A 288,358-nucleotide genomic window follows, 5' to 3' on the forward strand; every position below is an offset into this window, starting at 1 on the left:
ATAACTTATCAATGTGCAATAGTGTGCTACAATAATGTATGAAATAATAAAACAGGCTATTGTACTATGATGTGTGTTCTCCTGTCACACAGCAATGAACTATTGTATATGTTGATTGCATTTGGTAGGAAAGATTTTCTGCAACAGCCCCAGATTTTCTGTGATGTGTCCTGTATACATTCTGGGAGAAGTTGTGGAGGTGGAGGAGTACAAATACTTGGGAGTTCACCTCAACAACAGACTTGACTGATACTGTCTGGTCCAGCAGGCTTGCCTTGATGTGGTCTCTCCAGTTGTCTCTTAACCTGACCTACAATCACAGTCAGGCAGGGGAAGGTGGTCATCTGCACGGAGACAGGATACTCCTACAATTTTCTTTGCTGCAGAATTTATCAGGCCACTCGGCCTATGATTCTACATCCAGGTGTGTTTTTACACGTGAATCCAGGTATTAATTGTTGGCAGGGCATTATAACCAGGTCCTAAACCGGCTCCTCTGCTGCCCATTTAGGTGCACTTTCTGGTTAGAGTTGTTTAATAATGTAAAGGAATAAGAGACCTGTCAAAAATCGATCTCCTTTCATTCCTTGGTTTGAGATAACAAGTCAATAATTTCACCTTTGTTCCAACTGATCTGTTTTATCAGTATTCAAGATTCGAACCTGGCAACTTTCTTACCCACTTAGGTCAGTACAAAAGCAATTGATGTATTTACCCATTGAGCTATGAAGTTAGCTTTCAGAGTCATTTGAAATGACATTTATTTGCATTAATCTGCAGACTTATTTTATGGGCAGTCACCTTGTTATTGTTGGAAGGAGCAAATATTAGTTATGAGTAGGGACAAAAAGTGCTGGCCAGAAAATTTTCTGTTGAGTTTGTAAGTGGGAAATATCTAGGATTAATTTATTAATGTTGCCTGTCTTTACTTATGAGCTTGGCATTGGGTCCTCACCAGTCTGGGAAGGCAGAAGCTCGTAGGCAAATTTTAAGATGCTTCAGAAGGATTGACTGCAACAGTTAAAGTTTAAAGTGCACTTACTAAAATAAGGTTATTCGGAAAAATATGTGGTGGGGTTACAGAAAAATGCTTAATGAGGGAGTTTAATTACCTCAATGTAAATGGGAATTGCAATGATATTAAGGGCACAGAGGGTGCAGGATTTTAAGAGTGTGTGCAGGATAACTTTCCAGAGGAGTTTCTGATCTAATACAGGAAGAGGAACTGCTGGTTCTGTTTTTAGGGAATGAGGTAAGCTAAGTTCACTAGTTTTGTAGGAGAACTTTTAGAAATCACTGAGAGGACGTCAGAATGTTTAGATTTGACATAGAAAAGAAGTAGAACTCCAGAGAAAAATTAATTAATTAGAAGAAGGCCATTTCCAATGGGAGGAGAATGAACCTGGCCAAATTAAACTAGACCCAAAAGTTGGCAGGTAAAACTGTACTAAAACAATGAGCTGCTTTTAAGTGAGAGGATGCTCTGGTATAGTCCTGGTACATTTCCATGAAGAACAAAAGAACAACAAACAGATTCAGAGCTCTCTACATAAAGAAAGAGATGTAGAGGAAAATACAGCCAAAACTAAAGGCTGCTTATAACAAATTTTAGTCTGTAATTAACAACAAGAACTAGAATCATTGCAAAAGAATCAGAAGGAAATTAAAACTAAAATAACAGAGGTAACGAGAGTACATGAAAAAGATTAGTTGCTAAATGGGAAACCATCATCTGAAGGTACTAGAAAAGTTAGCTAAACTTAAAGAAGGTACAATAATATGCAAAAGTCTTAGGCATATATATAAATATATATCTAGGGTGCCTAAGCACTCCAGCGTGTGGTAAAAACTGCCCAGTGGATTATCGGCACCCAATTGCCCACCATTGAGAACATCTACCATAAACACTACCTGGGCAGGGTGAAAAGCATTATCAGGGATGAATCTCACCCTAACCATGGTCTTTTTACTCTCCTCCCATCTGGTAGGCGCTACAGGAGCCTCTGCTCCCGCACCAGCAGACACAGGAAGAGCTTCTTCCCTGAGGCTGTGACACTGCTGAACCTCTCATCACAGCGCTAAGCGTATTGCACCCATATTGTACTGTCTCAGTACTTTTATATTTGTGTGCTATAGCACTTACTTTATTCGCAGTTATTTTGTAAATAACACTATTCTTTGCGTTTCACTGGCTTGTATCTGTACTCGGCACAATGACAATAAATTTGAATCTAATCTAATCTAATCTAAGACTTTTGCACAGTATTGTAGTAATTTTATGTATTTTACTGTACTGCTGCCACAAAAAAGCAAATTTCGTGACATATGTGAATGATGATAAACATGATCATCAGAGGACATGGCTTTAAGGTAAGGGGTGGGAAGTTCAAGGGGGATATTAGAGGAAGGTTTTTTACTCAGAGAGTGGTTGGTGCGTGGAAGGCACTGCCTGAGTCAGTGGTGGAGGCAGATACACTAGTGAAGTTTAAGAGACTGCTAGACAGGTATATGGAGGAATTTAAGGTGGGGGCTTATATGCGAGTCAGGGTTTGAGGGTCAGCACAACATTGTGAGCTGAAGGGCCTGTACTGCGCTGTACTATTCTATATGTTCTATGATTCTGATATGGGTCTCTATTGTCGACTGAGAATGGGAAGGGGGCAGGAAAAGGAGATCATAGTTGGGAAAGAGGGGGGCCACGGAAAGCACCAGAGAGACATTCTGTAATAATCAATAAACCAATTATTTTGAATCAAATGACCTTGCCTGGAGTCTCAGAGATGGGTGTGTCAGCACCCCCTGCCCTCTGCTTCTCTGCCACCTGTCCCACATCCCTCCCATGGTGCTCGCTATTCTGAACATCCTTTGTTCCCGCTAGGTTTACAAACGTGTTTTCCTCTCCACGTTGACAAATACAATACACATAAGACATTTACACGGCACTGAAAGTCACAAGGACTGGACGTGATACATCCTATGATTCTGAGGGAAGTATGGAAATCAAGGAAGCATTGACTATAATCATTTAGGTATGGGATTGTGCCAGAGGCCTGGAAAGATATAAATGCTTCTGCCTTGTTCAAAATAAAGAAGGATAAGCCTGGCAATTACAGACCAGTCAGTTTAACCTCCGTGATGAGAAAGCTTTTAGAAATATTGATTCAGAAGGATTAATAGTCACCTGAGAAAATGGATTAATTAAGGCAAGACAGTGAAGACTTGTTAAGAATAAGTCACGCTTAACAAGCTTGATGGAATTTTTTAAATTTAGTAATGGCTAGAGTTGATGAGATTACTGCAGTTGAAATGACTTACGTAAATTTCTAGAACGATTTTGGTAGTGATAATATAGGTTTATCAGTTGAACCATGTAACATAAAAAATACATTGGTATGAAGTTGGCGAAGTAACAGGCAATAGAGATTTGTGGTCAATGTTTATTTCTCAAACCGGAGAAAGATGAATATAACATTCCTCAGGAATCAATCTTAGGGCTATTACTTCTTTTTATCTATATTAATGATCTAAATTTGTGGGTGCAAGCCACAATCTCTATACATATTTGCAGATGACACAATCTTGGCTGCATTATGATTTGTGACGAAGCTGGTGATAAATTGCATCAAGATATGAACAAGCTGGTGGAATAGCAGATGCAGAGCAACAGCGTATTATTTGGAGAAATGTAAAGTGATTTACATTGGTAGGAAGAATAAAGAGAGGCAATATAGAACAAAGAATAATGTTCTATTAGTGGTGTAGAAGTCAACGAAGCCAGAAGTAAATAAGTCATTGAAAGTGGTTGATAGGGCATACACAGATCTATACAGAGCTTCATACACTGAGGCATAAGATACAAAAGAAGGTAATTCATGCTGAGGCTTTATAAAAGAGTGGTTGAGTTTCCATTCGAGTATTGTTTTCACTTCTTGTCACTTCATTATAAGAAAGATGGGAAAGATGTAAAGGGATTAAAGATGGCCCAGAAAAGATTTATGAAAATACTTCCAGGGATGAGGTATGAGAGTGAAAGGGATAGATGAAAGAGACTGGAATAGTCTCATTTAGAGGAGTGAAGAGTAAGCGAAGATTTCATATAAGTACATAAAATGATGATGAACTTGGGTAGAGTGAATGATGAAAGGGTTCTCCTTTTGGTGGGGAGAGGGTGATGTTGTATTAAGGATTAGATGTCATAGATAGAAAATAAAGCCCAAACAATTAAGAGTGATAAAAGAAAATACTGTTTGACACAAGAATCAGGAATGCATTGCCTCCAAATGTAATAGAGCCAGTTTCTATTGCGGTCTTTAGGAGGAAATTGTGTTTATTGTTTCATCTTTTAATCCTGCACAATTCTTATTAAAAATTAGTGAACTGTTCATCTACTGCAGCATCTCTCCCACTGTACCTTGGACCATAACCACACACCTGTGTCAGCAAGATTTGGCCAGAAAGAAACGGACCCAGCAGAGAGAGAACAGCTGACCATAGTCCTGAAGTTTCTTGGTCAGATAGGAAAGAAGTTACAGTCAGCGGAGGCTGCATTTTCAGAGGTGACCCATGCAGTGCAATAGCTACTTGCAGAATGACAAGCCCAGCCCAAACTGAAGTTCGTGGAGGAGAAGCTGAAGTCAGCAGGGACCAGGTTGCTGAAGTGTCTTGTGCAGTGTGACATCTACTTACAGGGAGGCAAGCCCAGTCCAAGCAGGAAGAACAGGCGTGGGCCCTTGCAGAGACAGTTCAGGAATTTTCAGTCAGTCAGAATCAGGTGGCAGCAACTACTGTTCTCACAACTGCAGATCAGCAGCTCACAACCGACAGCCAGAATCAGGTGGCAGCCATTACCGCTCCCACTGGCACAATTCAGCAGTCTGCAGCCTGGTCAGTCCCTCTCCCAACATTTCCTACCTTCTCCTCTTCAACAGTCTCATCAGCTTTGGCCACTAATGCCCCAACTCCTGTCTCAGCATCCGGATCAAAACCTGGTGGACCTGACAGCTTCAGGGGTTTCATTATCCAGTGTGAGCTGACTTTTCAAGTCCATCCAGATCATGTAAATAGGCTCACATGGTGAATCTCTTAAATGGCCTTCCACTCTGTCTTTTCAATGCTCTACAGGAACAAGGTTCCCCCACTGCCCAGTCATTCCAGCAATTTGTAGCCGAGTTCATGAGAGCTTTTGATCTTCCAGTGCAAGGTCAGGGGGCTGCCCACTGACTCCTGGACCTGCACCAAGGGAATGGGATGGTGAGGGACATCACAGTAAAGTTCTGCACACTTGCAGTTGAGACGGGCTGGATTGAGAGATCCCTCATCCCCGCCTTCCAGCACGAGATCACAGCACATGATGAGCAGGACAGCCTACATGACCTGATAAATCTAGCCAGTCAAACTGACAATCAGGCAACTGGGTGCCACAGAAAAAAAATGCCCTGAGCTTCCTCCTTCTTCGATCACCATCTGCCTTCACCCTCTCATTACACATATAGAGTGCGCAGAGGAGGCTATGCAGGTGGGGCTCATGCACCTATCTCAGGAGGAATGTGTTATGGTGCAGAAGAACAGGTTCCTGCTTCTACTGTGGCAACCCAAAACACTTCCGGGCAGCATGTCCCAAGTATCCAGCAAAAGAAAAAAACCCATCAGTAGGAATCCGATGGGTCAATTCTCCTTGCAAGCTTCTTCCCCTAATCACATTATTCTCCTAGCTTCTTTGTCATGTGGGTCTCAGACCAATGAGCTTCAGGCATATATGGAGTCTGCTGCTGTTGGGAACCTCATGAGTATCTCTCTGGCTCAAAGATATAGAGTTCTGACTCAGCCATTGAAAGAGATTATCAACATCAAGGCTCTGGGTGTTTGGCCTCTGGGCACCAGCAATATCCACCTTTCCACAGAAACTTCTGCTAGAAGAAACTATAGGGAACAGCTCTCCTTTTATCTTGTTGATTTGTCTGAACTGCCGCTGGTGTTTGGCCTTCCCTGGCTATCTCGGCACAACCCACAGATCGATTAGTCTTTAAAGGCGGTCAAAGAGTGGGATCCGGTATGCCAGTCTGGGTTCAGCTCAAGGGCCAGTCAGTGTATCGTCTCCTGTGCCAACTGCTAATGTCGACCTGCCTGATGTTCTGGTTGAATATGCTGACTTTGAGGTCTTCAAGCCAGAGAAGTGTGAGTTCCACAAAGAGCAGGTGTCATTATTGAGTTATATCCTCACCCCTTCCCATGATTAAATGGACCCACGTAAAGTTCAGGCAGATACAGAGTGGTTCAAAGGATCATTGGTCAAACAGGTAAGGCACTTCATGGTTTTGTGAACTTTTATTGCTACTTCATTAGGCAGGATAGTTTTTATGTTAGCATGGTTAAAGTCAACAGCAACAAAGAAACCATTCATGTGTGTGGTTTGCAAGTCACTAATGGTGCTGTAGAACTCACATTGCAACTCTATTAGCACTTCAACATTAGCAACTCTACCATAGTCGAACCATAGGTCCTCACTACGGATGCATTCACACACCAGTTCTTATTAACGTACTGTAGATACATACACATCAGGAAGACAAAATGAGATTATTCATAGAGAATATACAGCCATTTCTGTGACTGCAGAGACACGAGGCGCATGTGGCAGGGCATTCAGCCCATAATGGACAAGTCCACCCTGCTCATCAACAACTGACATTTCTCTTCCTGATAAGCTGAATGTCTTTTACGCTCAGTCTGATGCACTGAATGATGTGCCAGCGAAGAAAGACCCCCTTCCTCCTTAGGAGCAGACACTCTGTTTGGCCGCAGCTGATGTGAGGAAGACCCTATCCGGGGTCAACCCATGTAACGCTAAGGGGCCTGATAAGCTACTTGGTCAGTTGTTAAGGGACTGTGCAGCCCAGTTAACTGAGGCTCTGACAGACATCTTCAACATCTCCCTGGATTAGTCCATAGTCCGCTGTCCCCTCATGCCTCAAGGCAGCCACCATCATCCTGGTGCCCAAGAGGGCAACAGTAACCCGCCTCAACGACTACCTTGGCACTGACCAAAACAAAGATGAAGTGCTTTGAGTGGCTGGTTATGGATCACATTAAATCCCATCTTCCCACTACATTGGACCCTTTCCAGTTCGCATATCACTCAAGTTGGTCCACTGTTGATGCCAAAGTCTCTGAACTCCACTCAGAGAGGGGATACAGAGTGGAGGTAGAATGGTGCGTACGCAGGGCCCTGAGCATTGTCAATGATCATTCCCAATCCATCTAACCATCTCTTTGACCCCTGACATCAGGAAAGAGGTACCATAGCATTAGGACAAGGACTGTTAGGGTGGGAAACAGCTTGTTCCCCAGGACATATGATTTCTGAACTCCCTGCAACCACATATGAATCTCATCATTCAGTCTCATCACATGTAAAGCACCAGTAGCATTATACTGTTTACTTTTAAACTTGTATCATAAATCCACTTTATTATTTGTCATTTTACTAGTGGTAATATTACTTTATGTGTTATGTGTGTGAGATATATGTACTGTGTTGTGCACCTTGGTCTGGAGGAACATTGTTTCATTTGGCCGTATACATGTATACGGTTGAATGACAATAAAATGAACTTGGACTGAACATCCTTCCTTGCTTGTGATTTTCTGCTCCAGGGATTTTAGGAAAAGAGGCAGAGGTGAGGGCTGCCCAGCAGTCAGATCCAGACCCAGGTGAGGGACCTTCCAACCGGGTGTTTGTCTCTGCCACTGTGGACCCCCAGAGTGTCGAAGTGAGGTCACTTCTCCCATCTGGTTAGCTGTCCGGGAATTCAACAGACCCTGGAATTTATAAAGAGATGATTTTAGTGGCTGTCTATGTCCCAGGATGTCCTCATCTTCATCTCTGCCTGTCTCACTTGTGCCCAGACAAGAGCTCATGTCAGCAATGCCCTTGGTTCCACCTGTCAGTGGATTTCATCACTGGTCTCCTCCTCAGATGGAAAACTCTATCATTCTGGTGGTGGTGGATTGCTACTCCAAGGCAGCCAACTTCATTGCTCTCTCCAAACTCCCGTCAACTCGTGAGACTGCCACACTCATGATTCAGTACATGTTTAGGCTGCACAGCTTCCCTCAGGACATAGTGTCTGATCGGAGATGACAATTCGTGTTCAGTTTTTGGAAAAGATTCTGTTCTCTTTAGGGAGTCACAGCCAGTCTCTCATCAGCTCCGCCGATACATGAGGCCACTCAAGCCTGGGAAGAAAATTAGGCTGGTGTCTAGAGATCTTCCTTTGAAAGTTGAGAACCACAAGTTGGAAGCATACTACGTAGATCCATTCATAGTGGCGAAGGCTATCAACCTAGTCTCATATAGATCATCAATGAAGATACACCCAATGTTCCATGTTTCCTAGCTCAAGCCAATAATTTCCTCACCCCTTGTTCCGGTCACTCTCCCTCACCCTCCTCCCACTTGGTCTATTCAGTGTGGCGCTTGCTGGCATCTCGCTCGGAGCAGGGCAGGGTCTCCTGTCTTGTGGTTTGGGAGAGGTTTGGCCCAACGAATGTTTTTGAGTAGACTCTTGCAGTGGGAGGCAAATAGCAGCAGGCCAGGGTCCTTCCTCAGGCAGGAGTCAATTCTAGCTATCACCAATCTCTCAATGCATTTCACCACTGCAGATGTGAGTGTGACCAGGCAATAGTCATTGAGGCAGCTCACCCTGCTCTTCTGGTTGCACTGGTTTGAGTGATGCCATTTTGAAGCAGGTGGGAACCTCTGGTTGCAGCAGTGAGAGGCTGAACATTTCCTTGAACACTCCAGCCTATTAGTTGGGTCATGTTTTCAGTGCCTTGCCAGGTACACCATCGAGGCCTTTTCACCCTTTTCACACGTCAAAAGTGTTCTGATGTCAGCCTCCAAGACAGATATCACAGAATCAACTGATGCTGCAATGATTCACGCAGTTACAGTTTTATTCTCTATTTCAAGGTGTAGAGAAAGGCATGGAGTTCATTGGGGAGTGAAGCATCACAGCCATTTACGATGTTAGGCTTTGTCGTTTAAGAAGCAGTGGCATACAAACCCTATAAGAATTGATGTTCATCTGATTGGATCTCTAACGTCACTCAGAATTATTTTTTAGCTTTTACGATAACCTGCAGGTCATACCTGGACTTCTTGTAGAGTTCTGTATCACCAGTATTGAAATACACAAGTTTGGCTCTCAATGGACTACAAATCTCCTAGCTCATCCATGTCTTCTGGTTTGGGCAAGTTTGAGTTGGTCTCAAAGGCACTCAATTCTGGCAACAGCAAAGCCAGAAATCAAGGTATCACCAATTCATGACCAGTTAAACTTGGTTTTGTACTTAACAAAGATAACATTGAGGTCTAAAAATACCCACTTATTCAACTTCACAATGAAATTTTCTCATTTCTATCTTAAACTGTTTCAGTTGACTCAATGAACTTAGAATCATAGAGTCAGAAAGAAGTACAGCACAGAAACAGGCCCATTCAGTCCATGCTGAACCATTTAAACTGGTTATTCCTATTGACCAGCATTGGGACCATAGCCCTACACACCCCGACCATCCATGTACCTATCCAAACTTCTCTAAAGCATTGAAATCGAGCTCACATGCACTACTTGTGCAGGCAACTCGTTCCACCTTTTTAAATACTTTGAGTTAAGAAGATTCCTCTCATGTTTCCCTTAAACTTTTAATCTTTCACCTTTAACCCATGACCTCTGGTTGCAGTCCCACTCAACCTCAGTGGAAAAAGCCTGCTTGCATTTACCTTTTCTATACCCCTCATAATTTTGCATACCTCTATCAAATCTCCTCTCAATTTTCCATGTTCTAAAGAAGACAGTCCTAACCTATTCAATCTTTCCTTATAACTGAAATCCTCCAGAACTGGCAACATCCTTGTAATTTTTTTCTGTACTCTTTCAACGTTGTTTACATCTGTAGGTATGTGTCCGAAACTGCACACAATACTCCAAATTAGGCCTCATCAATGTCTTATACAACAACATAATATCCCATCTCCTGTACTCAATATATTGATTTATGAAGGCCAATGTGCCAAAAGCTTTCTTTATGACCCTATCTACCTAGGACACCACTTTCAATGAATTATGGACCTGTATTCCCAGATCTCTTTGTTCTATCACACTCCTCAGTGCCCTACCGTTCACTGTGTAGACACTGTAACCTGCTACCTGTATTGAAAGTGATGATGCTGCATCATTCCATTAACCTTGTTTTATTAATGTAAACTGGGTTTACTTTGGTTAAAGGATTACAGCAGGCCATGTTTATAAGATAACTTTAAATCTCACCTATGGATGTTGACAAGAGGAGATTTCATTTCCACTTTATATTATAATGGATACATTGATTTTGCTGATGAAACTCTATATTGTACAATAAAACCTTTCTTATTCTGTGACAATTTAATGCAGATTTTGAGCACTTTCTTTTCTACGAATAAAACTAGTAAAAGGTGCTCCTCAGGAGAATTTTAAAATTCAAAATATAAGGACAGCATTGTCATATTTATGAACACGGCATAAATGCTGCAAAGGCAGTCAATATGAATGTACTCATATTCATGAAATTAAGGGTGAAGATGTAGAAGTTAGAAGTCTGAGAAAAGGAGCAGAAATCATATAGATAAGATTAGTGACATATGTAGGGGCAGAGATATTGTGTGACATAGTCTACCCAGTTGAACAAGCTGAAGTCACCAGTAATAGAAAGAGCGTGTTTTACCTAATCCTCTCAGATAAGCTGTTCCATCCAGAATTATCACACCACAATCTTCAGGGTATGAGACTGGAAATGAAGTTTCAAACAGCTTTGATTCCTTTTCCATAAATGAGAAACTGTCAGACGGAACTTTATTTATTTTCAGTTCCCTTTGAAACACCCTTCAACAGTGCCAATATACCAGTAACTAATGCATAAAGCCTACTGTGCTGATTGACAGAACATGATATAAAGCAACCCATATTTGACATATATAACACTTTTTCATTGAAAAGAAAAATGTTAGATATGAATAAAAAGCATTTAAAATTTTGCTATTTAATTCAGTTGAGATATACTGTATATGAAAGACAGTACCAGTGGACCTCCTATAACATTGCTCACAATATATTGGAGGAGATGCCACTATAAAATAATGGTCTGCATAACTTGAATGCAGTACCTCATAATGAAAGGGTCTATTGTCATAAAATGCCTTGTGATGAATATCAAACATTACATCGTGCTTGATAAATAATTATTTTTAAAAGACCAATCATCATTACTTTATAGGGTGAGTCTAGCTTATAAATTACACACAGCAAGATCCCACAAGCAGAATCATCAGTTAATTCATTTTTTGAGGGAAGAATTATTAGCTAGGATGATGAGAAAACATTTTATTCTTCTTCTAGTTGTGCAAAAAAGACTTTTAATGGCCACTAAAGCTACAGATGGCAAACTGAGAAATCACAATATGTTCATTGCAACAGTAGAATGGTCACAATTTTCCAATTTTCAAATGGGAAAACATGGTCGAGGGAGTACACAATGTTATTGCAAAGGTTGGAAATTGGTTTGTGATCCAATATGCTTCTTTGCTGCCTAAATGGCAAAGGTGAAAACTATTCTCACTGGGTGATTTTTTATTACATGGTGATGTGTGAATTTTATCTGCATGATTGAATTTATTACCTTTTTGTGAAAACTGTCAATCAGAGATCTTGATTATAATGATATGTTAATTTTGAAAATGCAATTGGGACTAAATTGGTTAACTCATGCTCATTAAAACAGTTTCTCTGTCCTGCCAGTGTTTATTGCTTTGATTATTGCCTACATGCTCCAAACCATTAACTGTTAGAACCAATTACAGCTAGCCTGGATTGGTGAAAGCGAGTCTGTATTCGTAAATGGGAGGACCATTGTGGGTGCAAATGTTATGGGCAGTTGTGCAGGAAGGGAATCTGATCCAGAAAACTGCAAAAAATGCCACAAATGGAAGACAACAGCTTCAGGGGATTTAGTTGTTTCATGGAAATCCTTGGAAAAGCAGGTGGAACACTGGTGGACTGTTCTGTATTCACAAGAGGCTACAGAGACCTCTATTTACATGTTCAGAAGGCAGGTGGTCTTTGATAATCATGAAGTTCTATGTCAGGAATCCCAAGGCTCTTGATATTGTAATGCAAGGAGTTTCAACAATCTCAACATCTTCAAACCCTCACTCCAGTGGTCTGAGGTTCTTTTCTGCTTCAGAAGGGCAGTTCTGATAGTGGAGCCCAAGTAGATCCTCAGTGACTATCAACCAGTAGCACTCACATCTACCATAATGAAATGAGAGGTTAGTTATGGTTAGAATTATCTTCTATCTAAGCAAGCACCTGGACCGGCTGCAGTTTGCCTACTGCTGCAACAGATCTCACTGTCTCTCCGCTCGGCTTTGGAGCATATGGACAACATCAAGACATATAGTTTTGGATCCCTTATCTATGAAAGGGAGTACAAGCACTGGAGAGGACCAGAGGGGGTCTACAAGATTGATTCTAGTCATGAAAGGGTTAATGCATGATGAACAATTTTTGATGATTCTAGAGTTTAGAAGAATTGGGGGGGGGTGGACTCTCACTAAAACCTATTAAATATTGAAAGGCCTGGACAGAGTGGAAGCAGAGAGGGATGTTTCCAATAGTGGGAGAGTCTAGGACCAGAGAGTACTGCCTCAGAATAGAGGGACAAACACTTAGAATAGAGATGAGGAAGCATTTCCTTAGTCAGATGGTAGTGAATCTGGGGAATTCATTGTCAAAGATGGCAGTGGAGGCATAGTCATTGACTATATTTGAAGTGGAGGTTAATAGGTTCTTGATTAGTTATGATTACAAAGGTTATAGGGAGAAGGCAGGAAAATGGGGTTGAGAGAGATAATAAATCAGCCATGATGGAATGGAGGAGTAGACTTGATGGACCAAATGGCCTAATTCTGCTCCCATGTCTTTTGGTTTTATCAGGCTGCTGTTTATCAACTACAGCTCAGTATTCAACACTTTCATCCCCTCAGTATTAATCATAAAGCATCTAAATTTGGATTTCCATACCTCCCTCTGCAACTCAGTCTTCGACTTCCTCATTGGAGAAACAGATTCTCAAATGTTTTGATACTCTCTGTGCTAAAACAGCCAAAATGTTACACTTAATCTCTTATCATTTTCTAAAAGACAAAATACACAGCATATTGATCAGCAGAATGTGCCATTTTGGAGTTAAAGGAGGATATGGCTGAGTTGTTGCATTGGCAAATGCTCTTCTTGTTTGGCAAAAGTCGAAACAGGCACTCAGCATCTAGAGCGCATAAACTCAATTGCAGCTTGGAATCTGGGTACAGAAGCCAGAGTGACAGAATATTCTGGCATTTGGTAGTACAGAATTAATATTTCTAGAATTTAGAACTATTACAAGAATTTTTTAATACTGTGAAATGGGAAAAAATTTTCATAACAGTACTGATGGAATGTGATATCTATTGGCACATTGAAGCGTGGAGGAAATCAGAAAGAAGCTTATAGCAGATCAGTGCAGAGGCAGTGAGTTAATTGTTTTCCAACATAACAGTAAAGACTTTTTTTAAAATTATGCTTTACATGCATGGAAATGGTACATGTACTCATCTCTAGTGATAGTATTTCTACAGCTTCTCAAGGTTGTGAAATGACTATATTTTTATTAGTTCCATTAGGCATGAAACAGAATGGATAGAGCATAGGCTGATGTTTGGAAATGCTGCTTCAACTTGCAGAATGTCTTCTGCACTTGTTTTGAAGGCTGAAACTTCCAACTCAGATAAGGCCATTGGATTAGAGGGGCAAGGCTAGGGTATCTCCCAAGTGAATTAATTTTACAGATGGTAACAATGTGAGTCACAAAAGATTGGGATGGAATCAAAGAGTTGAGAAGCATGGTCTTGGCCCACAATGGCAACAGTTCAGTATTCAATACTCTTGACTGCCATCTTGGTAAAGATACTATTTAAGGGAGGTTGGTATTTTTTGGAAGCTCGTAACATTTGTGTACCAAACACAATCTTGTTGCCTTATGGGCTTTGGTACCAGAACACCACCTAAAAACATATTAGGCCAAATGACTCCTTTTCTGGACAACGGTTCCATAGAAAACATTTTCCTCACTTCTGATCTCTGTTTCTGTGCATCAAAACCTAGAGATGAGCTGGGCTCACAACTGAGAGCTGGGGAGGGCCACTCACTTACTTAGCTGAAGCAGCATGAGTCCATTCATCTGAATGGCATGCTGAACAACACAGAATGTTAAGTATAGGCAAGAGATTTATCTTTCCTAGTTATAACTGATAATACTTTAGTTATTTTCTAGTAAAGATTTTTCAATATATTTCTTATTGATTAAAATAGTTATAAAATATTCCTTTATTTCACTCAATATGGATTGTAAATACATGCAGAAGTTAAAAGATCCTTGACAATGGCACACTGTTAAAATACTGTCAGAGGTTTTTGGAGGCAGGGCCTTAGAATCTGCAACCTGAGGGCCACTTGGGCTCCTAGCCGGTTGGGCAATAAAATTCAGTTCTCCTGGCAAATTGTAGCTGAGCAAAGTAAATTGAGCCATGGATAAATCAGTAGAGTGTGCAAGAGATTGTGGATAGTTAGCTGGCCTGGTCTGGCCCACTGAGGCAACATTGGCAACGTAAGGGAACTTCTAAAAATGTCTTTGTTTTGTATACTACAGCATGTTCAATGTTGCTGCAAATGATATATTTTTGCTGATTTAATTCTTTCCCAAATGAGTTGATTTTTAATATAATTTGTTTTTATGGACAGGAGCTGTCTTTTGATTCCAAGCCCAAAGTTGATCTTCGTTCAATTTCTGAGCATGGATGTCACTGAATTATTCGATCATATTGGTTAGCACAAGGAGCCCTGTTTTGTTCATTTCTACTGTCCACATAATTACAAATTCTAAAATAAATTACTGAAAATTGATTGTGAGCAATAAACATTGTTAATATTTCTCTTCCATGAGCCAGTGGCATTGTCTGATGATAGCTTTCCAACTGTATCTCCTTTCTCTCTCAGATTTGCATAAAATGGAAATTTACCTTGAGATCTTCTGATCTCTGTTCTTCAGTGCTACATTAGACATTAGGCTATGTTGTAGGACTTCTTAGTATAAGGATTTGAGATATTTCAAAAAATATTTCCCCATGTGTTATTCTAAGTATAGAATTATAAAACATCGCTGCAGCTAGGAAGTTCCTTCTAAGCGGTGTTAAAACCCACAGTGATGTTTTATTTCAGGATCTTTTTGTGATACTTTAAAAATTAATTCGAACTTCTGTAGATGTACGTTTTAAAAAAATTGGCAGTGGGTACAAAATAAGCAAATATATTGAATGCATTAATCAAAACTGAGACAAGTATAATCTATAATTAGAAAACCAATAGGTCGAGTATTACCAAAGTAACTGCGTTGCTTTATAATTGCGAGGATTGAATGCTGATTACTTTATTGCATACTCAAGCAATAGATTTCTTTTGATAGCTCTGAAATTGCTGTCAATGTTTTTGTCTTAATTAAGGTATTCAGCTAAGTTTATTTATTGTAATGGGAAAATAAAAGTTTATATTGATGAACCTTCGGTGGGATGTTCAGTGTTTATAGGTAATGCGATAGTCTTATCCTGCTGTTTTCACTCAATAGAAAATTATTCATCAATTAGTGAACAATAATTGAATTTCCTGCTCAATTTTTCAAAAGTCGTCTATTTGCTTTGAGCCCATGATTTCAACAAAATAATGTGTTGTATTTTCTTAAAACTTCTTGGTTGAGCAACATTCTGCTTCATGATCCATCATCTTATGACCAGGTTTCAACAAGTATTCCTATGAAAAGCTCTGTGGGAAATCTAACCCTTTTCCTTCACTATCAATCCCGCACCCCCACTCCCACCCCCGATCAGATGCAACAATCTGTTTTTGTTTGAAGTGTTCTTGCAGGCAACTATTTGATTCAGGGGATCAATGCAACCAAAATGATGGAGGAATGTAATTTCTTTCATTCGCACCCAAGGTCAACACTAATGAATGGTCCCTGACCAGAAACATTGACTTTGTTTGTCTTTCTGTGGCTTTACCTGCAGAGTATTTCAAGTGCTTATTTAAGGTCAACATTTGTTTTCCAACTCAAAGTGCTCTTGATTGCGGTGGTAATATGCTCCTTGACCAGCTGCAAGTTGTAGGTTGAAGGAATCCTGTTATAGCTGATAACTACTGGACTCTAGAATTCGGTCCTAGTGTTAGCAAAGGAGCATTATTATAGACAACATTTCCAACTCAGGATGGTGTTCAATTTGGAGAGGAACTCATAGACAAAGATGCTCCCATGCATTTAATGCCCTTGTTCTTCTGGGTGGTAAAAATTATGGGTTTATAAAGTACCTCGAAAGAAGCCTTGATAGATAGCAAAATTCCATCTTGTAGATGGTAACAATGTAAGCCACAATGTATCAATAAAAGCAGTGAAGTTTAAGATGATAATAATGTGCCAATCAAGAAATCTTCTTTCTCAAATCCAATATGCAATCTTCCAGACAAGTAACGAGCATTCCTTCACATTCATGCTTAAGAGTTTATGGAAAGACAATAAAGAGCCACTCACCACATGTTACTGTCTCTAACTTGCTTTTGGAGTAATGGGATTTCTGGGCTGGTCTGCTTAAGGTTCTGGGTGATGTAATCACCAGGATGTTAGTGTAAAATAGTGATGCCACTGAATGTCAAGGGAAGCTGTTTGGACTCTCTCATGTTTGGAGGTGCCTTTGACATGCACTTACGCAGCATGTCATTGACACTTTCCATCACCAGTGTGACAACTAAGAAAAGTTTCAGGTGAGTACTTAGCCAACTGGATTTGCCTCAATTTTAGGTAAAGTCAGAGATTTGGCTGGGTTTTGTCACATGAAGTCAAAAACAGTTATCCTCTCTTCACCACTTTAATTCCATATCTGGAGGAAGCCAGCGATAAGGTCTGTTTGTTCCATCTAATTTTTTTTTATCATTTGTCCTCACCACAACATTGGCAATATCAGAAAACATTCACTTGGAACTTGCCATGTCGCCCATGTCCATATATAGATTACTTTTAGATCTTAATAAGTTCATGCTCTTTATGAACCTAGAATATTGTATATCTTTGGATTTTCTTTGATTTGACTTGTCAATATGTCTTTGTACAGTCCTTTGTTTTCCTAATGTCCCACTTAATTTCACTTTTACACATTACTTTTCAGGTCTTTAGTTGTAATGAGTTTTCAGTATAATACATAAGTTCTCCTTTTTTCATCTACCCTTTGTACACCTTGTCACCCAAGTGCTCAGCAGCTCCATGCTTTCTCTTTGTAGGAACGTACTACCATGAATTTCCAGAATCTCCTTTCTAAGTATTTCCTTTGCTCTGAAACTGATTGACTTTCAGTAGCTATTCCCTATCTGGCTTTGCTAAATTACTTCTCAATCTAGTTACCTTAATCTTGAAGCTTTATTTCACTCTTAAAGCGGGAACCACAGTACTACTACTGATGCTTATCCCTTCTGCCCAGCTTCATTGACCAAACTAAATATAGATTTGACCATCTATCTTGTTGGGCTAATTACTACATATTGGCTAAAAATCTTGAGTGCAATTTGGGAATTATGCATCATGTATACCTTGAGTGCAATTTGGGAATTGTATGCCATCCATACCTTTTACACTACTGTATCCTAGTTAATATTAGGGTAATTGAAATCTCACATTTTTATAGCCCGAGTGCCTTTTATACTTATTAGAAATTTGCCAATAAATACAAGTTGATAAATTTGTACATTGGTTTATTATTGTCACATGTACAGTGAAAATGTTGTCATGCATTTCATTCATACAGATGAATTCATTACAACAGTGCATTGAGGAAGTATAAGGTCAAACAATAATGAGCGCAGAATATGTCTTACAGTACAGAGAAAGCACAGTGCAAGTAGACAATAAGGTGCAAAGTTTTAATGAGGTAGAGTGTGATGTTAAAAGTCCATCTTATCATACTAGGGAACAGTTTTATAGTCTTATAATAGTGGGAGACGAGATTTCAGACTTTTGTATCTCCTGCCTAATGGGAGGGATGAGAAGAGAGAATAACCTGGGTAGGTTTAGTGTTTGATTATGCTGGCTGCTTTAGTAAGGCAGTGAGAAATATAGGCAGAATCTATGTCGGGGAGGCTGGTTTCTGTGATGTGCTGACCTGTGTCCACTCGTCCCTGTAGTTTCTTGTGTTCACCAGCAGAGCAGCTGCCATACCAAGCATGATACGCTCAGATAGAATGTTCTCTACAGAGCTTTGATAAAAATTGATGGGGGTCAAAGGGGACATGCCACATTCCATTAGCTTCCCGAGGAAGATGCACAGGTGAGCTTTCTTGTGGTGATAATGTGTTTGGACCAGGACATTGGTGATGTTCACTTCTCAGAACTGGAATCTCTAAGCTTTCGAACTTAGGACTGTTGACGTAGATGGGAGTATGTGCTTTGCCCCTTTCCTGATATCATTGTCCATCTCTTTTTTTTTCACTGACATTGAGAGAAATATTGTTTTCATGACACCACTAGTGTTTGAAGATCTATAATACATTCTCAACAGTGTTCTTGCCTCTCCTCTGTTCAATTCTGCCAATACAGTTATCAGCAAATACACGTTAGCATTTTCTCCTTCTGCTTCTGGATCAGTCTGGTGGCTTTATCTTCAAGGACTTCACCAGCATTAGGCAGTCTTAGTGTTAGTTACTCAAGTCTCTCAACTAGAATGCACTCTGCACCTTTACTCCTCTTGACTTTTCTTCCAGTTTGTGTTCCATACAGTGTGGTACCAATTTGTCCACTTGAGAAGGATGATAAATTAAATGCCTGTCAGAAAGAGACTCCATCGCTCATGTTTGAATTGATATCTTTAGACTTTGTGATACCTAGAAGCAATGTTGAGGATTCCTAGTGCCTCCAAGACAAGCATTCCTATCTCTGGCGAAATAGAAGCCAAATCTCTGCCGTGTTGACTGAAAACAATTATTCTGCATAGCTATTTTTTTGCATTTTGTAGCTTTGTATGTTAGGGGTTCTGTGTTATTTCAAGCCTGTTTAGACATGGGGAAATCATATTTCTCTGTGACAATGCATTCTGACCAACCTATGTATTCAGCAAGAAGAATAATTGTTGTTACATAGTGGGAACATCAAAGTACAAAAAGTGAACTAGGTTCATAGATATAGAATTATTGCAGTGCAATGTGGAAACAGTCCCATTGTCCCACTAACTCCACCATCAAGCATATGCTTCCTCTAACCCTATACTAACCCTGTTATTATACATTGTGTTAACTCTCTCCAGGTTCCACCATCCACCTACATACTAGGGGCAATTGACCTACCAACCTACACACTGTTTGAATATAGGAGGAAACTGGAGTATACATGATCACAGGAGACCCTGCAGACTCCACAAAGACAGCACCGTGAGACAACAGCTCCGACACCTGCACGGCCGTGTTGTAGACAATTGTGCTTTACGTAGTACAAGTAATTCCACCAGTGTAACAAGTAAAAATTCTGAAATTAGTAATAGTTACAAAAAATGTACAGAATAATCATCACTGTAGTGACATAGTTAGAATTCAAGAGAAGAATACTTGACTTGAGGAATGAAAGATGGGCTGTGTAGAATTAGATGGAAATAAGGAACTGAAATGGTGTTATGTTGCTGGGTATGTACTGTATGTTACCAATTAATGAGCAAGGGAAAGAGGAATATTTATCCAACAGATACAAGAACATGGGAGAACTTTGGAGCAATATTGAAAGCTTCCAGCTATCCTAATAGATACTGGGGGGAGAAAGAGGCATTGTAAAATTCAAAAGAAATGTATATAACAGAGCTTGCTTATTCATTTTCCATTCTAACAAGAAAGGAAGCTATGTCAGATTAATTGTAATACAGACAAAATGCTGGAGGAACTCAGCAAGTGAGGCAGCATCCATTGAGGAAATAACCAGTTGACATTTCAGGCCGGGACCTTTCATTGGGACTGCAAAGGAAGGGAAAAGAGGGCAGAATAAAAAGGAAGGGTGGGGAAGGAGGACAAGCTAGAATTAGATAGGTAAAGCTAGGTGAGGGGGGTAGATAGATGGGTACTGGAGGTGGGTGAGAAACTGGGAGGTGATAGGTGGAAAAAGTAAAGATAGATAGATACTTTATTGATCCCAAAGCAAACTGCAGCGTCGCAGTAGCATTGCAGAATCTCTTGTGTTTATCTGAGATTAAGTTTTAGGTATCAAATAAAGGGTAGGAGGATGCTTCAGTGGGAGAATGGAGAAAAAATAAAATGCAGATGCTGGAATCCGGAGCAAAATAATAAAACATCCACTGGGTCAAGCAGCAGCTATGAGGTGGGAAGAGAATTATTTATGTTTCAGGTTGTGGCCAGAATCAGGACCGATAATGGAGAAGAGATAGCCAGTATAAAGAGGAGAGGGGAAGGGTGGTCAAGTTCAGATCCAGATTAGATTATTGCTGTATACACCAGGATGTAATGAAATTCCTTGGTTACAGGGGTTGGTGGGTGAGAGATAGGCAAATAATCAAATTGTTTTCAGGAGCTGCCTTGAATACATGTCTTCTCATTCTCTCTCCTGAAGCATTGTTATCCTTTTCTTGCAGTTTCTCTGTCTCTGCTACATATGGTCTAGAGATGAGTTCTTCCATTCTAAGCCATCTGAAATGTTCTCCTTTCTCAGGAAATGTGGTTTCCCTCTTACTGTTGTTGATGGAGCCCAAATCACACATTTCTTTCTTTTCTTGGGGGACATCTGCCCTCACTAGCCCCTGCCCTCCAAACAGCACAGAGTAAGAGTTCCTCTGCTCCTCACCTTTCATCCTATCAGCTTCCACATCTAGCAACTCATCCTTCGTTATTTCCGCCAGTTGCAACAAGATCCCACCACTAGCCACAATTTCCCCTCCCCAACTTTTTCTGCCTTCTGAAAGGGCCACTCTGTCAATGACTCCTGGTCTGCTCATTCTTCCCCACAGCACTCTTCCCTGCAATTGCAAGTGGTGTAACATTTTCCCTTGCGCCATCTCCCTTACAGCCGTCCAGGGACCTAAACAGTCCTTCCAGGTGACACATGTTTTTATGCGCACCTCCTCCAACCTCACATCCTGTTCAAGGTCAAAGTTCAAATGCTCAACAGTTCATTTATTATCAAAGCATCTATGCAGTATACAACACTGAGATTCTTCTTCTCCAGATAGCCACAAATAAACCATGGAAGTCAGTTCAAAGAGAAACAGCAAACCCACCCTGCCCCTCACAAATAAAGAATGACAACACAATTATCAGCCCCCAAGATGCCCTCCCCCCCACACAAAAGGCAACAAGAACATCGGCCCCCAAACCTCCTCCTCCCACATGAAATGCAACAAGAACATTGCCCCCCCGCAAGTCTATCTCCACCTCCACAAAACACAGCAAGAACATTGACCCCCAAAACCCCTCTTCCCCACACAATAAGACAATGAGAAAGAATGGGCAACAAAACAGAATATTAAAAACCCTGAGACAGAAAAATTCCATAGCCCATAAAACAAATTCATTAACGCAAAGCATCAGTAAAATCCTCCAACATCATCGTAAGAGAGACACACCACTTAAGAGCGCAGGCCTACCCTTCAGGCACAGTGATAGGCCACACAGGCTCCTTCTCTGGCAGCAGAAGGATCCCACCAGCCATCAAAAGGCAGACAGTCGGCATTGAATCCTTGCTCGTCTTTGCCATTCGCCTCAGTGCTTCTATCTTCCTGGTTGCTTTAATCGGCAAATAATGGAAGCTTCAATTGCTGAAATGGAGTCAAACATCACCTCACACCCTGTCTTGTAGTTTCTTTGCCTTAAGGATCACGCTTCCTTCCCCGAATCTTGTCGTAGACAGCAAAGCACTGGATCACTCAGTTGATCTCCAAACTGTAAATCACAGGCTCAAACAGTTCCAGAAACACATTTAAGATGAAAAATAGATGTAAAAGAAGTGAAATAAACAGCTTCGTGGTTTATCCAGTAGATGTCGACCGAGGGAGCATTGTACGCAGGTGCCATCTTGACTAGAAATGTTAAAGTACGTTAATTATCAAAGTTCAGTGTACATTTATTATTGAAGTATACAACCTTGAGATTTGTCTCCTTATGGACAGCCACAAAACAAAGAACCGCAAAAGAAGCCATTATTAAAAAAAACTCTCAAGCACCCAACGTGCAGAGAAAAAAAAATGTGCAAACAATAAAAGTAAGCAGATAACATTCAGAACCGAAGTTTTGTGAAAGACACAAAGCCGGACATCACTGCAGCTGGAGCAGGCCACACCTTCAGTTCAACACTGAGCCAAGTGAACACCACAGAGCAGTGAGAAGAACCAGGCAGGATTGACCTGTCCTTTACCTCCAGATCTGACTTTTTCACCTTTTCAATCCAGCCCAGTGTTTTAATCAGCTAAACATCAGGTTGTTCCTCACTCTCAGACTGCTCGTGGTCCTGGACCCTGCCGCCACAATTCGGACCATACCTGAGTTTCCCAATTCAGCCAGTGCTTAAATCGATCAAACGTCTGGCCTTTCTCGCTCTCGGGGACGCCTCAACCCTGCCTCTGCCCCTGCTTGCCTCGACTCTGCCTCGCCTCTCCATTGTTAGTGGTGATCATCATTAATAAAGTACTTAGTAGTTTTCTTTGTTCTGTTTGCCACCGATTAAGTAGCTGCTGAGTTTGCCCATGCCCTCCTAACCATATTTGGTGTTTCTGATATGGCTTCCTCTGCATCAGCAAGACCAAGCACAGATTAGATGACTGGCAGAGCATCAATGCTCTTGTCCACAATGGGTATTCGGAACTTCAGTTAATTGTCATTTCAACTCCCCTTCCCATTCCCACACCACCTTCTGTGCTTGGCCAGGTTGAGGCCCAATGCAAACTAAAAGAACAATACTCACATTCTGCCTGGATTGTCTACAATGCAATGATAAGGACACAGAATTTTCCTATTGCAAGTAACCCTCTCCTCCCACATTCCCCCCTCCCTCCTATTGATCAACCGCTGGTCCTCCCGTTTTCCTTCCCTTTCCCAGATCCCTTCAATCTTACTGCAGCCTCTCATTACCGATTTTGTTCCCTTCCCTCCTCTTGGTTCCATCCACCTACTACCCACACATACTGTCCATCGTATCCCCTCCAACTCTTGGTTCCATCTGCTAGTCATCTCTCCCTTACTGGTTCCCATGATCTCTTCCTTACTTATCAGGTTCCAGCATTTCTAGCTTTTGCGTCTGCATTTACCAGCCTCCTAACTATCTAACCCTCCCTCCACATGACTCCATCTGGTTTTAACCCCTTTTCCTTCTTTCCTGTCTCAGTTTCTCAATTCTACCATCTCTACCCCATCTGGCTCCTTTCTGTCCATCATTCTTCACCCCTCCTCAGTTCACCCATCATCTGCTGGTTCTTTTTCACCACATACCTTTTCTTTTCTTTATACCAGCTATCTTCCCTCTTTACTCTCAGTCATGAGGGAGGGTTTTGATTCAAAATGCCAACATTTTCTTTCCTTTCTCCACCCACCACAGATGAGTTTTTTCAACATTTTTTAAAATTTCTGTGGAACAATCTTTGGGAAGCAGGTTTGATAGCATCAAGAGAAAAGCAAGAAATGATAAAGTATAAAAGTAATCAACTGAATCAGGGTTCTTTTTGATGAGATGTAAAGTAGGATGAACTACTTCAAGGAGGACCTAGCCAATATCCCACAAGGCACAATTCCACAAGGGAGAGAGGAAGAGCATTTGGAGCTAGATTTCCCTGGATGACTAAGTGTATGCATATTAAAATGAAACTGGAAAAAGAGTCTTATGATAAATGTCAAATTCATAATGAAGTAATAAAGTTTAACATCGAGAGTACAGAGGAAAACTGAAGAGAAAATTCCTGTGGTAAAAAATGGAATGCATAGGACTAAATCTGTGGGTAATCTACTTGCAAGTCTAATGTATTTTGTAAACACACAGATAATAAAAGGACCTTTTAAAATAGTGTGAAAAAATTAGGGAGACTGAGGTACAAGTTGATAGTGTTACAACACAGAGAATGTGGGTGCTTTCAATGTCTTGGTAAAAGATGAGAAATTAGATAGGATGAGAGAAGATAAAAGGGAAATAATGAAAATAATGCTCAGAGGAAAGAAAATAGATCACTGTATCTTGAATGTATTTTGTTTTACAAAGGGAAGTAATAGTTTGTTTGGGCACAATTTTCAATCACCCTTAGAAATAGCATCAGAGAATCGCAAATGTAACACATTGCTCAAAAGACAGTAGAAGTATAAATGAAGTAATTACAGGCCAGGCAGACTAATGTGGAATCATTTTCAGGACCAAAATCTGGGACAAAATTGTCACCAAGAATATTCAGGAGTGTAATGCTAAGACAGGGCTCAAGTGGGTAAGATTCCATACTGGAAATATTTCGTGAAATTAGCCTTTTGTTCATCACTACCAATCCATCAATGACGCTATTTTAAAGCGTTTTCAGAAGATGTCTTGGATTTATGTGTGGTAGTGAATCATTATTATCTCAGACACCATTGAGAGAAAAGCTAGAAGGAACTCTACTGTGCAAGAGATGTCATTTCTGAACAAGATCTTACCTGAAATGCACATAACATGCTGGTGGTCCTCAGCAACTCAGGCAGCATCTATGGAGGGAAATAAACAGCCAACTTTTCAGGCCAGGTCCCTTCCTCAGGACTGGAAAGGAAGGGGTCAGAAGCCAGAACGAGAAGGTGGGGGGAGGGAAGGAGTACAAGCTGGCAGGTGATAAGTCAGACCATGTGAGAGGGGAGGTGGGTGAAGTAAGAACCTTGGGGGGGAATAGTGAAAGTGGTAAACGGCTGACTTAGAAGGAATCTCCCTGGAGAGGACCGTGGATTGTGGGAGAAGGAAAAGGAGGAGGGGAACCGGAGGGAACTGTTGCACAGGTGAGGAGAAGAAAAGAGGTGAGGTGGTATGGGGAATGGAAAGAGAGAGAAGGAGGGAGGTGGGAGCATGTTGGAAATGACCAGAAGTTAAAGAAACCTATGTTCATGCCATCAGGTTAGAGGCTACCCGGATGAAATATGAGGGGGTTTCTCCCAATCTAGTGCAAATGCAAAAGTGTTGCTTCGAGTCTAGATAGAGAATCTGGGTGCAGTGGGAGGAAGAGGACTAAGAGGGTTGGGAGATGGGGGAATTGTTGGAAATGAAATTTGGGAATCGTGAAGTTGGAGATAGTTTCAATTAGGGGACTGAAAAGGGAAGGTGAGAATGCGAAATGTGATTAGGGTTGGTGGGGAGCGGGGAGAATCCCAAAATGTATCTCAAACCAGTCTTAATCTGCACTGTAAGCTTTTTGCACTGGCTGTGCTCAATACTGGACAATTCCATAACAACGGGAGCAACACATCATGTTCCATCTGGATAGCCTGCAATCTCAGGTCATGAACATCAATTTATCCCACTTCCAGTAATCCCCCTCTCTCTTTTATTCCTGTCCATAGATGCTGCCTGACTTGATGAGTTCCCCAAGCATTTTTTTTGTGGCTGTTGCTCAAGATTTCTAGCATCTGCAGAATATCTTGTGCTTAAGATTGTATCAGTGACTGGAAATGGTCATGGAGGTTTTTCTTTTATTCATTGTGTGACTGTCTTGAATAAGTTAAAGGGTGATATGGTGGTTCAAATTCTGAAGCTCTCTGACAGAGTGGCAGAAGTACAAACTGACCCAGTCATTGTGGTCTTCTTGTATTAGTATTGATTTTGTTGATAGTTGAGATGCTACATAACTAACATTATAAGGCACAAATAGAATTATTAAATTCCTAACTGGCGAAACTGGTCAAAGTCACAGAGCTCAAATTTGACTGATGGGCAATCACAGTCCGCTTTCTTTTTAAAGTTTCAAATAATGAAGCAAATGAAGAATAACATAGCCTCTACTTTGCTCATTTTGTGTTACCGACATTGACCACATTGGTTCCTGTGATGTTGCTGTGATACAGACAATACTCCCCCGGCTTGGTTATATTTGACTCATTTTCCATATGGAAACAGACATACTGCTGACCAATTTAGATGCCAAGTCAGGCGATGATGCGTAGAATTAAGGAGTGATATCCATTGCCGAACCTGTAAACACCAACAAAGGTTGGAGTTGTTTCAAAGCCACGATTTACGAGTCTCAAATGATGGCAAACCTGTTCAGTTTTGCTGTCACTGTTTGCGATAAAGAATAATAAGCCTAGATGAGATGAGGCATCCACCTTGTGGCAATTATAGAAGCAGACACCACACTGCAGGAGCTGGAATCCTGTTGCTGAGTTTTACTTTCTAGATTGTTACATTTATAGCAACCTGATATTGTTAATTGCATGGATCGATATGCTGAAGATAACTCTAAATTATAATTTTGCTGTTGATCATAGACTTCAGAATTCTCAAGAAGCTTACTCAAAAACCAAATTCTTCAACTGGTTAGACTTACTGGTTGACAATATTATAATTTAGTGTTGATGCCATTCACTGTCGATTTCAAAGCACCTATCCTGACTAGTATAATTATCAAGTCATATACAGTCTAGACATGCCATAGCCGAACCATGAGCGCCATTCTTTGCCGGCAGAAGTTTTGTGCGTTATGGTTATCTATTTCAGCCACGTAGTTGCAGAACGTCAGAAAATTGTCTAAATGGAGTAACTGAAATTGACACCAATACAAAGGCATTTTGTTTTAAACTCAAGCTTCCTTTCAGCGTCATTCAATCAAAAGACAAGCTGATAAGAACTTAAACAGAAACCGGAAAGAACGAAGGAGGCAATATCTTAAGACATAACACAGGAGCATTTATTGTCAAGGGAAACACTCATTTTGCAGCATTTTTTGCCAAAAGGAAATAAAGTATAAAGGTTCAAGAAAAACTGATGTAAATACCAAGAAACCCATTACAAGACTAATTGACAACCTCCCCATCTTTCGGTTTTCAACCAAAATTATTTTTCGACCCACCGCAGAGTTCCAACTGCGGGAAGCCGCAACAGCTGTTAATGGATATTATTTCGCAGACATTTTCTTTAGCCCTTATGAGTCAAAATTTACAGCGCTGTTAGTAATTTGGGCAGCATTGTCCGCATTGGGTAGAGATCTTTTATTTGTTCTTATTAACTGCGTTTTAACCTGTCACTTACAGTGATAAATCTAATACTACAAGTAACGTGCCCGCTTCACCTCTCTTTAAATGTTGCATTGATTTAACAATTGCATTGAAGTTGTAGTCAGAAAGTGGTTAGCAAGAAATCTTCGAAATTATCCACCTTAAAACCCATCTATTCTCCTTTCAGCTTCGCCCTCGATCACTAAAGGAGGCATTGCTGTAGTAAGGAGCGCAAACGTTGATGTGACTGCAGATATAATTTACGATTTGGTTGTTTTTGAATTGAGCTTTGTTAACCAAATATTGAAACGAAAGTTAAAACATGTCAAATACTGGAAGGTACAACGAAGTGTTCCCGACCCCCACCCTCATCTCTTTGCTCAGAGGTCGGTGTTTATGGAGTCCTGCGAGTCCCCGATCTTTTAAAAATACGCTGTAATGACAGATTGCTGGAGTATTTTGCAAAGAGACGTCCGACCCTAATTAGCCGACATTCCATACAGCGCTCGGGTGGAGTGGAGCACAAGAGAAAAACATTCTCACTCCATGAAACGCCGGCAGAGCCCCACGTTACTTTGATTGACAGATGAACAAATGTTTCCTCTCCCTTTTTTCCCAACTTTTCACTTGCGCTAGAGGGAGGGGTAAAAACCATCCAAGCCCCAGCGAACGGCTGCTAGCCTTCCGCGATGAGGCGTCAGCTTTGCACTTTTTACCCTCGCCTATTGGTCACTGCCTCAGCCTCGCGTCAACGCCCCACGTGGGATGAACAGCCACGCCCGCTCACGATTGGAGAACCTAACAATGTGGGCGGTCTTCCAGGTGAGACTCCTCCTCTTCCCTGTGGCGATTGGTTAATGAATCGTAACTGACATGTTGCTGCGAACAGAGAACCCGAGAGTTCAATTTTGTGATTGGTCGAACGGCGATGCTAATCACGACTGTCGGTGGGTCTGCTACCTCGGTCAGCATTCTGGGAATTGTAGTCTGCGAGTCTGCTTTCTTTGAGTAGTTTTGTTTCAAGTTAATGGGGAAGAGGACTACAATATCCAAGACGCAACACGCTAACAGCCTTCCCTCCTTTTGGGGCTGGGGGAATAGGCGAAGTATCGCATCTCTCCACCTCCAGTTTCTCTCGCTGAAGTGAAGTTGACCGGGGTGAGAATATGTAAGAATGTTAATGACACCGTGCTTCTAAATTTGGTAAACACAAGTCATTACTTTCGCATGTTATCGGATGAAGGGCAGAGGGAAAGCAGCCGCCTCCGAACTCTGATTGCAGGTTGGCCGCGCTTCTTCCGCTCCCTTTACTGCTGGAGTGATGGTGTAAGGTCGCAGCGAGCTGCTGCCCGCCGGAGCGGAGCGTAGCCCAGCCGAGGCGAATCTCGGATCGGCGGGCGGGCGGGCATTTCTGCAACCCTCTCCCGAATGTTCCACTTTGTTTCATCGTTTGCTTTCTGGCATCTTGGAGCTTGCTACATTCAGTCGGATCTCGTACAACTTGGCGACTTTCAAATTAAACAACTTGAATGAGACAACTGCTAAAAAACATTGAGACGGCTTCAGAGGAAAGATAACAAAATCCCAGCGCGATGTATCCTCAAGCCAGACATCCAGTAAGTTTTTGTGTATGTGTGTGTGTGTTTATTTTTCTTTTGCTGCTTTCCGGAACATCTGACACGGCCAGTAACACGCGGATTCCAGCTTTTTTTTTCCACAACGTCGACTTAATTACAATCTTGCAATTAATATTTGCAGACGTGCAGAATACAATGTTTGAGTTTGCTTTCTCATAATTATTAATAAATGGGAATCTCATGAGATCATAGGTCGATTAGCAGTTTGACTCGGTATTGATGCTCGTTTGTGTTTATCTTTGCAGGCGCCTCACCAACCCGCACAGCCCTTTAAATTTACCATCTCCGAATCGTGCGATCGCATCAAAGAAGAATTTCAGTTCTTGCAGGCGCAGTATCACAGGTAGAACGACTGGCTTTCTAGTTATACAGACCTGACAGCATTAAAGGGTCTAGAGTACAGGAAAAATCCAGTTTATTTAATTGTAAACCCTTTTCTGTCTTGCCCGCTCCAGGCGCTAGGTTGTGGTCTGTACCGTTCATGCTTCTTGTGCTGACGGCTTTCTTTCCTCAATCATCTCCTCCCTTTTTAGTTGTCTGATGTAAAATGATCTCTCCGATACTCATCCAGTTTGGTTGAAGATGGTATTCTAGTGCAAATCGCACTCTGTAGTGTCGGCGATGTAGGGCAGATGGATTTTTTTGCATCATTTAGAGAAGCAATGATGCCGAGGGAGGGATTTTTACTTAATTTCGTTGCTGCATCCTGAATTTAGTTTCTTATAAAACGTATTTTCTAACAGTTCGAAGAGTGATTTTCGCAGTAGGGACGATTCATATTCACGTTATCCCTGTTTATTAATATTATTGAAACGCTTTAATGTTTCGATGTTATTTTCGATATTGATTTTCCGCCGTTGCTCTTTGGCTCGCTTTCACATTTCTGTTTCATGTGAAGTGACGATGAAGGAGTAATGTGCTCTCGATTAGGCTCTGCTCATTCGCCTAACACGCCGGGGCTTCAGTGTCAAACAATCGCATTTTTCATTTCGTAAATCCCCCAAATCTGGATTAAAATCGCGCTGCTTTGTACGGATTGGCAAATCAGCATCTACGATGAATTTTTCCCCTCTCTCTCAATATTGAAACGCTTAATGTCGCCTGTGCCGATTTGTGTAGCGGACGTATGTTTCTCAGAGCTTTTTGTTGAGATGCTGATTACCTTCTTTCTTCAACATTTGAGGAGTAGGATCCCGTTTCGTATTTACTGTACAGCTAAAAGAAACTTTAATATCAGTGCGTTGGCGTGACTAATCTTGGAACAATTCTAGACCTCCTAACAATTCTATGTATTTTTACGGATTTGAGTCAAGCATATTTTAATTGCCAAGTAATAGTTTAAATTTCTGTTGTAATTAATGCAGTATATTACTGAAAAAAACGTTGGCGTATTTGTCATGTTCGATTGCGTGAGCTTTGGTATTTTACTTATTAAAATCAATCTCTGAGTATATACTGTCATATTTTGACATAGATCATAAATCATTTCCAGAAGAGTAAAATGCACTACTGCACTAATTAAGTGCACCCTGCCTTGGTAAGGCAGCCCCTCTAATGATCCGGGTATGATCATTTATGCAGAGTGTTGCCTGTAGCGCAGGCTATAAAATATCCATGTTGTATCTTGAACCATCTTTCTTTCCTTAAACAGTTTGAAACTGGAATGTGAAAAACTAGCCAGTGAAAAGACGGAAATGCAACGCCACTATGTCATGGTAAGTTTTTAAAAACATGTTGGGCTTCAGTTTTGTTGTCATTGGTTGATAATACGTCATTTTGTATCTCTATCTGTTTCTGTTATTGTTTGTGACTGATAAACTGTGGATTATCCAGTACTATATCTGATTTCTTTATTTTCACAGTATTATGAAATGTCTTATGGTCTGAATATAGAAATGCACAAACAGGTACGTGTCTTTCATTTTAATGGCTATTTGTTACTTGAAAATGCTTTATCAGGCTCTTAAACAGTTTTTCATAAGATACCTTAAAAGGTTATGAGGTTATGATGAACATTTGAGAGTTCTGTGCTGACAAAGGCATATAAATTTTAACTGAATTATCAAACTCCTTAAAGCTGATGCTGACTACAGAGAGCTAACCTTGTAACAGTTGGATGAAACAAAATTGAGTGGTTGAGTGCTCTTTTCAAAGTGAGTTTGTTCCATATTTTAGAAAAGACTGTTTTCACAAGTCAGAATTCTAATATCAAGAGGTATTAACAGAGTGACATTTACCTTCCTATCCTTTCGGGGTTAAATGTTTAAATTCAAAAATATAAAGTGCTATTATGCATTACAACTTTCGAGCACACAACATAATTGTATTTTTGGGCATCAGTGAAAACTTACACCATCAATGTTATTTTGTGTAATTGACAAGTTTGAAGCTAAAACACCAATGCCTTTTATTTTTGTTCATAGTGGGGCTCAGTTGATCTTCTGTGATTTCTAAAATATCTCATTGATCATTCGCCTGTATTTTACTTGGTGATTCTTTCAGTCTTGTGGAAAGACAATGACAGTGCACTGATATATTGTACTTGTCAGCATGATTTATAATTTCACTCTCAGCCATAGTACCAGGCATGTAAATCAAACAGTGTCTCCATTGTTGTGCGTAGTAACTTCATTAAAGGTATTTTACTACCATAGTGTGAGATTCTGCTTGAGGGGTGCAGGTTTAACCACTTGTAAAATGCGTATGTATCATAATTTCCTATCTATGAAAGAGTCTTTTCAATTATTGCACCAAGCTCAGTGCGAGTATGGTTTTCTGTTGCTATAACATTTTGGATGAAAAACGGTGATACTTTGTGTTCTTCTAAAAGAAAACTAATCCTACCAAGCGACGCAATTTGTTTGATTTATAAAGAACTGGGGGGGGGGGGGAGTAGAATTCATTTTCCATAATGTTCTCACCGATGAGCACTTAATGAATAAGAAATGTCTTAAGCATTTGGTAGACAGTGGAATACTTTTGTAGATAACTTGTAGTTATTGTAATACAAGAAGCAAATCATAGTTAGTGGTAGTTCTCTGCTCCCTCTCCCTTCAAGCTGATTTTTTAAAATAATTACACATACAAACTTAGTGAAAATTTAAAATATGTTACATATTATTGTAATATTAATAGTCTGGGTAAGTAGGGTGATTTTGAAGCCCAATAATATACTGCTTTACTATTTTCCCAATTGATGTTATAAAAGGTGTTGTGACCATAAAGTGGAAAATACCGATTAACAAAGAAGCAGAATTTAATAGCACTGCACTATTTGCTGTGGACTAGAAAAGTTGCCTGTACAATACCGCCCCCTCTACTGGTCCCTTGATACCACTTAGATATGGTCTAATCAGGAATTGTAGCTTTTAGTCTGATTCACACAGCAAATGAGCCTTGATAGGGCACAGTAATGAGGATCAAATTGGTGATTCTTACGTACCAGTCATTAGTTCGGATTAAAAAAAACACCTTTTTCATTTAGGTGAAATTGAGCAGTTTAGTGCTTGTGAAATGGTTTGGGGGAGCTAATCGGCCACCTTGTGCTCTTTGGGGTGCAACTTATGAAATGGTATCATCAACTTTGAAAACTTAAAATGGGAAGAGGATGAGGGATTTGTAATTTAAGAAAATTTACTCAAAATTTAAATACAGATTATCAGTTTTCAGTTTAAAACTCATGTTAGAAGCTAGTTTGTTATTCTTGTATAAGACAATGATTTAAAATGTGTTGTAGTTATGAATCAGTTTGATGAGTATACTGGCAAGGACATAGAAATCAGTGTTGAATTGAATACTGAAAAGTTGTGTACTTTTAAGATTTATATGTGCTGTGTATCAGGAAAATAGGAACATACAAATGAAGAATGTGTAGTGATTATCAAATATTTTTAATCTGTAAACCGACTCAAAAAGATTGGTTGAGGAGAAAAGTTCTTTGTCTATATTTAATGTGAAGGAATTAATACCTCTTTTTCTTTATGAACCTTTTGAGGGATGATTATCTAGATTTCAGAGTTTAACTGTTAAAAATACATTTTGAAATAAGTGAGATTATTTTCCAGAAGTAATAGAATTGGAAGGAACTGTTGCGGTAATTTTTTGCTGTGCAATTACAGCATTGCTTATCAGACCCATCTACTCCAGCACTATTTCTGCAGATTTGTGCAAATGATCTGGCTACATTTGTAGTAACATAAACTAAGAACTGCCTGATCTACTTCTTTATAGAATGGTTAATTAGGGATGATGTCACAGTTTATTTAGTGCTATCCACTAAGTAATTTGAAGTGAGTAAGCTCAGTTTCAAGTTTCTGAGTTTCCTGTACAATGTGGATTATGTGAATTAATTGATATGCAATGGCAGTTGTGACTCAACAGTAAGGAATATGAGGTATTTCAGAGCACTTAGGTTTTAACTTGATTTTCAGTTCCCCTATTCTCTGTTTTCGTGTAATTGAATCCTACTCAAATATAAATTAAAAATTGATGTCTCCTAAACTAACCACGCCCGAGGCTGCTTAGCTTCCGAGGTCAGCCGAGATGGGACGTTTTCAGGCTCGTATTTTAGGGTGCCGTGGTAGCATAGTAGTTAGTGCGACACTATTACAGCTCGGGGGTTTCAGAGTTCTGAGTTCAATTGGGATGCCAACTGTAAGGAGTTTGTATGTCCTCCCCATGAAATGTGTGTGTTTTCCCCAGGTGCTCCGGTTTCCTACCGCAGTCCAAAAACATACCAGGTAGATGAATTGGCCATTGTAAATTGTCCCATGATCAGGTTAGGGTTAATCGTGTTTGTCAGGAGTGCTAGAGTGGAGTAGCTTGAGGAGCCAGAAGGGGCTGCTCTGTGCCAAATTGCTAAACATATATAAATAAACTGTCCATTATTTACAACGTATAGTAATGTGAAGTACAAGTACATTTGAATTCCTTATGGTAATTTTCTGCAATTGTGTTTATATAGCAAGAATTCCTGCTAATATACAGTTCATCGAAACTTCTAGAATTTCCAATCTATCATCCATTATAATGATGCTATTTTAATGATTTTTGTATTTTGTTCAGATTTTGTCCTTTAATTTGTTTGCATTTCGCATTAAGTTTAAGAGGCCTTACAGAATAAAGCTGAAAATGAATATAATTAATCTAATATGGGGATTCTTATAGCATCAGAAAGAGCAAGAGTGCTGATTAAGTGCTTTGTAACAGTTATTTGAGCCACAATATTAGATTTCTACATTGCAATTACTCTTATAATGCACGCAACAACAGATTTATGTCAGGAATTTGAATCATTAGCAAATGTTACTGCTGATGCACTTGCCTGCATTGTTTATGGATAACGATTTTTAAGATAGCTTAAGATAGATTTAAACTATTGCCTGTGCATGTTTTTTTAAATAAATATTTAAATTATTGGCAGTGTCTATATATGCAGAGTACTGTTTTGGACATCTAAGATAGGGATACAGAGTAGATGTATTACATGGCCACAATCGGCTTTTTTCCTTCGGTGCACTTACTTCACTTGATGTCAATCAGCAGCTTCCTGGGCAGAGCTAAAAGCTTTAGTGTAAAAATGTGCAATAACAATGTTATTGTTCTTCAAAGCAACAAAATAGAAATTTAAGGGCTTGGAGCAATGATTGAATTTCACAATCATAACTGCAGCAGTCGATTAGAAATGATGATAAATAGGATTAGAAACCTTTTAGAAAGGCATGGAGACTGCAAAGAAGAGTGCGGCATAGATTTGCATTATATCGGATACCCTCCAGTACCAAGTGGATTGTCAATACTGCTTGTTTAGCATTTTCTAAGGGCAATAGGATTATTGATTTCTAGCTTACAAGCAATGGCTCTATTTTCACTACTGAGAAGTATTGCAGGTTGTTAAGAAGAAATTGACTTGAAGAGGTTTGACTGCTGCCCATCATGAAGCAAATAAAGCAAACCTGCTGAAGCATGGTAGAGCAGCAAGATGGGGGCCCACAGCAATTTGTTGCTATTAATTTACCATGGTCGACAGCAAATCAATTGGCATCTACTTCATCTATTTGAGAATATGCTGTCCAGAACAGATAAAAGGCCTTGTGTGGCAATGAGAATAGACTATTTGCTAGATAGAGGGTGAGGATAATGTGTAAGTAAGTGAACTTAAGGCTTCAGAGCACATTTCAGTGAGTAAATTTTTAATGGAATGTATCCTTAAGCAGCTTGTGCACAAAGAAATAATATAATTCGTTCTATCTCTGATTAATTTCATCTGATATTAGCTGAAAATGTTTTGATGTGTGTATTTTAGTCCTGTTGTCAAACGTATTGCGTTTTCAACCTTTTCTGCTTAAAACAATATATAGGTTTTGAAATTGGCATTGGTTCATATCTAGCAATTAGCTTTTGATTGACTTGTTAAATATTTAAATAGTTCATTGTCAAGTCATCCAAACAGAAAGCAGATATTACCATAGAACACATTTAGAATGCTATGTTTATTTTTAATAAACAAATAATTTGTTTGATTCCGATTAAGTGGAAGGAAAAACCCAGTCTTAAAATTGTCCTATTGAATTGATGGGAATACTATCTAGAGATTTTTAATGGTCTTTTGTATTTCTGTTCTATTTACTAATGGCTGTAATAAATGTTGAAGTATTTTCTGTAGTTGATAGGACCTTGTTGAGTTAAAGCATTCGTCTGTGCCTAATACTTTAATTGACTCTCAATCCCCTTTTCCTGCATGTTCCTTGATAGAACTATTACATTGTCCATTACAGTTGTAGAATATTAGACTTTTATGCACAATAGGATTCTCTTTATGGAGTTTGTTTTCAAAGATGGGCTTGTATGTACCTTCAAGGAAGGTAGCAAAGTATCAGAGAATGATATAAAATAGGTGACAGTGCAGCTTCAATGCTAGGTTTTTGTGGAATTACTGAATCTGCTTCTATTACCCTTTCTAGGCTCCACATTCCAGTTCATTATACTCACAGATTATTTTTTCCTCCTCTGTCATGTCTGATTCAGTTACTAATAATTTTAAAAATAACATCTGGGAAATGTTATTCTTTCCATAGTTTTTGAAACCTTTCCTCTCTCATTTTTCAAACAATGTTTTATAGGTAATGGCATGCTGAGATCCTTTTTAGCCTAAACCATTGCTGTAATTTTTGATAGGCCATTTTATCACGAGAGAGCTTTGGCATTGAAAATGAATCACACATTGTGTATCCTTGATTGCAATAATGACATCTTTTTGTTTAATTGCTTTGGGATGCCCAAAGACCCTAAAGTATAGGTGTCCAATTCTTTTTTTCCTTGACACAAATTGGATTAGGAGTTGCTCTACCTGAAGGTCCTTCAGTTTTTACATTCTTTAGAAGCTTCTCTTCATGGTTTGAACAGATTCAAGGCAACATTTTGGGTTCTAATAGTGTGTGAATGTGTACCAATTTAAGGTATCATTTAATTGAACAAGCATGATTTCCTTTATACGTGGACACATCAACTTTTTCTTCTTGGAATTTCTTGTTCCAAAAGGGGACGGACAGACGGGGTGTCTCTCTCTTGCTCTCTCACACACACCCCTGCGTTTGTCAACGTGGAGTGGAGAGCATGTTTTTAAATCTGATGAGAGCAAAGGATGTTGGGGATAGTGAGGGTGGAGTACTATGGGAGGGGTGTGGGACAGGTGGCAAAGGAGTGCCGGGGTGGTGTGCATGGTGTGGGTACAGACACACACAACCTTGAGACACCAGGTGAGGTAATTTAATTCCAAAGAATTAGTTTATTGATCATTCTAGAATGTCTCTGTTGTTTCCCTCTCCTCCCCCTTTTCTCAACCATGATTCTCCTGTCCCTGCTCTCTTCCCACTCTCAGTTCACAATAGAGATCCATATCAGAATCAGGTTTATCATCACTCATGTATGTCGTGAATTCTGGTTTTTTTTGCAGCAGTATAGTGCTGAACATAACATTACTACAGTTCTGTGCAAAAGTCTTAGTCACCTTAGCTATCGATACATTCCGAATACTTTTGCACACAGCTGTGAGAGTGCATATCTTTTTCCTATGTGAAGTATGCTGATTACGAAACACACTTTATTGCAATTTAAAGACAATGAGATTATTGTCATGCAAGATGGTCAGAATCCCATTCTGTTTAGAGTCTTCATGGGACATTTTATCTTTGTTTCGTTGGTCCAAGTATGCAATAGTGCTCTGTAGTTTAAAGATTAATACTTGGAAATTCTGAACTTTATTTTATGGGCCCCTCTTAATGGTGATGTGCTCTTCCCTCATCCTTTATGAAGTTGTTCTTGATGGGCACCGTGTGCCTGGTATTTATTTCATAATTGCATTTCATTGTAGGTCTGGGTGAGGAGAAGATGGTGGAATTGTTGGTGTCTGGAGGGGTGACTGAGAGTTTGGTCTTGTCTTTTGTGTGGACTTTCTGTTGTAATTGGTGAAAATGAGTCCTATACCTGAAGGGCAGCAGAATAAAGTGAATTCCTGCTTACACTCCTCCATGATGATTGTGGAAAAAAAGCTAATGTGTTCTTGTGCTGCAAATGTTATTAATTTCTTAACATGATTAATTCCAACGATTTTTTTTCTTCTTCTTTAAAACAACTTAAATATTTTTACTGTTTTTGCATTAGCAAGGCAATTCTTTGCCCACTCCTGACTACATCTGAACAGAGTGGATTGTTGGGTAGAGTCGACTACATTTCTGTGCATCAGGAGTCAGATGTAGGCAAAGGATGCCAATTTTTTCCCCGTGCTCAAATAATGAAGCAAGTAGATTTTATGATAATTGAGCTTCATTGTTCACAATAGGAAGCAAAAATTGCTTCATGTTTGAAATGCAGCCCAGCTGTACTTTTATATTATACCACTGATGTTCTTCCAATATGTGGATTTCATTTTGTTGGTGATAGAAGCAAGAATGCACATAAGAGATTTTCTCAGGTTGCTGATAGCAACACTATATATTTTCCAGCTGGGTCATTCTAGTACCTTTTATTTAGTAGATCCATTAAATCTCTGTTTCACTTCATCTCATTGAGCAAGGCTTGAATATCTGGAGATGACATAAATGGATCTTGTTTTCAGTTTAGATATTGACGTTCAAATTATAACATTAAGATTTTTAAGTAGTCCCTAAAACTTTGTGTGATATTTAATTTCTCATGTTTTCATTATCTATGAAGTCCTTGTAATTATTGTTTCAAGTCTTAATAAAAAATGCCAAAAATACTGCTATTATGCTTTTGAGAAACTAGCAGAAGTAAAAATTTTAGCAGAGTGATTTGGTGAGGTTAAGTGATGGGCTAGGGAAGTGAATCTCAATTTTATGTCACTCAGTACGGAACTGGCCAAAGGTTCCATCTTTACCATAAAGTTTGCAGTGAATTAGCAAGATTCAGTTCATCGACCATGTATTTATTGTAGTTTAACATTTATGTATCTTTGATATTATGTTAATCATTTATACAACTCTTCATTGATATAGTGCAGTTGTAATATATGGGGATGTTTATTCCATTGGATCAGTGTCAAGTAAATAAAGACAGCTATCTTAAGGAATTCTAGGAACCACATCCTGCCAGTGTAGCTTTTGTTTTTATGGTCAACTCAGGAGTTTGGATAGGGAAAATGTAGAGAATCTATTTGGAAGTAATTTGGATCCTATGAATGCAATTCTTAATAATTATTGAAGCATATATCAACTATTTTCCATATGTGAACATATGTTGCAAATTCTATATTGCACTATAATGTGTATATCTCTCCTGTAGGCTTATTTGACTAGAGATGATGCGATCAGTTAAATGCTATTATTTTCTTTGAAGCAGTGCAAGGAATCTGAAGGACAATGGATAGGAATGGCAAGTAGAGATTGTGTACTTTGGTCAGAACTGTTTTATTTTGTAACTACATCTCAATATTATTTATTGCTGAAATGTGACAAAAAGCAGTATAGCAAAACAGATCAGACATGTTTTTCTGAAACCTTGCTATTTTGTTAGAACTAATTGTATTCAGTGTAGAAACTACTGTTCTCTTTGATTTGCTTCTGTTTATTTTTATAAAATTGCCTATCTCGTGCAATTAACTATAATGCATTTGAAAATTCCAGAGCTTCAAGTATAAATTTAAAATTGAGATTTGTTGGTTCAAAATTTTAGCAGTTAAGAGAGTTTTTGAGATTTACTCTTCAAGTGTACACTCTGTTTTTTTTGATAGCAGCCAGTGAGCAATGTGTTGCTTGAGAAAAGGGTGGGATGTCCTACAAGAGTTCTTTACAAATGTGAAAGATTCATTAATCATTGGCTCAGCCCGTGTGAGAGTTAATGACAGTTGTTTGCATGAGTGAGAATAATCTCACATTATTAGCAGTGCAATATATTAATTACATACCCATCAAAGTGTAAATGTAAAAATGCTGTCACTTTAAGCTTGTAAAAGAATCAATCATAAACATATAACTTGGGAAAATAAAGTGTCAATCACTGCTGCATGTTGAGTATTATCTAAAAAAAAACACTTTAAAAAATTTCTGCTAGGACCAACAAATACAGGTTACCCCCGCCATCCGAAGGTAGAGTGTTCCAATGAAATGGTTCGTAAGCTGAAATGTCGTAAAGCAAAGAAGCAATTACCCTTTATTTATATGGGAAAATTTTGTGAGCGTTCGCAGACCCAAAAATAACCTACCAAATCATGCCAAATAACGCATAAAAACTAAAATAACAGTAACATATAGTAAAAGCAGGAATGATATGATAAATACACAGCCTATATAAAGTAGAAACACTTTTCCACAATCATTGCCGGCACAGATCTCCGTAGCGAAAATCTCACACAAGCGCCGTCGGCAAAAACACGGTGCAAGCGCTCTCCAGTAACCTTTAAACTATGAAGCTGCCAAATCATACCAAATAACACGTAAAAATACACAGCCGATATAAAGTAGAAATAATGTATGTACAGTGTAGTATCACTTACCAGAATTGGGACAGGGCTGAGCACACTGATGATGGTGCGTTAGACTGAGTCGTCGCAGGCTGGGGTGGTGCAGTGGCCCCCCACCCTCCAGGCCGCTGAGCGATACATTGCCGTGAAGAATGCAGGGGTCCAGCGGTAGCTGGGAGGTACACAGCACATCTTTAAGAAAAAAGCCAAAGCAAACATGCTAATTAATTAGGTGCCGCCCGTAATTGTCGGCCCAGATCAGTGCCGATTTCCGATTGCATCGTCTCTGATCTGGGCTGACAATTATGTGTCGGCGGCACCTAATAATTAGCATGTTTACTTTGGCTTTTTTCTTAAAGATGTGCTGTGTGCCTCATGGCTAACTTTGCGTTCTCCGTGAATCAGTATCTGTCCGTGGCCTGGGGTTGGGGTGGTGGGACACTGGGGTATCATCTCCTCACCTTTTCCCATTAGCGCAGGCAGCTCATCTTCTATCCCTGCCCGCCTCGATGTCGAAGGTCGAGGTTCGTCGTCTGCTGTGGCTGATGTGGAAAGCTTGCTTGACTGCTGAGCCTCGCACATTTTTCTATCACACAGTTCTTTAATAAGGACTCAAACCATCCTGCAAGTATCCCCTAAACCGACGTACCCTTCCAAAATTAAATTCGTACTTTATCATTACTCATTTGGTTTTGATTGTTATCCTTTTTTCTTCCAATTGCATCAGCTCTTCATCTGTCAGTTCTTGGTGATAGGATGCCAGAACCTCTTCAACATCATGTTCGTCAGCTTCCACAAGCCAAACTCACGTTGTCCTTACTTCGTTCACCACGATCGAAATGTTTAATTATGTCTAGTTTTACCGTAAGTGTAACACCCTTACGAGCTCTTTCAGGCTTTTCCGATACCATAGAACTCATCTTGCAAATGGCTGCTCAGAGGCATGTGTTAAAGCAAAGCAGTTCCGAATCCGGGGGAGAGCGGCTGCTTGGGGCGCGCTGCCTTTTATCGCGTGCTAATTTTTTTGCGCGCTGATTTTTTATCGCGCGCTGAATTTTTTTCGTAACAGTGAAAACACCTTCTGAAAGTGAAAATAAGGTACTAATGTAGGTCTTTCGTAACAGTGAAGTTTTGTAAAGCGAACGTTCGAAAAGCGGGGGACACCTGTATGGCTGAACTAGTACTCATTCAGTGCTAATGTAGACTGATGTGAGGGAAAGTCATGTCAAAATACACTGTAGATAACTTTAAAGTTGATTAGACCAAGGTATTTATTTTAAAAACTGATCATGTACAGTAGCTGATAAATGGCCGTGGCTCGAATTTTAAAGATTTGCTAATCATGTGTATGACGTGAAAAAGCAAAATCCAAAACAAAAAAAAGATGTGCTGGAAATAGACTGTATCGATAGAGAGAAACAGAATTATCTTCACAAGTTGATGACTTTTATCAAAACTAGTTCCATTCTGATTTACAGGAGAAATACCTATTATTTGAAAATATTGAATTCAAATCTTGAAGCTCAGCCAGGGGAAGCATTTTTCCTGCATGCAGCCTATCAAGCCCTATAAGAATTTTCTATGTCTTCTTGAGATTGCTCTTATTTCTAAAGTCTTGAGTAAACTAAGCCTCTATTCCCTAATCTCTTTTCATATGGCAAACTTGCCATTTCTGGAACCGGCCTAGTGAATGTTTGCTCCACTCCCTCTATTACAATTCGAACTGAACACAGTTCTCTGCAGTTTCAGCAAGGTCCTCTTTTTGTTTTTGATTATTTACTCCTGAACTCTAATTCTTTCATAATAAAAGTCAGCATGTTATTTGTCATCTTAATTGTTTTTGCACCTTCATGTTGGCTTTCAGTGACTTATGTACAAGGTCACACAGGTCCCTTTTGAGTATCATCATGTTTCATCATTTTACAATGTTACTTAGCCTTTTTGTACTCAAATTCATATCTTTTCCACCTTTTGTTTCATCTGATGTGACCTTCACACATCTTGCCTCCATCGTTTTGAAGTGCCTTTCCATCCTCTTCCTTGCCTATCACAGCCAGTGCTGTTTCATCAGCAAATTTGTAAATGTGATATTTGGTCTTCTCAACCACATCATTAATATGAATTGTAGTTAGCTGAGGTCCAAGCACTGAGCCCTGTGATATGTGCCCTATTTGCCACACAGCCTGCCAAGGTGATTGATTTCTGTGTATTCCTATTCCTGATTTTCTGCCTGAAATCTAATTCTCAATCTGTGCAGGATATCTCCAACTCCAGGAGCTTGTTGACTATCATCCTGTCTGGCCTTTATTGAAAGCCTTCTGAAAATGCAAATTCACTGGTTCCCTTCTTTATCTTTCTGTTCTCTCAAAATATATCCATTATGTTAGACAATGCACTTTACCTTTCATAACCCATGTGATTTTGTGCTGTTGTCGTATTTTCAGGATGTGTAATTAATTCTATTCCTCCTCACCTCTTACCCAGTGTAGTGATGGTTAAGATGGAGATTGTTGATTAAGCGCCCATCTTGGAGGCACTCCTGTGGCAAAATTTAAATGAAAAGAAAACTTTTTTTCCTGTAGGCTGCCATCAATGTGTGTGTCTTTTCAAAAAAAAGAAGAAATATACTTGTGCAATCGGATTGACTTTAGTGACTTCTAGGTGTGTTCTTGTACATACAGTGGCATGCAAAAGTTTGGGCACCCTTGGTCAAAATTTCTGTTACTGTGAATAGCTAAGCAAGTAAAAGATGAACTGGTTTCCAAAAGGCATAAAGTTAAAGATGACACATTTCTTTAATATTTTAAGCAATAAAACTTCTTTATTTCCATCTTTGACAGTTTCAAAATAACAAAAAAGGAAAAGGGCCTGAAGCAAAAGCTTGGGCATCCTGCATGTCAGTACTTAGTTTCACCCCCTTTGGCAAGTATCACAGCTTGTAAATGCTTTTTGTAGCCAGCTAAGAGTCTTTCAATTCTTGTTTGGGGGTTTTCGCCCATTCTTCCTTGCAAAAGGCTTCTAGTTCTGTGAGATTCTTGGGCCGTCTTGCATGCACTGCTCTTCTGAGGTCTATCCACAGATTCTCGATAGTATTCACGTCAGGGGACTGTGTGGGCCATGGCAAAACCTTCAGTTTGCACCTCTTGAGGTAGTTCATTGTGGATTTTGAGGAGTGTTTAGGTTCATTATCCTGTTGCAGAAGCCATCCTGTTTTCATCTTCGGCTTTTTTTTATAGACGGTGTAATGTTTGCTTCCAGAATTTGCTGGCTCGTATTTAATTGAATTCATTCTTCCCTCTACCAGTAAATGTTCCCCGTTCCACTGACTGCAACACAAGCACAAAGCATGATCGATCCACCCCATGCTTAACAGTTGGAGAGGGGATCTTTTCATGAAATTCTGCTCCCTTTTTTCTCCAAACATACCTTTGCTCGTTGCAGCCAAAAAGTTCTATTCAAAAGGCTCAAAGGAACATCTAAATAAGCCTGATGCATTTTGGAAACAAGTCCTGTGGACCGATGAAGTTAAAATAGAATTTTTTGGCCGCAATGAGCAAAGATATGCTTGGAGAAAAAAGGGTGCAGAATTTCATGAAAAGATCCCCTCTCCAACTGTTAAGCACGGGGGATCATGCTTTGGGCTTGTGTTGTAGCCAGTGGCACGGGAACATTTACTGGTAGAGGGAAGAATGAATTCAATTAAATACCAGCAAATTCTGGAAGCAAACATCCCACTCTCTGTAAAAAAGCCAAAGATGAAAAGAGAATGGCTTCTACAACAGGATGATGATCCTAAACATACCTCAATATCCACAGTGGACTACCTCAAGAGGCGCAAGCTGAAGGTTTTGCCATGGCCTTCACAGTCCCCTGACCTAAGCATCATCAAGAATCTGTGGATAAACCTCAAGAGCATTGCATGCAAGACGGCCCAAGAATCTCACAAAACTAGAAGCCTTTTGCCAGGAAGAATGGGTGAAAATCCCCCAAACAAGAAGTGAAAGACTCTTAGCTGGCTACTGAAAGCATTTACAAGCTGTGATACTTGCCAAAGGGGGTGTTACTAAGTACTGCCATGCAGGGTTCCCAAACTTATGCTTTGGGCCTGTTTCCTTTTTTGTTATTTTGAAAATGTAAAAGATGGAAATAAAAATTTTCTTGCTTAAAATATTAAGGAACTGTGTTATCTTTAACTTTATGCCTTTTGGAAATCAGTTCATCTTTTACTCACTTAGCTATTCACAGTAACAGAAATTTTGACCAGGGGTGCCCAGACTTTTTCATGCCACTGTACCTGCTCTTTTGCCTTTCGAAGTGTGTCCTGCCAATCCAGTTTTTAGGCATTGGGATGTATTTTAGGTTGCTACCTCCACATGGGATAATATAGTCCACTGTGTTGACTATTTCATATTTTTTTAATGTGAAAGTTCTACCATGTATCTGATTCACTACAAAAAGATTTTGTTCTTTTAGCAGCTGGCACATTGGCTTTATGAGATAGAGATATGCAGTTTTTAACTTTGTAAAGCTCAAAAAATCAATATCGTATTTTTTTTGCGCTTGTGATCATGAAAAATACCTTTGCATCTGAAACAAAGGTATCATTCTCATGAGAAAATAGAAGCAACAATTTGGATTTACAAAGAGAAGCTTTGCAACTATTCATATTCATCTGGAATGTGTTTGATTCTCTTTTCAGGAAAAACCAAAGTATAAGTGTAGAGCAAACTGTATTAATATGTGTAGTGATTGTGATCTAAGTCTTGTTTGACACAAGACACCATGGAACTCCAAAGACATAGTTTGAAGTCTGAAAACAGAAGCATGACCTGGCCATTCAACCATTCAATAATATTATCAATGTTCTTTTAGCTCTTGTATTAAAATTACTTGTGTCTTGGCAAATTAGAGGGGTGAGGGTGAAATATATCCATGTTCTTAAATATTCTTGATATGGTTGTTGTGTAATAATTTAACAAGTTTAATTTTTTCAAGGCGATAAAGGTAAGTGCCTAAAATTCTTCATTTGGCTATCCATCTTTATATTTCTCAATGCCCAGTCACTGTTGGGCAGAGTGGATTTTCATGGCTTCATCCTATTATTACCTTTACTGTTAAAATGAGCCTTATAATTTACTCGGTTTGTTAGGGTTTCCTGGGCCTTGGGGATCTCTGGCAGCTGAAAAGAGCCAAGTTCAATTCTGAAGAAATGGTAAATGTGCCTGGCACACTAATCAGGTGTCATTAGATGCAGAGCTGTGTCTTCCTGTACCAGATCTATTTCTTCCCACCCCAATTATACCTACTCAGATTATTTCCTCCTCTGCAACACACTTTTCCAATCAAGGAACTGCTCTTCACTGTATACATGTGAACTGGCTGAAATAGACCTCCTTTGACTAGAAATCATGTCTGTCAATCAAGCTGATCTTCAAGTGGGATTCCTTTTTGTCTTTAAAGGAAAGTTGGATGCTGATGAGTTAAGACTTTACAGTCAGCAAAGGGATACGCCAGTATGATTGTTGTCTTCATCCTATCAAAACATTCAGAAATAGTATTGAAACCCTGGTATTCTATAGCCAAAGTAATTGGGCTGTACATCTTAAGATCTATTTCAATGACATCTTCAAGGGGAACTTTCCCTGTAGAAACAGTGATTGTTTATGGACCACTTAGATACCTATTGGAAGAGGAGGAAGCTGCTTCTGAATCTTTGGGTGTCTTCGGTGTCCTATACCTCCTACTTGATAGTAGTATTGAGAAGAAGGTCTTGCCTTCTTGATGGATGCTGCCTTTTTGAGTCACTGCTTCTCAAAGATGTCCTTGATGGTGGTATTTGAAGAGTAGTTCTGAAGATTGAAATTTATTTGTTTTTGTAAGATTTTATTCGGAGAGAATTGTCACATTACTGTGCAACACAATTATTCCAAAGAAAGTGAATTTCATTGACGGTGATGTCCTTGGAAGATGTTGTATAAATGTGATCTCTGGTTTTTAGTATGGTCTTGTTTTCCTGCAGTTTGCTAACAGTACGTGAATGCAACCAAGCAATTCAAATCATTCACTCCATGGATAAAAGTTTCAATTTGTGCATCATCCAGCCAATTAAGTTATTTTTGGGAAAAGTAGCAACAAGTTTATGCTCAGAGCAGTAAAACAAACAAATATGAATGACTGGCTGAGGGACTTATCATTTAAAAAACCAGGAGTGATCAGCTGGTCTATTTCAACTTGAGGCACAGCATCTTTTATTGTGACCAGACCAGGCAGAGAGACCAGTTCAACTTCTCAGCTGAAAGATAGTTTCTACAGTAATGTAGCACCATCTCAACTGCTCAGAAATACTGGCCTTGCCTTTCTTTGTGTACAATTTTAACACTTGGAGCCATGAGGCATGAGTTCTACTGCGGAACTGAACTGGTTCTTCAGAACAAAATCAAAGAGGTTTATTTTACTTTGTTTGATCTTCCATATTATTTCAAGCTGGCACATTAAAAATTCTTCTTGGGTAAATAAATCAGTTAACAGCCCATAGCAATGACCTTGCTTGGATCTGTTTACAAAATAATGACAGCTGCATGAAATGATGTGTCAGACCAATGAGCCATTCCACTTTCAATATATCGCTAAAGTTATTTTTTTCCGTTGTCATTTGATAGTAAGAATATTCTGATTTTTTTTTTCTTGTCAAGCACTTGTTTAAAGCTTCTCATTTGTTAGCATTCACTTATCAAATTAACCAGGACACGATCTAAACAGTGTTGTTTAATTGAATGCAACAGCTTTCAGAATCATACCCCCTGTGATTGATATGTTTCAATTCATAAACCAATGCAAGCATACTGCACATTACATTTATCAGCCAGTCTGTTCCTCTGAGAATTTGCATGCTTTAAAAGCATACAGTCTCGATAGAGTCGTGTGTTCATTTGCCGCCAAATGTACATAAACACTGTTGCATTTTCACTAAATCTTAATGGCAGTAAATAATCTTTACTGAAAATGACATACTGATTTTCTTATTTTACAACTACAAAACTTCATCTAGATTCTTAGCAAGTTCTGATACATTGATGCATGCGGTTTTGGTTGGTTTAAAAAGTGAGCTTCTGATGCAATTTCAATCTTTTGGAAAGACCTGCGTCTTCAATTTAAGTAAAATTTCTTCCTTATAATTAGAATTCTATGGCAGGTTTGGACTAATGTGCTATCTTTAAAAGGTTAATTTCTAAAGCATTGCTTGGAAACTGGTTTTACAATGAAGAAGCATCCACTATAGTAATTTGTTTTGGAAGGGTTCAAGTGCTTTTATTGCATTCATTAACCTTTTCTTTCCTATGCTTTCTTGTTTTCTCCACCCCACCCCCACCAGCTCTTGCCCACCCCCTCTCCAAAACCCACCCAAGATTGGCAGCATTTAAGAAATGACTGCTTTTCAAATGACCCAAGCTATCAGTGAATGTAGTTGTTGTTCGGGGATGTGTGACCCACGTGACCTATAAATCTGATTGAAAGTTACAGCTCAGGCAACATGGTTGGATTCACTGATGGATGGAAGATTAAGGGCTGTGATTAACAATGTGATTTGCAGGCTTGGAATCTGTTGCCAAAGCAACATTCATCAGATGCAGTCAGAATTTCAAGTGACCAAATGAAATTCAGGTGGTGCACCATTTTCTTTTGCTTTACTATTTTTCCTATGTGGCCCACACTTCAAAGTGAAAAATAAATCTTTGATGAATCTGCTGTTCACCCTTAAGCTGTCTGTTACTCATCAGATACCAAGTTGCAGTTCAGTGAACAGAAGAAAAGGTTTTAATAAAAGCCGTGCCACAGGCTGTAATGCATCATTTTAGGCTTCTAATTACATTACAATGACAAATATCAATGGTGACAACAGCAATAACCTATATCCTTTAATAGCAGGTTGGAAAGGATTTGGGGCTCGTTGCCATTATATTAGAGTCAGTTTCAAAAGGAGACTATTAGGAGTATGTATTGGCAGCATTATTGTCTGATAACCCAGGCTCAGTGAAAGGGTCTGTAAATAAATGATGCCTCCCTATCTGCTGTTCCCAGAGGACAAAAGAGGTCACATTTTACAGTGACCAATGAAGTGCTGGTGTTGCTGTGGCAACACTCTCTTTTAAATTGGGAATCTTGTTAAATTTTCTTAACTTTCTAGCCTTTATCTTCAGGCAAACTGTGCTTCTGTGGAGTTTAATGTTCTACCTTTTACAATTAAAACGAAATGACGGTGATATTAAGAGAGCACTGTGATGATAGGCCGACACCTCTCCCACTGCTTCTTTTTGGCTTCTGTGTGTATTTTTTTGGCCTCTTTCCTGAAGGCATTCATTCTTGGCATCTGGCTTAGCAAGCTGACAGTCCCACGGAACCATGTACAAGAGCAAATCGAGTCATCTGATTTATTAATGTGGGGAATATTAACTCTGAAAGATGGATGATTTAGGGGCATATGGAAAGTAATCTGTTTAATATTTCCACCCAATACTAGCCTGATTACTTTCATAGTAAATCAGTAAATACATTTATGGAATCTGAGAATTGCTCCATGTTAACTGGATTGTTATTTTTCTGCAGCTTGAGGGAGTCTCAGCAGTTGAAAGGTGAATAGGATCAAAGATGAGGACAGGGATGGGTAATGTAAGGTACATCTGAAATAGCATCAACTGTTCTTGCATCTTTGCAAGACAACAGAAATTGTCGAAAGGGTTGGAGCTTCAGGAAACCATTCCTTGCACACAGCAGAGGTATGCTTGATCTGATGGAACATCAATGTCTGAGATGGCTTCGGGTATCATTTCAAGACATGACAGATCTTTGCAGCCTCAGAGAAATCTGTTGCCTCCCAGATCTGATGGGTGTACTCAGAAGAAAATACAGTAAACACCACTAGTGATTGTTTCAAGCTCTGGCAGAGAAGCATGTAAGTTGTTGTAGTCAACAGCTCAAAAATGCTTCAAGCAAGTGTCAGATCTCGTATTTGCAAGGGTCAAATATTGCTTCAATTTTGCCAGCAGTGAAGCCCGTCAGTATGTGTAGATGCTGTGCTCGGTGCCACTGACTGCCTTGCCAAAGTGCAAATGTGATCAACTCCCCTCATGACAGATGCCCAAATGATTCAGGAAAGAAAAAAATGAGCAACTTTTGTAATTGGGAAGCCCTCCACTTTATTAATGTACAGGTGGCCAGTAATCAGAAACGGATCTTTCTCCAAGTATGCAGCAGATACCATTAGTTACTGCCTTAAATCCTTCATGCTGATGCATTCTATCCTCCCTGATAGATTAACACTTCCAAGTCAGCAGTGTCCAGTGACAACATGGCAGATGACTGCATTGAGGAGCAGAAAAGAGAACTAAAGCTATCTGTTCACTAGAAAAGTAATTGAGCAAGCTGTCAGAATGCTAAAGGCCCTTGTGTAAATTTGTTGAAGCTTTTCTGGAGGGTTTAAATGAGCTTGGCAGGGGATGGAAATGTGAGCATACATTCAAAAATTTGAAAGGCAGAACTGGAAGTGGAAGGTAGAAAATTACCAACATCGACATCATCCCCTTCTTGTGTAGACAGTCATAAAATATTTATTAACTATTATTTAGCTGTCTCCTTCACTTTCACATTGGAGTTACTTTGTTTGGTCCGAACATTTCCTTAATCATTCCATTGCTCTTTGTATGCTCATCTTTGATTTTTATTTGACAGCCTATTTTTCATGCCTTTTCCCTCCTTCATTTTTTTTGTGTTCTGGTAGGCTTTCCACACAATGGGTGAAATAAGTTTGCTTTTTGTTTGCCTTATTTCTTGCTCTGTGAATCTTGTCATTCAGAGACCCTACATTTGGCAATCCACTCTTTCTTATTCGCTTTAGTGGCCCTGTGTAAATGCAGAATCTTGAGTGAACTCCTTGAATCAGATTTGCCTTCAGATAGCTGTTTCTAGTCTATTTCTGCTAAGTTCAAGTAGCTTCACAATATACAAAATCTTCATTTCTATTTTTTTTCCCCCACAATTGTGCTAAATGTAATGGACTTGCTGCCAAGCAATTAGAATTGCTGCTCCTAGTGTGCTCTCTCAACTGTCCAGTTTCGTTCCATGAAGTTAATCATCTACAAATGCAGACACAGGCGAAAGTAGATGCTGGAATCAGGAGCAAAAACGAACTGCAAGGGGAACTCAACAGGTCAGGCAGCATCTGTGGGGGAGAAAGTAATTGTTGGTGTTTCATATCAAAAACTGTGCATCAGGATGTCCTACAGGGCATCAAGTGCATGGGAGCACCACTTACCACCTTGTGCAATGTCCTCCTGATTGGAGCTGAAGGATATCACCTTTTATTATTTCTTGTCTGATCTAAATACTGGAACTCACACCATTATGGGAAGACCCTCTTCACGAAGTCTGTAACAGTTAAGTAAATAGTTTGCCAGTCTCTCTGGGGGGAAATTGGGAATGTGCATCAAATACTGTCCTTGCCAATAGTGCCTACATTCTTAAAATTGCACAGTTAAAAAAAACCTAATTAGCCAGAAACAAGAAAGTTGTTATACTGTGATTGAATTAAAGCCTTACCAAAAAATACATTAAAGAATATGTTGGCTCTTCCACTGAGTGGAATGTACCATCTCTTTCCAGTAAGTCAGAAGTTTCAAATGTAGTTCTATACTTCTGTTTTTGATAATGTACCTTATGAATGCAGTGATTGATTTCTGACTTTTGAAGGCTTACATAACTGTAATGGATAATTTGTGGTATTTTAATTTGGAAACTCAGCAGAGAACTTATAGAGTATTGTATGACATAACTATGAAAGAATTTAATTTGTATATGTTGTTAGGTAGAACGTTTCAGCCTTATTATAACAAAAATGAACTATAGAGTGAAAGTTGAGAGGCACTACTTAAAGGCTACAGTATTAATGTTTGAATTTACAGTGCATATATTCTTGACCTATTTGAATTTGAGTGAATGTAATATTTTTGTCAACTTTTGCTACTTCCAGTTAAATTGAAGCATTTACTGTTATAATGAATTACCTCTGACTATAATGTTTAATTGTGGCTTTTGATCTGATTGCAGAGTTTTGTTTCTAATCCTCTAAATTATAAAAAGTTCCAAACTGTTAAAATAAGTATTGCATAGATAAGAATGACTGGTGCTACCTCAACAGTTTCCATGTGATACTAGAGTACTTGTGAAAACTTGCATCACCTTACAGTAGATTAGCTGAGATAGAAACTATGTACAGGAGTATATCTATTTTATATTATGTTTTGAAATATCTTTGGGCCTATGAAATTCTTTAAATTCTCTGATGTAATTTACTTGTTGCCTAATTGTCAATATGTGTTTTTTTTAAAAAGGACACTTTTAGTTTTTTCAAAAATACAGCTGAGGAAAAAGAAAACATGAAAGTTTCTGCAGGTGCTGGAAATCTTGAGTAGCACACACAAAGGGGGATAAACAGTTGATATGATTGATGATGGGCCCCCTCATCGGAACCCTTCATCTATGGAAAGGTTTTTTGCCTGAAACTTCAACTGTTTATTCCCCTCTTACTGCTGCTTGACTTGGTAAGTTCCTCCAGCATTTTAGTACCAGGAAAGAGAAGTTGCTGAACAAAACATCATGAGATCTATATTAATAACATTTAAATATGGCCATTACACAGGTCGGATTCATGATCTTGTGGTTCTAATTAATGTAGCATTTAGACCATTGGGCTGAACTGCTTTTTAACTTCCACTTATCATTGCAAATTACTGTATGAAAGAAACTGGCAGAGTTCAATGTGACTCATTTTTATAAAATGTAAGCTTCTGCCAAGGAATTTGGAAGTCATTTCTTTGAAGTTAGGGGAAGAGGAAGAGAAAGCAAAAGAAACATTGACCCTGTTAACACACACACAATGCTGGAGGAACTTAGCAGGTCAGACAGCATCTATGGAAAAAGAGTACAGTTGACCCTTCATCTGGAGTTTTGTGTGTGTTGCTTGGATTTTCAGCATCTGCAGATTTTTCTCTTGTTTGTGATTGACCCTGATAATTTACTTGGGTGTAGGAAAGCGCTTGGGCATTTGCAGGATCTGTAGCAAGGGAATCTGAAGGAATTGCACTTGACCTATAGCTATATTGCATTTATACTGCAACTGACTTTTTCCAGCTAGGTTTCCTGAGGTGTAGTAAGCATGGTTCCATGTGTTGAATTTAAAAGTCATATTAAAATGGAGCCACACAGGCTCTTATTTGTTAACCCTGTGAGTGGAATGGTTGACTGCCTTTGTGAAAATGAAACATTGACCTGTGTTGTGCTTTGGGTCTAACCATCTGTTCTTAAACTTATAAGTTCACCCTAGCTTTGCTGAATTTTAGATTATTGTGGAGAAAAATGAATCACGTGGCATTTACTCAATGGAAAGAAATGCTCAATCCAAGCAAGTTTTAAGAATATACAGGGTCCAGCATGCCCAGGGGTGCCAAGAGTGCCCAACTTGAAAATGAGTTGTTTAGTTCTCTGGATATGAGGAGCTGCTGTTAAGATAAGCGTTTAGCCTCTACCCCTTCTAATTTAGGTCTGTAGTAGGACGCAATGGGATATGTTCTTCCTGAGGGGAGCAGGAGTTGGGCTTGCTTCGCATGGATCTTCCAGGTATGCATGTGGCTGGTACAAAAAGTGTGTTTGAGCTTACATTTGTTTTTCAGTTCATGCTGATGAAGCAAGTGCAAAATTGTTCTTCTCTGGTGTAGAGCACTTTGTCAGGTATAAGCAGCTCCTTCCACTTGCCTCCTTTTGAAGCCTCTGTTCCTTTTGATATCTTGATAAATCTTGCACTTTGTTCCTATTATTATTTAAATAGCGTCAAATCCCATATTGAGTTTGACCCCCAATCACTCCTTTGATGTGCCATCGTGATTTCTGTTATGTTTTGTAACTTTAAAACATTGAAGGCAAAAACATGAATCTGGGAATAACATATCTTAGTTTTGTTTTCACTAAGTGAGGTGCGCACAGATGATGTGGTAGTGCCATGACGTAAACAAATCGTTTATTTTTACATATAACCCATAATGAATTTAAACATACAAGAATGCTTAATCTAACAATATATTTACAATATTGTTCAGGTACTACTGAAATATTAAATACACAACACTCTTCCCTGCTTAGCTTTAAACTCCAACTCAATATAGAATGCATCTCAACTATATACAACTACTGTACAGATATTGACAGCATAGTAAATTTTAAATTGTCCCATTCGCTGTGGAGGCTTTTTACTCTTGATGGATAACTTTTTTCCTGACAAACGGGATCACTCTGCTTGGCAGGAGAGGCTTATGGTTGTGAAACTATCAGGTTCAGGGGCCTCCTCTGTGGTGGCTGTAGAGGTTGTCTCTGAGGCTGCAGAAAGTGGTTCTGATAACTCTGGTCACCTTTCTTTCTCTAACTCTGCTCTCCTCAGCTGATCGATGTGTAATCTCCAGATGATATCAGACAGTGATAGAATTCTTTCCTTAATCTTTCAATGCTCCCGCTTTTAATCACCTGTGTAGACCCTGTCCAGGACTGCTTATCCAGCAATGAAACATCGAACCTCCTTGTTTGAGGACTCTTCAATTTGTCTCAGCTGTTTGTCCTGCATATTCCTTCTGAGACTGGGTTTGAAGAGATCTAAGCATGAGTGCAAGGGTTGACCCAGGAACAGCATAGCTGGTGAGTTGTTAGTTGTGGAATGTGCTGTATTCCAATACACAAGGAGAAAATTGGTGAGTTTCTAATGCGGTGCTGGTGCAGTATGTTCTACCGACATTGCTCACAGTGCGTTCTTTAGACTCTGGACAGAAGTTACTGCCAAGCCGTTTCTAGCTGGGTGGTATGGTGCAGGTGTAATATGTCTTATTCCATTCATTTTTAGGAATTTCTGAGACTGTTCTATAACAAACTGTGGATTGAAAATGGACACTAGTGGTTGATGATCAGGAACAAGGGTAAACTCACTCCCATACTAGTACTGGTTAAAACATTTTACACCCCAAACTAGACTCAAGGTCTCTCTGTCAATCTGTGCGTAATTTTTCTCTGCAGCATTAAAGGAACATGATGCAAAGGCTGTGGGGCATTCACTTCATCACCCATGACACGTGACATGACTGCACCTACAGCATGAGGCGAGGCATCACAGACGAGCTTCACTGGACAGTGTAGATCATGATATGTGAGTACATCATCTGACATCACCATTTCCTTTACCTTCTTGAAAAACATTTCACATACTTCATCTGTTTCCATTTCTTCCTGATCTGCGGTAATGAGTTCAAGGGTGGAGCACAGTAGCAGGTCTGGTAGGAACTTCTTATAGTAATTGACAAATCCTGAAAAGGACCACAACTATGACATATCCTTTGGCCTTGGGCATCCACCACTGCTTGAATTTTCTCAGCACTCTTGTGCGTTGCATGGTGTGACCACCATAAGTGATGCTTGGTTTAAAGAATTCATACTTTTCGTGCTCTGAGCCTATAATCTTCTAATCACTGCCTTGAGATGTTCCTTGTCATTCCTACCAGTAACAATGATATCATCCAGGTAACACTGAGTGCATGGGTAACCTTATAGCACCTGGTCCATAGCTTTCTGATAGAGTGCAGGTGCTGATGCTACTCCAAAATAAGCCTATTGTAGTGAAAAAGCCCTTTGTGAGTGTTTATGGTGAGAAACAGTTTGGATTCTTCTTCCATCTTCTTCCATCACCATTTGTAGGTAGGCCTCAGCTATCCACTTTTCTGAAGTGTTTCCCTCTACAAAGATTTACAAAGATTGCAAATGCCCTGGGCAGAGGGGATTGATCTACATTCAGTACTGGGTTGCTGGTAACTTCAAACTCATGACAGATCCTGAAAAACCCATTCTTCTTGGCTACCTAGACCACAGGCGTTGCCCATGGGCTCCCTTCAATGTTAAAAAGAATTCCTTCATTCTCCATACTGTCTAGCTCACTTTATTGTGCATGGTACAGTATAAGGAGCTGGATAGACTTTGCAAAACTTGGGTGTGTCAGTTTCATTTAACACTATTTTAACCTTGATACTGTATGTTTTAGTTTTCCAATGCTATCCCTGAACACCTCTGTGGATCATCCAGTACCTTTCGGTTGACCCTATTACGGTAGATAAGTGATGCAAATCGTGAATGGATCGCCAATCAAGTTGTAGTTGTCTCAGCCAATCACATTCCATAAGGCTGGCCCTCCTATTTTTACCAGACACAATCCTAATGTGACTTGTTGGTTGCTTCATTCCACTGCTGTGAATATCATTGCCACAGGAATTATCTTTACTCCAGTATTTTCTTAGTTGAATATCTGCAGGCTTCAGTTAAGTATCTTTGAAATGCCTTTCAAGCTCATTTTGAGGACTGGCTAAAACAACCGAACCAGTGTCCAATCCTATTTTAATCAATTTGCCACTCACCATATTGCTTGTCTCATACAACAGGAATCTCTTTCAAATCTCTTACTAACTCTTCCTTCAGTTAGTCCTGACGAAGGGTCTCGGCCTGAAACGTCGACTGTACCTCTTCCTAGAGATGCTGCCTGGCCTGCTGCGTTCACCAGCAACTTTGATGTGTGTTGCTTGTCTCATGTTAGTTTTCACATTTTATATCTTAAGGCTACACAGTCTTGTGTCAGTCTCATCAGTATCAGACTTTTCATCAACAGCATGCGGATTAGTGCTCTTTTTGAAACTGCAACTTGTCTTTTTTTTAATCTTGTTCTCTTCCCTGTGCAGTCCATTTATTTTTGTCTGCCTAACATGCTCTTTGTATCTGTCCTACTTTGTTGCATTTTCTTTAAATTTTGCCTTTAAACCTGCATTGGTCTGGTGCATGTGAGCTCCTGCCACAACGGTAACAAAATTTGTTCAGATGTTGCAATTTTGTTCATACTCATTTTCATTGCTGACTGCAACTCAGTCTCTGTCTGCAGTGCCCATTGATACAGCTGGACCCAAAGTAATGATGCCGCTCCAAAGAAGGCACAACAGTGGCTATTTTTCATTGAGTTAGCGGAGATTTAGTATATCACCAAAGACACTCACAAATTTCTACAGATGTACCATGGAGAGCATTCTAATTGGCTGCATCACCATCTGGTATAGGAGAGGCTGCAGCACAGGATCTGTATAAGCTGAAGAGAGTGGTAAACTTAGTTAGCTCCATCATGGGCACTAGGCTCCGTAGTATCCAGGGCCTCTTCAAAGAGCGATGCCTCAAAATGGCAGCATACATCATGAAGGACCCCATTCACCCAAGCAATACCTTGTTCTCATTGCTACTGTCAGGAAGGAGATACAGAAGCCTAAAGGCACACACTCAGTGATTCAGGATCATCTCTTTTCCCTCTGTCATCGGATTTCTGAATGGGCACTGAACTCATGAACATTACCTCATACTTTTTAACTTCCATTTTTGCACTATTTAATTTAACTAATGTATATAAACTTACTGCAATTTACTTATTTTTCTTTTATTGTGTATTACATTGTACTACTGCCGCAAAGACATCAAATTTCACAACGTGCGGTGATATTAAATCTGACTCTGATTCAACTCTTTTAAATGTATGTTGTGCTTCAGTTTAGAGCCATTTTTGAATGCTTTCTTATCAGATTCCACAAACTAAATAATCTCTCAGTGCATCATTAAGCTGGCACACTGACCAAATTCAGACAATCTCTTCTACTCGGCCACATTCGCTGCAATGGACTGCTCTTCCTTTTGATTACGCTTATGAAACATAAAGCATTCTGCAATCAACATTGGTTTTGATTATAAATGTTCCTGCATTACTTTCACCATTATCAGCAAAGCTCATTTCAGCTGGTTTGATTGGAGTAGTCAAACCTCTGAGCAAACTGTATGCCTTTAAACCCAATGCACTCAGCAAAACTGGTACTTGTTCCTCATTCACTATTTCATTTGCTTCAAAATACAACTGGATTTGCTCAGAATACAAATTCTTGTGCAATCAAATATGTCTATCTTTCTAATGTAGCCAGCCATTTTTGCTTTTTAAAAATATTAATGATTATTATCACCTCCTACTCACTGCTTATCAACCCATAAATTTGTCTGTTCTCTGACCGTTATTTTTAACTCGAATGTCTCTTTTTCTGAAGCATGTGCTGCACTGATTTAGTTTTTATTCAACTGTTTCTCGCTGCGCTTTTTTAAAACTTGAACATCTTGTTGAACTTCAACAGGTTGGTGTTCATCTGGGGTTTGTTTAAAACTTCTTCATCACCACTTATGTTTTAAACTCCAGAATGTTAAATGGATTGAAAGCAAAAACACAAAGCAGGGTATAGCGTACCTCAGTTACATTTTTACCTTAAGCAGAAATGTCATGACAGAAATGCAGCGTCCATTATTAAAGACCTCTAGCACCCACGGCATGCACTTTTCTCACTGTTACCATCAGGTAGGAGATAGAGAAACCTGAAGGCACACACTCAGCAATTCAGAAACAGCTTCTTCCTGTCTGCCATCGGATTCCTGAATGGACTTTGAAGCTTTGGACACTACTGTACCTCACTTTTTTAATATACAGTATTTCTGTTTTTGCACATTTTTAAATAATCTATTCAATATACGTAATTGATTTACTTTTTTTAATTATGTTTTTTATTTATTTTTTTTCTCTCTCTCTGCTAGATTATGTATTGCATTGAACTGCTGCTGCTAAGTTAACAAATTTCACGTCACATGCCGGTGATAATAAACTTGATTCTGATTCATATGGAATTTACTTATTTTTACATATAACTTTTAATGAATTTCAACAAACAAGAATGCTTAATCAAATGGTATATTTGCAATATTTCTTAAATAGCCAGCCAGTGGGGTAGTGGCATCTGCGCAGGATTTCGAGGTGAATGGTCCCGGATTTGAATCTGGCTGGGTCCTTGCATGCTTTCCTTCTGTGCTGGATTGAGCATTGAGCTAGCAATTTGGCCTCATCAAAAACAGACAAAATGCTTCAATTGCAAGGTTGCCACCAATGCACCACAGGGCATGGAAAGGAACAACCAATTAACTACTATTACTCAAAACTACTGAAATATTAAATACACAACAATTCCAGTCAAAATTTTATTTTGCCATGATATGCTTTTGCATCCTATTGTTAAGATTTTGTCATCCTGAGTATATCTGGCAATCTTTTACTACTTAAAATTCTTCCTCGCCTGCTCTGTCATACAGTCTTTCATTTGTGTATCCAGTTTGTTTTCAAGCTTCTCTTTTATTTTGCCTGCTCCAGCTTTCTTACTTTTAATTGTTACAAAAATGGTTAATTAGATCTCCCTTGAGTTGGAGAGCAAAGAAAGTAATGTACTTTTGTAGGAATATACTCAAAATTGAAATGATTAAGCAAGCATCTTTGTTTCTTATGACTATAAGAAGCACCTCTTTTTGTTGTGCGTATGTTAGGAAAAAATACGATTAGTCAAACTGAGCAGTCACATTCTAACTAAACTTACGAATTTCATAAAAATAGCACCTGCCTTGTCTGGAGTACCTTAATGCAGATGTTTATCTGCACGTTCTTGCAATATTTTAAAAAGTGTATACTGTTCTAATCATCTGAATTTATGGTATCTAAAATTGTTAAAATCTAAAAATATATCAGTTGTAAAGCAATAATCCTTTCAGCTTATTAGAGAAACTGCCACATGGTGAACATTTCTCTGAGGTGTTTCTGCTGATGTCCAGGTCAGAGGCATTCAACTTCAGTGAACAAGGAAGTTACAAGAGTTCCAGGTACTACCTCCAGAAAGCTATCACATGGGCGGAGTGACAGTTCTGGACTAAACTTGAATTAAGTGGCATAGGTGATAACAGGGTTTCGCTTCCAGTGCCCTGATAGCTTGCTTTAACTGTCAAAGCATGGAGCAATCATCATGAACTCCCACAGTCCCCGGTGATTCTATGATTTCAGTCTCTGGGGCTGACATGTGAGCAACCTTCAGGAGGGGGAACCAATGAGAAGCGTCCGGCCCAGATGGGGTCCTTGGCCAAGTACTAAAGACCTGTGCTGTACAATTGGCTGAAGTGTTCATTGTGATCTTTAACCTCTTGCTTTGGCAGCCTGAGGTACCCATCTGCTTCAAGCAGACTTCTCTATGCCAGTGCCTAAGAAGAGCGTGGTAATCTGCTTCAATTACTGTTGTCCATTAACACTTACATCCACAGTGATGAAGTGTTTTGGGAGGTTGGAGATAAAACATGTCAACTTCTGCCTGAGAAATGATTTGGATCATCTCCAGTATGCCTACTGGAGCAACAGGTCCACAGTCAATGTCATCTCACTCAACCCTGGAACATCTGGACAGTGAAGCTGCATACATCAGGATGCTCTTCATTGACTACAGCTCAGCATTCAAATGCATCATCTGCTCTAAACTAATCAATAAACTGCAAGTCCTAGGCCTCAATATCACCTTGGATACAGCCCAGCCCGTCACAGTTAAAGCTCTCCCCACACCATTCAGCATATTTACATGGAGTGCTATTGCAGGAAAGTAGTATCATCATCAAGGAGCCCTGCCATCAAGGCCATGCTGTCTTCTCACTGCTGCCATCAGGAAGGAAATACAGGAAATTCAGAACACCAATTTCAGGAGCAGTTATTACCCCTTAACCAACAGGCTCTTGAACCAAAGGGGATACTTCACTCAATTTCACTTGCCCCATTATTGAAACGTTCCCACAACTCACTTTCACTATTTATTGCTTATTTATTTATTATTATTATTTCTTTCTTTTCGAATTTGCACAGTTTGTTTTTTGCACACTGGCTGAATGCCCAAGTTGTTGTGGTCTTTCATTGATTCTACTATAGTTATTATTCTGTTATAAATTTATTGAGTATTACCACGAGAAAATGAATCTCAGGGTTGTATATGGTGATGTGTGTGTACTTTGATAGTAAATTTACTTGGGAACTTTGTTTCTGGATGTTTGTGCACACAGATATGTTTCCTGTGTTTCATTTATTCATCACTCCACAGTAAGCCTGTGAGAACGTAATACACAACCCTGGTGACTAGGATGACATGGATACTGTGTGAGTCCATACTGTGAAAAGTGAGACTGGGTAAGTCAGTAATTTAGAAGGAATTTATAGCCAATGTCAGGATAGATTCTTTTGTACAATATTGGAAAGCAGCACTTATGATCAGAATCAGATTTATCACCACTGTCATATGTTGTTAAGTTTGTTGTTTTTTGGCAGTAGTATAGTGCAAGGTATAAAAAAACCATAAATTACAAAAATAAATAAATAATCGAAAAGGCGAGTAATGAGGTCATGTTCGTGGACCATTCAGAAATCTGATGGTGGAGGGGACAAAGCTGTTTTTGGAACATTGAGAGTGGACCTTCAGGCTCCTGTACCAGCTTACCAATGGTAGTAACACAAAGAAGGCATGTGAGGGTCTTTAATGATGGATGCCACCGTCTTGAGGTACTGCTTCTTGAAGATGACCTCATTGGCGGGGACGGTTTTGCCAATAGAGCTGGCTGAGTCTATAGCCCCTTCAGTCTCTTGCAATTCTGTAAATTGGAGGCGCCATAGCAGACTGTGATGCCACCAGTCTGAATGCTCTCTACCATCATCTGTAGAAATTGCTCGGCTTTGCTTACATACCAAATCTTCTCAACTGCCTAATAAAACTGCTGGCATGTTGCCTTTGTGATTGCATTAATGTGTTGAGCCCAGGACAGATTCTCTGAGATGTTGACATTGAGGCCCAGGAGCTTGAAGATGAGAATTGGTGTGTGTGTTCTCCTGACTTCCTCTTCTTGAAGACATTGATCAATTTCTTGGTCTTGAGTGTAAGGTTGTTGTTGCGATGCCTCTCAACCATTGAGTTGAAGAATTGCAGACTAGACACATATTTGGGGAAAAACATGGTCGTTGTGGTAGTTTGCTTAAGGTGTTCAGCACATACTTTGAAAAATGTATATATTATTTACATGCAATGATGTCACATGAGAAAATTCTGAGGAACACAGTGCTGTAATCCATGAGTGCATGAAATCCATTTTCTAGGTTATTTTAATGCCACCAAGCGGTAGAGTTGATATCCTGTTTGATAATACAGTGGGGAATTCTAAAGCCTAGTCTGCCACTCACTGAAGTACCTCAGTCGTATGTTAAGCATGTTTAACTAATGTGCAGGGAGAAGCAATTGCCAGTTGTATTGTAGATCTGAAGAACCTATCAAGACATAATTGGATCATATACTTGGACCATGTTTTGTAGTGTACTGTATTTGTGTACAGGCTAGCGGACGACTGTATCCAAACAATACTCTTTGATATACAACGCTTTGCCTTCAGATAGGTGAGTAAGATGGCAATGGTGATGGAGATAGTACTGGAAAACCATAATGTCTGTGTCATCTTCTTCAGACATCAGTTTTGTCTCAACAAAATAATGCTTGGCAGAATAATTATGGGCCATGTGTAAGGTCAAAAATCTTGCTATTGGTGTCAGTAAATTGTGTAATTTCAGTAGATTCATCTGGATTCACAGCCAGAATACTGGAGTATTTTAATCCAGAGTTTAAATTCCACTCTGGTAGCTGAGGATTTAACTGTAACTAAATAAATCTGGATATTGTTTCTTTTTTTAATAATAAGTTAGCCTCACTAACAGTACTCGTAAAACTACCAGGTTGTCATTAAAAACCCACTTGGGTTGGAGAAGGAAAATTGTCTTGTACGATGTGTAACACCAAATCACCAATCTCGTTAACTCTTAAATGCCTCCCAGGTTCTGGTGGCATTTAATGAGCAATAAATGCCACTTTTGACTGGTGACATTTTGCAACATCAAATAAAATTTTAAAAAAAAACATATCTGCAGGGGCAGAGACAATATCAGAATACAAATTGGTTATGTTGCAGTTATTCTGGATAAAAGTGAAATTAATGAAGAACGTGTGTTTTTAAATGTTACGGACTAGGACGTGGATGAAGATGAGTTTAAGGGCCCCATCAGGGTAAATGCTTGGAGTATTATTAAAATGCATATTGATATGACCACAATTTGCACAGTGAGGTCCAAGATACTACAGACATGTCATCACGCTCTGCTGACCAAGAGCAATGATCTATTGTGTATGCATGTATTTAGGGGAAGTCACAAACACGAGAAAGTCTGCAGATGCTGGAAATCCAAGGCAAAGCACACAAAGTGCTGGAGGAACTCAGCAGGTCAGGCACCATCTCTGAAAATGAAAGTACCAGATTGTCGTTAACTACCATTTCCGATGAAGGATCTCGGCCCGAAACATTGCCTGTTTATTCATTTCCATGGATGCCGCCTGACCTGCTGAGTTCCTCCAATACTTCGTGTGTTTTGCCCTTATTTAAGGGGGAGTGCTGGTTTTCTCAGAATGACAAGAAAATTGATGTGCCAGTAATTGTGGCAGATGATACCTCAAGGCTAACAATGTAAGGCTGACAAAGATGTTCTGTTTAAACACACTTCTGCTGTTGCAGAAGCAGTGGCAACAGGTAGTCCAAAAGAAAAATCTTGCTGATATTTCAAATTCAATATATAAAAAAAAAATAGCATGCTCGAAATGCTCTGACTGGGCAGTATCTGTGGAAAGAGAAACAAGTTTGTGTTTTTGGGCCAATGTTTCAGAAGGGAGTGGCATAGTAGTACAGCATTAGTGCAATGCTTTACGGTGCCAGCAAACACTAACTGTGGTTCAATTTCCGCCGCTGTCTGTAATGAGTTTGTACATTCTCCCTGTGACCCTGTGGGTTTCTTCCTGATGCTCCAGTTTCCTCCCACATTCCAGAGATGTAGGGTTAGGGTTAGTGAGTTGTGGGCACACTATGTTGGTGCCAGGATTCTGGTGACACTTGCTCTCAGCACAATTCTTGGAGTGTGTAGGTCGCTGTTGTAAGCAATGCAATTCATTGACTGTTTTAATGTCTATGTAACGAATAAAGCTAATCTTTAAAAATCTTGGTTTCTGTCACCACTGACACTGACTTGCCATCTGAATATTTTCCATCGTACTGTGTGGATTTTAGTGCTAACTGGTGAGTTCATGTTAACCTCCAGGGTTACCTACTCCAGCTCCGATAAGTGGCGGAGAAGGAGAGCAGGGAGTTGGGTAATCTGCTGCTTGTTGGAGAAATGAAGGGGAGAACTCCAAAGTAGAAGGAGCTGGGGAAGAGGTTGTTAACGTGCATTCAAGTGGAAGAAAAAGTGATGCTGAGGTGAAGCACAATGTAAGACAAGAAGAAAAGCATCTGGAAACTTCACGGGAAAGGGGTATTTCTGGAGCCTGCAGTTACAGATCTGCATATTGGATCCGGCAGAAAGCTTGGGTATATAGATTTTGAAAATGAATAACTTGCAGAATTCTGGTATGTATGTTCACAAGTTTACTTGACACCATATTGTGGAAATAAAACAGGACGACCTGAATGTTAGCTTTTTTTATTCTTAATAGTTGGGAGTATTTCTGGAAAAATCTGACTTGGATAGTTTCACATTGAGTATTTCTATATTAGAAAGAAAAGAACAATCAATTAAAAGCCCTGTGTAAAGTTAGTAGAAGGGTATCACTGCAGTACACAGCAAGTCTAAGGCAATGTGAAACTTTACATGGGAGATTAAATAGGGCGTCTGCCACATACAGATTCATGACTCAAAATTTTGTATCTGCTAGATTGCTGGTAACCTTAGAACTCCCATATAAAGTCTGATAGGTACAGCTTGAATTGGTTAAGTAGTGAGAGCTGTCTGGTGACTTCAAGACCAAACAAAGTACAGGAGTTGTGATACCATCTGTATTTCTCTCTCTGTTTTCTGTAGCTTCCACATTTCAGGACTGCAGTGGAACACATTAGTCATTGCAGCTTCAATAAAGTATTCATCAGAGGACAAACACAGTGAGAAAGAAAACCAAAAGCCAGAATTCCAAGAGTTAGCTTGGGCTATGTCTACAGTACCTTGGTGCTACTTTGAAGGGATCAACATTGTAAGCAGCACAAGAAGTTTGATTTTTACATGAAGAGATCCATTCTTTATGGGGAGAATAGAGATTAGATTGCAGAGTTGATTCCTCTCAATTCCAAGAAGGTGCAAAGAATGATGCATTAGGCACATCTATTTATTTGAAGGAGACCCACTGAACAAGGTGACTGCTGACAAAAATTAATGTGCATCAGTGCTCTTGGTACCTTCATCTTTTTCTTGCAGGGTTCATTTCCTTGTTCTTATTTTTAGAATTAAATGCTCTGTCAGATATAATAAACAAGTATAAACATTTACATTGATGTTGTTACTGCTTCAAGGAAGAGTCTCATCGTTCACTGCTCTTTGAACTGAAGTGTTTAAAGAAGTTTGCAAAATTGGTTTAAAGTTGGCTAATGCAACGTGCCAAGCAGATCCACAGACTGAGAGTTTATTCAACAATCCAGAGCATTGCCCACTGAGAATCTACTGCACAGCAGACATGAACACTCACAACCTAGCAGGAAAACATTTGGATTTATGTTGTGATTTTAAAAAAAAGTTCCCCAGAATAGAATTAACATTTCCTTTCCCCATTTTCTCTTCTATTGTGTATTTGGCAAATAATTCATTAACAAAAATATAGTTCAGTATATTAGTGCAGTATGTTAACTTTTTATTCCCATGGATATTTCTGCTTCCTCCTAATTGCCAATCTCTTACTTTGTTCATCACCTTGCTATAGTTTTTGGTTTGATCAGAATTCCTTAGCAATTGCATCACAGAAATAAGATATTTTATCTGATACATCTGTGGTGTCCATCCTCAATAATTTGACACTAATCCTAATCATTTATGCTTACCTCTTTCTATTTCCTTTCAGCCACTGTGCTGACCTGTTTCATGAATATTGACATGGATTGATTTGTATGTTCAGCTTCATAAAACTGGTGTATAGAAATATTCTTCCTACTCTCATACTAAATCCCATTTTGGTGTACCTTGTTCCTTTCTTATTCACTTGTGGGATATAAACATTGTTGGCTAGGACAGAGTTCAATGCCGATAGCCCCTTGTGCAATAAAGTAAACCTCTCTACTCACCCTGCCCTAACTTTGATAACGTTAAGCATCTCCACCAAATCACTTCTTAATGAAAACACCCAGTTTTTCAAAATGTCATTGTTTGTTTCCTCATTTAGGGCATTGTATTAGTGAATCTGTGTTGAACACTTCAAGGGCTGAATATCTTTGAGGCCATGCTTAATAGAATATTCCAGGTGGAATCTAAGTGAAGTTTTATATTGATTTATTGTTTACTTTTTACATCTATATCTCCTGCTATTCACCCCAGTATTGAATTATCCTTTTTGATCCTACCACTTAAGGTATTAATTTTAATATATTATGAACTCTGATTTTCTGCAAGTATTCACTCAGTCATTAGTAGGTACCAATCAGAGCTACCAACTTCCAGAGAATTAATTACCCAGGTTAGTTTATCTGTTTTGAAATGAGTGTTATATGGATCATTTCCAGCACTCCTACCTCTATTCCATTCATTCCTCATTATCTGGATGAAAATTGGATTATTAAAAATGCTGCAATTGATGTGTTTTGTGCAAATACCATCTGTTTACAGGCTGGCTAGTTGTATCACAAATCCACGTAATGTTTTTTTTCTAGAAGCTTACTTCACAAATTTTTGCTTAATTCTCCTCCTTCAGTCATAACAACTTAACATCTGCAGATTATCATATGTTATTTACACCTTTGACTTCATCAGAGTTCAAATCTGCCAAGAATAAGAGCTTGCTTGCTACAAGGGGTGCCACAGTGTCATAGTGGTTAGTGAGACGTTATAATAGCTTGGTGTGTCAGAGATCGGAGTTTAATTCTGGCATTGCCTCTCAGGAGTTTGTACCTTCTCTCCATAACCACATGGATTTTTTTCAGGTTCCCCGGTTTCCTCCCATAGTCCAAAGACATACTGGTTAGTAGGTTCACTGGTCATTGTCTTGTGATTAGGCCAGTGTTAAGTTCAAAGTTGTATATGGGTTGCAGGGTGTGGGTCTTTGGGTCAAAAGGGCCTCTTCTGGGCTGTATCTCTAAATACGAGGGGTGATTGATAAGTGCATGGGCCTAAGGTAGAAGGAGTCAATTTTAGAAAACCTAGCACATTTACTTTTCCTACGTTTACACACTTAGTCCAGCGGCCGTGGAGCATACGGATCCCTTCTTTGTAGAAGTTGGCATCTTGGAAGTTGTGCATGTAAGGAGAGCTGTATAACTCATCTCCTTCTTCCTTAGGCCATGAACTTATCAATCACCCCTGCTGTGGACCACCTGGAGGTCCAAGACATTCTCGTTACATGCATGTGCAGTTCAACTCTTTGAGTGATAATGCAGAAAATTTGAAGTTAATAACTCATCTCCTTCTACCCTAGGCCACGAACTTATGAATCACCCCTGTTGTGGACCACTTCTACAAAGAAGGGATCTGCATGCTCCACAACCGCTGGACTAAGTGTGTACATGTAGGAGGGGACTATGTTGAAAAATAAATGTGCTAGGTTTTCTAACAAATGTGCTAGGTTAAGACTATAAGACATGGGAGCAGAATTAGACCATTTGGCCCATCGAGTCTGCTCCATCATTCAATTGTGGCAGATGCTTTTCTCCCCTCCTCAGCCCCACTCCCCAGCATTCTGTCCGTAACCTTTGATGCCGTGTTCAATCAAGAACCTATCAAGCTCTGCCTTAAATACACCCTGCGAACTAGCCTCCACAGCTGCTTCTGGTAATAAATTCCACAAATTCACCACCCTCTGACTCAAGAAATTTCTCCACATCTGTTTTAAATAGACACCTCTCTATCCTGAGGTCGTGGCCTCTTGTCCTACCATGGGAAACATGCTTTTCACATTTACTCTTGTTTAGGTCTTTCAACATTCAAAAGGTTTCAGTGAGATCCCCCCCATCCTTCTAAATTCCAGCAAGTACAGACCCAGAGCTATCATATGCGGCTCATAGAATAACCCTTTCATTGCTGGAATCATCCTTGTGAACCCTCTCCAATGCCAGCACATCTTTTCTTCGGTGAGGAGCCCAAAACTGTTCACAGTACTCAAGGTGAGGCCTTACCAATGCCTTACAAAGCCTAATAAATCCTCAGCATCACATCTCTACTCCTGTATTCTAGACCTCTTGAAATAAAGGCTTACATTGCATTTGCCTTTCTCACCACACTCTACCTACAAGTTCACCTTTAGGGTGTTCTGCACATGGACTCCCAAGTCCCTTTGAATCTCAGATTTTTGGATTTTCTCCCCATTTAGAAAATAGTCTGCACATTTATTTCTACTACCAAATTGCATGACCATGCATCTTCGAACAATGTATTTCATTTGCCACTCTCTTGCCCATTCTCCTAATCTGTCTTAAGCCCTTCTGCACCCTACTTATTTCCTCAACACTACCTACCCTCCACCAATCCTCATATCATCTGCAAACTTGACAACAAAGCCATCATCTAAATTATTGATATGCAGACAGGATTATTAGCAGTGTTGATAAACAGAAGAATCTTGGTGTTCATAACCATAGATCCTTCAGAGTTGCCATGCAAGTTGATAGAATGGTGGTTAGGGAGGAGTATGGTATGATAACCTTCATTAGTTGGGGGATTGAGTTTAAGAGCCATGAGGTATTATTCAGCTCTATAAAACTCTGGTTAGACCATGCGGAATGTTGTATTCCGTTCTGGTTGCCCCATTATTGGAAAGATTTGGAAGGTTTAGAGAGAGTGCAGAGGAGATGATCCTGCTGCCAGGATTAGGGAAAAATGGCTTCTCTCTTGGTGTGAAGGATGATGAAAGGCATCTGGATAGATGTGTGTAAGTTTGAGAGATATAGATAGGGTGGACAGACAGCATCCTTTTCCTAGTCTGGCTATTGCCAATAATAGAAGATGTCTGTTTAATGTGATTGGAGGAGGATTTAGGGGCGATATCAGAAGTTTTTGTTTTACACAGAGTGGTAGGTTCCTTGGATGTAGTGCTGGGGGTGGGTGTGGAGACCAATGCAAAAGGGACATTTTAAGAGACTCTTAGATAGGCACATGTATGTAAGAAAAAATAGAGGTTTATGAGATGTGTAGGAGGAAAGGGTTAGATTGATCATGCAGTAGGTTTATATAGGCCGGTACAGCATTGCGGGATGAGAGGCCCGTATGTTGTTTTATAGTTCTTAGTTCCATGACTCACCAAGAAGAATCAAATAACAAAAATATCATCAGATTCAGTACTCTTATTTGCAGGGAAACTTGAAGCGAGACAGGATGTTGATACTTGATTTTCTTCCTATTTGATTAGTAAATATGCAATTGTTTACTGTAAATGCAAAGATGTTAACAATATGAGCAGGAGAATCTGAATCTATCAAATATTTTGCTCTATTTTATGTGGAGTATTTCCTAATCCCCAGTCCCCATCTCATCATTTGTCTTTTTTCCACAAATTAAGCCATCTGGTTTGGAGGGGCTTCTGCACAGGATCAGAAGAGGTGCAGTAAGTTGCATCATGGACACCATCCTCCCAGGAATCGAGGACAACTTCAAAACATGATGCCGCAGAAAGTTGGCATCCATTATTAAAGACCTCCATTACCCAGGACATGCCCTCTTCTCATTGTTACCATCAAGGAGGATGTACAAGAGCCTGAAGAGGCACGCTGAGCCTTTTAGGAGCAGCTTCTTCCCCTCCGCCGTCAGATTTCTGAGTGGACAGTGAACCCATGTACACTGCCTCTCTTCTGTCCTCTTGCTTTGCTCTCTTTTTGCACAACTTATTTAATTATACAGAACAATGTGTGTATATACAATATATGTGTGTGTACAATATATAGTTTTTTATTATTTTGCTGCTACAAAACAATACATTTTACAATGTATGCCAGTGATGTTAAATCTGATTCTTTCTTGTTATAAGTTAACTGCTTAGAAATATATTCCTTATGTTCAATTATTGCTCATTAATATTAAAGCAGCTTTAGACTGGATATTGGAATGGGGGCATTGAGAGTGATATAAAAGTACACTTTAATCCTGGACTCTAATATTAAGTTCGAGGGATGGTGATAGGTGGATGGAGTGTGGAAGGAGGGATAGTTAGCTCACGGAGGGTAAATGCATGGAAAGGTGGGAGGATAAAGTGCAGAAAGGGACTTGGGTCAAGTGGGGATTGGTAGCCGAGGGAAGCCTTCAAGTCAGTAAGTCTTCAACAAATGATTGAGGCTGCGGAGAGGAGGACTGACAGAATGTATGTCCGTTGGGTTGGAATTGAGGTAGAATATATAAATTGTAATAAAATAGGAGCAGAAGTAGGATATCCGGCCCTTTAGGTTTGCTCCACCATCATTCAAAATCTTGGCTGATCTATCTCAGTGCCACTCTCTAGCACTATCCTCCTACTCCATGAACACAATGACTGAGCTTCCACAAACATTTGTGGTAAAGAATTTCAATGGTTCATGATCTACTGACTGAAGAAATTTCTCCTGTCAGAGGAAATGTATCCCCTAGAGATAGCTTGCTGAGCCTGTCTAAATATTTTGTATTTTTGGATGCCCTTCTACAGAATACAGTCCAATTCCACTCGATTTTTCTGCTCTGTCCCTGGAACCAGAACATTAAAAAGTTATGCTGAACTGCTCCTGTGTTGCCTATACCCACTCTTGATCCCATAAGTAACTGAATCCTGCCATTCATACTTTCTGTGGCTAAAGGTTAAATCATTCTTTTGCAACAAGATTAAACCTGAGGCAGAGGTTGCATTTGTGATATTTGTATGAACTATCAGTTAATGAGAGAATTTATTGCCTGAAACCAAAGATGAGATTTATTGGTGGGTCTCTTAACTGAGTTAGAGTTACAGATTTATTATGTTCTCAAAATAGACATTGTTTATACAATATATGGAGAGTTGCTTCCTTAGACAATATGTTCAAAGCTCAAGAAGAATGGTTCTGTTAGATAAACAAATATATTGAAGGTTGAAGCACATTTCGAAAAGTAAGTTCCAAAACAGTAACTAGAAGAAGTAGCAAGTTTGAAGAAACTATTGAGAACATTTATCAAATAACTGGTCACTTTTAAGTGGGATCACTTAAAGTTGAATGACGAAACATAGGAAATTAATATTCTGGGTTCGTTTATCTCCTGGGCAGTGCATGTCAAATGTGAATTAAGAGTGAACGAATTGCAAGTTCCATTTTGTACTCAGGTGTTTTTGCATTTGATATTTGCATGGCTGCGGATCCATATTCAAAAGTAAATTATTAGTAAGATTGATGATAGTAAAATTAGAAGAATAATTTGTCATTGTTTCCTAGAATGTTAAAGGAGGTTTTGCAGAAGTCTTAAGTTGTGTCAAGTAATAGTAAATATTAAATGCCTGAAGTAAGGAGGTCATTGCCCTGGAGTGCTGATCAGTCCATCTGATCTTGTGTGCTAGCTTCTATTCGTAACAATTTAGATAAAATTAGTAAGCACTTTGAACCATAGGCCAAATTAGAAATTGGCAGCAGAAATTGATTTTAAAAATAGTTCTTGCTAATTTAGTTACAGTACTGGGATTGTTATTACAGTTAATATACACAATCTAGATGCTCAATAATATGCTGTTTAAAAGGATCATTGCAAAAGTTATTAGATAGAAGTATTGATGTTGAAGTAACTGCTTCTATTTGAGAGGAGGTAAATAAGATAAACCTACTCTGTGTGTGATGCAAACAATTTGGGCAGTAGTTTCAGAGTGACAAACGTTTTAATGAACTGCTCCTAGATTCGGAACAGCTCATTGATCTGAGGTGGGTCAAGCAAGTTATTCAATTCTATAAATCTTAGGAAAATCTTTTGCGTTCTGATGAAGAGTTACCGGTCTGAAACATTGACCACTTTACTTTCCACAGATGCGGCTGAATTTGCCTTTATCCAGCATTTTCTGTTTTTAATCATATAAATCTTCTGTTCATATGAGTAATGGATTTTAGCTCTAAAGTTAAGTGTCTGCAGTTTGGGCAACCGGACATTACATTGCTTGTAATACAGGTCGACATTCACTAATCCGACTACCTGTAATCCTGTTCCTTCAATAATCCGCACTGATTTCAAATTTTCCGAGCCGCCGTACCAATCTGCTGCGCATTGTGTTTTGGTTGCGCTAGATCTGTTCACGTGTTGGCGCGCTCTTGTAAGCACAGACAGGCGATTCCTGCTTGTTTTCCTGCATTTATTGATATTATTTGCGTGAGGCGCGGCTGCCCGGCACCCGCCAGCGGCGGGGGAGTTGGCGCGCGCTGGATCGGTCTACTTCCTCGCCCGCCTGCGGACATTCTCGCACTGCCCTCCGGCATCTCCCGGCCGACGCTCCGTTCTCTTCTGCCTACGACCTCAGATCAGACATGCTGACCCACTGAATTTAAGCATATTACTAAGCGGAGGAAAAGAAACTAACGAGGATTCCCTCAGTAACTGCGAGTGCAGTGTAGTCTTTGGGGTAACTGCAAGTCTGTGTCTTTGCTATTGTTTAGCTCACGCTTGAGTGCTGGTAGTGGATGTGCTTTATTTTTTGCCGGTGGGCAGGGGGGATTGTTGCTCGCTGCCGCGTACATGGCGGGGGGGTGTAGCTTAGGGGTTCTAACTGTCGTTCACTCTTTGGGGCACTCCTCTGTTTTTATAGATGTTTGCGAAGAAAAAGCATTTCAGGATGTATATTGTATACATTTCTCTGACATTAAATGAACCTTTGAATCCTTTGCTATTTTAAAGGTATGATGAGGCAGTTAGCTATTGCTTAATGTGTTCTATCTGTAATTCGGCATTTTCACTAATCCGGCACTCCTCAGGTCCCAATGGTGCCAGATTATAGAAGGTCGGCCTGTACATACAAGCCATACTTGTCAACACTTTGGTAAATCAGACCACTAGGCTGTGCTCCCACTCTCTGCATACAAACAGAAGCTGAAATGGAAGAATTTAGAACAAATGAGCTTCTACATTACTGCTTTGAGTCAGTAGACTAGTCTATGGTCAGAGACTCAGCTGCTGTCTAAGTGTGTGTGTCACTACCATCACAGACTTTATCGGCAGGTGTGTTGGGGACTGTGTAGCAAAGAGTACAATCTGGGTGGTTTCAGACTGGAAACCATGGATGAACTGGAACATTCACTCTCTTCTGAAGTTTAGAAGCAACCCTCAAATTTTATGTAAGGCGTTTATAAGAAATCAAGAAGTCCAGTTGTCAGCTGTGGCAGGGTTTACATACTATAATGTGCTATGAAATGAAGTTGGGTGGCATTACTGACAACAGCACATCCCTTCCCGATGAGCACAACACATTGTATGCATGTTTTGAGCAGAAGGGAATGGATATGTCGCAACCCATCCTGACGGCCTCCATTACACCTGAATCTACAGTCACCATCACAGACATAAGATTAGTCTTCTGCAAGTGGTGTCACTGGTCATGTCCTTTGATCCTGTGTGAATCAGCTGGCAGGAGTGTCTGCAGACATTTTTAACCTCTGCCTGCTTCAGGCTGTGGTTCCCTCCTGATTTAAGAAAACCACTATCATCCCAGTACCCAAGAAGAACAAGATTAGATCATGAAGACACGCAGTCCTCTTTTATTGTCATTTAGTAATGCATGCATTAAGAAATGATACAATATTTCCTCCGGTGTGATATCACAAAACACAGGACAGACCAAGACTGAAAAAAACTAACAGAACCACATAATTATAACATATAGTTACAACAGTGCAACAATACCATAACTTGATGAAGAAGTCCATGAGCACGGTAAAACTTCAAAGTCTCTCAGATGTCCCACATCTCACGCCGACGGGAGAAGGAAGAAAAACTCTCCCTGCCATACCCGACCACGGTCCGACTCTGAATCATCTGAAAACTTCAAGCTCTGATCAGCTGGCCGACACCGAGTACTGAGCGCCACCTCTATCCGAACGATTTGACCTCCATCTCAGTCGCCAACAGCAGGCAAAGCCGGGGATTTTGAGGCCTTCCCTCCGAAAGATTCCCGACCGCGCAGTAACGACAGCAGCGAACGAGCTTTTCAGAAATTTTTCCAGATGTTCCTCTGTGCTTTCACGTCCGTCTCCATCAAATCAGAATTGTCCACGGCGCCTATTTAACGGATACGATATCATTTTTCACCGGAGGGCTGCGCACGTGCGGCGTGCTGCTCTCTCTCCTCCCGCTGACATGCCTTACTACCATTCAATGGCGCTTACACTTACCATCATGAAATTCTTCGAGAGGCTGGACATAGCCACTCCAGCTTTCCATCAGCCACCTACCCTACCCTCTGTACACTTGTGACTTCATGAACAAATTATGCTGGAACTGTATTTACAAATTTGCAGATGATACCACTGTAATGGCCTGCATTTCAAATGGTGATGAGCCGGAATACAGGAAGAAGGTAGAGAGGTTAGAAATGTGGTTTCATGACAACAATCTTTCCCTCAATTCTTCAAAACAAAAAAGCTGGTCATTGATTTCAGGAATGGTGGGGTGGGGAGATGGAGGGTAGTGATCCTGACTATGTCAGCGTGTTGAGGCTGAGAGCTTCATCTGTCCTGGTTTAAACATTTTGATGTCATGGCCAGGAAAGCTCACCAACGTCTCTACTTCCTCAGGAGGCTAAAGAAATACAGTATGACCCCATCAACTCTTACCAGTTTTTGTTGATGCACCATAGAAAGCATTCTGTCTGGATGCATTGTAGCTGGTATGAAGATTGTTCTATGTGTGACTGCAAGACGCTGCAGAGGTGTAGATACAGCTCAGCACATCATAGGAACCAACTTCCTCTCTATGCTAACACGAGGAAATCTGCAGATGCTGGAACTTCAAGCAACACACATAAAAGTTGCTGGTGAATGCAGCAGGTCAGGCAGCATCTCTAGGAAGAGGTACAGTCGACTTTCAAGCCGAGACCCTTTGTCAGGACTAACTGAAAGAAGAGTTAGTAAGAGATTTGAAAGTGGGAGGGGGAGAGGGAGATCCAAAATGATAGGAGAAGACAGGAGGGGGAGGTATGGAGCCAAGAGCTGGACAATTTATTTGGCAAAAGGGAGAGGAAAGGGATATGCAGGTTGTTGGAGGAACAACACCTTATATTCCGTCAGCCTCCAACCTGATGGCATGAACATTGACTTCACTAACTTCTGCTGATGCCCCACCTCCCCCTCGTACCCCATCTGTTATTTATTTATTTATTTATTTATTTATTTACATACACACTTCCTTTTTCTCGCTCTGTCCCTCTCACTATACCCCTTGCCCATCCCATCCCATGATCCTCTCATATCCCTTTTGCCAACCACCTGTCCAGCTCTTGGCTCCATCCCTCCCCCTCCTCCTATCATTTTGGATCTCCCCCTCCCACTTTCAAATCTCTTACTAGCTGTTCTTTCAGTTAGTCCTGACGGAGGGTCTCTGCCCGCAACTTCAACTGGACCTCTTCCTATAGATGCTGCCTGGCCTGCTGTGTTCACCAGCAACTTTGATGCGTGTTCCTCTCTATGCATTCCGTTTATATTTAATTGCTGGTTCATTATATAAGGAACTCCACCTACTTCGGACATTCTGTCTTCTCCCACTTTTTCGAAGATAGTATAGCCTGAAAGCGTATGCCACCAAGTTCAAAGACAGCTTCTATTCCACTGATATCAAACTCCTGAATGGACCGCTTGTATGATGAGATGGATTCTTGTCTACCTCGTTATGATCTTGCACTTTATCATTTACCTGCATTGAACTCTTTCAGTAACTTTTACATTTTATTCTTTACTGTTGTTGTTTTACCTTATTCTAGCTCAGTGCACTGTGTAATGATTTGATCTACATATATAAACAGTATGCAAGACAACCTTTTCACTGTATTCTTGGTACCAATACAGTTTCTTTTTTGTTGTAGATAATGGAAAAATTATATACCCAGAATAACGGTTTCAACAAAATAGTGGAACATCCATATATTGCGTAACTTACAGCAATGCAATTAACTGTACATCCTTTCTTAACTTCTTTTTATAGTTTTATTTGAAAGTTGAAGCCCCTCTCTAAAATCCAGCATTGGATTGTAATTATTTGACCATAATTATGACATTGTGAGCTAAATCTGGATTCTATTTAGGGATGATCCAGTGAATTGTGGTTAATTCGGCCATCAGTTAATTGGGCAGCCACTTATTTGGGACAGCTCTTAAAGAACAAAAACTAATCAAGAAATAGCTGGTATACCCTTTGTTTATTCGGGACATTATGCCACTTAATTGGGACAGAGACTGTTGCTGAGCATTTCAAACTAGCGTCAGTCGTGGGGCATTAGACATTACACCGTACTTAGCATGGATTGTTTTTAAATAATATAAACTGCACGCATTTATGTTTAGAAATCAGTGATTTTTGTCACTGATAGTTGGTAAGAAATAGGAAGTAAGACAATTCCCCTCGTCCTTGCCTACCACCGTATGAGCCTCCACATCCAACATTTCATTCTCCGCAACTTCTGTTGTCTCCAAAGGGATCCTACCATCAAACATATCTTTACCTCCCCCCCTACCCCCGTGCTTTCCGCAGGGATTCCCTGACCCATTCATCCGTCCTCACAAATCTCCTTCCCAGCGCTTATCCCTGCATGCTACCTGAATGCTCCGAATGCCCATTCACCCTCTCCCATCACGATGTGGGGAACAGGCCTGCACTTTTGTCGATGAGGTGAGTGTTGACGTTGCTGTAGACTGTCGTGACTGCTTCATGTGTTGACAGACTACATTGATCTTGTGGTCTTACTCATTCCCTCCGTTTGGATGTGATGAAGCCACTGCCATGGTAATAAACTCCACTGAGTTTGTTGGCCAGGGATGGAATCAGTGCCATGTTCCCAGCACAGCAACACATTTATAATGCTTCTTTTTAGTACTGATTCCATTTGCACTTTCATCCCAAGTGCTTCAGATCAGTGTAAACAGATATTTAAATGCTTTGCTTAAATAATAAAAATAGTGTTTGTGTTTGAGGAACAAATTGCATAACAATTATACAAATACTTTTGCATTTTCAGGAGAGTGTATTATGCTGATCATTTGAAGGAGCAATTTATTCTTCATTTCATGTTAGTTCAAGCAAGTAAAGACTCTTTAGTTCAGGCAAGTTAAACTTTTGAAGGAAATAGGTAGGAATAAAGTAATCGTAAAATAGCTCACAATGAGGGCAGGTTTTATCTCTGAAGTGGTAGCAAATTAATGGAGGATTAAAAGTGATGAGTGATGGGGGAAAGGAGACATTAAGACATAGGTATCGAGTGGGTAGTACTGAAGAGTGAGGTAATGATGGCTGGACAAGCATGTAAAAATGGATGGTGCAGAAGTATAACAAGCAAGGATTATTTTGTTCTGACAAAATGGGAGGTACTCTGAGTTACAATTTTCTTGTAACCCTCACCAAGCCCCTCCCCACCAAGCCAAGACTGCCACCCTATCTGGTAGGGAAAAAAAAACAGAAGTAGAAATGCATTGAAGGAGAAAAATGGGAGACTGGTTTGGGAGAGAAAATGTACCATAGACTCACCAGAGGCTAAGGATAGAAACTCAGTCTCTGTATATTCTACACCCACGATATATTTGTTCAAAGACGAGAAAATCTGCAGATCCTCAAAATCCAAGCAACACACTCAAAATGCTGGAGGAACTCAGCTGGCCAGGCAGCATCTATGGAAAAGAGTACAGTCAACGTTTCGGGCTGAGGCCCTTCATCAGAATTGGGAAAAAACATGAGAAGTTAGAGCAAGACGATGGGAGGAGGGGAGGAAGAAGCACAAGGTGATAGGTGAAACTGGGGGAGGGAAAGGGATGAAGTAAAGAGCTGAGAAGCTGATGGGTGAAAGAGATAAAGGGCTGGAGAAAGGGAATCTGATTGGAGAGGGTGGAAGTCTATGGAAGAAAGGGAAGGGGGAGGAGCACCAGAGAGAGTTGATGGACAGGTAAGGAGATAAGGTGAGAGTGGGAAATGGGAATAGTGAAGGGGCGGTGGGGGGGGGGCAATTACCGGAAGTTCTGGAAATCGATGTTCATGCCATTAGGTTGGAGGCTACCCAGATGGAATATAAGGTGTTGCTCCTTCTACCTGAATGTGGCCTCATTGCAGCAGTAGAGGAGTCTATGGACTGACAGGTCCTGATGGAGTGTCTCAGCCCAAAACGTCAACTGTTTACTCTTTTCCATAGATCCTGCTTGGCCTGCTGAGTTCCTCCAGTATTTTGTGTGTGTTGCCAATATATATTTGTTTTCATCTGTGCTTGAAGTTTTGTTCCTCTAAAGTATGCATTACTAAATTGTACATTATCATTACTACTGTCACTGTAATCTTGTATTGAGTATTCAATGACTAGTTAGTGCAATATAGTATTTAAAATTTTACATAAAACAAGATGCTGATTTAAAGTGTTACGTACCTCGTAACTGGGTTGCCAAACCAGCAGAAATGGATCACTCAGTTGGAGTTTGGATTACTAGAACTAAGAAAGTTTTATTAAAGAAACAAGCAACACAGTACTCTAATCAAAAGGATAATGAGTGCAACAGTTCAGCAATGATAAACATACATGTACACAGAATTCAGATAACAGGATCAATCAAGCTCTATTGTTGTCTAGGAGTAAATGACCAGTTTCAAAGTGACGCAAAGTTCAGTTCAGTTCACAGTAATCGCTGCCGTGGGAGATGGACAGTGTGGGGGAAGGAGAGAGAGAGCAAAACCAATGAATATTCAAAACGACTTCCACACAGACCTTCGCAGTCAGCTTTCGGGCGAGTCCTTTGTGATGTCATCTGAGGTCACCGACCGTGACCCCTCCGTTTCCAGATACGAATCGTTGCCCTGCGTTGAACCTGGCACCCAGGCAAGGGTGGACACACACCAGATTCCCGCTGATCGTGCCTTTCAAAACTTCCCACCGACTTGTGAGAGACGCACCGCTTCCAGGGTCTCGTTACCTCGGGTGTCGTGTGTGTGTCCTGCCTTAGCGAACCTGTCCCTTTTTATCCCCCTGCTGGGGTATCGCCTGTCCATCACTTCAAACAGTTCAGGGTTCAAAGGTGGAGCCGCTCTTGACAGCTCTCTCCTTCTGTTACTCTCTCTCCCGTCCCTTCATTAACATCTCCAAATGCTGCTCCGTTGTTTACCTTATCTCTCTCTCTCCTGAAGACAGGTGGCAGACCAACTGCTGATTCCACTGGTGCCAGCCCAGGCCAGCTACATCTTAATCTATGTGTAGTCTTGTCACAAAAGTGATATTAAGTTATACTTGTAAAGGTTTGTCTAAATTTTATGGCCGCTAATTCCTTGCAGTAGTGGTAAAAGAGGATTGTATGAAAATTTTAACATTTGTATAGTGGCTAGCAGAAATGTGAGTAAATTGAATAAGTCGCCAGTAGGGTGACAGATGGGAGAAATAGAGAGGCAGTTATGCCTAAGGTACAGGACATGGGTGACAGTCGGGAAGGGGAAAAGGGCTAGACAGCCAGTACAGAATACTCTTGTGGCCATCCCCCCTCAACAACACTGGGTATTGTTATTGGGAAGGGGGGGTGGGGGGGAGATGACCGAGCAGAGGAAAATCACAGCAGTCACATGGTTACATTTCTGGAATTGAAGCTGCCTCTGTGACTCAAGGGAAAGGGGGAGAAAAGGCAAGCTGTGGTGATAGGGAATTTGAGGAATTGAAAGGAGGTTCTGTGGAAGAGAACGAGATCACCAAGATGATATCTTCCTTCCTGAGTGTCAAGGTCATGGACGTCTCGGATTGAGTCCTCAGCATTCATAAGTGGGAGGGTGAGCAGCCAGAGGTAGTGGTCCATATAGGTACCAATGACAAAGTGATGAAGTGCTGCAAAGTGAGTTCGGGGAGTTAGGTGCCAAGTTAAAGGACAGGACATCCAGGGGTTGTGAGCTCAGGATTGCTGCTCATGCCACCTGCTAGTGAGGGCAGAAATAGGAACACGTGGCTAACGAGTTAGTGTAAGAGTCAGGGCGTCAGATTTTTGGATCATTGGGCTCTCTTCCAAGGAAGGTAAAGAAGAGATGGTTTGCATCTGAACTGGAAAGTGATCAATTTCCCAACGGGAAGGTTCGTTGGTGCTGCTTGTGGAGTTTAAACTAGAGTTGCAGGGGGATGGGAACCAGAATGCCAAAACAGATAGTAGAGAGGTTGTGGAGACAAATGTTGCTAGGACCTCAGGGAAAGTCAGTAATCAAAAGGTTGATCATGGTGCGACTAATGTCCTGAACTTTGTATATTTCAATGCAAGAAGTACCTTAGGAAAAGCAGATGAGCTCAGGGCATGGATCAGCACATGAAATTATGACATTGTAGCCATTAGTGGACTTGGTTGGGGGAGAGTCAGGACTGGCAGCTCAATATTCTGGGTTCCATTGCTTTAGATGCGACAGAGTGGGAGTGTTTAAACAGGAAAGGGTGGTGTTACTAGTCAGAGAACATGTCAGGGCACTGCTCAGTCAGGACAGTCTGGAGAATTTGTCTAGTGAGGCTTTATGGGTGGAACTGAAGAATAAGAAAGGTATGACCATGTTAATGGGGCTATATTATAGACCAGGGGTCCCCAACCCTTTTTGCACTGTGGACCGGTTTAATATTGACAATATTCTTGCGGACTGGCCGACCTGGGGGGGTGGGGGGTGGGGGGGGTGTTCAAGTAGGGTTAAACTCACCTCAACATGTCTTTTACAGTTAGGGTTTCCAACTTTCTCACTCCCAAATTAGGAACAAAATTAGCAGTCAAATCCTGGGACACTTGTGTTACCCCAAGAAAGACTGCCATGACCATGAAGCCTTGCGTGGGCACCTGTGTGCGCATGCGTGACGTGCGCATATGTGACGTGCGCATGTGCATACGTGCCGATTTTTTTTTTTCCCCCACAAATCAGTTTTGGATTAATCTTCCCGACTATACTGTACATACATTATTTCTACTTCATATAGGCTCAGTATTTATCATATCATTCCTGCTTTTACTATATGTTAGTGTTATTTTCGGTTTTATGTGTTATTTGGTATGATTTGGTAGGTTATTTTTTGGGTCTGGGCACACTCAAAAAATTTTCCCATAAAATTAATGCTAATTGCTTCTTTGCTTTACGCCATTTCGGCACGAAAGGTTTCGTAGGAACGCTTTACCTTAGCGGGGGAAATACGGGACAAGGGCAGTCCCGTATGGGACAAAGCAACTTAACCCAATATACGGGATGTCCCGGCAAATATGGGACAGTTGGCAACTCTATGTTCAAGTTCAACAGTGCGTGACAGGAAATGAGGAAAGGTGCAGCTGACTCGTATCGTTTCTTCACGGCCCGGTACCGGTCCGTGGCTCAGTGGTTGGGGACCGCTGTTATAGACTACCCAGTAGTCCGTGGGATTGAGAGGAACAAACCTATAGAGAGACCGCAGACTCCTGGAAGAAACACAATGTTCTTTTAGTAGGTGATTTTAACTTTCCACATATTGGTTAGCCCTAGAAAAGGACTAGATGGGATAAAGTTTGTCAAATGTGTCCAGGAAAGTTTCCTTAGTAAGTCCGGAGAAGTCCGAATGAGAGAGAGTGTGTGATACTTGATCTCCTATTAGGGAATGAGATCGGGCAGGTAACAGAAGTTTGTGTAGGGGAACCATGATGTCTTTGGTTTCAAATAAATATGGAAAAGAATTGGTCTGGTCTGCAGTCTGAGACTCTTAACTGGAGTGTGGACTGGGACAGGCTGTTTTCTGACAAAGGTGTACTTGGCAAGTGGAAGGCCTTCAAAAGTGAAATTTTTGTGAGTACAAGGCTTGTATGTGCCTGTCTGCATAAAAGGTAAAGATAACAGGTTTAGAGAACCTTAGTTTTTGAGAGATATTGAGACCCTGGTTAAGAAAGAGAAGGAGGTATAGACAGGTGGGAACAAATTAGGTACTTGAGTATAAGAAATGAAAGAGAACACTTAAATCAGGGCTAAAATCAGGGTGCTATAGCAGGCAAAGTGAAGGAGAATCCAAATGGATTCTACAGATGTTATAAGCAGAAGGATTGTAAGGCACAAAATTGGTTCTCTGGAAGATCAGAATGGTCATCTGTGCCTGGAGCCAAAAGAGATGGAGGAAATCTTAAATAGATTTTTTGCATCTGTATTTACTTGGGAGTCCATAGAATTGAGGCAAAGCAGCAGTGAAGTCATGGATCCTATGCAGATTACGGAGGAGAAGGTGTTTGCTGTCTTGAGGCAAATTCAGGTGGATAAATCCCCAGGTCCTGACAACGTGCTCCCTTGGACCCTGTGGGAGGCAAATGCAGATATTGCAGGGGCCCTAGCAGATGTATTTAAATCATCCTTAGCGAGAGATGAGATGCCAGAGAATTACAGTATAGCTAACGTTGCTCCACTATTTAAGAAAGTCTCTAACAGTAAACCAGGAAATTACAGGCTGGTGAGGTTGATGTCAATAGTGGGAAAGTTATTGGAACGTATTCTAAGGGATTGTGGATATATGAGTATTTGGTTGGACATGGATTGATTAGGGAATTTCAGCATGGTTTTGTGCATGGTAGGTCATGTCCACGCAATCTTAAAGTTTTTTTTTGAGTAAGTTACCAGGAAAGTTGATGAAGGCAAGGCAGTGGATGTTGTCTACATGGACTTTTTAGTAAGGTACTTGACAAGGCCCTGCATTTGAGGATGGTCAAAAAGGTTCAGTCACTTGGCATTCAAGATGAGCTGGTAACTTGGATTAGATATTAGCTTTGTCAGAGAGCCAGAGTGTTAGTAGGTGGTTGCCTCTCTGACTGGAGGCCTGTGACTAGTAGAGTGCCACAGGGTTCGGTGCTGGGTCTGTTGTTTTTTGTCATTTATATCAATGACCTGGATGCTGATGTGGTTACCTGGATCTTCAAAATTTGTGGATGACACCAAAATTGGGGGTGTAGTGGATAACAAAGGAGACAATCAGAGCTTGCAGTGGGATCAGGACCAGCTGGAAAAATGGGCTGCAAAATGGCATTTGGAATTTAATGCAGACTACTGTGAGCTGTTGCACTTTGGTAGAACCAGACAGTCCTTAATCAGTCCATAGAAGCTCAAACGAGATAATATGCGACACATAATAAATGGTAGGGCACTGGGGAATGCGATCTGGAAATACAGGTCCATAATCCGTTGAATTTGACAGTGCACGTAGATGGGGTCATAAAGAAAGCTTTTGGCACATTGACCTTCATAAATGAATGTATTGAGTACAGAAGATGGGATGTTATGTTGAAGTTGTAAAAGACGTTAGCAAGACCTAATTTGGGGTATTGAGTGCAGTTTTGGTCACCTAACTCCAGGAAAGATGTAAATAAAGTTGAAAAGATACAGAGGAAATTTACAAGGATGTTGCCCGGACTGGAGGATATGAGTTGTAAGGAAAGATTTCCATGTAGGTTGGGTCGGACTACAACCAGAGGTTATGGATTAAGGGTTAAAGGTGAAAAGTTTAAGAAGAACATGAGGGGAATCTTCATCATTCAGAGGGTGGTGAGGGTGTGGAATGAGCTTCCAATGCAAGTGGTGCATACGAGCTCGATTTCAACACTTAAGAGAAGTTTGATTAGATACATGGATGACAGGGGTATGGAGGGCTCTGTTCCTGGTGCCGGTTGATGAGACTAGGCAATTTAGATGGTTTGGTATGGACCAGATGGCTGAAGGGCCTGTTTCTGTGTTGTACTTTTCTATGACTCCGATTTTGTGACACTGACGAATATGGATTGATGGAGTTTACAAGCTGGCTTCAGTGAATTGATGGGATAGTTGGACTGCTTTAGAGAAGGAAATGGCCAAATAATATAGTTAAGATTAGAGGAGTATGACAACTTGGTGAAATGAAAATATGAATTGATGGGCTGTATTTTTTGATACATTTTGGGGGGGGGGGAATACAGGATTGATTGCGGGAAATAAATGTAGTGGGTAGTGTTGGCTTAGTCTGCTGTATCGTGGAAAACAAAGAAGCCAGGAGGAACCAAGGTAAAAGAGAAGGAAGAATCTGAGGAGTTGAGGCAACCAAGGAATGAGCAGCACAAAAGATGGCAGAACACAAATGAGGAAAAGGCGTCACTGATGTACTATGAGTTAGGGAGTAGTTTAAAAGGGACTAATTTCATATTTGATCTGGGGACTGGAGGGTGGAATGAATGAATTTAGTTTTGAAAATTTTCCATTGATGTATGCATTAATACCTGAGATATTAAGTGCATGAACAAGGAGCAGATTACAGTTTCCATATTCTGAATTGTTTTATGAATTATCACAGGTCAACTAGATATAATATTAGGGGCCGGTGATAGGGCAGTAAAGCCTATGTGCCTTTTGCCATTTACTCTTATTGGAAGTTCCCTCCCACCCCCACATGTTGCATTGATAATAGACATATTGGCACTCCTTTATAGGGAATACTTGATGAAAAATCTGGCATGCAGATTTATTGGAATGTTCTTAATATGGAAAGATAAATTAGGAAGAGTTTTAGAGTTAGGAGCTTTTTAATTGGAACAGGGAAGATTTAGAAGTATGTAATAGCTTTTCAAGATAAAAAGTTTTGAAGATCAAAAATAATCAAGGCAATAACTCAATGCTACTCTTTATTACCAAACAGAAAAGTTTATTGGAGTATCTTTTCATCCAGTAGGTTGATAGATTTCTTAACTACACACATGACACAAAATCATTGAAAAGGAAATGAGTTAAGTAATTACAAAGGTTGGGGCAACAACAGGAGAAGTGAGATGAAAGTAGATACAGTAGTTCCATCTTCAGATTCGATGCAGGTGTGATTGGCCAACTGACACCATTTTATTCCCAATAATTTTTAGAATTCAGTGAATGCAAAGGTGTAACTTAATTGAGGTTCTGATGACTAACAACAAGAAACACATTTCAAAGGATAACATATTGTTCCCAAACTTTGATATTGGTTTACAGATTTGAAATCACTGCAGGATGCTTTCTTCTTTCAGAATTTGTGTGGCAAACCTTTGGAAAATAAATCTCAAACTGAATGTCTAATTTTAAGACTAGCACTGTGACAGTTATGGAATTCTTCTGTATTTGTCTTTAATAATTATCATATTTTAAACTGTTTAGAGTTCTCCAATTGAAGAATTAATGATTGCAGGCAGTTCCTGAATTTCAGAAGGGTTACGTTCCTGAGAACTGTTTAATACTTGAATTTTTTGTGACTCTGTAATGACCAAAATTCAGTGTGTAGGGAGGGTTACAGAAACATATCTGATGGGATCTTAAGCAGGTGCAGGAAGTGAGTAAGTGAGTCTTTTCAGTGTTCTGTTCCAATTTGTTTGACCCAGTGCCCAGATGTTGCAGCTCCTGGAGCTGCAACCATTTTAGTTAGCTGAAATGAAAAGAAGAGCAATTTCTAGAAGAAAAAATGTACACCAGTGAATTTCCTACTGCATTAATATAAACGAACAAAACAAAAACCTAACTTTTAACTGTTTTTGCACCTATGAGGTCTGCCTTAACTTTTAGAGCCTCCATAAGGGATTGAAAATAAGTGTGGTGCTCAGTATTAAATCGTTTATCCTTGGGTTATTGTAAACTTTATTAGTAGGAGGACCTTGGAGAAACGTTTAAAAACTAACACAAAATATTGCAAACGCTGGAGTTGGTTTGTACATAATTTGTACTTAAAATACAATGATCTTTTGCAGTAGCTCAAATGTACTGAATAAAACATTGCAACCTACTGGAAACAGCAGGCACAGATGTTTGTAGTGACATGTTGAAACGGGATTTATGATCTTGTGAATTTTGATTCTTTTCTGCGGTAGCATTTTTTATACTAGGTTAGCCATTTTAGACTACTTCAGACTTGTAGACTGTTGCATTTTCTATTTTTCTAACCACAATTCTTCTAAATTTTATGACATTCATCCGAAATCTCTGATAGTCTTTGATACAGTGAGATAAATAATTTAAACTGTAGCTTTTGTATTTCAGTCTAAAATCTGATCTTTAAGAAATAATTCAAGGACAAAGCAGGTTGCCAGCATTTATAATTCCTTTTGGAGTTGCTTCCAGTCCCAAATACTCTACTTCCATGGTTAGCCTAATAGGGTTGAACTATGCACAGGCTCCTGGTTAAAATACCAGTCATACAGTGATGGTACCATTATTGGGATTTGAAACACCTTGGTGGTTTTGAACACATGGCCTTCTCACCTCCACAGCTGCTCCAAGGTGCAGACTAAAATGTTTCTCTACATGCTCACAGGAGGACATTGACAAGTGCAATCTGCATCTTATTTTGAATGCTCAACTGCAATGCTGACAGTCAATAATACTTGTCCCATTATTTCTTCAATATAATCATAATTATGTGCTATAATTTTGTCCCAATATTATGTGGTAAATATATTTTAAAGTTTGTGTATCTAAACTGCAGGTTCAAGATTATTTAATCTTTTTCGCAGACGTGATATTCTCAGTTATATGCAAGTAAAGATATTTATTCAATTATTGATACAAAGGTTAGAAATTGTATAGCTTTCAGGATGGGTTAATTAATAATTTATGTTCGTTATATATGTGTGTATAGACCTCAAATTATTTTTGCTGATTTGACTATCTATCCTTGTTTATTCCATTTTAATCCCACACCTCAGGAAGGTGTGTGATCCATTCTGTTTTCAGTTGTAGTTGGGGGTAAGTAATAAGGCAATATAATACACACACACACACACACACACACACACACACACACACACACACACATGCATAGATGTACTAATGACCAAAGGCATACTTGTTCTTTTGTCTTTCAGGCTGAAATTGTCAAGAGACTTAATGCCATTTGTGCTCAGGTCATTCCTTTCTTGTCTCAGGAGGTAAGTTCTGCTTTATGCTGCAATTTTATTTTGATGCTGAGATTGCGGTTGGCACTTGATTTTGAGGGAGTATTTTTGTTTTCTTCAGGCAATTTCCTTGTTTAGCTCTGGACTACTGAAGAGTGCTAAAGATTTGACTTGCAAATTGATTTCCTCCCACTTGCTTTAAAATCTTAATAATAAAAATGCAGTTCTGTAGTGGAACTTTAGGCCAACATTAGTGTGAAACTATTTATTTTAAAATATCTATTGCTTTCAATGTTGCAACTATATAGGTGGTGGAACAGTGTACATTTATGAAATATATGGAAAGACCTTGCATGTACATTCCTCAATCTTTTCGGAAAGTGGTAACTTCTGATGGAATGGATGCTTAAAAAGTATCTATTTGGTTTTAGGTCACATATAACCCTGGACAATTGTGTCAAGTGGGCAATTTGCACAATATCTTTGAGTCCAGTCTTTGTAACTTAAATACTCACCTACATTCATGCAAAATTTACGAGCAGGGATTGGATTGCTCTATAGCTGAGCAAAGTGTTGATGATTAAGTGGCCACTTGATACCAAAATTCCAAAACGAAAACTTAAATATGATTTATAATATAGTTTATATTGAAAGATAACATGAAAATGAACTAGAAGTTTAAAGGTGCAGCATTATTATAATTTGTATTTTTTGTTCTTAGTTCCTTGCACTTCATAATTCGATTCGTTCACTGTATCTTGCCATTTATGGAGCAGGCTGAGGATGAGAGTACTTGTATTTTCATGGATGCTTCAGCGAAGTATTCTCAATACTATGTACCACTGAGTCTGATGTTTTAGTTGGAAGTCTGAATTTAAATACTTCGATCTACTGTATATACTTACCAGACTTCATTAAACTATGAACACTAGTAGATGTTTTTGTTCGGGTGCTACACTGTATTTTCTTACCAGTCTTTGTGAATTTATAGAAAGTACGTTGTTGAGAAGGTATTATACACAATCTATCAGTTGCTTCTTAAAAAAAACTGCTCAGCAATCATAGATTTGGGTACAGTTTTGCAAAGTTTCAGAAATTTATTTTTTACCATGGTTTTCATAACATCTTGCATTTCTTGCCTATATTTACTGTTATTTGTAGCTTAATTTCAGCTTTTTTAAGATGTATTAAAAGTGATAAAATTGCAGGTTTTAGTTGTCAATTTGCAACCAATTTGTAATGTTTCCTTTCAGTTACAGTTTGTCTTTTGAGTTAGAGTTGAAAAGATTAGTTTATCAAAACTTTTTGTTAGTGAACCCTTCAAAGGGATTGGATTGAGCAGTTAAATATGCTCTGTGAATAGTACATATGGCACTGACCAGTGAGGTTTTTCACTCTTGTGTTTAAGGAGGATGTAATTCTACAGAATGCAAATGAAACTGACATTATTTGCTTTCTGAAATTCACTTTCAGCACCAACAGCAAGTGGTGCAGGCAGTGGAACGGGCCAAGCAAGTGACCATGGCTGAGCTAAACGCCATCATCGGGGTACGTGGTCTTCAAAGTCTGCCCCTTACAGTGTGTATATCCATTTTATTACTCTCCTCACCACTGCTGGAGCCAGTTTAACATTTAAAATGAGGGAGATCGGGTGTAAAGGGATCCATTATTTTGAATTCAAACTTTTAATTTGAAAGTACAGGCATAAATTATTGCTCAATTCAATCTAGCTATTGCGGTTGAATATTGCGTGTGGATTCATCTCTGTCCACATTAAGATGGAAAAAAACAATAAAATGTGAATAATTAGAGAGTGCACCTGCTTACTACTTTTACAAAATATTGTCATTCACACGAATATTTAAATTGCGAGTTTCTCTGATGTCAAATGTAACTATTGAAATATCGTGTGCTTTAAGCAAATCATTATATTGTTTAGCAGAGGAATTAAAGACCTCAGTTTGGTTTGGTTTCCCTAAAGAGCAAAATAATTGTTTGGATTATTATTTACCATTATAATTTCTGTATATGATATACTAAAAGAAGACTGCAAGTAAAGGAGTTCTTACCTAAAATGTTATCTTTCCTGGTATAACGTGTGCAAATCTGGTAGGATTTAGGTCATTGTGATTTATACATTTAGAATGTGTATTTATTCCATGATTGGATTTTATAGTCACCAAAAGTATTAACCATAAAAAATAAAAAGCTTGAGCTAATTTAATAAAAGCTATTTTTGCACCGCTCCAGATGTAGTAAATAATCTTGGTCCCCCTGGCAAAGTATACAACTTACCATCCATCATTATTTGCTCTGTTGAAGATATTTGCATCTGTATCATTGCTTTAATTGCTCATGAGTAATCATTGAAAGCATTACCTTAAAATTTGGTGCTGGTTATCATTGCACCAGACTTGCACACCTTGTGGTAATACTGTAAACTTTTGAAGTGCAGGAACTTAAATGATTGAGGGTGATTATTATGAATGTGCTAGAATCTGCTAAAAGGGTTCCTAAAGTCACTAAAAAGAAAAACCTTGTTCCATGAAATAATTGCAAGAAAACAATAAATGATTATCATCCAACACTGAATCTTCGAATTTCAACATTTTATTATTGGTTTAAAACTAAGAAATATTGTCTTGTGTATTTCAATTGCCTATTTGCTTTTAAGTGTTTTTTCTCCTGCAGGGATCTTGTGTAAACAGCTCTGAGCCAAATGGCTACTGCTGCTTCTATTTCTAGTTCTTATGTTTAGTTATAGCAGGGACATTGGCCAGCAACTCTTTTATGAATTCTCTGGAGTACTTTAGTGAGGAATCAACAAATAGCAGTCAATGATTTACACCACTTTACTAAGAATTCAGTTAGGGTTAGAGTTAGGTTATAGATCTGGAGAGCCCTGTGTACTTTTCAGTCTTTTTTTTGAAATAGGATTGAGGTTTTTATCGAGTGGTTATTTCCTTAACTCGTAATCATTGAAACATAATAATTTTAAAGGGGTTGGGGTTGACTCCTGATTCAAAGGATAAATTATTGTTCAGTGTATGATGAGTAAATTTGATTTTGATTTTTTTTTCATTGAAGCACCAATTTGTTAACCGCACAACAAATAACTCCTTTCAAGTACTGCTGACTAACATGACTTTAAATGCAATTATGGTGTAAATATCTGTCTTTTCACCTCTGTAGGTTTGATGCTGTTAGTAAATGGTCTGTCATCCTAAAGAGCTGCTATACACCCTGTTAAAGATCAAACTGAGAAATAACTTCATCTCTGTAGCATCTCCTTCGTTTATAACTGTAGCTGGTTCTGGCAAATATATTTTTAAAAATGTTAATTAACTTGTCATGTAGCGTCTTTTTTTAGTGTTCTTTGTGTACGAAGTCTTATTGTTTTGTTAATTTTATCAGAAATACTTTGAAATGCTAATTATTCTAAATGCTTTGATTAAAATTGGAATTGCCAAGTGAAGGGTCACTGAATAATCAATCTGAAATGCAGATAGTGCTTCATTTTTCTCGTCTTTTATAAAGGAGGAAATTGAAACCCACTGATCACTAGTGATAGTAGCATTAGACATGGCTTGATTGTTAGTTGTTTTTTAATGGGCTGTTTTAAGCACTGTTTGGAGCTTGGATGACCACATGGAAGATATTGGCAGTTAATTAGATGAGATAGAATAGAAGAGTGACCTTCATTTCTTGCTAATGACCTTTCACAAAGTAGGATGAATCTAAACCAGTCATGGAGAATTGTGAATTATGTTTGTTCTGTGCCTTTCACGCTTCATTTCTTCGTATGGTAGATGAATATACTAGGCAGTTACATTTTATGATCCCTCAGGAATGGGGCATTTTGTATGTCAAACTCTACTTTATATATCGACATTGAGGACTTGTGTAGGCAAGTCTAATAGCTGCAGATTAATAATAAGAATTCATATTTCATCCATTTATGATACTATAGAAGCCTTTTAAATGGAGAAAACTTTAGGCAAAGCTAAAATCGAACCGTTGGTAATTGAATGCTTGTTCTTAGACACAAGACTGATTATGGAATCTTGTATGCTGACCTAAGGCTATATCCCATGAAATGGATATAGATCATATGCTCCTGTTATGCACCTTTGAATATATCAAATAGCAGAACAACAGCCAATGACAACTATGAAGACCAAGAATGACTATGTGCAAAAACGGAAATAGAATCTTTTGCTGATCTAATGGTATCTAACATAATTCAGAAAAGACAACATAGTCTATTAAAAATATTCTTAGTGCATTGGGAAAGCACAGTGCTTGAATTAAGGTCATATCATCTATGTCATTTAAGAATCCTTGTAACAACTCCTTCAACAATCAAAATCCTGGTAGCTGGGGCTGAGCTAATTTGGGGATTAAATTCCGAGCAGCGTTCCCAATGATATAACCAAGGTGCTGCTTGTACTCTTTCTTAATTTTGAAGACATGTCTACCTCACAACTGGGTGGATGCTGAATGTCCTATTGACTGGCAGTGCCAAAGATTAGTGAAAGGGTGTGGCTAGGTAGAATAGAGAATATTAATGTGTTGATTACGCCCAGTCGCACTAGCATCACTGATATGCTTTGAGAGGAAGTGCCCGCAAGTCTTTATGACAACTAGACCTGAGCCCAATTTGGGGAGCTTGACCATGCATCAGGTTTGGTATAAAATGGATTTGAAAAAAAAACAGGTTTAACTCCTCAGACTGGGGAAGAGTTCAGATTGGCTGTGGTCAAATTGGATTTTAACTTTGTACTTGAGCATATTTCTAGTCTTTCAGCTTAAACCAGCTAGATTGCACCATAATCCTTTCAGATGTTCAATGATGAAATCACTACAAAGAGATGGTTTATGTTTTCTTGGGTTTATGCCAATTAATTATTGGTTCAGAAGTGACTCTGCATACCATGACCATCATGGATGCTGATTTGCTCCCCATTTGGAGTGCATATTTTTGATGCAACTTGTACTGACCTCCATCTTGAGGTGATCATCAACATGTGTTAGACTTGCATACTGGAAATTTGCACCATATGTGGATTATGATGCCAGCCGCAGTGCTCATTCCATGCCATTCCTCACTAATTAGCCTCAACTTCAGGAGTTAATTTGTGTTCAAATTGTTTGTAGTCTAATCTGATAAGAAGAAAGACACCTAGTCACCACCTCTGTTCCTTTTCTCAACTTTTCTGCCTTCTAGAATATTTCAGTAAATCATTTGTTAAGTACGTCACAATGAGATTGATGTAGCAGCTAATTCAGCTGTAGTGAGGACATCCTGTCAAAAATGTACCATGTGATGTAGCCAGAATTGTTACTGCGAGCAGAACCAGTTTTATTAATGTAATCATCTCCGTTAAAATTTATGGCTCTGGATATTTTTTTTGTCCCTCTCCTATATATGTAGAATTCATGTGCCTCTCCTAAATAGGCAGCCCTGGGCTGCTTAGGCCTGTAGCCTTGCCAGAATGGTGAACACCACCGTGGAGCAGAGCAATGTGGATTGTACTTGTACTGCAATGTGGTTAACTCTTAACTGCACCAGGACTGGAAGAGGCTCCATTCACCCAAGGTACATTTCAGTTGGAAGGAAGAGGACGGGCAACATAGCCTTTAAAGGAATATAGGAATGGAGAAATTGGGTGATCACGTTTTCCTCCGTAGATGCTGCCTGATTTGATGAGTTTCTCCAGTGCTTTGTGCTTTGCTTTAGATTCCAGCATCTTGGTCTCATGAGTCTCTATAACGATGGAGAGATTTGGGTACACGTGCACAATCATGGAAAGTGGGAGGTTGTGCAAGTAGTCATATGCATGTAAGATCTTGGGCTTTATTAATGAAGGCAATGCAAACACAAGGAAGTAATGATGAGTTGTTAGATACTGTAACTCCTGATTCAGCCACAGTGGATGTTGTGACCAGACTTGTCACCACATTTAGCAAGTCGGGCCTCTCAGAGTTATTCAAGGGATTTACTAGGGTGGTACCAGAGAAGAGTGGTTATATTGTATTATTCCCTAGAGAACCCAGGATTGTACTCCGTTGGATACAGGAAATTGCAAAGGGATCTCTATGAGAGAGATTTAAAATCAGTACGGGCATGGATAGCATAAATGGAGAAAAATTGTTCCCACTGGAAGGGGATCAAGAGAGAAGCAGAGTGAAGGTGATTAGCAAAAGTACGTAAGGAAAGATTTTTACATGCAGTGAATAGTTATAATCTGTAGTGGAGGCAAATTCAGTCGCAATGCTCAAAAGGGAAGTAGAAAGTACTTTAAGGGAGCAAAATCGTGTGGGGTTATGGAGTGAGTCATCAGCTGGATTACTTTTACAAGTGCTTCAAATGGCAAGTGGTCTTCAGTCTGACCATACTCAGAGCTTCATGATTGTTACTCCCTGGTATCCAGGAGGTAGTCAAGATACATTTTATTCAAATTTGAGCTGCTGCTACTCCCATTGCCAAGTTAAGGTGTAATTTAGATACAGGATGCTTCTATTCCTCCTCATTGCCTGTAACACTTAAGGCATCAGTCCTGCACTGAAAAATGGACAAATCTTCTCTCACCCATGTTCTCTGGTCTCTTCTCACAATCTTCTGGAATGACTTCATCATTTACTGCAGCCATAATGCATCTTAATATTTTTAAGCACCACTTTGAAGCCTTGAATTGGGGTTAGCCACTGACAAAATTTGCCTTTCTGGAGACATATTAAAGCAATCAACAGCTGGTTGGTTTAATGTCCTTCTGTGGTTGTTGATACATTTCTAGGTCCAGCTAGGCTCTCTTGATTATAAACGTTGCATCAAAATTGGTTATCTCTCAGTTTCATTAATTAAAAACTATAAGGTATAAATTAATACCATACCTTGTTATGTGGAAGTCTTTGTTTTCAAAATAATATGATCTATAGGTTGATACAAATGTAGTAATAAAGTCCAAAAGTGCTTCCTAGGTATTGAAGTGTTTTTTTAAAGAATGTAGTTGTTATAATGTGGCAGACAATTTACACACACAGCAGGTTATTCACACACAGCAGTTTCCCATAAACAGCAATGAAACATTGAGTAGAAGATGTGTTTCTTTTTACAATGGCAGTCATTATTAATGGTTGTTTCACTTCACCTTTTGGTACAACAGTAAAACTTAGGCCCCCATTTTAACCTTGCACTGTTGTGATCTAGCTGCAGATAGAAGATTTTAGGAAAACTATAATTTTGTTTCAGAATTTACTTTTTAAGTAATCTTTTTCAGTGAATTGTTCCCTGTAAAGCAATAATTTTATTGGGTAATGACTGTATGTCTGATTGCATTGTGATTGGGAATGTCAAATTTGACAGCTTGAACTGTAATACTAAAAGTTATGGAAGGAAATTGATTAAAATGATGAGGCTTTGATGCTGACGAAGCAATTCAATTGGACCATGTCTCTCCTGCAGGTTAAGTAAGATACAGAATTAAACTTGAATGCTTTGAACCATCCTTTCTATTGAGTTGAGGTAGACTGCAATGAGGTGATTTCATTTTGTAAACATTGTTGGTAGTATCTGCTTGCTGGTATAAAAATTGCATGAACTTTACCTTCTGAATATTACAAAGTGAATTCATTAAGATGAATTATACATTTCAAAATGCTTTATTTTGCATTACATTTTGGAGGTTCTGAGGCTATGCTTTAATCTTGAGTGCTCATGTAAAGATATTAATATAGGAAGTCATTTTAAAGTTTGATGTGCTTTCATATTAATGCATATTAATGATTTATATCTGTTGGAATTATTTGATTTAAACCTTAATTTTTGCTAGTCCGTTATGTGATCCACTTTAGAGGCTCGTTTGAATATATTTTTGGAAGTACTGAGATTGCAAGTCAGGAGAAATAATTAACAAATAAAAATTGTAGGATGAAACCCTACCTGTTTATTTGCATGTAAAACACAAAAGCATAAGCGAAAACCCACTCTAATGCTAATTTCACAAAGTTTATTGGCAAGAATTTATGACTCTAAAATTAACTACTTTGTCCCAGTTATAGACTTATCCATCATTTATCCAATGGTACGATAAATTGGGTAGTTCTTGGTTTTGTTGCAGTCAACAAACAAGGGATTAGGGAGGCCGGGTTGGAGAAATTTAAATTAAAATATACTATTCTTCCAGTGCAAAGTTTCAAAATGATTCCGTTAGAAATCATCAACCTTAATATCAGGTTTCAAGATTTCAATGTCTGGCCCAGAAATAGTAACTATTTTTGTGATCTGAGCTGTATTTTCCTGAGCCTGCTGTATATGAACTTGGCTGTTGAAGGTGATTGCCTCCCGAGATGCATACTCAGCAGGTTTTGTGTTTGATATCCTATCAGTGTTCATTTCTCTGAGCTGCTGTTTGATGCCTCAGTCACACGTTGACGTTCTTAACTTGGGTCTCGGCAGTAATGCGATAAATGTTTGTAACTTAGAAATCTGGAATGTGCTCTTTTTAGCTTTTTTTTTCTACATCAGATGGTGTGATTTTCAAAATGAAAATACGGGACATATGCCATCTTCTTCTTAAAAATTAGGGGTGTGACCTAGCCAGCTATTTTTTTAAATACAGCCTGTTATGGTCAACCCACTTGAAGACTTAAAGTAGTGGATGCCCATTTTGTTGTCGGGATTAAGAATGCTGTATAGAAATTTCAGTTCCATTATATACAAATTAATTTTTATTATGTGCTTTCTCCATTAACTCTAATCTGGTGATGCAGTGGTCAATAACCACATTGCAGAGTTGGTAAGAGTGTGCCCCCTTGGCTTTCCTCGGCCCAGTGCTGTCAGTTGGAACCATGACATATTCAGTACTGGTGGGGAGGGTTTGTTGTGGGCCCACCCGTAAGTTCAGGTCTGGATGGCCCATACTGTGGCAGATGAAGCTGACTCTAGACTGAAAGCTTGTAACAGAGAAATTGCTCAGAGTTCTTCTGAGATTATCCATAAGCATAGGCAGCTTGACACCGACTACAAGTACAGTCCAAAAGTGGCTCTGGTACAAATGCTATCACCAGCTCATTTGACAATGAAATGGAGCCTGGATTGTTGCATTAAGGTTGTGTGGTATAAATAGGGATGGGTGGGAACCCAAGGAACAAAGCAGAACCATTACATGCCATCAAAAACCGGGTAAACTCACATCCTCTGTATCTGGACATCATCTGAAATTATGATTGGCATCAATGATACTTTATTGGCATACTGTTTTAATATAGAAGGTTATTTTAGCCCAATTGTTATAGAGTAAAACACACTCTGCCTCTGTTCAAACAGGGCTAAGTATCAGCTTTCAAAATTGTTTCTCTGACTGGCTTTGAAACCTGGGTAAGAGGATCGAATCCTACTTATGTTTGTGTACCTTGTCAGAACTTATTGAATCAGAGCTCTTGGTGTCTTTTTTCATTTAGCCAAGCAAGAAACCACCAGCAAGCTTCTCCATATGGAGGTGGTCAGCAAGGTAACCAAAGAAACTGGACCTCAAGAAGGTAGAGGTCCCTAGATCATACCTGCTGCTCAGATGAATAGGACCTTGATACCGCTGAATATGGATTACTCACAGGAAAAGCTAAATAAATTCATATCTTAATATGCAGGTTTCTTTCATCTCATTCTCCAATGTGTGTGTGTGGTGTGTGTGTGTGTTGCTGCTTCAAATTTCGTGAATGTTGTAGCTTCCCAGATTTCTGCCCATCCTAGTCAGGACACCTTGTTTGTTTAAATTAAGCCATCTCTATCAGCAAATGCCTTCTTTTCCTGTATTGTTTCCTGTGCTTGTCACCTCTAATCTTGGCCCTTTCTTTTTTTTAATTTTATTTTTATTTGGATAAGGAATTCACAAATATCATGTACATTTTTCGCACATCTAACCTTTTCCATTTTTTTATATGTATAAAACTATAATTATTTATACATTATTAAGTACACATTGAGATGATATAAAAGGAAATTAGACACTTAAATAGATAATTATGTACTGTGGTAATTCTAATCTATTAGGCTAAGTAATGGTATTAGTTGTTAAGAAAAATAGTAATAATAGTTTCCATATAACTCTTCTGGACCATTTCCACTGGTCCAAAATGTTGTATGTAAGCCTATGTAACAACCATTGTAGGTGTTTATATCCTAATTTGTTCATGATTGCTCCTGCCCGCAGACATAATTATCCAATCCCTATGTACTTATTTACTTAATTTTTTCATTTTTTATCCCTTTCCCAAATCTTTCCCTTTACTTGTGTTAATTCTCTATTTTCCAAAAGAAAACAAAAAGACATTTAGACTAGGGGTGCTTACATTGGCAATATTACTGTGTTGATGAGAAGAGCAGTATAAATCATTAGGAGAGTCATCTAAAGTCTGCTCGCATTGGGGTTATATGTTCAATCCATTTATTCCAGATTTGATAAAATTTTTCTTTTTGAATTTTCAGGGAGTAAGTCAACTTTTCCATTTTAAATATTTCCAAGATAATTTCGTGCTAATCTTCTAATGTAGGTGGTATTGGATTTAGCCACTTTCTAGTGATTGATTTCTTACTTGCCGCTAAGAGGGCCTGCAGCAACTTTAGATCTTCCTTCTGTTCAAGAAACAATACATGCCCCAAATAGAGCGTCTCAAAGTTCAGAGGTATCTGGGACCTAAGTATCTTAACTAATGTTCTATGAATACCTTCCCAATATAGACTTAATTTAGGGCAATTCCAGAAAATATGAAAATGATTTGCCTCCTTGGAGCCGCACCTTCTCCAACATGTCACGTTTGTATCTTTATATTTTTCCTGATATGGGGTCTTGAAGTATCTTATAATGTTTTTCCAACAATGTTCTCTCCAAGTCAAAGAATTAGTCGAGGACCATTGAAAGCTGCAGATTTTCCCCCAAGCCTCCTCTGAAAGTACCAACCCCGCTTCTTTCTCCCACTTCTCTTTAATATACAGTGTATTTACATTTTTAGCATGGGAGAGTGTGTTATATAATCGAGAAACTGATTTACTAGGTATTGAACTGCAAGCCGAATTCAGAATCTTGAAAAATTCTAGTTCTACTGTTGATAGGTCTATATATCTACAACTCTGGTTAACATAGTTTCGTACTTGAAGGTACCTAAAAAAAGTCATTGTGTTCTAGGCCATGTTTGTCCTGCAGGATTTGGAAACTTTGTAATACTCTTTTATCTATAAATGAGAGGTAGGTTGTAAGACCTTTCTTTATCCATAGCTCAAATCTTTTATCTCCTCTGTTGGGAAGGAATTCGGTATCATATGCACACCACCTAAAGAGTTTTAACATGTTATTAATTCCACATGAATTAACCACCTTCTGCCATACTTTTAATGTAAGATTTATCCAACTGGCCCTTTCTTTTCTTATTTGCAAGCTTCTGTCACCAATGTAATCACAAATCACTGTATCAGTTTCTATATGTATGCTGATGTTGCCCCATCTTTACCTTTTCTTCTTGGCACCTCCACTTGGTCTAACATGTCAGACAGTAAGGATCGGGTAGACTGAAACCACCGGATTGAGTTCCAATCACGAACACCATTCCCTCCACTAATTCTGTTTAGCACCCTGGCTGTTATGTGAAATTGAACCGACTGTTTGCAGTCTTCATTGTTTTAAAAAAAACCTTGAGGACTCACATTGTCAATTTAAAATTTAAGCCAAGTTGTTCAATTCTTAATATTCAAGTTTTGGAGGAGTTATTGCTGCCTATTTCTGTCTCGGGAACATTTACTAACTCTGTTCAATACTGAAATCCTCACCCACACCTTTGATAGCTCTGGCCACTGAATAAAGTCCTCTAAAACTCTTGCTTTTCTGCTTACTCTTACCAGATCCCATTAGCTTTCTCCTCTTGTACTCAGTCACTTGTACCAGCCCTCAGAACATCAATGCCTTCTGATGGATATTTCCAGACCATTTCTGAGGTCCAATTCTGTAGCCGCCTATGTTTTTGTATTTCTCTGCCACTGGCCCTTGAGTAGCTGTGCCTTCAGCTGCCAAGGTCTTTTGTGATGAATGTTCTCTCTAAACATCAATGCTCACTGATCTTTCCTGCATCAATATCTTCCTCAGAACAAGCTCCTGGCTCATATCTGTCCTAAAATTTATGGAGCATTGACCTCTTAAGACTGATCAAAGTTGTTAACCCTATAAATGATAAATGTAATCGAGTAATGTAATATTTTCACTGCAAGTTATCCCAAGATCTTGTGATATCAAAGAAATTATAAATTGTGAAACATGAGCACGTTATTCTAAAATTGATGTTGTCTTTTTTCAAATGGGACTTCAGACATATATTCTTGCACGATTTGAAGCTGCGGTGTGTAGTGCAATGGTTAAGTGGACTAATGATCTTGTAAGATGACTTTAAAAATTGCACAGTGTTATCTAGGGAAATTAAAATCCATTAATAAAATGATTCGGGAATATCAAAAAATTAGCTGCAGAACTGGTGACTGTTTTAAAAGCTCATCTAATTTAGCAACGTCCTTTAGGAAAGTAAGTCCTCAATCAGATTGGGGAAAAAATGGTTCAAATTAATTACCTTTTCTATTTCCTTCAAATTAATTTTGTTGTAAGATTACCAAAAAACCTTAACTATTTTTTAGGTATAAATACTGATTTAATCATTGTATGAGAAGACAGTTATTATCTGAAAATTGACAGTATCTTAAATAATGTACATCATAAACTACAGATTAAGTGTGGTTTCCTACTAACTCAAGTGGAAGCCATTTTAATGGAAGGCTTTTACAAGGTAAATTGCTTCTGTCCTGTCTGAGAATGCTTATTTACAATTCTCTGAAAAGGATTGTAGTTAAGATTGTTACAGTCAATCCTGAAAATTGATACTGTGGCCCTGCACTACAAAGGGAGCCACTATTTTCGGCTGTTAGAACAGAAGTGACGTGAAACCTAGTATGTATGTCTGGGATGTGCTAAGTGTCAGGGGGAGTTGTTGCATTTGCAACTGGACTCCAAAGGGTCCTCAATTGGAGTGCACCCCCAACTTCAGTGGCGGATGACAGCCAGCTGTAAATGGTAGGCCCTCTTTCCAGCTCAGGATTGTGCGGAGAAAACAGGAGGAAATGCTGAGCAGTGGTCTGGGCACAGAACGATGTGACTCAATGCTCTTTTTTTGATATAACGGCTATTAGTTTAAATTAATTTTGATTTTTGACCAGAAGAGAAATGTTCACTGTCACTAATAATCACAGATCATACCTCACAATATCAGTCACTTTGGATTCCTTTATTTTTTCCAATTTTCAAAAACTCCAGGAGATTGGAGCTGATCTGATGCATGATATCCAATGTTGCCTTGTCGTTTGCTATAATGGCAAGATTGATCTGTATTTCTTATCTCTATTTTAAAAGTTAATATATTTGCAAAGGGATGATTAAAGTTTTATATGTTTGAGGTTTTAATGTAGGCTGCATATCTAAATCAAACTTTTTTTACTTTTCTAAACATTGAGTAAAATTAGTGTTTTGCCAAGCCAATCATTCACATTAATTGCATAATCACTGAGCAAGTCAGGAAGAGACTAATTTGACTAGTGCCTAGACATTAGAATGTATATTGCTTCTAATTTGTTTAATATGTCCTGTCCAAATGAGAAATATCGTCCATATTAAAATGTTATGGAAGTGGAAACTCCAGGCATGAGCTACTGATCCTAGGCATTATACAGTTAAAGCAGTCTGAAGTAGTGGGGGAAATCCTGCTCAGTTGTACAAAGTGGCTGTGGAAAGCATGAAGAGAGCTGTTATAGCATCTTGTGTTGATATGGTTCTGACATTACACATGCACTTGGTGTAAGAATAAGATATTAACCATTGGAATCAAACCAGCTGTTTGACCAAATGGAATTCCAGTCATGAAAGTTCTATAAAGCTGGCAGCTTCAAAGTTTGAAACAGCTTGCAGGAATGGTTATTGACTATATTTTCCTTTACATTTTTTAAGCTTGAAAGCTTTCATATAATATAGGTGTAAGTACATTAAAAGTTAGGGTTTTTCATTCAATATTATTACGCTTAATCTTGATAACATTTTCTATTAGCTTTTGAATGTTTCTCTAAGCAGTACTTGCTCTTATGCCGTGTTTTCCTCTTGTACTAGGATTTGTATTCTTGACCAGATAGCTGGTAACATGAGGTCACAAATTTTAGAAAACGTTGGCTGCAGCAAAGAGGAATAAGAACGTCTTTTTACGTGATGAAGCTGTAATGATCTGGATTGCATCTTTTGAAAGGGAACACAATACTTAAAGCTGTTGTTTTATAAAGGGTAGGGCAGAAGGGAGAGGGCACTAGGGAATCTCTTTCAATAGTTTAGTCTTTGATATAGGATCATATCATATGAATTGAAAAAGTTCGTATACATAAGAATTTTTTTTGGTTTACTTCCTATGGTTATGTGTGGCTTTTATCAGTTGTCATTCACTGAAGCCCTTTTATATGTATGGTATTCTTCAAGCCCTGCAGGAATAGAGATGACCCCTTCATTACTGTATAGGTCATGGAAGTACTTTCATAGTTGTAATGAGTAAAAAGGGAATTATTATATCATAAATTACTCTGGATCTACTTTGCTTTAAGTGGATTGAGTCAACGTGAAATCTCAGGCTAGTTTATTAATATTAATAAATTAGCTGATTTTGCTTTGGTCATTATAATTGGCCCCTGTCTCTTATGAATAGTGTAGAATGAAATTGGGGTTGATGGTTCCATTTTGCATTTGTGAACTCTGCTAGAAGAATCGGGGGCGGGGGGGAGGTGTCCTCTTCTATCAAGGGCAACTTGTGATCTGTTCAATCTTCAAAAGTTTCAAAGGTACATTTAATGTCAGAGAAATGTATACAATATACATCCTGAAATTCTTTTTCTTCACAAGTATCCACGAAAACAGAGTGCCCCAAAGAATGAACGACAGTTAAATGTTAGAAACCCAAAGTCCCCCCCCAGTTCTCTCCATCCACGCGTAAGTAGCAGCAAAGCAATGACCCCCCTCCCTCATCAGCAAAAAATCATTGGCACCTCCCCCCAACCGAGCACTCAAGCGTGTAGCAAAGCATCCATATAGGCACAGACTTGCAGTACCCCAAAGACTACTCGTTCACCCAGTAATTTGACATACCAGTAAGAGAAAAAGGGTTGTCCTTGTTTCACAGCCAGAGGGGAGACATAACAAACAGCTTGCTGATTTATGATGTTAGAAGTCTGTTGTGTCACTTCTTCCCAGTTCTATGCCCAAAGAACTCAGGTCTCTGGACACACAGCCAGCAGCCAGCTTGCTGCTTTCGATCTTCCGTCTCCCACAACACCAGTTTCCTGCAGCGGCGCCGACCTTGATTCTGCCCACCTCCAGAGCCCCAAAATCCCAGAACCCCGAAGGCACGCTAGTCTTCTAGGCTGCGTCCTTGGCATATCGAATAGCGGCCAGTTGTGAGACCCGGAGAGGGTCCCATTCCAGCAAAGAACCGAAGTCAACATGTAATTCCAGGTCAGGGTCTTCAAAAAAACCCTGAAAGGGAAAAATAGAGATATTATAGCTGTTTCTGAAAATGCAAGCAAAGGAGTTGCCGTAAGGTGCCATCGTTCTCCTAAGCTTCTCCTCCTTTTTCAAAGTTTGAATATACTTACTATATCATGGAGTCATGCCAGCCTTTAAAAATGTGTTCTTTTTTTCTAACTTGCATCAACTCTTCAGCTGCTGATATCCTATTACATTCAGATTGTAATGGTATTACATTCAGATTGAACTTTTCTAATGCTTTTTTTAACTGACCTTTCTCCTGCAGTCTTCACAAATTTAATCCAATTTTAACTATTATATCTGAATTCTAATATGTGCAAATCCCATTAAACTTTATACTCAGTCATCTCTGCTGGCTCACAGTTCAACAACAACTTGCTTTTTAAAATTCACTTCCTTTTGTTCTAGTTTGTTAATAACCCCACTCTTCCTCAATCTCTGAAATATCAGTTCTACAAGGCTGTAATCTTTCTAATTCTCTAACAAACCCTCCTTCCATTCCAACATTTGTGGGTGAGCGTCTGTCAACCAGATCCTTAGCTCCAGAACTCCATAGATACGGCTATACTTAAGGCATCATGTGAACTAATGTGTGTCTTGCTGCCAATTGTTGGACTGGTAATGTTTCTAAAATGTTGGGAAGGAGGTCCACTATGTTGGAGGCAAAAATGGAAGCTGTAATTGAGATTAACCCATGCGGCATCTTCTGTGAAGTTTAGGAAAATGTGCTGAAATAAGCAAAATACTTAGTTTAGAAGTATTTGCAGGACAATTATAAGAAAAAATTATTTTACTTTATATTATTTTTTTTAATCTTTGCCATAGCACACGGAGAAGAGAAGGTTTCAATGCTGGCTGTTGGTGAGTTGAGAAATGTTAATGTAAAAAAATAATAACAGACCATGATCTTTTCAAAATTGGATACTTACACCGTCAAACTCAGAGCAAGAAAAGCTACTATAAGAACCGTTTCTTTCAATTCCTCTGCTTTGTTGTTATGTCTGTCCATTTCTGGCCATTTTTACTCTTGTTTTCTTTTTCATGCTTTTCATTCTATCAAGAAATATGAAGAATTATTATTCCTACATTTTCAGAAATAGTAAAGGAACAATTATAGATGATAATTTCCCAACAACAGTTATATCTTTGCTGGGTAACTTTGTTGGAATTGCATCAGGCAGAATGTTAACAGTAAACCATAAAGAGATTTCTGCAGATGCCGAAAATCTAGCATAACACACACAAAATGCTGGTTGAACTCAGCAGGTTGGACAGCATCTGTGGAGAGGAATAAAGAGCCGACATTTTGGGCTGAGACCCTTCATCGGGAACAATAATAGCAGTGGAGTGTGTGCAGAGTCTGGTAAATTGCTCAGCTATCTCATATGTGAAGGGTTATATGTATTTGTGAATGAAAAACAAAGAAGTGTAGAGAGTTTTGCATGTGTATATCATAGGAAAACATGAGTGAAATGGAACTAATTGAATGCTTTTGATTCATTTTGCTTTCCTTCATTACTTAAATGAATCTCCTGATTGTGGCATTTAATTTCTGAATCTCATTCTTCAATGGCTCTTCTGTCCGTAATGGATTTCTAGATTCTGTCATTGTAACAGGTGCTCCCTTTCTATCACATCCCTTCTTTTCGCAAGCAAAGTATTAATAATGATTGATAATGGCCCATGATCAACAAAAAACAGGTTGTAGGGATAGCACCAGAACACACAAGCTCTAACAGTGGTTGGAAAACAGGACGTGTTTGGCTTTGCGAAGGAACAGAGCATTCATGAGAGTTTGGATTGAAGAAAATGGAAATTGGGCATTCCTCTGTAGAATTGGGTGTTGGTAGTTTTTGCAGACAGTATGATAAAGAAATTTCAGAAAAAAACTTTGGTGTACTCTTGACATGGACAAAAATGATGTGTTGAATTCTGAGGGAATCTTGCGCTGCTATGAGACAGCTATATTTAAGCCTAGAGCAAGGGAGAGCTAGGATCTGAGTAGGGTGTTTTGGGATTAGGAAGAGATTTTGTTCCGAGCCTCATGTGTCACTTAAATTCTTGAAGGATATCAGTGGATTTCAGGGTGTTGTAAGTTCTACCCAGAGAGTTTAAACTAGGTGCATTATCTCAAGGCCATTTAGGACAGATGTTAAGTGAGTCAATACTCTTTAAAATCCCCTTCCCTAGAAGGTTGTGGATGTAAATCAGTGACTATTTTCAAGATTGAGACTGGTGTGTTTTTGAATGAAATAGAGAGATGAGGAAATTGAGCATACAGTGTATTCATTCCCTCCCCCCTTGGATATTTTCATCTTTTATTGGTTTACAACATTGAATCACGGTGGATTCAATTTGGCTTTTTTGACAGGAAAAAGACTGTAGTGTCAAAGTGAAAACATCTGTGCAAAGTGATCTAAGTTAATTACAACTGTAAACACAAAATAATTGATTGCGTAAGTGTTCACCCCCTTCAAATCTGTATTTAGTAGATACACCTTTGGCAGCAATAACAGACTTGATTCTGTGTGGATTCTGCTTTGCACATCTGGACACTGCAATTTTTCCCCATTCTTCTTTACAAAACTGCTGAAGCTCTGTCAGATTGCATGGGGATCATGAGAGAACAGTCCTTTTCAAGTCCAGCCACAAATTCTCAATTGGATTGAAGTCTAGACTCTGACTTGACCACCCCAGGACATTAACTTTGTTTCTAAGCCACTCCTGTGTAGCTTTGGCTATATGCCTGGGGTCATTGTCTTGCTAGAAAACAATTCATTTCCCAAGTCGCAGTTCTCTTGCAGAGTGCACCAGGTTTTCCTCTAGGATTTCCCTGTATTTTACTGCATTTGTTTTACCCTCTACCTTCACAAGCCTTCCAGGACCTGTTGCAGTGAAGCATCCCCACAGCATGATGCAGCCACCACGATGCTTCATGGTAGAGATGGTTTGTTTTTGATGATGTGCGGTGTTGGGCTTATGCTAAAGATAGCATTTAGTCTGATGGCCAAAAAGCTCAATTTTGGTTTCATCAGATCATAGAACATTCTTCTCGTAGACATCAGAGTTGCCCACATGCCTTTGGATAAACTCCATCCAAGACCGTGAGCTTTTTCCAACAGCAGCTTTCTTTTTGCCACTCTCTCATAAAGCTGTTGACTGGTGGAGTAACCGGGCAGCAGTTGTTGTATGCACAGTCTCTCCCATCTCAGCCACTGAATCTTGTAACGCATCTTGGTGGCATCTCTCACTAGTTCCCTTCTTGCACGGTCACTCAGTTTTTGAGGACAGCCTGCTCAAGGCAGAGTTATAGCTGTGCCATATTATTTTCATTTCTTGACTGATTTAACTGTACCCCAAGGGATATTCAGTGACTTGGAAATTTTCTTGTCTCCATCTCCTGACTTGTGCTTTTCAATAACTTTTTTGTGGAGTTGGTTGGAGTATTCTTTTGTCTTCATGGTGTAGTTTTTGCCAGAATACTGACTCACCAGCAGTTGGACCTTCCAGATACAGGTGTATTTTTACTACAATCAGTTAAAACATCTTGACTGCACACAGGTCTCAAAAAACAGATCTCCATTTAACTAATTATGTGATTTTGAAAACTAATTGGCTGCACCAGTGATGATTTGGTGTATCATATTAAAGGGGATGAATACTTAAGCAATCAATTAATTTCTGTTGTATTTTTGTAATTAATTTAGATCACTTTGTAGTAAAGTGATCTGTTTTCATTTTGACACGAGTCTTTTTCAGTTGATCAGTGTCAAAAAAGCCAAATTAAATCCACAGTAATTAAATGTTGTAAAATAATAAAACTTGAAAACTTCCAAGGGGGGCTGAATACTTTTGTTATAGGCACTGTAAATGCTGCCAGTGGAACATGCTTGAAGGACTGTACAATTTCCACCTGTGCTTGTTCCTTATGTTACATCAAATACTTTGCAGTTCATATGTAAATCTTGGATTATGTTAGAGTTCAAAGTGGCATTGTGGACTGAAATACAGATATGGCTAACTTGGCAGTATGCTTTCACCAAATGGACAAATGATGAGCAGCTATGGAGCTGAATCCATGACCTTTGGACTGGAGGTCAGAAAGCACTGTATGCACTAATAGTCATTTCTCAGCGCATGAACAGAAACTTGATACTGTAGGGGAGAATCTTTATGATTAATAAAAAGGAATCACAAGTTGTTTGTCTTTGGCATGATACTGGATGGATTTCCATTGGGCTTGACAGCTTTATAGTTACATTTGACTATTATTTTGGTTTATTAATTGACTATTAATCTGGGTGTGTGTTATTCTTAAGTGAGGCGGTCTATTTTTATGGGCATATACTTGAATTGTTTTGTAGCTTCTGCGGATTTTTTTGGTGATGATATTAGAATGTTGCTCCCTTTGGGAGTTCAGGAATGATGATGAATCAATACTATCTCTGCCTCATGATCTCTGAAAATGATCTTTTCTCATTTGAGGGAATAAACTAGCTTTGGAGAATGGAAATATAGAAAGATATTGTCACCCCCTGCTGTGCCTGCTTTTTCTTTTCTAGCATGTGCTTTTGGTTTTGTTTTCAACCCGTCCCATGACTCTAAATTCCCTAATGTGGATATAAATTGCAAAGTTATTGACAAGTATAGACTAATAATACAAGCTCTGACAGTTTGAGAATTCAAATTCATTTTTGCTTTAAATCTGGAAATAAGATGGCATCGGCTGAGAAAATAGATTATAAGATAGAAGATTGATACAGGAAAAACCCATCTGGTTGATTGAGATACTTAGAAGAGATCACTTGCCATTTTTGTCTATTCTGTTCTCTGTGTGACTTCAGTGCCACATAAATATGATTTGTAATTTTAAGTGTTCTCCGGTGGCTTGGTAATCCACTCAGTCACATTAAGTTGTATATCCATCCTCTCAGGGCAACTGGAGATGGGCAATAAATGACAAACTGGCCACATCCTAAAATGTGGGATGGCTGCAGAATTGATTACTTAAAAATTAGATCACATCATGTCACATCATATTTTTTGCAGAAAGTGACCTCATTTTGAAAGCCAAACCCGAATGAAAGTCACATTGTGGAATATCATATCTGTAAGCATGATTCTCGGCTGTCCTGTCTGCCTCCTATTGTAATGTGGCATCAGTTATATATAATAAACATTCAGCTATCTCCTCGAAGATTTTTGTTTTGTTTTGGAGTTTCCAGGCCATTCCTAGAGAAACTAGGTTTTCTATTATGAGTAGAAATGAAGGGTCTCAACCCAAAACGTCAACTTCCTATTCCCCCCCACAAATGTTGTCCGAGCCACTAAGTTCTCCTCCTTCACTTTCTTGTGCTTTCTATTATAAGGCCTGCTCTTGCATTGCAAAAGATAAATTTTTCCAGTTCAGTCTTGGTTCAGCAACTTGTGGAGTTTCCTTTAAGGCTTTTTAAGTGTCTGCTCTCTTGATCTTCCCCCTCCCCCTCCCCTCTTGATCCCTTTCTGTTCCACCCATTAATGTAGTCACAATCTTTAACACTGGGCTTATCTCCCCGCCTTCAGTTTTGACAGACAAGATTCCACAATGAAGGGAGTCATTGTCATGTTGTACAGCTGGTGTTAAATATGCCTATATAACTGCCAATGAATTTCTAGACAACACACACAAAATGCTGGAGGAGCTCAGCAGATCAGATAGCATCTGTGGAAGTGAATCACCATTCGAGGTTTTGGGCTGAGATGTTTCATTAGGGATGGAAAGGAAGGGGAAATACACTAGAATAAAAGGGTGGGGGGAGTGGAAGGGGGTCAAGCGAGAAGATGATAGGTGATGCCAAGTGGATAGAAAGGCAAGGGGCTGGAGAAGAAGGAATCTAATAGGAGAGGAGACTGGACCATGGGAGAAAAAGAAGGAAGGGTACCAAAGGGAGGTGATAGGCACCTCCAGGTGTTTATTGGTTTCCACAGATGCTGCCTGACCTGCTGAGTTTCTCCAACATTTTGTGTGTGTTGCTCTGGATTATCAGCATCTGCAGAATCTCTTGTGTTTGTAAATTTGTAGACAAACTGAAAAGAGAGCTCAAGTCAGAAAATACCTTCATCGGTATTTTTCATTTTAGATAAGGGCCATGAATAGAAAGCTGGGATGGATGAAGCTATACTTACATCAAGTAACTAGAAGAATTTGGGTTCTAAAAGTACTTGCTTAATAAACTTGAATAGAAAGAAAGTTATAATAAATGTTCGAGACTTTCATTCACAGCTGGAGTATATTGTCTAAGTTTAGTAACTGTATTACATCAAGTCAATGTCAAATTATTTATTTTCTGCAAATATTCAGTCAATGATTATCAAGGTAACATATGTGCAGATTTTCTTAACTTTTGTGATGTCCTCAATTGCAAGCGTATATCAGTTATACTCAGACCTTCCATTCTGGTTAATTTCATGTTTGTGGTACCGCTTGCCCAATGTTCTGCCCACCAGTGGTTGTGTCTGAGAACTTCTAGCCACTATGAGTTGCTATCAGCTAGCTAGAAGCAAATGGTCCAATTCCAGATTAAAGAAGTCACCACTTAAGGGACAAACTGTGAACCGCCCCAGCACATCCTTGAGTGTGTTAGTTGAAGCAATGTATTTCATTAGATGTTTCCATGTACATGTGATAAATAAGTCTGAATCTTGAACTTTGAAACGGAGTAACTGCACATTTGGACCAGAGCTGTAAGCATCTGTGAACAGCAGTCCTCATGCACTGAGCAGGACTTCATGAGCTCCTTAGTACCTTAGTCAATTCCCAAGTCAAGCAAGTCAATGCCAGTAACTACAGCCATGGTGTGAAGAATTCCGCATGGGCATCCTTGTGTATGCACATGCGGGATACTTTAGAATTCGTCACTTTATGACCCCCATTTCAAGCACCCAACCCCAAACATCAGCTCATGATATCTTTTCTAGAACATATGAAAGTTTCAATATCCCTGTCTGCTGCATTCAAGTCAAGTCACTTTTTATTGTCATTTCGACCATAACTGCTGGTACAGAGTTCACAGTAAAAACAAGATGTTTTTCAAGACCATGGTGCGACATGAACAATACAAAAAAACTACACTGAACTACGTAAAACAACACAAACCTACATTAGACTACAGACCTACCCAGGACTGCATAAAGTGCACAGAACAGTGCAGGCATTACAATAAATAATAAACAAGACAATAGGCACAGTAGAGGGCAGTAGGTTGGTGTCAGTCCAGGCTCTGGGTATTGAGGAGTCTGATGGCTTAGGGGAAGAAACTGTTACATAGTCTGGTCGTGAGAGCCTGAATGCTTCGGTGCCTTTTTCCAGATGGCAGGAGGGAGAAGAGTTTGTATGAGGGGTGCGTGGGGACCTTCATAATGCTGTTTGCTTTACGGATGCAGCGCGTGCTGTAAATGTGTAATAGCGGGAAGAGAGACCCCGATGATCTTCTCAGCTGACCTCACTATCCGCGGCAGGGTCTTGCGATCCGAGGTGGTGCAATTTCCGAACCAGGCAGTGATGCAGCTGCTCAGGATGCTCTCAATACGACCTCTGTAGAATGTAGTGAGCATGGTGGGTGGGAGATAGACTTTTCTCAGCCTTCGCAGAAAGTAGAGACGCTGCTGAGCTTTCTTTGCTATGGAGCTGGTGTTGAGGGACCAGGTGAGATTCTCCACCAGGAGAACACCAAGAAATTTGGTGCTCTTAACGATCTCTACGGAGGAGTCGTTGATGTTCAGTGGAGAGTGGTTGTTCCGTGCCTCCTGAAGTCAACAACCATTTCTGTTCACGTTCAGAGACAGGTTGTTGGCTCTGCACCAGTCTGTTAGCCGCTGCACCTCCTCTCTGTATGCTGACTCATCGTTCTTACTGATGAGACCCACTATAGTCGTGTCATCGGTGAACTTGATGATGTGGTTCGAGCTGTGTGTTACAGCACAATCGTGGGTCAGTAGAGTGAGCAGCAGTGGACTGAGCACACAGCCCTGGGGATCCCTGTGATCAATGTGATGGTGTTGGAGATGCTGCTTCCAATCCGGACTGACTGAGGTCTCCCAGTCAGGAAGTCTAGGATCCAGTCGCAGAGGGAGGTGTTCAGGCCCAGTAGGCTCAGCTTTCCAATCAGTTTTTGAGGAATGATTGTGTTGAATGCTGAACTGAAGTCTATGAACAGCATTCGAACGTACGTGTCTTTTTTTATCCAGGTGGGTTAGGGCCAGGTGGAGGGTGATGGCAATGGTGCTGTCTGTTGAGTGGTAGTTGTTGAGGCAGGACACCGAAGACTTCTTCGGCACGGGGATGATGGTGGCGGCCTTGAAGCATGTAGGAATGACGGCGCTGCTCAGGGAGATTCCACTCCTGTCTCAGGGCAACAGCTGCCACAAGTGGTCTGGCATTCACGTAGGCTGAGGATGGAAAATCATCTCACGTGGCTTGCAGATGAACATATTCCACTTCAAATTAGCTGTTGCCTTGCATCCAATTTGGCTGAAACATCGCCATCAGCAGTTTATGGTCCTTACCAGAGTACAAAGCCTGTCAGCTATAAACTTTTGAAATCAAAGTGATAGCTAGAGTTTCTTTTTCAGTTTGTGTTTTTTTTTCTCTCTTTTCTCGCTGAGAGGAGTATATGCAATTAGCACTACATGTCCCACTTTGGTAACATAGATGATAACCAACTTTCCCCATAGCTAGAAGCATCACGCATTGCCATTAACATGGTAAGTTGTAATGAGCCAAGAAAGATTAACTGCTAAGCTTTGCATTGCATGACTCAAGTCCATCATTACCCCTTGCCCTAGAGCCAGAGGCCCCCTTTGCATAAGGTCTTGTAAAAAACAACACGCTTGAGGCTTTCCCTGGAAATAGTGACACTGAATAGCATTAGTTAGCTCGCCATCATCCTAACTACCACAGCTTTCTGCTTGACGGGTCTCTTCCTATACTGATCAATTTTAAAAGCATAATAATTGACCTGGCTGCAATTTTAACCATACAGTGTGGTTGTCACAATTGACCCAACAAGCAGAATCCTCTCGTCTTCTAGTGCTCTTGCTTAGTCTCTGACCTCAAGGAGATCTGACAATGGGGTGCTGTTGTTGTCTTGTACACTGATGTAGCGTTTTCTGAATAAAACATGCAAGAGTCATTTTATGTGCTTCATAAAAGCCGCAGCTGTACTTCCATTATGAACAAACCAAATGCAGTCATCTTACGCTGATGGCATTGCATCAGATACTATCTCTTAAAGTGAACATAACAACTTAATGACGATGTTTGTGAATTGTGTAGAGCAGTTTCTATTATGAACAATATGTGGCATTTTCCACCCATTGCATTAACCTGTAGAGCCACCCCCACCCGTCCCCCCACAGAATTCCTTGAAGCTCATACGAACCGCCTGGCTTGGGTGCTATGTGCCTTGGTTGGAGTAACAGCAGGTGCCTCTGGCTCATCAGGGGGCGTGCTGATAAGCACGTGGTCATATCGTGATGCAGGGAATACGGTAGTGGAACCATCCAGGTCTTGCTGGGGCAGTTTAAGGCGATCTACAAAAAAAATTCAGGTTTAACCTTCCTATCTACAATAAAAGTCGTTTCACCCCATTCCAAAATGCAGAACAGGCCATTTTAAAGGAGCTTAAGGGGGTGTTGATGTGCATCAAGGCAGACAAAAGTGAACGAGGTAGAACCTAGGTCAACAGAAACCCCAGAGTGCTGTACACCACGATGGGAGGTGTAAACAAATTGATTTTATTGAGGAGGGCAGAATGCCGCTGAGACACCGACCAGGCAGTCATGGTGTCAGGAATAAGGTCACCCAACACCTGTAGTGGCTGCCTGTACACTAACTCAGCTGCAGGGGACTGCAGGTCCTGTTTTGGAGCTGTTTTGAGCCCTGGCAAGACCCAAGGGAGATGATTGTGTCAACTCTCATCCGTCAGGGAGACCCACAGAGCAGCCTTTAAGGAGCGGTGAAACTGCTTGTACAGGCCATTAGACTGCGGGTGATAGGCCGTGGTGTGATGCAATTTAAGGCCAAGGTTCTTGGTCATTGTAGCCCAGAGGTTAGGCATGAATTAGGGACCGCATTCGAAAGAAAGGCCAAATGATATTTCTTCCAACGGCAAACGGGGGTTGTCTACTGTATCCAATGTGCCCGATATGGCCTTCTATCTTGGTGAGACCCAACGTAGATTAGGGGCCGCTTCGGTGAGCACCTTTGCTCCAACTGCCACAAAAAGTGGGTTTTCCCAGTGGCCACTATCTTAATTTTGCTCCCCATTCCCTTCTGACATATCAGCCTGTGGCCTCTTCTATTGCCATGAAGAGACCTGTGTCAGGTTAGAGGAGCAACACCACATATTCTGTCCATGTAGCTGCCCATGCAATGGCGTGAAAATCGATTTCTTATTTCTGGTAATTTCTCCCCACTTTCCCTTCTTTCTTTTTCCATTACAGCTCCCCTCTTACCCCTTCTCCTCTCCTGCACATCACCTCCTGCTGATCCCCTTCCTCTTTCCCTTTCTCCCATGTTCCACTGTCTTCTCCTATCAGAATCCACCTTCTTCAGGCCTTTACCTCTTCCACCTATCACCTCCCAGATTCTTACCATACTCCTCCCCCACCCATGCACCTCCCCCACTCACTTGGTTTCGCCTATTATCTGCCAGCTTGTATTCCTTTCTCTTCATCCACCTACATATTCCCACTTCTCTCCCCACCCCCCACTTTCCAATCCTGCTGAAGGATTCTGGCCCTAAACATTGACTGTTTATTCTTCTCCAAAGATACTTCCTGGCCTGCTGAGTTCCTCCAGCATTTTATGTGTGTTTCTCTTGATTTCCAGCATCTGCAGAATCCCTTGTGTTTATCAAGGATATCATCTTGGTTGCATGGACATCTTCGATTCCTTGGAGTAGATTACCCATTATGAATTGAAATCTGTGATCCCACTTGACAACTTGATACAAGCTCATGGCATTTTACTGGCTAGATCCGACCCTCCAGTTCAACATTTAGTTGTGCAGCTAGTCCAGCCTACCGACATATTTGCGAATTTTCCAGCTCTGTATGCAAATCTTGCAAAGTGGGCAATGAATGTACCAATAATCCTGTTCTGAGTGATCTTGTAAATCGTCTGTACTTGTATTGTCTTTCTTTCTTTTTAAATCTTTTTATTGAATAAGTATACAAAAAGGTAAGCCATATAGGCACTAATACACTGTTAGAATATAATAAAATTACAGGAGATATTAATACAAAAAAGATACAATGTAATTTAAACATAACGTACCAAGGTAACATAATAGTATACTAATTTTTATATACTAATTTTTATATATATATATCAATAGAGAAAAGGGAAAAAAAAACCCCAAAAAAAACCCACCGTGCAACTAACTAAAAGCAAAGCAAAGCAATGGGCTAACTTGAAACCAAACAGAGTTAAAAAACTTAAAATCACGTCCTCAATCCCGACCTCCATTAAAAACAGTAAAAAAACAAGAAGGGTATATATTACATTAAATGAAAATATTGAATAAAAGATCTCCAGGTCTGTTCAAATTTAAATGAGGAGTCATAAAGATTGCTTCTAATTTTCTCCAAATTCAAGCATAATATCGTCTTGAGAAAACCAAAAAAAATAGTTGGAGCAGTAAGCTCTTTCCAATGTTGTAAGATACATCTTTTCGCCATTAAAGTAAGAAATGCAATCATTCTACGGGCTGAAGGAGAAAGATTACTGGAAATTTTAGGTAGTCCAAAGATAGCAGTAATAGGGTGAGGAGAGATATCTATATTCAATACCTTGGAGATAATATTAAAAATGTCTCTCCAAAAAGTTTCCAGAGTAGGACAAGACCAAAACATATGAGTTAAAGAGGCTATCTGCCCCGGACATCTATCACAAAAAGGATTAATATGAGAATAAAAGCGAGCTAATTTATCTTTGGACATATGTGCTCTATGAACAACTTTAAATTGAATTAGGGAATGTTTAGCACAGATAGAGGAAGTGTATTGTCTTCTCTGCTTTCGGTGCCATCACTGATGGAGTTGTCCAATTGCCTTGTTGGATTGCTTCCAGCAGTCCATTCTTTTCTTGATTGTTTGGTCTGTCCAGTACAGGGGTTCCAAACCTGGGGTTCACGGCCCCTTGATTAAGAGTAGGGGACCATGGCATAAAAAAGTTGGGAAAACCTGCATGGTGGCCTGAGCCAAAAGTAAATGGGTGTAGGTTCTGGATTAATGCAAATGTAGGCCTCGCACTCAAAAACGCCAACTGCATTGAGTGAAAGAAAGGGTACCCATATGGTGTCAAAAACTTCTGTAGACCTAGTGGTATCTTACAAGGACTACAGACCTCCATCCCAAATGATATTAAATGCCTCAAGTTGGTCAGTTCCTCAGCAATATTGGCTATTTTCTCTAATTTGCTCCAGTCACTCATTCTTTCCTTGCTGTGTTCTTGTACCATCTGGTACAAAACCTCCCTGTAGTATCTCTAAACAATTGTTCAAGATTGTTTAATGTCATTTCCTGTATACAAGTGTAATAGAGAATTAAATAATTGTTACTCCGGATCTAATGCCGCTAAAAAAAGCACACAATAAGTTAAAGAACATAATAAAAAGTACAATAAATATAAATACCTGGGATAGCTTATATACATTGACTGCATGTACATACAGTAAAGTGACACTAGGAACAGAAGTGTCTGCTCCTGAGTAGGGTGACTCTAACAGGAAATGATAAAGTGGTGGGTGGGTAGGTGGGTGGGTAAGTGGGTGGAGGTGTTGATCAGCTTTACTGCTTGGGGAAATTAACTGTTGCCATGCACCCCAGTGAGCAATCTGCATCCATCTCACCACTTAATTTAAAGGTGATATTGTAATCACTGCCAGAAGATATTCAGCTCATCCAGTCTGCCACACTGCAGAGCTGCATCTATTGCTGCACCCTTAGCAAGCGACAGGATACAGATAATGCTTGCATTTGATCAGGCTTAGAGGCTGGGCTGTAAGACATTGCCAACTCATTCACTAGAGCATAAGAGATGATTGGCTTCACACTCAATATCCACAAAACCCTTCACCACTGTCTACTGCCAATGAAGGTTCTGGGGGAGACCCTGTTAAATATGAGTCACTTTCCATGACTCAGAAACCAACTCTTAGCAGAAGCAGACATGAAGAAATTCACTACTGCCTTCATTTGGGGAAATGAGTAATAGAAACATAGAAACATAGAAAATAGGTGCAGGAGTGGGCCATTCGGCCCTTCGAGCCTGCACCGCCATTTATTATGATCATGGCTGATCATCCAACTCAGAACACCGCCCCAGCCTTCCCCCCACACCCCCTGACCCCCGTAGCCACAAGGGCCATATCTAACTTCCTCTTAAATATAGCCAATGAACTGGCCTCAACTGTTTCCTGTGGCAGAGAATTCCACAGATTCACCACTCTCTGTGTGAAGAAGTTTTTTCTAATCTCTGTCCTAAAAGGCTTCCCCTCTATCCTCAAACTGTGGCCCCTCGTTCTGGACTTCCCCAACATCGGGAACAATCTTCCTGCATCTAGCCTGTCCAATCCCTTTAGGATCTTATATGTTTCAATCAGATCCCCCCTCAATCTTCTAAATTCCAACGAGTACAAGCCCAGTTCATCCGGTCTTTCTTCATATGAAAGTCCTGCCATCCCAGGAATCAATCTGGTGAACCTTCTTTGTACTCCCTCTATGGCAAGGATGTCTTTCCTCAGATTAGGGGACCAAAACTGCACACAATACTCCAGGTGTGGTCTCACCAGGGCCTTGTACAACTGCAGTAGTACCTCCCTGCTCCTGTACTCGAATCCGCTCGCTATAAATGCCAGCATACCATTCGCCTTTTTCACCGCCTGCTGTACCTGCATGCCCACTTTCAATGACTGGTGTATAATGACACCCAGGTCTCGTTGCACCTCCCCTTTTCCTAATCGGCCACCATTCAGATAATAATCTGTTTTCCTATTTTTGCCACCAAAGTGGATAACTTCACATTTATCCACATTAAATTGCATCTGCCATAAATTTGCCCACTCACCCAACCTATCCAAGTCGCCCTGCATCCTCTTAGCATCCTCCTCACAGCTAACACTGCCACCCAGCTTCGTGTCATCTGCAAACTTGGAGATGCTGCATTTAATTCCCTCATCCAAGTCATTAATATATATTGTAAACAACTGGGGTCCCAGCACTGAGCCTTGCGGTACCCCACTAGTCACCGCCTGCCATTCTGAAAAGGTCCCGTTTATTCCCACTCTTTGCTTCCTGTGTGCTAACCAACTCTCCACCCACACCAATACCTTACCCGCAATACCGTGTGCTTTAAGTTTGCACACTAATCTCCTGTGTGGGACCTTGTCAAAAGCCTTCTGAAAATCCAAATATACCACATCCACTGGTTCTCCCCTATCCACTCTACTAGTTACATCCTCAAAAAATTCTATGAGATTCGTCAGACATGATTTTCCTTTCACAAATCCATGCTGACTTTGTCCGATCATTCCACCGCTTTCCAAATGTGCTGTTATCACATCCTTGATAACTGACTCCAGCAGTTTCTCCACCACCGACGTTAGGCTAACCGGTCTATAATTCCCCGGTTTCTCTCTCCCTCCTTTTTTAAAAAGTGGAGTTACATTAGAAAACCCTCCAATCCTCAGGAACTAGTCCAGAATCTAACGAGTTTTGAAAAATTATCACTAATGCATCCACTATTTCTTGGGCTACTTCCTTAAGCACCCTGGGATGCAGACCATCTGGCCCTGGGGATTTATCTGCCTTCAATCCCTTCAATTTACCTAACACCACTTCCCTACTAACATGTATTTCACTCAGTTCCTCCATCTCACTGGACCCTCTGTCCCCTACTATTTCTGGAAGATTATTTATGTCCTCCTTAGTGAAGACAGAACCAAAGTAATTATTCAATTGGTCTGCCATGTCCTTGCTCCCCATAATCAATTCACCTGTTTCTGTCTGCAGGAGACCTACATTTGTCTTTACCAGTCTTTTCCTTTTTACATATCTATAAAAGCTTTTACAGTCTGTTTTTATGTTTCCTGCCAGTTTTCTCTCATAATCTTTTTTCCCCTTCCTAATTAAGCCCTTTGTCCTCCTCTGCTGAACTCTGAATTTCTCCCAGTCCTCAGGTGAGCCACTTTCTCTGGCTAATTTGTATGCTTCTTCTTTGGAATTGATACTATCCCTAATTTCTCTTGTCAGCCACGGGTGCACTACCTTTCTTGATTTATTCTTTTGCCAAACTGGGATGAACAATTGTTGTAGTTCATCCATGCAACCTTTAAATGCTTGCCATTGCATATCCACCGTCAATCCTTTAAGTGTCATTTGCCAGTCTATCTTAGCTAATTCACGTCTCATACCTTCAAAGTTACCCCTCTTTAAGTTCAGAACCTTTGTTTCTGAATTAACTATGTCACTCTCCATCTTAATGAAGAATTCCACCATATTATGGTCACTCTTACCCAAGGGGCCTCTCACGACAAGATTGCTAATTAACCCTTCCTCATTGCTCAAAACCCAGTCCAGAATAGCCTGCTCTCTAGTTGGTTCCTCGACACGTTGGTTCAAAAAACCATCCCGCATACATTCCAAGAGATCCTCTTCCTCAGCACCTTTACCAATTTGGTTCACCCAATCTACATGTAGATTGAAGTCACCCATTATAACTGCTGTTCCTTTATTGCACACATTTCTAATTTCCTGTTTAATACCATCTCCGACCTCACTACTACTGTTAGGTGGCCTGTACACAACTCCCACCAGCGTCTTCTGCCCCTTAGTGTTACGCAGCTCTACCCATATCGATTCCACATCTTCCCGGCTTATGTCCTTCCTTTCTATTGCGTTAATCTCTTCTTTAACCAGCAACACCACCCCACCTCCCCTTCCTTCATGTCTATCCCTCCTGAATATTGAATATCCCTGAACGTTGAGCTCCCATCCCTGGTCACCCTGGAGCCATGTCTCTGTGATCCCAACTATATCATAATCATTAATAACAATCTGTACTTTCAATTCATCCACCTTATTACGAATGCTCCTTGCATTGACACACAAAGCCTTTAGGCGCTCTTTTACAACTCTCTTAGCCCTTTTACAATTATGCTGAAAAGTGGCCCTTTTTAATGCTTGCCCTGGATTTGTCGGCCTGCCACTTTTACTTTTCTCCATAGTACTTTTTGTTTCTACCCTCACTTTACACCCCTCTGTCTCTCTGCACTGGTTCCCATCCCCCTGTAGTGAACTAACCTCCTCACGCCTAGCCTCTTTAATTTGATTCCCACCCCCCAACCATTCTAGTTTAAAGTCACCTCAGTAGCCCCCGCTAATCTCCCTGCCAGGATATTGGTCCCCCTAGGATTCAAGTGCAACCCGTCCTCATGGATCATGGATCATGGATCAAGACCCCAAACCTAGCAGCAATGACCCCAGGCCTCTTAACTGTTTCTGAAACCTGATCTACCTACACTAGAAAAAAAATAACACCAATATTCTAACGTCAAATCCTCCAAGTTCTGTGGAAGGATCGCTAAGCCCATATTTACATCCTCCCTCAGGCTGGCATCACTACAATTGGGGCCCAGTCTACACTTGATCAGCCACGTTTGGCAGGCCACGTCATTTTCTTAACCTGATGCCAAACTCCTGAAACCGATGGCGAGAAGATACCGGGCAACTCAAAGAAAAGAGTCAAGGAGGAGTTTAAGTTCTTCCTTGAAGTGTAATATCTCTTTGGATGTTTGAGATCCTCTGCGCCATGATTGGCTCAAAATGGAAAAGGAGGATTTGGAGTGGTGTTGCGAAAATTGTGGTCAACACTGGCACTGTATAGAGACCCAGCATAAGCAATAAAAGGAACTGATCACCATAAAATAACCACCTGCCAGCCCCATCTGCCAGTTCTAGCCTCATCTGTGAAAGAGTCTACGCTTTCCGTATTGGCCTATTTAGTCAGCTCAAAACCCAGAAAGCAGAAGAAATTATTCTCTATTCCAGGCCATGAATTTCTGAGTGCCTTTGTGCTTCTAGAATGCCAAACTGCTGATCACTCCATGGCTGCTTTCCACTGTGGTTGGCCTAGCCTTTTCCTGCTTGTATATACGAATTATAAAGTGCACATTAGATACTGACCTGAATAGATTGGAGAAGCTGGATTTCTCCTTGGAATGGAGGTTGAGAAAGTATTTCATAAGGGTATATTTTTAAAAAAAGTTTGTTAGGGGCAGCCACTGCTTGTGGAAGGTTCAAGAATCAAACGGCACAGGGAGAAGGTAGTTGGCAAAAGAACTATAAATGATGTGACAAAGAATTTATTGATGTGATAAGTGTTTGAAGTTATTTATAGGTATTGATAGAAATCGTCAAGGATTGAATTCAAAAAGGAATAGATAAATGCTTGAAAGGTGGGTAAAGGTCTTGCAGAGCTTGTTGGGGTGGGTGAGATGACTAGCTAGAATGCTCTTGCATTGAACTGGCATGGACTTAATGACCCAAATAATGATCCATCATGCTGCAAGCTTCTGGTGATTCCGTCGGAATTTAATTTAATTTTACTCGCTACGCGAACTTTGAGGGTAAAGATTCCTCAGGACGGTGTAAATATAAGCAATTAACAGATCTCTAAGTTAGCATTAAATTTGAATAATAATGAAATTAATCATAGAAATTTGCAGTGCAGGTGGAAGGGATATGCTGACAAAATGGGTTATTTGTCTTGCTTGTTATGAGCTCAAGAAGGTACTACTTAAATCTGGAAACGTTTTCTGCCTCCACAGCCCTTTCAAGCTGTGTTTTCAGACTCTCACTACAAAATGAGTATGGGAGTGGGGGTTTAGAGTGAGGGAAATTCTGTACTCTCCTCTAATTCATCTTATCAGTTATATTTATTCCTTTTTTCTGAAAAATAGATCTTTCCTTTTTACTCAGCACAATTCTCTCATAATTTTATACATCTTAATTAAATCTCCCCCCTGTCTCCTCCGTTGCAAAGCGATTCCAGCCCAGCCAGTTTCTTCTCTCAGCTATAATTCTCTCCCCTGGGAATATCCTTGGCATCTTCATATGCTCCCAGATTGCTTGATATTTTATCTTCAATATCCGAGAAAATCAAGATCCTTTTACATGGAACTGCTTTATCCCAATGACACTTTTTAAAAAATATCCCTGAAATCCAAAATACTCCGGTTATATTTATGTAGCTGGGAGAACTAATTCACTTTCTCAGGCTCTTAAAAGGAAATCTGTTTACGCAATGCTAGCTTATTAGAAAATGTCATACAAAGGTGCTTTTTTTTGGGGTGGGTTAAATAATTGGTAGCAAATCCTATTTGCTGAAATATAAATATGTAAACATAGACTACCAGACAAATTGCATAGCATCAAAGAGATTTACAAATTTAAGCCATATTTTATGATTATGCTATGCATAAGTTCTTGATTTAATTCTCTGGCTATTATGTATCTTTATGTATATATTATATGGCTCATAATATACTGTACTTATGAAGATTGCTGAGTACAGTAAAACTTTGTAATACACACTCAGTACTTTGGCAGTGCCAGACTGGCAAATTTCCTGGACTAATACTTTGATGCACTTTAAATTATCTTTTAAAAATAGTATATGAGATTATATATTTTCCAGAACTCAGTAAACACAAAGGGAGCATAAAAAACCAGCTCCTGATCAGTTTGAAAGGATCGTGAGAATGAGGTCTCCAAAGAATTTAATGGGAGCACGCAAATATCATTTGGTGAGCCAAATACTGAGCCACTAGGCTTTTGAATAGTAAGGTAGTAGATTTGTGAAGATTTACTGTACTCCTTTAGCTATTTTAGGGATGAGGCCAAAGAATCATGTAATAAATTTTAAAACAGCCTTGTTTTATTCTTGTGTGTGTGTGTGTGTGTGTGTATACATTTGCAATAATACTTAGGGTGCATCTGGGTGCCAGATATTTAAATATTTGCCAGAACAACTACTTCTGTAAATTATTCTCTAATAAAATTACCCAATGCATGTCAATAGAAATTTAGTATCACAGCAGATAAAGCATTTTTTTACTGTTCTAGAAGCAGTCTTGTGTACTCAAACAATAAATGTAACTTCTGACAGTGGGCTATTTATTAAGTAGAGTGATACACCTATAAGCATAAATGGGATGTTACAGCTGACCCAGACTACAGGCCCTCCAGCCCATGATGTGTGGACTTTTTAAACGTACTACCACCGTTGTTTTTTTCACCTATATGGTCTCTTGAATGGATCAGCCTCTACCATGACCCCAGCAGTGTGTTACAAGCACCTACCACTCCATTTAAAAAAACCTTCTAACATATTCCCTAAATCAGGGGTCCCCAACCTTTTTTGCACCGCGGACTGGTTTAATATTAACGATACTCTTGCGGACCGGCCGACCAGTGGGGGGGGGGGGGGAGAGGGAGGTGGTGTTAATCACAACCGGAATATAGGTGATAAGTCAACTAAGTCACTTGTAAGTGGCTAATACACTCAATTTTGTTTCTAAAAGGGTTTATCTAACAAATTTAATATTAAACACACAGCGCATATTTTCCCTGTATGAACACGTAAAATCATTGCAACACACCAATATCGCTGAATCAGTGGGAGCCTGGGCTTGTTTTCCTGCAAAAAGACAGTCCCATCAAGGGGCGATGAGAGACAGCGATACTGGAAGGGGGTTCCTTATGTCCAGTCTATTCCGCAATTTAGTTTTCATTGCATTAATTGCAGAAAAGCCTGCTTCACAGAGGTACGATGTTGGAAATGGAAACAACGTTTTCAGTGGTTTCGTGGCTATCTCAGGATATTCAGCCCTGACTTTGATCCAGAATGCCGGCAGATGTTATATCAAACATACTTTTCAGCCCCCCATCATTTGCAAGCTCGAGCAATTGATCATCTTCCTGCTGACATGGATGATGCGTGGGTAATGACCTCATGTGCGTTCAAGTGCCAACAGTGGGTGTGACAGGGAATGAGGAAAAGTGCAGCTGACTCATATCACCAAATCATATCATTTCCTTGTGGCCCGGTGGTTGGGGACCACTGCCCTAAATGCTCCTCCGCTCACCTTAAAAGCTGATCTCTGGTACAAGTCAGTGCTACGATGGGAAAAAGGCACTGGCTGTCCACTCTCTGCCTCTTTGTTTTCATTAGTTGAGCCCCTTGGTGATTTTGAATGTTTATGACATTATTAGATTTTTGTTGACAACCAGTGAGGTTCATTTAGTTATCATCTACTGTAATTAGGCAGGGTCACATTATATATTGGCAAAAAACTGCATATGAGACTACCTTATAATAACCTCAGGTCAATGGAAAATTTGTTTGTAGTGTTTGATGTGAATCAGTCATCGGCATTTTTGTCTGTTTATTCTCTGGTCAAATTTTAAATTGTCTCTTGGCCATTATTTCTGTTGCACTTATTAAAATGTCTTTAGGAAAATAAAATAACTGGAATAAATTCAGCTCATGGCTATTTGATTTGTTTCAACCATGCAGCAAAATTTCTAAAAATGGTTAGGGTGGGGGAATGGGGTGCTGAGTTGTCATATACAGTAAGGCAACACTTTAACCCAGTTCATGCTGAGTACAGGACTTAGAAACGTAGTTCCATTAGATAGGTAGATATGCTTTATTGATCCCAGGGGGAAATTGGGTTTTGTTACAGTTACACCAACCAAGAATAGAGTATAAATATAGCAATATAAAACCATAAATAATTAAATATGTAAATTATGCCTGATGAAAATAAGTCCAGGACCAGCCTATTGGCTCAGGGTGTCTGACCCTCCAAGGGAGGAGTTGTAAAGTTTGATGGCCATCGGCAGGAACTACTTCCTATGACATTCTGTGCTGCATCTCAGAGGAATGAGTCTCTGGCTGAATGTACTCCTATACCCAACCAGTACATTATGTAGTGGATGGGAGACATTGTCCAAGATGGCATGCAACTTAGACAGCATCCTCTTTTCAGACACCACTGTCCAAGAGTCCAGTTCCATCCCCACAACATCACTGGCCTTACCAATGAGTTTGTTGATTCTGTTGGTGTCTGCTACCCTCAGCCTGCTGCCCTAGCACAGAACAGCAAGCATGATAGCACTAGCCACCACAGACTCATAGGACATCCTCAGCATCGTCCGGCAGATGTTAAAGGACCTCAGTCTCCTCGGGAAATAGAGATGGCTCTGACCCTTCTTATAGACAGCCTCAGTTACAAATAGCAGATTGTATTGCAGCAGACCTGCTAATTAGACCAGGTCCTTTGATGTGAAAATTAAAGCTGCAGAAGGTTTGTAATTTCAAAAAGCTCAAAATATTTGGAAGTTTTATTTTGTAATGCAAAGAGATGACAAAGCACATTTCCAAATCAATGTTAGCTCTGTTGGTAACTAAATTCCAATTCCTCTTTCTCATGCATCTTTTCAGTGAAGCTACTTTTTTTCCCCTCACTGTCAAAGGATCCAGTCAGCTGTGTTGGGATACCAACTTAAAGCTTGCAGCTTCCCTTCTATAAGAAGCCAGAAGCCTGAAACTAAATTTGTTGCAGCATCACCCACTGCTTTTTACCCTTGGCACACTATAAAAATGCCGAGCTTATTTTCATATTATTCTTATGAAATATCATTTTATTTTGTAGTCAATTGAATTGGATTTCAGAGTCATCTTTGTTGCAGTAATATAGTGATTTAATACTGCCAACCTGAGATAAATTTCCATCACATGTGTAAAATACATCTGGGGCCCACATGATGCAGAAACTCATTGTAGACCTGTAGCATGTAAAGAACAAGAGACTTCATATAATTTTTGATTTTGGTTTGCTGTTCCTGACTGTTGGGAAAACCTCAACCAATATATCTTGGGATGGCCATATCAACAATCTGAAATGCCTGCATATTCATATATTTTGATTTGTTTGAAAAATTTGCACGTGGCACTTGGGCATAAGTTGTGATGGAACAAGAAGCTTGAGTTCTGCTCTTAAAGCAGTTAATTTTTTTTCATCAAAAATCAGTTGAGTATTTATAATTTGATCTTTACCATGACTCCAATGCTGTGCCTCAGATGATTACTGTGAAGTATTCACAATGCAGGATTCCTATTAAAATTGACTACTTTTGCTGTTCTGCAACTGCACAGGATAGTGGTAAAGCCACAACTGAAGTACTGCAGCAGTTCTGGTCTCTTTAGTTGAGGAAGGATATTCTGGATTTGGAGGCAATGCAGAGGAGGTTCAGCAGGTTGATTCCAGAGATGAGGGGATTAGACTATGAGGAGAGATTGAGTCGCATGGGACCGTACTCACTGGAATTCAGAAAAAAGATCTTATAGAAACATAAAGTTATGAAAGGGATAGGTAAGATAGAGGCAGGAAAGTTGTTTCCACTGGTAAGTGAGACTAGAACTAGGGAACATAGCCTCAAGATTCAGGGGAACAGATTTAGGTTGGAGATGAGGAACTGCTTTTCCCCAGAGAGGTGAATTTGTGGAATTCTCTGCCCAATGAAGCAGTGGAGGCTACCTCAGTAAACATATTTAAGACAAGCTTGGATAGATTTTTGCATAGTAGGGGAATTAGGGGTTATGAGGACAAAGGCAGGTAGGTGGAGATGAGTCCATGGCCAGATCAGCCATGATCTTATTGAATGGTGGAGCAGGCTTAATGGGCCAGATAGCCGACTTCTGCTCCTATTTATGTACTTATGTTGTTATGTTCTTTTTCCTCTGACTGTCTGAAAATGAAATTATGTTGCCTTAGCTTTGAATACTTTTCAACTTGTTCATGTACATTATTAAATAACTAATTACAACATTTGCTGTAATGAAATAAATAGTTTCATTTTCAATTACATTAAATTATGTTACAGCACATCAAAGCTAATGTAATACTAATATTTGAGATTGCTTTTTAATTAGATCCAATAAATGTAAAAATATTATCTTAATATTCAGCTGAGGGAATGCTGATGTATTTGATGTGTAGGTTTAATTGTGGATTACATATACCATAATGCACAGACTAAATTGCATCCTTTTTATTGCCCCTTCTACCTGTCAACAGTAGCAAACCATCTACCCAGCAATGGTTAGTACAGCATAAAGCTTCATGCAGCTCCAGCTGAGGTCAAACACTCAAATCCTAGCCTCTTGAGGGCTTTTCTCTGTGTTGCCAGTGTACTGGTAAAACAGACTTTAAACTCTTGTCAGTGGAGCTGCTGGTGCATGCATCATAGTCCCACTCAAATAAACCTGTCACAACATAAACTCGCAGGGTAGCAAAGAGGACAAGGGCAGGCCTCTAGCTTTTTATTCGAGCATCACCAAACGTGCACAGAGTATACAATTACTTCAATATTATTGAGCAAGCCTAAGGAGCTGAATCTCTGCTATATCACATTCCTTTAGTAATTTGTTGAAGTACTGCTAAGGACACTCTAAGGGCTTTAAATAGTCACTGCAGTCAGGCTCCTTTCTGCCTTATTTAATTCACTTTTTTCACATGTTAACCCTTGCTAAGCACTTAATACTGAGGTAGTGCTTTTTTATTGTCAGTTATTTTTAGTCGATGTCTTGTTTGCAGAGTGGCAGAAGACCAATTTAATGAATCTTAATGTAGCTTCTGTTTCATCTAAAACAACTTAAATTTCCTGGTATTTAAGGACTATTCACTGTTCATAGTAGTTAAATTTCTCAGTTAATGGGCTACATTATGCTCTACAAATGCTTGTGCATTTTTAAATTTTGTATCTGTTAATTGTTCATTTTTTCCCCACAACTTTGAACAGGTACCTGAATTACAACCCAACCCATTCCACTAGCAATCTGTGCATGAAATAATCAGATTGGAAAAAAAAACTACAGAATGTTGTTCTGGGAAAGTAAATACCCAGGGCCCTAGTCTATGCTTGCCTAGATTTGAAGTTTAGAGAATTTTTAAAGAGTTGCAAACAGTTCTGAACAAAAACTAACATTTGTCTCTTTTGGTTACAATTATACATTTTAGAAAGAAACTATTTAAAGTGGCAGTAAACAACATGCAGCAGGTTCATATAAATATTAACTATGTATATTCACTTGGATCTTGATAATTGGTCTCTGATTAAAATCATGAAGCACATCCTCAATTTGCTGTGTAAATTAGTATTTAAATGGGGCAGTCACTAGTGTAGTCAAATCAGCTGTACATTGGGAGGCTTAATTACACTTGAGTTGATATTTGGGTTTCCCAGGGCACAGAACCTGACGGAGTTGATAGCTGAGGAAGTGCCTTTCATTGTACGTCTCGTGTGCTTGAGGTGCGGAAATACTCATTCAAACCCACAACAAAGCTTTTGCTGCTTCATGGCCTATCTGTCCAACTGGAGTCCTTGTTTTACCCTAGTTCACCTCTTGATTTTAAACCAATTGCAAATGTTTCACTTGCTGATTTTTGATTGCCCTATTCCCCCCCCCCCCTTTTCCATTGCACCTTGACCATTCATTTTGGTAGTTCTTGCTCATGCATGGAAAAAGTTACCCCTCAGGTCCCCTTTCCACTCTCACCCTAAACCTACTGTATGTCTCCTAGTTTTGGACTCCCCTACCCTGGGGAAAAGATTGTCACTATCCACTAAGGTAGCACAGCAGCTGGCACAATGCAATTACAGCGCTAGCGGCCTGGGTTCAATTCTGCCAGTCTTTAGGGATTATACACTCTCCCCGTGACCATGTGGGTGTCCTCTGGGTGATCATTCCAAAAGTAAGGGTTAGGTTAATTGGTCACATTGGGTGGTGTGGGTCCAGGCTTGTTAGGCTGGGAGGGACTGTTACCATGCTGTATCTCTAACTTAAAATATGCCTGTCAGAATTTTAAACACTACAAGGTTAACCCTCATTCTCCAAGGAATAAGACCCAGCCTGGACAACTTGTCCCTACACCTGATCCCAGCAACATACTCTAAGTCTTCCTTGCAGTCTTTCTAAGTTAACCACATTGTTCCTATAACAGGGTGACCAATTCTAAACACGGTACTCCAAGTGTAACCTCACCATCTTTCCAAAATGGATAACCTCACATCTTTACTGAAATTCATTTGCCACTCCTTTGGCACACTTCCATAACTGATCACAATTCCCTTGTAATCGCCAATAGCCTTCACCATCAACAACATCCAATTTCATGTCATCCACAAGCTTACTGACCAAGCCTTCTGCATTCACATCCAAATCATTTGTACAAATAATGAACAAGGGTCTCAAAACTGACTCCTGCAGCACACCATTTGTCACCAGTCACCATTCATAGAAACCAATTTCAACCACACCCTCCAATTCTAGGCCAATTGTGAATCTATCTAACTAGCATTTCCTGAATTCTATGGGACTAACCTTCTAACCCAGCTTATCATGTGGGGTCTTTTCAAAGACCTTGCCAAATTCCAATGGACAGCTTCCATTGCCCTACCCTCATTTACATTTTTGCTTACCTTTCAAAAGGCTCTGAAACAAGCACAATGCTATGTTGACTCCACCTAATCAGGCTTTGTGTATCCAAATTCTGGTAAATCCTGGTCCCTCCAGCAACTCGGAATTTTGTTACTGATGTCAGGCTGACTGGCTTATAGTTACTTAGTCTTGTCCTTGCTACCCTTAAGCAACAGTGTTGGCAACCTTCCAAACTTCAGGAACTTCACTATTGGGTACTGATGAAGCAAGAACAATATCTCTGCAAGGACCTCCGCAATTTATTCTCTGGTCTCCCACAAAGTCCAAAGATGCTCTCTGTCAGGCTGTGGCAGTTTATTCACCTTAATGTGCTGGAAGGCTGGAAAATATCCTGCAAAACTTGTGTTTCCTTTATCTCTCAAATAACCATGATTTTCTCCTCAGTAGGCACTGGGAAGTAGTATTCATTAAAAATTCCACCCATGACTAATTAACTCACTAATCCATATGCCTACAGAATGTGGTAGGAAACTAGAGCATCTGAAGAAAACCCACAGAGTGAACAGGCAAACTCCTTATGGATAGCAGTATTGAACCCAAAGCATTTGCTTTGTAATACTATTGCACTAAAAGCTACACTACTGTGCTGCTTGTAACTGTCTCAAGCTTTCTGCATCTCAGGATGTAGGTGCCCTAAGGGACCTACTTTCTCCATGGAAACCTTTTACACTTTGTACAGCTATAGAACATCTTGCAATTTTCCTCAACCTTACCTGCCAAGATCCATCTTATGCCCTCTGTGCTCCTGATTTCCCACTTCTGTCTGTATCTTGTTTTACGGCAGTTGGCATCCAGCTTAATGGTGCATTACCACCACCCTCTGCTCCAGAATGTGCACTAGACATACATTCCACACACGACCATCCTAGTATCCTATTCCTGTTTATTCGTCATATTCTATAAAAAACCCCTGTACCCCTTAAAAATGCTAAAAATACCCAGACTTGTGCTCTCTCACCCATGCCCAGCAACCCTTTTAATGTGAATTCCTGCATCCCCAACTCCCTTAATTTATTTTTCATCATCTCTCTGTATCCCATACTTCCTGCAACTCAGAACCACATGTTCTACTGACTCCTCTTCCTGACATTCCTCACACAATCCTGTCTGGTGTTTTCCTATCATTTTCAATGTTTTGTTTAATGCACAATGCCCCAGCCTTAACCTAGTCTACACAATTTCCTCTCTTCTGTTTCCATTACCTAGCCTAGTAACTGCAACACTCTTTTGTATTTGATATAAATGCCTCCCTTTCCCCTCCCTATCCCATCTTTCTTGCCACATTCGGTTGACTTTTTCCCCCAGATTACACACTTAACCTCTGCTTTACTGATACTAATGTGCATTTCCACATTTTCTTTCTTTAACGCCCTCTTTGCCAACTCATCCACCCTCTCATTCCCCTTCACCCCTACATGTGCTGGAACCCATAGAAATTTTACCTGACCTCCCTGATTTGCAATCCTTGTAACTAACTGAAGGACTTCATAAAGTACATCTTGCCAACTGTTTGTGTGAAAAGACTTTAAACTTGCTAGAACAGAGGATGAATCCGAACATATTAATGCTTTGACTTGTCTGGCTTTCTGCACCCATTGCAATGCAACCAACACCGCCAGCATCTCCACTGTAAACACTCCTAACTTATTAGATGTTCTTCTGCTGATTCCAATTTCTTTTGCTGGTATGACCACCCCAAACCCTGTCACTCCTGTTGCAGGTTCCTTCGCACCATCCGTATAAATCTGAGTATAATCACTATACTTTCCCATCACATGACAGTTAACTGCATTTACCAAATCTGTTTTACATCTTTCTTTCCTTTTTACCTCTAACAAATGCCAGTCTATGTCAGGCCATACAAGCTTCCATGGAGCTACAACCGGATAAACTACTGAAGGACTTATCCTCAGATCAAATACTCCACATTCTTTCACGATATCATTCCCTACCCGACTAAAGGTATCCCTCTGAAACCTCCCATTTTCCCAGCACTCCTGCAACACTCCTTTAGTAGGGTGAGAATCATTGTGCCCCTGCAAGTTAGCCCAGTAGTTTGCCATCAGTTGCATCCTTCTTAGTTCCAAAGGCATTATTCTCATTTCTACCTGTAGGGCTGACACTGGTGACGTTTTAAAAGCCCCACTGCACACTCTCAAGGCCTGAGCCTGAATCACATCCAGTTTCCTTATAAGAGACCTAGCTGCTGATCCACATACTATATTTCCATAATCCAATACAGATCTTACTAAAGCCACATACATTCTCTTCAAAGCTGAACAACTTGCTCCCCATTCCCTACCAGTCAAACATCTCATCACATTTATTACTTTTTTACATTTCTCCTCAACTTTCCTGATATGGTCTGCCCATGTTAATCGTGAATCAAATATAACTCCCAGAAATTTAAATGATGCAACCCTTTCTAATTCAACCCCATACATCCTTAACTTCTTCCCTACTTCAACCCTTTTCCTGGTAAAAAAACACAGTTTGAGTTTTGTCTACTGAAAATCTACATCCCCAATCATAACCCCACTCCACCAATTGCTTCTTGTAGTTTCCTAATTATATGGTCCATGTTCCTGCCTCTTTTCCACAAGGCCCCATCATCCGCAAACAGTGACCTACCTATATCCACTGGTACCTTTGTGAAGACATCATTGATCATAATCATGAAAAGTAATGGGCTAATCACACTACCTTGAGGTGTGCCATTTTCCACTATGTACTGTTTTGATAATTCTGATCCAATCCGAACTTGAATTTTTCTACCAAACAAAAAAATCTTTAATCCAATTAAAAACTCTCCCACCAACCCCCATCTTGTGCAGTCTAATTAATAATCCTTCCTTCCACATCATATCATAGGCTTTTTCAAAATGTCAAAGAACACTGCCACTACTGACTCTCTATTTGCCTGGGCCTTCCTTATTTCAGTCTCTAACATAATCACTGAGTCCATGGAATTCCTTCCCTTTCTAAAACCACTCTGATAACTTGCTAGCATTCCCCTTTTCTCAAGCTCATATGATAACCTTTCTGTTATCATCCTTTCCATTATCTTACATATACTTGATGTTAATGCAATTGGTCTGTAGCTAGTGGGTTTTGACAGATCCTTGCCAGGCTTCCTTATTGGAATTACTACTGCTTCTTTCCATGCACTTGGTAATCTTCCCTCCTCCCACACTGTTATAAAAATGCAGCAACTTCAAGAGCGCTCCTTCTCCTAGATTTTTTAGCATCACAGAGCATATCAGATCTTTCCCTGGGGAGGTTGGTCTCGATCTCTTTATTGCTCTCACCATTTCTGCTAATGTAAATGGATCATCAATTATATCACCTATTCCTTCCCTCCTGCTTAACACATCTGGGTGTTGGCTCATTATTCTTTCCCTTCTTCAGACAAATTTTCTGAACTGTGTATCAGTACAAATGACTTGGCCATGACCTCAGCCTTATCCCTACTGGAGACTGCAGTTTTCTCCTCAGATATCATTACTCGATATTCCTATTCCCTTCTATCTCCTCCCATCTTCTTAATCATTCCCCATATCTCTCCCACAGGTGTTGTTCTTCCTATCTTGTCACAAAAACTCCTCCAACTTGCCCTTTTAGCTTGACGTATAGTTCTCCTCACCACTGCCTGTGCTTTCTTATATTGAACCAAATGCTGCATATTATGGGTTCTTTTAACTAGCCTGAATGCTCTATTTCTGTTTTTTTACAGCCTGACAACATTCCTCTGTCCACCATGGTACCAGTTTTCTATTCATCCTATTTTTACTCCTAGGTATAGATCCTTCTGCTGCCATGATAATTGCTGAAGTCACCTGACTGTTTAATTCATCTACATTTCCAGAAATATCAATCTTTGTCAACCCTTCTTCACTCAACTTCTGGAACTTACCCCAATCAGCTTTTTCAAACACCCACTTTGGGGTTCCACCACCTGGTCTTACTTCAACTCTTTCACCCACTGAACACAAAACTGGGTAGTGATCACTGCCTACTGTTGAAGCGGTCCAAACTCCCCAGTTACTAATGCCAGCCAAGGTATTAGACACTAACGTAATATCTAACACTGACTCAGTTCCTGTTGTTATATCTATCCTTGTGCCGCTACCATCATTCATACACACCAAATCCCTTTCTTCCATCAAATCTTCAATTACCTTTCCATTTGGATCTGTAATCTGATCCCCCCATATTGTGCTATGAGCATTGAAATCTGCACACCACACTACTTTATGTCTGTTTTGTCCTTGTATCTTTAATAGGCTGTCCAAATCCAACCTTTTACATGGATTGTAGTTGTTAATTATAACCACTCCCTCCCCTCTCTCCCACACTTCCACCACTATGTATTCCTGATCATCTCCTTTTTCCAGTACCCTATATGGTATACCCTGCTTGATTAACATAGCACAACCCCCTCCTCCCCCTAGATTTCTATCTTTCCTTATTATTACATACCCATATACCACAAAGTCTAAAGTTGGTTTCAACCAAGTTTCCTGAATACACACTACATCCGGTTTTACAACCATTTCTTTAATAAAGTGCTTGAATTCCTGGCTATTGGCCAGTAAGCTCCTTGCATTCCATTGTAAAAGAATCACCATAATTAGTATTAACCAACACATGACACTTCCTGGCTTGACTGATTACTGAGGTTCTCCCTCACTTCCTCCCATGTCAGTCCTACTAACCCTAAATGGTTTACTGCTGCTTTTACCACCAGCTGAATTTTGTCACTTTTTGACTTTACCTCAGCAGTACTATTAATCACTCCTGCAATGAATGTTACTAGAGCCTTTTTGTCTACATAAATCCTGTCATTTGTTCTTTGTTGCATCTCTCGTATCCCTATTGCTCCCTGTTCATTAGGAACATTATTCTGTTCTCTTGACATTCTTACAGCTTCTGCATAAGTGATCTTTCTTTTCACTCTTATTTCTTGAATTTTAGTCTCCCGTTTCACAACCGCACACCCACTATATGCAACATTATGAGCTCCTCCACAATTGCAGCATTTTGGTTGAAGTCCTGTTCCGCACTTTCCATATTCATGATCACCCCCACATCTAGCACATCTCCTCTGCCTTTTACAGTTTTTAGCCACGTGTCCAAACCTTTGACAATTATAGCACCTCAGTGGCTTTGGCACATACACCCTTACTGGGTAACTCATGAAACCCAGGAACACCTTCCTTGGCACTCTTTCTTCTTCAAATTCAATCAATACAGATTCACTTTCCTTTTTCACTCCCTCCTTTGTTGTTTTCAGTCTTTGAACATTCATTACTTTCCCTCCTTTGATATTCCTCTTTATCTCCTCCATATTTATACTCATTGGTATCCCCATGATCACTCCTTTACAACCACTGTTTTGTGCTCCCACCCTCCTAGTGTATTCCACCTTGCATTTTCCTATCTCTTTTAGCTTGAGTGCTTTCTCAAGTTGTTCCTCATTCACACATCTTACCAATAAGTTGCCATCATTAACAACTTTTGCAAATACTATTTCCCCTACCTTATTTGTCAGAGTTGTTGTTAGCACAAACAGGTTAATTTTCTTCATATGTCCCTGAGCATTCTCATTAAACCTAATTATGACAACACCTCCTCTCTGAGCTTGTTCATCTTCCTCACTTTGAGCTTTCTCTACGATCATTTCTTATTCTTTTATTCCCTTTGTCTTGGTTTTTATTCATCCAACCCCTCACTACCTCCTCATTCCCTTTATTTCTCCCTTCACAATAATCCACCTCTCCCCAGCTGCCTACCTCTGGTCCCAAGTCTCTATCCCTCTCCTTCTCCACTTTCTTTCCCTCAACCCCACCTCTTATCTTGTCCACCATTACCAGACCCACACAACCCCCTCCTAGCAATTTCCATTCCTTCCCCACTCTCTTTCCCTCAACAGGTTCCAAAACACACTCACACATCAAGCAAAACACAGCCAGCTTCCAGTCCAACCACTCCTAGCCCAGCATCACCCAATTTCCCACTTAAGACTATTCTTACCCTTTTATAGTCATCAAAGACACAGCAAAATATCCCCAGGTGTCCTCAATTAGAGCACTATGCTGCTGGTAGTTCCACCTGATAGCCCAGTTAATGAATTGCTGACTGCTGGGGTAGAAAATACTTCTACTCTAAATTTGATAGGATGATACAAAACCCCCTACCCTCCACAAACTATTAGCTGTAAAAGAGTGGATAATATTTTTTTTTGAAAAATGTATTTCCCAGTAAATGTTCTATGCACATTTTATAATTTTTTTTTCACACATTTCATGCAACTTTATTTTTTCACAGCAGCAGCAACAACTGCAAGCTCAACATTTATCGCACGGTCATGCACTTCCAGTTCCTCTTACTCCGCACCCATCTGGATTGCAGCCTCCAGGAATCCCTTCTGTTGGAAGCAGTGCTGGACTACTGGCGTTATCAAATGCTATGAAGGATGAGAAAAAACACCATGAAACAGACCATCAAAGAGGTAACACAATGTTTGAAACTGGAGTTGAAGTAGACTGTAATTCAAAATGGGAATCTTGAATTTTTGGTTAATTTGGTTAATTTTTGGTTAAAAAATGGTTAATTTCTTTAGTAACATAGTAATGGGAATAGGCTATTTAGCTTTCTGGCCTTTTAACTCTTCAGCTAAATTATTGCTAACTTGTTTCTTGGCTCCATCAAAGTATCTTGGTTTTGTATCTGATAATACTCTTAATATCTGTCTTGAAATTTTTAATTTTAACAGTGATTCTTTACCTTCTTGCTTTCCCATTTCTCCTGTAAATTTGTGATATTAAAAGCAGTTCTCTGAAGTAAGGTTAAAACATTTTCATTAAATTTAAGGCCATTTGATGAGGTATGAAACTGAGACAAAATGTTGTAGTTTGTTGTGTGTCAGAGGTTGAATGTTGCATTGTCTACAGCACAGTTTAAAGATCGGTACTCCAAAGTTATCCCAACTAGAGAGCTATTGCACTGTTCAGGGTAGTTTTTTATAGCTTGGCTTTGGCTTGCTAAGTCTGAATTTTTTTAATACCAAGCAAGCAGGATTGATGTATATTCACCCACTTGGAATTAGCCAAGAATAAAATACCTTAAATTGTTTGTATTAAATAATCTGGAACCCCTACTGGATAAATTGAGAGGCAGTGCTGTAACTGAAATATTTTTCCTCATACACATTCATAGGCAAAGGAGAATAGTGAACTGAATGATTCCTTTATAATGCTATCTGTTGTTTAATGTGTACATGTTTTTGATGTAGGAAATAATAGTTGGGTGTCTTTTAGGCTGTAACTTTGTATCTCATTCAACAATTGACTGAATTTGCCAAATTACAGCATCTTCTTGCTTTAGATTTGGTGAATAATTATAAATAAATCTGCAATGTAAACAGTCTCTTATTACTGTAAAGGCATCAGCTTCCTCATTGATGGTGAGTGTTGCCAGTGGTGAAGCTAATTGGGTCCCTAAAGTGACACTTAAATCTCAGTTTGCCATTAGTGCCTTATGAACTTCCCTCCATCTCTTTCCCCTGCCTCTTTGTATAGTCATTTTATGCTCCTTGAAATTTATATTTATATTTATTTTAAGGGACCACTCCAATATAAATAGGATGATTTTGCAATAACGAAATGTGCTAAATTGTAGAACTGCTTGAATAGTTATCCACCTGCTTTCTTCACTAATCCATGGGTGGGATAAACTTATCCATGGTACATTATCATTGATTAGTCAATCTCTCTGTGTGGAGTCTGATAATGTATTCAGCTACCTTCTTTAAGAGGATTAGTAATAGCTTCTACTTCTTTTTCCAATGGATTAATTTCCTGCTTCATTCTTGCAAGCGGGAGCCAGATAGATCATGAAACAACGTGGTTAATTTGTTCTTCAGTCTTGAAGACCACAAATTTAATGAAATCATCAAGAACAAACTTTCACCTTTGTTTTAGTTTTGAGAGTTCTTGTTAAGCAAAGTATATTGCTGAACAATATACAATTGGCAAAAAAACAAGTACCATTGTATACAAAGTAGTTCTGTCTACCCTGTCATAATAACAGTTATATTACTATATCATTTATACTTTGTTCGGTGCCAATGAAAAGTAATACGTATCTTGGGGTCAGGTTTGGGAGGCAGGGGGGTAAAGACTGCAGATGTCACCTGATATGAATTTCAAACTTGAATCCCAAGCTGTAAATGTGCAAATGAAAGGATGTGAACATGTACTTACTAGGAAACAACACATCTGGTGATTAGATAAGCTGACAATCATGATAACAGGTGCTTGTTTTTTCCCTCCCACCCCATTCCCCATTTCCCACTTTTCCTGCTGTATTCTTGATAACCTCGTTCAATGATGTGGCTTCCTATGAGAACAGACAGAGACTCAGTAAAGGTAGGTTTCAACAATTTTTTTACAAGGGGATAAAAATTTGATCTTTGGACAACTACTTGTTTTTGCCCTTTTGACTTTTATTTATAGTCCCATATATTTTCTGATATTGCTGTGGTACAAGAATACTTTGGTTGTCATATTGCCAACGATAACTTCAGACCTGCGTCTAAACATGCTTTCATTTTAGAGCTGAGGCTCCAATGGGAAATCAATGGGAAACCCATTATCTTGGAACACCAGCCTTTTCATTTTTAGTTTACCAGCATACCGCGAGTCCATGTTGGTGGGTTAATGAGAAATAAGTACATTTTCTTGCAGTTTTTTGATTGACCTTGGAAATTGGGAAAACCTGACAGTCTGGAAATGTATTCTTGTGTTTTGTTATTTTTTTTTCGGTGGCGGGGACAATACACGGCAGCAGCTTCTAACATAATACTGCCTACCTCATTGTGTGGATTAATCACCAAAATCATTTTATAGAGACATTGCATTGTAAACACATTTTACTTTTTGAAAAAAAGTCATAGGGTAATACAGTACTGAAATAGGCCCTTCATCGCACTGGGTCTGCACTGACAGACGTCCTATTTACGCTAATTCTACAATAGCCCCTTTTTTTTTAAGGTCTCACCACACGCTTGGTGAATCTCCTTGTCCTTTATCATTCACCTTCACACGAGAGCTAGTTTAGAATGGCCAACATGCATGTTGTTGGGATGTGGGAGGAAATTGGAGTACCTGGCGGAAATCTATTTGATCACAGGGGTACAAAATCTCCACCCACACCCAGACAGCATTCAAGGTCAGGATTGAACCTGAGTATCTGGTGCTGTGAGGCCGTGGCTCCTTTGGCTGCAACATTGCATGACCCTCCTATGGGTATTTGGCTAAAAGTAATTAAAGATGAGATTTGTCACCTGAATGTGCAATATTTGCTAAAGAAATAAGAGCTTACATTTACAGAACACCTTTTACACCATGTTCAGAAAGTCACAGAGCTTAGAACAACCTCTGTGATTTTGATTTGAAATTAATTATTATAATATAAGCAAATGTAAAAGTCAGTTCTTATAAAGGAATATTTCAAAAACAGTAGCTGAGGTAAATGACTAGTTAATCTACTTTTTGGAGCTATTCAGTGAAGGGAAGATATTTGGAATGCATTGAACAATTTCATGCCCAGCTCTCATACATGGTCTTGTTTTAAATTCACCTTGGCTGGTGGACAGGTCTCTGTTTAATATTGCAGCCAAAATAGATAATCTGTGTTCTACCTGTAGTGTTTGAAGCAACTTCTGGCTCAGAGCAGAAATATATTTCCCCTTGTTTGTAATTACAACTAGCATTGGTCATAATATCTCAGTGATGAGGTCTTTGGTAGACAGTGAGCAGTTCCCTGTGAGTCTATTAAATTTGATGTGATATCTTGCTGCTCCATATAGAGGTAGGCAATGGCAGCTGAGTAAACTGTTGTTAACATGTACAAGTTTTTAACTTCAATACTTCTGCCATTCGGTGTCCTACTTCTGCTTGGCTTACACCTGAGTGCTTGCTTCATGTGAGTGCACTGTCTGTTTTGTACCATCCAATGCAAAGAATGGAAAATATTTGGTGGGTCAAGCCATCCTACATGTCCTATCTCATCAAGAGAGTGATTTATATACGCAAGAAACATTTTTGCCTTGTGGTAGAATATTTCTTTGTGGTTAAAAAGAAAGCAGACAGTTTGATGGAATTGGAACTTGTCTTAACATCTGATGTTTACTACTTATTTGCCCAGGCCCAGATGGTTTGAATTTGATTTTGTAAGAACCAAGATCTCCAGTGTGTGTATATACGATTAAAATGCAGGTTTTGAAAATGACAACTGAGCCGAAGTACTGAAATAAATGATAGTAAAAAATGTAATGTTCTTTTGGAAATTTAAGCTTTTCTGGTAAGTCTATTTGATACATACATTTTCTTTACAGAGCATTTAGATCACATTTTAATGCAAAATATTCTTCAGTGCTTGTGTTTGTTTTAATTCTTTGTAATAAATCAAAATTGCTTCATGCTTGCTTCACAAGTAAATGACTTTTTAATTAATCTCATTAGTGATTTTAATGGAAGTGGAAGACTGCTGGACAGAAAATGTAGCATCTAGTCTGAAACTAATATACCTTTAAACTAATATACCTTTAATTAGCAATTTGTGTAAATGTAGCTTTTGACCATGCTCTGTCTTATAAATTGAGTTTTAAACAATTGGTTGCTGCTTAAATTTTTACAGTTGCATTTTTCTCCTTGCTGCAACTTCTACCCTGAACTCTCAATTTTTCCCCACTCACCAGGGTTCCATGAACACATTAGTCTTTCCTGTCGAGAAATAGAAGCCCTGCTTGACTGGCAGGTACCCCAACCATCACACTAATGATGAGCTTGTCAGTGGGTCATTAAGATGTTCTAACCGTCATGACCCAGTACTGATAGACATCTCCTTTATATGCACTTTCCAAAGGGCTACTGGAAATTGATCTGATATTTTATGACTCCTCACATTCAAGACATTAATAATATAATGCCCTGACTATAGCCTTTTTTTTTAAATTTTCACTAACTTAAAAGCTTGAATGCACTAGGTCTAGATGAAGTAATTACACAAAGGCCTAGAAGTTCCTCTGTACACTGCTTGTTAAAGAATACTGCACTACCTTCATGCAAGGCTGTGGAAATGATACTGCACACCAAACCTATTACAGTATTGTTACAATGAAGTTTCTAGACCTTGTATCTTGAATAGATGAAGAAGGATTTTGTTGGGCCAAATACTATGCATGAAGTGTAGGTAATTTTATGTGACCCCTCCTTCCCCCACCCCGCCTACTGATTGAAGTGATAGAATAAGTTTGAGTGATAACCAACAGCCATTGTGATGATGGACTTTCAGAAGTAAGCATCTAGGCCAAACAACCTACTCATCAGGGCCTTCCCACCTACAGATGGGAGATGGGCAATATCACAATTATTCCTGAAAGTTGTGAGCATTGTTTCGTTGCCAGATCCCTCACGGTGACTCGCTATGGAAGAACCTTTTAATTAACCTGGAGCAGGTATTCACCAGATGTGACTGTGGCATATACAGATGGGCACTTGCAGTCATTCAAGCATTGATGTTGCAGGTTTTGTTCAGTGGCTTTATTTAATTGTGTTTTTTTTTTGCGTGGAGGACTGCTATAGATTCCAAAACATACTGTCTTTAAGGAAATAAGTCATTCAGTTATAAAATTTGAGCATTTTTGAACAAAAGGGTGACAGTGAGTAGGGAACAAACTGGTATCATCTTTGCTGTGAGAGAGGACAAAATTGCATTGTGGCTAAAGAGAAGATATTTTTATTACCAGAAGTTTAACAACTTGTCAGAATAATTTATTTTAGGATGAAAAGCTTGTTAATCATACAAAAGTACGGCACAGAAACAGGCCCTTTGTCCCATCTAGTCCATGTCGAACTGTTTAAACTGCCTACTCCCATCGACATTCACTGGAACCATAGCCATCCATATCCCTACTGTTCCTGTATCTGTTCAGGTTCCCCTTAAACCTTACACCTTTCACCCTTAACCCATGATGTCTAGTTGTAGTCCTACCCAATCTCAGTGGAGAATGCCTGCTTACTTTTATACCCATCTATACCCATCATAATTTTATATACCTCTATCAAATCTCCCCTCAATCTTCTACGTTCCAAGGAATAAAAGATCTTGTCAGCATTTCAAAATGCAATAGCTTGCTAGTTTCTCTAATATTTTCAGCAATACACCAAATAGCTGTTAGTCTCTTATTTTATTGATTGAACATGTCTTAAGTGATTCTGCGAAGGAGAGGCTTTTTATGATTTTTGTACCATATGACTAATACTGATGTCTAACAACCAGAATGTGACAATTCCCAACAGCTGTACACTGTGTCCTTGTATAATATAATTTATTCATGCAAGATAATGCTCTTTAACAGGTAATGAGCATGACATAAATTGCCTTTTGCATTTTTCCCTTTTTTCTTCTCTGCTAATGTGCAAGCAGGCATTACTAGTGTTCTAAATAATAAGCAATTTTTGGCTGGCTGTCAAAGAAAATTCCAGTGCAAATCTAAATTAATGATGCCTGAAATTTTTATAGCTCTTTTGAAAGTCACTAATGTGTAAAGGATATGTTGGTAACAATTAGTGTAGGATATATTATGAACAAGTATATTTTGTATAGTACTGATCAGTTTTTGTTTTAAATAAAATTAATCAACTTTTTTTGTAACACAAACTGGGATGACTTTTTAAAATTTAGAAGTTTTTATTTGTGGCTTTTGGGTAGGACTGCAATGGGTGATTCTCTACGTTTCATGTAATTACATTAGTTTCTTGCACAAACTGAATGATGAGGGACCATGGTTATTCGATTTTTTTTTTGCAGTGGTTTAACTATTGTAATGCATTTACACAACACTTTGCTCTAAGAATATTTATCACTATTTGTACTCTGGAATTGAAAATATTGAACAATTATTTCTGAAAACTCTGCCTTTACCTTTTACAGAGCAACCCAGTCCTGAAGACGTGCTTCATAAATGTAACATTTAGTGGTCCCTCATCATTGAGGAAGACCTGTTCCTACCATAGGTTAGAGAAATTCTGAATTCACAATTGATGAGGCCAATGTGGAGCTGCAGGCTCTGCCATGGGGAAGGGAGAGGATTGGGGGTAGGAATAAATTGATGGTTTGCTTGGGTCGGTAGTTTGAGAGTTGAACCACTCCTGCTGGTTAATCTGGGATTCTGTGTGCTGCTGTGGAATGCTTTCCCAATTTTGTTTCTCTTAATTTATGCAAAGCATCAATCACTGCTCAAGACATTGCAAAAATTTCTGTTTGATTCCAATCCTTACTTTTCCTGTTCTGAATAGTATTTTCATCATGAAAAGGATATAGTTGGATGGTTGTAACAATAAACATAAGAGATTCTGCAGATGGTAGAAATCTTGAGCAGCACACACAAAATGCTGGAGGAACTCAGCAAGTCAGGTACCATCCAACAGTTGACGTTTCGGGCCAAGACCCTTTACCAGGACAGGAAAAGAAAGGGGCAAAGCTAGAATAAGAAGGTGGGGGAAGGAGATGGAAAACAAGCTGGCAGATGATAGTTGAGACTAAGTTCAGTCTTAGTAGCCTCCAGCCACATGCCATGAAGGATATTCAAGTGGGTACCCATTTCAGTTTGATTTTCCATTCCTGTTCTGATATGTCTTTCCACAGCTGTCTCCGCTGCAATGATGAGACCAAACTTAGGTTGGTGGCACAACACCGCGTATTGTGTCTGGGAAGTTGCTAATCTGATGGCATGAACGTCTTTAACTTCCAGTAAATATTCCCCTTCCTCTGTCCTTCTTTATTTTTCCATTCCTCATTCAGATCACCTTCTCACCCCTTTTCTTTTCCTCACCTGCCCATAATCTCCTCTGGTTCCCCTCATCCATCCTTCCATGGTCCATTGTCCATTCCTATTAGATACCTCCTTCAGTCCTTTACATCATCCACCTACAGACCTTCCCCCTCACCTAGCCTCACCTATCACCTGCTAGCTAGTACTCTTCTCCCTCCTTGCCTTACCATCTTATTCTGGATTCTGCCTCTTCCTTTCTGATCCTGATAATGGGTCTCTGCCTGAAACGTCAACTGTGTATTCTCCTCCAAGAAACTACCTGACTGGCTGAGCTCATTCAGCACTTTGTGTGTGTTTGTGTGGTTACAATAGCCTGGTTTTTGCTGTAATGATGGCAATAATAAACTCAGTTCTGTAACTGTCTTCATTGGTGCTATTCTCATGACATATTGAATGATGTACTATTAGGAATGACACATAGAGGGGTTACTACTTACCGTAAACTCGAAGTGGATTCTGACCATGGCTGAGATAATCAGAGCACGGAGATTATACGAGGCTGTTAGGTGCCACTTTGGTGCTGATATTTGCAAAGATGTGTTAAAAGCTTTAAATTTATTGTTCACCTGATTTTTGGTATTCACAACATAGTAAACTGTCTTCATCTGTATTTTAGTGGCTCCATTTTTCTGAGATTAGAAGTTGCCTCTTCCAGAGCACAGGCCTTTTAAGAGTTTAATCTGATTGAAATGTTGTTAAAGTTGACTATTTGGCATATGACAATGTTGAACATGGATATGGTTCATCCATTTTGCATATACTTCAGCCTTTGATTTATGGCTTTTTAGTTACTTGTAACTTATTCACATGAATACTCTTAGTGAAGTAATCAAATTGGCATTAGTAGAAAAAACACTGTTTTATTGATGACTGGTCAATTATTACTGATACTTCAAAGTTTTTTGTAATGCTGATATGATTTTTGGTATTAGTCTTTACTTAAACTGTTATGCCATTCAAGTTTTACCAGTACATGTTCTGCTAAGCCAGTGTGTGTGCTTTAATTGTTTGAAACCACTGAAAGTCTTGTAACTGAGTTGTTAGTAGAATAAGTGAAAATGTTAGTGGCTTAAATCCACCACAGACTAAAGAGATGTATTTGTCTAATTTAATAATGTCACTTGACACATAGCAATAACAATTAAGCGGCGTTCTGTATGTTAAATATTGGAATGAATGAAACTGATCAATAATCCTATAGATAGTATATTTTCCCTCTTCAGTCCAAGGGTGGAAATGTTGTACTTCAGTGTGCATTAAAGGGCAGAATGAAAATCCACATTACCATGGCAACAAAACTGCTTTCTAGATTGCTTCCTAAGATATATCTGCACGACAAGCAGATGTCTGAATCAAGTAGCGCTCTCTGAATATAAACAAATAACTTTTTAGCAGGTGTTGGAAATCATATGGAAATCCTATTAAGAGGCCTTGGCTTCTTTTCTATCAGGATGCTGTTGCCGACAAAGGGGTTGGTTGGCTGAATGAAATGGACAGAATTAATTCTCATTAGGTTTTAGCTTTCCCAGGAAATTATTGTCTCAGCATGTTCTCTTTCTCCTGTGAATATGAATGGAGTCTGTTCTGCTATTGATCTATTCTGCCTGCCCTCTGTAAATCAACACTTGAACTACTGTAGTCCTCTGAGATTTGTGATGTTTCCCCTGGCTGGTCTGGGCTTGCCAGATTCTACATGGATTAGAGGAGAAAGCCGAGGTTGTAAGTGCAGGAAAGGTGAAGCTGTTATATCTGCCCAGATGATTAAAGGTTTATTGATATTGTTGAGAATGTGTGTGTTTGGGTTCTGTCTTGCAGCCAGCTTTCCTAGTACAATATTCCACTTGGCACTAAACACTTGTAGAGCTGGGATAATTTATAAGCACAAGAGCTCCTGTAGATGCTGGAAATCCAGAGCAACACACGCCAAATGCTAGCAGATCTCAGGAGGTCAGGCAGCATTTATGGAAATGAATAAACAATCAATGCTTTCAGCCGAGACCCTTCATCATGACTGAAAAGGAAAGGGGAAGAAGTCAGAATGAGAAGGTGGGTGGAGGGCAGGGAAAAGAACAAGGTGATAGATCAGGCCAGGTGGGGGAGGGGGGATGAAGTTGGAAGCTGGGAGGTGGTAAGTGGAAGATGCAAAGGGCTGGAGGAAGAAGGAATCTGATAGGAGAGGAGAGTGGATGATCATAGGAGAAATGGAAGGAGGAGGGGCATGGGGGGGGGGTGATTGGTGAGTAGAAGAGGTAAGAGGCCAGAGTGGGGAAGTGAAGGGTGGAGCAAGAAAAATACCAGAAGTTGGAGAAGTCGATGTCCATGCCCATAAATTGGAGGCTACCTAGATGGAATAGGAGGTGTTGTCCTCCAACCTGGAAGTGGCCTCATCATGGCAGAAAAGGAGGCCATGGTCCGACATGTCAGAACAGGAATGGAGATAGGAATTGAAATGGTTGGCCACTTTTTGCGCATGGAGCTAAGTTCCCCCAATCTACGTCTGGTCTTGCCAGTGCTGAGGAGCCACACTGGGTGCAAAAGGTACAGTTGACGACTGCAGCAGATTTGCATGTGAAGTGTTGCCTTAGCTGGAAGGACTGTTTGGGGCTCTGAATGGAGGTGTAGCACTTTTGCCACTTGCAGAGATAAATTCCAGGAGGGAGATTAGTGGGGAGGGATGAATGGACAGGGGAATCACCGAGGGAGTGAGAGGTGGGAGGAGATGAAGATGTGTTTGGTGGTAGGGTCCGTGGAAGATGGTAGAAGTTGCGGAGATTGATGTGGAGGCTTGTGGGGTGGTAGATGAGAATAAGAGGAGCTCTATTTCTGTTAAGGTGGTGGGAAGATGGGATGAGCGCTGATGTGTCGGAAATAGAGGGCAGCAGTAGTGGTGGACGAAAGGAAAGCCCCACTCTATGAAGAAGCAGGACATCTCTGATGTCCTGTGAAGGAAAGCCTCATCCTAGGAACAGATGCAGTGTAAGAAGAGGAACTGAGAAAATGGAATAGTATTATTACAGGAGACAGGATGGGAAGAGGTAGAGTCGAGATAGACATGGGAATCGAGGGGTTTATAAAAGATACTGGTAATTTATTTTGCTTCTGGATTAATCAATGCATGTACACATTATAAAAAGCAATTTGTATTTGACACTCAAACTGCAATTAGTATATTATAGTCTGTATTTGAAAAAAGATCCTCCTTCCTGTAACAGAATTGCAATAGAGAGCTAAAACGTATTTTTTTAATTTGGAAGTTAATTACTAATCAGCAGTTTTTTGTAAGTGAATGTATTTCAGATATACTATTATGATATTGATGGGCAAGCAAGTTCAACAAAAGCTGCACTATCACATCTCCCAACCATGTGCTGCATTTTATAAAAACAATAAAATTCACATTGGTGGTCTCTTGTTGCCTAGTAACAGGCTACAGGGCATGCTCCATGTGAAATGCATGAACATCTGTGTTTTAATCTTTTCAGTTTATTCTTCTCTGGGCACTGATTGGACTAATCAAAATTGCGCCTGTGACATTGCATGAGGAGGGATAAACTGCAGGATTCCCTTGGGTCCTGCCCTAAGTGGTTGGCAGAATGGAAAAGTGAAGTGAGATTTAGCTGGGCAGCATCTTCTACATTTGAGGGAGTTAGCCTAACTCTGTTCTCAGTGGGACCTTAGTAGATTAATTTGTATCATGCAGGGAAATGAATAGAAATATACTAGTGAATCTAGGCATTAATCTTGGTCTAAAATCATGAGGAGAGCTAAAACACTTCAATTAATATGTTTTCCTTTATCCTCCTCTTGCAATATTGAATACATTTATTCAAGACAAAAGACGATTCCCCCCCCCCCCCCGTGTAATTTGGTTTTAAGGAAAAGCAACGCAATTGTTATTAAAGCTAATTTTTGTTAATGTGAAACTTCAAAAAAAAAAGAAAATAGTGTTTGTATGCAATGTGTGTTTGGCAGTGTGATCTTTTCATGTGGATTATGAAGTAATAAGCCAATTTGTAATCAAATATAGCTATTATCAAAATGCAAGTTATGACTCTCAGATTTAGTGATAGCCTTTGATTCTAAAAAAAATGATCTTAGTAGAATATCATCAGTTTTTAACAGCTGATCATTTTAATAGCTGAAAATTTCCCTCCCTTGTTGCCTGTGGTCGTCTGTTGTTGATTGGCTGTTTGGCCTACTTAATTGTTTCACAGCTTCTGGGTGCCAGACATCGCTCTAGAAATGATGAACAACAGCATTCATTGAAATCCATAGCACAAAGATCACAACTGCTGTGGCCAGTGTTCTTCAAAGACACACCAAGGAAAACACCATCACTTAAGCAAGAGTTCTGATCTTGCAATGATTTTTTCCCTGAAATTTTGTTTTTCGCCTCATGAGATACTTTACTTTGCACATTTAGTAGTAGTTTTATATAATACACTGTAGTATGAATGTATACAGTTTTCCTATGGAATTCTATTTGGTCAGTTTTAATATAGCTTCATTAAGAATCTTTTATGCAAAAATAGACGTTGAATTAATTTCAATTGATAAATGCATTATTCATTTTTCAAATTCTTACCATTAAAGCACATTTTTTTCCTTATGACCCTGACCTGTTTTTGTGCTCTGTGCATTTGTAGCAAGAAACCACCATTGTGTTGCTTATCACTATTCAGTGCAGGCGTCCAGCCCACAGGAAAAATTCAGGAAGCTATTAATTCATGGTTCACAGAATGCAAACCACTAAACAAGCACTCTGTATGACTAAATGATCCTCTATGTTTATTGAAGCAGTGGGCATAGAATGCAACATTTCCTGTTGTGAAGGGTTTATACAAACTGTTTTGACCTATCTAGCTATTGGGCTTCTACTGTTCTTAACAAGTACAGTCTAAACATATACTGAATAGTCTGATAATTGGGGAATTCAGCATTGTACATTACCCAGTGTGATGCAGTGCAAATAGGATCAAAACAAAAGGTTAAGGAAACAGTAATAACCTGGAGATAACTATAGAGAATTGTGTTAGAGACTGCTTATTGTCATGCATATTTATAGATAGTGGAGGTGTATTTTTTATTATTTGATTTGGGATGGGAGCAGTGGGTGAAAGATGATTGGAATTCTGGGTTAGTGTGAAAAGTTGATGGGTTTTAGAGGGGGAGATGGGATGAGAGTGAGGGGAAATGGGGAGGTGGAATGTTGCATCAAGAAGAAACATTGCACTGTTATATTTGTTATTAACTCTGGTGGGGTGGGGAACTACTGGAATTTAATTAGGGTCATGTGAGGTTAAGCAAAGAGGTCGAGGCAAAAGAGAGAATAATTTTATCATTGGGGGAACTAAATCAACTGAGGAAATATTTATAACTCAAAACTAATCAAATAAAGGAAAATTAGTTTGGTAGTTAATGACTTACAAAAGTCAATTTTTTCCCTTGTTTCTGATTTTTTTTTAGTGTATTGGATTAAGTAGAATTTCTTTGATTCCAGGAAGGCCGTTTGAAAAGCTTTGGCATGCCCATAACTATTCTTGACATAATGTTTGGACATTTTTTTTTGCATTAGAGCAGGGGTTCTCAACGTCTGTTTATGTCATTGACCCCCACCATTAACCGAGGTGTCTGTGGACCCCAGGTTGGGAACCTCTGCATTAGAGGAAGACAGAAAAATGCAAATCCATTGATGTCACTTTTGCACAAAATTGCCCAGAAAGTTAGGCTAAGACGTTCTGAAGTTCACTTTCTGCTGTATAATCGTACTTTAAATAATGGGCTGTGGTTCTCCTTATTTGCCATTCAAATTCAGTTTGCAACTGGGAGTGCTGGGTTAATTTTCCAGGAAGGCACAATCTACTCTGGAAGTAACTAATTTGCATGTGGTGTGAATGCCTACAGCACCTTAAATTTGAATTCTAGGTTTTGTATGTAATGGGTGTAAAATATATTAAAAGAATGTAAGAATACTGGCTGCATCACAGCCTGGTAGAGAAACACCAATGCTCTTAAGCAGAAAATCCTACCAAAAGTAGTGGATACGGCCCAGTTCATCATCTGTAAAGCCCTCCCCACCATTGAGCACACCTACTCAGAGCATTGTCACGGAAAAGCAGTATCTATCATCAGGGACCCCCACAACCATCAGCCTCTTGAACCAAAGGGGATAACTTCACTTGCCCCAGCACTGAACTGTTTCAGCAACTTATGGACTCACTTTCAATGACTCTTCATCTCATATTCTTGACATATTGCTGATTCTTTATTATTATTATTTATTTTGTATTTGTACAGCTGATTGCCTTTTGCACACTAATTGTCACCCGCTTGGTGTGGTCTTTCATTAATTATCGTTGGATTTATGGTGTATGCCTGCAAGAAAATGAATCGCAGGGTTGTTTATAGTGAAATATATGTATTTTGATAATAAATTTATTTTGAACTTTGAGCCATAATTTTGCATAATTTTAAAGAAGCATGGATGTATTTCTAATTGAGGTCCGGAGCATGAATCATTTTGCTCAAAAGACCTGACAATGTGAGTCAATGCACAACAGGCCAAGAATCAGAATATCCTTGAAGGAGTGATAGGGTCGATGCAAATTGCAGAGAAGATGGGGAAACATGTAGGAATGTAACTAAGGGTGCAAACACTGTAAGCTAGTGGTATTAGGAAAATACCTAATGCAGATCTGTGACAAAAGCAGTGTTAAATGAGAAGAACATAACAGAAAAAAGGAATCATGTAACAAGTTTTGGATGACATTATGGGGATAACATAATATTGCATCACTGCAATCAAATATAAAAGTATTATCATTCATTGTTAGAATGTTCTTCATTCATGCCTGCAAGAGCTGTTCTCTGATATGTTTTGGGAGGTGTGAAAAGCTACAATATGCAAGTTTGTGCTTGGTTTTACTGTCAGACTATATCTCCTAATATAAATATGCTGCTGTAGACATGCTTAACTGGAAGTATGTACTCAAAAGGATGTTGAAAGCTAAAGTAAATAAATGTACTTTTAAGCAACACACATCAAAGTTGCTGGTAAACGCAGCAGGCCAGGCAGCATCTCTAGGAAGAGATACAGTCGACGTTTCAGGCCGAGACCCTTTGTCAGGACTAACTGAAGGAAGAGTTAGTAAGAGATTCACTTTTAATGTACCTTTAATGCAGTTTGGATAAAATAGCAAAAGGTAAATGAAGTATTTTGTTTCCATCAAGATCTTTGTGCCTTTTATTGCTATGAATGATTCATTTATTGAAAGAATATTAATACCTTAATGAGGAAATCTGTGATTTGAATACTTGTCTTTACAGAGCTCCTCAGTATCTCCATCAGCCAGCTTCAGAGCTGCAGAGAAGCACAGAAGTTCGAATGATTACTCCTCAGATAGTAAGAAGCAGAAGACTGATGATAAAGATTTAGCAAAGCGTTATGTGAGTCTTTTTATTTGTAATTCAACAAATTATTCTATAATTTATTTTTTCTCTCCCTCCTGTGCATATCATGAACTCTACCTTCAACTGCTGTGAAAATATTTGCTTTAGCTTTAGAAGTAGGAGCTTTGACTTTGGCCATTGGGGTGTTAGTATTGTAGGGACTCCTTAATTTCATTAGGCAGCATTCACCCAGGCTGTTAAGGGTTGAGATTACTGTGTATTTTGTGTTGCATTGTACGTTACTACATTTTGGAGACAGAGTTTGTTATATATATGACATTGCCATTTGTTGGAAGTTTCAGTACAGTATACATAAGAAGTAATTACACTCGTGTTGATTTTTGTCGACACTGCTACATTGGTGACCCCGACACTCCTGTGGACCATTCCAGAGTGATTTCGCTCGTTTTACAATCATGACTGCAAATGCCATTGCTCTCAATCTCCCTGAATTCTGGCAGGAGCACGCCACCGTTTGGTTTGCTCAGGCAGAGGCCCAGTTTGCAGTGCAGGGAATCTCACAAGACAACATGAAATATTACTATGTCATCGTGGCGTTAGACACCTCTATGGCGACCAGGGTGATGAGTGTCTTACAGCACCCCAGGAAGTCGGCAGGTATGAGACCCTTAAGCTACTCCTTCTAGAGATTTTCAAACTTTCCGAGTCTGAGCTTGCCTGTTGGCTCCTCTCACTGCTTGGCTTAGGCGACTCCAAGCCGTTGGAGTTGATGGACCGTATGGTGTCCCTTCTTGGTGGACGTCAGCCATGTTTCATCTTCAGAGAGCTTTTCCTGCAAAAACTACTTAGGTGAGGTGCGGTTGGCTCTGGCTGGCTCTCCCCTCAAAGACCTCCAGGCTCTAGTGAGAGGGACTGACAAGGTGTTTCCCCTCACCAACAGCTGCGACCATGCAGCTGGACGATTTTGCCGCTTTGTCACCACCTGAACATGAGACAATCGCCGTAGCTCAACGACTGTCTCACACCCTGTATTTCTACCACGCAAGGTTTGGGCCGAGAGCTAAATGCCACCCACCCTGCGGGGTCAAAGAGTCAGAAAAGGGAATGGCCAGCACTCGTTAACTGCTGTGGGCGTTGAAAGGTCAGGTAGTTTGTTGTTCGTTATGGACTTCGTTTTCGGATGCTGTTTCCTCTGTGACACGGGTGCTCAGGTGAGAATCCTACTTGCATCTAAATTGGACATACGAACATAGAAACATAGAAAATAGGTGCAGGAGTGGGCCATTCAGCCCTTTGAGCCTGCACCACCATTCAGTATGATCATGGCTGATCATCCAACTCAGAACCCTGTACCTGCCTTATCTCCATACCCCCTGATCTCTTTAGCCACAAGGGCCATATCTTACTCCCTCTTAAATATAGCCAATGAACTGGCCTCAACTGTCTCCTGTGGCAGAGAATTCCACAGATTCACCAGTCTCTGTGTGAAGAAGTTTTTCCTCATCTCGGTCCTAAAAGGCTTCCCCTTTATCCTCAAACTGTGACCCCTCGTTCTGGACTTCCCCAACATTGGGAACAATCTTTCTTCATCCAGCCTGTCCAATCCCTTTAGAATTTTATACATTTCAATAAGGTCCCCCCTCAATCTTCTAAATTCCAGAGAGTATAAGCCTAGTCAATCCAGTCTTTCATCATATGAAAGTCCTGCCATCCCAGGAATCAATCTGGTGAACCTTCTTTGTGCTCCCTCTATGACAAGAATGCCTTTCCTCAGATTAGGGGACCAAAACTGCACACAATACTCCAGGTGTGGTCTCACCAAGGTCTTGTACAACTGCAGTAGTACCTCCCTGCTCCTGTACTCAAATCCTCTTGAACTGGAGAATATGGAACGTCTCTCGAGGCTGCGAATGGCAATGCCATCCGGATTTTTGGTAAATGTGAGATGGTGTTGTGCTTCAGCGGGCAGAAATTCCGCTGGAATTTTGCATTGGCGGTGTCTACACCCCTGCTGGGGGCCAAATTCCTGTGCCAACAGTGATATCCAGAACTGGTACTTCAACAAAGCAGAGACTTTCTACTCCTGTTTATCACCTTTTGTCCCTAGATTTGCTCAGCTCGTCGGCCCCCTCTGCAAAGCCTTCAAGAGCAAAGCGGTCAAGCACGTCATGGGCTGGATGGAGGAAAGGTCCAGGGCGTTCTCGGACACTAAACAGGCATTGTCTAATGCAATGCTGCTGGTGCACCCCCTCCCTGACTCTTGTTACAGACGTGTCAGCTTGCATGGTCAGTGCGGTACATGAGCAGTTGGTCAACGGCATTTGGCAGCCTCTCGCCTTTTGTTGCCACCAGCTTCATCCCATGTGCGCAAGTACGGTACATTCAACCGTGAGCTTCTCGGCCTATACTTGGCAGTGCGGCATTTTCGTTTTCTCCTAGAGGGCTGTTCACCTACAGCTTTTATGGATCATAAGCCCCTAACTTTCGCCATGGTTAAGGTCTCTGAACCTTGGTCTTTTCAGCAGCAGCACCATCTTCCTTTTATTTCAGAGCTCACCACAGACATCCAGCATACTGCGGGGAAGCGTAACCTTGCAGCTGACTGCCTGTCCCAGTCCTTCACTGGTGCTGTCCATTTGGGCGTGGGCTGCTCGGATGGCGGCAGGCCAGGTTTCAGACCCGAGCGTGCAGGTGCTGTGTTCGGCAGACACAGGGTAGAAATTGGTGAACGTTGCTTTCGGTGACAGTGGCGTTTCATTACTGTGTGATGTATCAATGGGCGACCCAGGGCGGTTGTACCAGCGAGCTGGTGGCGATGCGTTTTCAATGCGGTCCAAGGGCTTTCTCTCCCGGACCGGAGAGCAGCATAGAAACTGGTGACAGTAAAGTTTGTGGGGCACAGGCTTAATAAGGACGTCAGGGACTGGGCTAGTGCTTGTTTGGTGTGTCAACGCGCAAGGGTGCATCAACACACCAAGGCTCCTTCGGATCCTTTCGCGGTCCTTGAGGGGCGTTTCGACCACGTGAATGTGGATTTGGTTGGCCCATTGCCCCTGTCCCGCAGGTTTACTCACCTCCTCACGGTCGTTGATAGGACCACACGTTGGCCGGAGGCAGTGCTGCTGTCTTCCATGTCAACTGTGGAGGTGGTGTGAGCGTTTGTTGGCTCGTGGATCAGTTGATTCAGCGTCCCACTGGATCTCTCTTCAGACCGAGGGACGCAGTTTATGTCCGAGTGTTGGTGTGCAGTTGTCCGTGACCTGGGGGTCAGATTGCACCGGACCCAGGGCTTATCACCCTCAGGTCAACGGTCTGTGGGAGCGGTTCCACCGTTCAATGAAAACTGCTCTCCATGCATGCCTCAGTGACGGTTGATGGGTGGACAGACTGCCGTGGGTCATGTTGGGCCTGAGGATGGCCCCTGAGGCGAACCTTCAGTCTTCTGTGGAGCTCATTTTCAGTCAACCCCTGCAGGTGCTATGGAGAGTTTCTCCCAACATCCACGGTCCCATGATCCGCCTTGTAGCAGCGGTCGGTTTTTAAGGACAGCACCAAAACTTTCACTCCAGTGCCCATGATGAGGCATGGCCTGCCGCGGTCACACCTGTTGACGGGTCTGTGGGAGGCGAAATATATGTCATGATGGACATCGGAGTCCCCTGTGGCTATTTTATGATGGCCCGTTCCACGTGTTGGAAGCAGGGGATAAATTTTTTTACGCTGGACTTTGGAGTTATCCCAGACAGTGTTTCTGTGGATCGTCTCAAGCCTGCCCATTTGGACCTGGACTCTCCAGTGGGAGTGACTCAGCCCCCACAGAGGGGCAAGCCTTCCACCTCCAGACGCCCTGCCATTGACTGATCTTCCTGCCCATGAAGATGGGAGTAGGTTTAGCCTAGTTTTGTGGGCCCCTGCTCGTTTGGCTTTGTCTGGTAGGCTGAATTCTGGGGGGCTGTGGGTAGGAACTCCTTAATTTCATTAGGCAGAATTCACCCAGACTGTTAAGGGTTAAGATCGTCGTGAATGTTACATGTTACATTGTATGTTATTATGTTTTTTGGGGCGGGGTTTTTATATGCATACGGCGTCGCCATTTGTTGACGGGGGAATAAAGTGTACGTTAGAAGTGGTTACACTCGTGACACTCCTACCGTATACAATCTAGCAGCAAATTATATCAATCTGACAATGAGGTGTGTTGACATAATAGGGATAATCTTCCACTCTCATAACCAGCTTTTGTGCCAGAGTGTTCCTTTGTGTCTTTAATGGAAGCCTTGCCATCCATTGCTGGCACAAACTTAAACCAGTGGCAGCATCTTCTGCCCTGCCAGCTGTACTGCTGGCTGCCTCTCTACTCCACCATTCAATGGGGCACCCAAGCCTCTCCACGCGACCCAGTTCTCAGGCTAAGAAATCTGATCGCGGAGCTTGCTGAGGGTTAGACCTGGAACAAGTACAGGAGACCCAGCCAAATAAAAGGGATGAATTCAGTTCCAGGAGAATGGCGAGTAGAGCTAATTTTCCAATTTTAATTAATTTAATTTTTAAAATATACTTAATTGTTTTAGGAGTATTGTTTAGTAATTTTGCTTTGCAAATAAAAAAAATGTTTATAACAGAGTTTTGATTGAAGTCTCATTGGCTGTCAAATCCAATTCATTAGCGGATAAACTTCTCATGTTAACTCAGTATTGTGTTACACTCCAGTAGGCTAAATATGATGGGAGCTGGGTGTCTGGCTAAACACTGCACCTAGTACTCCACTGGAAGAAGCATGCTCCGAAATGACATTTGATCCTGGGTCAACTGAAAATTTGCCTTTTTATGCTGGGAATACATATTAGTATAAGCATCAGGATTTGTTACTTCCTTCTCCATCACCATTCCACCACCAACTTATTCCTTCTAAGGAATAAGGCTGTATTTATGTAGAGAAATATGACTTTCTGAGCGTTTAATGTTAGTTACTTAAACTTGACAATACTTAGTTCATTCCTTGTGTGAAGAATGAAGCCCTTTTAACAATGGAGCTTATTTCCACCAATGCCCAAAAGACCTTCTCACATTGCAGCTTTGTGTGATTTTATTTCCCTCCCCACCCGCTCCATTTCGCAGTTGTGTGTCTTATCATACTAACTTAGGAATGATCTGAGCTGGGCTGAACTAATTTGACAAAGGATGCCTCATACCTTACGATAGTAATGCAGTGACATTATTGTTACGTCTGGTTGTGCTCTCCAGTTTTTCTCTCGTCTAGCTTTTGGCTGTCATGGACTCCAGCTTAACTGATACAAGATATTATATAACCATCTCCAAATGCATTGATTGTATTTACCTCTACTATTTTAGGGACTTTTCTGAATTCAATTAAAATTTTTATATTAATTGCATTAAAATGTAAAATTATTATTGTTTCTATATATTTTCTAGGATAGTGATGGAGAGAAGAGTGATGACAACTTGGTTGTTGATGTTTCCAATGAGGTAAGTAGGTTTTGGAATTTTGAGTTTAATGATTTAATCGTAGTTGGCTTTTAACATAGACTTTGAAGCATTCATATCGTACTGCAGATTTTCTTGCTGTATTGTTGAACTCCCATTTAAGATTTACAAGTTTCAGCTTGATCTCCTTAAAAATCGAACTTAATGAACTGAACATTTATCAAAATCGAAACTTGACTTGAAGTCTTTAAATATAACTGAGGATATGACCACCTTAAAATATTCAAGGAAATTCAGAAGAAAAAAACATGCTGGAAATAATTAGCAAGTTAAGCCATTCTCCATGGAGAGAAACCAAATTTCTTCCCCTTTCGATGCTGCCTGCTTTATTGAGCATTTAGAAACATACAAAACCTACAGCACAATACAGACCCTTCGGCCCACAAAGCTGTGCTGAACATGTCCTTGCCTTAGAAATTACCTAGGGTTACCCATAGCCCTCTATTTTTCTGAGCTCCATGTACCTGTCCCTATCGTATCCGTCTCCACCACCATCGCTGGCAGCCCATTCCATGCACTCAGCTCTCTCTGAGTTTTTTAAAAAAACCCTGACATCTCCTCTGTACCTACTTCCAGGCACCTTAAAACTATGCTGTCATGTGCTAGCCATTTCAGCCCTGAGAAAAAGCTGACTATCCACACGATCAATGCCTCTCATCATCTTAAACACCTCTATCAGGTCATCTATTATCCTCCGTCGCTCCAAGGAGAAAAGGCCAAGTTCACTCAACCTATTCTCATAAGGCATGCTCTCCAATCCAGGCAACATCCTTGTAAGTCTCCTGTACACGCTTTCTATGGTTTCCACATCCTTCCTATAGTGAGGTGACCAGAACTGAGCACAGTACTCCAAGTGGGGTCTGACCAGGGTCCTATATAGCTGCAACATTAACTCTCGGCTCCTAAACTCAATCCCACGATTGATGTAGGCTAATGCACCCTAAGCTTTCTTAACCACAGAGTCAACCTGCACATCAGCTTTAAGTGTCCTATGGACTCGGGACTCCAAGATCCCTCTGTTCCTCCACACTGCCAAGAGTCTTGCCATTAATACTATATTCTGTCTTCATATTTGACCTACCAAAATGAACCACCTCACGCTTAACTGGGCTGAACTTCATCTGCCACTTCTCAGCCCAGTTTTGCATCCTATCAATGTCCCACTGTAACCTCTGACAGCCCTCCATACTATCCACAACACCTCCAACATTTGTGTCATCAGGAAATTTCCTAACCCATCCCTCCACTTCCTCATCCAGGTCATTTATAAAAATCATGAAGAGTAGGGGTCCGTGAGGCACATCACTGGTCACCGACTTCCATGCAGAATATGTCCCATCTACAACCACTCTTTGCCTTCTGTGAGCAAGCCAGTTCTGGATTCACAAAGCAATATTCCCATGGATCCCATGCCTCCTTACTTTCTCAATAAGCCTTGCATTGGGTAGCTTGTCAAATATCTTGCTGAAATCCATATACACTACATATACTGCTCTACCTTCATCAATGTGTTTAGCCACATCCTCAAAAAATTCAATCAGGCTTGTAAGGCATGGCCTGCCTTTGACAAAGCCATGCTGACTATTCCTAATCATATTATGCCTCTCCAAATGTTCACAAATCCTGCCTCTCAATGCTCAAGTTTTGTATTCCTCTGTAAGTCATCCCTACAATCGCCAAGATCCTTTTCAGTCGTGAATACCGAAGGAAAGTACTCATTAAGTACCTCTGCTATCTTCTCTGGTTCCATATACACTTTTCCACTGTCACATTTGATTGATCCTTTTCTCTCATGTCTTATGCTCTTGCTCTAAACATACTTGTGGGTTGTCTTGGGGTTTTCCTTAATCCCGTCCGCCAAGGCCTTCTCGTGGCCCCTTCTGGTTCTCCTAATTTCTTTCTTAAGCTCCTTCCTGCTAGCCTTAATCTTCTGGATCTCTATCATTACTTAGTTTTTTTTGTTTTTTTGAACCTTTCGTAGGCTCTTCTTTTCTTCTTGATTAGATTTACAAGAGCCTTTATGCACCACGGTTCCCGTACCCTACTATCCTTTCCCTGTCTCATTGCAATGTACCTATGCAGAACTTCATGCAAATATCCCCTGAACATTTGCTATATTTCTTCTGTACATTTCCCTCAGAACATCTGTTCCCAATTTATGCTTCCAAGTTCTTGCCTGATAGCCTCATATTTCCCCTTACTCCAATTAAACGCTTTCCTAACCTGTCTGTTCCTATCCCTCTCCAATGCTATGGTAAAGGAGATAGAATTGTGATCACTATCTCCAAAATACTCTCCCACTGAGAGATCTGACACCTGACCAGGTTCATTTCCCAATACCAGATCGAGTACAGCCTTTCCTCTTGTAGGCTTATCTACATATTGTGTCAAGAAACCTTCTTGAACACACTTAACAAGCTCCTCTTCATCTGACCCCTCGCTCTAGGGACATGCCAATCAATATTTGGGAAAATAAAATCTCCTACCACAACAATCCTGTTATTATTACACCTTTCCAGAATCTGTCTCCCTATCTGCTCCTCGATGTCCCTGTTACTATTGGGTAGTCTATAAAAAAAACACCCAGTAGAGTTATTGACCCTTTCCTTTTCCTAACTTCCACCCACAGAGACTCCGTAGACAATCCCTCCATGTCTTCCTCCTTTTCTGCAGCCGTGACACTATCTCTGATCAAAAATGCTACGCCCCCACCTCTTTTGCTTCCCTCCCTGTCCTTTCTGAAACATCTAAAACCTGGCACTTGAAGTAACCATTCCTGCCCCTGAGCCATCCTAGTCTCTGTAATGGCCGCAACATTATAGTTGTAAGTACTGATCCACGCTCTAAGCTCATCAGCTTTGTTCATGATACTCCTTGCATTTAGTTTTTATTTTAGAATTCCATCATCTGTAATATTTTGGTCCAGAAGATGACGACAGAATTTATTGAGGGATAAATTAATCATATTTTATGAAGAGTGGCAAATTAGAATTTTTCATGTTCTGAGTCATTAACCCACTTAGTTTAATAACTACATTTCATCAGATTGTATTGATATACCTCTTACTGTTCACTCTAGAAGTCAATTATGATGTTTTCTTGACTGGCTATCTTGGATCATCAACCCTGTTCGAGCTTGTGCTTACATGAAACTCTGTTACCTGAAGCTGAACCTGCATTAAGTCTTATTGACCTTTATTCTATGCTCACTAGCTGTGGTATTTGATAAATTTTGAATATATTCATTTTTGTTTTCAAATCACTTCAGTCTTGCCATTATCTACTTTGGTGTCCCTGCGACCAAGTAAACAGTCCACTCTTTTCCATCCCCCCCGCTTTAATTGGCCAGTGATTAGTAACTGAGTCTTCAATGGCCAAAGTTATCAGCTCTAATATTTCTAACATTAAACCTTTCCACCTTTCTTTTCTCCTACTGTGAGTTAGCTTTTGATCATGACTTTTTTGGTTCTATTTTCTGTTATGAACTCCTGGGATATTGAACAATTTTAAACCTGCTTTAGTCTCAACTCTTTAAATAAGATTCTAACTTGGCAAAACTGCAACGTGGACGAGGTGAAAGTAAATCACAAATGCAGTACATGTTATACAGAGCTAAACAATCCCATGATTAATAAATCACACCACCTGTTTCCCAGTCATACCGCACTCAGTTGCATACGGTTACGGATAACTAAAGAGGAGGAAGCCTTAATATAACCCTGTCCTGAATGATGGTGGAGACTAGCACAAGAGGGCCAAGGAAAAATACTGAAGGATTTTCTACCATTTTCTGCCAGAAGTACCAAATAGACAATCCATCCTGGCTTTGTGCCATTACAGTATTCAGCCAATTAGATGCACTGCATGTGACAACTAGAAATGGATGAGAATATAGAGTACATCAAAATTTACCAGTCTTCTTTACAGCCAAACTGTTACAGTAAGTTTACTATATTGATGTGGATCCAACCATATAAAATAATGACAGCAACACACATCAAAGTTGCTGGTGAACGCAGCAGGCCAGGCAGCATCTGTAGGAAGAGGTGCAGTCGACGTTTCAGGCCGAGACCCTTCGTCAGGACTAACTGAAGGAAGAGTGAGTAAGGGATTTGAAAGTTGGAGGGGGAGGGGGAGGTCCAAAATGATAGGAGAAGACAGGAGGGGGAGGGATGGAGCCAAGAGCTGGACAGGTGATAGGCAAAAGGGGATATGAGAGGATCATAGGACAGGAGGTCTGGGAAGAAAGACAAGGGGGGGGGGACCCAGAGGATGGGCAAGAGGTATATTCAGAGGGACAGAGGGAGAAAAAGGAGAGTGAGAGAAAGAATGTGTGCATAAAAATGAGTAATAGATGGGGTACGAGGGGGAGGTGGGGCCTTAGCGGAAGTTAGAGAAGTCGATGTTCATGCCATCAGGTTGGAGGCTACCCAGACGGAATATAAGGTGTTGTTCCTCCAACCTGAGTGTGGCTTCATCTTTACAGTAGAGGAGGCCGTGGATAGACATGTCAGAATGGGAATGGGATGTGGAATTAAAATGTGTGGCCACTGGGAGATCCTGTTTTCTCTGGCGGACAGAGCGTAAATGTTCAGCAAAGCGGTCTCCCAGTCTGCGTCGGGTCTCGCCAATATATAAAAGGCCACATCGGGAGCACCGGACGCAGTATATCACCCCAGTCGACTCACAGGTGAAGTGTTGCCTCACCTGGAAGGACTGTTTGGGGCCCTGAATGGTAGTAAGGGAGGAAGTGTGTGTAAGGGCATGTGTAGCACTTGTTCCGCTTACACGGATAAGTTATAATTATATAATTATAATATCATTATAAAATAATGAGCCCAGATAGTCTAATACATGAACAAACAAGACAAATTAAATCCAGCTAATGTGTGGGTTTCCTCCAGGTGCTCCGGTTTCCTCCCCACAGTCCAAAGAGGTACCAGTTAGTAGGTTAATTATTGTAAATTGTCCTATGATTAGGCTAGCATTAAATCAGGGGTTGCGGGCAATATGGCTTGAAATGCCAGAAGGGTCAATTTCATGCTGTATCTCAAAGTAAATAATTTGTAGTTCCATTAGTCTAGTCTAAATCAACAGCAAATGGATCAGTTGCATTAAATCAACAGTCGTCAGCTCGTCAATACTAAGTTTGGATCTGCTAAGGCTATTCAGCTCCTTACCCTATTGTGATTTTGGTCCAAACTTGGAGAAAAGAACTGAATACCAGAGGTGAGTTGAAAGTAATTTCCCTCAATGACAAGGTGGTGTTTAACAGTGTTGAGTAAAAAACTATCAGTGGAAATATAGGAGAAACCTGTCAAATGACTGAAGTCGTACCTCAACAAAAATTATTATGTAACATAGAAACAGGACTTTCAGCCCACTCTCTATCAGCCATCAAGTATCTCCCTGTACTGATGATGTTTTCTGGCACACAGCCCATTCCTTCATTTCTCCAGCATTTTATTGGCTTGTCGAAATATTTCTAAAATAATGTGAATGGACCCAATTCCACTACCTCTAACTCTCAGGCAGAATGTTCCAAATTTCAGGCATGCTCTATGTGGGGAAAAATAATCTTCAAACCCTCCAAACTATTCTCTTCCTTCCCTCAAACCTAAGTTCACCTTCTACCAGTTTTAGAGTGCTCTGCTAAGGGGAAACATTTCTCAAGTTCAAGTTGTATTGTCATTCAAACATACATAAATCATGAACACAGCCAAACGAAACAGCATTATTCCGGGGCCAGGTGGCAAACCACAGTATCAACGGTCACATACAGCACATAAGGTGGCAACAAAATACAGTTACACAACAGGAAGTATAAATAGTTCAAGTCCCTGAGTCCATGAACATTGCAGCAGTCTGCAGTGGGATACAGTACAGCTTGTCCTCAGCTGTGCGAACTCTGGGGGTAGCACTGATTCAAGCATGGATGCCATGTCACACCGCCTCTGGCACTCTGGTGGACTGGCCGACTCAGATGCCTCCTTCGGGCGGCTGTAAACAGGCGACACCAAGGCTTGAGGCCTAATTCTCACTATGACCAAGGTCACACAGCTGCCATGCCATCCAACCAGCTGTTCGCAATAAACCAATAAATTGGACTTGCAGCATTCCATATCTCCAATGTCCAGCAGGATTTTGCGATCTCCAGAAATTAAGACTGCACACCTCCTTCGTGCACCCAACGCCTCTGGCACAGATGACATCATGGTCCACACCAAGTCCAGCTCTTCCAGTTTCTCTGCCAATGAGCAACTTGCTGAAGGGGTCGACCTGTGGTACTTTAGAATGTTAATGTCCAGCAGGATCTTTCAATCATAAAAGCTACATTTAAAAAAAGACAATAACACTTTTGTTTGACCTGGTTAAAGTCACTACATCTGAGCTGCTGCCATCTTACGGGAAGATCGACTCTGTCTACTTTAATTACGCCCCTCTGAGTCAGATTCTCCAACAAGAATGATATTGGGGATAATGTAGAATATCTTCCAAGTGTAAAATCTTGCAGATATCCATTCCATACCACCTGCCCTCCTACAGCTTTTCTGGTAGATGTATTTAGTATTTTCAGCTCTTCGGTTTCACCTGTCCCCTAGGCCCTGCTGTTGTGCCTGTCCTGTGAAGTGACAAAGGCTACAAGTAGCAGTCCTGAGCCTCTCCTCAGGATGTATGATGACCCTTTGACACTTCACCTATATCAAACGCCTTTATCTTTTATTTTAAATCTCACTAATAATTAGAAACATTTAAATACCAATCCAGTAGATTAGAATATCTTGAAGTCAATTAACATTATTAAAACCAAGTTAACAAACCATATAACCAAGCTTGCCTTTTAAATCGAGATCAATTGTTTTGATCAATAAGAACAAGATACACTTACGTGATGATTGTGGTGTAGGGGGGCTGAATTCGCTTGAGTCTCGGTGCCAAGTTCATCGGTAAGGAACTTGGAATGCCACTTCTTCCCCTCTGCTATTAAATTTATGAACAGTGTATGAACACTATCTCACTATTTATTTCATTTTATTATTATAACTTCTAGTAATCTTTAAATCTTTTTTAGCCTCTGCCATATAGCAGCAAATTTTACAGCTCATGTCATTGATAATAAACTTAACTCATCTTCAATCATATTGAAGAGCCACTCATTTTAGAGCCATTGATGTAACAGGTCTTTGTACATTACAGGTAGACGTATGGGCAGGTTAGGCAGTTCTCAGTGAGTGCTCTACTCTTGTGTCATCAAAGGACTATTTCTGGGGAGCCTAGGTGGCAAGCTAGTCAACCGGAACCTCCCCATATTCCAATCTGCAAGTACAAGATGGAGGGCATTTACATTTCTTCAATAGGATCAAAACCTTTATTGGCTAGAACATTCTTCCTTATCTTTCTCTCCTCTGTTGACCGTAGCTTGAAGTTCCGATGCTTCTCTCCAGGGGCTGCCTGGAATCCAGTTAACATAGCCCTTTATCTCAGTCGTCTCATGGTGGCCAGTTTTGTGATAGGTCACATTTGTTTTGTCCCAATATTGAACAATTGTATCTACAGTATGTGTGTACACTGAGGAACCAGTTATGTATGAGTACAGTGATCAATTTTCAAATAATTTATGCCAAGTGGCTGCTCAGAATGTTTAATAAATCAAGTGCTGCTTTAATAGAAAGTGGTCTTTGCTTACAAAGCTGCACCTTGTGATCTCAAAACTGATCACTGCTTGTTAAAACTTATATAGTAGTTTGAAGATTGGGTCTTGCTTATGTCACTGGCTCCTAGCTCTGACTTCTACTCCCCATCGTTCACCACTGCACTGTCATGAGCAGACATGGATGTCACAATGAGGATGTTGCTTGTGGGTCTCTGTGGGTTGCCCAGTTACGTTTTGGCCAACTTATTGCTTGAAGTTTGTTAGCAGGATAAACCGAACTTGCTTCTTCATTGTTTCGGATAATCCAGTTTGAGTCTTTGAAGACAAAAGTAGTGGCGAGTTCTGTATTGCTCTACAACATTTACATGAGGTTTAATGAATTTGGTGTGATTGTTGCATATCTGTTGAAAATTAACTTGCATTTAAGTTATCAGCTGTGATGTAGATATTTTGTATACTCCTACAGGTTTAACACTGTACTCTTATTCTTGGTTTGAAATATGCACTCAAAATTGTATGTTCCTTGTTTAGGATCCCACTTCACCAAGAGGTAGTCCACCTCACTCACCACGGGAAAATGGTTTAGATAAATCTCGCCTCTTAAAAAAGGATGCACCTATAAGCCCAGCTTCCATTGCTTCTTCTAGTAGTACTCCTTCTACAAAGTCCAAAGAAATGAGTCTTGTGAGTAATTTATGTATACATCCTGAAATTCTTCATTTGCCTCTTGGTAGTGCCAATAGAGATGCATTTTAATCTAGTAAAATTGTGTTTTTCATTTGTTATTTTCCTGATTAAATCAAGACAAGCTCATGACAGGATACAACTTGCCAATATTAATTTTCTGTAGACGTAGTGAATTTTAGTAACAAGTTAAACATATAATCTTTGGAATATAGCAAACTACAAATCTGAATCAGAGAAATTACTGAAAGCACATGTTAAATTGATCAGTATCTGTGTAGAAAGTTACTGCTTCTGATGTAGACCCTTGATCAGACCAGCTATTACCAAAAAGTGTAATTCATGTAGACCGGAAAGATCGTGAGCTCTTTCAAAATAAGGTTGTATCTTGCTTAGTTACCAAATAATTCCATATTCATCCCAGCCTAGTTACTTTGTTGGTATTATCAAAATATTGCTTGGTAATATTCAGATATTACAATGGTAACTTCTGGTGAATTATGATGTGCAGTTTTGTAGTTGCAGTACTGACAAAACCACTTACTGCTTATGTGCAGAATGAAAAATCAACTACTCCTGTGCCAAAGTCCAACACTCCAACTCCACGATCAGATGCTTCAACTCCAGGAAGTAATTCCACTCCAGGATTGAGGCCTATCTCTGGCAAACCTCCAGGAATTGATCCAATAGGTAGTAAATAGTTTTTTAAAATAATTGACTTTGTATAGAGTAATTTACTGTTGGCGTGGACTTGGTATTTCAATGGTGCAGAATCAACGGCCGTTGTGGAGATTTAGAGTTGCAGTAAGAATTATAATGTAATTTGTACTCGGAAATTCTCCTTATAGGAAACATTTTTTTATAGATTGGATTATGAGTACACTCAGTCCTCGTTTGTTGTCATATCACAAAAAAAAAGACAAACCAAAGACTAACACTGACAAGACCACACATTTATAACATATAGTTACAGCAGTGCAAAGCAATACCACAATTTGATAAAGAGCAGACCATGGGCACGGTAAAAAAAAGTATCAAAGTTCCAATCAACTCCTGATAGTCCCGATAGCAGGCGACAAAAGGGAGAAACTCTCCCTGCCATAAACCTCCAGGCGCCGACAACTGCCGATGCATTGGAAGCACCCGACCACAGCTGACTCGATGAGTCCATCCGAAAACTTCGAGCCTCCGACCAGCCCCTCCGATACAGCCTCCCGAGCACCATCCTCTGCCGAGTGCTTCGACCCCACCCCGGCCGCTGAGCAACGAGCAAAGCTGAGGCATCGGGGCCTTCTCCAGAGATTCTGGATCACACAGTAGCAGCGGCAGCGAAGCAGGCATTTCAGAAGTTTCAAATGGAAGCACAGTGTAAACCCTTTGTTTGCCTTTTAATTTCACAGGTTTCTGTGATGATGTTCAGCTAAGAACATTCAGCTTTTGTACTACTTTGAGCTTACATTCACTGACTTCAAAATTTGGTGATTCACAGGCTTGAGGACTCCTATGGCAGTTCCATGCCCTTATCCTACTCCTTTTGGAATAGTACCCCACGCTGGTATGAATGGAGACCTAACGAGTCCGGGGACATATGCAGGATTACATAATATCTCCCCTCAGATGAGTGCAGCAGCAGCTGCTGCAGCGGCGGCAGCTGCCTACAGCCGATCTCCAGTGGTGAGTGAATTACATAGACTTCTAATCATAATTTGACCTAAGTATTTTAAGTGATGGTGATTTTAAGGTTTTGAGCAATTCTCTTAAAGTACAAATTATTAGCAACTAAAGATTCTTTTTGAATATGTTTAAAAAGTATGTCTATTTTTTTTAAAAAGAAGAAAGGCTTATTGTTTGTCCTTCGCCAAAGTGGTGGCAAATTATAATACAATTTTGTCAAAAATTAGGTTGGATTTGATCCACATCACATACGTGTACCTGGCATTCCACCAAACCTAAGTGGCATTCCCGGAGGAAAACCGTAAGTTATAATAATCATATTGCTAATCTAAAAACATGCATGAGAAAGAGGCCTCAGATTTGATGTTCAGTAGAACTGCTGCTGCTTAAGCTGTTGCTGATGAACTACTCTCAGTAACAGATACCCACCACAGAATGGAAACATGCCATTCTGACCTGCTAATGATTATTCTCGGAGAGCAGATGAGTTCAAAGTAATGTTATTATCAATGTAGGCATATGTCACCATATACTACTTTGAGATCCATTTTCTTGCAGGCATTTGCAGTAGAACAGAGAAATACAATGGAATCAGTGCAAAACTACACACAGACTGATAAACAGCCAATGTGCAAAAGAATACAAAATGCGTAAATAAAAAAAAAAGCAAATAAGTAATAATTCTAAGAGTAAGAGCATGCGTTATAGAGTCATTGACAGTGAGTTCAGAGGTCGTAGAATAAGTTCAGAGTTGAGGAGAGTGAAGTTATCCATGCTGATGGTTGAAGGGTATAAGTGTTGCTGAACCTGCAGGTGTGGGACCTAAGGCTCCTGTACCTCCTTCCAGATGGCAGGATGGAGAAGAAAGCACGGTCTGGATGGTGGGGTCCTTGATGGATGCTGCTTTCTTGTGGCAGTGTTCCTTGTTGATGTGCTTAATGGTGGGGAAGGTTTTGCCTGTGATGTGAGATTGTGGTGGTTTCAATGTGAAACAGGAGATCAGAAATAGACAGTAACATAGTCCACATAGGTCAGTTGTAACCAGTGCACTATGTAGCTAAGCCACTGTGCACAGCGTTAAACTCCAACAGTGCACAATCACACTTGGTCTTTCAGACAGAATGTAACCTTTGCTTTCTGGACCTGGAAATCTGAGATGTATTTCTAAAGTAATTCTGCCAGGCAACTGGAAACTGTACTGATATACATAGATTTCTTGAGCACCTGCTGGACAATTCAAATGACCAAGACAAATGAGAAGCTACAGATGTTTCAATTTCTAGCTTTACATTCTATTGGTGTCCAGGATTTACTAAAGGAGTTTAGCTTTATATAAAATTTTGTAATGACATGCAAGTTGAAGACACACTGATGGATAGAATGATTTGCTAATCTGTAATTTCGTTCTTAACAGTGCTTATTCATTTCATGTAAGCGCTGATGGACAGATGCAACCTGTGCCTTTCCCTCCTGATGCTCTGATTGGACCAGGAATTCCAAGGCATGCACGGCAAATGAATTCTCTGAGCCATGGTGAAGTTGTGTGTGCAGTGACCATCAGCAATCCTACGAGACATGTGTACACTGGCGGAAAGGGATGTGTGAAGGTCTGGGATATTAGTCACCCTGGGAACAAGAGCCCAGTCTCTCAGCTGGATTGCCTGGTAAGGGGAATGGTGGGAGATAATGCATTATGGTACAGACATAATTGGCAAATGTGTACTTAACTTGAAGACAGACATTATCTTTCCTCCTCTTGCATAACACTGTAAAATTCCAATAATCTCCTAAATGATTATTTGGAAATCCCAGTTTGTTCTCTGGCTCACTAGGAGATTGCTTCCCCTTGTTCTTATAAAGTCACCTAGGGCCCCATATCCCTGTGGTGTCTGTGATCTCACCTGGTTCACTAGAAAAAAATATCAAAGTTCAAAGTAAATTTATTAAGGTACATATATGCCACCTAATACTACCCTCAAATTCATTTTCTTGTGGGCTTTCACAGTAAATACTAAGAAATGTAATAGAATCAACGAAAAAATGCACAGAAAGACGGACAAACAACCAATGTGAAAAAGACAACAAATTGTAAAAAGACTCAATAATAATACGTAAGCAATAAATATTGAGAATATGAGTTGTAGATTCCGTGATAGTAAATCCATAGGTTGTGGAATTAGTTCAATGATTGAATGAGTGATGTTATCCACTTTGGTTGAGGAGCTTGATAGTTGAGGGGTAATAACTTGATGGTGTAGGATCTAAGACTACTGTACTTTTTGATAGCAGCAGTGAGAAGAGAACATGGCCTGGATGGTGGTGGTCCTTGATAATGGATGGTGCTTTTCTGCATCAGTGCTCTTTGTGGATGTACCCAAAGTTGGGGAGAACTTTATCTGTGATGAACTGGGCCATATCCACTACTTTTGTAGACTTTTCTGTTCAAAGACATTGATGTTTCCATACCAGGCTGTGATGTAACAAGTCTGTGTACTTTCCACCACACATCTATAGAAGCTGGTCAAAGTACCAAATCTTCACAAACTTATAAGGAAATAGAGGTGTTGCTGTGTGTGCTTTGTAATGGCACCTGTGTGTTGGCTCCAGTACAGATTCTCTGAAATGATAATGCCAAGGAATTTCGAGTTACTTACCCTCTCCACATCTGATCCCCTCTGAAGACTGGCTCACAGACCTCTTGTTTCGTCCTTCTATAGTCAATAATCGGCTCTTTTATTTCACTAGCGTTGAGTGAAAGGTTGTTGTTGTGGCATCATTAAGCCAGATTTTCAAATGCCTTCTATATGCTGATCATCGCCACCTTTGATTTGGCCAACAACAGTGGTGTCATCAGCAAACTTAAATATGGCAATGAAGCTATACTTAGCCTTACTGTCTTGAGTATAAAGCAAGTACAGCAGTGGACTGTACACCTGTGCTGCTGGTGATTGTGAAAGAGATGTTATTGCCAATCTGAACAGACTGGGGTTTGCAAGAGAGGAAATTGAGGATCCAGTGGCACAAAGGGTTATCGAGGCCAAGGTCTTGGAGCTTATTGATTAGTTTTGAGGTGTTAATAAGTGTTGAATGCAGACATTAGGATGATCTTCATTGAAGAGCAATACAGATCTGTACTTGGAGCTATGATGTTGTGGCCATTACAGAGACTTGGATGGCTCCGGAGCAGGAATGGTTACTTTGAGTGCCAGGCTTTAGATGTTACAGAAAGGACAGGGTGGGAGGCAAAAGAAGAAGGTGCATGGCACTGTTGATCAGAGATAGTGTCACGGCTGCAGAAAAGGAGGAAGTCGTGGAGAGATTGTCTACCGAGTCTCTATGTGTCGAAGTTAGAAACAGGAAGGGGTCAGCAGCTCTACTGGGTGCTTTTAATAGACCACCCAATAGTAACAGGGACATCGATGATCAGATAGGGAGACAGATTCTGGAAAGGTGTAATACTAACAGGGTTGTTGAGGTGAGAGATTTTAATTTCCCAAATATGTCCCTAGAGCGAGGGGTTAGATGGGGTGGGGTTTATTAGGTGTGTTCATGAATGTTTCTTGACACCATAGCCTAGAAGAGGAGAGGCTGTACTTGATTTGGTATTGGGAAATGAACCTGGTCAGATGTCTCAGTGGGAGAGCATTTTGGAGATAGTGATCACAATTCTATCTCCTTTACCATAGCATTAGAGAGGGTTAAGAACAGACAAGCTAGGAAAGCGTTTAATTGGAGTAAGGGGAAATATGAGGCTATCAGGCAAGAACTTGGAAGCATAAATTGGGAACAGATGTTCTCCGGGAAATGTATGGAAGAAATGTGGCAGATGTTCAGGTGATATTTGTGTGGAGTTCTGCAAAGATACATTCCAATGAGACAGGGAAAGGATGGTAGAATACAGGAACCGTGGTGTACAAAGGCTGATGTAAATCTAGTCAAGAAAAGAACAGCTTACGAAATGTTCAAAAAACTAGGTAATGATAGAGATCCAGAAGATTATAAGGATAGCAGGAAGGAGCTTAAGAAAGAAATTAGGAGAGCCAGAAGGGGCCATGAGAAGGCCTTGGTGGAGAGGATTCAGGACCCAAGGCATTCTACAGGTATGTGAAGAGCAAGAGGATAAGACATGAGAGAATAGGACCAATCAAGTGTGACAGTAGAAAAGTGTGTATGGAACCGGAGGAGATAGCAGAGATACTTAATAAGTACTTTTCTTTAGTATTCACTACGGAAAAGGATCTTGGCGATTGTAGGGATGACTTGCAGCGGACTGAAAAGCTTGAGCATGTAGATATTGAGAAAGAGGATGTGCTGGAGCTTTTAGAAAGCATTAAGTTGGATAAGTCACCGGGACCAGACAAGATATACCCCTGGCTATTGTGGGAGGCGAGGGAGGAGATTGCTGAGCCTCTGGCGAAGATCTTTGCATCATCAATGGGGACGGGAGAGGTTCCGGAGGGTTGGACGGTTGTGGATGTTGTTCCATTATTCAAGAAAGGGAGTAGAGATAGCCCAGGAAATTATAGACCAGTGAGTCTTCCTTCAGTGATTAGTAAGTTGATGGAGAAGATCCTGAGAGGTAGGATTGATGAACATTTGGAGAGGTATAATATGATTAGGAATAGTCAGCATGGCTTTGTCAAAGGCAGGTTATGCCTTACGAGCCTGATTGAATTTTTTGAGGATGTGACTAAACACATTGATGAAGGTAGAGCAGTTGATGTAGTGTATATGGATTTCAGCAAGGCATTTGACAAGCTACCCCATGCAAAGCTTATTGAGATATTAAGGAGGCATGGGATCCATGGGAATATTGCTTTGTGCATCCAGAACTGGCTTGCCCACGGAAGGCAAAGGGTGGTTGTAGATGGGTCATATTCTGCATGGAGGTCAGTCACCAGTAGTGTGCCTCAGGGGTCTGTTCTGGGACCCCTTCTCTTCGTGATTTTTATAAATGACCTGGATGAGGAAGTGGAGGGATGGGTTAGTAAATTTCCTGATGACACAAATGTTGGAGGTGTTGTGGGTAGTGTAGAGGGCTGTCAGAGGTTACAGCAGGACACTGATAGGATGCAAAACTGGACTGAGAAGTGGCAGATGGAGTTCAACCCAGATAAGTGTGAGGTGGTTCATTTTGGTAGGTCAAATATGATGGCAGAATATAGTATTAATGGAAAGACACTTGGCAGTGTGGAGGATTGGAGGGGTCTTGGAGCCCGAGTCCCTAGGACACTCAAAGCTGCTGCGCAGGTTTATTGTGTGGTTATGAAGGCATACAGTGTATTGGCCTTCGCCAATTGTGGGATTGAGTTCAGGAGCCGAGAGATAATGTTGCACCTGGTCAGACCCCGCTTGGAGTACTGTGCTCAGTTCTGGTTGCCTCACTATAAGAAGGATGTGGAAACCATAGAAAGGGTGCGGAGGAGATTTACAAGGATGTTTCCTGGATTGGGGAGCATGCCTTATGAGAATAGGTTGAGTGAACTCGGCCTTTTCTCCTTGGAGCAATGGAGGATGAGGTGTGACCTGATAGAGGTGTATAAGATGATGAAAAACATTGATCGTGTGGATTGTCAGAGGCTTTATCCCAGGGCTGAAATGGCTAGCACGAGAGGGCACAGTTTAAAGGTGCTTGGAAGTAGGTACAGAGGAGATGTCAGGGGTAAGTTTTTTACGCAGAGAATGGTGAGTGTGTGGAATGGGCTGCTGGCGATGGTGGTGGAGGCGGATACGATAGTGTCGTTTAAGAGACTCCTGGATAGGTACATGGAGCTCGGAGAAATAGAGGGCTATGGGTAACCCTAGGTAATTTCTAAGATAAGGACATGTTTGGCACAACTTTGTGGGTTGAAGGGCCTGTATTGTGCTGTAAGTTTTCTATGTTTCTATCTATGGAGAATCCTGATGTATGCATCTTCACTGTCAGATGTTCCAGGGTTGACTGAAGAGCCAGTGAAATGGCATCTGCTGTTGACCTGTTGTGATGATAGGCAAAATGGAGCAGATCTAAGTTGCTCCCCAGGCAGGAGTTGATAGGTTTCATCAGCAACCTCTCAAAGCACTTTGCCATAGTGGATATAAGTGCTACTAGACTGGCATTATATTACTGTGTAACTTGAATTAAAGAATCAAAAGTGAGTTGGGTTATTTATAGGAAAAACGTACAATAGTCTAGGAAACCTGCCAATCTCGTAGCAAAACCCAGGGGTTCTGTATTGTTGAAATTTCTACCATTTTGGGTGGACTTGTGTTTAAAATAATATTATACAGGCTATCATGGAGTCAAGAATATCTGACTTGTGTCCCTGCATATCACTGAGTTTGCAAAATAATATTAAAATCAAAAGTCCAATGTAAGCTCATATTTTCATTCTACAAATGACAGAACTAGTTTACCTTCTCAAATTTTAGTAATAGTTTTTTTTAAACCACTCTTGTATGTTTTTGATGCCATTCATCAGAATAGTGTGAAGATGTGGTTCCCAAATCAAGTGATTTTTTTTTTGTGTGTATTTTCTGACTTGTGGGCAAAATCAATTTATGGATGTTTGTAAAAATGGAACCTGCTCAGTAATTGCAGACGGCAATATATTCTGGTAGTATTCTGGTTGTCAGTTATAACTAAAATGCTTCTGCTTTTATTATTAATGATCAAAAGGGATAGTGTGAAGACTAATGTGAACTTTAAGTGAAATAGAAGAAGAATATAAATTGAAATTTTGGCTTACAATGATTAGCAGATTTTGAATTTTGTAAAGACAGTGTTTAATAAATGTTATTATATGCATTTTGATAACGATGACAAACATGGTTGAGATATTCTCCTGATTCACCCTAGGTAATATATACCATTATCTTCAAAAATAAACTTGATTATCTTTCTGTAAATCCTTCTTGGGATCCATCATACGCAGGACAAATGATTTAGAATGACAAAACATCTCTGACAATTTCCAGAGATTTCTTCATGTGATGTGATTTGTAGCTTCAGTTGCACGATTTACATGAACAATCCCAGATGCGCTCAAAATTATGGTACTTGATTTTCAATTTTCAATAACGAAATACTTGTCTGAAACTTAGCATCTGTTGTGGACACTAATGGAATTTACATGTAGTAGCTCTCCATCTATTAGTGAGCATCTTTTTTTTAATCTTTAAGCCAGCAATGTCAACCTGCACACACTTTAAAGCATCTTTATGCACTCAAGATTATTCTGAAAATAGTTTCTTGAATTTCTCAAGACTGCCTTATTGGGCCTGAATCCTGCCTTAACTAATCTGCCTTGGACAGCTGGTAGCAATAAAACTAACACAGCATGTATTTCTTAGAGTCATAACTGACCAGCATAAACAATGCATTCTGCAAATGATCGATGTAACAATTATATGCAAGATGTGTAAACAGAGGAAAGGGCAACTTGGCATATTTTTGAATTTCACACAATTCTGAGATTAAAGGTTTTGTAATTGACTCCACTCCAGGGATTTAAGCACATAATCTAGATTGACATTTCAGTGCAGTACACTGGGAATACTCTGATATTAGAAGTTTTTTTTCCAGATGAGATGTTTAACCAAGGTATCCCTGTTTGCTCATCTATGTGAACTGGGAAGGTCTCATGACAATTTTTGACGAGCAATTTAATTTCTGCTGGGACCCACGACCCCCTCCCCAATTTATAAATAAGCTAATGTGAACAAGAAATGATTTTCTAGTCATTAATTTAGTAACTGTTTGAAAAACCTGATGAGCAAATTGGTTAGCCTATTGTTCTATGTTAGAATATGTGACTGTCATTTCAAAATACTTTCTGTGAATTACCTTAACTCTTAATGGAAAAAAGAGCCAAATAAATGTAAATATTTTTTCTTCCTTGTTACCAATCCCCAATTGACCTAATTATTTCTGCTTTTGGTAAGCAACATTCCAGACAGTCTGATAGTGAACTTCTGTACCTAGCTACCTGGCAGTTTAGCAGGTGTTCAAATGAGAATCTAAGCTGATTTGTGTTCAAGTCTCTGCCCTCATTCTCTGTAGTTTAAAACTCCTTGTCATTGTGCCCTTTGGCCTAGTTTGACAGCAGGTTACAGACTGCTAGTAGTGCTTTTGTTTCACTTTTATGTGACTGGTCAATATGTGTTCTTGCCAAGCCATTAAATTGTGTACTTGGTGCCATGTATGCTTCACTGTTATGCTGGCAAATCTTGCCACAATTTTTTTTTCCTCACTGTATCTTTGAAAATTATTTCAATACTAGTTACCAGTTGTTACCAAACTAGTTACTAGTTTAAAATAATTTTTTCAAATAGTCAAATTATGAAATATTGAAAAGCCAAACAAGTGTATTTGCTAAATAGCATACTGATTTCCAGACCAGTGTTCTCATTTTGCACAATTTCTGTTCAAACATTTTGTAGGTTTCTGGTTTCTCATTCACCTCTGTCTAAGATGCCCTGAGAGCTTAGAATTTTTTTTAAATTCCATGAGCATTATATTTTGTTGATTAGAGCACATTTCTATTTATTTAGCCTTGTGTATACTTTGGGTAAGCAAACAGCAGATCCAGACTTGGCACTACCAAACACCTATAGTGAAGCAATTCCCCCCCCAAAAAAGCTCAGCTGCTTTGTCTCATTTGATGCTGGCACATATATCCAGGAGATAATTAAACTATGTAGATCGATATTAAGTAAATACTTAAGATCAAATTAAAGTTTGGAAATCATCGAAACTGAATATCCAAAACCAGAAGTTAATTTATTCATAGCAATCTATAAAGGTTAGCTGATAAGTATTTGTTAAGCTATTGCAGTCCTTAACACTACAGTGGCAACAATATTATTCATGGGCTCCAGTTGTTTACGTTATTATGAAGCATATTCCATTTGTAAAAAAATTGGAAAGGGAGAAATCATGTTTTACATTATAAATAATCTGTATAATCTCAATCATATTTGATTGAAATTAACTTGCATGGTTAGTGCAAAATTGTTTCAAAAGAAAAATCTCACTTATCAATTTTTAAATCAAATAGTTAAAGTTGATCAAATTATGTTTTATTTTGTACACTACAGGTAATTTTGTTTGCCCTTTTCACTTCAATTGCTTAATGGATTCTATCTCAACAGAACAGAGACAATTACATCCGCTCATGCAAGTTGCTTCCTGATGGACGCACTCTCATTGTTGGTGGTGAAGCGAGCACATTATCCATTTGGGATTTGGCAGCCCCAACTCCACGTATAAAAGCAGAATTGACATCCTCTGCTCCTGCCTGCTATGCTTTGGCTATCAGCCCTGACTCCAAAGTCTGTTTCTCCTGCTGTAGTGATGGAAATATCGCTGTCTGGGATCTGCACAACCAGACGCTCGTCAGGTAAGAGTGAGTTATTTTCCAGTGAACTTCAATACTATTGCTTTGTGATTTGTAGGTTTGATTTATAAAGCCAAACTAAAAGACCTTCAACTGCAGTTTAATCCAGTTTTGAATTAAACATGTATGTGTCTGTATATCTTAGTAGCAGCATCAACCCTTGCATCTGGAAAAATCAGATGTTCAGCTCTATTTCAGATTTGTTATTTAGTTGGTATTGCAATTCTGTGTTTGCTGACGTGTTATTTTGTGATGAAATATATTCAGAAATATTGCTTGTTTAATATCAGGCAATTTCAAGGTCACACAGATGGAGCCAGCTGTATTGACATTTCAAATGATGGCACCAAACTTTGGACGGGAGGTTTAGACAACACTGTAAGGTCCTGGGACCTCAGAGAAGGAAGGCAACTGCAGCAACATGACTTCACATCTCAGGTATGCATACATAGAGATTATTTTTAAAAAAATGAAAGTTTGTTAAATCATTAAGATCTTTAACAAAACCATGAAATGAAATTTCAATTGATTTATGAATACCAAATGAACAAATTATTGTCATTTTCCACTGATTTTTTTCAGCTGCAGTATTTTGTGTTTGTAGGATATTTGCAGCTTTATATTTAAAAATGCTTTATGACTTGTTCGCTTATTGCTTGTGATTCAAATATGTTTTGAACATTCATTTAGTTCAATGTGTTCCACTACCTTTTGGCAAAGGGAAGTTGTCTGCAGTGCATTTTAATGGTATGTCTAAATAATATTTTGAAATGTAACTAAACTACATGTTTTTGGATTAGTGTAAAGGATCAGATTTTGCTTGATTCTATGATAGGTTTACTGGAGAATATTCTATAAGTTGACTATTGCTGTAAGACAGTTCCACAGCATTTCATGTATCATTTATGAAATTATGTTTTTCAAAGGAGACATATTCTGCAACTTACTCTCTTCTCTAGATCTTTTCTTTGGGATATTGTCCTACTGGAGAGTGGCTTGCAGTTGGAATGGAAAACAGCAACGTAGAGGTTCTTCATGTGACAAAACCAGACAAATACCAATTGCACCTCCATGAGAGCTGTGTGCTATCCCTTAAATTTGCTCATTGTGGTAAATTCTGTTTTCCGTTACTACTTATTGTTAATTAATGAGCTGATAAGGTTACACGTTTGACTATGCCTGGTAAGGGATGGGAAGACCAAATTTTAGCTGACTAATAACTTGGGGGGACGATGATGTGAAATCACGTTGCTAAGGTTTCAGCTTCAGTAGCTTAGGTGAGATTTACCTATGAAACCAACTACCAGCAACAGAATGTAATATGACAGTCAGAGTAAGATGATTAGGGGAAATTCAAACACTCCTAGACCTTTTTTCAGAAGGAAAGTCAACAATCGTAAACAGATGTGCCTCTTTGGGACTCAAACCATTTGATCCTTTTGCTTCCAGTGGAAAATTCACAGCACTTCATTGCTTAGGCCACCTAAAATAGTAGCTGGGCTTTGCTAGTAAAAGATTTCTTTATTTTCCTTGATGTCTGAAGATTTTTAATAAAGGATACTATTGGGTTTCCTAGACTACTTTTAATACATTCTTAAAATAGGATAGTAATTATTTTATTTTTGAGGTCAGACAGTTATTGTCAAGCTGTAAAACAAAATTGACCAATTAGTTTTGTGGTATTTTTTCATTTTGAAACATTTGGCCCAGTGAGTCTGTGTTACTTTTTTGGAGCATTTCCATCAGTTCCTTTTCTCAGCTTGTATTATCTTAACCTTTTCTTCACATGTCCATCAGTTCTTCTCAATTATCCTGTCACCACCTACATGGGGCATTTTACATTCTTCAGTTACTCTGTCACCTTTGGCAATGTGTGAGTTGCACCCAGGGAATCCCACACTAAGAGAACATGCAAACTCCACACTGACAGAACTCCAAAAAGCTGGATCAAACCTGGGTTGCTGGAGCTGTATGGCAGCAACACTAATTGCTGTCACCTTGTTAAATTTTTGGAGACAGTTCTGATCTTAATCATGAATAATTACACTGTACAACAAGGCAAACTGCAAAAATTCATTTAACTTTAAAATTATGACATGTTAAAAAGCATTTTGTTCCCTGTTGACTTCTAACTCCACAGTAATTAGTCACCACTTACTGCTACTGAGTGCTTTTATATCTTCTGAATTTCATTTTTCCATCAATTAGTTTTTACTTTTAGACTGTTTTATGATTTAAATTTGATTTCAGGCACAGACAAAAATGTTCCTTTATCTTCAGTTTTGAGAGCACAGAGATTACACATTTCCAAAGCTGTTGATCTTGAGTGTCAAACTCTTGAGATCCTCTTCTGATCCCATTACTGTACTGTAAAGTTTCTGTCTCAAAGAAACTTAAGTGCAGTTATTTAATTAGTAGTGAAGTACATAGAGGTGTAGCAGAGCTGTGTGGATAAACATCCGATGTCTTCTCCTCACATTGTGAATGTCAGAAGTCAATGGAAAGTTAGATGCATAAGGAAATGCAGGTTTGCTTTTAATAATGTTTGGTCCAGAGGTATGGATTTAAGAGATATGACTTAAATTTTCTTTAGTAATGTTTATTTTTCTCTTCCTAAAGCCCAGTTTGTCCAAACAAAATGCTGAACATGTATTCCATGTTGATTTTTAGGCAAATGGTTTGTAAGCACTGGGAAGGATAATCTGCTGAATGCCTGGAGAACACCTTATGGAGCTAGCATATTCCAGGTAAGGTTGGAATGTTGATACTTTCTCACAATTAAAACATAAAAAAATCTTGATAGGGTTTTTAACTCCTAGATTATTACACAACATAAACCAAGTGCTGGAGGAAACTTCTCCTCCCATCTAACTTCACAACTAAAGTTCTGGATGGTATCAAGATGTTTTTGGGAAGTTAAGGGTAGAGAAAGCAGTGAGGCTCACAATTGAAGAGTAATTGTATGTAACATAGGGCTATTGCTTTCCTGGTGCAAGTGTCACAAAGTTTAGAAATTAATTTGTCATTGGTGTTTCAAATCTAAAGTTAGATGTAGAATAATTTCACTTTAAATTTTGTTTAAAAGCCAAGGGAATGAAAATAATTTTTAAAAATGTAGAGCAGATTTTCTGATTCCTTTGTAATTCTGCACTGATTTGTTTGGATGCAATGCATGGTTAAAAATAATGCAGGTTGGATCCCAAGTCTCCATAGGAGCCAGCACATTTGTAATGAACAGTCAGTTAACAGACCAGAAAAAATGGTTTCTCCTGCCCGAGCTGCCTTCTTTGTATTCAGCCCTCTCTTCCTGCCTTTGCTGTGTGTGGCCCCCTGGCAGTCCAATGCACTACATTCAGGATCAGAATAAACATTCCCTTTAACTTGGGATTCTTATCTTAGACACATTTGTATGATTCCAGAAATAGTTTTCACTTCTGTACTGTTTGTGAAGTAGACAGTTTATGTTGTGGAACATTTTGCAGAAGCAAAGCTTGTAAATTCCCTTGAGCATGTGCTACTGTAGAATCCAGTGTTTCTAAGCTAGAAATCAGAAACAAATTATTTGCTCCAAAGTTTAGGTTCTCGATTTAAGTCTGGCTGTGGGACCTGCAGTACTGATTTGTATGGGTAAGACGAGCAGACTACCTAGAGCCAAGGGAAAAGGAGGTTTGATTTTGTCAAAGGGGTGCTACTGCCTTATGAAAGTGGAAGGGGGGTAAAATATTTGGGTAGAGGCAATAGAATTTTGTTGTTAACTGAAAAGAGCTACTATATGAAATTAAGTTAATTTTAAGTTACCATTAAATCCTATATACTGATACAAATCTGCATTGTCTGCTGTCTCACAAATGGTCATGGGTACTAAGTGTTCCATGATTATGTATACAAATTTGTTTTCTCTTCCTGTCACTTATTTGTGCTTTTTTTTTAAATATAAAAAATTCACAGTCTAAGGAATCCTCATCGGTGCTGAGCTGCGACATCTCAGTGGATGATAAATACATTATCACTGGCTCTGGAGACAAGAAGGCTACAGTCTATGAAGTTATTTATTAGGAGTGGAGCCTGAACACAAAGATACCTTTCACTATAGCACTTTTGTTAGATTTGCTCTTTATGGCTGACTTTGCAAAACAAAGACTTCAACGTTCTTGTCATTGTTTCTCAGCTCTGTGCTGTATTTGATCGTAATTTCTGGACACTTCCGTCTGATATACAAAAAAGCCTCAAAAATCCAACTACGCTGAGCAGAGTGACAAGCTTCTTTTGCCGTTTAATTGAATGAAGGACCAGAAGGTTTCAACTATTTATTTTTGTTTTTCCAAGACTTTTTATAATCTTTGTTGAAATTGGTTAATTTCATACAAGCTCGCTCAAGACTTTGGTGGTAGCAGTTATTCTGTTTGGAATTGGGATGGAGGGCATAAGTTCATTTCCACCTTGACTGATACTGTGTGTTTTATTATTTCTTCATTTTATTACAGAATTATTGAGATTTTTAATAGGAGTATCAAGTTACAGAGTAACATTCTTAGAATTCATCCAAACTGAAGCTAGTTGATATGCCAAGAGAAAGGTTAAAAAAAATACAAGATTGGCTAGGTTCTGAAGTGACTGCTGTTGGTATTGTTTTGGTAGAAGACAGACTTAATAAAACAATACCACTTCAAATCACTTTCTAAGTATTGCTCTAAATAAGGCAGAAGGCACCAGTAGAAAATGGGGAACTCTACAAGCTGAGAAACGTGCTAATTTGCTCAGGTGTTTTGCATAATAGGAAAACAACCATTCAGAAATGACTAAACTGCAATTGTTTCCTATTCACTGAAAAGCAAAATTTCTTGAGCAGTTAGTTAGTTCCCCAGATCGCTTCATTAAAGATTCCTGAAATTTAATTTTTTAATGGAACACACAATAAGATTAAATTATTCAGAATAAAATTCCTAAAATTATCTGTTCTCTTTTGCATCAGTCCCTCATATATGCTCTTCCCTGTTGAAAGAGTTTCTACTGTTGATTCAGTTTTTCATCATTTGGATCCTTTAATTATTCTTTGGCTTTCTGCACATTCCTCTGCCCAGTCTCACCCTATCCCTAGTACCAGCTCTATCTCTGCCTTTCTTTTTGTCCTTCTGTCACTTCTCATTCAAATACTCACATTGTTTGCATGGTTGTAACTTCTGAGTTCTTTCCAAACCTGAAGAGTTCTATCCATTATTTGACAGGAATTCCCACTTTCACTCTCAATACGTATTCTGACTTCATTGTTCCCATTTCCGCTTCATACCTCATCATTTCTACTCATCAGTCTCATTCACTGAAAGCAAAGTCATGGAAGGTCAATTAGTGATGTATGAAACATAGTTTTTATCTGCTAACTCAAAAGTCTTAACATTTTTGTAGTGTTGAGGAAAGGAGAAGGGATAAGTAAAGAGCTAAAGAAAGGTGACTGTAACTCATTACTTAATAAGTTTAATGAAGATTGTATATTGTCATAGGTCAAGGCTTTGTGCTTGAATTTGTAACTGATGTTCTTGATGGAAGCCCTTTTTAGACGTGAAAGTCAACTGAATTAACATCTAATGCACCAACACTAATATATCTGTACCCGCACAATAATGGAAGAATAAAGTAAGTTACAATCAAGGGGATATCATAAACTGTCCAGACTTTACAGACATTTCTGTACTAATTCCAACTGAACTTGAATCTACCTTAGAGTAAATGATAAACATCGCATGTTGTAAAGAGTTAATGGATCCCTTACTCTCAATATTTCCCTTTTTCCATGATTAACAAAAGTTAAAAGTTAACCTAGTGTGATTTTATTTGCTGCTCCCAGGAAAATTTAGAAAAAAAATCTAAATGGAACTGTATCTAGTCCTGAAACAATTTCATTTTTGCTATTGGTAGTGAGTATTGTCTCTCTACGATCTCTCTATCGAGATGAAAATATGCTATTTTTAATATAATTCTTTAGCAGTTGTTCCAAGTTGAAGAAATGTTTTCTGACCCCATTGAAACATTCTTTATGAGCTGCAAGAAATTCACACCCACCAGTCATCACAAGAGAATATGAATACTGTGGAGACTCCATAATAATATTGTGCAATGTTTGTCAAAATAAACTGCAACAGATTGGAAGTGGAAGACCAAGTGGAAGAAAATAAAGCCAGTGTCACACAGATAAACTGAAGTGGTAATCCTCTAAATCTAAAAGGACAATCAGCTATTTGTTCTTCATTGAGAAGGTCTTGCTGATATTAAGGCAGACACATTTTCCAGTAAAGTAGCAAATTTAAAGGATACTGTACCTCCAACAGTCTGATAACATCTGCACTCTGGTAATCTCTGCACAATTTGCCCACTTGTTCTCATCAGCTATGGCTGCTTCAGTTCTGAACCTCAAATCCTAAGTATCCTTTTTTCAATTATTTGAAGTAGTTTGATAATAATTATTTGTGGTCATTATCCATAAAATAAACATGATTATTGTGGGGACTGACAACCAGATTGACCATCAATATAAACCCAGAGTCAGAATATGTGAACTGTATCCACCATTCCAGCAGCACAATTTGACTTTGCGCCCAACCCCCCCCCGCACCCTTTTCCTCACCCTGCATTCACATTTTGAATAATGCTTGTATGTTTCATTTGAGGGTTTTCAAAAATTTACTGGTTCAGTGATTTACCATTTATTTATTGAATTCAGCACCAACTAACCCTGTAGCCAATAATTAAACAAATCCCTCCCACCACATAGATGAACGGTAGATACCATTTGTTTCCTTTCTATAGTAGGCAGTTTAATTACAGAAAATAAGGGTAGCTCATCCAGCTGTTCCTTATTTAATAATATTATGGCTGAGCTTTTAATTCCACATCAATTACCTGCAACTAACCCTAGATTCCACAGTTCCTTCGGACATAGCCATTTTCAGATATTAAGTACACCCTGACTGGAATTTATCAACTCTGCAGAAATTTCTTCTCATCTGTCCCGAATGACTGCCTCCTTATTTTGAGATTCTGACCTCTGGTCCCAGCCCAACATCAACACCGTATCCAAACTGTTAAGCCATGTACAGAAAATAAAATTATACATTTCCACAAGATCACTTCTCTTAAATAGCGGTTCAGATTACAATCTCTCATGGCACAAAACCCATAGACTTGGATCAATTTAGTGAAGCTTCAATACAATCTCTCCATTGCAAGTATTTATCCTTTCTTAGAAAGGGGACCAGATCAGTGCATGATCTTTCAGATGCACATTCATTTGACTAAATTAAATCTGAGGTAATATATTATTGTCTTGTACTCCAACCTACTTGCAGTGAAGGCCAACATACCATTTGCTTTCTGATTGCTTGCTGCCCCTGTATATTAACTTCATGATTAATGTACAAGTACTTGCGGATTCCACTAATGGCACCTTTTAACCTCTCCAATTAAAATGTCCTCTAGCAAAAAAGGCAAAATGGATAAGATGACATTTTCCACATTATATTGTATGCGCCACTTTGTGCATTCATGTAACCTATCCATTTCTCTGTAGAAACCTCTCTGTATCCTTCTCACAGGTAACAGTGGCACCCAGATTGGAATCATCGAACGTTGATATATCCTCCTCATCCAAAGCATAAATGGTGACCTTGCATTAATCCCTGTGCATCCAACCCAACCCAACCCAAAATGAACCAGTGCTTTTTTTTTTTTTGTTTGTTTTGTTTTCTAGCTAAACCTGATGTGTGGTTAAATAGGTGGGTTGCTTGGCGATGCAACTCGTTGGGCCAGAAGGGCCTGTTCTACACTGTATCTCTAACTAAAATAAATCAGAACAGTATTCCAATTGTAGCACAAGGGACTATTTTTAAATTCAGTTTATACATTTTTGTCACAAGTGAATTAACTGAATAACTTAAGTGCCAAAAAAATTATGTGTATCCCTGCAGAAAAATAATGATTACTTTTCAACAATCAATCCACAACCACATACCCACAACCAAATTAATATATCCCTTTATGCATACCCTATCTGGCATCATTGGAACACTTGAACAGAAATTTAATAAAACATTTCCAAAATCTGTGACTGATTTTATGATGTGTAAATGACTCTACTTCCACATATCTTCTTTTCCCCCTGTTCTGCATCCAAGCCCCAGGTGTAGACCTTGCTTCCGCTATCAATGGCAGTGTTTAGCCACTGACCCTTCATTCTCTTACTCTTTGAATACTTGCACAAAGCATTTTTATAGGTGCTTTTGGCTATTTCCTTATGTTCTGTGCTCATCACCGTGCCTTCCGTATTTATCCAGACTATACAAGAAGTGTGTTTATTGCTCAGGAAGGAGGGATAAGAACAGAACCTACATTTGGGTGACTACCTGCTTTTTATTTTAGTAGGAATAGTTCCAAATGTGAACAAGCAAATAACATTTTGGCCTGAATTTATTTGATAGAAATTTTTGGTTACATTAATTGCAAGATATTCTAAATACCAATTGAAACAATAGAGGGAAATTTAAAAATTGCAATATTTATTTCTTTCCCACGCTATTTGCTTTCAACCATTTTCTAAAGATGGGTTGGAATATCATCTCTATTGGCCTGAACAGAGGAAAATAGACCAGGAGAAATGTATACATGCCAAGTAGGAGCTTAATTCCCATTCTTTTGTTTTCAAGGGGAAGGAAAACAATATTTCCATATTTATCACATTCTTTCCAAATTGCCTATCCATTTAAATACTATTCTATGTTGCCTTTTCCAAATTAGTATATACATTTTTTTTTAAGCTTATCTAGAGCATAGCTATCTATAGGAACAGCTGGATGGCCAGCAATGTTCAGATTTTCTTCCCTTTGTTTGAACTGAAGACAATGAACCGTTTGTCCTGTATCAACACTAGGAATGGCTGTGCATAGGGATACACTCGTGATTTGGTTTCAAAGTGGAATGCTTGTTCTTGTGGAAGTGTAAACTTTTAGGTAGGTTACTGTGAGACTTGTATGTCAGTTCTTTGCTTTATGAAAATCTGTGTACAGAGAGATTATTCATATTTTGGAGAACTTTCCATTCACCAGCCTCCTCCCCAACTAAACTACCACCTAAATTAACAGGGAACTTCACCGAATAAGACGTACAGTGGCAACAGCCACAACTTGTATTTTTCTTTTCAGTCAATAAAGCATCACAAGATGCTTCATGTAATTGCTAGCATGCAGTATTTGACACTGAGCCACATGAAGTAATAGAACAAATGACCACATGCTTGGCCCAAACTGTAGATCTTAAGATGCAACCAAATGCAGGAGCAAAAAAGAATGAAAAGCAAAGAGTTTTAGGGAGGAAATTCTAGAGCACAAGGACCTTTAACATCAGAAAGCTCTCTTTGAAGTGCTTAAAGACCGGAATTTTCTGTTGGCTAAAATTGGGGAAGTGCAGATTGATCAAAGCTTTGAATAAGATTTCTAAAGTAGGGAGGAGGACAATCAAGATTTGGTTTGAAAACGTGTAGGAAATTTAAAAATCCTGGAACACCTTAAATGGGAAGCAACACGGAACAATGAACGCATGGATAATGGGTAAACAGGGCCTAGTATAAGGGAGGAAGTGGATAGCAGAATTTTTTTCAATGGCCTCATGCTTACAAAATAAAAGTGAGTAAGTCATCAGAAATCTATTGAAGTGGTCATCTCTCTGCTATCACTAGATATAAATTAAGTCATCAACAGCAGATAACCATTTAAGGAGCAGATCTAGGTTATTAATCTAGAAGTGGATTAGGTGTAGTTAGAAATTCATTCAGGGATCCAGTTAAGTTGCATACTATCTGGTTCAACTTCATATCTGCCATTTAAGAAAGCCAGTGACAAATAGAGTTTATAGGGACTGAAATTGATGGCTTAGGTTCTTTTAGTATCTAATTGGATTAAATGTTTTGCTTGTCCATTTCTGGATGTTAAATAGGGCTGATTATTTAGTGAAAATTGTGAAAATAAGAAAGCTAGTCTTAAGGCAAAGCTGATTTTGGCCCAGTATCATTATTGATGCTATGTTTTGGCAAGAGGTCAACAAGAGACAACATCATAATGAGAAATATGACAGAGCCAACGACTGATTCTTGGAGAAACACTATTGATGATCGTGCGGTCAGGAAGAAAAGACATTGCATCATTAGTTCAGTGTTTTGTTCTCGGTACAAATCATTAAACATGTATAACCACCACTGTATATATTTATGGAGCATCAACCACTGGTGCTGCATTCATCAACAGTTTTCTGTTAAGTACATAATTTTAGATCAAAGAATGTAATTGCTTGGCTTGAGACCAGCGCTAAATACTGGCACACTGCAAGCTGCAAAGTTCTAATGGTAAGGACTGTACTAAATGATTATCTAACTTGTTAATGTGCAGTGGAAGTGATATTTGTGCTCTTCAATGCAATTTTTTTGCAAGAATAGAGTGTGACATTTTCATAGCACTGTTCATTCTAAAAGTGAGATACAAGAGCATACAGACTATGTTCGAGTTAATGTATTACAGAGCATCACTCTGGAATATTGTTGTTTTCCAACCTATTGTTGGACAGCTGTTTACCCCTCCACATTCCAATTCTACCTCCCCCCCAAAAAAAATCATTCATTATAAAGGTAGAATAATTATTCTATGAAGTCTCAATTTCTGTTGTGAGTATTAGTCCTGTGACTTCTATATTTTATGCAGACGTAAATGAACGTGTAGCCCCTGGAGATAATGGCCTTAGTTCTATAAGGTAACATCAAACTAGCACTGAAAGGGGATGCTTAGGTCTAGAAGAAGTGTGAAACTATTATACTCCCAAATGACTGCTGTGTGTTGGCTGGTTTTCTCTTTTACCTTATTTTCTTTATTCCATGTTGATTGTCTTATTTAAGGCCTTTTACAAATAGGAATCTAAAAATCTTTCTCACTAATATGGGATCCATTTTAGCTATCTAAGGCTCCTTTGCCTTTTCTGTGATTCAATTGACTTCCAGGAAGTTGCCCATCACCTTGACAATTAAACTTGTATCTTGTGGTTAAAACTTGCTTTGCTTAGAATAATCACAAATATTATATTAATAATTCCTCTCTGCCTAAAGTCTTAGAATACCAAACTTAAGAGAAAGCTTCTGGGCTCACAATCAATTTTCACTTCATTTTCAATGATAATACTAAAATTCGAAAAGCTGTCAACTGTTGCTGTTATAACCTACAGATTAACATAAAGGGAAAATAAGTTAATAGCTATTGAGGTGTTTCTTTGTACAAATGCATTATATACCACTGAAAGTGCCCTGTGGTCAACTTGTTAGCTTTTTAATCCCCTTTTCTTTGTTAGAAATATTGTTATATTTGAAAGATTCTTAAATTAGTAGGAATGTTTTGTATCTAATTGATGGCTAAATATACAGTTCTAATGCTGTATGTTCGTTGGATCTTTAAGAAAGAAACTAGTCACATGTGACTATAACTCTTACAAAATAAGACAATGGGAGGAAGAAGTGCAAAAATGCTGCAGAATTGCACTGGATATTCATATATGTAAAGAAAATAATCAATTTGTTTTAATTAAAGCAAAGATCTGAAACACTGGAAATGTAACCTCAGCTAGTCTGTCTCTAGTGGTCTCTGTACTGTAAAATAATTCTTTTAATATAACACACTGTTTCACTGTTTTGGTCTGTGGTTATTTCTGCACTGTTGTAGTGAATATTAACATCAGTAACCATGGTCTTTTGGAGCTAGGAGATTAACATTGAATATCTTTGTGGAGTTTAGATAATGATCTTAAAATATAAACACAAAGTTACACATCCAAACTTGGAAGATGAGTCTACAAAGATTTCCATTTCTGAGAAAATGCAGAAACTGTTGCTGTTTTAAAATAAATATTTGACACAGTCATGTTTTTGCAGTATGAGTAAACCAGAGCTGGCTAGATCTGGCATTCCAGGGCAGTACAGGTCAAGAAATGTATACACTTTCACGCCTTGAGTGCATGAGAACTCTGATAAATGGGGGCTTGTTAAATGATTCCTGAATCTCTAAACTGAATGAATCATATGCTGCCACAGTATTACATCTGCCGTGTGTTGGGACTGATTTCTCTCTCCCTCCTGCATTCCCAAGCAACAGTTACTTTAATGTGCAGACAAGTAAGGACTTCCATCAGCCCAGCACATTCACTCCCTCATTTCTTTATTCTGATTATCATTATTACAAATCAAACAATCAAATAACATTTGTATTTATTCCTTCTCTGAAGCCTTCAAATGATAGGAAAATGAAACAAGCCAACATCTGCCTGAGACTTCCACTTGATTAATTTGGCATCCACCAACATGCTCAGAGGAAAACTGCTTGCTGTCTCCATACTCATTTACAATCCTGTGCAATTAGTCCTCACAATGCCTCTGTATTTAATAGTTTAACTTCTAGAAGATTTAATTGACATGGTACTTCAAACATGCCTGCAAAAAGCACTAGAAATATTCAGCAGGACCAGCCGTGTCTGTTGAAAGAGAAACATTTGAGGCCTCATCAATAACCTTTAATTAAAACTGATCTTTCCATTTTGTACTTCTCCCTCCACAGACGCCACCTGACCTGATCTTGCATTTGCGTTTTTGTTTCAGAGTTCCAGCAGCTGCAGTATTTTTTAACTCTCATCCATTCCAAAATCCTAGTAATTGTTAATAACAAATATTCCTTAACTGTAAAATGTTAAAGGCATAGTAAAAACTGGAGACTGTGATCTGGATCTGCTTCAAATGAACCCTCTTGCCCAGGTTTCACTCCAGGTCACTCGTTTGCACAGTGGGTTTAGTTTTATCCCCTGAGTGGGAACTTCCTTGTGCAGCCAGTATAAAGACTGGGCGTTAACTGGAAAAGGTAACCTGGTGTGGCTCAGCACATTCGAGGAATTGTAACATTGGGCACTCTTGACAAGAGCAAGATTCTTGATAGATGGTATGTTGGGCTACAACCGGAGGGAAGCATTGCTTAGCTAACTGTTGTCTAGGTAACTATTGTGGGAGCAAGAGGAGCACCCGTTGACTTCCAACAGGATAACTGAAAATTTGGGTTGCTTTAAATGAAGCTGAGTACAGTGTATATAGCAAACAATGGGATCTATTTAGATTATAGAACAAAATTTTCTTATTAAATAATGTTTGAAAGGGACAGGAGCTTACAGCCATGTGGTGCTCTCTCAGGGGAAAAAGCAATCAGTATGACAATGATATTACCAATTGTGTTTTGAGATATTTGCTCCAGTTTTACCAATTTGGACACATTAAGGGAGTTGTATAACAAACTAAATATACGTTGGTGTCCTGAACAGAAAAAAAAAAGAATAGACATACAAATTCATTCCTTGATTTTTAATTGGTGGTTACAGATGTAGATGCTAGGCAGAGATGTTTCCTCATCAGATTTATAAAAATGGCAACTTCTTTGTTTGTTTGCAATTGAGAAACAAACATAGACCTTTTTTTCCCTGAGTGCAGCTGCTGAAAATGACTAGACAGGCCATAAATTTCTGAAATTGGCTAGAATTCATTCCTCTTCTGGCTGACTTAAATTCTACTGGATTGAGATCCACTGGAACATAGAGCATCTTGCTTTGGTGTATAGCAAAAAGGGAAAACAGCCAGCTGTTTGGAGTTCATGCCCTTATTTTGTATTTATGACATATAATTGTCATAAACAAGGAACGGTGGAAGATAAAATAATTCCAGACTGCGCTTGATCTTGCCCTTCACTTGCACTTTGCTGTTACATTCCTGTAGGTTTGTAGTGTCGTGGACCTTTCAGAAGTCTGATGGCACAAAGAAGTAGCTTAAGACTTTAAGACATAGACCGGAGCAGAATTAGGCTACTTGGCCCATTTTTTCTGCTTCACTATTTGATCATCGCTGATTTATTATCTATCTCAAGCTTGTTCTTCTTCCTTCTCCTGGTAACCTCTGACACACTCACTAATCAAGAAACCATCAACTTGTGCTTTAAATATACCCTGTACGTTATCATACATCGGTAGAAATCTGCAAAGTCTTTGTTGACGTGTCTCCTCAAACTCTAATTGTACACTACTTCTAATTTATAGTAATTTTTATCTTTGCACTGTACCTGCTGCCCCAAAACAACAATTTTTTTTCATGAATAAGACAGTGATAATAAACCTGATTCTGATTTCAATCTTGCCCAAAGCCTCTATTGCTACTTGTAAATTTTTGAGTGAGTGTGGGTCTTCAGGCTCCCTGGTGGTGGTAGTAATAAGATGACGTGTGCCTGGCGGTGACGCTGGATGGTGCCTGTGATGGAACTGGCTGAGCCTGCAGCCTTTTGCAGTTCTGTGCATTGGAAGCTCTATACCAGGCTGCGACGCAATCAATCAGAATGTAATCCTCGGTATGTCAGTAGAACCTTGTCAGAGTCTTTGGTGACATTTCCTCAAACTCCAATCTTGAACTATTTATTTTGAAATCATCAGTATTTCTTATATCCTTGCATTGCACTGCTACCCCCAAAACAATAAATTTTCATGCAATATATCAGAGGTAAGAAACCTGAATCTGATTCCAATTTTCCCCAAAGCCCCCAAGCTGTGGCCATCCCACAGAGTACACAGTGTTCCACCAGCAGCACACAAAACTCAGATGGCAGATTCTAAAGTCCCAGCCCTGGGCAGATCTAGGACAGCGTATTGCTCAGAGACATCTTTAAAAACTTGTTTAGGAGATGCAAATACTTAAAAAAAAATTAATGAAGGCCTCTCAGTGGCTATTTTATTAGGTATACCTCTACACTAGTTAATGCAAATATCTTTTCAGCCAATCATGTGGCAGCAGCTCAATGCAGACATGGTCAAGAGGTGCAGTTGTTATTCAGACCAAACATCAGAATGGGGAAGAAATATGATCTAAGTGACGTTATCTGTGAAGTGATTGGTGGTTTGAGTATCTCAGAAACTGCTCATCGTCTGGGGGAATGCTGTGAGAGACAAAAATCATCCAGTAGGCAGCAGTTCTGTGGGTGACTATGCCTTGTTGATGAAAGAGGTCACAGGAGAATGGCCAGACTGGTTCAAACTGACAGGAAGGTGACAGCAACTCAAATAGCCATGCATTACAAGTGTTGTGCAGAAGAGCATCCCTGAATGCATAATATGTCAAAGCTTGAAGTGGATAGGCTACAGCAGCAGATGACTATGAACACACTTTTAGTGGCTACTTTGTGTGGTACAGGAGGTACCTAATAAAGTGGCAACTGCATGTATTTTTAAGTAACTGCTAAAGTACTAGAATTTAAGAATGGAAGACAAAAGTAAAAACTTTCCAATCACAGTAGCCAAGAGTCCATCCATTCCCTCAGCTTGGGTCATTTGTGTGACATTAGATATTTAATTTCTAAAGTCTCTATGTTCCAGCCTATCGAGGTTGCCCCATTTTATGGATGTTCAGTAATGGCACATCTGACTTTCACCAGTGCTTTAATGACACTGTCCAGAAGTACATCATCCACATTTATGCTGGATTTGATTTTCACATATGTGATGTAGATGTATTAAGCATACTACTTTGCCCTTGAATGATTTCCCAATTTAAAGAGAGAATGGGAAAAAAAGAAAAAAAAAGTTGAATTTTTTTAGTGCATAGAAACATCTGCTTTTTTTTCATGAAAATGAGAAGTATTATACAAAAACATTCTGGCTTTTGTATTCAAGTTAGAATATGACTTTTTGTAAAAGAAGTGATGCTGGAAACAAAACAGTTATGCAGTTGATACTCCCCAAAAATCCTGTCCTATTCTCTCACACTCTCACGTGCACTCACACTCTCGCACACATGTACACTTCACATACTCATTCTTAGCTGGAGACAAGAGGCTGCATATTTTTGCCTGCCTCCACTTCTCACCCAAATACCCCTATCTTGCACCTACACCTTTTCCCCCTCCCCTACCTGGCTCCATCTGCTGACATCTCTCATCCCTCCTTGGTCCACCAATCCTCTACAGGCTGCTGCTTCACCACTCTCAGTTTACTCTTGATTCTCGCTATCTTCCTCTTCACACTCCATCTTTACACAAGGTTTTGACCAGACACACTAATTCCTGCCAGCCCCACAGATGCTGCCTAACCTACTGATCTCCTCCATCTGATTGTTAGTTGCCCTTTTCTCATCCATTTAGTTATAGTAAGAGAATCATTTATGATGGCACAAGTTCCTGTCCTGGCGTTCCAAGAGTGTATCCTTAACCCTCTTTTATTTCTTATCCTACTGACCCTCAGCTGATCATTTGAAAAGGCAGCATTGATTTTAACATTATCTTGACAATACCCAGCTGTATTTTACCTCTCCAGACCCAAAGTATTTAATAAAAGCAGACAAGTACAAAATGTCATAGTTATACTGTAACATTGTGGGCTATTCAGCCCAACCGGTCTCTGCCAAACAATGTGTCTTCCTGAGCTAGTCCCATTTGCTTGCATTTGGCCCTTTCCTAGCCATGAACCTGTCCTAATGTTTTTTAACTTTATAACTGTATCCATCTCTACTACTTCCTCTGGCAGCTCATTCCATTTACTCACTACCTCTATGCAGAAAAACTTACTCCTCAGGTGTTCTTTAAATCCTCCCCTCTTCCCTTCAAGCCATGCCCTCTAATTTTAGAGTTCTCTCCTGAGGAAAAAAGACTGACCTTCCACCTTATCTGTGTGCACTTTTTGTTAAGTTTATAAACCTTTAAGGTCACATTTCAGCCTTCTGGAAAAGCTGGTGGTGGGAGATAGGGACAGCTGGATGAGAAGTGGAGGTAGGCAAAAATATGCAGTCTCTTGTCTCTTGGTAAGAATAAGAGTGTGTGTGTGTGTGTGTGTGTGTGTGTGAGAGAGAGAGAGAGAAAAGAGAGCGTGAGAGTGAAAATGCACAAGAATATAGTCCCTGTATAATAATTTTCTCCTTATCAACTCAAGCCCCGCAGTCCCAGCAACATTGCTGTGAATCTTTTCTGCAGCCACATTAGCTCAATCATATCCTTCCCAGAGCTGCAACTAAAAATGCACATAATATTCCAGATGCAGTTACAATCTCGTACAGATGTAACATGACACCCCAACTCTTGTAGGTAATGCCCTGTCTAATGAAGATAAGTGTGCCATAAGCTGCCTTCATCGCTTTGGGAAAAAGGGAAGAGCAACTCCATGGTGCTCAGTCAAATGTCACCAACTCCAGTCTTTTCTTTCCTGAAAATGAACTAGGCTATGTCATTTGAAAGATCAAAATTACATATCCCACTCCCTGCCCCCCAACAATATTTTCAACAAAGTCTTTTGCTTTGACAATGTCAATGCACTGAAAATTAGCTTTCCTCATTCTCTTCTCTAAAGATGAATCTATTTCAGGCTCTCCCACCAGTGTCCTAATTTGTATCACAATTGTTCACTCATTACTCAATGACATGCTGGACATTGACACCCTTTGCTTTAATTGCACTGGACAACAATGATTTTACTTTCTGAATACTTTTGCGTGCATCTTATGGATTTCGGGCTGCTGATCATGAAAATCACTTTAAATTTCCCTATCATGCACTATTTTTTAAAAATTGCCTGTATTTGTTATTCAGTTCAGAATAATTGATGCCAAGATTAAGGAAGGCACTTTTGCTGGTCCACAAATGGGACAGGAGAAATTCACATGGAAGGCATTCAAGGATATTGTTGAAATTTTTCTTGGCAACAACAGAGCACCAAACTATGTGCAGCTGGTTGACAATGTGCTTCAAGCATACAAAACCATCTAGTGCAACATGTCACTAAAGATTCATTTTCTGTATTCCCGTTCAGACTTCTTCCCTTCAAATCTTGGCACCATTAGTGACAGACATGGTGAAAGATTTCACCAGGATATTGCGGTCATGGAGAAAGAGTATCAGGGCAACTGGAATCCATCAATGTTGGTTGATTATTGTTGGACACTTAAGTGAGAAGCCTCAGGCACTGTGTACAAACAAAACTCGTCAACAAAATATTTTAGTTGAACTATTGCAAGGCATCAGCATCCATATGCAAGTCAACTCTTTAAATTAGATAAAAGTTATATTCTTGTTTCTTCACATTCCTATGCGATACAAGTAGTTTGAAATTATATTGGTGTTCAGCTTCAAACAGTCTTTCATAAACAAAATAATTCTGAGGAAGCAACACTTGAAAAAAAATTGCTGTCCAGTGCTATAATTTTATCTTTGATTTAAAACTTGCCCTTCCATATCCCGAAATTCCTCCAGCCATAAACCTTCTTGGATATCTGCACAGGTGCAGGCTGGCAAGTGACCAGTCCAAAGACAATGATTTCAGTTTATCAGCAGCATGTCTTCAGTGGCCAATGTCAAGTTCTACCATTCCCTCCACCTTGTTCTTCCTTTTAAGACCTCCCTTAATCCCTTTATAATTAAGGCTTTGATCATCTGTTCTAATATTTAAGTACATTAAATTTTTCCAGATAGTATAATCCCCTTGAGGTTTAAGGCATTATATAAATGCATACTTGCTTCAAACATGTTGTAATCTAATGTTGTAGCTGCTTATTTTAGGAAGACCAAAATTTAAAAGGACTCTTTTGTGAACTTCAGTTGTAGAAGGGTTAGCACCTGGATGTAATTGTGTCTTGTTATACTCCTTTTACACAACTTGAATGCAAAAAGTGCATTGAACAGTTCCTGAGTGGAGAGCCAGTGGAGGTTTTGTTCATGGACTGATAGCTATTAAATTTAGCAGCTGCCTTTGTACACAATGAATCCAGCCTTACACCGAATCAGGCTTTTACACTGCATTCTTCTTCATTCTGGCATAAGTCACAGAAGGTTTGGCTGGCCTCCAGGTACAAAGGTGTTGCAAGAGAGAGGGTCTGGAAAGTAGATTGGAGTGTGGGGGGGGGGGGGGTGGTAGAAGAGAAAGGTAAGGAAACTAGACCAATATAGATGATAGGGCAGAATCAGCTGCTAGGGGTAGGCTGCTTGTGGAAGGTGAGGGGTCAGTGGAAAACTGTAGACAGCTAAAATGCTTTTGGGTGTAGGGACCAGAGAGAGAGAGAGCTCATGGATACAGTTCAGAGGGCGAAAGCATCAACTGAGGGATGATGTGGTGTTGTCTATTGTAGGATGGTAGTCACTGGGTCAGGTGAGACAATGGGTGGGGAATATCTTGCAAAAAAAATTGAGCTGGGGAGGGGCTGCTAACAGATCTTGATGTAATCCTGGATCAGAGATGCAAGGGTGGGTGCCAATGGACAGCAGAAACATGGATAACCTACATCACCACTGACCTGGGTCTTGCCAACTGAGATCCTTATACAAGCAGAGCTGCTACCACACCAATGACATGTAAACTGATGCCCAGGTGTGTTGTATGCCATTAAACACTGCCATGTATTATACATGTCAGATGCATGGAGGAATTGGTGCAATTCACAATGCACATGGCGAGTCCCTGACTCTACATCAATGTTTCAACTTTCAGTAGAAATTGGACTAGATAATGCAGGAAAAAAGGCATCCTTTGTGAGGCAATTACACTTCACAAGCACAACAAATGTGATTGTGAGATTGCCCTTCTAATGATTTATCAAACTGCTGCAATAAACATAACCTACTGAGATTATTTTGCTGGCACAGGTTTCTTGCAAAGCTGTGCAAACAATGTTCACAGTTACAAGAAGTAAATTTATTTCTATTGATGGAAATGCTTTAACCATTTTGGGTCTCATGATCTTCAATCTTTTCTATTTTTGATACTGCCACATAGTCATCAATATTTAAAACCATACTTAGGAACCTTATGTAAATTTGTACAGCAGTGCCAAAACACAAATCTTATTTTAATAGAAGTATCAAAATATTCTAGAAATGTTTCAGGTCAGATCTACTTACACTATAACATCACACTTAGAGCACAACTGTATTTATTCTTAGGCACTTAATCTTAAACTGCTGTTTACCTTGGCAAACTAGATAAGTCAGGATCCCCTTACTTTATTTAAAGATTGTGGTGATGATCAAATCAAGTTTTTTTTGTGGAATCTCATTCGAACCGTGAACTTCGAACAGTACAGTGCAGTACTGTACACAGCTCTGTTGTGTTGTCCTTTCAAACGACTTCAACATCAACCTAACATGTCCATCTCACATTTTTGCATCTCCTGTTTTTCTTTAATCCATCCTTAAAAGCTCTAAAAATGTCTCTTATATATTGGATTGCATAGAGAGCGAGTTTAAAAGAAGTGAGCGGGGGCAGTCGACGCTTTTTATGTGCCACAGTTCCTGAGGAAACATCAGTTTGCATAGTGGGACAGAGTGTTAAAAAGAAGCGCTGCATTTGGTATGCCACAGTTTCCCAGGATGCATTGGATTGTTCGTAATTAGGCACTTGACAAAGGCCAATTAGAAAAAAGTAGGTTTAAGTGGATCTGCCATTGTGTGAGTGGGTCAGTATTGGAATGAGGAGTTGAGTGTGTGGCTCATTGAATCTTAGCAGAGACATAAGCCATTGGTAGATTTTTTTCATTTTTTTTTCTTTCTTATTGCACATTTAGAGCAGTGGGGATGTGAGGCAGGATAAAAGAATGCTCCTCTTGTGGGTTATGGGAAGGCAGGAAGACATCCAGTGTCCCTGGCGAATAACCAGCAAGAAGTGCATCCAGCTGCAGTTTCTAACAGACCGTGTTAAAGAATTGGTGCTGGAACTGGATGAAATCCAGATCGTTCAGGAGGCAGAGGGATTGATAGACAGGATATACAGGGAGGTAGTTAGACCCAAAATGCAGGACACAGGTAAATGGCTGACCACCAGGACGGGGAAAGGAGATAGCCAACCAGTGCAAAATGCCCTTGTGGCTGTTTCCTTCAGATAGCCAGGTGGTGGCATAGTGGCATCAGCGCCGGTCTTCGGAGCGAAGGCTCCCGAGTTCAAATCCAGCCGGCTCCCTTGCACGCTTTCCATCCATGCTGGGTTGAGCATCGAGCTAGCAATTCGGCCTCGTAAAAATAAGAAAGCCTGCTAAAAAAGAACACCGTCAAGATGGCGTCCCAATGACTCCACTCAGAGTTAAGGACTTTCTTCTTCTTCTGTTTCCTTCAGCGACACGTATACCACTTTGGATACTGTTGGTGGGAGGCATGAGTAGCATAGCAGAGGAAACCCTCAACAGTCAGGTCTCTGGCACGGAGTGTGGGTCAGTGGCTCAGAAGGAAAAGGGGTAGCAGAGGCAAATAGCAGTGATAGGGGATTTGCTAGTTTACGGAATAGAAAGGAGGTCCTGTGGATGAGAGTGAGATTCCCAGATGGTATCTTGCCTCCTGGGTGCCAGGGTCAAGAACATTTCAGATCGAGTTGACAGTAGGAGAATGAGCAGCCTGAGATTGTGGTCCATATCGGTGCCAATGTCAAGGATAAGAGGGATGACGAGGCCCTGCAAAGTGAGTTCCAGGAGTTAGGTGCTAAGTTAAAGGACGGGACCTCCAGGGTCGTGAACTCAGAAATGCTAATAGTGCCACATGCTAGTGAGACCAAAGATAGGAAGATCACACAGTTTACACATGACTAAGGAGATGGTGCAGGAGGGAGGGCTTCAGATTTTTAGATCATTGGGCTCTCCTCCAAGGAAGGTGGGACCTACACAGAAGAGACTGGTTGCAGCTGAACTGAAGGGGAACTAATATCTTAGAGGGAGGGTTTGCTGTTGCTGCATGGGGGGAGTTTTAAATGAGAGTTGCATGGGGATGGGAACCAGAGCACCAGAACAGAAAGTGGAGTGGTTGTAGAGAAAGATGTTGTTAACCCTACAACAAAGTCAGGAATCAGAAGGTTGAATATGGTGGGACTAATGTTCTGAGTTGCAAATATTTCATGCAAGGAGTATTGTCGGAAAGGCAGATGAGCTTAGGGCATGGATCAGCATGTGAAATTATGACATTGTAGCCATTCGTGAGACTTGGTTACAGGAGAGGCAGGACTGGCAGCTCAATGTTTCAGATGTGATAGAGCGGGAAGAATTAAAGTGGAAAGGTGGCATTACTAGTTAGGGAAATTGTCATGGCAGTACTCAGTCAGGACAGACTGAAGAGCTCGTCTAGTGAGGTTTATGAGTAAAACTGAGGAATAAGAAAGATATGACCACATTAACGTAATTATATTATAGACCCTCCAACAGTCCATGGAATTTAGAGGAGCAAATTTGGAGATTTCTGGATCATTGGGACCTCCTTTGGGGCGGCAGTGACCTGCATAAAAAAGACGGGTTGCACATGAATCCCAGGGGGACCAATATCCTGGCCGGAAGGTTTGCTAAGGCTATTGGGGAGAGTTTAAACTAGGATTGCTGGGGGGGTGGGAACCAAACTGAAGAGACGGAAGAAGAGGTGGTTAGCTCACAAATACAGAAAGCTTGGAGACAGTGCAAGAGAGAGGATAGGCCCGTGATAGAGAAGGGACGCGCTCAGACCAATGGTTTGAGATGGGTCTGTTTTAATGCAAGGAGTATTATGAACAGAGCGGATAAGCTTAGAGCATGGATCAGTACTTGGAGCTATGATGTTGTGGCCATTACAGAGACTTAGATGGCTCAGGGGCAAGAATGGTTACTTCGAGTGCCAGGCTTTAGATGTCTCAGAAAGGACAGGGAGGGAGGCAAAAGAGGTGGGGCTGTGGCACTGTTGATCAGAGATAGTGTCACGGCTGTAGAAAAGGAGGAAGACATGGAAAGATTGTCTACGGAGTCTCTGTGGTTGGAAATTAGGAACAGAAAGGGGTCAATAACTCTACTGGGTGTATTTATAGACCACCCAATAGTAACAGGGACATCGAAGAGCAGATAGGGAGACAGATTCTGGAAAGGTGTAATAATAACAGGGTTGTTGTGGTGGAAGATTTTAATTTCTCAAATATTGATTGGCATGTCCCTAGATTGAGGACTTTAGATGGGGTGGAGTTTGATAGTTGTGCTCAGGAAGGTTTCCTGACACAATATGTAGATAAGCCTACAAGAGGGGAGGCTATACTTGATCTGGTATTGGGAAATGAACTTGGTCAGGTGTCAGGTCTCTCAGTGGGAGAGTATTTTGAAGATAGTGATGACAATTCTATCTCCTTTACCATAGCATTGGAGAGGGATAAGAACAGAAAAGTTAGGAATGTGTTTAATTGGAGTAAAGAGAAATATGAGGCTGTCAGGCAGGAACTTGGAAGCATAAATTGGGAACAGATGTTCTCAGGGAAATGTACGGAAGAAATGTAGCAAATGTTCAGGGGATATTTGTGTGGAGTTCTGCATGGGTACATTTCAATGAGACAGGGAAAGGATGGCAGGGTGCAGGAACCATGGTGTAAATCAAGACAAGGAGAGAAGAAGAGCTTACGAAAGGTTCAAAAAACTAGGCAATGTTAGAGATCTAGAAGATTATAAGGCTAGCAGAAAGGAGCTTAAGAAAGAAGTTAGGAGAGCCAGAAGGGGCCATGAGAAGGCCTTGGTGGACAGGATTAAGGAGAACCCCAAGGCATTCTACAAGTATGTGAAGAGCAAGAGGATAAGACATGAGAGAATAGGACTAATCAATTGTGACAATGGAAAAGTGTGTATGGAACCGGAGGAGATAGCAGAGGTACTCAATGGGTACTTTGCTTCAGTATTCACTCTGGAAAAGAATCTTGGCAATTGTAGGGATGACTTACAGTGGACTGAAAAGCTTGAGCATGTAAATATTAAGAAAGAGGATGTGCTGGAGCTCTTGGAAAGAATCAAGTTGGATAAATCACCGGGACTGGATGAGATGTACCCCAGGCTACTGTGGGAGGTGAGAGAGGAGATTGCTGAGCCTCTGGAGATGATCTTTGCATCATCAATGGGGACGGGAGTGGTTCAGGAGGATTGGAGGGTTGCAGATGTTGTTCCATTATTCAAGAAAGGGAGTAGAAACAGTCCAGGAAATTATAGACCAGAGAGTCTTACTTCAGTGGTTGATAAGTTGATGGAGAAGATCCTGAGAGGCAGGAATTATGAACATTTGGAGAGGCATAATATGATTAGGAATAGTCAGCATGACTTTGTCAAAGGCAGGTCGTGCCTTACAAGCCTGATTGATTATATTCTGCATGGAGATCACTGACCAGTGGTGTGCCTCAGGGATCTGTTCTGCGACCCCTACTCTTTGTGATTTTTATAAATGACCTGGATGAAGAAGTGGAGGGATGGGTTAATAAATTTGCTGATGACAGAAAGGTTGGAGGTGTTGTGGATGGTGTGGAGGGCTGTCAATGGTTACAGTGGGATATTGATAGGATGCAAAACTGGGCTGAGAAGTGGCAGATGGAGTTCAACCCAGATAAGTGTGAGGTGGTTCATTTTGGTAGGTCAAATGTAATGGCAGAATATAGTATTAATTGTGAGACTCTTGCAGTGTGGAGGATCAGAGGGACCTTGGGATCTGAGTCCATAGGACACTCAAAGCTGCTGTGCAGGTTGACACTGTGGTTAAGAAAGCTTAGGGTGCATTAGCCTACATCAATCGTGGGATTGAGTTTAGGAGCCGAGAGTTAATGTTGCAGCTACATAGGACCCTGGTCAGACTCCACTTGGAGTACTGTGCTCAGTTCTGGTCGCCTCACTATAGGAAGGATGTGGAAACCATAGAAAGCGTGTAGAGGAGAATTACAAAGATGTTGCCTGGATTGGGGAGCATGCCTTATGAGTGAACTTGACCTTTTCTCCTTGGAGCAATGGAGGATGAGAGGTGACCTGATAGAGGTGTACAAGATGATGAGGCATTGATCATGTGGATAGTCAGAGGCTTTTTCCCGGGGCTGAAATGGCTAGCACGAGAGGACACAGTTTTAAAGTGCTTGGAAGTAGGTACTGAGGAGATGTAAGAGCTAAGTTTTTTCCGCAGAGAGTGGTGAATGTGTGGAATGGGCTGCTGGTGACGGTGGTGGAGGCGGATACAATAGGGTCTTTTAAGAGACTCCTGGGCAGGTACATGGAGCTCAGAAAAAGTAGAGGGCTATGGGTAACCCTAGGTAATTTCTAAGGTAAGGACATTTTTGGCTCAGCTTTGTGGGCCGAAGGGCCTGTATTGTGTTGTAGGTTTTCAGTGTCTCTATGGAACTTCCATACTGTAAAAGGGCTGGATCGGAAAGGGTTTGTCAAATGTGTTCAGGAAAATTTCCTTAGTCAGTGCATAGATGTCCCAACAAGAGGGGGTGCAATACCAGATCTCCTGTTAGGAAATGAGACAAGGCAGGTGACAGAAGTTTGTGTAGGGGAATACTTTGCATCTCATGATGCCATTAGTTTCAAGGTAGTGTAATTATGTAAAAGGATAGGTCTGGTCCTCAGGTTAAGATTCTAAATTGGAGAAAGGCCAGTCTTAACGGTATCAGAAAGGATCTGACAAGTGTAGGTTGGGACAGGTTGTTTACTGACAAAGTGAAATTTTGAGAATACAGAGTTTGTATGTTCCTGTCAGAATAAAAGGCAAGAATAACAAGTTTAGGGAATCTTGGTTTGTGATTGAGGCCCTGGTTAAGAAAAAAAAAGGAGGTGCATAACCGGTATAGGCAGGGAGGAACAAATGAGGTATTTATCGAGTATAAGAAAAGCAAGAGAGACACTTAAGAAGGAACTCAAGAGGACTAAAAGAAGACATGCTCTAGCAGACAAGGTGAAGGAGAATTCTAAGGACTTCTGCAGATATATTAAATGCAAAAGGATAGCAAGGGACAAAGTTAGTCCTCTGAAAGATGATAGTGGTAATCCTTGCATGGAACTGAAAGAGATGGGGGAGATCTAAAAAGTATTTTGTATCTGTATTTAATTGGGAGTCAGACAGAGTCTATAGATGTGAGGCAATGCAGAGGCGTGGACGTGGACACTATACAGACTACAGAGGAGGAGTTGTTTGCTGTCTTCAGGCAAACTAGAGTGGATATATTCCCAGGGCCTGACTAGGTGTTTCTTCCGACCCTGTGGGAGGTGAATGTTGAAATTGCAGGGACCCCAGCAGAGATATTTCAAACATGCCATGGGTGAGGTGCCAGAGGACTGGAGGATAACTAACGTTGTTCTGTTGTGTAAGAATGGCTCCAAAAATAAGGCAGGAAGTTACAGTCTGGTGAGCCTGATAACGGTTGTGGGGAAGTTATAGGAAAGTATTCTCAATGTCCAGATGTATAAGTATTTGAATAGAAAAGGACTGATCAGGGATAGTCCGCATGGTTTTGTGTGTGCTAAGTTGTGTCTAATCAATCTTACAGAGTTTTTGAGGAAGTTCCCAGGAAAATTGATGAAGGCAAGACAGTAGATATTGTCTATATGGTCTTTAGCAAGGCCTTTGACAAGGTCCTGCATGAGAGGTTGGTCAAGAAGGCTCGGTCACTTGGTGTTCAAGATGAGGTAGTAAATTGAAAAAACACTGGCTTCACAGGAGAAGCCAGAGAGTGGTAGTAAATGGTTGCCTCCCTGACCGGAGCCTGTGACTAGTGGTGTGCCACATTGCAGGGATTGGTGCTGGGCCTTTTGTCATCTATATCAACAATTTTGATGATAATGCAGTAAATTGGATCAGCAAATTTGTGATGACACCAAGATTGGAAATGTAGTGGACAGCAAGGAAGACAATCAAAGTTTGCAGAGAGATCTGGACCAACTGGAAAACTGGGCTGAAAAATGGCAGATGAAATTTAATGCAGTCAAGTGTGAGTTGTTGCACTTTGAGAGGTACAACCAGGGTAGATATTACACATTGAATGGTAGGGCACTGTAGAGTGTGGTAGAATAGAGGGATCTGGGAATACAGATCCATAATTCCCTGAAAGTGGTGTCACTGGTAGATAAGATCACAAAGAAAGTTTTGGCACATTGGCCTTCATAAATCAATGTATTGAGTGCAGGAGTTGGGATGTTATGTTGCAATTATATAAGATGTTGATGAGGTCTAATTTAGAGTATGGTGTCCAGTGTTGGTCATCTACCTACAGGAAAGATGCAAGTAAGATTGAAAGAGTGCCGAGAAAATTTACAGGGATGCTACTGGGGCTTGTAGACCTGAGTTACAGCAAAAGATTAAATAGGTTACAACTTAATTCCCTACAATGCAGAAGATTGTGGGAAGATTTGATAGAGCTATACAAAATTATGAGGGAGATTTATATATATATATTAGTAAAATAGCTTTTTCACTCAGGTTGGGTGAGGCTAGAATTAGACATCATGTGTAAAGGATGAAAGATGAAATGTTTAAGGGGAACATGAAGGTAAAGTTAATTACTTAAAGGGTGGTGAGAGTGTGGAACGAGCTGCCAGTGGAATTGGTGAATACGGGGTTGATATCAACATTTAAGAAACATTTGGATATGTGCATGGATGCGGGTGGGTATGGAGGGCAATGGGCCGGTTGCAGGTCGATGAGACTAAGCAGATCAATGGTTCAACATGGACTAGATGGGCTGAAGGGCCTGTTTCTGTGCTGCAGTGTTCAATGACTATTTGTCTCTACCACCACAGTTGGCTATACGTTCCACGTATGGAAAATATAATACCCCTGACATTCCCCCTATACCTTCTTCCAATCACCTTAGAATTACTTCCTCTCTTATCCTTGGGATAAAGGTGCTGGTGTGCACACTATCAATGCCTCTTATCATCTTATGCACCTCTATTGACACCTCTTGTTCTCTTTCACTTCAAAGAGAAACGCCCTAGCTCTCTCAAACCTCTCCTCAAAAGACATGCTTTCCATTCCAGGCACCATCCTGGTAAATCTCCTCTGCACTCTCTGTAAAGCTTCTGCATCCTTCCTGTAATGAGGCAATCAGAACTGAATACCACACTCCAAGTATAGTCTGAGCAGAGTTCTGCAGAGCTGCAATGTTACTTTGGAACTCTTGAATTTTATCCCCCAACTAACTAATGCCAAAACATCTTGAGCTTCTTAACCACCCTGTCAACTTGCACAGCAGCTCGAGGGATCTATGAAAGTGGACCTCAAGATCTCTTTGTTCTCCCACACTAGACTCCTGCCATTAACCCTGTACTTTGCTTTCAATTTCAACTTTCCAAAGTGTATTTTTTCACACTGAGTTCTGAAGAGGGATCTCAGCCTAAAGTATTGACTGTTTACTCTTTTCCATAGATGCTGCTTGGCCTGCTGAGTTCTTCCAGCATTTTGTGTGTGTGTTGCCTGGATTTCCAGCATCTGCAGATTTTCTCACATTTGTTGTTTCACACTTTTCCAGATTGAACTTCATCTGCCACTGCTCAGCCGAGCTCTTCATCCTATCAATGTCCCATTGTGACCTACGATAACCTTCTACACTCCACATCACAGTCCTTTGTGAAATCTGAAAACTTACTAACCCATCATTCCACTTCCTCATCCAAGACATTAATAAAAATCACAAGGATCAGAAGTTCCAGAACAGATCTTTGCAGAACACCACTGGTCAGTGACCACAAGGTAGAATATGTTCCATCTGCTATCACATTCTGTTTTCTGTGGGCAAGATAATTCAGAATCAACATAGCCAAGTTTCCCTGAATCCCATACCTCGCTTTCTTTATGAGCCTACAGTGGGGAACCTTATCAAATGCCTCAGTAGAATCCATATGCACCACATCTACTGGTTTACCTTCATCATTTTGTTTTATCAGGCTCATGAAGTACGACTTGCACGTTGCCAAGCTATGTTGACTATCCTTATTCTGGCTATGCTTCCTCAAGCATTTGTAAATCCTGCCACCATGAATCCTCTTGAATAGTTTGTCCACCACTGACGTAAACTCACTGGTGTATAATTCGCAGGATTGTCCCTATAACCTATTTTGAAAAATCGATGAGACCATATGTGGAAATAGAAAGAATGGTTTGGTGCAGAATATTTAAATAACCTCGAATAAAAGATGAAATTAATCAAAAAATTGAGGAAATGTCATTACTTGTCAATGGTATCAAAATCAAACTTACAAATAAAGATTACAGCTTAGATAATCTAATCGACAGGCACATTTAACAAAAATAACCAATTAAGATCATGCCTAATGGGATTACATTCACAGCAGACAGATTTCTATTCTTATGATTTACACAAGAGTTGGCTGAAACATCTTAAACAATATTTTATCAAGTAACCTATTGGCTGGTACTGAACAATACATTTGTTATGTCCTCCCCCACCTCTCCCCCAAAGGCAATGAATGTTATTCTTCTCCTTGTATTTGCACCTGTACCTTTCCTTCTTATACTAAAGTGATCCTGATGTCCATTCTCAGGTAGTGAATGAACTTCTAACTCGTTAAAACATAGTAAATATACAGACGTTCAAAATACCACTAAGCTATTGAATAGAAATCGGTTTATTGATCCAAAAGTAGCAATTCTTGGATTTGTCAAGCTCTTCACAACCCATGATGATTCCAGAAAAATTCCAGTAGTGCTAAACTGGAGAACTTTTTCAATGCTAGGACATCTAATTCAGCTACCGAAGGCTGACACGCAGTCAATAACCAAAGAGTCTACTTCTGGTGTTACCACAATGATTCATAAATTCAAAGTGTTTTTTTTCTCATTTTGGATATAGTTCAAGAAAGAAATGTGTAGGCTTCTGAGATACTCAATTTACAATGTATGCTCCAGCACTGGTAAATGCACTTTAATAAGCTCCATTTGGTGTATCATGGTGAATAAAGTAGTGAAGAGAATAATCTAATGATGCCAAAATTCGGGGCTTGTAATTATTAACTGGGAACTACTTTATAGTCATACAGTTCCATAACAGGCTTTCGAACACACCATGTACATGCTGAGCTGCGCCAATCTGCACCAATCAAATTCCTCAGCACTGGTTCTGTAGCTTTCCAAGCCTTGGTGATACAAGTGTTCATCTAGATACTAGAATATTGTGGTGATATTTCCCTCCAACACCCAGTCAGGCAGCATGTTCCAGATTCTAAACACCTTCTTTATGAAAGAATTCTTCTATAGATCCTCATTAAACCTCTTGCACTAAAACTAAGCTTTCTACCCTTGCTCTAAGGAAAAGTTTCCTACTAATCTACCGCATCTCATTCCTCCGAGATGCAACACAGAACGTCATAGGAAGTCATTCCTGCCTGTGGCCATCAAACTTTACAACTCCTCCCTTGGAGGGTCAGACACCCTGAGCCAATAGGCTGGTCCTGGACTTATTTCCCGGCATAATTTACATATTACTATTTAATTATTTATGGTTTTATTACTATTTAATTATTTATAGTGCAACTGTAATGAAAACCAATTTCCCCCGGGATCAATAAAGTATGACTATGACTATCAGATGTCCTCATAATTTTGCATAACTCTAATTGAGTCCTCTCTCAGCCTCCCTCTTTCCAAGGGAAAACAGTCCAATCCTCCTCAGCAAACTAGTCTCTCCTCATAACTGAATACGAGTGGTGGCTAGACAAATATTTCAAAGTTATACCATAAACTCCCTGTTCTTAGCTGCAGTCTTTCATTGTTGGTATTGTGTTTCTTGGATTTACTGTGTATGCCTGCAAGCAAATGTTTCAGGGTTATATATTGTGACATATATGTACTTTGATAACAAATTTACTTTGAACCTTGAACGTATAATTTATGCCCTGGCTAGTAAAGGCAACTATCACATGTGTCTTCTTCAGCATCTGTAATGATAATTTCAGGGATCCATGTGCTTGAACACCAAGATCCTTTCAATACTCCCTCAGGCCTTAACGTTCAATATGGATGTCCTCTCATTACTACTCTTCCCAAGGTACTTCACCTAGTATTTAGGAGATTAAATTCCATTTGTCACTATTCTACCTATCTTACCAGCTAATCAATATCAACATGTAGCCTAACATATCAACCAACCCACTAATTTTCATGTCATCTGCAAACTTCTTGTTTTATATCTGAATCCCTATATCTATATTCCTCCTTTTATACTTAATTAGTTAATGTATACAATAAACAATAAGAGTCTTAGTGTTATTCCCTGTGATACACAGTGTTCACGGACTTCCAATCACACAAAAAAAAAACAGACCTCCACCATTATCTCTGACTCCTATTACCAAGTCAGTTTTAGATCTAATTTGCCTTGGACTTCAATAGCTCCAACCTTTTACACCAGTTCAGTAGAGAAACAAAGACATAAAGGGGAGATATTGGAGGTATTTTTAAATTATGAAGTGATTCAATTCTGTAAAAATTAGAATTTTGCTCATTGATAGACAGAAGCTCAAGGAAATAAATACGTGTATATTCTGGGCTGAGGGTGAGCTAGAAGGAAAAACTACAGTTCAAGTAGTACTGGTCTTTAGGTTGTCAAGAATTGGACATTTGAGTGCATTGCAGCCCTTCAGAAAGCATCTGGATACATTTCAGGAAACAAAAGAGCACCCTGCCAATCAGCTTTGTATCAAAAGGGGATGTGAATATATTTTGCATTTGGACCCTTTCTCAAAATCATTGTTAGGGATTATGAACAGTTGAAACACTGTATTGATCCCTGCAGCACATCACAGTCACAATCTCCTAAATGGAGAATGATGCATTTGTTCCTACATTTTTTTGTCCATTAACCAATCCATAAGACGTACTAGTATATTCTCCCTAATCCTAAGTGCTCTAACTTTGTTTGGTATTCTTATTGAAAACTTCCCGAAAGTCTGAATGCAGTGGTTTTCTCTTATTTGCTCTAGCAGCTACAAACCCCCAACAGACAGATTAGTTCAACATGAGTTTCCGTTCGGGAATCCATATTGACTGCTTAATCCTGTTTATAATTTTTAAGTCAACTTTAGCATTTTACTTGTTAATGATGTGGTTAACTCAAAGTTAAAAGTAAATTTATTATCAAAGTACATATATGTCATTGTATACTACCCTGAGATTCATTTTCTTCTGGGCATTCACAGAAACACAAAGAAACAAAATAGAATCAATGAGACACTGTCAGCAAATATAAAAAGAAAAAAAAATAATAATAAATAAACAATAAATGTTGAGAACATGATATGAAGAATGCTTGAATGTGAGTGCATAATGATGAGTAAAGTTATCCTGTCTGGTTCAAGAGCTTGCTGGTTGAGGGGTAATAGCTGGCCCGTAAATTCCTAATCTGCCAAGGGCTAGATCTGTGACATTCAAGACCAGTAATCCAGAACTATAAGTCGTCCAGGTGCAACCTACAGAAGGCTATTTTAAGAGCAAAAAAACCAGTTCCGATTGAAGTTAGAGACAGAATTAGATGCACGTCAACTCTGGCAGGATTGAGGGCCATTACTTCCTATAAGGAGAAGCCTAACATGAATGGGTGTGATGCTTCATTCCTTGATGAACTCATTCGCCTTTTATGCACACTTTGAAAGGGAGAATAAAACTACATCTATGTGAATCCCTGCAGCATCTGGTGACCCTGTGATCTCTGTCTCGGAGGCCGACATACGAACATCTTTAAGGAGAGTGAACCCTTACTAGGTGTCAGGCCCCGATCATTTACCTGGTAGGGGACAGAAAACTTGTGCCAACTAACTGTCAGGAGTGTTCAATGATATCTTCAATCTCTCGCAGCTGCAGTCAGAGGTTCCCATCTGCTTCAAAAAGGCTGTGATCTTACCAGTCCCAAGAAGAGCAGGGTGAGCTGCCTCAACAACGATCACCCAGTCGCACTCACACCTACTGTGATGAAGTGCTTTGAGAGGGTGACCATGGCTAGAATCAACTCCTCCCTAGGCAAGGTCCTGGACCAGCTGCAGTTTGTCCGTCACCACTCAGCTCTCCACTCACGTGGACAGATTTTTGAATGGACAATGAACCCATGCACACGACCTCAATATTTTACACCAATCTCTTTTTGCACTACTTATTTAATTTATTTTTAAAAATATTTCTTATTTTAATTTATAGCTCTTTTATAATTATGTATTGCAATGTACTTCTGCCACATAAACAACAAATTTTATGACATATGCCAATGATATTAAATCTGATTCTGATTCCACTTTTTCCAACAGTGCCATTCCTTTGCTTGTCCATCCAGCCTGTGTCACATTAAACATGGACCAGGCACTCTGGGCCGGTTAATTCAACTGGAAGAATCAGTTGCAAAGAGACTAATGAGAAGCTTTTTATTTGATTTCAATTAAGTTAATTGGAATGTTTTGAAGTTTCTCTGCATGCTACAATCTAAGTTATTAAAAATTAAACCCATTCCAAATTGATTTCAAAGATGTGAAGGAACAGCAACAGTGTTGAAAGCTGATGAGCCTCTAGGCAAGGGCCTAGCAGTTGTCATTGCAGCCAGCCAGTCATGCCAACAAGTGCTGCAGGTTAGATCCCAGAGGAGGACAGTGCCCAGGCCACATTGCAAGCATAATGTAGCCCAGGGGCAATCACCAGCAATCTCACTGTATCAGTAGATCTGCTCCATTAGTCATAAGTACATGTGCCTGTTTTGTCAGTCTATAACTAACATCCAGTTATCTGCTATTGCGTCCTTTATTAATTCAATTCTCAGCTATTTGCAAAGTCTTATAACATCCATATAAGGTCTTGACAATCCATTTAAAAGATATCTGCTCTCCCACCCTCTCACCCATTCCCCGGTGCCAGCACCCCACTGTTAACTTCAATTGCATCAGATATCTGGAGTGTTGAAGTAACCTGGCCAACAGCAGCAGCTAGCTGGAAAGCATTCAGATGTTCCAGAAGCACTTTACCAGCACCATATGTGTTGTACAGATGAGAACGGAGTGCCAAACACAGACAACACTGATTGTGGCAGCCAGATAGCAGGGTGGTTTCATCGCCTTGATTTTCCAACAATTTTGCTCACAATACCTGACAATAATTATGTTGGAGAATTTCACCCTCCTCAATATGAAGCTGGCTCAGTGCTAACTCTCCCTTCTTAGAGGATTGCAAGTTCAATTCCTACTCAGGAAATGGTTACACACGTTAGGTGTACATTTCCAAGACAGAAATAGAAGGGTGATCTCTTTCAAATTAACCTGAAGTTCTCTTCACATGAAGGTAAAAGACTAATAGAGAACAGCATCAAAACTGATTTGTTCCTTATAGCATTTGACTGTGTAAGACCAGAAAGTCTATATATTAGTTACCATGTTTACTTAAACACAGAGGGGCATATCAATTGAAATTCATTGACCAAGATTTACTTTAGGATGTTTTCCATTATAGTCATTGTAAAATTCTGTGGAAAATATTTAAGATCTCCAACACATGTTTAACTTTTCCATTAAATCCCTCATTCAAACCTAAAACTCTACAAGTATTTTTTTTAGGATTTATTCTAATATTTTATTTCCTATTATATGATTTACTCATCTTCTTTTTACATTCTATTCAGTTTTCAGTACTAATTTATTTTTGGAACTTTTTACCCAATAGAAATGAAAGTATTATCATTTTTAAGCGCAGATCATAACCTCGTTACCCCAAAGTGCATCAAAGCCAACTAATTTTTTGTAACATTTAGATGCTATAGCAACACAGTCTATTTTTGTAAGTAACTCTTGATATTGGGAGTTATTCAAATTGGTACATGGGTAAATAGGAATTCCCCAGGCTAATATTATGCTATTAAACTCCAGTCACTGATTCTAAATTATGAAGAAGATAAAGGAGCAGTATTTCCTTGTTAGTTCTCTCAGTCTTCTACCGTAATGTGGGAGATCAGAGGACCCACTGGAGAGAAAATAAATCACGGTAACATGTGTTTTTTGTAATGTAAAATACATTTTTTCTTAGGGTAGCCTCTGCCAAATTCACACTGAAACTGAAGTGAAAATTCATAAGAACCATATCAGAGATGCTCCTTCAATATTCTTAAAGGGATAGAATCAACATGAACAAAGTAGTTTGCAAGCTACATGGTCATTGGAACATTAGAACATTAGAACATTTTTCCTTGAGTTAAACGACTGTAAGATACAGGAGCGCAATTAGGCCATTTGGCCCGCCATGGCTGATTACTATCCCTCACAACCCCATTCTTCCCATAACATAGAAAGATAGAAAATAGGTGGAGTAGGCCATTCGGCCCTTTGAGCCTGCACCGCCATTCAGTATGATCATGGCTGATCATCCACCTCAGAACCTTGTACCAGCCTTCCCTCCATCCCCCCTGATCCCTTTAGCCACAAGGGCCATATCTAACTCCCTCTTAAATATAGCCAATGAACTGGCCTCAACTGTTTCCTGTGGCAGAAAATTCCACAGATTCACCACTCTCTGTGTGAAGAAGTTTTTCCTAATCTCAGTCCTAAAAGGCTTTCCCTTTATCCTCAAACTGTGACCCCTCGTTCTGGACTTCCCCAACATCGGGAACAATCTTCCTGCAGATAGCCTGTCCAATCCCTTTAGGATTTTATACGTTTCAATAAGATTCCCCCCCTCAATCTTCTAAATTCCAGAGAGTATAAGCCTAGTCGATCCAATCTTTCGTCATATGAAAGTCCTGCCATCCCAGGAATCAATCTGGTGAAACATCTTTGTACTCCCCCTATGGCAAGAATGTCTTTCCTCAGATTAGGGGACCAAAACTGCACACAATACTCCAGGTGTGGTCTCACCAAGGCCTTGTACAACTGCAGTAGTACCTCCCTGCTCCTGTACTCAAATCCTCTTGCTATGAATGCCAGCATACCATTCGCCTCTTTCACCGCCTGCTGTACCTGCATGCCCACATTTAATGACTGGTGTATAATGACATCCAGGTCTCGATGCACCTCCCCTTTTCCTAATCGGCCACCATTCAGATAATAATCTGTTTTTCTGTTTTTGCCATCAAAGTGGATAACCTCACATTTATCCACATTAAATTGCATCTGCCATGAATTTGTCCACTCACCTAACCTATTCAAGTCACCCTGCATCCTCTTAGCATCCTCCTCACAGCTAACACTGCCGCCCAGCTTCATGTCATCCGCAAACTTGGAGATGCTGCATTTAATTCCCTCATCTAAGTCATTAATATATATTGTAAACAACTGAGGTCCCAGCACTGAGCCTTGCGGTACCCCACTAGTCACTGCCTGCCATTCTGAAAAGGTCCCATTTATTCCCACTTCTTGCTTCCTGTCTGCCAACCAATTCTCTATCCACATCAATACCACACCCCCAATACCGTGTGCTTTAAGTTTGCATACTAATCTCCTGTGTGGGACCTTGTCAAAAGCCTTTTGAAAATCCAAATATACCACATCCACTGGTTCTCCCCTATCCACTCTACTAGTTATATCCTCAAAAAATTCTGAGATTCGTCAGACATGATTTTCCTTTCACAAATCCATGCTGACTTTGTCCGATGATTTCACCGCTTTCCAAATGTGCTGTTATCACATCTTTGATAACTGACTCTAGCATTTTCCCCACCACCAATGTCAGGCTAACCGGTCTCTAATTCCCCGATTTCTCTCTCCCTCCTTTTTTAAAAAGCGGGATTACATTAGCCACCCTCCAATTCTCAGGAACTAATCCAGAATCTAACGAGTTTTGAAAAATTATCATTAATGCATCCACTATTTCTTGGGCTACTTCCTTAAGCACTCTGGGATGCAGACCTTCTGGCCCTGGGGATTTATCTGCCTTTAATCCCTTCAATTTACCTAACACCACTTCCCTACTAACATGCATTTCCATCAGTTCCTCCATCTCACTGGACCCTCTGTCCCCTACTATTTCCGAAAGATTATTTATGTCCTCCTTAGTGAAGACAGAACCAAAATAGTTATTCAATTGGTCTACCATGTCCTTGTTCCCCATAATCAATTCACCTGTTTCTGTCTGTAGGGGACCTACATTTGTCTTAATCAATCTTTTTCTTTTCACATATCTATAAAAGCTTTTACAGTCAGTTTTTATGTTCCCTGCCAGTTTTCTCTCAATCTTTTTTCCCTTTCCTAATTAAGCCCTTTGTCCTCCTCCGCTGGACTCTGAATTTCTCCCAGTCCTCAGGTGAGCCGCTTTTCCTGGCTAATTTGTATGCTTCTTCTTTGGAATTGATACCATCTCTAATTTCCCTTGTCAGCCACAGGTGCACTACCTTCCCTGATTTATCTTTTTTCCAAACTGGGATGAACAATTGTCGTAGTTCATCCATGTGATCTTTAAATGCTTGCCATTGCATTTCCACCGCCAATCCTTAAAGTATCATTTGCCAGTGTATCTTAGCTAATTCACATCTCATACATACCTTCCAAGTTACCCTTAAGTTCAGAACCTTTGTTTCTGAATTAACCATGCCACTCTCCATCTTAATGAAGAATTCCACCATATTATGGTCACTCTTACCCAAGGGGCCTCTCACGACAAGATTGCTAATTAACTGTTCCTCATTGCTCAATACCCCGTCTTGAATAGCCTGCTCATTTGACGCCCTGCTCAGTGAAGAGCCTATCAATATCCACTTGAAATATGCTCTCTGATTCAGCATCTACACCTGCCCGTGGCAATGAGTTCCACAGATTCACCACCTTCTGGCTAAAGAAATTCCCCCTTATTTCTGTTCTAAATGGAGATCCCTGTCATAGGAAGCATTCTCTATGTAGGCCTTTTGAAATGCAATAGGTTTCAATGGGATCCCTCCTCATTCCTCTGTACTCCAGAAAGTAAAGGCACAGACCCATCAAATGCTCCTCATATGGTAACTCTTTCATTCCTGGAGTCATACTTGCGAACCTCCTCTGATCAGTCACCAAACCCAGCACATCTTTTCTTAGATAAGGGACCAAAAATTGTTCACAATACTCCAAGTGTGGTTTGACCAATGCTTCTAAAGCCTCAGCATTACATTCTTGCTCTTATATTCTAGTCCTCTCGAAATGAATGCTAACATTGCATTTGCCCTCCTAACCACTGACTCAACCTACAAGTCAACTTTTAAGGTTTCTTGCAAAAGGATTGCCAAATCCCTTTGCAACTCTGATTTTTGAATTCTTTCCCCTTTTAGAAAGTAGTCTATGCCTTTAATCCTTCTAACAAAATGCGTGATGATACACTTCCCTACACTATCTTCCATCTGCCACTTCTTTGCCTATTGTCCCAACATGTATAAGTTCTTCTGTAGACTCACTGTTTCCACAACACTTCCCCTCAACCTGTCCTTGCATCATCTGCAAACAGCCACAAAGCAATCAAAGGGAACTGTACCCCTCTTAATCACAGGACTCTGCAGAGAGTGGTGCCGACAGCCCAGCACATCTGTAGTTGTGAACTTCCCATGATTCAGGATATTTACAAGGACAGGTGTGTAAAAAGGGCCTGTAGGATCACTGGGGACCCAAGTCACCCCAACCACAATCTATTCCAGTTGCTAACATCCGGGAAGTGGTACCGCAGCATAAAAACCAGGACCAACAGACTCCGGGACAGCTTCTTCCACAAGGATATCAGACTGATGAACTCACGCTGATTTGAGTATATTACATTGACTGTTCTATTTATGATAAATTATAAATTATTATGATTGCACATGGCACATTTAGATGGAGACGTAACAAAGATTTTTACTTGTCATGTATGTGAGGCATGTAAGAAATAAAGTCAATTCAATTCAAACCATTGACAAATAATGTGAAAAGCAGTGGTCCCAATAACAACCCCTGCAGAACACCACTAGCAAATGGCAGCCAACCAGAATAGGCTCCCTTTATTCCTACTCTTTGCCTCCTGCCGGTCAGTCGATCTATACATGCTAGGATCTTTCCTGTAATACCATGGGTTATCTGATAAGCAGCCTCATGAGCAGGATCTTGTCAAAGGCCTTCTGAAAATCCAAGTAAACATCCTCTGACTCTCCTTTGTCTATCCTGCTTGATATTTCCTCAAAGAATTCCAATAGATTTGACAGGCAAGATTTTTCCTTAAAAAAACTACACTGACTTTGTCCTACTTTATCATGTGCCTCCAAGTATCTCGAAACCTCATCCTTAATAATGGACTCCAACATCTTCCCAACTACTAAAGTCAGGCTAGTGGGCTCATAATTGTCTTTGGCCTCCTTTCCTTCTTAAAGAGTAACATTTGCATTTTTTCAGTCCTCTGGCACCATTCCAGAATCAGTGATTCTTGAAAGATCATTACTAATGCCTCCACAATCTCTTCAGCTAACTCTTTCATAACCTTGGTGTGTAGTCCACTAGGTCAAAGTGATTGATTTATCTACCTCCAGACCTTTCAGCTTATTCTTTGTAATAGCAACTACACTCACTTCTGCCTCCTGACACTTCTGAATTTCTGGCATACTGTTCATGTCTTCCATTGTGAATAACGTCACAAAACACTTATTGTTTGTCTGCCAAGTTTTGCTACGTAGTACTACCTCTCTAGCATCATTTTCCAGTGGTCCAATATCTACTCTCACCTTCCTTTTATTCTTTATATCTCTGAAAAAAAATATTTGTTATCCTCTTTTATATTCTTGGCTAGCTTACTTTCATATTTTATCTGTTCCCTTTAATGGCTTTCTAGTTGCTTTCTGTCAGTTTTTAAAAGCTTCTCAATCCTCTATATTATTTGCTCTTTCTTTTTCTTTTATTCTGTCTTTGACTTCCCTTGTCAACCATGTTTGTCTTATCCTCCCTTTAGGATACTTCTTCATCTTTGGGATGTCCCTATCCTGCACCTTCTAAATTGCCTCCAGAAATTCCAGCAATTTCTGTGCTGCCATCACCCCTGCTAGTGTTCCTTTCCAATCAACTTTGACCAGCTCCTCTCTCGTGCCTCTGTAATTCCCTTTACTTCTGACTTTATCTTCTCCCATTCAAACTGCTGCTGCTATACCCTGATAAGTCATGTACTCCAACAGTATCCAAAGGTGTATAATTGTTGCTGAGGTGAATGGCTACAAGGAACCCTGTACTGACTACAACTCACCTTACTTCTCCTGGTAATCACCCACCTTCTCTCTGCATTGTGGCAGTAGAAGTCTCAGCTATGAAGTTTTCAGTCTCCCGAATGGTCCGGATTACATTGAGCTCCAGCTCCAGTTCCTTGAACTTTTCAGTTAGGAGCTGAGGTTGGGTGCACTTCCCTCGGATTTAGTCATCAGGGAGACCATTAGGTAACCTGCTATCCCACATATTACAAGAGGAGCATTCTACTGTCTTGACTACCAGATTGCTACATTTGTTATCTCTCTAACTTCTTAAACTTAAGTTCTAGCCTGCATCTGTTCATGCCCAAGCCTGTTGAGCCAAAGCCTAGCCACTCTAGCATTGTCCACTATGACAATGACCAATCCATTATACCTTATATGTGGACTGGTGTGTGTTCTCCTAACTTCCCTTTCCTGAAGCCCACAATCAATCCCTTAGTCTTATTGATGTTGAGTCAAGGGTTGTTGTTGCAACACTACTCAGACAACTGATCGATCTCACTCTTGTATGCCTCCTCACTATGTTTTCAGTCAGCAATTGCTTCAGTAACTTTGATCTTCAGTATGTAGCTGAAAGGTTGTCTTAGGCAATTTTTTTTGTACCTTGATGAAATATATATTACATGTCCTACCCCACAGATTGAGCAAAAAGGACAGGTGAAGCACCTAGTCACAAAATGATCACATGCTGGGATTCTAACGCACCTACAAAGCTCCTTTTATCTAAACACATTGTTCTTGGAGGGGTTTCTAGTGTTCCTTACACACTATTCTTTACATCTTGCCTGAGTTAATTGATTTGTGTCCTTAATCTGATTCTAGATATTGCTTACTTGCATCAGAAAGCTGTGAACATGATAAATCTATATTAGAATGAATAACTGAAACATTAGTAAGAAGATGCCTCAGAGTACAAACTGTGAGAGCAAAGTAACAGTACTTAGCTTCCAGTCTCAAATCTGAGAGGAATTTTAAACAATGAAAATATTACGGTGTAATAAATTGTGAGAATAGATCAATGCAAACAAGCTCAAAATAGTTTAAAAAGACTTATGCACTAGATTTTGGAAAATAATTTTCCACCACAGTATCTGTATATGTACATTTCACTTAGAAAAGAATGAAGAGGTTGGAAATTTGACATGTAAACAGAAAGTGTTGAAAACACAATTCTAATGAGGGAACATTGATGTTGACTGTAAGTAATTGTAACATTGGCCAGTTGTCCCTGAGAATGTTCTAGCCTTCAAAAAAGTTATGGCAGATCCAGTCTTGCCCTTAATACTTTCCAGCTTACCTCAGCCTTTCAAATGTTGTGCGGTCTCCACGTTGAATATATTCAGAAAAGGCAGTGCGGAGAAGGTTCATTTGGTTGATTCCTAGGATAAAGGTGTGTGAAAAAAACATGAGTAAGTTGGCCAGTACTCCATGAGAGAAAAATTTCAAAAATTCATGACCCTCAATATATTCCTGTCAAATGGGAAACTTAATCTGAAGATACAGGTATCTCCCTCTTACTTCCAAAGACCCCCACTAGAGGAAATCATCCTCTCAGTATCAACCCAGTCAAAACCCCTCAGGAAACATACATAGCCACAAAATCACATCTTGTAGTTTGGTATGGCAATGTAAATGCACAGGAGCATAAGAAGCTACAGCCTAATAAGTCACAGGCACATCCCACCCCATATTGGTAGCATCTGCATCATTGCTTTTCTGTTACTCTAATTGTGTATTTTAGTGTAAAATTTGTGCATAATTTATGTTTATGTCTTTCTTGTGAATGCTGGCTCTCTGATGCTATGTGCTGTAATGTTGTTGCAAGTAAGTTTTTCATTGAACCTCTGCATGTGACAATAAAGTCAAGGTTGAGCTTAATGCCAATGAGTTCCAGCTGAAGCTCCTGAACTTTTCTTCATACAATGATCTGCTTGTTCAAGAAATAAACCCATGAACCATTTCTGCACCGCCTTCCTTAAATACAGAGACCAAAACTATTCTTCAAGTTCCATTTTCAAACCAAGTGAAAATTTTGTCCATCCCTTTGATGAAGTCATTGTATAGTTTACTGACATCACCCACCAGAAGTGTCCATTTAACTTTTTGCCTCTTGGAGAACTTCTGGGAGATACTGGCATCCAGGTCAATAGAGAGCCAGAGGTGAGCACTAGTGGTGTTTTCAAGGTGTGGGAAGAGACCATAAAATGACAGACATCCACAATAAAATGATTTCTCAGCCTCAAAAGCTAGCTATTTTATATTGTCATAGTACCACTACCTCTTCTAGTGAGTGCTCAAAGGGTTCAGATAATTCCGGAAATGTCCTAATGTCATGGTCCGGTCTGTGAAGTCCGTATTCCGGTTCACGGTCTGGTCCATAGTTCCTCATTCCAGGATTTCTGGTTTTCCCCAGTTTCTGTTGTAGGCACATGTTTCTTGTTTTGGGGCTGAGACATAAATACCTCTGCAAATCAGGGATTCCCTGCTGGACTGTCCTGTTCCCCTCCCTGTCTTTCCCCCTTCACCTGACTCTCTGCCTGCTCACCTAGCCTGGATACCCCGCCTGTATCACTGAAGTCTTACCGCCAGAGCAAGACCAGAGCCTTGTTAGGTCAAGATAAGGAACTGTCTTTCGTTGTGTGGAATTGCCGCTACCTAGTGTTGGGAACTGTCTATGTGTCCTCGCCTTTGCTAGGTGGGTTCGGCCATTTGCCGCCACCTTGTGTTGAGATCCGTCTCTTCATGTTCAGTGTTCTGTGTATGAGTCCCGGCCCTACGTCCTGTTCCCAAGGAGGGGTCCCTGCTCTGTGTTATGTGTGTGAGTCCCGGCCCTACGTCCTGTCCCCAAGGAGGGGTCCCGGCTCTGTGTTCTGTGCTCCTGTCTCTTCTAGTCCAAGGCTCCATGCTCCTGAAGGCCCTCGTCTTGTCCACGTCCTGGCCCAGGTCCTGCATCCTTGTCCTGTTCCTAGTACTTCAGTGTCTGTGTCTTGCATTTGGGTCCGTTTCCCAACGCCTCCCCCCCCCCCCCCATTGTGACACCTAATTCTGCTCCTGTATCTTATGGTCCTAAGCAAATAGATTGAAGCTAGAGCCTGTCTCAAGATATAATCTGAATGTGACAGAAAAAGAAAAATCGATCTACAGGTTCCAGATATCGAATGGGTTTTTAGTTGGAAAATTGACAGACGCAAATAATGGTCACATGGGCTTCCAGTTAATAGGGGCATCGGTTAATCAGGGCAGCCACTTATTTGGGACAACTCTTAAAGAACAAATACTAATTGAGAAAATAGCCAAGATTTTCTTTGTTTATTTGGGACACCATGCCGTCTAATAGGGGCAGGAGACCGTTGCAGAGCAGTTTCTAACTAGCATCAGTTTTGTGGCCGTCAAACATTGCACCGTGCTTAGACCAAACAGTTTTTAAAATAGTGTCAGTTGCATGTGTTTATGTTCAAAAAGCAATGATTTTCGTCACTGATAATTGGCGAGAAATAAGCAGTAAAACATCTCAGAACTTTATCGCCCTGCGGTTTCAAGCTTTCAGGCTTGAAGATGCCAGAAACAGCTGGGAGTGAAAATGAAATGATTTTGCTACTTCATCAAGTTAGGAACTACAAATAATTGACAATTAAAGGTATCGACGATCATCTTGCAAAGTACAATGAAAATGGTTTGGAGGATGCAATTGTCACAGGCGTTAAACGAGGCAGTCCATTATTTGTACTAAATGTCTGCACAGAGTTTGTCCATTTACAGTCAATAACTATTAGGAACTGATACACAGTTTTATAGTACCATAGTAGTATTGGTGGTGTTCTAAATTGTTCTGTATTTCATTTAAATACGTAATTTGTTACTCAGTTTGTCTTTTTATACCTTCTTAACTATTTCCATGAAACTTCGACTCATTGGGGCAGTTGCTTAATTGGCTCAAAATGTATTGGTCCCATTGTGACCCAATTTACTGGAATCTACTGTATTGTTTCCTGCATGTAATTTCAAAGTGTAGCATTTACACAATACAGCGTTTTTCTTATTTTAGAATATAAAAATAACACTAACAAAATGTGTAAATATTATACTTAAACTCTGTAACTTTCTTTAATCACAGTGTACTGCATTATTTTAAGAGCTAAGTACCAATCATTAAGCAAGTAACAGTTCAAATTACGACTTACTCATCAGAGGTGGCCTTTTAAGATACAGTTTTGTGGATCTTGGGAAGCATGTGATCTTATGACATTTTAGCTCCATTAAAATTCCAGTTCTGTTAAAGAATGTAAATGTTAACATCTCTTCTGCAGACACATGTAAATGTTATTATTTCTTTCATTGTCAGAAGTAGAGCTTACATGAACACCTACATGACATTGTTCACAGTTATACTGGAGCAGTGTATGAATTGAAGCCATTATTATGATGTGATTTGAGGTTCTTTTATATGTCTGCATTTACACAAGGATTTAGAGTAGCAAACAAAAGTTTCACAGGAACTATAATGCAAACATTTATTGCAAATCTAGATTACTGGCTGTCTCATTCACTTGCTCTACAATCCCATTTATACTGCTTGTCAAAATGGCTTCCGAACACATTAGGAAAATTGATGTTTGTTTATTTTAGTGTTTCAAACACTCTAGAGTAACAGAGTGCAGTTGTAGACTAAAGAATAGTTTAGCATATACAGAACACTTTTTAGATCCATGCATATGCTATGATGTACATGTATTTGACTAGTGAGAGATTTTCAAGAGCAGATCTTATCTGATCTTCTGATCTTGAATGTATACAAAATATATGATAGCAGAGAAAAACTAGTTATAACTGTGCCAACTGGGAGGGAGCGTGAATTTGCTAAATTGAAAGAACAGTAATGTTTTTCATGTCCCACAGTACTAACCACTTGTGCACTCCAATACACAGCACAATGAATCATAAGCCTTTCTGTGACATTTTGGCTAATGATAGCCTTTGATTTCTGATATAAAATAAACCAAAGTCTCATTTTCACTATGATCAATGACTGCTAAGATTTTGTTTTTTTTCTAGGTACACAATTGTGCTCACACGTATGAGTGTCAGAGATAAATTTTACTGAATTTTTTGTGAATATTTCCGCAAATATAAATCAGAAAATACAGCATTTATTTCTTTCAAAAAAGAAACCCAGTGAGGTTTAACTCTACAGATGACAACTAATCTAATGAAAGAACTTCCCCAAAATAAGAATGACCATAAGATCTGAGGGAAGCAAATAGACATAATCCCAGCAAAAACATTCACTTTACGATATTAGAAACATATTACAAAAGGCTTACAGCCAAACATGTTGTTGGGAAAATAGCCATTCAGTTGCCAACCAATTAGTTTTGTTAAAGAGAGGTCAGTCACTGAGTGATATGGCAGAAGAGTAATTCAGGTTGAGTTCTAGATTTCAGTGGAACTCTGCCAACTCATCTACCCATCATCTACCAGCTCCCTGTCTCAACCCTTCCCTCTCTCAAGCAGGCTTTTTCCACTGAAGATGGGTGAGACTGGAACTCACCCTCATAGGTTAAGGGTGAAAGGTGAAAGATTTAAGGGCAACTTTTTCAGGGAACTTTTTCATTCAGAGGGAGGTGAGAGTGTGGAGTGAGCTGCCAACGGAAATGGTGGATGTAGGTTCAATTTCAACACTTTAAAAGAAATTTGAATGTGCATGGATAGGAGGGCATAGAGAGCTATGGTCCAGGTGTGGGTCGATAAGATTAGGCAGAATAACAGTTCAGCATGGACTAGTTGGGCCGAATGGCCTGCTTCTCTGCTGTAGTGCTCCATGACTCACCTCTTGACATTGGCTTGCTCGCCTCTACACTCCTGATTCTGCAGCAGGGATATGGCTTGAAGTCTCAACTACCCCTTGCCTACACAAAAGCTGCTTCACCTACGGGTACCTCGATTCATTTGTTTTTGCTCCAGATTCCAGCGTCTATAGCCTTGTGTATACAAGATAATGTTTGTCACAGAGACACAAGGCTATAGGTCCTGGATCCAGATTCCAAGGAAATTAAGGATCCAGATACTCAATTCTTTAAAAACCAGACTCATTCATTAAGTTGTTAAAGAAATATCCTTATATTTGTTTATATGTTGGAGCAAAGAGCAAATGAAGCAATGAGAAATGCCTCTCCTTCCCTTTCTACATGGTCTAATGTCCTCTCCTATTAGATTTCTTATTCAGCCTTTTACCTCTTGCGCTTATCCCCTTCCAGCCTCTTACTTCATCAACCCTCCACCACTCACTTCACCTGGTCTCACCTGTCACCTGCTAGCTTGCGCTCCTTCCCCTCCCCCCACATTATTCTGGCTTCTGGCCCCCTTCCTTATGTCCTGTTGAAGGGTCACGGCCCAAAGCATCAACTGATTATTCCTCCCTATTCCTCTCCATAGACACTGCCTGACTTGCTGAGTTGCTCCAGCATTTTGTGTGTGTTTCTCAAAGAGAAATGCTAAATCTGAGAGAATGGTCACTGTGCAAAGGTTGGCTAACATCTGTGTCTCTCAACATGAATCAGTCTTCTACATCACTCAATTTGCTTCAAAAACATGACAAGGCCTGTAACAAATTCTACAACTGGAACATCTACAGTTTGGTCCCTAAACATGCAAGTTATTGTTGACAAGTGCTAATTCTTTTTAATGCTTAATGGTCTCCTCTGTATACAAGTTGACAATATGATGCTGGTTGCATTACTAAAGTACAATTCAACATAAAATCAGCATTTCATGAGTATTGATTTACAATATAACTGCTTTGCACACTTCTGGGACCCATGCCAGCATTTGCCCTCTCCAGTATGGCAGAATTCAAAATCTGGAGGAAGTTTGCACTCCATGCTTAAACAACAGCTACCTAAACATCTTCCAAATGAAGCTATACACCAAAGTCCAATCTTACCACGCAAATGATTACACATTCTCCTGCAACATTATTTATAATATCATCTGGTTACTCTTCCATCAACACTAAGCAGGAAGGATGAAATGTTAGATCAGTCTAATTTGTTGCCGGTAAAACATTTTTAATTTGACTGCTGTATTCTCCAACACAGTAGGTGACTGTACTGAAAAGCAATTCATTGGTACACTTTTTATGCAATATCTCAAGTGTGTTATCTAAATGCAAGTTAATTCTTTCCTACAGTAATTTCTGCAATGATTTTAATGATTGTTTAAGAGAAAATTGCTCTATGAATCAATGGTGAGAATAAAGTTCTTCCTTCTCACATTGTTTAAAATAGCCTGTTTCTTGTCATTTAAATTTCTAGTTTTATGGTTATCCTTTCCATGTAACAACTGACAATTCTTGGGACAATGATCTTTTTGTTGCAACAAGAAGATCTCATGGGCATGAATATGGCATACAATTATGATTCTTTTAAAAAAGACAGAAGTGATCACAACACTTGACAGAGGTAAAAGTTTTCTTTCTAAAACAAAGGTAGAATCTTTAATTGATAATGATTATTCACCATGACATTTTATTGAAAATATAGCTGAACAGGGAAGACCAGAATCCATGCAAATCAGATGATGAGAATTACAAAACTTATTTAACTATGAATTGTGCCAATGTGATAGATTTTGACATCTTGATAAACTGCAGCATTTCTGCAGTAAATGTTTTCCCGCCGACCTTTGTAAAAGTGCATCATTAACATCGTGGATCATACATTCTGACTAATAACAATTAAACACTGAACTAGTTGCCATTGTGGTCTGTCTTCATTTTGTAAAATATAAGCTGAGATAGACAAGAATAATTGGACTGAATACATTGTGTATATGAATGGCAGTGTTTATTCCTGACAACAATTGTTCCATCTCTGCAAATGCCATTTTTCACCTTTTCCTACATACTCCTGCCCTATCTCCTCCATTCCATTCTCCGTGAGATCATAGCAAAGTCTTCTGACTGTTTTGTAACTTTAAATTGTATATCATTCACCCAGCACCTCTGCACTTGCTAGCCCACATGGGCTCCCAGCTAAATAACTATTTTTTAAAATTCTCATTAAGACCAAAGGACCATAAGACATAGGAGCAGAATTAGGCCATTCAGCCCATCGAGTCTGCTCCACCATTCATTCATGGCTCATTCTAGATCCCACTTAACCCCATACACCTCTCTTCTCACCATATCCTTTGATGCCCTGACTGATCAGGGAACAATCATCTTCCACCTTAAACATACACACGGACTTGGCCTCCCCCACAGACTATGGCAGAGCTTTTCACAGATTCACTAATCTCTGGCTAAAAAAATTTCCTTACCTCTGTTCTAAAAGGTCACCCCTCAATTTTGAGGCTGTGGCCTCTAATTCTGGATACCCCCACCATAGGAAACATCCTCTCCACATGCACCCTTTCTAGTTCTTTCAACATTCGGTAGGTTTCAATGAGATCCCCATGCAGGGATCCAGATAAATTCCAGTGCCGAACACTCCTCATATGTTAACCCCATCATTCCTGTAATCATCCTTGTGGACCTCCTCAGCGCTCTGTCCAATGACAACACATCCTGAGATATGGGGCCCAAAACTGTTGACTATGTTCCAAGTGCAGCCTCACTTATAAAGGCTCAGCATTATCTCCTTGTTTTTATATTCTATTCCCCCTGAAATAAATGTCATCATTGCATTTACCTTCTTTACCACAGACTCAACCTGTAAATTTAACCTTCTGGGAGTTCTGCATGATGACTCCAAATTCCCTTTGCACCTCTGATGTTTGTGCCTTCTCTCATTTAAATAAAAGTCCGCACTGTTGTTCGTTTTACCAAAATGCATTATCATACATTTCCCAACACTGTATTCCATCTGTCACTTTTTTGCCCATTCTTCCAATTTATCTTACCCCTGCTGCAATCACATTGCTTCCACAGCACCACCTATCCCTCCACCTATCTTCATATCATCTGCAATCTTTGCCACAAAGCCATCAATTGCATAATCCTTGACAAACAATGTGAAAAATAGTGGTCCCAATACTGACCCCTGAGTAACACCACTAGACACTGGCATCCAGTCAGAAAAAGACCCTTTTATTTCCACTTGCTGCCTTCCGCCTGTCAGCCATTCGTCTGTCCATGCCAGCATCTTTCCTGTAATGCCATAGGATTTTATCTTGTCTAGCAGCCTCATGTGTGGCACCTTATCAAATTCATTCTGAAAATCCAAGTAAATGACATCCATTGCCTCTCCTTCATCCACCCTGCTTGTTACTTTCTCGAAGAATGTGAACAGATTTGTCAGGTAAGATTTCCCTTTACAGAAAACATGCTGACTTTGACTTACTTTATCAGTTATTTTACTTTCAAATTTTATGCCCCTCTAATCTTGTATATCTTCTACTCTACGTTGTTCCAAATGTGGCTGCCTGCTGTTCCCTATGAAGAGTCACCCCAATTTTAGCCTCTGTACTGTTAACTATTAAAGCAAAAGCTCACAATATCCTTTCTGCCTCCCTTCTTTCAAATTATTTCATTGTAACCTGACAACTGGACAGAAGAAATGTCCCAAAAATAAACCCAAGTTAAAAACTGGAATGATTCATGGTCTAAACCTGAACTTTTAACATCTATCTGTAGGTTAGTAGCTATATTCTTGTCCATGATATCCTTTTGTAGCAACTAGTAGATCATTGTCCCAAGAATTGTGAGTTGCTATGTGGAAAGGATAGCCATAAAGCTAGAAATTTAAATGACAAGCTTTTGGTCAAAGTTTGTTCTATTCAAAGTCTTAAAGTTTGCAGAACTCATCTCATGTTGGTATATGTAAATGTCTAAAAATAAAGTGCTAATTTGTTTTTGGTCTTAAACGATATGGTGCATTCTTCTGAATAAACTTCAAGTGCTTCTTCCTAAATAACAATCCCCATTGGGACAACCCCCATGAACAGACTCTTCAAACACTGACACACATCTGTGGACCCCATTTGAGGCTTCTGAATGATAATATCAAACACTGACAAGTGTTGTAATGTGAAGAGAATGCCTTTTGAAGCAGCAAAAGAAATAAACGTTGAATCCAAGGGGAAATTGAGAAGAATAGAAATCAGACAAATTTACACACCTTTACCATTAATATTAATATTGGATACTAACAGCAAACTCATGTTCAACTGGGAACTGCACCCCAAACCTTTGTAAGCTGTAATGTCAATGCTTAGGAATTAATGAGAGATTTGGGGCTGGTAGCATGGCATGGGAAGGAGGAGGAGAAAGAGAATGTAAAAATAATTTTTGACCATTTTAAAGACGCAGAGATCATTAGAATTAAGTAGTTGAGAACAACACTTAGTAGCTTTGTGATCTGGGTGGTCATCAGGGCAAGCGGCTCTGAAAACAAAGTGGGGCTATTTGAGAAGGACTGACGTGTTGGGGTCCACCTACAGGTAGAGTAAATCTGATTTGGGGAAAAATTGTGCTGAGTGTTTTTGTTCCTACATCAGACTTAAACATTGGTGCACCACAAAGGATTGTGCCTAGTGTTTTTGTTCCTGCATCAGACTTCAACATTGGTGCACTGCAAAGAAGAATTGCCCAAGGTTTGAAGCAATCAAGTTGCAGCAATTGAGGAAGGAGGAGAGAAAGAAGCAATGTGGCCGTCAAGGCAAGAAAGTGGGGCGAAGAAAACGAAAACAGCTGGAAGGGTGAAACATACAAAATGCTGAAAGCAGTGAATCAGTCTGTATCCGTGGGGAGAGAAGCAATCAATGTTTCAGGTCAAGGATCCTTGGTCAGAACTGGGAAGAGTGTGAGTGAGTGAGTGAGGGAGTGTCTGTGTGCAAGTAAAATACCTCTGGTAGGGTAAAACCAGGGTGACCATGTAAATAAGGTTATGCTCAATAAGTGAATTGGGAGCAATTAGAGAGTGAGAACATAAACAAAAGAATGTAGAAGTTGCAAAATGAAAAGCTGGATGAGAAGCCTGGCAGATCAGGCTCAGGGTGTCCTTCATTTCCAGAGAAAACAGGGGGATAAATCAATGTTGATCTAATATCACTGATGGATAACCGATACAAATGGAGAAATCTAGTTACTTGAAGTTGTAGAACTCAACATTGATTGCAGAAGGCTGCAACGTACCCAGATGGAAGATCTGATGCTACTGCTTAAAATTGCATTGTGTCTCATTAACAGTGCCGGAGGTCATAGACCAACAGGTCAGAGTGCCAATGGCCAGCAATAGGAAGCTAAGGGTGGTCCCAATGGATTGAAGACAAATGCTCTGAAAACAGTCACACATGTGCATTTGGTTTCATTCAGTGTAGATGAGACCATACTGTGAACACCAAATACAGTACAGTCAACTGGAAAAAGTGCAAGTGAGTCTGGAAAAGTGGTCTGGGTCCCTAGATGGGGGAAGGGGAAGAGGTGAAAGGACGTGTGTTGCATTACCTGCAAGGGAAGATCTCATAAGGAAGAGGGTGGCTTTAAGGAATGGAGGAGTGCACCTGGGATTCTCAAAGAGAATGGGACCTGTGAAATGCTGGAGGAGGAGGAAAGAGAAAGATGTGTCCAGTGGTGGAATTTCTATCGAGGTCACAAGAACTTCTGAGAATGATCTATTGGGCACAAGTAGCCAGTGCAGTGGAAGGTGAGGATCAGTGGAACCTTATCCTGGAGGAGAGGGGGCGAGGGCAGAATTGTGGGAAAAAGGCTGAAGTGAGGTCAGGGGCTTTGTTAACAAGGACAGAGAAAAAGTCACAATACAGGAAGAAAGAAGACGTTTCAGAAACATCTGTCCAGAAAGTTTCACAATTGGAGCAAACATGCTAGATGGAGCAACTGGGAGAATGAGCTAAAGATCTTACAGGATGGGACAAAGCGATATTTGTGGGAGTCATTAGGCTTGTAATTGATGTTTGCATTTCTCCATTGCTGTGGGATGTTCTCATCAGTCCAGGCCTTGGTGATGTACTGGTAGAGGGTGCGCACACACATATACCCTCCGTTCGTTAGTAGCTTGCTTGTCTCTTGGATGTTTCTGGCTCCATTACGTGCAACACTTCTATTGCCCCCACCATCCTGGGACCTAAGCAGTCTTTCCAAGTGAAGCACTCGTTCCCTTGCACTTCGACCAATCTCGTGTATGCAGTCGGTGTTCACAAATGGTCTCCTTTGGAGAAACCAAACACAGATTGGGAGACTGCCTGGCAGAGCCCTGTATTCAGTTTAGCTGATCCTCAGCTTCCTCTTGTCTTGAGGAACAGCACCACATCTATAGTCCAGGTATTTTGCAGCCTTCTGGACTCAATATTCATTCTATAATTTCCAATGACTTTATTTCTCTGTCTATATGAATCATCCCCCAGTGGTTATTTGTCACAGGTCATTGATCTTTCCCTTTTTATCCACATCTGGAAGTGAAGAACATGACCAGCCTGATCTGATGGGCACATCTCCCTGCTCTCTATTTCACATCTCCTGCACTGTGTTGTCTATGCTCTGTCTCTCTAGCTGCTCCCCTTCACTCACTGAGCAGATAACCCTGTTATAGCTCATCCACATGGTCACCCCAGCTTTACCCAGAGACATACCCCTCTTTGACCTTCCCAGAAGCTGATCGCTCTCCTTCTCAGCACTGACAAAAGGTCTTCAACCTAAACTATCGGCTCCGATTCTCTTCTCACCTACTCAGTATTTTCAGCACTTTCTGATTTTAAAGATTTCCAGCACCTGCACTGTTTTGATTTTCATGAGTTAAACATAGAAAAAGCAGACTGATGGGAGGAACAGGGAGTAGCAGACAGTGGGAAATGCTCACAGCTGCAGCTTCTGAATGACCATATTAAGGAACTGGTCATACTTCAGATGGTTCCTTAAGGTTGTTAGAGCCAGGGAAGGTAGTGGGGATAAGCTCCAACCTCCAACCATCCAGGTTTACCTGGATGCTGTCTGAATTATCAAGCATGTGCTATAAGGAAACATTATATAAACCGGAGTCATTTTCTCTAGAGCAATGAAGGTCGAGGGGACTGGGGGGAGCCTGACTAGTTTTTGAAGGGCAGAGGTGGACATAAATCTTTTTGCCAGGCTTGAAGTGCCTAATACTAGAAGGCATGCATTTAAGGAGAAAGAAAGTGCATGTGCAAAGCAATAATTTTTTTATAGAAAGAGTGCTGGTCGTCTGGAATCGCCTGCAAGAGGTGGTAATGGATACAAATATTACAGAGGCTCTTAGATAGACACGTGACTGTACAGAGAATGGGAAGGTATGGACATTGTGTAGGCAGAAAGGACTGGTTTACCTACGCAAATGTTTGAATGCTTGCTTACCGTAGTGGGTGCCATGGTAACGTAGTGATTAGCACGATGTTATTACAGCTCAGGGCAGCAAAGTTCAGAGTTCAAATCCAAAACCTGCGGTGAGGAGTCTGTATGTTCTCCCCATGGAATGTGTGGGCTTTCTCCGGCTGCTCCGGTTTCCTCTCACAGTCCAAAGACATTCTGGTGAGTAGGTTTAGGTTAATTGGTCATGGTAAATTGTCCTGGGATTAAGCTAGGGTTAATGGAGGGCTGCTGGAATGAGCTGCAAGGTCCTATTCCATGCTATATCTTGATAAATAAATAAGTTCAGCACAACACTGGGGACCGAAGGGCCTGATCCTATACTTGGTGTTCTATGTTCTATCAGAAGAACCACAGTGAGGCCAGCACATTAGTGCAGCTGTAAAGCTGAGCGACAGGTTGTCAGGGCTTTGATGAAGTCTATTTGCAAGATCTCATAATGAGAATATTGAGGTGTCCTTGACCTAACTTTACAAACTTTCTCTGGCTGTTGCTCTGATGAGAGTTCCCATGGTTCCAACAATTCAGTAACTATTAAAATTCCTGTGGTCCGTCCGTTGTCATCGATGAAGACCTCGACACCAAGACGGTGGCGAGACTAACGCTTGATTTGGATTTAAGTGAGGGAGAGTTGTGCAGCGTCTGCCTCACCCTCTCTTCCCAATTCCCATCTGGATCCAGCGGCAAGACAAGAGTTGAGATGGCTGGAGATGGGACTAGGCACAATGGATGACCACGGTCAAGAATTAAAATTCCACTGCGGATCTGATCACCGTTAGCTACATTTAGCTGATCATGATTAGTGCTGAAAACCAAAGTGACCTAGTTGTGTTTTGAAGTTAATTAACATCTTTCATTAAAAATCAATTCATAGATCAATTACTTATTCCATTCCTTGAATATGAACTCAAAGCACATAATCTAAAGACTTACAAGTACATCATCTGTTTTATATGATTGTGTAATTTTTACGGTCAGTTTTTTTCCCTGAATTAAATTTATGTCAATGTGAACTGAGCTCTGAGCTTTACATTGTTCTACTTCTTTAATAGTTGATGTTGTGAACACTGATTACTCAGACACAATTACCCAGATCATTCATAATGTTGTGAATAACCTGATATAGCCGGTGCCCATGCCAGATCACTCTAATTAACAACATTCTACCTAAGAGACTACTACCATTTCTTTTCACACCTGAAAAATCTTTTGTAACAGAATTGCTGGGTAACCCATTTGTGCCCCCTTGTCAAACGCTTTTAGATTTCTGATTTACGATGTTAAAAAATAACAAGCTAATTACAACCACCAGCCTTGTCCTGGTGGTGAGAGTCCTGATGCTCCTGTACCTTCTTCCTGATGGCAGTGGCAAGAAGAGAGCATGTCCTGGTGGTGGGTGTCCCTAATGATGAATGTTGCTTTCCTACGACAATGTGCCATGCAGATCTGTTCGGTGTTGGGGAGGGCTTTACCCAGGATGAAATGGGCTGTAGTAAACACTACTTCTCATAGGATTTTCCATTCAGGGGCACTGGTGTTTCCATACCAGACTGTGATGCAACCAGTCAATATACTCTCCATTACACATCTATAGAAGTTCATCAAGGTTTTAGACAGAACATAGAATAACGCAGTACAGTACAGGCCCTTCGGCCCACAATGTTGTGCCGACCCTCAAACCCTGCCTCCCATATAAGCCCCCGCTTTAAATTCCTCCGTATACCTGTCTAGTAGTCTCTTAAATTTCACTAGTTGATCTGCCTCCACCACTGACTCAGGCAGTGCATTCCACACACCAACCACTCTCTGAGTAAAAAACCTTCCTCTAATATCCCCCTTGAACTTCTCACCCCTTAGCTTAAAGCCATGTCCTCTTGTATTGAGCAGTGGTGCCCTAGGGAAGAGGCGCTGGCTATCCACTCTATCAATTCCTCTTATTATCTTGTACACCTCTATCATGTCTCCTTTCATCCTCCTTCTCTCCAGAGAGTAAAGCCCTAGCTCCCTTAATCTCTGATCATAATGCATACTCTCTAAACCAGGCAGCATCCTGGTAAATCTCCTCTGTACCCTTTCTAATGCTTCCACATCCTTCCTGTAATGAGGCGACCAGAACTGGACACAGTACTCCAAGTGTGGCCTAACCAGAGTTTTATAGAGCTGCATCGCGACTCTTAAACTCTATCCCTCGACTTATGAAAGCTAACACCCCATAAGCTTTCTTAACTACCCTATCCACCTGTGAGGCAACTTTCAGGGATCTGTGGACATGTACCCCCAGATCCCTCTGCTCCTCCACACTACCAAGTATCCTGCCATTTACTTTGTACTCTGCCTTGGAGTTTGTCCTTCCAAAGTGTACCACTTCACACTTCTCTGGGTTGAACTCCATCTGCCACTTCTCAGCCCACTTCTGCATCCTATCAATGTCTCCCTGCAATCTTTGACAATCCTCTACACTATCTACAACACCACCAACCTTTGTGTCGTCTACAAACTTGCCAACCCACCCTTCTACCCCCACATCCAAGTCATCAATAAAAATCACGAAAAGTAGAGGTCTCAGAACAGAGTCCTTGTGGGTCACCACTAGTCACAATCCTCCAATCTGAATGTACTCCCTCCACCACGACCCTCTGCCTTCCGCAGGCAAGCCAATTCTGAATCCACCTGGCCGAACTTCCCTGGATCCCATGCCTTCTGACTTTCTGAATAAGCCTACCATGTGGAACCTTGTCAAATGCTTTACTAAAATCCATATAGATCACATCCACTGCACTACCCTCATCTATATGCCTGGTCACCTCCTCAAAGAACTCTATCAGGCTTGTTAGACATGATCTGCCCTTCACAAAGCCACGCTGACTGTCCCTGATCAGACTATGATTCTCTAAATGCCCAGAGATCCTATCTCTAAGAATCCTTTCCAACTGCTTTCCCACCACAGACGTAAGGCTTACTGGTCTATAATTACCTGGACTATCCCTACTACCTTTTTTGAACAAGTGGACAACATTCGCCTCCCTCCAATCCTCCGGTACCATTCCCGTGGACAACGAGGACATAAAGATCCTAGCCAGAGGCTCAGCAATCTCTTCTCTCACCTCATGGAGCAGCCTGGGGAATATTCTTTCAGGCCCCGGCGACTTATCCATCCTAATGTATTTTAACAACTCCAACACCTCTTCTCCCTTAACATCAACATGCTCCAGAGCATCAACCTCACTCATATTGTCCTCACCATCATCAAGTTCCCTCTCATTGGTGAATACTGAAGAGAAGTATTCATTGAGGACCTCGCTCACTTCCACAGCCTCCAGGCACATCTTCCCACCTTTATCTCTAATCGGTCCAACCCTCACTCCTGTCATCCTTTTTTTCTTCACATAATTGAAGAATGCCTTGGGGTTTTCCTTTACCCTACTCGCCAAGGCCTTCTCATGCCCCCTTCTTGCTCTTCTCAGCCCCTTCTTAAGCTCCTTTCTTGCTTCCCTATATTCCTCAATAGATCCATCTGATCCTTGCTTCCTAAACCTCATGTATGATGCCTTCTTCCACCTGACTAGATTTTCCACCTCACTTGTCACCCATGTTTCCTTCACCCTACCATTCTTTATCTTCCTCACCGGAACAAATTTATCCCTAACATCCTGCAAGAGATCTCTAAACATCGACCACATGTCCATAGTACATTTCCCTGCAAAAACATCATCCCAATTCACACCCGCAAGTTCTAGCCTTATAGCCTCATAATTTGCCCTTCCCCAATTAAAAATATTCCTGTCCTCTCTGATTCTATCCTTTTCCATGATAATGCCAAAGGCTAGGGAGCGGTGGTCACTGTCCCCCAGATGCTCACCCCCTGAGAGATCTGTGACCTGACCTGGTTCATTACCTAGAACTAGATCTAGTATGGCGTTCCTCCTAGTCGGCCTGTCCACATACTGTGACAGGAATCCATCCTGGATACACTTAACAAACTCTGCCCATCTAAACCTTTGGAACTAATCAGGTGCCAATCAATATTAGGGAAGTTAAAGTCACCCATGATAACAACCCTATTATTTTTGCACCTTTCCAAAATCTGCCTCCCAATCTGCTCCTCTGTATCTCTGCTGCTACCAGGGGGCCTATAGAATACCCCCAATAGAGTAACTGCTCCTTTCCTGTTCCTGACTTCCACCCATACTGACTCAAAAGAGGATTCTGCTACATTACCCACCCTTTCTGTAGCTGGAATAGTATCCCTGACCAGTAATGCCACCCCTCCTTCCCTTTTTCTGCCCCCTCTATCCCTTTTAAAGCACTGAAATCCAGGAATATTGAGAATCCATTCCTGCCCTGGTGACAGCCAAGTCTCTGTAATGGCCATTACATCATAATTCCATGTATGTATCCAAGCTCTCAGTTCATCACCTTTGTTCCTGATGCTTCTTGCATTGAGGTACACACACTTCAGCCCTTCTACCTTACTGTCTTTACAGCGTTTATTCTGCTTCTCTTTCCTCAAAGCCTCTCTGTATGTTAGATCTGGCTTTACTCCATGCACTTCTTTCACTGCTCTATCGCTCTGGGTCCCATGCCCCTTGCATGTCCCCCTTGATGGCATGCTGAATCTTCATAAACTTCTAAGGAATTAGAGATGCTGTTGTGCTTTCTCCATCATTGCACTTTAAGTGCCAGGCCCATTACTAGACCTTTGAAATGATAGCACCAAGGAATTTAAAGTTGCTGACACTCTCCAATTCTGATCCTCCAATGAAACCTCCAATTCCCTCCTCCTGAAGTCAATAGTCAACTCCTTGGTCTTGCTGACATTGAGCAAGAGGTTGTGATTGTGGAAACACTCAGCCAGATTTTCGATCTCCCTCCTATATGCTGATTTGCGACGACCTTTGATTCAGCCAACAACAGTGGTGTTGTCAACGTAAATATGGTATTGGAGCTGTGCTTAGCCACATAGTCATAAGTGTAAAACAAGTATAGCAGGGAAGTTAATCAAGATCCAATAAGTTCTAAAATTAGTCAAAGGTTTTACCCATTAGGTACTAATTTTCTATGGCTATCAGACGTAAAATGCTGTAATAATATTTCTGTTCAGATTTCTGAGGTCACTTGTGCCTTCAGGACAGATCATTATACACACGAGAAAGTCTGCTGCCACTGAAAATGCAAACAACACATACAAGATGATGGAGAACTCAGCTGGTCAGACAACATCTACGGAAATTAATAGTTGAAGTTTCGGGTCAACATTCTTCTTCAGGATTGAGAAGGTAGGGGGAGGATGCCAGAATTTTAAAAAAAAGGGGTAGGGGAAGGATGCTACCTGGAAGGTGATAGATGAAACCAGGTGGGTGAGAAAGGTCAAGGGCTGGAGATGAGAGTGGGAAGGAGGAGGACGCAGGGGGAAGTAATAGGCAGATGAGAAGGGGTAAGAGGTCCAATTGGGGATAGAGGAAGATGGGGGTGTGAATTTGTTATTACAAAACATACTAATTCTGCCTCTGAAATAATAGTATACAGAAATGTGCCATAGATCTATTATCAGAGAGTAAAACAGCAAACCGAACAAAGTAAGTTAGTTGATAGCATGACACATAGTTTTGAGAAAGATTCAAGCAGGGAATTGTTGAGGACCAACATAGAGACGAGCATCAAGAAGCTGACAAAAACCCTAGGGCTCAACCACCTCCAGGATGGCAGATGTAGGCATAAACAATGGCTTTTGTGTTCAAATTTCAAAGTGGTTAAAATAATCTTTGCTCAGGCTGGATGGAGACTAGATCAGTGTTGAATCTTCTTTATGTGACAAATACTTTGGCTCCAGCTTTCTGAGATTATCATATCCTTCCCACCAAATATATCCTTAGTGTTGCAATGTGTTCTCAAGAGATGTTAATTAGTATGGCACGGCAGCAGGAGTCAGGCAAAGTATACACAGCAATCAATCGCAGGACCTTACCGGCTTACACAGTGACTGAATAAGTCAAATTCTGTTTTTATTATTAGTGTTTTGGGGATTGTATTCTGTGATAACAGCTATTTCTCTGTGAAAACTGACAATCTGGGGCTTAGCCTGCAATACACAGACAGACAGATATTCCTTATAATCGAGGTTTATTGTGACAAAATAAGTTCTATTACCATGTATGAAATTCCTAGATTTGTACCTGTATTTTACAAATGTATGAGATACTTGTATGCGCTGAGCGTTTTGAACACATTGGAGCACAGAGTGCATTTATAATGAGCTTATATTGCTAAATCGAACAAGAAAAATTAGCCACAGTGCCATTCAAAGCGAGCAGCTTACATTCAGAATGGCTTCGAGGCACCACCACAACCCGCGATCCAGATACTCAGTAATGTGCTGGAAGCCCTGCTTCCCTTTATAGTGCAAAACGTAACTGGACAGCAGACCTGCGATTGATTGGACCAGCATTGCTACAAAATCTCACCCCACAAATATTTTTTCTGCATCTCAAATGTCAAATATAGTAACAAAACCTGAATAAGCTCCAAAAATAAGAAAAACAACCTGCCTTTCAAACCATTAGTAACTTTTAAAAATGAAATCAAGCCTAATCCTGTTTATTATAAAACTTTAACATCACAAATAGATTCTGTTGTCTCAAACTTGTGAACATGTACTTAAAAGATGTGGAGCATCTAACACATAACAAAGCACTGATGATATTTCAAACGTGAATATTACAGTTCTCCCCTTATTCTGCACACGCACAAGAGTTTCCCCGTTTTCTTAAGCTAGGAAGATCGGTAAACTTCAGTCTCACATAGTTGCAGTTTGAAGGTGGTTTTATTATTGACTGACGCATTACAGTACTCAAGGAGCTGATGTTAAAATACAGTATTTCTCAATGTTCTCACAAAGGGTAGATTCAAATATTGATTGAAATTCCTTCGTCTTGTAACGACTAGCAATTAAACGAAATATACAAACGATATAAAATCCCCGACCTGCTGATGAAAGCTAGATGCTTAACAATGCAATAATAAGTATTCAACAACAGCTGTAAACTTACAGGTAAGCAGTGAGATCTAGCATTTAGAAATAAGATAACAAACCACATCAGGAAGGACATAACACTCCCTAATACAATGTGTATATTTAATACTTCAAAGTGCCATTCTGCAGTGATGTAATCCTGAGGCTTTATAAGGCATTGATCAGACTCTATTTGGAGTATTGTGAACAGATTTGGGGCCCCATATCTAAGAAATGATGTGCTGGCCTTGGTGATGGTCCTGAGGAGATTCACAAAAATGATCCCAGGAATGAAAAGGTTGATGTATGAGTAACTTTGGTTAACATACGAGGAGCGGTAATGGAATTGATACCTTTGTGGCTAAGTTTGCAAATGATATGAGGGTAGGTGGAGGGGCAGATAGCATTGAGGAAGCTAGGAGGCTGCAGAAAGGTTTACACAGATTAAAAGAATGGGTTAAGAAGTGGCAGATGGTATGCAGTGCCAGAAAGTGTATGGTCATGCACTTTTGTAGAAGGAATAGAAGTGTAAACTATTTTCTAAGCAGGGAGAAATTTCAAAAATTGGAACTGCAAGGGAACTTGAGAGTCCTCATGCAGGGTTCACTAAAGGTTAACTTGCAAGTTAAGTCGGTGACAAGGAAGGTAAATGCAATGTTAGCATTCATTTTGAGAGCACTAGAATATAAAACAAGTATGTAATGCTGAGGCTTTATAAGGCACTGGTGAGGCCTGACTTGAAGTACCGTGAGCAGTTTTGGGCCTCTTTTCTAAGAAAGGATCTGCTGACATTTGAGAGAATTCAAAGGTAGTTCACGAAAATGAATCCGAGATTGAAAAGCTTAACTTATGGGAAACATTTGACAACTCTGGGCCTATATACGCTGGGACTTAGAAGAATGAGGGGGTATCTCATTGAAACATACAGAATAATGAAAGGCCTAGATAGAGTGGACAAGGAGAGAGTGTTTTCAATAAAGGGACAGTCTAGGACCAGAGGCCATAGCTTCTGAATAGAAGTTTGTCTCTTTCGAAAAGAGATGGGAAATAAATTTCTTCAGCCAAAGGGTATTGAATTTGTGGAATTCAATGCTACAGAAGGCTGGGAAATCCAAGTCATTGGGTATATTTAAAATGGAGGTTGATAGGTCCCTCATTAGTAAGGGCCTCATAGGTTAAGGAGAGAAAACAGAATGAACTGGAAGGGAAAAATAAATCAGCCATCAATGGGGGTACAGTATTGATGGGCCAAATGGGATCATTCTGCTCCAATGTCTTATGGCCATATGGCTCTTATGCTTTATTAGACAGTTTGGGAATTAGATGAGTCTTAAACCAAGTCCTTAGCTAGTAAAAACAAATCCTTCCTTACTACTGTATTAGTCAGTTACCCACTACTTAAAGCAAAAAACAAACTGCTGGAGGAATTGAGTGGGCCAGGCAGGCAGGGAGGAGGGAGGAGGGAAAGGGCTGGTCATGTCTTGGGTCAAGACCCTAGAGTTCCTTCAGCAGTCTGTTCTCTCCAAACTCCAACATCAGCAATCTCTTTGTGTCTACGCAAAGTTCAAAGACAGGCTGAGTTGATGTGAGGGTATGGAATAGTGACAGCAAGATTTAGAACACCTGACAGATGTACACAAAGTCCACCCTTGTGTTCATTTTACGATACAGTGATATTACAAATATAAAATCCCAGAGCAGCTGGACCCCTGATATATTAGCTAATTCATAAAATCTGCAGTTTGGTTGAGGAATGCTAATTTATGACTACAACTGTTACTCTGGACTAGAATGCTCAAGTTCTTGGACAGGTTAAAAACACTCAGTCTTATTCCCAGGGCTAGGGAAATCAAAAACTAGAGGGCATAGGTACACACAAAATGCTGGAGAAACCCAGCAGGTGAGGCAGTATTTATGGAAATGAAAAACAGTCGAACTTTTCAGGTCAACTTCTGATAATTTTTCCTGTCCCTCTTCCATCTTCATCTATTCCCCACTCTGGATCCCCTCTTACCTCCTCTTCTCCTCACCTGCTTATCACCTCTCCCTAGTGCCAACCTTCTTTCCTGCTTCTTAGATCACAGCACTCTCAAACCGCCTTAGTCAATGGATAGCTCTTTTTGGTACTACCTTAAGCTGGTTTCAATATTATATAACAGGAAGAAAATTCTTTGGGAGCTGTGGTGGTTGCACATCAAAAATCCATAATATTCAATTCTTGGCCCTTAGTTGTTCTCACTCTACATGCTCCCATTAGATTAGAGTATTTCAAAACACAAGGTGAATTACCACAGCTATGCAGACGACACACAGCTGTATTTGTCTATTATGTCAGATGATCCTAAGGCTCTAAACCCTCTCTCTGATACCTTGCTGGCATTACAGAATGGATGAGATTGAAATAAATTTTGGTTGTTGGTAGCAATAAAAAAAAGTGCAAATACTAAAAATAAACTTGATCATCCAACATAGAGTCATAGAGTCACAGAAACAGGCCCTTCAGCCCATCTAGTCCATTCCAAAAGCATTTAAATTGCCTACTCCCATCAATCTGCACCAGGTCCATAGCCCTCCAAACCCTACTATCCATCTTTTACCCAAACTTCGCTCAAATGTTGAAATCAAGCCCGCATGCATCACTGGTGCTGGCAGCTCATTCTGCACTCTCATGACCCTCTGAGTGAAGCAGTTTCCCCTCATGTTCCCCTTAAACTTTTAACCTTTCACCCTTATCCCATGACCTCTGGTTGTAGTCCCACCCATACTCAGTGGAAAAAATGCCTTTTTGCATTTACTCTATCAATGCCCTTCATAATGATGTATACTTCTATCAAATCTCCCCTCAATATTCTACATTCCAAGGAATTAATTCCTAAGCTATTCAATCTTTCTATATAACTGAGGTCCTCCAGATCCAGCATTGTCCTTGTAAATTTTCTCTGCACTCTTTCAATCTTATTTACATCTTTCCTGTAGGAAACTACACCAAGACTACACACAACACTCCCATCTCCTGTACTCAGCACTTTGATTTATGAAGACCAATGGGCCAAAAGCTTTCTTTACAACCCTCTCTACCTGTGACATCACTTTTAATAAATTATGTACCTACATTCCCAGATCCCTTTGTTCTGCCACACTCCTCAGTGACCTACCATTCACTGTGTAAGACCTACCCTGGTTGGTCCTACTGAAGTGCAACACCTTGCACAGTCTGCATTAACTTCCATCTGCAAATTTTCAGCCCATTTTTCCAGCTGATGTAGATCCATCTGTAAACCATGATAATCTTCCTCACTGTCAACTGCACCCCCAATCTTGGTTTCATCTGCAAATTTCCTGATCTGGTTAACCACATTATCATCTAGATCATTGAAATACGTGGATGACAAATAAAGGATACAGCACCTATCCCTGAGGCACACCACCAGTCACAGACCTCTAGTCAGAGAGGTCTACCACTTTCTGACTTCTCCCACAAAGCCAATGTCTAATCCAGTTTACTACCCTTCATCTTGAAGTCCAAGTGACTAAACCTTATTGACCAACTTTCCATGCTGGTCCTTGACAAATGCCTTACTAAAGTCCATGTACATAGATAATATCCACAGCCTTGCTGGCATCCACTTCCCTGGTAACTTCCTCAAAAACCCTATAAGACTGGTTAGAGATGAACTACCATGCAAAATCATGTTGAGTATCTTTGATCAGTCCATGTCTATCCAATTACTTATATATCTGGTCCCTTAGAATTCCTTCCAATAACTTTGCTACAACTGATGCCTATAATTTCCTGGTTTATGTCTAGAGCCTTTCTTAAACAGTGGAACAATATTGACAGTTCTCTGACAATTCTCCTATCATTAAGGATGATTTAAATATCTCTGCGGGCCCCATTATTTTCTACACTCGCCTCCTGAGGGTCCAAGGGAACACCTTGTCAGCCCCACAGGATTTATCCACCCTGATTTGCCTCAGGATAACAAACACCTCCTCCTCTGTATCCTGTACAGGATCCATGAAGTTGATGCCACTTTGCCTCACTTCTATGGACTCTGTGTCCATCGCCTGAGTAAATACAAATGCAAAAAATTATTTAAGATCTCCCCCATCTGTTTTAGCTCCACACATTGATTACCATTCTGATCTTCCAGAGGACCAATTTTGTCCCTTGCAATTCTTTTGCTCTTCACATTCCATAGAATCATTTAGGATTCTCCTTCACCTTGTCTAATAGAGTAATTTCATGCCTTATTTAAGCCCTCCTGATTCCTTTAAGTATTCTCTTGCATTTCTTATACTCTATAAGCACCTCATTTGTTTCTACTTGCCTATACTTTCTATACACCTCTTTTTTCTCTTGACCAGGACCTAAAAATCTCTTGAAAATGAAGGTTCTCTACACGTGTTATCTTTACCTTTTATTCTGACAGGTACATATAAGCTTTGTACTCTCAAAATTTCGCTTTTGAAGGCCTCCCATTTACCAAGTATACCTTTGCCAGAAAACAGCCTGTCCCAATCCACACTTGCCAGATCATTTCTGATACCATCAAAATTGGCCTTTCTCCAATTTAGAATCTCAAACTGCAGATCAGACCTATCTTTTTGCATATTTACTTTAATACAGAAGGCATTGTGATCACTAGATGCAAAGTGATTCCCTACATAATTTTTTGTCTCCTGTCCTGTCTCATCTTCTAACAGCAGACCAATTATCACACACTCTCTCATTGGGACTTCTACATACTGATTAAGGAAACTTTCCCAAATACATTTGACAAACTCTATCCCATCTAGTTCTTTTGCAGTATGGGAGTCCCAGTCAATATGTGGAAAGTTAAAATAATCTACTACAACAAACTTACGTTTCTTGCAATGGTCTACTATCTCTCTAAAAATTTGTTCCTCCAAATCCTTCAGACTATTGGGCATTCTGTAATATAGCCCCATTACCATTGTCATACCTTTCTTATTTCTCAGTTCCACCCATAATGCTTCACTAGATGAGTTCTCCAGTCTCTCCTGAAGGAACACTGTCCATGATATTTTCCCTGACTAGTAACACCACCCCTTGTCCTTTAATCTCTCCCACTCTGTCACATTTAAAACAATGGAATCCCGGAATACTGAGCTGCCTGTCCTGCCCCTCCTGCAAGGAAATCTCACTAATGTCTACAATAACACAATTCCAGGTGTTCATCCTTGCCCGAAGCTCAGCCGCCTTTCCTACAATACTTCTTGCATTGAAATGTATGCAACTCAGGACCCTAGTCACACCATGCTCAATTTCTTGATTCCTGACTTTGTCTGAGATCTTACCAATATCTGTCTCCACCACTTCTTCAGTAATGGTTTTGGCACTCTGGTTCCCATCCCCCTGCAACTCTAGTTTAAATCCCAACATGCAGCATTAACAAACCTTCCCACTAGGATATTAGTTCCCCTCCAGTCCAAGTGCTTTTGTTCTGTACAGGTCCCACCTTCCGTGGAAGAGAGCTCAATGATCCAAAAATCTTATGCCATACCTCCTACACCAACTCCTTAGCTACATGTTCAACTGTATAATCTTCCCATTTCTGGCCTCACTAGCACATGGCACAGGTAGCAATCCTGAGATCACAATCCTGCAGGTCCTGCACTTTAACTTAGCGCCTAACTCCCTTTCCTAAACTCATCTCTCGTCCTACCTATGTCATTGGTACCTGCATATGGACCAGGACCTCTGGCTGTTCACCTCCCACTTGAGAATGCTGAAGACTCAATCTGAGATATCCTGGCACCCGAAAGGCAACACACCATCTGGGAATCTCATTCTCACACACAGAACCTCCCTTCTCTTCCCCTAACTAACAAATTCCCTATCACTGCAACTCTCCTCTTTTCCCCTCTTCCTTTCTGAGTCACAGAGTCAGACTCAGACTCAGTGTCAGAGACCCGACCACTGTGATTTTCTTCTGTTAGGTCATCCCCTCCAGCAGTATCAAAGTGACATACCTGTTGTTGAGGGGGATGCCCACAGCAGTACTCTGCACTGGCTCTTTCCATTTTCCCCCTCCTGACTGTCACCCAGTTTCCTGTGTCCTGCACCTTGGGTGCAACTACCTTTCTATATGTCCTGTCTATCACCCCTCAGCCTCCTGAATGATCCCAAGTTCATCCAGTTCCAGCCCCAGCTCCTTGATGCAGTTTGTTAGAAGCTGCAGCTGGATGCACTTCTTGCTGGTATAGTTGTCAGGGACATTGGGAGGTCTCCTGGCCTTCCCACATCACATAAGAGGAGCATTGCACTATCCTCCCTGGCATCTCAACTGTCCTAACTGAGCAAATATAAAGAAGGGGGAAAAATACCTCCACCCACAGCTTTTTGTTTTTGCTTTCTCCAACTGAAGCCTCAAAGAGCTGAAAGCTGCCATTACCTTACATGAATTTGTTCTTGCTAATCAATCCCAAATGCCGATTGGCTGCTGCTCAAAGCTCTAAAGACCTGCCCCCAGTCATTGCCTTTAATTATTGATCGGTGAACCTGAGTGAATTATGTCCTCTCAAGTTTCTGGTCTCTCTGATTGGTTGCTAGTCAAAGCCCTAACTAGTCAAGCCAGAAATAAAGAATTTAGGCATTATTATTGACTCTGAGCTAAATTTCAAATCACATATTAACTATATTATTAAGACTGCATTCTTTCATTTAAGGAACATTGCAAGAATTCAATATCTTGTAACATCTCAAGATGCAGAAAAATTGATACACACTTTTGTTTTTAGCTGGTTAGGCTAATGCACTCTTTTCAGGATTGTGTAAGAAAGATATAAATCAGCTGCAGTTTGCTTAAAATGCAACATCCAAAATCTTAACCAAAAAAGAAAATCTGAGCACATTTCACTGGCTTTGGCATCATTACACTGGCTGTCTGTGTTGGGATCCTAAGGACCAATTTTAAAATACACTTAGTTGTATATAAGACTCTGAAAAATCTCGCTGCTCGGTATATTTTGGAGTGCCTATCCTCTTACATCCCTAATCGTAAGCTTAAATCCATAAATACTAGTTTGCTTAGTGTTCCTAGAGCCAAGCGCATCAGGACTGATGATGTAGCCTTTGTTCTTGTGCACCAAAAATCTGGAATATTCTACTGACTGAGATAGGCCAGGCCAGTACTGTGGAACGTGTCAAAACACTTCTAAAAACCTACTTTTAATTTGCCCTACTTATAGGTTTAATTAAAGCCCATTGATATTGATTACATTTATATAATTTGGTATATTTGATTGAATTTGATTCTATATAATGTTTGCCTTTACTTATGATTTTTAATTCTGTCTCATATTTTTATGATTGTATTGGTTTATCTTTACAAGTCTATGTAAGGCACTTTGAGCCACCATGTTTATGTATGAGAGGTACTATATAAACAAAGTTATTATTTTTTTTATTTCATGCCCCTTCCCCACCCACCTGGCTCCACCCATTACCGTCTAGCTTGTAATTCTTCCCTAACCACCCACTTTCTACTTCTGGCTTCCTCCTTCTTCTTTTCCAACACTGAAGGAGAGTCTTGGCCCAAAACGTCGACTGTTTATTCATTTCCATTGGTGCTGTCTGATCTGCTGAGTTCCTTCAGCGCTTTGTGTGTGTGCTGCTTTGGGTTTCTAGTATCTGTTGAATCTCGTTTTTATGATCTGCAGGATCTCTTATGTTTCCAGGGCATTGGTTTAATGTGGGAGGGAAAATAATTAATTAGAACTTGAGGGACAGCTTGTCACATGGAGCATGATGGATACATGGAACAAACTGCCGGAGGAGGTGGTTGAGGCAGTACAATAACAGCATTTAAAAGACATTTAGACAGCTACATGGATAGTAAGTGTTTAGAGAGGGAAGAGGTCAAACTCGGGCAGAGGGGTCCAGTTTAGATCAGCTGATGAGCCTGATTCCATACTGCCTAACTATCTATTGGATGGGATGAAGATTCGGACAATTTAAATGCTGGCCCAGAGAGTTTGGGGGGGGCCTCCTCTCTCCACAACTCTAAGGCTGTCAGACTGCCCCCAGATGCTGTGCTTCATGTCTGTGAACTATGCGTTGGCTTGCCTTGCTAATATGATGAACTGAGTACTGAGGGATTGGGCCTACTCCAGGGATTTGGATCTAAGGACTCAGTTTGGTTCAGAATGCGGTTGCTGTTGATCGCTTCTATTGTTTGCATAATTTGTTTTGTTTTTTTCTCTTTCTCTGTGAGCACTGGGGGTTGGTCTTTTTTTTAAATTTGGGTTCCTTTCTTGCAACCGCCTGTTAAGCAAACAAATCTCAAGGTTGTATAATTTATACATTCGTTGATAATAAATGCACTTTTTACTTTGACGATTTTCTTTCTTGATAACTGAAACTATGCCACATCCAAAAGCAATGTCCACTCAGGCACATCATCCAGTGTTTTGTGTTAATTGTTATCAAGCTACTCAGATCTCAGGATACAAAAGGAGGTGCTCTTCCAAGGTGGGAGAGTTTGACTACATGCTGGCAATGTCTGAAGGGGTGGGAGCTAGAAAGCAAAAGGGGGGGAAAAAGGAGTTTTGTTTCCCCCAAATCTGATTAATTCCCAGCATCTTCAAAATATACAAGTTCAGAAAAATGAATTTTTAAAAAAATTCTCTGCAAGTTGTGATCTATTGCAGCTAGACTTTCTGCAAAAATCAAACTACAACTTATGCGTCAATTAATGAGCCTTTTATAGATAGCAATGAGAATTTGCAGATTATCAAAAACAGCAGCTCTTTGGCTGCCACAATTAGATTGTTGGAAACCTGCTGAGTCACAAGAGTTTGATATACCACAGGAGGTAACCATTGGATCACCTTCACTGGCAGGTTTCAATGCTGAAGTAGCCTGTCAGGCCTGATAAGGGTTGAATTCTTGTTAAGAAAACAGGGTTGATAGCATTGGCTGTCTACAAAAGCCCTGATAATAAAACACAATCTATAAACTTTATGCCTAGGATGTAGCCATCTGTCTCTTTCTAATCTTCTTTCAGGCTCAGTGATCTGAAATTGAGACATTCTGTGCTTCTGATTTTATGGGTTTTTTTGTACACAAATTAGACACAATTGGACATAGTTTAACACACAACTTCCCCACCTTAAATGGGAAAATTGCACACAGACAGGATTGGGGAGATACTTAACATGCAAATTGATAGATATTATTGCCCAAAGGTATTCCTGGCAATTATTTTTTATGTGCTGCATGTCACAGAGCATTTCCTAATTATCTGTAAAATAAGCACAAAGACCTACACACAATCATTGCCTGATTGGAGTAAATGTCACCTTCTATTGTCAACAGAAGGCAGTTAATAGTTTAAATATTTACATACCAATACCAGTTGTGTTGGGTGAGCTATAATCAAACATAATGTCTGTGGTTAATTACAAGAAATAAATATCTGTGTTGCAGATTACCTTCAGTTCTTGGCATGGAACTATTAATATTCACAGAAAATGGGATGAGATCCTGCAGGCAAATTTTAAGGAGTTTTGAAGGATAAAACAGCACCTTTAAAGGTAGTCGCCGCTGGATTGTTCTCCATGCTATTGTTAGTAAATCCAGAAATAGGAAGAAGGTACAGAAAATGTGTGGCTAGTGAGATGATGCAGTAAGGAGAGCTTTAGACTCCTTGGCAACTGGATCATTTTTTGGAGTTGGAGACAGATTGAACAGAGTTAGCACCAATCTTCTGACGGAAGGTTTAAACTAATTTAGCCAGGAAGGTGGCATTGTATGTAACCTTATGGACCGGTGAGTTTACTATTAGAGGGAGACATTCTAGAAACAATGATCAGGGACAAAATTAGTCATTGCTTTGCTATTTCTGAATTAATCAGAGAAAGCCAATGTGGGTTTGTTAAAAATTAATCACATCTCTCTCATTTAATTTTTTGAAGAAGAAAGACGCTGGGTTAACGAAGGAAATGTGGCTGACCTGTAACCTCCATGAGAACTTCTGAAAGTCATTTGATAAATGTACTCTTCTCATCAAGACCCGAGGCCTTAGAATGGATTGTGGTGACATGGATAGAAAGTAAATTGAAAAAATAAAAGTGAAGGAACACTCATAAAAGTTGCTGGTGAACGCAGCAGGCCAGGCAGCATCTATAGGAAGAGGTACAGTCAATGTTTTGGGCCAAGACCCTTCATCAGGACTAACTGAAAGAAGAGACAGTAAGAGGTTTGAAAGTGGGAGGGGGAGGGAGAGATCCAAAATGGTAGGAGAAGACAAGAGGGGGAGGGATGGAGCCAAGAGCTGGAAAGTTGATTGGCAAAAGGGGTATGAGAGGATCATGGGATGGGAGGCCTAGAGAGAAAGAAAGGGGGAGGGGGGGAAGCCCAGAGGATGGGCAAGGTGTATAGTGGGAGGGACATAGGGAGAAAAAGGAGAGAGAGAGAGAAAAAGAATATATATTAAATAAATAACAGATGGGGTACGAGGGGGAGGAGGGGCATTAACGGAAGTTAGAGAGGTCAATGTTCATGCCATCAGGTTGGAGGCTACCCAGATGGAATATAAGGTGTAGTTCCTCCAGCCTGAGTGTGGCTTCATCTTAACAGTAGAGGAGGCCGTGGATAGACATATCAGAATGGGAATGGGACGTGGAATTAAAATATGTAGCCACTGGAAGATCATGCTTTCTCTAGCGGACAGTGTACCTCTTCCTATAGATGTTGCCTGGCCTGCTGCATTCACCAGCAATTTTTATGTGTGTTGCTTGAAATTCCAGAATCTGCAGATTTCCTCATGTCTGCGTTTTTAAATAAAAGTGAAGGATTGCTCTGTACAGGAATAGAGCACAATTCCAATAGAGGTGCAATGCTTGGGGAGGTGTTGGAAGTGACCATAAGACACAGGGGCAGAATTAGGCCATTCGGGTCATCGCGTCTGCTCCGCAATTCGATCATGATTGATTTTTAATTTCTCTCAAATCCATCCTTCTGCCTTCTCCCCGTAACTTCTGACGCCCTTACTAATCAAGAGCCTATTAACTTCACTTTAAGTATAACAAATGACTTGCCTTCCTCATTTGTCTGTGGCAATAAATTCTACATGTCACTACCCTCTCGCTAAAGAAATTCCTCCTCATCTCTGATCTAAAGAGGTGTTCTTTTATTCTGAGGCTGTGCCCTCTGATTGTAGACCCCCCCCCACTATAGAAAATATCCTTTCCATGTCCATTCCATCTAAACCTTTCAATATTTGATGGGTTTCAATGAGATACCCACCCCACCCCCCATTCTTCTAAACTCCGATGAGTACAGGCCCAGAGCAATCAAGCTTTCCTCATACATTGAGCCTTTGTCAGGCCTGCACAGGCAGACACTCCCAGTCTCCACCCAGCTATCAGGAGCCACTTGGCACTCGTTTCCAACTTATCACCTCCGGCCTACTTAAATGTGGCTCTCATTACCTTGTTGTCTCTGGTATTTAGTATCTGTTCTCTCTCATTTTGTGACCCCTCATGGCTTGTTATTTTTGCAGTCTATTATTAAAGATATTGTTCATCGATGAATCATCTCCACAGATCTGCTTTTGGGTCAAACCTCCTCTATATTTCCTGACAGGATGGGTGAACCTTCAATTGTCCCAGCAGAGTTTGTTCACCTAAAGGAAGTTGTCCATCGACATGAGCACATGACCCAGAAGCAGCCGGAAACCATTGACCATCTGCTTGGCACTCCCAACCAACTCTCTGTCTTGATACTGCAACCCTGCACCAGTGAACTTCCTCACTTGGAGCCCAGGTTCCCAATGCCGAATTGCTTTGATGGATCCCGAAACCAGTGCAAAAACATACTGTCCCGGTGTGTCCTACACTTGGAGCTCCAGCCGTTTCTGTATTCTACAGACCAAGCCAAGGTTACCTTCGTTATCTCTTTCTTGGCTGGGCGAGCTCTGGCATAGGCCGCCGCTAAGTGGGATAATAAAACTACCATTTGCAATAAATATGAGGAATTCACCACTGAGGTTCACTGGGAAGTATGAGGCAGCGGATATCTTGCCTGCACCAAGATTCATGCTTGGTGCTGGATTACACCGTGGAATTCAGGATCCATGCGGCTGGAATGTTGAAGTGCCGTTGGCCCATTACAGCATTGCCCCTCAGAGTGGAAAGGCAAGTTGTCTACCTGGGAGATTCCTGCTGACCTTGAAGGTCTCATCACTCTGGTCCTCTGTATTGGCAAGCATGTTACGGAATGACCATCCAGATCACCAGCCAGAAACCCAATTCCTAGAAAGGTTCCAGTTATTAGAACCATTTCAGACAGCAGAGCCCTCATCAACAATGCCTCTGGAATTCATACAGTTAGGGAGAGCTTCACCATCTCTCTCCCTTCCACATGGAAGAAATATCTTCTGGGTTGAACTGTCCCACAATCTACACACCCCCTCTGCTACAGCAAATGTCACCCTTTGAAGACCTTTATGGCTACCAAACCCCATTGCTCCTGTGGAAGAGCCAATGGTGGAGGTCCCAGCTGCCAGTTCACCACTCCTGGTGTGCCTGGATGAAGGCACAGAAGGTCATTCTAGCTGCCAAGTGCATCTGCTGCCAACAGGCCAACTGCTAGTGGTGCCCAGCCAGACTATTCTGGCCTGGGGACTGTGTCTGGCTGTTCTCTCGAGATCTGCCTCTGCACACCAACTTCCACGAGCTCTCTCCCCCGGTTCATTGGTCCCTTCAAGATCACCCATTGCATCAATCCAGTCATTTACTATCTCCAGCTGCCACTGTCCCTCAGGATCACATCTACCTTTCATGTGTCCTGCCTCTAGCCTATCATCGATGGACCACTCAATCCACCTGAGCCTGCACCCTTGGAATCTAGGATGGTGGAAGTGGTCCAGTGTACATGGTTCACCATTTGATGGATTTACAAAATTGTGGACAGGATCTGCAGTACCTGTTGATTGGAAAGGGAATGCCCTGGAAAAGAGAATTGGGGTGCCAACCAGTTTCACCTTGGATTTATCACTCATTGAGGAGTTCCACCAGACCCATCCAGATCTTCCTGGGCCATCGGGTGCTGGCTGTAGGAGGAAGCCCTTTCAGATCTGCACAGGCAGGCAACTCCCAGTCTCCACCCAGCTAACAGGAGTCACCTGCTTCTCATTTCCAACTCAGCACCTGCGGCCTATTTGAACCCAGTGCTCATCCACAATCCTTGTTCACACATACAAAGCAGCCAGCCTCAACCAATTGCTCCTTGCCTTCAGTTATCTTGCTGCCTTGTTGTGTTAAATATCTGTTCTCTCTTGTTTTGAGGTTCCTTGTGGCTCATTATTTTTCAGTTTATTAGTAAAATATCATTTACTGCTAAATCATTTCCACTGCTCTGCTTTTGGGTCAAGCCTCCTTTACATTTCCTGACACATCTCTGTTCCAAATGTGTTTCCTTCTATTTTGAGGCTGTGTCCTCTTGCAAAAGGCTCACTTACTGTCGGAAACGTCATCTCCACATTCACTCTATCTAGCTCTTTCAATATTCAATAGGTTTCAATGAGATTCCACCTCCCCATTCTTCTAAACTTCATCAAGTATAGGCCCAGAGCCATCAAATGCTCCTCATACGTTAACCCTTTGTCAGGCCTACACAGGCTGGCACTTTCCAGTCTCCACCCTGCTAACAGGAGTCACCTGGCACTCATTTCCAATTCAGCACCTGCAGCCTATTTAAAACTTTCCTTCATCCACAGTCCTTGTTCACCCATTGATCCAGCCATCCTCAACCACTTCTTGTTTCTAGCCTTCAGGTATCTTGTTGTGTGTGTTTAGTATCCATTCTCTCTCATTTAAGCTCAAGTTATAAGAATGTTCTGAGTACTTTATGGCCTGCTCCTATTTCCAATTGAAAAAGAATCGCTAAGTTAACACAAGATTTCAACTAGTTAAAAAAAGCACAAGGTGATTGTGTTTACATTAAGCTATTCCCCTAAAATAGGTTCACACACACAGAACTGAGTCACATTTGTGTTTATGCTAAACTAAGGTCAATAGAAAAATACTGGAGTCCAGGACAAAATCCTAGCTCCAGTTCAAACTTAAATCCATTCTCGTACATGAATTATATTCCAGTTTTACAAACATGAGAAAATCAGCGAATGCTGGAAATCTAAAGCAATACACACAAAACACTGAAGGAACTCAGCGAGCTAGGCAGCTGCTATGGAAAAGAGTACACAGTCAATGTTTCAGGCCAAGAATCTTCATCAAGACTGGAAAGGATGAGGAGAAGTCAGTAAGAAAGTGGAGGGAGAGGAGGAAGAAGTACAAGTTGGTAGGTGATAGATGCAAGTGGGAGAGGGGAAGGGGTGAAGTAAAGAGCTGGAAAGTTGATTGGTGAAAGAGACAAAGGGCTGGAAAAGGGGGAATCAAATAGGGGAGGACAGAAGACCATGGAAGAAAGAGAGCACCAGAGGGAAGTGATGGGTAGGTAAGGAGATAAGGTGAGAGAAGGAACAGGAAAGGGAAATGTGCAGGGGGGGTGTGCAGTGATTACCAGAAGGTTGAGAAATCGATGTTCATGCGATCAGGTTGGAGGCTACCCAGACGCTATTAGATTAGATTATGAGGACACTCAGTCCTCATTTATTGTCATTTAGAAATGCACGCATTAAAAAATGATACAATGTTCCTCCAGTATGATATCACAGAAACACAAGACAGCCCAAGACTAAAACTGACAAAAAACACATAATTATAACCGTGCAAAGCAATATTGTAATTTGATAAGAGCAGACCATGGGCATGGTAAAAAAAAAAGTCTCAAAGTCCTGATAGCCCCAACATCCCATGCAGACGATGGAAGGGAGAAACTCTCCCTGCCATGAGCTTCTAGTGCCGCAAACTTGCTGATGCAGCATCCTAGAAGCACCCGACTGCAGTCCGACTCTGAGTCTGTCCAAAAACTTCAAGCCTCCGACCAGCCCTCCGACACCGAGCACCGAACACCACCTCTGCCGAGCGCTTCGACCACGGCCCCGGCCACCAGGCAACAGGCAAAGCCGAGGATTCGGGGCCTTCCCCTCCAGAGATTTCGGATCACACAGTAGCGGTGGCAGTGAAACAGGCACTTCAGAAGTTTCACCAGATGTTCTTCCGTGCTCTCACGTCTGCCTCCATCAAATCACAATTGTGCACGGCATCCTACTTGACAGATAACAGATATTCATCACCAGAGGGGCCATGCACGCTGCATCGCGCCGCCATCTTCTCCTCCAACCTCATCGTGGTGGTAGAGAAGGCCATGGAATGACATGTCGGATCAACTATTTTTCAACTATTTTATTGATCAACTATTTTTCAACTGATTACAGAACAATGTTCAATCCGTAATATACAACTCAGCAGCAGGTTCGTTTATCTTGTGCTAAAGAAAGGAAGATTTCTTTTATGAAGTGTCATTCTCAACCCTCACAGTATGTCCTTATTCAATATACAGCCAATGAATAGAACTCAGCCAATAAGTTCAGAACCTGACATTCAACAGAATATTTTCAATAATTTTTAATTTTCAAAGCACTTACACTTTTAGCGTAAGTGGGCGACCCCAACCAAATAGACGCTGGACGTGTGTACATAATACGGGGGTTTAATTTAAGAGTGGGTGAAGTTTGAATGCGTTTGGACAATTAAATGAAGGATAAATGAAGCTAGTAGTAATTGATTGGCTGAGGGGCACCTTGGTATGATAAAGGCATTATGAAAAATAAAATATACTTGTGAGGAAATTGACAAATCGTATGTGAGGTTTGCAACTCTGCATGTTTGGTCCCATTAATGTCGTTGGGGATAAGTGTGTGGCAGCGTATACAAGGGATCCTGGCTCTCTTGATATTGTTTCATTTACCCCTTGCACATCTGAGCACCCTGACATAGCTGCGCTGGCAAGAATGTGGGGACTTTTAATCTGCTTCCAACCCTTGGCTGGGGCAATCTCAAGGAACAGACTGAAAAAAATGAAGAAGAAAATAATATATATGTCTTTTATATATATATCTTACATTAGACACGCACACACACGTATATAGTTTTGTGAGTCGTTATGAAAAGTATTAATTTGCTGGATCAGTGTAATTCAATGCTAAAAAATGTTTTCAGGACTGAGTCCATTTGCCATTCCTGTCCAACCATGGTTGAGGTCATCTCCAGCATCTCTCCCTGGAGATGTTTGTGTCCTTGTGGAATATCCGATTTCCATTCTCAGTAAAGTCTATGACAGTGGTGTAACAAACCGCTGGGTGCATATGCAGTCAGAGGGGGAATGGAAGATAAGACCATTTACCTTCACTAACAATGGTGTTGGCAAAGGCTTCTGGTGCAGGAAGAGGAAGGCTGATAATCACTGAGTGCTTATTTATAATGAAGAATTGTGTGAAGGGCCTCGTGGAGTCAAACTCACTAGTGAGGAATCATCCATATCTAGAAGATGCTTAGGCCACCCGAGCCTCAGCTTCTCCTACACAGCACATTCTATGCCCCCGCAATACTTTTGATCACTGTGGCATTGACCAGCTGCTGGTCACCCTCCAAACTTCACGTCATTGCCATCAGCTCTTTGCAGAGAACATATTTCAGGTAATCAAGTGAGACTATTGGAGTAGTCCAGCTGTTATCTCCTGCAGCTTGTTTCAGGCTTCCAATATGTCAATCCTTCTTTGGAACCTCTCTTCAGTTATCCATTCAGAGGAAGGGCCAACTGTATCCCAGCGCTGGTGGACTGACTATTTAAGTATCTTTACCCTTCAGAACAATCTAGAAAACATCAGATATTTTTCCTGATAATCAAATGATAACTGGGGGAGTCTAGTCGAAGATACTCACTGAACCAAAAGCTGTTTATGAATTTACTATTTCTGTTTTTTCAGTAGTGGACTTGAAAACACTTTGATAGAACCCTAAATCTTGCATAACCATTTAATTTAAATGGATGTTGGCAGTGTCAACAATGTATTTCTTCCATTTAAAAATTACTTTATCAACTCTTAATTTCCACATCAATACTCCCTTCACCTATTGGCATGAACTATTGTTATTGTCTACGTTGCAGCTTGCTTGGCATAATAATAATTTCAAATTGTGGAATTCTTCAATCCATAAAGTAATCACAATGTTATTGTAATGAACAAGAAATTGTGGAGCTTCATGCTTGTAGGCTATGTCATGGCCAGTCATATTGAATATTAAGTAAACGGACAGAATTTCTCATGTTACAAGGTGCAAACAAGAATGCTCATCATGCCTTACCACACAGCATTAGAGTTTCTAAGTTTATTTATTTGTTTATAATTTATTTATTGAGTTACAGTGTGGAGTAGGCCCTTCGAGCCACGCAGCAGAGCAGTCCCCCAATTTAATCACGGGACAATTACAGGACAATTTACAATGACCAATTAATCTAATGATCAGTATGACTTTGGACTGTGGGAGGAAACAGATGCACTCAGAGGGAAACCACATGATCACAGGGAGAACATGCAAACACCTTACAAGTTTTTCGCTGTTGTTCAGTCCTTTAATTGAGTCCGACTCTTTGTGACATCATAGACCATAGGGTCCATAGGGTTTTCGTGGTAAGATACGGAAGTGGATTTCCAGGCCTTTCTTCTGCGCAGATACTGCTGCTGCTCAGGTTGGGACCCGGCTGGGTTTGAACTCAGGACCATCTGCCTTGAAGTCCAGTGCTGATGACACTACGCCACCAGCCGGTCCACATTTGAACATTTGACCTTACAGGTAGCAGTGACAATTGAACCCCGGTCGCCTGTACTGTAAAGCATTGTGCGAGCCGCCCTTTAGTTTTCATATAATGCTTTTAACTGCAGAAATATGCCTTGAAAAATATCCGAAAATGCTTTCCAACTTGGCTTCATCACTGTTTGTGTTATTTATATTTATATTGCGATCTCGCAGATGAACTCAAATAAAGCAACAGGGCAGGATGACATTCCTGCCGAGATCTACAAAGCATTAAGCCCAAGCGCCTTACAGGCGTTCCAAGACATCCTGGAAGACATCTGGATCACAGAGGAGATGCCTGATGACTTCCGCGATGCCCTCGTCGTGGCTCTCTACAAAAACAAGGGAAGCAAATCAGACTGCGGAAACTACAGGGGTATCTCACTGCTGTCCATCGCAGGCAAGATTTTTGCCCGCATTCTCCTGAACAGAATGGTCACTGTCTTGGAAAGGAACCTCCCGGAGGCGCAGTGTGGCTTTCGGCCAGAACAGAGTACAGTAGACATGATATTTGCCGTGAGGCAAGTCCAGGAGAAGGGCATCAAGAAGAACAAGCCTCTTTACTCTGCCTTCATTGACCTGACAAAGGCATTTGACACTGTAAACAGGGAGGCTCTCCGGGTCATCCTGAGACGTTACGGATGCCCAAGGAAATGCGTGAAGATGATTCAGCTGCTCCATGATGGAACGACAGGACAGGTCCTTTGCAGTGGTGATACGTCAACTGTATTTGCCATTTCCAATGGGGTGAAGCAGGGCTGTGTACTAGCCCCAGTCCTGTTCAATCTGTTCTTCACTTGCATGTTGTCACGTGCTGTCCAAGGTCTGATGGAAGGGGTGTACATCAGGTACCGATTGGACGGTTCTCTCTTTGACCTTTGCCGCTTGAATGCACGGACGAAGTCATTCAAGAAACCTTCTTTGCTGATGACTGTGCGCTCCTGGAGCACAAAGACAGTGATCTACAGTTGATGCTGAACAAATTCTCATCGACGCTGCTACGCCCTTTGGCCTGACTATCAGCCTGAACAAGACTGAAGTACTTCACCAGCCCGTGCCAAACACTAACCCCATAGAGCCAAAAATCACTGCTGACGACACCCAGCTGACAAATGTAGACAGCTTCAAATACTTGGGAAGCATCATCTCGAATGATGGGTCTTTGGACAAAGAAATTGACTCCAGGATCAGCAAGGCCAGCCAGGCTCTGGGGAGGCTGCGTAACAGAGTGCTCAGTCAACCCAACGTCTGCATCTCCACAAAGCTGAAAGTCTACAGAGTTGTGGTCATCCCTTCTCTCCTATATGGATGTGAGACGTGGACTCTGTACCGATGACACATCAAACAACTGGAGAAATTTCACATGCACGGCCTCCGCTCCATCCTTGGCATTCGTTGGCAAGACCGCGTCTCCAACCTGGAGATCTTGGATCGCACGGAGTCCACCAGCATTGAGTCCCTGATCATCAGAGCCCAGGTGCGGTGGGTGGGACAGGTCATCAGAATGGACGACCACCTTATGCCTCGCCAGCTGCTCTATGGTGAACTGGAGACCGGAAAGAGACCTCAAGGTCGTCCACGCAAGCACTACAAAGACACTGTGAAGGAAACCCTACGCTACTGTGGCATCAGCCAAGGGAACTAGAAGCTGCGGCTGCTGACAGAACCCGCTGGCGAGCCCTGTGCTATGAAGCCTACACCAGCTTTGAAGACAGGCGCTGCCAAAAACTGATGGAAAACCATGAGCGGTGTCACAGAACAGCAGCCACAGTGATTACAACAACGGACTTCCAGTGCCCCCATTGTGCTAGACTCTGTGCTCCCAGACTGGGAGTGCAGAGCCACCTCCGTGTCCACAGATGAACTGTACAACATCGTGTCTTCTTCCAATCCGAAGGACTACCACTATGTAATCCACTTTGCTGAGGGCTGCTGTGCAGAGTGCAGGCAATCTCTATCAAAGATCTGTCAATAGCACAGCAACAAAGGGCACCTTAAATTGAATTTAAACTGCAAAAGCAGCATGGCCAGACTTCCTATTTTTTAGTCCAGTATATTAGAACAAACACTTCCATCTTGGAAAGGGGGTATGGATTTATGTTCCATTCTCAATATCATTTCAGCTGCTATCCATTTCAAAGGCACCTTTGCAGCAATGCAAACTTGAGACACTGCTCCTACTGAGAGAACAATTGCAATGTGGGACAGTCAGAAGTAGAAGAGAAGGGGATTAATGCTGTGCTGCAGTTTAGTGTAATCCATGCTCATTATCTTTAAGTTTAAGGATGGGATAATAGCAACTTTACTAGAATCACAAAAGGCACTTTGACGTAATGCTGCCCACCTGAAAAGAGTTTCTGTGACTCCAGGAAGAAGCTATTGCTCGATCGTCATTCCCTGCATACTATAGGATGCAAAATTAAAACTGCTCACAAGTCACTGAAAATTGTCCATTTCAGTTATCTCTAGTAAGGGTAGGAAAGGTGTAAGTCATGGTGATCTAAATCTGCATATTCCACTGCTGTAGTAAAGTGATTGTGTTACAGTAACATTTCCTTCATTGGTGTTGTATTGTACTTTTGTTGTATTTGGAGTGTTTCACACCAATCACCATGAAGTACTTTGAATAGCTGGTAATGGCACATATCAAAAACTCCCTTCCTGCCCCATTGGGCACTCACCAATATGTTGGCTGATAGAACGACTCCATGACTGATGCCATAGAATTTGTCATACACCTGGCCAAAACATACCTAGAAAACAAGGACACTTGTGACAGAACTCTGCTTCCGGATTTCATTTTGACATTCAACACTCTGGTCCCACACTATGTGTAACCAACAGACCTCAGAGAGGATGCACAACGTCTTCTCCATTCCCATCATCTTCAGCATCTCCTAGGGCTGTGTGCTGAATCCATTGCTGTACACTCTGCTCACACATGGCAGCATGGTCAAACACTCGAGTAATCACATTGTGAAGCTTGCCGATGACACGACAGTGGTGGGGTTCATCACCAACAGTGACAAGACCAGCACAGAGAAGAGGTGGATGAGGTTGAGGTCGGGGCCAGACAAATAACCTCCCCCTCAATGTTAGCAAAGCAAACGAGATGGCTATTGACTTCAGGAGAACTCACACCACTCACACTCCACTTTACATCAATGGCACAGCCATGGAAACTGCAAGAAATTTCAAACTCCTGGAGCGCACATCACACACAAACTCTCATGGTCCCAGGACACATGCTACAGAGTCAGGAAAGCTCACCAATGCCTCGACTTTCTGAGGAGGCTGAGGAGAGCTGGACTATGCACATCTATACTCACGCCACTCTGGAGATGTGCAGTGGCGAGCATCCTAACATGCTGCATCACTGCATGGTATGGTAACTGCACTGCAGTTGTCAGGAAGGCCCTACGATGGGTAATCAAAACTGCAATGGATCACCGGCACCAGATTACCTCTCATCAAGGACAGGTATACAGAAAGGTGCTAGAAAATGGCAGTAACACCATGAAGGATCCCCCCCACCCCCCCAGCCCAACTCATGGACTATTTGTCAGAACCCATCAGGGAGGAGACTACCAGGCCACGATGACCACACTCAAAAACAGTTACTTTCCTCAAGCTGTAAAGCTGATCAACACTTTCATACACTAACCCAACCCTTCTTGCTCCTAACCAACACTACTTTATCATTTCCCGTCAGTTACCTTATGTACAGTCCACACCTGTACCGAGTGTCACTTTGTGGGCGTACAATCAATACAATCAATCAAGCAATCTTACGTATTTATATTTATTGTGGCTTTTATTATTATTGTGTTCTTATTTTTTTGCGCTGCATCAGAACTAGAGTAACAATTATTTTGTTCCCATTTACATTTGTGGACTGGAAATAACATTAAGCAATCTTTTTGTTTGGCTGTGCAAAGACTCTGCGAACAAATCAATACCTCAGCTAATGCATTTAAGATCCGCACACCTGAACTGCTCATATCTCCATCCAAACCGTTCCAGTAGGGACATTAAAAAATCATTTATGGAATGAGAATGCCGCTGGCATGACCAAACTGAAATATTAAAATGCTGGAAATACTCAGCAAGTCAGGCAAAATCTGGAAACAGAAAACGTGTCAGTCTGTTAGATTGACAAATCGACATCAGAATGGCCAATACCAACAATTATTCCCCATTCCTAATGTTCTACCTCTCACTTCCCTTTGGTGTTATGCTACAACATCTGCTATCTTCAACAAAAGGGCAGGTTTTTCACCTCAATCAAAAGAAGGTGCTTCTTTTGTAGTGAAGCAACTGCATTTTCTTTTGTGCTTGAGCCTTCAAAATAATATTTGAATCTACAGCCTGCTGTAGTGAATGCATTACTAATGGAACTGCAGATGCTGATGGTGGATTTGGTCCTTGTGAACTGGTTTAAATGCCGCTACATAATTAGAGCAGCCTGCCAGTTTCAGTAAAGCATCCTGAACCCATCCATCAGATCAGATAGTTTATGCTATACTGCAGGTACATTCTGCCAAGCAATCAGTTCGCTAAATATCCAATCGCAAACAAGAGAAAATCTGCAGATGCTGGAAATCCAAGCAACACACACAAAATGCTGGAGGAACTCAGCAGGCCAGGCAGCATCTTTGGAAAAGAGTACAGTCAATGCCTCGGGCTGAGACCCTTCATCAGGACTGGAGAGACACACACTGGGTCATCTCGAGTCCTAATGAAGGGTCTTGGCCTGAAACGTCGACTGTACTCTTTTCCAAATGTGCTGCCTGGCTTGCTGAGTTCCTCCAGCATTTTTGTGTGTGTAGCTAAATAAACAAATCTCTTTGGAAAGTGTGGAATACTCAAATGTTGATACCTATGTATATAACTTAGATATCCTAAATGAAATCCCATATTAAACACCTTATTTTATAAGCAAGTTGTTTCTGGGTCAGTGTTATACCCTTGTTTCACACAGAAATTTATCATTATTTAGTGAATAGACAGGAGTTTCTATATTGTAAAACAATCTTCGGTGCAGGTTTCCTTGTCATTAATTGAGTGCTAAGTTCTTCAGAAGATTTGTCAAGAAGAAACCATTGGAAAATCCGATAATTCCAGATAATAGAGGAGAATAGGTTTGAGGAGTTAATCCGATGACAACATCAGAGAAGACCAATTTTTTGGAGTGAGGTGCCTCAGGAAGAGTATACACAAAAGAAACATAGTAATATCAGAGGTAAACAGGTACATACTAGCAGCAGCCAGTAGAAAGAATGACATCGAGCCCATTGGATGCTGAAGCAGAAGCAGGTCAATAGGTACAATGTGCATGATCTGTTTAGTGCAATTATGGATGATTTTATGTCACTTTTCTGTGCTAACTTTTATACCTACATCCCTTAATATGCATTGCAAAATAAATTTAAGTGTAGGGTTTGACCACTCAAAGCTGCTGGGCCATTCAATAAGACTATGGCCAACTGACTACAATGTTCAATCCAATATGCTTCCTCCTTCCACTCTCTTACTTACTGAGAACCTATTTATCTTTGCTGTTAAATATAGTCAGTGAGATTCAAACTTTTGAGGAAAAGAGTTCCAAAGTCCGACAGCATGAAGAGAGAGAGAGAGAGAGAGAGAAAAATGCCTTCTCTCTGTCTCTACTTTTCAAATAATAATGCCTAGTTCTGGATTATTCCAAAGAGGACACAACTTCTTTACATTCACCTGGTGGAGATCCCTCAAGATCAATCATGTTTTAAACCAGTTTCCTCTCAATCTTCTAAACATTCCGGATACAAACCTGGCCTGTTCAACCAATATATATAAGGTTCACAAAAATCAAGTAAACAGTTTAAAATTTACCAACTACTGACATTCCAGTCTTCTTGGGTAGAGAATTCCAAAAATTCTGTTGGAAGAAAGGTGGGGGAAGGGTGGGAAAGGAAAAATGCTAAGGATAGCCAGCCAGCCCATCTGACCTGTACAGTTGACCACATAATTTTAGACTGTGATCTTATATCTTTGACAGCCTAGTCCAGGGAAAATTCATTCCCCCTCTACCATGTCAACTTTCAAAAGAATTTAGAAATTAATTCAGAAAGTGCTGGAAGTGCTCAGGATATGCAATCTCCATTGAGAGCGAAGCATGGAGTTAACATTACGGGTTGATAATATTTGATTAAAAAATCATCAACCTGAAATGTAAGCTCTGTTCCTTTCTCCCCGTAAATTTAATCATAAAAGTGATACTTTGAAGGCTCTGAGAAAGGACTTATATCAAACAGCAAATGTTGGAGTTTTGGTCTTAGGGGAAACACAGGACCAAATCAGCATTACTGATTTCAGTTATTGAATCTGCAGCAATATATTCATGCACTTACAGCATTGTTGATAAATCAAGACCAATACTTAAAGCAGCCAATAAGCAACATTAGTGGGAACAGAAATGTCTTTTGCATACTAAATCTCAAATGAATTATCATGAAATTTGTATAGTACTTGCCTTAACTTCAAACCACATCTTTGAAGAACCAATAAAGTACTCTTTAAATCTAGTCACCAGTATAACATGTAGAAATATGGTTGCCAATATATGCACAATAAGCTGTCCCAAATTGGAATGAGAGACTTGACCCAGAATAACATGTCTTTTAGTTATATTGGTTGAGTGATAAATATTGATCAGAACTTCAGGAAGAGCTTTCTTCTGTTTGATCAGTGTCCTATGGTCTTCTGGATGACATCAGCAGTACTTCAGTGTTTCATTGAAGTGTCAGCTTGAATTATGTCCTCGTCTATCCAACACTGGAGCTTCAACCCAAGGTTCTCAGACTCAGATGTGACATCTCAGCCAATACTGACTCACCTGAGTAATCAATTTTGGTTGTAGTATTCAAAATTTCTCAAGGTTGTATTGATAGATTAAATTAAAAGTTGCATCTAATAATTGTATATAATGCGTTATTCATATGAAGTACAAAAGAATATTTTGAGAAACTACAATTGGTGGTTTAAGGACTTGAATGAAACTTCATAAAATTCTAATTGAAGTAGACATGAAAGATTTTATTACATGTGTAAGCTTTCATCTTATTGAAAAATAATTCTCTTACTGATAATTCTTTCACATCTGTTGCATTTCATTAAGTTAACTATGGAACAAGATGCTATATTTTTAACATTCACCCTGTATTATTCAGATCTTTTCCTGACTGATTTCAGTTGTTTATCTCATGTGATATGGCAGCTATAAATATAAATGGGATAGATGTTGAGGATCTGTCACTTTTGTCATCGTTTCTGGTGGGAATGTATAAAAACTGAGTTCTGTTCCAGTCAGTGAGAAGTTTTGCATTATCAAGCTTCGACATCAAGATGAAACTGTACTTTAATTGCTCCCAACCTGATGTGTCAGGCCTGATGATTACCTGCTATGGTGCTGAAAACCTGTGCCAACCAACTCCTATGAGTGTTCAAAGATACCTTCAATCTTTCAGTGCTGCTGTCGGAGGATCCCTCCTGCTTCAAAAGGGTGACAGTTATACCAGTGCCCAAGAAAAGTAGGGTGAGCTGTCTCTACTGCTGTTGCCCAGTCGGACTCACATCTGGTGTGATGAGGCACTTTATTTATCTATTTAATGAGATTCAGTGAAGAATAGGCTCTTCCAGCCCTTTGAGGCACTCCGCTGAGCAAACCCTTAATTTAACTCCAGCTCAATCATGGGATAATTTACCATGACCAATTAACCTACTAACCAGTACGTCTTTCGACTGTCGAAGGAAAGCACGCCTCCCTGAAGAAACCCATTCATTTCATGGGGAGGACATGCAGGCTCCTTACAGTGGCATCCGAATTAATCTCTGATGCCCTAATAACATCGCACTAACCATTATGCTACCCTGATGCCCTCATCAACTTTTGCCTAAGCAAGGACCCAGACCTGCTGCAATTTGTTAATCGCCACAATAGGTCGACAGCAGATGTAATCTCACTGGCTCTTCCCTCAGCTTTGGATCACCTGGACAACAGCATTACCTACGTTAGGCTACAATTTGCTGATTACAGCTTAGTGTTCAATGCCATCATACCCTCAGTTCTAATCGACGAGCTCCCAGATCTGGTCCTCTGTATCTCTCTCTGCAACTAGATCCTTGACTTCCTCACTGGGAGATCACAGTCTGTGTGGGTCAGAAATAACATCTCTCTTCTGCTGACAATCAACACTTGAGTGCCTGAAGGATGCATGCTTCACCCACTGCTCGACTCTCTCTGCATCTACGACTGCATGGCTAGGCGCAGCTCAAGCACCATCTATAAACTTGTCGATGACACAACTATTGTTGGCAGAATTTCAGATGGTGACAAGGAGTAAGTAAAGTAAAGTAAAATTTATTATCAGAGTACATACATGTCACCACATACAACTCTGAGATTCTTTTTCTGCAGGCATACTTAGCAAATATGTAGGGCAGTACCTGCAAAACAGAATTAATGGAGAACACACTGTGCAGATGGTTGAGTGTAATAACTGTACTTGAACCTGGTGGTGTGAGTTCTGAGGCTCTTGTACCTTATACCTGATAGCAGCAGTGGAAAAAATGCATGGTTGGGGGCAGGGAGAGGTGAGGATCTTTGATACTGGATGCTGCTTTCTTACGGCAACACTTCATGTAAATGGGCTCAACAGTTGGGCGGGTTTTACCCATGAGCTACTCATCTGAATCTATTACCTTTTGTAGGATTTTCCGCTCAAATGCATTAGTATTCCATACCAAACCGTAATGCAGCCAGTCAGCGCACTTCCCACCACACACTTACAGAAGTTTTCCAAGGTTTTTGATGACATGCTGAATCTCCGCAGACTCCTGAGGAAGTAGGGGAACTGTTGTGCTTTCTTCACAGCTATATTGATATGATGGGTCCAGGATGAGTTTTCTTAGATGGTGACTCCCGGGAATTTAAGGTTACTGACCCTCTCTACCTCTGATCCTCCGATGATTACTGGCTCACGGACCTCTGGTTTCCCTCTCCTGAAGTCTACAGTCAGTTCCTTGGTCTTACTGACACTGAGAGAGAAGTTGTTGTTATTACACCACTCAGTCGAATTATCAATCTCCCTCCTGTATGCTGATTCATCACCACCTTTAATGGAGCCCACAACAGTGGTGTCATCAGCAAACTTGTATATGGTGTTGGAACTGTAATTAGCCACACTGTCATAGGTGTAACGTGAGTAGAGCAGACGGCTAAGCACATGTCCTTGTGGTGCCCCTGTGCTGGTGGAGATTGTGGAGGAGATGTCTTCGCCAGTCTGGACTGACTGGGATCTACAGGTGAAGAAACCCAGGATCCAATTGCACAATGGGTTATTGAGGCCCTGGTCTTGGAGTTTACTGACTAGTTTTGAAGGGATGATGGTGTAAAATGCTGAGCAGTAATTGATAATCCTGATGTATGCATCTTTACTGTCCAGATGTTCCAGGGTTGTGTAAACAACCAACGAGATAGCATCTGCTGTAGACCCTTTGCTTCAGTAGATGAACTGGAGCAGATCCAAGTCGTTACTCAGACAGGAGCTGAAATGCTTCAACACCAGCCTCTCAAAACGCTTCATCACTGTGGATGTAAGTACCACTGGGTAAAAGTAATTTAGACAGGTTACCATGCTCTTCTTGGGCACCGGTACAATTGAAGCCTGCTTGAGACAGGTGGGTACCACAAACTGCTGGAGCAAGAGGTTGGAGATATCCCTGAATACATCAGCCAGTTGGTCTGTACAGGTCTTTAATACTCAGACAGGTACTTCGACTCTACTGGATGCACTCTTTTGAAGGCAGCCCAAACTGATACTGACTGAAGGATCATCGGGAGACGTGGGGGTTTGTGATGGTTCCTCCCTGTTCTGGTGATTGAAGCAAGCATAGAAGGCATTGAGCTCATCTGGGTACAGAAGTGGGATAGATTAGGTGGATGAGTGGTGTTGCAACAAGAACCTTGCACTCAACATCAGTAAGACCAAAGAACTGATTGTGGACCTCAGGACGGGAGAGTCGAGAGAACACACACCCACACACCAATTCTCATCAAGGGATCAGCAGTGGAAAGGGTGAGCAGTTTCAAGTCCCTGGGTGTCAACATCTCTGAAGATCTATCTTTGGCCCAGTATGTTGATGCAGTTACAAAGAAGACATGACAAAGGCGTTTGAGGTGATTTGCCCTGTCTCCAAAGTCTCTTGTAAATTTCTAGAGATGTGCCATAGAAGCTATTCTAACTGGTATCTGGTGTGGAGGGGCCACTGCACAGGATTGCAAAAAGCCAGCTCCATCACGGGCACTAGCCTCCCTAGCATCAAGAACATCTTCAAAATGCAATGCCTTAAAAAGGCAGCATCTGTCATTAAGGAACCCCCATCACCCAGGACATGCACTTTTCTCATTGCTGCCATCAAGGAAAAGGTACAGGAACTTGAAGACACACACTGAATGTTTTAGGAACAGCTTCTTCCCCGTCGCTGTCAAATTTTTGAATGGACAATGAACGCATGTACATATATACTATATATATTTCACGACATATGCCCATGATATTAAACTTGATTCTGATTAAGGTCTCACTGATTTCCAGTACTGTACCAGAGAATAAATTACATTACACAATTCACTCTTAAAAAGGTTATTCTATTTCATTCTGCAGTTTAATGTATGTTACAGTTGTTATTTAGCAGTTTGCACAGTGTGTAGTAAATTACAAGTGCCAACAAGTTTCCCGTCTTTGAGATTTCATTGATCTGATTAGCAGCATAATCAGTTTGATGCCAGTGGCTGCCACTGGTCATATCCTGTTTGTGCTGTTGACTGACATACACTGCTGTCAGGCAAGGGCAAGTTCTGACCTCACAAAGCACTTGGGTATTTGCGGGGAAATCTTGAGGTCAGCCCTAAGCACTGATTTGTTGCTGACTGTAAATTCTTGGCCAATATTTACATGATACACAGATTAGAGTCAACAAATATTTGGACCTTAAAATTCACTTTACAAGGTCAGCATACAAATATTTGAGGTTAATTTGGAAGAAGACACCCTTGCTTGCAAGTTATAACTTGGGCAGATGAGTTGCAAAGATTCTTGGGAAAAAATTCTAGCAGATGATTGAGAGAAACACAGATAAGTTCAACTCTCTAAAGTGCTCATATTAAATTCCTTTGTGAATCAATTTAGTCATCCATACCACCTATCTTTCATTGGTCTAATTATCCACAGCAATCTAACTTGCTTCCACTGAGAATTGCCCTGGCATTTTATCCTATAAATAACATCATGGGAAATTGACTATTTAAATACTTAACCAGATGGAATCCAAGATGCTCTTGAGAATGTGCCAGATCTCCTAACGGGAACTGGCTAAATTTCTAAGAACACACAATCAGAAAGTGCATGCTCCCTCATCCCTCAAAGTCCTTACCAAAGTCTTCACAGAGTTCAGTCATCAGCTTGTCTGAAGACTTCAGCATGGTATGGACATTACTGGGTATCAAAGAGGACGTGACCAATCTTTATGCACGCTGACGACATCGATGTTTTTCTGTGTCATTGTCTGTATAATTACATTTCTATATAGATCAGTAGTGAAGAAAGAAGTCCCAGGGGAGCTCAAGGAGCAATAGAGAACAGTAGAGAAAAGAGAGAGATTAGGGTTCGGTTACTTTCCCAGTTGCATGAAGATGATAAGAAGTGTCACAATGAAAAGAGATAAACTAGAACCAATCAAGAAAAACACATTTCAGGAGGATTAAATCCAAATTTTCTGGAACCAAGTAAAAACAGAAAGTAAGAAATTGCTTCTCCAAAGAGCACTAGAATAAGTTCACCAATTTCATCAAACTAGTTTGAAATTCTTGGGTCAGTTCTTTTAGAAACATAGAAACATAGAAACCTAGAAAACCTACAGCACAATACAGGCTCTTTGGCCCACAAAGCTGTCCTGAACATGTCCTTAACTTAGAAATTACCTAGGGTTACCCATAACCATCTATTTTTCTGAGCTCCATGTACCTATCCAGGAGTCTCTTAAAAGACCTTATCCTATCAGCCTCCACCACGGTTGCCGGCCTCCCATTCCATGCACTCACCACTCTCTGCATAAAAAAAACAACTTACCCCTGACACCTCCTCTGCACCTACTTCCAAGCACCTTAAAACTTGCCCTTTCGTGCTAAAAACACAGATTATATTTGAAGCTGACTATTCGTACCATTTAACATGTATGCAAAGCTCTATTACTCTCGCAGAAAAAGCCATCACACAATAGCAGACAGCTTGAAGGCTTCTGTGAAAATTGTCAAATTTGGTGCTCAAATGCTACTTTGATCTGTTTTGGAAATCTGTTAAAATTTTCAATTTTTAAATTCTATGCACTTTGATAAAATAGATTAATTTTTCAGAACAAATGTCAGACCACCTGTTGCCAAACTGCCCATATTGCCTTCCTGTGGCTCTCGTCACTTCGTTGAAATTTGTAACTAAAGTGCAGGAATATAATGAATATGTCAGGAACTGGAGGTCAGCCATTAAACCACATCAAAACTTGGTTTGCATCCAGTGTCAGCATAGAGGCCTTAGACCATCAAGCTTCTTGGCAGTGTTTCTGCTTGACTTGATTTGTTTGCACAAGGTCTCTTTCTGCTGGATGTAATAAATTTACAAAGATTGTCCATGACAGCATGGTCAAACACTCTTAGCTTTCAAAAGTGTTTCCTGCTCAAAGTACTCCTTGTGCTGAACAATGTGAACTGTCAGTGTATCTGATTTCATTGCGTAGTTTGTTCCCTTAAAAATTGAAACAGTAGGGGGTCAGGAGAGCTCACTGTCTCTGTTTATTTGAAAAAAAACCTTTTATCTAAAATAAAACACAACTGACATTTGAATGCAATGATGTTTATCTTTGTAAGTTTCCTTTTAAAACTCTTTCTGGGGATCAGAAATCTTTCTCAAAAGAATAATAGGTAAAACAGGAATATTTTGGAATGTAATATCCTTCATATTGCCACCTATCTCTGTGAAAGATATCTGCTCAAAAGTTATCATTGATAATATTTAAAATCACTATTTTCTGCCTATATATAGCAGCAATTATCAGTTTACCTAAGCCTCTGCATAAATAATTGATGGACCGATTTCACACCAATATACAAATACACAAATATACAGACACACAGATAGGTGGTTGCTGGATTAGCTGCTAGGCAGATTGATATGGTAGATTTTTTTTAACCAAGTCAGCTCTCTATCTTATTCTTCTCTCAATGTGGGCAGCATTGGGAATACTTCAAACATGCTTTTTTTTGTTTAGAATCAGAATCAAATTTATTATCACTGACAGAAGTCATTATTTTTCTTTCTTTGTGGCAGCAGTGCTGTGCATTTAATATTTGAGTAATGTTGAAAATATATTGTTTGATGAAGCATTCTTTGTTGTTTATATAATGCATTATGGGTTATATGTAAAAATACATAAAAGGCATACATCATCACGTCACCATGTGATGCACGCACCTTGTTTAAAGTAAAAACAAAATTAGACTCACAGTCCCGGCTCTCTTGCTTTCCTTTCAATTAGTTTTTTTGTTTTGGAGTTATAAAAAATAACAAGCTGTAAAAGTGCAAGCTATAAAAATTACTATAAATAACAACTAAATTAATAAATAAATCCAAAAGTAGAATAGCAAGTTAGTGGTCATAGGCAGTTCGGAAATCACATGGCAGAGGGGAAGAATCTGTTCCTAAAACACTGTGTGTGTGTATTCAGGCTTCTGTACCTTCTCTCTGATGATAGAAATGAGAAGAGGACATGTCCCGGGTCTTTAATGATGGATGTCACCTTTTTAAGTCATTGCTTTTTGAAGATATCCTTGATGATGGGGAAGGTAGTGTCCATGATGGAGTTGAGCTATAGAAAGAAACCTCCTCACAAGTAGCTTTCCTGCCTATCTTGTATCTTCAGAAGGTTTGGCTACAGTGCATTCTGGTCCTTCATTGTCCATAATCTATTGTAGATTATAAATATTGATGCCCCAACACTGGTCTATGTGGTATTCTGCTAAATATATTTTACTAACTTATAATAGCCCTTATGTTATGACTTCTTTCTGTTAGTTATCTAATCCTTTATCTAACGTGATTACTCCCAGCACTGTGAGGTCTTACACTGGTAATGGTATTTTATAGAATGACATCTAGAAATCTAAATACAGCTGTCCCCCGCTTTTCGAATGTTCGCTTTACGAAACCTCACTGTTACGAAAGACCTATAGGTATATGATTTAGTGGTCATTACAGAAACTTGGTTGCAAGGTGGAGACGACTGGAAATTAAATGTTCAAGGGTATCTCAGGTAATACGGAAAAGTAGGCAGGAAGGCAGAGGAGGTGGGGTGGCGCTCTTGACTAGGGATGAGATCAGGGCGATTATGAGAGACGATGTAAGATCTATGGAGCAGAATGTTGAGTCCATCTGGGTAGAGATTAAGAATAGTAAGGAGAAAAAATATCTGGTGGGTGTTGTCTATAGGCCACCTAATAAAAACATTGCAGTGGCAGAGGCGATTAACCAAGAAATAACTGAGGCTTGTAAGAACGGAACGGCAGTTGTCATGGGGGATTTTAACTTCAATATAGATTGGGTGAATCAGGTTGGTCAAGGAAGTCTTGAGGACGACTTCATAGAATGCATCTGTGATGGCTTTCCTGAGCAACATGTTAGTGAACCTACAAGAGAAAATACTATCTTAGCTCTAGTCCTGTGCAATGAGACAGGTAAGATTAACGATCTTGTAGTCAGGGATCCTCCTGGAAAGAGTGATCATAGTATGATTGAATTTTGCGTTCAGATGGAGGATGAAATAGTTAGATCGGGAGGAGGGAGGAGTTGGCTAATGTGGATTGGGAGCACAGGCTATTTGGTAGGACAGTTGAGGAACAGTGGAATACTTTTAAAGAGAATTTTCACAATGCTCAACAAAACTATATTCCAGTCAAAAGTAAGGACAGTAAGTGTGGGGAGAGCCAGCCTTAGATAACTAAGGAAATAAAGGATAGTATCAAATTAAAAGCTCATGTGTACAAAGTCGCAAAGAGTAGTGAGAGACTGGAGGATTGGGAAAACTTTAAAAAGCAACAGAGAACAACTAAACAAGAAATAAGGAAAGGGAAGATAGAGTATGAAAGTAAATTAACACAAAATATAAAAACTGATTGCAAAAGTTTTTATAAATATATAAAGCAGAAGAGGGCGGCTAAAGTCAACGTAAGTCCCTAGGAAGATGAGAAGGGGAAGTTGATATTGGGTGATAAGGAAATGGCTGAGGCATTGAACAACTATTTTGTGTCGGTCTTCACGGTGGAGGACACGTCTAATATGCCAAAGAAGGATGTTATGGACGAAATGGGAGGTGAGGACCTCGATAAAATCACTGTCACTAAAGAGATAGTGATGAGAAAACTAGAGGGCCTGAAGGTGGATAAGTCCCCTGGTCCTGATGGGATGTATCCCAGGGTGCTGAAGGTATTGGTGGAGGTTATATTAGATGTGTTGGTAATCATTTATCAAAACCCTCTAGACTCTAGGCAGGTCCCAGCAGATTGGAAGACAGCAAATGTCATGCCACTTTTTAAAAAAGGATGTAGGCATAAGATGGGCAACTATCGGCCAGTTAGCTTAACATCTGTAGTCGGGAAAATGCTTGAAGCTGTTATTAAGGAAGAAATAGCGAAACACTTAGAAAGGAGTGGTTCCATTACACAGACGCAACATGGATTCAGAAAGAGCAGGTCCTGTTTGACAAACTTACTGGAGTTCTTTGAGGACATAATGAGCGCAGTGGATAGAGGGGAACAGGTGGATGTCGTATACTTGGATTTCCAGAAGGCGTTTGATAAGGTGCCGCACAAGAGACTTTTAAATAAGATAGTGATGTATGGAGTCGGAGGAAGTGTATTGGCATGGATAGTGGATTGGTTAACCAAAAGAAACCAGAGAGTTGGTATAAATAGGTGTTTCTCCGGATGGCAGTCAGTGGTGGGTGGGGTGCCACAGGGGTCGGTGCAGGGCCTGCAGCTGTTTACCATTTACATTGATGATTTGGAAGAGGGGATTGAGTGTAGTGTAGCAAAATTTGCTGATGACACTAAACTAAGTGGAAAAGCAAATTGTACAGAGGATGTGGAGAGTCTGCAGAGGAATATAGATAGGTTAAGTGAGTGGGCCAAGGTCTGGCAGATGGAATACAACGTTGGTAAATGCGAGATCATCCACTTTGGAAGGAATAATAGAAGAGCAGATTATTATTTAAATGGTGAAAGATTGCAGCATGCCGTTGTGCAGAGGGACTTGGGTGTGCTTGTGCATGAATCGCAAAAAGTTGGTTTGCAGGTACAACAGGTTATTAAGAAGGCAAACGGAATGTTGGCCTTCATTGCTAGAGGGATTGAATTCAAGAGCAGGGAGGTCATGCTGCAACTATACAGGGTACTGGTGAGGCCGCACCTGGAGTACTGTGTACAGTTCTGGTCTCCATACTTGAGGAGGGATATACTGGCTTTGGAGGCAATGCAGAGGAGGTTCACCAGGTTGATTCCAGAGATGAAGGGGTTAACCTATGCGGAGAGATTGAGTCGCCGGGGACTATACTCTCTGGAGTTCAGAAGAATGAGAGGGGATCTTATAGAAACATACAAAATTTTGAAAGGGATAGATAAAATAGAAGTGGTAAAGTTGTTTCCATTGGTAGGTGAGACTAGAACCAGGGGACATTGCCTCAAGATTCAGGGGAGAAGATTTAGGACGGAGATGAGGAGAAATTGTTTTTCCCAGAGAGTGGTGAATCTGTGGAATTCTCTGCCCAGGGAAGCAGTTGAGGCTTCTTCACTAAATATATTTAAGATACAGTTGGATAGATTTTTACATAATAGGGGAATTAAGGTTTATGGGGAAAAGGCAGGTAGATGGAGCTGAGTTTACGGACAGATCAGCCATGATCTTATTGAATGGCAAGGCAGGCTCGATGGGCTGAGTGGTCTACTCCTGCTCCTATTTCTTATGTTTATGATGTTATATGAAATTAGCCTTGTATTATTCCTTCACTTCAGTAGAAGGCTGACAATCCAGTCAGTGCGATGTCTCAAAAGTTTCTCGATTATTTTAACACCTTTATAAAACGACACATTTGTATGATTTATTCCAAATTGACATGTGGTATTTTGGATGTTTTTAGATTGGTAAATGTCAATCATGAATAATTCCACTGAAAAATTCTTCAGCTGCAGGAAGTCTGAACTTGCAATGGGAAATGCTGGAAATCTGTACCAAGTCAGACAGCACTGGTGGAGAGAGGAACAATGATCTCCCGCCTGGATTAATGTAGACTGCATGCTTCCATCCAATCTGTGATGTCTCTGAAGCAACATAAAAATGGTATCCACTACTGCTGAGTTCAAGGATGTTTGTGTATTTTCTGACTTAAAGACAAAATAGAGTTTAGGATGTCTGTACAAATGGAACCTGCTTGTTAGCTGGGGTGGCCTAGTGTAAATGGACTAGACTTGGAAGATCTAAAGTCTAAACTTGACTGATTTGAGATAGGAGACCCTCATGCCAATTCCTATTCAAGTAGTTCTCAAATTAATTAAGAAACTGTATGATGAGCCAACTGCATTGAGGGTCCCTGCTGGACATCTGCAACCCCGGCTTTCAATGTGATCTATAATTTTTAGTGTTTCCTTACACAACTACACAAGGCTATCTTGGATTATGAACGTTCAAATTATGGATACCCTACATGTGAATGAACTCCAAGAATATTATTAATTTAAAAAGTCTTCTATATGTACATATGCTCACTACTATAACAGCAGAACTAGTTTCTTCTCTCCCTCCACTGTTAGTAATTATTCTGTCTTATCAGTCTTTAATGTCATTTATGACAATATGCTGGACATTTGGTTACAACAATATCCTGAGTGATACTTGTGTATTTTCTGACTTACCAATAACATTGACCTAAGGATGCCAGTACAAGTGGAACCGAATTGTTAACTGTGGATAAATTGAATTGGATTGACTTTATTTCTTACATCCTTCACATACGTGAGGAGTAAAAATCTTTATGTTACGTCTCCATCTAAATGTGCAATGTGCAATTATAGTAATTTATAATAATGTAATATAGAGTACACTCAAGTCAGCGTGAGCTCATCAGTCTGATGGCTTGGTGGAAGAAGCTGTCCTGGAGCCTATGTGTAAGTGGACTAGACCTGGAAGATCTAAAGTCTAAATTCTACAGATTTAGGATGGGATTATATTTTCTGTGAAGCAAAGGCAGCTACTCTGATGCTAAAAGTTTGTCTTTATCTATCCATTGGAAGAATACATGGGGATCTCATTGAAATCTACTGAATATTGAAAGGACTAGATAAGGTGGATGTGGAGAGGATATTTCCTCTGGTGGGGTATTGAGAACTAGAAGGCACAACCTCAAAATTGACGGGCAACCTTTTAGAACAGAAGTAAAGAGGAAACCTTTAGCCGAAGTGTGGTGAATCTGTGGAATGCTCTACCACAGACTGTTTTGAGGCCAAGTCTGTGGGTATACTTAAAACAGAATGGCCTAATTCTGCTCCTAGGTCTTATGGTCTTATTAGCTCCAGATCAGGACCAGAGGAGGCAAATGATGGCACTGCCACTATCTTACTAGCTCTAAAAGTATCACAACTCAATTTGAAAGCTGCTTTTCACTGAATAGTATTGGATATCAATTAAGAGAACTTCAATCAATTTCAATTGATTTTTAAAAATGTTAGAAATTTAAAAACATTGACTGTCTAGAGTAACAGGAATGCAACTGAGACACATGAAGTTTGGGCAAAGTCGACTGATTTCAGCCCACAGCAGGCTGCGGTCAGGGTGCTCCCGATGAACTCATCAGGTCTGACAATCACTTCAGATCCTGCATGCGCCTTCAAAATAACTTTCATCAAATGGAGGGATAAAAGGTGGGGAAACCATGCCATGGATAAATGTCAGAAAAATCCTCTGGGAGTTGCCTCAATGATTTTCAGATAAGATTGTGATATTCAACCCATGGTGATCAATATTAAAGTCTTCTGAACATCCACAAGCCCCCACATGGGTTTGTGTTGTTATAAATGTTTTAAGTACATTACACATTTTACAGTAAAAAAAATGGAGAAAATGCAATGGTAATGAAATCTTGATTCATCATTTGATCATTTCCAGGACCTTGCTTTTACCTTGCGGAGAATTGCAGGCATGAATTTCCTGGAACCACATCAGGGAGACAGCTACATCACAACAGGCTCCAACAGCCTAGAGCTCGTTGCACAGGTTGCGTAGCAAGTGTTGAGCTCTAAAATTGCGACACAAACTTCAAATTGCCTTGGGTTGTTGTTCGGATCTTCCCCACACTTCCAGTGGAATTTCAGTCCTCATGCACTAATACCCTCGCTGCCGAGCCGGAAGCCTACACTTACGTGATATATGCTATTTTGGGCTTCTAAGTGTTCTCGCTTTGCAATCCCCATCCCCTTAATATCTACTACCAAATGTACACCATTTCTCTTTGCTTTTGTAAATCTAAGCTAAAAGAATACACTCACTCTTTGTTGTAGGAGTAAATAACTCAAAAGACAAATCTCACATACTTGCCAGAAAACAATTCAATGTTCTAATTTTTTTATTATTATCTAAATTTATTTCTATACTGTATCTAGTTCCGGCTGTTTAATAGAATATGCTGTCATATATGTCCTTTATACATGTTTGTTCAGTAAAGGTTGCTTAATGCTATGAATACTGCCTAACAAGGATTTAGGATAACCTATCAAATAATCACAATTTAACTTGGTTCCACATCACTGGAAGCAGAGTGAATTTAAGATGTCACTAAATGGCGAGTCCTTTGCTTGCATCTTCGGAAACAGCTCTACTTCCATCTTCAGTATCTTTATTTTTCCCTTTCAGGGTTCTTTTGAAGACCCTGACCTGGAGTTACACACTGACTTCGGTTCTTTGCGGGAATGGGACCCGTTCTCAGGGTTTCAGGACTGTCCGTTTTTCGGCACGCCAAGGGTTTGGCCTGAGAGTTCTGCTTGGATTTGGAAGCCTAAGATCTCAGGGCCCTGGAGACGGGCGGATCAAGGGTTGGTGTCACGGCAGGAGACACATGTGTCATTGGGGGAGTTGGAAAATCTACTGTTGTGGGCCCAAAGATCCAGGATCTTTGAGGTCTTTAGGAACAGAGCTTGGAAAAAGCAACGTAATGGACTTTTAACATTGTAAGCCAGTGAGTTGTTTGTTATGTCTCCCCGCTCGCTGGGAAAAACGGAGACACCTCCTTCTCCCTTATTAGGGAAAGAGACAGCCTGTGATATGTTGAATGCTGGATGAAACAAGAAGACTTTGGGGTAACTGCAAGTCTGTGTCTTTGTTATTGCTTTGCACATGCTTGAGTGCTTGGTGGGTGCTGATGCTTTTGTTTGCTGGTGGGGGGGATCATTGCTTGCTGCCGCTTACGCGTGGGAGGGAGGGGAGTTGGGGGGACTTTGGGGTTATTACGTTTAACTGTCATTCATTCTTTGAGGCACTCCTCTGTTTTTGTGGATGTTTGCGAAGAAAAAGCATTTCAGGATGTATATTGTATACATTTCTCTGACATTAAACTGGAACTTTGGACCTTTGAACTGATCAAAATATTGCTTGGTTCATTGAAAAGAGTATCCTTTGCTGTGTCTATTCAGAGAAAAAGAAAAGGTGGAAAGTATTATTAGATAGAAATGTGGAATCCTATGAGCCAGTACATTACGATGAATTCATGCCACAATAGTTGAAAAAGGAAGTAGAAGCTCTGAGAGTCTATTGGATTTGAGATCTACAAATATCTATAAGCTGATACTTAATGAGAGTATAAGAAACAGATGATGTCTTACTTTGGAACACTATGAGCATCTGAAAAGCCGTCGTGGGTGAAACCTTGACTTTACAGAAGACTGTTGGAACAGTTACTGCTGCTTTGGGTCTATCAGTGAAGCCTGGCAAGTTGGTTGTGAATAAGTCTGACTTGGCACGGCTGAAATTTAGGATTGTCACTTTAACTGTACAGTAGTTCTAATGGACTATGCTCCAATCTCTTTCTGACAATGTGATCTTTTCTGCTCCAGCATGAAGATAACTGCACTCCACTGGGCGCAATGCATAAAACCATCATAGTTTCTTCAGTAATCTGGAGCTAAGAAACTGACTTAATTGAACATGCCCAGAAGTTGTTGGAGACATTTACGAAGAGCACAGATTAAAAATCACCTGCAACACTGTCTTTCAGTTGTGAACACAGCATTAAGATATAATAATTAGCACCTTTGAATATCAGAGAGCAAAACTGAATTAACTGTTCTGAAAGAGCTGTGCATTTAAATATGAACATGTTTCTCTTTCTCTTGACATGCAATTGCAAATTGTTTAAGAAGTTAATTTCTGATTCTAACAAAATGTATACAAATATACTGTATGTCTTGTCTTATTTAGTTAAACACTTGTAGCTTCTCAGAAATGGGAAAACTACAATTACTGAGCTTTTCACTTCAGCCTGTTATAACCTTTCTCCATTTGCATAATAAATTAATTCTCAGGAGAAATAATGGAAATTTCTTAGAATTCATGTCAGAGTGGTCCATTTGACAATGAATTTTGATAGATATAAGTTTGCCTTCAAAGTTTTTATTATTATGAATAATAAAAGATATCTATAATTATAAAAACTGCTTAAATAATAAAATATACATAGAAACATACATAGAAAATAGGTGCAGGAGTAGGCCATTTGGCCCTTCGAGCCTGCACCGCCATTTATTATGATCATGGCTGATCATCCAACTCAGAACCCCGCCCCAGCCTTCCCTCCATACCCCCTGACCCCTGTAGCCACAACGGCCATATCTAACTCCCTCTTAAATATAGCCAATGAACTGGCCTCAACTGTTTCCTGTGGCAGAGAATTCCATAGATCCACCACTCTCTGTGTGAAGAAGTTTTTCCTAATCTCGGTCCTAAAAGGCTTCCCCTCTATCCTCAAACTGTGGCCCCTCGTTCTGGACTTCCCCAACATCGGGAACAATCTTCCTGCATCTAGCCTGTCCAATCCCTTTAGGATCTTATACATTTCAATCAGATCCCCCCTCAATCTTCTAAATTCCAAGGAGTACAAGCCCAGTTCATCCAATCTTTCTTCATATGAAAGTCCTGCCATCCCAGGAATCAATCTGGTGAACCTTCTTTGTACTCCCTCTATGGCAAGGATGTCTTTCCTCAGATTAGGGGACCAAAACTGCACACAATACTCCAGGTGTGGTCTCACCAAGGCCTTGTACAACTGCAGTAGTACCTCCCTGCTCCTGTACTCGAATCCTCTCGCTATAAATGCCAGCATACCATTCGCCTTTTTCACCGCCTGCTGTACCTGCATGCCCACTTTCAATGACTGGTGTATAATGACACCCAGGTCTCGTTGCACCTCCCCTTTTCCAAATCGGCCACCATTCAGATAATAATCTGTTTTCCTATTTTTGCCACCAAAGTGGATAACTTCACATTTATCCACATTAAATTGCATCTGCCATGAATTTGCCCACTCACCCAACCTATCCAAGTCACCCTGCATCCTCTTAGCATCCTCCTCACAGCTAACACTGCCACCCAGCTTCGTGTCATCTGCAAACTTGGAGATGCTGCATTTAATTCCCTCATCCAAGTCATTAATATATATTGTAAACAACTGAGGTCCCAGCACTGAGCCTTGCGGTACCCCACTAGTCACCGCCTGCCATTCTGAAAAGGTCCCGTTTATTCCCACTCTTTGCTTCCTGTCTGCTAACCAACTCTCCACCCACACCAATACCTTACCCGCAATACCGTGTGCTTTAAGTTTGCACACTAATCTCCTGTGTGGGACCTTGTCAAAAGCCTTCTGAAAATCCAAATATACCACATCCACTGGTTCTCCCCTATCCACTCTACTAGTTACATCCTCAAAAAACTCTATGAGATTCGTCAGACATGATTTTCCTTTCACAAATCCATGCTGACTTTGTCCGATCATTTCACCGCTTTCCAAATGTGCTGTTATCACATCCTTGATAACTGACTCCAGCAGTTTCCCCACCACCGATGTTAGGCTAACCGGTCTATAATTCCCCAGTTTCTCTCTCCCTCCTTTTTTAAAAAGTGGAGTTACATTAGCCACCCTCCAATCCTCAGGAACTAGTCCAGAATCTAACGAGTTTTGAAAAATTATCACTAATGCATCCACTATTTCTTGGGCTACTTCCTTAAGCACCCTGGGATGCAGACCATCTGGCCCTGGGGATTTATCTGCCTTCAATCCCTTCAATTTACCCAACACCACTTCCCTACTAACATGTATTTCGCTCAGTTCCTCCATCTCACTGGACCCTCTGTCCCCTACTATTTCTGGAAGATTATTTATGTCCTCCTTAGTGAAGACAGAACCAAAGTAATTATTCAATTGGTCTGCCATGTCCTTGCTCCCCATAATCAATTCACCTGTTTCTGTCTGCAGGGGACCTACATTTGTCTTTACCAGTCTTTTCCTTTTCACATATCTATAAAAGCTTTTACAGTCCGTTTTTATGTTTCCTGCCAGTTTTCTCTCATAATCTTTTTTTCCCTTCCTAATTAAGCCCTTTGTCCTCCTCTGTTGAACTCTGAATTTCTCCCAGTCCTCAGGTGATCCACTTTCTCTGGCTAATTTGTATGCTTCTTCTTTGGAATTGATACTATCCCTAATTTCTCTTGTCAGCCACGGGTGCACTACCTTCCTTGATTTATTCTTTTGCCAAACTGGGATGAACAATTGTTGTAGTTCATCCATGCAACCTTTCAATGCTTGCCATTGCATATCCACCGTCAATCCTTTAAGTGTCATTTGCCAGTCTATCTTAGCTAATTCACGTCTCATACCTTCAAAGTTACCCCTCTTTAAGTTCAGAACCTTTGTTTCTGAATTAACTATGTCACTCTCCATCTTAATGAAGAATTCCACCATATTATGGTCACTCTTACCCGAGGGGCCTCTCACGACAAGATTGCTAATTAACCCTTCCTCATTGCTCAAAACCCAGTCTAGAATAGCCTGCTCTCTAGTTGGTTCCTCGACATGTTGGTTCAAAAAACCATCCCGCATACATTCCAAGAAATCCTCTTCCTCAGCACCTTTACCAATTTGGTTCACCCAATCTACATGTAGATTGAAGTCACCCATTATAACTGCTGTTCCTTTATTGCACACATTTCTAATTTCCTGTTTAATACCATCTCCGACCTCACTACTACTGTTAGGTGGCCTGTACACAACTCCCACCAGCGCCTTCTGCCCCTTAGTGTTACGCAGCTCTACCCATATCGATTCCACATCTTCCCGGCTTATGTCCTTCCTTTCTATTGCGTTAATCTCTTCTTTAACCAGCAATGCCACCCCACCTCCCCTTCCTTCATGTCTATCCCTCCTGAATATTGAATATCCCTGAACGTTGAGCTCCCATCCCTGGTCACCCTGGAGCCATGTCTCTGTGATCCCAACTATATCATAATCATTAATAACAATCTGCACTTTCAATTCATCCACCTTATTACGAATGCTCCTTGCATTGACACACAAAGCCTTCAGGCGCTCTTTTACAACTCTCTTAGTCCTTTTACAATTATGCTGAAAAGTGGCCCTTTTTGGTGCTTGCCCTGGATTTGTCGGCCTGCCACTTTTACTTTTCTCCATCGTACTTTTTGCTTCTACCCTCACTTTACACCCCTCTGTCTCTCTGCACTGGTTCCCATCCCCCTGTAGTGAACTAACCTCCTCACGCCTAGCCTCTTTAATTTGATTCCCACCCCCCAACCATTCTAGTTTAAAGTCACCTCAGTAGCCCCCGCTAATCTCCCTGCCAGGATATTGGTCCCTCTAGGATTCAAGTGTAACCCGTCCTTTTTGTACAGGTCACGCCTGCGCCAAAAGAGATCCCAATGATCCAAAAACTTGAATCCCTGCCCCCTGCTCCAATCCCTCAGCCACGCATTTATCCTCCACCTCATCGCATTCCTACTCTCACTGTCGCGTGGCACAGGCAGTAATCCCAAGAATACTACCTTTGCGGTCCTTTTTCTCAACTCCCTTCCTAGCTCCCTATATTCTCCTTTCAGGACCTCATCCTTTTTCCTACCTATGTCATTGGTACCTCTATGTACCACGACCTCTGGCTCCTCACCCTCTCACTTCAGGATATCTTGGACACGATCAGAAATATCCCGGACCCTGGCACCAGGGAGGCAAACTACCATCTGGGTCTCTGGACTGCGTCCACAGAATCGCCTATCTGACCCCCTTACTATTGAGTCCCCTATCACAACTGCCCTCCTCTTCCTTTCCCTACCCTTCTGAGCTACAAGGCCGGACTCTGTGGCGGAGGCACGGCCACTGTCGCTTCCCCCGGGTAAGCCGTCCCCCCCAACAGTACTCAAACAGAAGTACCTGTTGTTAAGGGGCACAGCCACCGGGGTACTCCCTATTACCTGACTTTTCCCCTTCCCCCTCCTAACCGTGACCCACTTGTCTGCCTCCCGTGGCCCCGGCGTGACCACCTGCCTGCAACTCCTCTCTATCACCTCCTCACTCTCCCTGACCAGACGAAGGTCATCGAGCTGCAGCTCCAGTTCCGTAACGCGGTCCCTTAGGAGCTGCATCTCGATGCACTTGGCGCAGATGTAGACGTCCGGGAGGCTTGGAGACTCCAGGGCCTCCCACATCCGACACCGAGAACAGCAAACTGCCCTCACACTCATACTGCCCCTCTCCTCAAATAACAACAGAAAATGAATGCCAAACCTCCCTCGCCTCGCCCGTTTCCGCCTAAGCCCGTTGAGCCAAAGCCCTTAAGTCTTCACTCTGCTCCCGGCTCACTCCGCAGCCCGCAAACTCCGCTGCCCGCTCTATGAGGCTCTGTTCCTTTTAAATCTGCCGCGCTGCACAGCCCGACGTCACACGCCTGCGCAGTCCCGCCTCTCAGAACGCCGTTGGAGAAAAAAAAATAACGAAAATTTCAAAAATGTCTTTCTCGGCACTCCCTCTCAGACTCCTTCTTCGAATCAAACCCGAAGCAGGATGAACAATTCATTCTGATATTTTATTTAAATCTTCGTCCAGTAGCAGAACATTTTTAAGTTGACATTGTAATTAATTGTTTGTCCCAGTGGAGAAATATTTTCCAACTGCTGTTTACTTGTAAGAAGTAGTGCAAAAAAGCAGGAAATAAATGTAATCAGGTAGTGCTCATGAGTTCAACGTCCATTCAGAAATCGGGTGTCAGAGAGGAAGAAGCTGTTCCCAAATCATCCGAGTGTGTGCCTTCTGGCTTCTGTATCTCCTTCCTGATGGTAGCAATGGGAAGAGGGTATGTCCTGGGTGGTGGAGGACCTTAATGATGTATGCTGCCTTTCTGAGGCGCCACTTCTTGAAGATGACCTAGATACTATACAGGCTAATGCCCATGATGGAGCAGGCTAAGTTTACAACTCTTTGCAACTTACTTCGATCCTGTGCATTAACTATCCCAACCCCCCCATTCCAGACGGTAATGCAGTCTGTTAGAATACTGTCCATGGTATATCTGTAGAAATTTCCAAATGTTTTTGGTAACATACTAAATCTTCTCAACTTCCTAATGAAATATAGCTGTTGTCTTCCCTTCATCGTAGCTGTGTTGATATACTGAGTCCAGGTTAGGTCCTCAGAGACATTGGCACTCAGGAATTTGAAATTGTTCACTCTCCACTTCTGATCCCTCTATGAGGACTGGTGTGTGTTCCTTTGTCTCTCCCTTTCTTAAGTCCATAATGAGTTCTTTGGTCTTACTGATGTTGAGTGCAGGGTTGTTGCTGCGACACCACTCAACCAGCTGGTACATCTTGCTCCAGTATGCCCCCTCGTCACCATCTGAAATTCTGCCAACAATGGTTATATTTTCAGCAAGTTCATAGATGGTGTTTGAGCTGTGCCTAGACACACATGCAACAGTGTACAGAGATTAGAGCAGCGGACTGAGTACACATCCTTGAGCTGTCCTAGTGTTGATTGTCAGCAAGGTGGAGATGTTATTTCTAATCAGCAATGATTGTGATTTTCTGGTTCAGAAGTCGAGGGGTTCAGTTGTAGAGGAAGGTTCAGAAGCCCAGGTTTTGGAGCTTTTTGATCAGAACTGTAGGAATAATTGTGTTAAACGCAGAGCTGCAGTCAATAAACAGCATTCTGACATAGGTATTTGTGTAGATTCATTCTTGTGTAGTCACTGTACATACAACTTATAGGCGAACATACATGCACTCATTTCTACAAATGGCAGAATTTGTTTCCTAAGTGTCTTTATCTTTCTGGCTCTGTTTCTGTCTCCCTCTCTCTGTCTCTCTGTCTGTTTGTCTGTCTCTCTCCTTTTAGTATTTATTCTTTCTTCCCAGTGCTTTTTATGCCATTTAAATTACAATGTTTGGATGGTATAGTTACCATACTGAGTGTTTGGTTTTGTATGTTTTGCGACATGGACATGTCTCTTGCAGATATCTGTAAAAAGGGAACCCATATTTTAGCCAGGAATGGCCTGTAATGGGGTGAATGGAAGAAACACTCACAGCTATGACACTCCTTTATATGCTTAATGAGAAAAGAATAACTCTAAGAAAAAATTAAGGAACCTGGTTTCAACTATATGCTATGCAATGCTCAATTTTTCTAATGTAGTCACATTTTCAAGCTTCAAGATTCAGCTGGATAGTCTGAGGTTTTGTTTTGTTTTTTTTTTGCCCTGATGTAGATTGGTTCAGTATAACTATTTATTCAGTATTTCACTTTTCATTCTGAAGAAGAATTCAGCATTCTGCCTGCAAGATGTTCTCCTAATCAACAGAACATTTCATGGGCCCTTTTCTCCCTGTCTGATGCAAGTAATTATTTAAAGTGTCAGTAGCTACATTATGCACTGGTTCAAATATAATTGAAAGTTCAACTTTGCTGCCAACCTGGAACCTATTGGAGATTTCAACTTAAATTATTGATGTAAGCTCCATGACTTCAGAAATCATAAATTGAAGACTGGGATCTCAGCAGTAATTTCTTTTGCACATTTAAGTTCAACTTGTATTTATTTCCATTAATGCCATGTTTCATTAAAAACAATCAAACCTAGCTGCAACAGGAGGTGGGCTGTGATTAGGAGGTAACCTGCTGCAATTTTATTATATTCCAAGACTTAAATCTAAGCGATAGCAGTAATCATAAGCTGTGAATGAAAAGAAGACAAAAAAAAAGATTAGGGCAGGAACTGAATTTTTTTTAAATTAATTTTTTTATGAGTTTCCACAGAACAAAAAACACCCACCAACAAAAAGAAAGTTTATTCAGTGCAAAACCAATGTGTCAGATGTGTAATCCGTAACAATAAAGAAAAAGCACTCAAAATAAAATCATATAAAGTCAGTTTCCACCCCACCCTCCCACTGCGCACTCCAAGCCAACCATTATGATATAAAAAAAAGTTTAATCAGAGCTTTTGTCACCACAGAGCTATGAATATAAAAAAACGTGAATTGCCTACTACCTAAACTATATTTCACATCATTAAAAAAACATAAAAGTTAACCAGAAAAGAAATCTGGATGTAAGGGACTAAATCACTGAAAGAAAAAGGAAGATAAACCTTTAAAGAGGAGTTATGAAAATAATCAAGAAAAGGTCCCCACACCTTATGGAACTTTATGTCCAAATTAAGAAGTGAATAATGAATCTTTCCAAGTTCTAAGCAGGACATAGTGTCTCTAAGCCATTGAGCATTGGTGGTTGGGGCAACATCTCTCCACCTAAGAAGAAAAGAGGGGCAAAAGACAATATTCGCCATTTAGTTGGACTCAAACGTGTGTCAACTTCACCCAAAATGCCAAAAAGAGCAATCAAAGGGTTAGGTACTAAATGGCAATTAAGGAAATGGAATAAAGTTAAAAAGACATCTCTCCAAAATTTCTCCAAACTGAGACAAGCCCAATACATGTGGATAAGAGAAGCCTCGCCCACGATACACTTGTCACAAAAGGGACTAATATCAGAATAGAACCGCAATAATTTGGCTTTAGACATATGAGCCCTATGTACAACCTTGAACTGCAAAAGGCAGTGGCGAGCACATAAAGAGGTTGAGTTAACTGACTTAAGAATTGAATCCCAAACCTCGTTGGACAAAGAAATATTTTGAATCATGCTCCCAAGCAGTTCTAATTTTATCAAAGGGGGCACACCTCAAGGTCGCTAACTTATCACGAATAGTAGATAATAGACTTTTACCCAATGGGTTTATACAAAGAAACAAGTCCACAACAATTTTTCCGGGCATCTCAGGAAAATTTGGTATTAAAGGGTTAATAAAATGTCTAATTTGAAGATATCTAAAGAAATGAGTATTGGGTAGGTTAAACTTTGCAGACAGTTGTTCAAATGTTGCAAAATAGTTGTCTATGAAAAGATCTTCAAAATGCCTGATGCCCTTTCTGAACCAATCATGAAATGTTAAGTCTTGCATAGAAGGTCGGAAAAGATGATTATGAAAGATAGGACTAGAGAGGGAGAAACCATAAAGACCAGAATGTTTTCTGAACTGAGCCTATATTCTCAGAGTATGTCTAATAAGAGGATTAACAATTAGTTGAGGCAAGTGACAAGGAAGTGCGGATCCAAGAAGTGCGGAAATGGAGAAATCCTTATGGGAGTTCAACTCCATTGCCACCCATTTTGGGCAGTCAGACTGATTATAAAAGAAAGACCAAAAAGTAAGGCAACGAATATTGGCTGCCCAGTAATAAAAACGAAAATTGGGCAAGGCCATACCACCTTCCCTTTTAGGCTTTTGAAGTTGAATCTCATTAAGTCTGGGATGTTTGCCCTTCCATAGATAGAACAAAATAATAGAATCTAACAAATCAAAAAAAGCTTTAGAAATAAAGATTGGTAAAGATTGGAATAAGTATAAAACTTTAGGAAGGATATACATTTTAACAACATTAATTCGACCAACCAGAGACATGGACAGAGGTGACCAGTGTGTCAAACTCTGTTTTGTATGATTTTAAAGATTAGTAAAATTTTCTCGAAAAAGATGCTTAAAGTTCCTTGTTACAGTAATATAACTGTATTCCTGTAACGAGGAACTGAAATCTGATGAAGATACTGTGCTGAAATATCTCTGAACCAAACCTTTTATTTTTTATGCTCTGGGTAATCTCCTGTTCTATAAGTCTTGGTAAGTAACATGATATTTTGTTTGCGAAGCAGGAATATTATCATATGTAATTCACAATATATTACCTGGATGTGCATTTTTAAGCCACAAGGTGCTTAAGATATGAAGCTGGCTTCTTAGAAGTTAAATAAAAAAAGCAGAAAATGACTTGCTTGTTCAGTTTTATTTGCCTAAAAATATGACATCTGAAATATGACGGATATGCTTTATCTCAACAAACTGTTTCTGCTTCTGAAGTTCCCAGGGCATTGTCAAAGGATACACTATTGGATATGTTATTGAACCCGGCAACTTAGAACATAGAACATTGAATGCAGAACAGTATAGCACAGGAACACATACTTTGGACCACCACGCCTGTGTGGACAATAATGCCAATATTACTGTTCCATCTGCCTGTATCCCACTACTCCTCAGCTGTACTTGCAGCCCTCTAAATGCATCTACTGTTAGCTTGAATGTGCCTTGAAATGTTACTTCGTTACCTTGAATGACTATACAACTCAAATTGTACCTTCACTAGAGAATAGTTTTGTAATTACGAGCACAATTCAGAAGGTGAGGTAAGAGTTGGAAAAGAAATTCTGATAATTGGATTATGTGTGTGGTGACATTGGGATAGTGGAACCTATCTTGGAATATTAAGATGCATTCCTACTGGGAGTGGGGAATTGGTTTCTGATAAATGATCTGTGAAGCAGTTTTCTGAGGAAAGAGTTGACAGTGATGAGCTACAGATATTTGCTTGTGCAACAGAATCTCAGGCAGAAGTATGGTGGGCAACTAGAGGTTAATATTCAAGGAAATCAGGAGTGGCACTGCTGATGGGTGGCGTTGGTGAGAGCTTGATTATAAATAGAATCATAAAGTCATAGAACATTACACCCACAGAAACAGGCCCTTTGACCCTTCTAGTCCCTGCTGAACCATTAATCTGTCTGGTCCCATTGATCTGCATCTGGAGCATAGTTCTCTATACCCCTCCCATTCATGTACTTAACCAAATTTCTCCTAAATGTTGAAATCAACCATGCATCTACCACTTCCGCTGGCTGCTTGTTCCACCTCATCTGAGTGAAGAAGTTTCCCCTAAACTTTTCACCTTTCATCCTTAACTCATGACCTCTAGTTGTTGTCTCACTTGACCTCAGTGGAAAAAGTCTGCTTGCATTTATCCTATCTATACCCGTCATTATTTCATATACCTCTAACTTCTGCATTCTACATAAAGTCCTAACCTATTCAACCTTTCGCTGTAACTCAGAAATTCAGGTCCCAGCAACATCCTTGTAAATTTTCTCTGCACTCTTTCGATCTTATTTACATCATTCCTGTAGGTAGGCAACCACAACTGGAAACAATTCTCCAAAGTAGGCCTCACCAAAGTCTGACACAATTTCAAAGTAACATCTCAACTCCTGTACTCAACACATTGATTTAAGAAGGCCAATTTGCCAAAATCTTTCTTTACAACCCTATCTATTTATGTATCCACTTCTAAGGAATTATGGATCTGTATTCCCAGATCCCTCTGGTCTACTGCAGGGGTCCCCAACCTTTTTCGAACTGCGGACCAGTTTAATATTAGCAATATTCTTGTGGACCGGCCAACCGGGGGTGGGGGGGTGGGGTAGGGTTGCCAACGGACAAGAGTAGCAGTCACATACGTTGTTTACTCTGAGAAAGACGACAATGACCATGAAGCCTTGTGCGGACACCAGTGCGCATGAGTGTACGTGCCGATTTTTTTCTACAAATCGTTTTTGGTGATTCTGTTCGGGGCGGGGGGGTTGTTAATCACGACCGGAATATCAGTGGTAAGTGGCTAATACACTCAATTTCGTTTCTAAAAGGGTTTATCTAGCAAATTTAATATTAAACACAGCGCATATTTTCCTTGCATGAATATAGTGAGAAGTCAATTATCAGGGGAGGACAGGGGAGCTTGAAGTAAGTATTGAACGAACTTCATGTAGAAGTGGTAGAGGCAGGTTCGATATTATCATTTAAAGAAAAATTGGATAGGTATATGGACAGGAAAGGAAGGGAGGGTTATGGGCTGAGTGCAGGTCGGTGGGGCTAGGTGACAGTAGCATTCGGCATGGACTAGAAGGGCCGAGATGGCCTGTTTCCGTGCTGTAATTGTTATATGGTCATAGAAGTCACATATGAGTCAATAGCATCATAACATTTTAAGTAACGTTTGGATATTAAACACACAGCACGTAATTTCCCCGTATGAACATATAAAATCATTGCAACACACCAATATCGCTGAATCAGTGGGAGCCCTGGGCTTGTTTCCCTGCAACAATATTGAGGGGTGATGGGAGACAGCGATACTCGAAGGGAGTTCCTTTTGTCCAGTCTATTCTGCAATTTAGTTTTCATTGCATTCATTGCAGAGATATGTTGGAAATGGAAGCAACGTTTTCAGTGCTTTCGTGGTTATCTCAGGATATTCAGCCTTGACTTTCAGGATATTCAGCCTTGACTTTGATCCAGAATACCGGCAGAGATGTTATGTCAAACATACTTTTCAGCCCACCGTCATTTGCAAGCTCGAGGAGTTGATCTCCTTCCCGTGCTGACATGGATGACACGCGGGTAATGACCTCGCGTGCATTCAAGCTCAACAGTGTGCGTGACAGGGGATAAGGAAAGGTGCAGCTGACTCATATCGCCAAATCATATCGTTTCGTCGCTGCCCGGTAGCACGTGCTTTGCGGCCTGGTACCGGTCCGTGGCCCAGTGGTTGGGGACCGCTGGTCTACCACACTCCTCAGTGTCTTACTGTTCACTATGGAAGACCTACCTTGTTTGGTCCTCCCATACTGCAACACCTCGCACTTGTTTGCATTAAATTCTGTCTGCCCAATTCACCAGTTGGTCCAGCTTTGATAGTCATCCTCACTGTCCAATACTCTCCCAGTCTTGGTGTTACCTGAAAACTTACCTATCTGGTTTACCATATTATCATTCAGATCATTGATATTGATGACAAACAACAATGGACCCAGCACCAATCCCTGTGGCACACCACTAGTCACAGGCCTTCAGTCAGAGAGGCAACCATCTACAACCACCCTTTGGCTTCTTCCACAAAGCCAATGTCTAATCCAATTTACCATTTCATCCTGAATGGCAAGCAGCTGAAACTTCTTGATCAACCTCCCATGTGGGACCTTGTCATAGGCTTTGCAAAAGTCCACATAGACAAATGCCAGAGTGACTGTCCAGAAGGCTGGGAGCCACCCATGGGGGGGCTAAGAGTAACTGAACTTCTGAACGGCTTGAAGTACCTAGCAAATTCAGGAGGTCTACACTTGCAAGAACAAAGTTCCATCAATCTGTTTTGTTACTTCCTTAAAGAATTCAATTTGACTCATGAGACACGACCTTGCCCCTCTCAAAGCCATGCCGATTATCCCTAATCAAACAATGCTTCTTAAAGTGCTCGTAAATCCTGTCTCGAAGAATTCTCTCCAACAGTTTGCCACCACTTATGTAATACCACATTCTTTAATTCCCAGTGATGTTTCTATTACCTTTCTTGAACAAAGGAATAACATTTGCAATCCTTCAACCTACTAGTTGTACACCTGTGTCCAGTGACAATACAAAGATCATCACCAAAGGTGCAGCAATCTCTTCCCTCACTTCCTGTAGTTACGTGGAGTATATCCTGTCCGGTCCTAGGGACTTAACTATCCTACTGTTTTCCAAAAGTTCCAACACATCCTCTTTCTTAACCGTGATATGTTCCAGCATATTAGCCTGTTCTATGCTGACCTCACATTCATCAAAGCCTCTCTCACTGGTGAATAGTGAAGCACAGAGTTTATTAAGGACCGGCAGACCTCTGAATCCACACACATTTACTCTTTTATATCTTATCAGTCCTACCCTCACTGTAGTATTTCTCCAGAGTGTATTACTAGAGCAATGCCTTATAGAATATGTAGAATGCCTTGGGTTTTCCCTTAACCCTGCTTGTCAAAGCCTTTTCATGTCCTCTCTAGCTCTCCTAAGTCCTTCTTATGTTCTTACCTGGCTACCTTATTACTCTTAAGAGCCCAATATGATCTTGGCTTCATAAATCTTAAGTATGCTTCCTTCTTCTTCTTGACTAAATGCTCCACCTATCTTGTCAAACATGGTACCTTCCTGAAGGTTGCTCCTGACCTGCAAAGTTGTGTTTATGGGGTTTGCTCTTTTGTATGAGTTTCCCTTTGGTGTTCTAGTTTCCTCTCACATTCCAGACATACAATTTGATTAGCTAATTGGGCACTATAAAGTGCCCTTGTGAGTTGATGAATTTGGTGGAAATCTGTTGGGATTTTATGGGAATCTGGAAAGAGTATATAAAAAAAGAGAGTATTGAAATGGATCTTAATGGTTGATATGAACTTGGTTGATCAAAGGGCTACTTTCTGTGCTGTATGACTATGAGGGAATCAATGGTCAAGTTGGGACCAGGTTAATGAGACCTATCAAAGTGGTGGATGGAGTGCATCAGAGGTGTCACTTATGTAAGTGGGCAAGTAAAGAGACCAGAGCAGAAAGGCTGGAATCAAAATAGGAAGAATTGAGTTTGTTGGGGTAAGATGAGGCTGAAACAATGGGGTAACCTGGACAGTCCCTTTAGGAGTCTTGCAAGAGTTAGAAGTGGGCTGTGCAGGGCTGAGAGACCGCAATGCTGGAAGCTGAGAAGGGTAGAACTCCTGATGAAGGATGGTTCATGACAGTCTGCCCAAAATTAAAATTGAATCCAATTATGGGATGCTGTCCCAATTTACTTCATTTTCTATTATGAAGCTTCTGAGTAGATTTCCAACTTCCCTTTGCATCTTACTCTGTTAATTTTCTCAGGCCGTGTGACAGTGTTCCTCTGTATTACAGATCCAAATTTGAGTGGGGAACCATTAAGGTGCTATGTAGATGCAAGCAGCACCCTTTCATGGTGGAGATGGTACTGTTCATGGTAGTTGAGAAAAGTTTTCAGCTTCAGGTGAGGAGGGTGTTGGGTTTTGTTCGAACCACTTGCATTAGAGGAGAAAGCTGCCAATGGTATCAGAGGTCGACCGTGGGGCACTGTCTATCATAAGTATTAGGAGTATTTTAATGATGACTGACAGGTGCAAAGCAAGAGATAGGATGCCAGTTGAAAAGTGCAGCAATAATTAATAATGCCATATGCACAGACTTGGCAATTAATGTATGGATAATTGCACTATTTTTCAATTTTCTGCTTTCATGTGTATATAATTTTGGCAATTTGAAATACCTGAAATTTGGATTTTTTTCACCCAGTCAACAAGGAAGACATGGCCATGGGCGGTCCCAAGCCCAGCTGTGGAAGGAGAAGGTTGGGTGTGGGCTAGCAACCCCATTCCATAAAAACCCAGAGCTACGGAAACAGTAACAGAAGCTCCAGAGACCTCATCCCTGGGAATAAAAGAATCCAGGAGGGATGGCGACACCTGGGGACAACTCAAAAGACCAGCCTAGGACAGAGGACACTGGCAAGTGGCTGTTGGCGGCCCATGTCCTAGTAGGGGGAATGGACTTAAGCAGATAAGTAGGTCAACAGGAAAACATCCTTGGATGGCAGATACAGTAACAATGTCAGAATCATGCTGAGCTTGTAGTATGGCAATAAGATAACCTGAACACCACTGAGATCAGGCAATCTGGAAAATGAGTCAACTGTGTGAGTGTAGAAGGAAGATAGTGGAACACTTAATTGTAAACTTTTCTCAGAATGTGTGTAAACATGCTGGCCAGTTAAAAGTTTTGTTCTTGAAAGTGGGATGAAGTTTATGTTAACTATTGCCAAGGTAATTTGAATGAGGTATTTGTGATCGAAAAGAGCATTTTGCTGAAATTTAACTGCAAAGTTGAAGGATATTCCAATACTTTTTTTAACTGGCACCATCTATTGGACTTGGAGAAAAAGTGTCCCTATTAGGATGCAGTCAAAACATGAACAAATTTAACAGGAATAAAAATCACCCAATATATCTTCTTAAAGTGCTCTAGTTACACAAATGGCTTAATGCCTTTGAAAGATTTGGTGTCTAAGGACCATATAGAAATACAAAGTAGGCTGCAAGTTCAAGTTGTAAATTCTGAATTGTCTGATATGATAGCATTTAAAATTGCGCTCCTAGTATGTCCCCTTAGCCACGGATTGCAGAAAGCTGCAGTCGTTGCTTTGACAGCCTGGTAGAGATTGTGGGCTGAGATTTTCAACCAGAAAGCAAATGGGAGCTGAGCAACCTTTCCAACCTCCCCACCCTCACCCTGTTTACTATCACCTCAAAATGCACAGTTAGATAACACCCTGAAACATTTCTCTGGAAAGTCTCTGAAC

At 40.3% G+C, this 288,358-nt stretch overlaps 1 protein-coding gene across 8 annotated transcripts; it reads left to right on the forward strand.

Moving 5' to 3' along the window:
* The first annotated feature begins 28,449 nt into the window (after nucleotides 1–28,449).
* On the forward strand, nucleotides 28,450–185,151 carry LOC140211627 (transducin-like enhancer protein 4). Of its 8 annotated transcripts, none has more exons than XM_072281565.1 (20): nucleotides 28,450–28,972; nucleotides 29,239–29,336; nucleotides 30,645–30,708; nucleotides 30,856–30,900; nucleotides 85,995–86,057; nucleotides 87,498–87,602; nucleotides 133,566–133,749; nucleotides 135,651–135,667; nucleotides 148,465–148,584; nucleotides 153,982–154,035; nucleotides 162,239–162,391; nucleotides 162,949–163,081; nucleotides 163,881–164,065; nucleotides 164,293–164,366; nucleotides 165,480–165,729; nucleotides 173,198–173,445; nucleotides 173,733–173,880; nucleotides 174,402–174,552; nucleotides 176,113–176,189; nucleotides 177,391–185,151. In XM_072281565.1, the coding sequence occupies exons 1-20, from the start codon at nucleotides 28,949–28,951 to the stop codon at nucleotides 177,496–177,498; spliced, it is 2,301 nt and encodes a 766-aa protein (XP_072137666.1). In that variant the 5' UTR covers nucleotides 28,450–28,948; the 3' UTR covers nucleotides 177,499–185,151. The 8 variants fall into 8 exon arrangements, with proteins under 8 accessions (XP_072137666.1, XP_072137667.1, XP_072137668.1 ...); XM_072281566.1 differs by having other exon boundaries at nucleotides 133,569–133,749; XM_072281567.1 differs by having other exon boundaries at nucleotides 87,498–87,572.
* The last annotated feature ends 103,207 nt before the right edge of the window (nucleotides 185,152–288,358 follow it).

Source organism: Mobula birostris, chromosome 17 (genome assembly GCF_030028105.1).
Source record: "Mobula birostris isolate sMobBir1 chromosome 17, sMobBir1.hap1, whole genome shotgun sequence".
NCBI classification, from domain to species: Eukaryota; Metazoa; Chordata; class Chondrichthyes; order Myliobatiformes; family Myliobatidae; genus Mobula; species Mobula birostris.

Bases quoted from the DNA above. Each gene is read 5' to 3' on its own strand.
- LOC140211627 (XM_072281565.1), top strand. From the start codon at position 28,949: ATGTATCCTCAAGCCAGACATCCA. The intron at 164,367-165,479 runs GTAAGTTATAAT...CGTTCTTAACAG, and splicing joins GGCATTCCCGGAGGAAAACC to TGCTTATTCATTTCATGTAA. The intron at 174,553-176,112 runs GTAAATTCTGTT...GTTGATTTTTAG, and splicing joins CCTTAAATTTGCTCATTGTG to GCAAATGGTTTGTAAGCACT.